At 42.7% G+C, this 237,453-nt stretch overlaps 1 protein-coding gene and 1 pseudogene across 1 annotated transcript; one reads left to right on the plus strand and one right to left on the minus strand.

Annotated features, from left to right (window-relative positions):
• The first annotated feature begins 37,421 nt into the window (after nt 1-37,421).
• Nucleotides 37,422-37,539, plus strand: LOC126425237 (5S ribosomal RNA; annotated as a pseudogene).
• A 7,117-nt stretch (nt 37,540-44,656) lies between these two features.
• LOC126470087 (2-oxoglutarate dehydrogenase complex component E1-like) lies at nt 44,657-209,863 on the minus strand. The gene is made up of 16 exons (XM_050097661.1): nt 209,852-209,863; nt 209,311-209,569; nt 199,827-199,999; nt 189,427-189,755; nt 179,056-179,250; nt 171,014-171,173; nt 155,075-155,445; nt 143,234-143,371; nt 139,283-139,463; nt 115,584-115,745; nt 98,435-98,723; nt 86,834-86,964; nt 71,929-72,076; nt 66,752-66,857; nt 63,608-63,758; nt 44,657-45,150 (listed from the first exon to the last, which is right to left on the minus strand). The coding sequence occupies exons 1-16, from the start codon at nt 209,861-209,863 to the stop codon at nt 44,971-44,973; spliced, it is 2,985 nt and encodes a 994-aa protein (XP_049953618.1). The 3' UTR covers nt 44,657-44,970.
• Between the last annotated feature and the right edge of the window lie 27,590 nt (nt 209,864-237,453).

The following is a 237,453-nucleotide window of genomic DNA, read 5'->3' on the forward strand; positions in this document are numbered from 1 at the left end:
CGAGTTGGCCACAAGTATATTTTGACCTTTCAAGACTCTCTTACGAAGTTTGTAATAGCTGAACCGATACCTCGACAGGACGCGGATACAGTAGCTCGAAAGTTAGTAGAAAACATTATTTTGAAGTTCGGCGTTCCGACCGCCCTATTAAGTGACATGGGGAGTAATTTTATTGGTGATACGATGAGACGAGTCTGCAAATTACTGAGAATTGAGAAGATACAAACAACGGCGTATCATCCGCAGTCGAACGGAGCATTAGAACGTACGCACCGCACGCTAACAGAGATGTTACGACATTACGTGAACCGGGACCAGACGGATTGGGACGAATGGGTATCGTTCGCATGTTTTGTGTACAACACAACACCACACAGTACCACGGGATACACTCCATTCCAGTTATTCTTCGGCAGGAAGTGTAATCTGCCAGGGTGGTTACAGAAGAAGCCAGCCAACGTGATCTACAATTATGATGATTACGTGACGGAAATCCGACAGCGACTGCAGTTAGTACACCAAGAGGCCCGTAAGGCAACACAGGAAAGCAAAATCAGGAATAAAAGCGATTACGATAAAACACAGAACCCGAGGGAATTTAAAAAAGACGATCGCGTATTACTGTATGATGAAAGCGTGCGTCGGGGACGCTCAAGGAAGTTAGACAGCCAGTGGCGAGGACCGTTTACTGTAGTAGATGTACAGGGACCGAACGTGATAATTAGACTGAAAGGAAATAAATGTATAAAAGTGCACGCGAATAGACTGAAGGAATTTTACTAAGCAGGCAAGAATATCTTTTAGTTGTTCGTGGTAGAGGAAGTGAACAGATTGCAGGCGATAGCAAAACAGGAGAGTGGCACGTGCGTTTCTATTACAGATGCCAATGATGAGGGCGTTGTGGATGACAGCGATATTCGGGAGTATATGGCAGATCGGACTCGCAGGACGCGAGGCAAACCCACAAGATGTAAGAGTGCAAAAATTCCAGTCTGCACCAGGAATGTATTACGACAACCAGGGCAGTGTGAAACTATACAGCACAACGTGGAGAGTGGTGACCTATTTCAACCTCAAGGAATTGCATGACAAATTTGAAGAGACGCAGGTGGGGGCCAATAGAGCGATAGCACATTGTATAAGTACGATGAATCAAGCAAAGTTAGATGCCAGAGAATGTGAAAATGTACAACAAACTGTAAAATGGCAGGTGGGAGAGATATCTAAATCGAAGGACTTGATTGACCAGTTGGCTAGACATGAACGGCCCAGAACCAAAAGGGGGATATTGAACTTTATTGGGGTAACAAGCAAGGTATTGTTTGGTACACTAGATGAAGATGATGCGGAATTCTTTAAAGCTAAGATAGATGTTTTAGAGGAACAGCAAAGGGAATTATTGCGATTGTCCAAGGAACAAGTAACCATTGTGAGGGCGTCACTGACGGGGGTGAACCAAACAATTAATGCAGTCACCAGGAATACTCAAATAATTGCGGATGGGATAAGGAAGTTGAGTAAACATGTCGAGGATTACGAAAATAGTACCAACAGGAAGATACAACACACCCTGATTGTTTTGACTATTACGGAACAACTGATGCAAATCTCTAATATGTTCAATGAGCTCGAAAGGGAATATGATCTATTGATCTCTGCCATAGTTAATGCGCAGAAAGGGCTATTGGAACCACACTTGATTAACCCTGTACAAGTAGTCACGTATCTCGAACTGATAAAGGAGGACTTAAAAGACAAGAAATTTCCCGTTGAACTCACGAAGGACCAAGGGTATCTGTTACTTCGTATAATAGACATAGACGTAGTTCTTGCCGGCAATACCTTAAGTTATGTACTAAATATACCTTTAGTAGATAGTAGTGTATACACTTTATATAGAATATGGCCATTACCCGCAGAATATGATGCAACTAAGAAGTTATTTGCGTATATCGAGCCTGAACGAAACTTTCTACTTATTGACGATGCGAAACGACAGTACGCACTACTGTCTCGGGACCAATTGCAGTGTAAAACGGTTACGGCGAGAAATCAAATTTGTAAACAACGGTTCGTTCTGATGTCGACCTATGATCACGAGCGATGTGAAGCTCGAATGCTACAGCCTATAAGGGAAATTCCGAAAGATTGCAATCAAAAGTATGTCATACTGAACGAAAGTATCTGGACGCAGATACAGGACAATGAGTGGCTGTATGTCGCTCCCAAGGATGAAGGACTGACAATATTATGTAACGGATTACCCCCAAACGACCTTATTGTAAGGGGTACCGGAAAGTTAACCTTTACGAGTCAGTGTAAAGGATACGGTGCGCAGGTCATGTTACAAGCTGACCATATAATTAGTACTAATGTAAGTAAGAATGATATAGTACCTATGCTAAACTTAAATATAGATTGCTGTATCATAGACGAAACAAAGCAAGAGGTCACACGTATACCTATAGATTTACCCTTAGAACATATTGTTAGACACTTAGATGACCTCAAGGTAGCCAGTCACAAAGTGGATGAACTGCAGAGTGAAATAGAATATCAGCAGCGAACCACCTTTAGTGGATGGTCTAAGAGCGTATATTCCGTATGGGGGTATACGGGTTCAGTAGTGTTAGTTGTCTTAATTATATCATGTTGTTTATGCATCTATTGTAAGTGTTGCCGTATGTGTGGCAAAAGATTGTGTGAAATCGGAGGACATTGTTGCGCTAAAGTGTGTGTGACAAATACAGTGGTAGCGGATGGCCGCTGGGAACGAAGTGTTCGGTACACCCCTGCCCGACAAACCGAGCACTGTGAAGCGGCAGCAGAAGGTGGAGAGTATGAATTAAGTTGTACACGTCGCACTCCTCTCTCCGATAGGGTACAATGGAGAGAACAGAGTCAAACACCACAACTCTCTGAGCCCCGTGCCAGAGCAATGGAGCTGTCAAGCCCCAAGACAGACAGGAGATAACACAATTGTATGTTTATTGATTATCTTACCCTCCTGATGTATCCTAAATTGATGACAAATCAGATCTTTTGTATGTGTATAAAACTCAAATGTGTACTTATGTATGTAACTATTCTGTATGCTCTTGGTAAAAATTTGCAGCATTTTTTGAATATGTGACATGAATTTTGTTTGTTCTATGCACATTATGGACGGCACTCAACTGTATCTTATAACTTCTTGTGTTTTTTTTATTTTTGTGCCATGTATTTTTCATGTTTATAACGTCAAGTCTTGATGGCAATAAAGACTGGTAAGTTTTACTGGCACCGCGAGTAGAAAACGAAAATTTTGTAATCTCGAGGGACCGAGCTTACAAAATTTTCCCCTGGGGATGGGGAGGTGTCGCGAATAGTAGAAGATGGTGTCGCAAATAGTAGAAGATAGAATTAAAATCATGTAGGCTGTAGGCTGGAAAATTATTGCTACAGATCAAGCGAGGCGGACGTGACCAGACTATCTCATGTGTAATGTGTAATGTGTACTCGACTAACAAGAGCGGAGTATGCAGTATCACGAGGCTCAAACACAGTTAGTGGCAACCCGTGGACACAGCAAACAGTGGAGAATGGCTAGTTCATCACGTAGGCATCACATGCTGCCGCGTGACTAGCCTGCTCAGGGCTCAAAGTTCGGGGTGCTAGAACCTTCTAGAACCTTCTAGAACAAGTGGTGCCGGGTGCACTAACCCCTATAAAAGCGGATAGCCGCTAGATCGAAAGACAGTGATGGAGTGAGGTACTTAGGGAGCCGGTCCACGTCAGTCTGCGTCGGGATGCTGCAAGAGTTGCAGGAGAGTATTGAGCACAGCAACAAGTAGGGACTTAGGCTGAATCGACACAGCTGACACTTAGTCTGGTGCGCTCGCCTCTGCTGTATTAGGACTTAGGTTTGGGAAGTTAGGGATGGCAACTGCATAGCCAGATAGACAATCATGGGAGACTGTATATAGAACCTTATTTAAATCACAAGTGCCAGGGGTACTTCCAGTATAATCGTTCTATATATCGAGTGTTCATATATGAAAGCTTCCCTAAGATCCTATCCGAGTTCCGTACTCTAGCTCACCTTGCAGCCTTCTCTACAACGGAGCAGTGAGGAGTTGGCGGCCCACACCACCGAGACCTCATGCCAAGTAAGTTCTCTGACGCGCACCAACGCAGTCCTTCCACTCCCTCTCAGGACACGTCAGTGGGACACGACAATTATATGTTCTAAAACCCTACTGCAAATCGACCTTAGTGATATAGGCCGGTAATTCAGCGGATTACTCCTACTTCCCTTTTTGGGTATTGGTGTGACTTGAGCAATTTTCCAGTCTTTAGGTACGGATCTTTCTGTGAGCGAGTGGTTGTATGTAATTGCTAAATATGGAGCTATTTTATCAACATACTCTGAGAGAAACCTGACTGGTATACAATCTGGACCGGAGGCCTTGCCTTTATTAAGTGATTTAAGCTACTTTGTTACACCGAGTATATCTACTTCTATGTTTCTCATCTTGGCCGTTGTTCTTTATTGGAATTCAGGAATATTTACTTCGTCTTCTTTGGTGAAGGAGTTTCGGGAAACAGTGTTTAATAACTCTGCTTTAGTGGCACTGTCATCAGTGACTTCACCGTTGTTATCGCACAGTGAAGGTTCAAATGGTTCAAATAGCTCTGAGCACTGTCATCAGCACTGAGGTCATCAGTCCCGTAGAACTTAGAACTACTTAAACCTAACTAACCTAAGGACATCACAAACATCCATGCCCGAGGCAGGATTCGAACCTGCGACCGTAGTGGTCGCGCGGTTCCAGACTGTAGCGCCTAAAACGGCTCGGCCATTCTGGCCGGGAAAGTGAAGGTATTGATTGTTTCTTGCCACTGGTGTGCTTTATGTATGACCAGAATCTCTTTGGGTTTTCTGCCAGATTTCGAGACAGAATTTCGTTATGGAAATTATTAAAAGCATCTCGCATTGAAGTAAGCGCTATATTTCCAACTTCTGTACAACTTTGCCAATCTTTGGGATTTTGCGTTGTTTTAAATTTGGCATGCTTTTTTTCGTTGCTTCTGCAACAACGACCTAACCCGTTTTGTGTACCATGGGGGATCAGTACCATCACTTATTAATTTATGTGGTATATATCTCTCAATTGCTGTTGATACTATCTCTTTGAAAAATATTCCACAACTTTTCTACACTTACATGATCAGATCGGAAGGAGTGAAGACTGTCTCTTAAAAATGGGTTCAAATGGCTCTGAGCACTATGGGACTTAACTTCTAAGGTCATCAGTCCCCTAGAACTGAGAACTACTTAAACCTAACTAACCTAAGGACATCACACACATCCATGCCCGAGGCAGGATTCGAACCTGCGACCGTAGCGGCCGCGCGGTTCCAGACTGTAGCGCCTTTAACCGCTTGGCCACAACGGCCGGCGACTGTCTCTTAGAAAGGCATTTTTATCATCTTTTTTAAAATAGATATGCTTTGCGTTTCTTTTTGATGGTTGTAGGTCTTACGGTATTCAGCCTAGCAGCAACTGCCTTGTGATCGCTAATCCTTGTATCCGCCACAACACTCCCTATTTGTCCAGGATTATTTATTGCTAAAAGGTTAAGTATGCTTTCGCAGCCATTTACGCTTCGAGTGGGCTCCTGAGCTAATTGTTCAAAATAAGTTTCTGAGGAAGCATTCAGTAGAATTTCAGGTGATGTTTTATGCCTGCCGCCGACTTCAAACGTATAATTTTTCCAGCATATCGACGTCAGATTGAAGTCACCACCGACTATAATTGTATGAGCGGTGTACTTATTTGAAATGAGACTCAAGTTTTCTTCGAACTGTTCAGCAACTATATGTCTTCTGAGTCGGGGGGGGGGGGGGGGGGGGAGGTCGGTAAAACTATCCAATTAATACACTCCTGGAAATTGAAATAAGAACACCGTGAATTCATTGTCCCAGGAAGGGGAAACTTTATTGACACATTCCTGGGGTCAGATACATCACATGATCACACTGACAGAACAACAGGCACATAGACACAGGCAACAGAGCATGCACAATGTCGGCACTAGTACAGTGTATATCCACCTTTCGCAGCAATGCAGGCTGCTATTCTCCCATGGAGACGATCGTAGAGATGCTGGATGTAGTCCTGTGGAACGGCTTGCCATGCCATTTCCACCTGGCGCCTCAGTTGGACCAGCGTTCGTGCTGGACGTGCAGACCGCGTGAGACGACGCTTCATCCAGTCCCAAACATGCTCAATGGGGGACAGATCCGGAGATCTTGCTGGCCAGGGTAGTTGACTTACACCTTCTAGAGCACGTTGGGTGGCACGGGATACATGCGGACGTGCATTGTCCTGTTGGAACAGCAAGTTCCCTTGCCGGTCTGGGAATGGTAGAACGAAGGGTTCGATGACGGTTTGGATGTACCGTGCACTATTCAGTGTCCCCTCGACGATCACCAGTGGTGTACGGCCAGTGTAGGAGATCGCTCCCCACACCATGATGCCGGGTGTTGGCCCTGTGTGCCTCGGTCGTATGCAGTCCTGATTGTGGCGCTCACCTGCACGGCGCCAAACACGCATACGACCATCATTGGCACCAAGGCAGAAGCGACTCTCATCGCTGAAGACGACACGTCTCCATTCCTCCCTCCATTCACGCCTGTCGCGACACCACTGGAGGCGGGCTGCACGATGTTGGGGCGTGAGCGGAAGACGGCCTAACGGTGTGCGGGACCGTAGCCCAGCTTCATGGAGACGGTTGCGAATGGTCCTCGCCGATACCCCAGGAGCAACAGTGTCCCTAATTTGCTGGGAAGTGGCGGTGCGGTCCCCTACGGCACTGCGTAGGATCCTACGGTCTTGGCGTGCATCCGTGCGTCGCTGCGGTCCGGTCCCAGGTCGACGGGCACGTGCACCTTCCGCCGACCACTGGCGACAACATCGATGTACTGTGGAGACCTCACGCCCCACGTGTTGAGCAATTCGGCGGTACGTCCACCCGGCCTCCCGCATGCCCACTATACGCCCTCGCTCAAAGTCCGTCAACTGCACATACGGTTCACGTCCACGCTGTCGCGGCATGCTACCAGTGTTAAAGACTGCGATGGAGCTCCGTATGCCACGGCAAACTGGCTGACACTGACGGCGGCGGTGCACAAATGCTGCGCAGCTAGCGCCATTCGACGGCCAACACCGCGGTTCCTGGTGTGTCCGCTGTGCCGTGCGTGTGATCATTGCTTGTACAGCCCTCTCGCAGTGACCGGAGCAAGTATGGTGGGTCTGACACACCGGTGTCAATGTGTTCTTTTTTCCATTTCCAGGAGTGTAGTTTAGTCCGATTGTCAGGTATAACCTCTACCCATACTATTTCACATGAACTATCTACTTCAATTTCACTGCAAAGCAAACTACCTCTGACAGCAATAAGTACTCCACCACCAACTGTATTTAATCTATCCTTTCTGAACATTGTTAGATCGTTTGAAAAATTTCGGCTGAACTTATTTCCGGCTTTAGCCAGCTCTCTGTACCTACAACTATTTGAGCTTCAGTGCTTTCTATTAGGGCTTGTAACCCTGGTTCTTTCCTAACACAGCTACGAAAATTTACAACTACAATACCAATCGTTTCTACAACTACCTTACTGTGTTTTACCCGCCACTTTTAGACGGACGCCCCTTCTAAGACTCCCTGAGATCCTCAAACCTAAAAAACCGCCCAGTCCCTTCCACACAGCCCCCGCTGCCCGTGTAACCGCCTCCTGTGTGTAGTGGACTCCTGACCTATTAAGCGACTTGCGATGGCGCAAGTCAAGGAATCTGCAGGCTACACGGTCACAGAACCGCCTGAGCCTCTGATTCAGACCATCGACTCGGCTCTGCACCAAAGGATCACAGTCGGTTCTATCGACGATGCTGCAGATGGTGAGCTCCGCCTTAATCTCGGAAGCAAGACAGTCTTTACCATTTCCGCTAGCCGCCCGGAACCAGACAGAATCTGATCCGATCCAAAGCGACACACGTCATTGGTACGGACATGAGCCACCGCCTGCAGTTGGCTGCACCCTGTACTCTTCATGGCATCCGGAACCACCCTTTCCACATCCGGAATGACTCCCCCCCGGAATGCACACAGAGTGCACACTGGCTTCCTTCCCCTCCTTGGCAGCCATGTTCCTAAGGGCCCCATTACGCGCCTAACATTGGAGCTCCCAACTACCAGCAAACCCACCCTCTGTGAATGCCCAGACCTTGAGGGCCGAGAAGCTTCCTCTGGAACGGGGTGGACGACTGCATCCGGCTCAGAGACATCGTCAGCCACAGATAACGCCCGAAACCTGTTCGTCAAACGAACCAGGGAGGCCTTACGATCGGCCCCTCGGAAAGTTTTTCGCTGCTTGCCAGACTTTGGAATGATCTCCCACTCGACCACGTGTGAGGGGTCAACCTCAGTGCAGGCAGTACCCGGGGAGGTCACAGCAGTGGACCGATCGGAGGACACGTGGGACGTGCTCGACGTCACTCGCATACCCGCGTCCGATCCCCCACAGTGACGCCCCTTGGCAGCAGCCTCAAGCTGTATGACTGAATCCAACGCAGCCTGAAGCTGTGAGCGAAGGGTCGCCAGGTCAGCTCGCATCTGTTCACAACAATCACAGGTCCTATCCATTACTGCAGTCGCTCCTGTTTGAAGCTCGTAAAAATATGTAACAAGCGAACGGTGTACTCGCCTTATTAGTAGCAGGAACTAGCGGAGCGCTCTCGCTGACGGTCTAACTGACACTGACACTGACTGACACTGTTAAGTATAAATTGTCGGAAAATTCCAGATGATGCATTATCATGCTGCCTGACTTGGAATAATGGCCCTGATGTTATGACGTTACAATCCAAGAGTAACTATGACGTCAAAATTCAACATGGCTGACCTGGAATACAAGATTGAGACTGGGGCATACTGGCACTGCTTTATTACATTATAATCCAGCTGAAATCTGTCGGGTTATTTACAACAGCGTGGAATTCTGGCTTACTGACCCAAGCTTGAGATACTGGCTTGGCTCTACTATGAAGTCAGAATTCGAGATAGTTGACCTGGAATACAAGATGGTGATAGAACGTGGCAACCAGGGTATACTGGGGCAGGCTCTATGTTGTCGTAATCAGAGTTCTAGAGCACTGGCACTATGACGTCAGAGACAAAGGATATTTGTGCAGATCTGGGCCTATCTACTGACGTACTTCACATGTTTTCCAAATACTAAGAGGGTGAGGCCTTCTGGACGCGAAACCTCTCGACTTAAAAGTCCAGATTGCACACCGTTTAGTAGCAACACTTGATTCTTTATTTAAACAAATACCTTTTCCGGGAGAGCTAGCCTTCTCCATTCGAGAAGTCTGTCATTGTTCACCAGTGACGCTCGCAGAAAGTTGGACACAGCTGACAACCGACAGGGCCACTGTGTCGCCTAAGATGTAAGAGTGTAGCAGCCAGTAATCAGCCCACCATCTGTCAGCGGCAAATCCGGACACAGACGGACACCACACACATACTATCATTTTGATAACCTAGCGCTACGGTGGGCTCTTGTGCGGTGCCTCTAAAGCCAAAAAATAGTATGTTAAGGTGCTACACCTGTAAAATACACCACAAAAATCAATTGTGTGTGGAACGGACGATGGCTATTTACCAACATTAACATAACCAACATCACAGAGTCATCAAACACACGAACTTATATGTTCCAGGCATGTAGAAACAGCATTTGATAATGAAACATGTTTATATTTATTTACAACTCAAATCGTCGCCATAAATAACAAGGCAAATACATATGATGGGAAATTCTAACATTTTATAAGAGCTTGTGGTCAATACCATACTTGTACATGACATTTCAAGACGAAAAACTGAACCACAATCACCATCGGCGTGTTGTGCCATTTAGTGAGTGTAATATGCGGTCAACAGCCTCCACCACACTCTCTCAGCATGAAGCGAAAGACTACTACACCCGCCGGCCAGTGTGGTCACGCGGTTAAAGGCGCTTCGGTTTGGAACCGTGCCACCGTTACGGTCGCAGGTTGGAATCCTACCTCGGGCATGGATGTGTGTGATGTCCTTAGGTTAGTTAGGTTTAAGTTGTTCTAAGTTCTAGGGGACTGATGACCTCAGATGTTAAGTCCCATAGTGCTCAGAGCCATTTGAACCATTTGAACTACTACACCCACGCTTCAGTGCATAGTGCAGGAGGCTTGTGGCTGGCGACTAGTGTTGCCCCCTTATGCAAGCCGATCTCGTCCGCAGCTCGTGGTCTCGTGGTCGCGTTCTCGCTTCTCGCGCACGGAGTCCCGGGTTCGATTCCCGGCGGGGACAGGGATTTTCACCTGTCTTGAAATGACTGGGTGTTGTGTAGTCCTCCTCATTTCATCATCATTCCTGAAAGTGGCGAGTATGGACTGAACAAACGTTGGGAATTTGTACTGCACAATTGAGCGCCCCACAAACCAAACATCATCATCATCATCAAGCCGATCTCCTGTCATGTGATGGTATTTTACATGTAAGAAACTGCTGTTCAATTTTCAACCGACGGCACGTCAAGTGGTACTTTTTTACAAGGCGAAACGTAACCATCAAAGACGCTATAAATATAGATGATGAAAAAATGACATCTTACGAGAGCAATGTCCCGTATCTTTCTTATCCACGACATTTCGACACGAAAAACTGGCCCAGTGTCACACAGTAGACCACAGCTCTGCCTGTCGACCCTGTCCGGAGAGTAATGCCGAATAGATGCCACAGTCCATCCGTGTGACGGCGGAGCGTGGTGCTCCCAGCAGACTGGAGCTCTGAATCAATCACGTGGAGGACAGCAAGCTGCCGTCTGTCACCTACTCGGCCGCAGCCGGTCGCCGTTATGAGATTGTTCTCGTAAGCGACTGACATGGAGTGGTACTTCTATTAGCAATGTGGGATATACACACAATAGTGATCATACCGACGTATTCTTTCCTATTCCCTTTACAGTACAAGGCAGTACACACACTTCACATCAGTTAGAAAGACATCAAGAAACTTCGACAACTGAATTATCATGCTAAGATGTACCTGTGAAGAGGACAAAGAATTGTGATACACGGGTCTTCAGTGATCTGTTTGGAATCATGGTGCGTGTGCTGGAAAAGAAATTCCACAAGACTATATTTATGGTGATTCAGTTCAGGTGTGTGTGGACTTTTATTTCACAAAACATTAATGCCAAATTTTACAGAACCTATTGAGAAAAAGGCGGTAAGTTCAATATAATAGCCCTCGCCGCTGAAATTTTAAAAATCAGAGTGAAGAACTGATCGTACTAGCGTCCTCTATGCTATTCCCTTTGTAGCACACATCAGTAACCCATCTCACCCCAGCTCGGAAGAGATCGATACAATTTTCGAGGTGTCAGAGCAGGCGCTCTTTTCGCGAGACATTATTGAGAACGATCAGATATTAAATCGACACAATCAACAGCTGCACACAAGTAATGCTACCTAACATTTGCCACGATTACGAATTGATCAATAATATCGACGCAGTTTATGTAAGAACACAACGCAACACATACCTCCTTCCCTCATCCTGCACGTATCCAAACCAGATCACCAAACTTTGTGCTTAAATCGTAGAAAATTCTACCGAAAGAAGTGAATTTCGTGTCACGCCGCTACACTTTCTGGACTATACACAAATGTTATGTTCCCAACAGGATGTCTACGATTTCGTTCGATATCTGTTTGTCATGTACTCTAAAAATGATCGTACCAGCATCTTCCCTTATCCAACAAGAATATATAGGAGCAAGACAACATCATAGCATTTAACACCACGCTCACCACACACCAGAAACAGCACTAACTTTATACTCCAACGCATACTTGATACCATAATCGAAGTGCAATTAACATATGGCCGTCATAGCTAATCTCTCTTTAGTGTTCCATATTCGATAGTACAAGTTGCCCAGATTCACAACTCTCGGATGCTTAAAGTTACCCGACACAGTGACACATTCGTTCTCCCATTGCTCCATACACAGGTGGAATGCAAAAGGGGTCTACTAGCACTGATATATTTTCCACAATGTGTTGTATACAGGCTTGCAGAGTACATATAATCATCTTTCTAAGGTTTGAGGTTTAGTAGAAGTGGCATGAAATTCTTTAACACCACACACAACTCTCACCTATCAATTCTGGTGAATGTGGAGTGTGTTTGTACAGAAAAATGTGCCATCATAGTTGATATAGATGTAAGGGTCGCTTTGGCTCAGTTGATATCATAGCATATTAGCATTTATAGTAGTAAATTCAAACAGTGGGCCCCATGACGAATTCAGATTGCAACAGGTTCCCAACTAGCCGAAGAATTCTCAGCCAGATGTACCACAGCGACCTCACTCTCTTTTGATATAAGATGGCATAACTTTTTAACTAACACCGAGTTTCGCTATAGATACGCCTTGGTGTGTTCGAAACTTGATATCGACGGAAGAAAAACGTTGAATTCCAACTCTCCTCCCTATAAACAGAATGTGACTAATGTCTGGAATGCCACTGCACGTTTAAGCGATTCTTTACACATTTTATAAGTGTTTTATATTGTACATAGGACATCTAAGATTTGTAGCAGATTTCTATCCAGTGTACAGATTTGCTGCCCACCAAGAATGAAGTCTCTGCTATGTATTTCTAGTATGTTATTCACATCTGACATTCCAATACAGCAAACCACTGGCAATGCTATGTCTGCGATATCACCGTGCAGGTACTAGGTTTAGAAGTCTTTGATGATGTCAGAATCCAAGATGGCAGAACTGGGGATATGTGCACAGTCCAAAATAGTTGATCCAGTTCCCGTGGCGCTGAGATTGTCTACCCCCACCACTCATCTTCAGTATAGGCTTACCAACCATCAAGTGTACCCACCAATTGTGCTCTATACTCCATAGTGAAACGTTGATCATCATATCCTCATGAAGCGTTATCAGAGATCTACAGCGTCCATGTGGAAGAAACTGATTTGCACACTTGATTGTTGGTATTAAACCATTCATCTCTCTCAACGATTATTATTTCAGATTGATTCCGTATTTCTTGTTTTCCGGAAGGTTTTTGACCTGTACCACATAAGCGACTTGTAATGAAATTGTGTGCTTATGGTACATCGTCTCAGTTATGTGACTGGATTTGTGATTTCCTGTCGGAGAGGTCACAGTTCGTAGTAACTGACGGAAAGTTATCGAGTAAAAAAGAAGTGATTTCTGACGTTCCCCAAGGTAGGGTTATAGGCCCTTTGCCGTTCCTTATCTACATAAACGATTTGGGAGACAATCTGAGCAGCCGTATTAGTTTGTTTGCAGATGACGCTGTCGTTTATCGACTAATAAAGTCATAGAAGATCAAAGCAAATTACAAAACTATTTAGAAAAGATATCTGAATGGTGCGAAAATTGGCAATTGACACTAAATAACGAAAAGTCTGAGGACATCCACCTGAGTGCTAAAAGGAATCCGTTAAACTCCCTTTACACGATAAATCAGTCAAATCTAAAGGCCATAAATTTGACTAAATACCTAGGAATTACAATTACGAACAACTTAAATTGGAAGGAACACATAGAAAATGTTCTGGGATAGGCTAATCAAAGACTGCGTTTTATTGACAGGACATTTAGAAAATGTAACAGATCTACTAAGGAGACTGCCTACACTAAGCTTGTGCATCTCTTTTAGAGTACTGCTGCGTGGTGTGGGACCCTTGTCAGATAGGATTGACGCAGTACATCAAAAGTTCAGAGAAGGGCAGCACGTTTTGTACTATCGCGAAATATGGGAGAGAGTGTCACTGAAATGATACAGGATTTGGGCTGGACATAATTAAAACAAAGGCGTTTTTCGTTACCACGGCTTATTCTCACGAAATTCCAATCACCAACTTTCTCCTCCGAATGCAAAAATATTTTGTTGACACCGACCTACATCAGTAGAAACGATCACCACGATAAAATAAGGGAAATCAGAGCTCGTACGGAAAGATATAGGTGTTCGTTCTTTCCGCGCGCTAAACGAGATTGGAATAATAGAGAATTGTGAAGGTGGTTCGATGAAGCATCTGCCAGGAACTTACATGTGACTAGTAGAGTATACATGTAGAAGCAAATGTAGATTCGTTATGTGTATGTAATTTTATGTATGTGTTTCCCACAGATTTCTTTTATTTATCCATCAATTCAACAGCTCCATTATGTAGATGATGCGGTGCCTGATACATTTGGAGCAGCAGCAGCAGATATCAAGCCAGCGAACAGGCATGATCCATGATGCAGCTCCCAACGCACTGGAGTGGTAATCAAGTACATTCGAGCAGCAGAAATCAAGTCAGCATGGAGAACTCTCTCTGGATTTTAAGTTGCCACTATATCCATCACCAATGCCACAAAATCAGCATGCAGGCTATCTTCCTGATCCAGCGCTTGGAATAACGGAACAGGACCTGGACTTGTCTCCATTCTTCGACTTTCCACTATATCCAACGTCTGTACCACTCGAAGAGCCTCAGCTAACTGGTTACAGAGTGCTGTTGTTCAACGATACTTATCAACTGACTGTCAGTGGATCGAAGCGTATTAATGTTGGTTTAGCATCTGTCATAGACATCAAAATTATAGTGGAAATTGAGAACGTACAGTGAGGTACAAGGGTGCAGTTCATTGATATGGAGTGAGATCAACTATGTAGCAAGCTGATATAGATCGTGGGTTGCATGACAAATGAGAACAATCCATTTCCTTGAGACATCAGTATCTTTGTCAGCAGCAGTGTATCTATCGCCGACCTGTTTTGGGGGTGATACAAAATGGTTCAAATGGCTCTGAGCACTATGGACTTAACATCTATGGTTATTAGTCCCCTATATCTTAGAACTACTTAAACATAACTAACCTAAGGACAGCACACAACACCCAGTCATTACGAGGCAGAGAAGAGGGTGATACAATGAGGTTAACAGCTCAAGAACGGACGCTATGTATATGTTAAATGCGTTCAAGCGTTACGAACCTGCGTGATCACTACAGTGCAATGAAGATTGCCATGGAGATACTCAGTCTATGATAAAGGATGTTAAACCACTCTTGGATGATTCTGTCAATAATATAGACTAACTGGAGCAAGAAGTTCACGAGGAGGATGAGGAGTGAAATATGCGTGTAGGTGTGTGTATGTGTGCTATACTTAGGACCTCTAGTATTACTCCTATAGAGAGAACATCCATACAAAAGGAGTTTACAGAAGGCATTCCTAAGTTTATTTGTGCTCCAGCCGGATTGCAAGAAACACGTGCTGAATTTAAAACATTTAAAAAACAGGTATTTGGGAAGTACTGCGGCGTGATGATTCGGGCTGATGTAGAAAAAAGTGAATGACAATATTTCGTTAACGACAGTGATTTACTTCCCACAGTTCCCAAAGTACCAATTTTATATTAACAATGTAGGGAACTTGCATCAAAAATATATACAATAATACACATATATCGTGGGACTTAGCAGTTCGGATGTTGGGGAGAGAGCTTCAGTAGTTCAGACATTTGCAGTGTCAGAGAGACTTTGCAGTTTAGTTGCTGCAAATTCAGGTGGACTTAGCACATTTACAACCTTCACATTCATACAGTGTTCAGATGATGAAACACATGAGAGATAGCAACCATCACAGACTTCTGAACGTTCATATGAGCTGCACACCTTTCTGTAATTAATACATCTTTGCATATGGTATACACGAAAAACTACATTTTGAAATTTATTCCCTATATGACTTCTTTGACTTCATCCAGTACAGGTGACAAAATTTTGAGCAAGTCTCTGATATGGCTATGGAAGCGAGTACGATCATGGGCTGCCTGTTCCCATGGACCAATACGTGTAGCACGATAGGCAAAGTCCCAAGCAATTAATGTGTAAACTGTCTCACATTCTTCGTCTGCAAACGATACTTTCTGCTATTTCTTATTAGAAAAAGCGAAATGTGAATTCATCCAATAGAGATGGCAACATTTTGGAAAGGTCTTCGCTACATCTATGGAAGCGAGTACAATCATGAGCTGCCTGTTAATGTGTAAACTGCCTCACGTTCTCATTCTTCTGTTTCTTCTTATTAGACAAAGCGAAATGTGTGTTCATGGTTTAAGGCTTCTTACATTATACTTTAAATCCAAGCTCCTGTGGTAGATAGTTGATCCTGTATATAACCATCTGATGTACTCTTTTTACCATATGATTCGATGAATTGCAGTTATGTATGATGGAAATTATATGGGTGGGGAGCTAGCTCTCACAAGCGTAGCCCTACCCCGGGTCACATAATCCTGCATCACGTCCGTGTACAGTGTTAAACTATACCATCTGTCTAATGCGTTGCACCATCCTATCCAAAACCACCCTTGGGTACAGCGCTAAACTAATGCGCTATGCCATCCGTGTGAAACCATGTTTGGGTACAGTGCTGTACTCTACTGCCCTGATAATCCAGGTAATGCACTGTACTACTTCGCCCGACATGGCGTTCGAGTGCAGCACTATACTTTACTGTACGGCTGTTGTGCTGTACTACTCCTACGTAAGGGTGACGCTTGCAAGGGGCAGCCGCCATCCCGACTGCCAAATCCTTTCTGTGGTTCACCTGTTAGATCCACATAATAAGCTATTTTCCTGTATTAAAAATATGGTTTGAATGTGCTAACAAAATATCTGTTAATTTTATGTAATTAAAGCTTAAAAATCATTAAATATCAAGATTTAGCCATGTGACTGAAAAGCTCTGTTATTGGCTGAAGCTGCGGTGACGTCACAGACTTGGAGTAAAACGAAGCTATACTTGTATTATAGGCAGTGTTAGGCGAAGTTAAGAGGTATTTACGTTCTTTTTCTGCAAACACTTTGTCTGTTTAGTGATGGAAAACCCAATTACAGCTTTTAAGTGAGGATAAAAAGAAATTTTGTGAACGCTGATAGTGGAAACCATGCGTAAGTTGATGCACTTGTGCTCCATCGATTTAGAGCGGCAATATGTGCACCGACCGATATTTTCGTCCCTGTTCTCTGTAGCATCATTAAACTCGCTCAAACGTAAGGAATTGTAGAACTTTTGCAAATGGATCCGTATGTTATAACTAGAGTGTCGACTATCACTCAGGAACTAACATCATAAAATTATTCTTCGCAAATCCTTATGTTGATTTTGTTTATTGAACAGTCAGTAGGCGTCGGTGACACAACGGATTGCGCATCTGACTCTGGATAAAGCGCTCACGTATTCAAATCTAGTAAGGGTCACATATTTTTAAAAGTTTTACAAGGAATATGAAAGTAGCATAATCAAGAACTGATTATAGCAGATTTTTCGATGATGGGGTGTACTATATTTAGCTTCACATTCACCATAGTCTGAGAAATGGACCACAGAGGATAAATGCATTTACTTTGCTAACAAATAATTCGTGTTTTTGGAAAAAAATGCTAGTAGTGAAGATATCACCATACGCTAATAGTACAACGACATGCAGGGCGATGGTGTCTTCTACACAGAGAGATATAAAGCGTTTACAAACTGCAGGTAACACAAACGTAAGGCCTGTGATGTTTGTGAGTGTAAACTAACGTCAGTATCTGAAGCAGACTTAATGCATCTTTATGCAAGATGATGAAACTTCAAAAGGTTAAACATTAAGGACTCCTGCCCGACAGCACGAAAATAAAGACATTTGTCTCTAATCAAGGAAAAAAAATGTATCGTCACATTAACTAAAAAATATTTTTTTGAACGCGACGTGTGTGAACAGCGATTGCAAATGTAAGCGCATGTAAATAGCAAGAAAAACGCAATAATATTCGGTTTCTGATCGGTTTGGTGAAGTTTTGTAATTGTGATTTGGTTTTTATATGAGAGGACTGTCGGGTCGTTTCACACGTAAGTTAAATTATTCTTTCGGGTTAGTTTCTACCTAGCGAACTAGGGACATCGCTTTATAAAATTCGATGACGTACCGCTCTAACAATTGACTACCAAATAATATACGTGAAATAGAGCAAAACAACAATTTTCACTAAGAATTTAATTTCGTTGGTTATGCTATCTTTCCTCGTAACAGTGGAAAGCTTATTTCGGAGGTAAATTAATGTTAACGTCACATTACAAAACATTTTTAATCAAGTTAAGGGGACTTGTGCGTCGACATGGTGGCAATTTTTCAGTACAGTGGAACCACATTTTACACATCTCATTTTTTGGAACACTCAAAAACAACTTTTCAGGAGTTTTTATAAGTTTATTTGTACAGTATGGTACTACACACCATTTGTAACCAATTTTCCGAAACGTAAATTCCAAAACAAGGAATCAATGTGAATAAGCATTACTACAATAGGACCAGTGAGCTAGACAATGACGTCAAAGGCACTCGAATGGATGGTTTTTGAGGGATTTCAAATTATTTGAATTTCATTTCCGTTTTGATAAAAGAATATTGATTTTCAAGAGGGAAAAAAAACATGTTAGGAGCGTAAAATGACTAATTAATCATTTAAGACAGTTTCTAGAAAACAGTCAAATATCCTACTGCGGTTATGTATGATTGCGATTCACCATATCACATGGTATAGAGCATACAACAGATGGGTATACGTATAGGATCAACCATCTACCACAGGAGATGTTGCAATCTTTGTTTTTGAAATATATGTAAGAAGCTTTAACGATGAATACACATTTTGCGTCGTCTAACAAACAGAAACAGAAAGCGCATTTTGCAGAAGAAGGAGAATGTGAATAGTTTACACATTAATTGCTTGGGTTGGTTGGTTGGTTGGTTTGGGGGATTAAAGGGACCAGGCTGCTACGGTCATCGGTCCCTAATTGCTTGGGATTTTGCCTGTCGTACTGCACGTATTGGTCCATGGGAACAGGTAGCGCATCTTCGTTCTCGCTTCCATAGATGTATCGAAGACCTGTCCAAAATTTTGCCACCTGTGTTGAATGAATGTCATAAAAGTCATGTATGGAATAAACTTCCTGATGAAGATTTTGCATGGATACTATACACTGAGGTGACAAAAGTCATGGGATACCTCCTAATATCCTGTTGGACATCCTTTTGCCCATGGTAATGCAGCAGATCGACGCGACATACTGGTAGACTCAAAAAGTCGTTGGAAATTGTGAGTCATGCTGTTTCCATAGCCGTCCATAATTGCGAAAGTGTTGCCGTTTGAGGATGTTGTGCACGAAATGACCTCACGATTATGTCAAGTAATCTGGGTGGCCAAATCATCTGCTAAAATTTTCCAGAATGTTCTTCAAACCAGTCACAAAAACAGTTGTGGCCCAGTGGCATGGCGTATCGTCATGTATAAAAATTCCATCCTTGTTTGGGAACATGAAATTGATGAATGGTTGCAGATGGTCTCCAAGTAGCCCAACATAACAATATCCAGTCAGTGACTGGTTCAGTTTGACCAGAGGAGCCAGTCCATTTCTTGTAAACACAGTGCACCAGCTTGCAGAATACCTTGTTGACCAATTGGATCCATGGCTTCATGGGACCTGCATCTGCCGTCTTGCTCCTATATATTCTTGATGGATAACAAGACTGCATACAACCCATTACAGAGAATATTTTATATTACTGCTAGTCGATCCCTGTAACTACTCCTCCTGCATATGGAGCAATGGGGAAACGAATATGTGTCTCTGACAAATAACTTTAAGCGTTCAAATATGGTGAGTCTGTGTGACTTGTACTGAGCAATATGGATCGCTATAGGTGGTGGACATATCTTAACTGCTCATTGATTATGTTGTCAAGTACTTATTGGAATATAAATTTAGTATTCCTGACTTCTAGTTGGTGTATATACATGGTGTGCTCTGGTCTGGTGTCTGACATTTGTGAAAATTTTTCATGTTCAAATGCACTGTTTTCTGGTGCCTGTTTTTCGTGTTGGAATGCGACGGATAAGAAGGTAACAAACTACGTATTAATCTTATAAGGCGTCGCTGTTTGATCACATACATTTACGATCGCTGACGATCATATGACATGGGATGACGTGAACGTATCATAATATCAGAACTGTAATGGGGGACGTGAATTTCGTAAATAGTTGACCTTATACTCTTGTCGAAGCCTATAATGGTTTCTGTCAGATAGAATCGATGTTGAATTTGATGTCCAAAGTAGTAACTTCACTCTCTTGCAGTTTGCGGCCGATGTGCTTGGAGTTCTGTAATCACATCGTCGCCCCCAACATTGAGTAACGATACTTTAATAAGGTCCTTGCGTGAGATGCGACTCATTCACTGAATGATATTCTCGTTGCTGATGCACTCGTATATTTTCACTGTCCTTGGGTGCTTAACCCACTAACACAATCAGCGCTTGAGAACTGAACCTTGTAGTTACTTGTGCAGAAATCTGATCCTGTCCTATTCTATACTAAAGCAAACACACGCATACACGCATTAGTAATGACAAGTTCTGTAAAGGAAGACGCTAGTACGATCAGTTTTAGAGTGCATGACAAACAGGTATCAAACGAAATCATAGACATCGACACGAAATTCAGTTCTTTCAATAGAATTTTCTTAGATTTAAGCACAAAGTTGGGTGGCCTGGTTTGGATGTGCGCTGGATGAGCGAAGGAGGTTTGTGTTGCGCTGTGTTCTTGCTTCCTGTGTCGATGTTTTTGGTCAGTTTGTAATCGTGGCAAATATGAGGTATCATTACTTGTGTGCAGCTACTGATTGTGTCGACTTAAAATCTGATGTCCCTCTCTGCCCGGAGATGTCACTTACTGACGGTGGGCTAGCTACCAGCTGCTGAACTCTTTACGTCTTAGGCGACACACCGACCCCTTCTGTTGACGGCTCTACCCAACCTTCTGAGAGCGTTATTGGTGCACCTGAAGACTTTTCGAATGCGGAATGGGAGCTCTTGTAATCTCCCCACGGAAAATTACCCTCTACCACGCAATAATTAATAATGGTCAATCAAATCATCCACATTTATTCACTTTTGAAAAGTATCTGAGCGGATTTTTTAGTAATATATGCGCCGACAGCTCGTCGACGCCAAGGTATTTTTCTAGTACGTTTATTCTTTGGAATAACAGAGATACATATATGGATTCTCCATGGTTATTATAGACGGATATCTAGGACAGCTTCGGAAGTATCTGTTGGAAGATTGTCGGGTTGCTAAAAGAGACATATTTGCTCTTCTTCTCGCTAAAGCGAGCTATTAACGTTTGTGCCACTAGCGGGTTATTTGAAGAGAGAGAAAAACTGTAAACGCAAATTAAGTAAGACTGGGAATCAACAGAAAACGGAACATGTAATGGAGATGGATTGAATATACAATTTTCCTCAGAAATAAGGTTTGTGACCCTTTTATTCTAGAGTGAATGACGAATGAGTTCTCTGTCTGAATCATTGAGGATTATCTTGGCCCTGTAATTAGTGGGGAAGTTTCAGTTGTGACGAAGAGAGCCTGCAATCACCGAGATTTTATAAAATCGTCCAAAAAGGCTTCGGACACATCTGAAATTCTAAATCTGTCGTAAAATGAACGAATTGTTCAAACGATCGGTTTTCCCAACTGAATGCAGCGCTTAACAATAATAATAGATATAAAGATCTTTTACAGCAAGCCAGCCGCTGAATATTAAGACGAAGGGCTCCACCAGAGATTCTATTGGGCTGAGTTCACGTAATGAAACATTATTGCTGACGCTCTATCAAGGTCACCGCAGGGTTTGACTAAAGAGATTGAAGTAAATAATAACTCTGAATTCCCTGTATTGCTGCTGCAGGAAAATCCATTTAAGACGTACTACGTCAATTTGTGTGCGCCTATGGCACAGTTACAGAAAAGAGATGCTCAATGGGGAAGTGTCATTCAAAGGTTACAACACCAACCTTCGGGTCAGATGGCAAATTATTACAAACTGGTAAATGGCGTATTATTTTTCCGTTGTGGAAGGCAAACAAAGTCCGTTGGTGTGTTTGTATACCTGAGGCGCAAATAGAGAAACTTGTATGGTTCACTCATTTAACCTGGGGACATTTCGGTGCGACAAAATGTGCAGACAAGATAAGTGGGTACTGTTATTTTCCCAACATAAAGCGCAGAGTGCATGAGGTCTTAAAGAAATGCGTAATCTGTCAAAAAACAAAGCCGGATTCAAAAGGGAGTAAGCACCCATTATGCTCTATATTAGTCCAAGAACCAAAAGAATTAATTTCGTGCGATCTGTGTGGACCGTTACCTACTTCAAGAGGTCGTGTTAAATATGTGTTGGCATTTCTCGATGTGTGTACGAAATACGTAAAGCTATACCCGATAAAGGCGGCTACAGCCAAAGTAATTGTATTACGATTGATAAGGGATTATCTTCCACATGTTGGTACACCTAAGGCGATCATAACAGACAATGCTAAAATATTCACGGGACTCCGATGGAAACAGACTTTGTCTCAAGTCGGTGTGAAACACATACGAACATCATTTTACCACCCACAAGGCAATTTGGTTGAGAGAATTTTTAGAGAATTCAATCGATTTATGAGGACGTATTGCCATAATAAGCAAACTGCGTGGGCAAATTATGTGGAAGAGTTTGAGCAGATATACAATAACATGCCCCACTCCTCAACTGGATATACAGCTCGTGAATTGATGTTCGAAGCAAAAGAGGAAAACTTCTGGACTGACCATATGCCCAAAACTCAGGAAACTGAGATGCCTTGGGAAGAAAAAATAAGACAAGCCATCATAAATATGACGAAAAAAGCTGATCAGAGAAAACAGCAATTTGACAAATTAATCAAGAGGGTACAGACATACCGGGTCGGAGAAAAGGTATTAGTCAAAAGACATACCAAATCATCCTTAATAAAGAAAAGTATAAAGAAATGGGAGTTACTATATACTGGCCCATACATTATCCTACAAATTCCGAATCCTGGGGCTTATCTATTAGCATACCCGGGATCGAACAAAATAAAAGGGTTATTTTCCCATAACGACTTGTAGAAATTTAATGAAGATTAGAAGATAGGGAGGAATGGTGTTGAAACTGTGTGTGTAGTGTTAGAAAACTTTAAATTGAAATAATTAATCAGTGACATAGACTATAGAAATAGTGACTAACTATTACTATCGAGTGTTGCAAAGAAGATAGTGGAGATAGGCTTCACCTGTGTTTGGGTGAACATGGAACTTTAGCATGGCTAATGTCATCAAGATGTATAAAGGATCTAACTGACCTTCAAGAACAATGAAATGTTTCCCGTGAATGACGCTAAATAATCAAAAGAGGTTCCGAGTGAAGGTTCATATATAATTTCAAGTGCACGCTTAGATGTGTAAACGTGTGAAGGGATGTGTTGAGGCAGTGAATCACGAGTGACGGTGAACGCCGCAAAGATAATTTCCCGCGCAAAACAGTTGACGTCGGCGCGAGAGGTAGAATCGATATAGACGACACAGATATGCTTTGTAAGAGACTCGCTCCAAACGCGAGGGTAAACTGATTCATGTTGAACTTTAAAAAGAAAAGGTGTTATAATAAGAAGTTAAGAGTTTTTAATTTATTATTGAATGTTTAAAGAAAGTAATATTCATAGAATTAATAGTTATTTAATGGGTCGTGTTCGTTTGGAATTTTTGTTTGAAAAAAAAAATCCATTTCCATATATGTGCATGTGTGAACGCCGTATGAATCAGAGAATAAATGAAAGAAGTGAATCCGCATTCCTCAATGCTAATAACTTTTACATTACAACAATCAATTGGAGAAATATGTGTATTTAGGATAAAAAGTTTTTGGGTATAGATAAATTATATGACTTTCAAGGAAATGATGGATTATGTCTTTGTATAAAATGAACTACACTTTCCATTATTCGATGATTTGAATCCAAAATCTATTGTAAGTTGCATGAATCCTTTAAATTACGAAGAACAAATCAGTGATAGAAAATGTGTCAGAACTTTTGGACTTATAAGCACAAGTAGGGATGCAAAGTCAAAAAGAGTATTCAAACGAGAGTAAATATGATGATGCTTTTGGCAACATCATTAGTTAATGGCTAAATTCCTTGAAGTACGTCGTAACAAAAAGGATCCATGAAGCCATAAGGATTTTGCTTTCAAAAAGGAGAATCTTGGACGGTGAAACCTAACCAGTTCTCTTACAGGAAGAGTTTCCCTTTTGGTCATTGCTAATTCTTTTGGAATGAATGTTGCATGTGAATTCGAGTATCCCTGTCCCTTCTACTCTTCCCATTGTGGGCCGCGTAGAAGACCGACTACAAAGTGGGCCGCGTAGAAGACCGATTACAAATGTGGACGTCAGGGACATGCAAGACCCTGGGGAGTTTTAGCACCTCAAGATATTGTCCTAGGAACAAGATTGTAAAACGAAAATTCACGTTATTTATTGTAAAATGTTTTTTTTTTTTGCTAGAGGCACAAATCACTCTTCTCCAAATCGTAATATAAATTGATCCCTGTCTTTCCTTTAGAGATCTATTTCAAAATTATTTTTTTCTTCTATAGGCTTTCCTATCTTCTATGTACCGTAGGCTGGAGGTCTAGGCTTAAGAGGTTTTCCAAGGTTTCCCTGTTTAAGAAAGTTCCCGAATGGGTAGACCCTGATAACAGTTTCATGAAAGATCATCTTCCTTGGCTGTGCACAGCAAACATAACACCTAGATGCACGTAAAAGCAATACAGCCGCGGTAACTGTCTCTTCATTTCTTCTGTTTTCAACATTTATTTTCTTCGTCTGTCTTAAACATAATATTCTTTTTCAGTCGGAGGACTGACAATCATCACTTCCGGGTTATCCACACTAATAGATAGCTCGCGAAGTGTGTTCGGTAAATCAAAATTGAGCTCACAAACTTCGCTCGCTGCGAGGGGCATTGTAATCTCCCCACGGAAAATTACCCTCTACCACGCAATAACTAATAATGGTCAATCAAATCATCCACATTTATTCACTTTTGAAAAGTATCTGAGCGGATTTTTTAGTAATATATACGCCGACAGCTCGTCGACGCCAAGGTATTTTTCTAGTACGTTTATTCTTTGGAATAACAGAGATACATATATGGATTCTCCATGGTTATTATAGACGGATATCTAGGACAGCTTCGGAAGTATCTGTTGGAAGATTGTCGGGTTGCTAAAAGAGACATATTTGCTCTTCTTCTCGCTAAAGCGAGCTATTAACGTTTGTGCCACTAGCGGGTTATTTGAAGAGAGAGAAAAACTGTAAACGCAAATTAAGTAAGACTGGGAATCAACAGAAAACGGAACATGTAATGGAGATGGATTGAATATACAATTTTCCTCAGAAATAAGGTTTGTGACCCTTTTATTCTAGAGTGAATGACGAATGAGTTCTCTGTCTGAATCATTGGGGATTGTCTTGGCCCTGTAATTAGTGGGGAAGTTTCAGTTGTGACGAAGAGAGCCTGCAATCACCGAGATTTTATAAAATCGTCCAAAAAGGCTTCGGACACATCTGAAATTCTGAATCTGTCGTAAAATGAACGAATTGTTCAAACGATCGGTTTTCCCAACTGAATGCAGCGCTTAACAATAATAATAGACATAAAGATCTTTTACAGCAAGCCAGCCGCTGAATATTAAGACGAAGGGCTCCACCAGAGATTCTATTGGGCTGAGTTCACGTAATGAAATATTATATTTAAAACTGTATATAGATAAAGGACAGAGAGAGAGAGAGCGAATGAAAGTAGAGAAAATACGCAGAATCCTCCATTAGTATAATTGTTTGCCTGTCTTATCACGGATCAGCCTAAAGATAAAACAGGAGGCCCTTACTTTACTGTACAGGTTTATGTGTGAGAGACATTACACCAAGTTAGCGGCAAGCTGCATTCACATACTTTCATCATTTACAGTATAATCCATTATACTCTCTCTGAAAAAGTATTTGTTTGAATAAAGATTCAAGTGTTCCTACTAAAGGGTGTGGAGATTCGACCTTAACTTAGGGGAGTAAGTTGAGGGGGGTCGTGTCCGGAATGTCTGACTTCTGGTGTTTGGTTAGATAGAGACGCATGTGGATAGACCCAAACTTCGGAGCAGCAGTGACCATACACCTTTGAGAGAATATTAGCTAGGAAAACATGTCAAGCAGGTATTTAGACAGTACTGGACCTCCACAAATGCGGGGTGGTGGACAACCATGACTCATTAGTAATATCATCGGTGACACACTGTTCGTGAGCTGTCCTTACGTACCTGCTACAGTCGTACTCGGGACTTATTGTTATTGATGAGACCACACGAAAGGTATCTGTATCTGTAGCTGTACCTGTACAAGTCCCTTCTCTTGTGCACCATTAATGATTCTTTCGTCAATCATGTGAATCATTACCTTTAGCACCAATCAAGTACTCACTACAGAAAGAAACTATGAGTGCTATAGTCATGTATAGTATTCAATAAAACTATCACAGGCACTATGAAATTTAGAAAATGTGTAAAATTTTAAAATAGTGTGTAATGAAGTTTACATTATCACATGGGACTTTGAACACAGATTCAAAAAGAAACTCACTTGTCCGTCTGAGTGTTCTTGGACAACGCGGACTTACCGCCGCTCTAAACATCGTCACAATTAGAAACTGTACATGCACACAATGTCGATAGCCACTTATTACACGACACGTTACTTTCAAGTAATTAGTATAGAATAATAATCTATTCCTACTCAGATGCAGTTACGGGCACTCGGAGCAGTGTCCAAAATGTCTTAGTGTTTCGAAACTATTAAAATAACCCGGAAATAAACATTTTCAGCGGGATCTTTATATACAAGAGTGGTTTCGTAAGTTTGATAATAAAGCAAGAAAAAATGTTTGTTCCGTAAACGGCTCCCATGTCATAGTTTCCTTTGAGGGATATACAATTGGTACAGCAATCCTCCAGTTTTTTCATCCCACTGGATAGTTAGATTCTGTCAAATTCTGGAAAATACTCGTTGACTGCAATTATCAGTTCCTCATTTGACGAAAATTTCTTCCCAGGAAGCCAAAGTTTCAAGTTCGGGAACAGGAACAAGTCAGTTTGGGTAATCCTTTGGCTAAGGAACCAGTTCAAAGTCCAGTTCGTGCACTTTCACCATTGTTATCGCTGATGTGTGGGACGGTGAATGCTTCTGGTGATAAGAGCATTGTTGTGTGTGCCAACCTTGTTCTTTTTTAAGTCAACGCAAGTATCAAACGATAATATGGTCGCCAGGTAATGTATGAGGATTATTCCCTGGGCATTCAAAAAACAGTAGCAGTCATCTAACCAGCTGACAAAATGGTCTTTGCCTTCTTCAGTGCACTTTCACCAGCCTTTGTCCATTGTTTTGACTGACGTTTTGATTCTGGTCTGTAATGATGGACCCACGTTTCATCAATAATCACAAATAGACGCAAAAAGTCTTGCAGACTGCGAATGAAAATCGCCAGACATTGGGTAGAAATGTGCCAGATGCGCTTTTGGTCGACTGTGAGCCATTGCGGCACCAACCTCTCACACAGTTTCTATATAGTTAGTTCTTTGTGCAGGATACTATGCACTCGCTCAGTTGAGATGCCTACAGTCTCAGCAATCTCACGACTTTACATTCGGCGGTCTTGCATTACCATATAATGAATTTTGTCAATCGTTTCATTTGTGATGAACTCAATTGGACAGCCGCAGCACACCTCGAGTTCGGTGCCATGTTTACATTAATTGATTCAAAAGCAAATGGTCTTCAGTGATGGTGCAGAGTCCGTGTAAACTTTATCCAGTTCTGTTTTGATTTGTGCGATAGTCCAGTCCTTCAAATGAAAAAGTTTAATAACAGTACAAAACTCAGTTGTCTCCATTTTTTCAATCTCTTTCGACACACTTTCCAATTCAGACTGCTGTCAACAATGGACTGTACGCTGTACATTGTTAATATTCTTTATACGATCCTTGGAATAATCAAGCTTACCAACCAAGAAGACGCAAGAAAAATGTTCCATTCTTTCACGGTAATTTACCAGACTTATCAAATCACACTCAGTTCTCCAAATGAATGAAAGCATACTAAAGCTAACAGAGAAAACAACTTTATTTGGTGTCTGTCCTCTAGTCCCTTAGTAGGTTTATTATTAAAATAGTTATTAATCTGAAGGGCTAAGAAACTACATGTATTATGTTACAACGTTTGCAATGTATAGAGTCATCACATAACAGACTAGTACAGGGATTCCTTTTGATGCAGCGATTCCACGTACTTTACAGGTCATTGAAGATCTACCTTTGCAAAGATTGTTCCAGAATAATGTAGTTACTCACTGATTCGTGGAGCAAATGACACATCCATATAGCTTCCAGCTATTTTAATTGTCGAGCCTTGCTGCTGCTAGAACGCAGCTCCTTCTACCTGTAACAACTGGGCAAATGACTGCCCAGCGTCATTTCGTGTGGTCTTTTTTACTTGAATTTAATTATAAATAGATAGATTAATCACATCACGATATGACTGGCGTGATCTCGTCTCATTAAATTTAGAAGACGCCTTTTACGTTGCTGCTATTGCCAGAAATTATTATTGTGACTTTCAGTGAAATAAAAAGAAAGGCAGAGGGGGAGACATTTATCAGGTACTACATAATGCAGTTGCTACATTACATCCCACCTTTATCGAATTAAAGATGATAATAGCTTACATCAATAGTTAACTGATGTTGAATAATTTTGAAAATGAAGCACATTCTTAAAAACCTTTTGAATATTTTCTGCAGTTTCATTGAAATGGATTATCTGGACTTTTCAACAACACTACACAAATTATTTTTCTCATTTCCTTAAGAAACATTATATGAATAACTTTTCTTGAAAACATCAATTTGTTCTCCAATGCCTTGTTTGCTTAAATTATACCAAAACAGTAAACAAAATTATTTGCACTCTTCTGCAATAGGTTGTTGTTTTGAAATTACATATTAATAAAAATCAAATAATGAAATGAACAACTCGTGGACCATATTGACTACTCTTGAAAAATGTCATATACACATTAATAAAACCCATTGAACCAAATGACAATGCACAATGCTTTTTTGCCACTTTTCAAAAATTACAAACAAAAATTGAGAATTTGATATTTTTAAACAAAATAATAACCTTAACTCTTCAGTAGTATGTATAATGTAAAGAAAATAATTGTTTTTACACGTTTTCCTAAAAACCAAAGTTAAGCAACAGTTGTGAAACCTTTTGGTCACATTAAGCCATTGGGAAGCAACGGGGAAAAAAATCAGTGTGTGGACCTTAATACTTTATATTTAAAAAGGAACACATCTTGAATCACATCCTTTCATTAGCAGAAGTTACTGACTTATACCAACATTTCAAATAAAGCCCTCTGAAGTTGTCTACAAACAGTTAGTGGCAGAGAATTAGTATCATAGTTCATAAGCTCCTCTATTTGTTACTCTTTTATAATTCCATATCACAATAGGTGTTCACTTATACACTGTTACAACAGAGTATATTTTATACTCCTTGTTTAAACTTCAAACGTTTTGTGTTTACTAATATTTACACTTCTTTAGCGACAATCAGACTTTATTAAAATTACATCCCAGGACCTTATAATTATCAATCAGTCTTTTCACTCTGATGGTTCTTGACCTAACGAACTATATTACCACCCAAGAAAGTAATGTTACATCTCCACAGTTCATGACTAACTTAAATATCTTACCAACTAAGGGATGAATTTTTAAACCTCTACAGTCATTCACAGTTATGTCTTATCTCTTAAGGCAGGAATTTTTCCATCTTCACACTCCATATTCCAGGGACTAATACTAGTGAAAAATTAAGCATTGTTTACCTATGAATTTTACGACCTAAAATTATAACCACTTTTCCCACATACTTTGTTTTACATTGACTGTCATTATACGCGATTTTCTTAGATCATGGATACAGTTAGCAAACCAACATTCATCCTACTCCATATTCGAATTTTCCTTCCAGCTTTTATCATCCATCTCGTGAATGTTTTAGCACATGGCCAACAAATGAATGCAACAGTTATGGCACAGTTGTGTGACCTTCTCAAAGATGAAAATAACCTCCTCTGACAGTGATAATCTTATTTATGTATCCTCATTTTACCCTCTTAGTACCATACATTTAATTTCAATCTGCATAGTATTTTAGTTGCTACCAAAATCATCATTTCAGCTTCACTTGTGGTTTATCACATTGTTATGTTGGTCATTATGTTCAGATCTTTATAATTCAACGTTTCTTAAGTGAACTTAACTTTCTTGCTCTGCTGTCTGTTACAATACATTTACTTAAAATCAAAGCGTTTTATCTCTCCATGTGAAATCACTCTGTTATTTTCCTCATCAATTACAAATTTTGTCTCACATCAATCTTATGTCCCCATAAAATTTATCTTCATAACCGATTCGGAAAAAATTCTTACTTATTTGGTTGCCTATACAGAGTTTGGTAGTTGGAAAACAGTAGGACTATTAAGTGGGTTTATATGTAGAAGAGTGGGAGATGAATGGTCATTTAGAGAGAAATAAACCTACGAACAGTTGGAGACATATGGTCGTCGTACTGTCTATCAGTCATGCATCGACTGGTTCCATATGCACCTTCCTCCTATGAACAGCATTACAGGATTGTCACTACAAAAAGCAACAACTCTATTTTTACGGGACAAATAGAAGAAAGGGGGATGAATTATCATGTATGGAGAAATAAACCATTCAATAGTTGAGGATGTATGGTAGCCGTAACATGTATCACTTACAGGTCAACTGATCCTCTATGTACTTCTTACAACTCAGAACGTATTTCTTTACCACCGGAATGTTCCTAACGTTGCTAGTGTCAAACGTCTTTTCTGATAAGCATTTTGTCGGGGACAGGATTCCACCATGAAAGCACCATGATATACTATGAGAAAATTAATAGACAAAACTTCTACTGCATCTACACTGTCCTTAATTTCTTCAGTGATATCTTCTCGTTCAGATTCGCTTGGTATATCTACTTTACTCTTACTCCTCTGAATATTAAAGATGCTTATCAGGAGTGGTATGTTGTCACCCTGGAACCGTGGAGTAAAGTAAATATGTGAATTCTCCCTTCCAAATTTAAACTGATTTTTAAACTGAACCATTTTTTTCCTTTCCTTACATACAGAAATAAAATGAAATGAAACGATTGTATGGCATTGACAACTGGGAGACTCCATTTGGGGAAGTTCAGCCATCGAGTTGTAAATCTTTTCGGTGGACACCAAACTGGGCGACTTGAGTGTCGATGATGCTGAAATGATGATAATGACAATACAACACCCAATCCCTGCACAGAGAAAATCTTTGATCCATCCGGAAATTAAACCCAGGTGTGCTGCCTGGCAGTCAGATGCAGTGACCATTTGACTAAGGGGGTGGACCTTTCATACACAACTTCATCTTTGTGCCTTCAAAATACAAAGAGCATTTCAATTCATTCAAGAAATATACGCCTACTAGCAGTTTCACACTTATTCTTAATTGGTCTAAAATGTTTCACAGTTGCTCCTAAAATTTTAAACTTTAGCTGGCACAACTATAAAATTTTCATTATCTTTGGACAAAGCTGACACCTCTGAGCCGCTGTTCACTAAAACACCCGGGTGACATCTCATAGTTCGGTAGTAATGACAGGGTTTATATAGTTTATAACAATTCTGTTACTATCCTCTCGTTCCAAAATGTAGTTATCAATTTTTAAGCAGACTATGAAAAGATGGAATAAGTGGCTTTTGGAGATGTTCCCCAACGGATCACTCGCCTGACAAGTGTTTTATCATTTAGTAATGAATTAATTCAACAAAATAGGGACAGCAGAGAAGCTATAGACCAATGATAGTCAGTTGATTTTGGTAATGAAGTTATATATTCAGAAATTAACACACAAATACACGGTAACCGTGTCACAACGTCTTCCTCAATGTAGCACCCTTAAATATTAGCCTATTGCCGAGCAGTTGGCTTGCTGCAGGACAAGTTAGAACAAAAAAAAAATAGTTCCATAAATAATAATACTAACAAAATGAAATCCAGTCCACAGAGAGAGTGTGGAAAGTAAGCCATGATAATGAAGGAAGCCAGCTGTGGGTAACTACTTCTTGTGGATTTGCAATGCCTGGTTCTCTTGATGCAGACGTCACGGCAGCACACTGGAACCACCGTAGTTGTGGCACAGTTCATAACACAAATTACGATGAACAGATTGTGAGTGGCTAAACACAACGTTGCTCCCAAAGTGATGGAAGGCAACTCTTCCAACAAAATGGCGGTAACTGCCATATTCGTGCAGCCATTGTGACAGGAGATGGAAACTAAATGTTAGTGCAGCCTCGTCCCAACGGCGGTATGGTCTCTTTGCTTCTCAGGTTGGGATACCTCCTTGCACTCCAGTTCTCTAGGTGAGAGGAACTGGTATGCGTCCACCACTGCGTAACTTCAAATTAAATTTGAAATAATAGCCAAAGAACTTTACTAGACTTCGCCAACTTGGCTTTTTTCTATATTAATTAAAGTAGAAATGTAAAAACTATCACACGCCCTCCAACCGAGGGTCATCTATGTCGACAAGACATCAGCGGTTTGTCCTAGCCTGCAATAATTAAATTAATAGTATTTGGAGTATAATATTTTAATAGTATAGGAGGACATAGTGGCATTATTTAAACACAGGCTTACTTCAACGTACTTGTTATTTCATGACAAATATTTTGAACAAGTGAACGGCGTCGCCATGGGAAGCCCTCTGCCTCCTGTGGTGGCCAAATGACTTTGAAGAGAAAGCAGTACAGTCAGCCACTCTCAAACATTCTTGTTTTCTGTGGTATGTGGATGATACATTTGTGGCGTAGGCACGTGGACTTTATACTCTACCTACGTTCCTTCAGCTTTTAAAGTCGCTCCATCCGAATATAAACTTCACAACGGAAGTGGGAATAGAAGGTAGTTGACATTTTGGTACGAAGGAAAGCAGATGGAACCTTGGCACACAGCGTCTACCACAAGCCAACGCATACACAATTATAACTGCAGGCCACAAGCTGCCTTTACCTTGCACAGTGCGGTAGTGCAGTACGTAGGTTAGCTCATAGAGCGCGTGTGATGTCCGATCCTGAAAGTTTGTCCAGTGAGATACAACATTTGAAGACAGTGTTCCGACAAAACGGTTATTCTGAGAGACAGATACGTAATGCGTAATGCGTACTTTTGTGCCATGTCGTCAAGGATCGGAAGAGTCCTCGGAAGTTACGACATTGTGTGTTTTTCGACCATCTGCAAAGCTGAGGAACCTGTTGGTTTCGGTTAAGAATGATCTTGGGCTAAGGAAACGTAGTGTGTACAAGATTCCTTGTCAGTGAGGGGTGGGCCAGACATATCGCACAGTAGAAGAAAGCTGCGATGAACATCAGCGCCATAAACGCCTACGCCAACCGGAGCAGTCAGCAACTGCAGAACACTATCTGAATACAGGACATCGAATAATTTATGAAAAGACGGAAGTTTTATCCCCGGCATAATCTTTCTAGGACTGCGTCATTACGGAAGCAATATATATCCGTACAGCAGATAATCTCATCAACAGGGGCGCCCACGCATTCTTCGCGCACTTGTTCTATATACAGAGGCTTTGACATGCGGATACCGTCTGTCGTACCTAGCCATCAGCAAATTTCAACCACCTAAAGGTGTAGGACAGTTGCTCTGAGGAAATATTGTGGAATTTGCACAATGTCGTCCGGCGAAAAACCCGTGAAGACTATTTACAATCAGCTGAGATGTGTGAGTTTAGTAACAAATTCTTGGAATCAGGAACCCGAATCTGTCATCAAGAGTAAAGAATTAATTATATTTCTCCCTCCTCCTCTGGGAGAGGGGGGGGGGGGGGTCAGGGGAGGGGTGGGGAGGGGGCGGAACTGGTCTGCGGACAGTGACAGTGCCGGCCGAAGTGGCCGTGCGGTTCTAGGCGCTACAATCTGGAACCGCGCGACCGCTACGGTCGCAGGTTCGAATCCTGCCTCGGGCATGGATGTGTGTGCTGTCCTTAGGTTAGTTAGGTTTAAGTAGTTCTAAGTTCTATGGGACTGATGACCTCCGAAGTTAAGTCCCATAGTGCTCAGAGCCATTTGAACCATTTTTTTTGACAGTGACAGTGGTCCCGCCATGTGCAATATCTGTACTCATACGAATCACTTCATTACAGAAAGGTCCTTAATTATTTATGTCCTATTTAAGTCCGAACAGTTCCTTCATTCCTTGCTATTGGCGGACAACGATGAAACTTAGCCAGCGATGAAACTCAGCCAACCTATCATAAAGCGATAGATTGCACATATTTTGTTCCTGATGCCACACGTGTTGTGTGTTCAAATCACAAAGATTAACATCATCAGTTACTCTTACAGAAACACATTTATCCATATTAACATCACCCTCTTCAAAAATAAAAACCCTAATATTCTCACTAACTTCATGTTAACCAATTACAATGTCATTAACACCACTCACCTTTTTACGCTCACATTGCAATTGTTCTTTGGTGTCAGGAGACCTCGTTGCTGGAGTTTCTTAAACCGACTGAGGCTTCCCTAGAATTTACGTTAAGCACTTCTGCTGTTATTGGGTGCTTACATAATTCGGAAAGGTCATAAATACTATCCAAAATCTGGTTTCCCATCATATTAAGTACCTTATTTATTTCTATGCCACTGCTAAGTTTCAATTCCTGATCAGAAGTGAGTTTCCCTTCATGCACTTTGAGTGGAACAGACTGAGCGACTGGATTGCCACCCCCCTCCCCTTCCGTCGCCTCTAACTGCTAATGACTCAGCTGCACTATATTGAGCAACTGTAACGCCACCCCCAGTTCCCACTTCCGGATCAAATAACACTTCAGCTTCATTCACAGTCTGTGTACAAATTTGTGGGACCTCAGATATCTGTCTTGCCTCTAGTCGATCTTCTATTGAGACATTCCTTGGTTTAACTCAGCTAGTATGCAGTCAACTAGCTGCAAAATGCATGGGCCCAGGTTTGCTGACACCAGTGCTCAGTGTGTGGCATATGACACATTTGCATTAGTTACACCATAACACCTGGCATCAGCAACACATGAAGATGGTCAGCATTCTTGCTGAGGTAGCCAGCTCTGCAGCGGATGACTGTATCCCGACGGCCATTGATGTATACGGTGGAAAAGTGTTAAGTGTGGTGGTGGAAGATGGCTGCCGCGAACAGGATGTGATCTGCTGCACACTGTGTAAAGTCCACCTGCTGCTGCAGTGAATCTGGAAGTCTACTGTCTTGTGTCACTAAGATAGCAGCGCACCTCTTACGTCAATGCGCCAGTTCTAGTCATCTTCTCGGCAACACCAAAAAACCCATTGGCGAGAAATCCTCTTGCTGGCAACTGTGCATTGCCATTGCGGTGGCAGGTTTTACGGAGTGAGCCTGATCATACTACAATAATTCAACAGCTCTGTGTCTATAACACTCCGCAACAAAATATTTTTTTCCCTAATACTTGGTTGAAAATACTTTCTTTCTTGTAATTCATATGCGCCGAATATAGAACTACACTCAGATTTTCTCTTGTAGCTCAGGGAAAAAAGTTATGTACTTGAAAAGGTTATCAAGGATAAAGCTATTAAGTACGTTGGATTGCTAATGTGAGAAATTTTAAGGAAATTAATGTGCGTACTTTGGGATGAAAACACTAAATATTATCATTAAGAAGTGAATTATAAATGTTTATTTGCCTCTGACATGAGTCAGGGACCCTTAGCTACACTAAGAGTGACAATGGCTTGGTTTAAAAGGGTGTAGAGTTTCTTGCTTTCCGCCAGTGAACATCTTCTGTTGCTCTCTGCAAAAAACAACTGTAATCCCACAACATGTCCAGATTGTTGTAGCGGCTTTGATGTCTTGCTTCCATGGTGGACATCTCCTAGTGGAACCTTCCACTGTGCTCATCACTCGCGGGTCACATATTTGACGAAAAGAAGGTGAGATGCGGATGCAAGAAATGTATCTTTAGTGACATTCGGCAGCCGAAGTCCTGGAAGGCTGTTAGTAAGTTGTCCACAATTTCTGCATAGCTGTCTGCTCTGTGGTTCCAAATAAAGTTGTGCACTACAAGCACAAATGCGTCCCAAGTTGCTAGTTGTAGTTCCTTGAGTTCCAATCTGAGTTGTGGATCTCGAATCAACTTTCGTATTTCTGGTCCAACGAAGACTCCTGCCTTCAATTTTGCGTCAGTTTTCATCTTTCCAAACTTGCCTTTTAGGTATTGAAAACGACGATTTGTTTTATCCATCGCTACAACAAACTGTTTGGTAAGACCAGTTTGATATGGAGTGGAGGTACGTTAATCTTATTACGATCCACAAGAGGTACATGTTGAACGTTATGCTGTCCGGCTACAGGCAAATTTCTGGGTGGGCAATTTTACACTATGAAGTGATTCTTGTCATCGCGACTATTCCACAAGCAAAGAAAGCACATGCGCGTTGTATACCCAGTCCGCATTCCTAACAGAAGGGCTATAGCCTTCAAATCACCGAAGATATTCCACTTGTGCTCAGAATAATAGATTAGCATCAAGAGGATGTTCATTGTTTCGTAGATTTTCTTCATTCTCATGGAATGAGCAATAGGAATTGATAGTTTCTGGTTGCCATTGTGCAGTAATGCAGCTTTGAGATTTCTTGAGCTAGAGTCAATAAAATGTCATCACTCTTCTGCTACGTATTTGTTACCTAATTCCTTTATGAGTCCTGCCTGTCACGTCATGACAAAAGCAAACACCGCATTCAACGGTATAGTATTCTGCGAATTTCACGTGGCGATCTCGAAAATGCGTAACTGTAGTACCTCTCTCGAGAAAGTTCCACTCCTTCAGTCTGGAACACAACAGTTTAGAGATTTCTTTCGATAGAGGCAAATCGCAAACCACGTAGTACAATTCGGCTTGGCTGATAAAATGTGGCTTTCTAATATCATTGTCTGGATCATTCGTGTATTCCATGCCCCTAGCGTCACTCTCAGTAGCTTCAGTATCACTTTATTCGTTGTTCATTGCATCGGATGAAGGAGGAATTGGTACTGTGTAATCTGTACCATGTGCCACAGGCCTTAGAGCAGACTGAAAATCCGGGTACATGATTTATGACTTGTTCTTCTTCTTGTGTGACAACGGCCTTGCCGCAGTGGTAACACCGGTTCCCGTCAGATCATCGAAGTTAAGCACTGTCGGGCTGGGCTAGCGCTTGGATGGGTGTCCATCCGGTCTGCCGAGCGCTGTTGGCAAGCGGGGTGCACTCAGCTCATGTGAGGCACACTGAGGAGCTACTTGATTGAGAAGTAGCGGATCCGGTCTCGGAAACACATACGACCGGGATAGCGATTGGTGACCACATGCCCCTCCATATCCACATCCAGTGACATCTATGGGCTGAGATGACACAGCGGAGTTTAGTTTTTAGTTTTCTTCTTTTTGTACCCGGATATCTTGGTCCAGCAGATGTAGTAATACGAGTGGTGATCTTTCTGCTCCAGCCAAACCTTGGGAACCGGCCGCTGTGGCCGAGCGGTTCTAGGCGCTACGGTCGCAGGTTCGAATCCTGCCTCGGGCATGGATGTGTGTGATGTCCTTAGGCTAGTTAGGTTTAAGTAGTTCTAAGTTCTAGGGGACTGATGACCACAGATGTTAAGTCCCATAGTGCTCAGAGCCATTTGAACCATTTTGAACCCTTTCTTGCTTCGGTTTTTTTCAATCAATATTTGCGTTGCCTGTGGCGTGGGGCTATCTGGCAAACCCCTCGGTACGGCCCTATTACCATCGAAAATAAAACACAGTGTGCGATTATTAACGCAGTCTAATCGCATCGAACGAGTGAAATCGTTCCTTTGAAAAGTCGACGGCCCATTTCCCTAACCCTAGGATGCATATACTGGGCCTCTGAGGCCCTTGTATGTCTTCATTTTTAAAAAAATTCTGTAATTTTTTTGTTTGATTTCAAACTGCTTTCCAGTACTCTTTCACTAACACTGTGACATTCCTCCTATCATGTCTGAACGAAATACCTTTTTAAGTTTATTGTATAATTCAATACGTTTACCCATGTGTTTACAGTCACTGGTTGAGGGAAATGCTTCTTCCCTTTCTTGCTGCCGGCCGCGGTGGTCTAGCGGTTCTAGGCGCTCAGTCCGGAACCGCGGGACTGCTCCGGTCGCAGGTTCGAATCCTGCCTCGGGCATGGATGTGTGTGATGTCCTTAGGTTAGTTAGGTTTAAGTAGTTCTAAGTCTAGGTGATTGATGACCACAGATGCTAACTCCCATAGTGCTCAGAGCCAATTTTTTTTAACCAAACCTTGGAAACAGCAAAAGGCATTCGATTTCGTTTACCGTTTAATCACTGGCTTCGGCTGGAGTAACAGGCGGTGCAACAGAGATGAGGAGCCTAGGATTTTGTTTGATTTCCGAGTTCACATCCGAAGTAATGTTTCTAAGCTAGACGTAGCTTTCTGGTCATGATATTGCGCTGGTCGGACGTCGTATACTTGCCACAAATTTAGTAAAAGCAGTCCGAACAATTCACATAGCTGCGCCCACTCATCTTACGTTTACTGAATTGAATCACCATATACAGAATTACCGAATCGTCTTATACGAAATCACTTAAATGCATGCTTCTGAAACTGTTGGTAAATGAAACACAGAACCACACTACCATGAACTATTCTCTAGTCATCTCCGAATCAGACTGATGGACGAGCAACAGAAATTGCATGGGAACTAATTTTATAAAACTTGTTGAAATCTACTTGCATGCTGTAGGTCGGAGATAAGTTAGAACTTGTCGCGGATTAGTTAAAACTTGTACAAGTCTGCCTGTTTCTTTTATTACTGCACACTTATCTTTCCACAGAGACATAAAGCAGAGTAGCCTTGAGAAAACACACACAATCGTACATCAAACACGGCTCGTTGATGCAGCTACATATTAACCCATGTACAGGTTTTCAGTACTGTATAACTTTAAATCCAGACGTCTTACGACATTTCTGTTTGCAAAATCGGAATCAACGCACTCTATTACATAACACTCGCGTTATTTTCGACCAGTAGCAAATTCATTGTTGTGTAGTGTAATGGAAATGACAATACCCTGCACTCACCAACCATCAGCGGCCGCTGCAAAACTACTCCACATATTGTCATAGATTTGCCTTTAAAATGGTAGGAGCACTACACTACACAGCCACAGCATCTTCAGCGATACTTTTAAATTCGTTGTTCTATTAAGCAACATAGGGGAGCAAGCCCATATCGCCGGCCGCGGTGGTCTAGCGGTTCTAGGCGCTCAGTCCGGAGCCGCGCGACCGCTATGGTCGCAGGTTCGAATCCTGCCTCGGGCATGAATGTGTGTCACGTCCTTAGGTTAGTTAGGTTTAAGTAGTTCTAAGTTCTAGGGGACTGATGACCACAGATGTTAAGTCCCATAGTGCTCAGAGCCATTTGAACCATTTGAAGCCCACATCATCAGAGACGACATAAAAGCACCTCCGGTTCGATGCCATGAAGGCAATGTTGTTCCACAGACTCGCCAAGACAACAGTACAACAGCTGCTACAAGTAATTTGCCAGGAAAGACTGGGCAACAGGACGCCATCTCAGTTTTGGAGGCATAACTATAAATCAATCAACTCGATTCTCACGCCACATCAAGCTGCAGACACTGTAGCTGATCAGACTACCGCTCCAGATGCAGTTGCCAATGATCTCGCATGAAATTGACGAGATAGGACACAAATTAATCCTGGCTAATAGAGTTTTTGCTATGTTACGAAAATGACTATTCACAGATGTGACAGACAACGACGACCACTGCCAGTACTTTCCTGGTGCGACACTCTGCCCACAACCATGAGCAGCTGATGTGAACCAAGCGAAAACATACACTCACAAGAATGATGTCACAAGCCCCGACCACAAGTGCAGTGACCTATGGCCAGCCACCACAGCCATGCCCACCGTTCATTCCTCACACAGGTGGGCCTACGTGACAATGGCTTTGTTGTTTCCGCGTTCGCTTTGGTGCCAGGGCGTGCAGTTGCTCCATTGTGTGCAACCATCCAATGCAAGACACTATCCACAGTAGATACTCTGGATTGCTGCACTCGCTTAAGTCAGTTAACAACTAAAATGCAAGGGCCAAAATGGTTTTGCTGCATTCCTGAGTGACAGTAGTAGACTGTACATGTTAGACAACTCAAAAAATAAATACTTCTTGATTGACATTGGCTCGGAACTCAGCACCAGTCCCAGAGAGAAATCACCAATGGAGTTTATGAAGCTTGTTGTCCAACTACATGCCGCAGATGAGTCTCATATCAAACTTTTCGGAACTGTTGTGGGCACCATGGACCTCTGTCTGCATGAGAAAGTTCTATGGTAGTTCCTGGTCACAGATGTTGGGAAATCAATTTTGGGCATTGATTTTCTCCGTTTAATTCATCTCTCCCCGTATTTAACACAAGGCGAGAGGGCAGTAGAGTGTTTGTACCCAGTACCAATGGCAGTCTCCACCACGTCTACAAATAGTTCCAGAGGAGACTATTCCCCAATCTCTAAGCATGACACCCATCTCCAACCGCTTAATAACCAACAGGCTTCAGAATTGGAAATAGAAAAGGTAGTGACAAGTTTTGAAGAAGTTAAAAAGGCAGGCTACACAATTAGAATCTCGAATTGCACACAAAAATTCTTTCGCCGGGAAATGAACTGGATGCCGTGCTTGCTTACCTTCAACATTTAACACCGGAACAACATCATTATCTCTTAAATATCCTATGTGACCAAAACATTCTCTGCCTCGTGATGACTGGGTGTTGTGTGCTGTCCTTAGTTTAGTTAGGTTTAAGTAGTTCTAAGTTCTAGGGGACTGATGACCATAGATGCTACGTCCCATAGTGCTCAGAGCCATTTGAACCATTTTGTGACCAAGACAGCACCCACCTTGATACTGGTGGATAAACGCACATACGGTTGGGACATACCACAGCACACGACTCATCAAAAATACAGCTTGTCTAACATTGCGCATGCATCTACCACCGTGTTATCCAGACAACTAGTGGGATATTTAAACAGAGAGGGTTTAGACGCAACACTGCTTACAAAATTAATACTACACCAGGTCCAGCAGCCCATCACAAAGTGCACAGACCGGCACCATACAGGCCATGAGTACTTAAAACTGCAATCAACAAATTACCAAAAGTTAAAAAAAAAAAAAAAAAAAAAATCTGATTATATGGTGATTATCGGGCTCTCAATACTCGCACAGTACTTGATACTTACCTGATTCCGAACATCCAAGACTTTACTCACACCTTGGCAAGTATTTTTCTACTTCAGTGCTCTAGACTGTACAAAAGCTTAGCTACAGATTCCCATGGCTACTGAGGACATTTCTAAAACAGTGATAATAACACCATTTCCCTTGATTGATAACATCCTCTTCAGATTTACGTTCTGTTATGCATATCTGGGCTATATTTTAGTTTTTTCGGCATCTCCATAAGATAATAAGAAATAGCTCACATTCATTTTTGAGTCCCTTCAACATTACAGTGTAGCGATAAATGAGAACAAATTCCAAGATACAGCTTGAAACGAGACTCGTCCGACCAGGCAACATGTTTCCCGTCATCGACAGCCCAATGTCGGTGTTCACGGGTCCAGGCGAGGCGTAAAGTTTTGTGTTATGCAGTCATCAAGGGTACACGAGTGGGTCTCCGGCTCCGAAAGCCCATATCAATGATGTTTCGTTGAATGGTTCGCACTCTGACACTTTTAGATGGCCCAGCACTGAAATCTGCAGCAGTTTGCGGAAGGATTTGCACTTTTGTCACGTTCAACGATTCTCTTCAGTCGTCGTTGGTCCCGTTCTTGCAGGATCTTTCTCCGGCCGCAGCGATGTCAGAGGTTTGATGTTTTGCCTCATTCCTGATATTCGTGGTACACTCGCGAAATGTTCGTACGGGAAAGTTTCCATTTCATCACTACCTCGGAGATGCTGTGTCCCATCGTTCGTGCGCCGACTATAACACCACGTTCAAACTTACTTAAATCTCGATAACCTACGATTGTAGCAGCAGTAACCGACCTAACAACTGCGCCAGAAACTTATTGTCTTATATAGACGTTGCCGACCGCAGCGCTCTATTCTGCCTGTTTAAATATCTCTGCATTTGAGTAACCATGCCTATACCAATGTATTTGGCGCTTCAGTGTATTTATGAATAAAGAGATAAACTATTGACATGGATGAACAATTTCTTCACTCCTTAAAGAAAATAATAAATATAGTATATTTTTATGTATAATGACCAAGCACGTACAAAAATCTTTATTGTTCTGCTACTGGTTTCGACAGTAAATCCTCGCCTTGCAGACTTCATTCTTTTTAAATAGTGTACCGCACGCTTCTAACGTTACAATATATTACATTTGTATTTAGTGCTGTGACAATAAGTGGGTCTGGAGTATGGCACATCATCTAACCGAGGGCCCAATAAATACAATGAATAGAAGTTCATAGTATTTCAGATTACTGATTCAAGATGTCAACAAGTGACACTATACTGAAGATGCACAATCAGCTATCCATGAATTGGAGATTATACATTTTAATTCTTTTTTATTTGACACAAATTATCAGTCATCGTAAAGGAGAATGGTCTAGCAGAGTTATATTCATTTTTAAAACCATTTCTCAGTTTATCTGTGACTAAATTTCACACTATTCTAGTCCATTATCTTAAACGTCATATTGCAAGATATCTGTAAAATAATGTAATATGTTTATAAATATTCAGTCAAATGCGAGTAATCATTACCCACGGGTATAATATAGGAACTGTATGTATTTAGTATAAACTACTTGTTTCTTAAGATGAGAATTGTACTCATACTTATTTTAAAAAATTCGCAAGTATGATAACGTTTGGAGATTTTTAAAGTATTTTTTAGTTTGCGTGAAAATACAAGCAAATGGAGTTGAGAGCAATTAATATGGAGACCGAATCCCTATGGATTTTTGAGTGAACTGTTGCACTGCAGATATGTATAGTTAATCTGGTGTTTTCGAATATTCTCCTCGATAAGTTACATACAGTCATATTCTGGATGTTTGAGATCTTAAAGTAGCGTTCATCAGTTAGATGTTTATGCAGCGTGTTTGGGGAGGGAAGGTCAATATTTTAAACAGTGATAGTATAAGTAATTCTGAACAAAAAATGTTATATGAACATAGGTTCGCAAATGCTTCGTTAGGGAGGTATGGGTATTGAAATGGACTTTAATTCTGCAAAATTGATGTGCACAACGTGAACGAATACGCAATACAACTGGAGCGTAACGTGATTGTCTTGCAAACAGTTCACGGGTACTTGCCGTGTTTACGCTATGTAACCTGCCACGTATTATGGCCATGTGACGTACGTAGTACTATCACCCGTTGTTTGCGCCGTGTAAGCCGCATTGTGTAGTGTACCGGCGACGGATCGGTTAAAAAAAATGGTTCAAATGGCTCTGAGCACTATGGGACTTAACATCTATGGTCATCAGTACCCTAGAACTTAGAACTACTTAAACCTAACTAACCTAAGGACGTCACACAACACCCAGCCATCACGAGGCAGAGAAAATCCCTGACCCCGCCGGGAATCGAACCCGAGAACCCGGGCGCGGGAAGCGAGAACGCTACCGCGCGACCACGAACTGCGGACACGGAGCGGTTAGCTGTGTAGTGTGTGGTGTTAACTGTGTTCGTACAAGCGCTGCTAACAATGCCACAAGTCTACAGTAATGAGGAATACGCTGATGTGGTGTATGTTTATGGTTTCTGCGACGGTAGTGCTACCGCTGCAAGAGAAGAATACCAAAGGCGCTTTCCGACTTGACGATTACCTGGTCGCAGGGTGTTCACCAAAGTGTTTATCACTTTGCGTGCAACAGGCTCTCTTCCAAGTAGACATTTTTCGTCCGAGCGTGTACGTCAACAAACTTTGCAAGAACAGCAAGGAAGTATCGCAAGTGTGAGCGAAGACCCAGTAACAGCATACGAAGAATGTCCCTGCGTATGAATGTCCCACAGACACGTGTATGGGAAACATTACATGCGGAAAACCTTTATCCATTTCACATACAGCGTGTCCAAAATCTCCACGTTGGCGACAATGCCCAACGGTTTCAATTCTGTCACTGGGTAACTGAGACTAATCATTTGTTTCCATACATACTATTCACTGGCAAAACGAACTTGGAAATTGCTATCCACTGAAGCGTGTGTATTTTCCAATGACCATCGATGATTATTGCGTGTGTTGTTTACTCCATGTCGTGAAAATGAGTGATGTAGCTTGTATAGTAGCATTTAGAAACATTGCTAGGAGTGAAACTGGGGACTCTTGCTGCACATTCAATACTGCTATCAGTGAAAGAATAACTGTAAGTTTATGAGAGTAACTGAACGGAGTTAATTCTACTCTGTGTTCACCGTCGTACTCTCATTTGGAATACAGCATCATTTTCTTTGTATAACTTTAACTTCCCTCACACGTTTATTTATGTTCTCATGCTGTACAGATCCATTACTCGAGATCACGGCAAAGGCAAAGTGTCGTCCACAGTTCCTCGGCCGAACTGCTTCAGCCAGCGACAGCGGCCGTCACTCGGCGGCCTTCTCTGTGGCGAGCTGCATGGCCTGGTCTAGCAGCGTGCGCTCCTCCAGGTGGTGCTTCCACGAGGAGCCCGTGGCAGGCGCAGAGGCAGGCGGCCGCCCCACGAACTGCAGCTCGCGGTCAGGCAACAGGGAGCAGAGCCGCTCCCGCACGTAGCTCCAGGCGCCCTGGACAAAATTGGAAATCCGCACAGGAGGAAAGAAAGTGAAGTGTGCGGCGCTGCTTTAAAGTCGAGTGGAGCCCGTAATCACCAACATCCAGTCAGTTTTTTTAAATGCAAACTACTGGCCACCACGAAGATCACAAGCTACAGACGCGAAATTTAACCGACAGGAAGAAGATGCTGTGACATGCAAATGATTAGCTTTTCAGAGCATTCACACAAGGTTGGCGCCAGTGGCGACACCTACAACTTGCTGACATGAGGAAAGTTTCCAACCGATTTCTCATACACCAACAGCAGTTGACCGGCGTTGCCTGGTGAAACGTTGTTGTGATGCCTATGTAAGGAGGAGAAATGCGTACCATCACATTTCCGACTTTCGATTGTAGCCTATCGCGATTCCGGTTTATCGTATCGCGACATTGCTGCTCGCGTTGGTCGAGATCCAATGGCTGTTAGCAGAATATGGGATCGGTGGGTTCAGGGGGATAATATGGAACGCCGTGCTGGATCCCAACGGCCTCGTATCAATAGCAGTCCAGATGACAGGCATCTTATCCGCATGGCTGTAACTGTTCGTGCAGCCATGTCTCGATCCCTGAGTCAACAAATAGGGACGTCTGCAAGACAACAACCATCAGCACGAACAGTTCGACGACGTTTGCAGCAGCATGGACTATCAGCTCGGAGACCATGGCTGCGGTTACCCTTGACGCTGCATCACAGACGGGAACGCCTGCGATGGTGTACTCAACAACGAACCTGGGTGCACGAATGGCAAAACGTCATTTTTTCGGATGAATCCGGGTTCCGTTTACAGCATCATGATGGTCACATCCGAGTTTGGCGACATCGCGGTGAACGCACATTGGAAGCGTGTATTCGTCATCGCCATACTGGCGTATCACCCGGCGTGAAGGTATGGGGTGCCATTGGTTACACGTCTCGGTCACCTCTTGTTCGCATTGAAGGCAGTTTGAACAGTGGACGTTACATTTCAGATGTGTTACGACCCGAGGCTCTACCCCTCATTCGATCCCTACGAAACCATACGTTTGAGCAGGATAATGCACGACCGCATGCTGCAGGTCCTGTACGGGCCTTTCTGGATACTGAAAATGTTCGACTGCTGCCCTGGCCAGCACATTCTCCAGATCTCTCACCAACTGAACGCGTCTGGTCAATGGTGGCCGAGCAACTGGTTCGTCACAATACGCCAAGTCGTTACTCTTGATGAACTGTGGTATCGTGCTGAAGCTGCAAGGGCAGCTGTACCTGTACACGTCATCCAAGCTCTGTTTGACTCAATGCCGAGGCGTATCACGGCCGTTATTACGGCCGGAGGTGGTTGTTCTGGGTACTGATTTCTCAGTTTCTATGCACCCAAATTACGTGAAAATGTAATCACATGTCAGTTCTAGTATAATATATTTGTCCATCAGCATTTCTTTTTGGTGTAGCAATTTTAATGGTGAGTAGTGTATAATTGGCGCCTGTTTTATTGTACACTATCCACCGCACATGATTAAGTGTTCTTTCGATTCACTAAGGATTTGAGCTCTGACTTGTAAAGTGTAGGCTGTGAAGTGTGCGAGAGTCCAAGCGAATGCATTATCTTACGACGATTGGAAGAATTTCCAATCCGGAATCAGAAGTGTTACATGCTCCTTTGCAAGGCTGGTTATGAGCATTCGTACCATCTGCTTCGTACGTTTCTGTGGAGTAATAGGTTTTTAATGTTCCACAATGCCCGCTGTCAACTCCTACTAGCCGGCCTGTGTGACCGAGCGGTTCTAGGTGCTTCAGTCTGGAACCGCGCGACCGCTACGGTCGCAGGTTCGAACCCTGCCTCGGGTATGGATGTGTGTGACGTCCTTAGGTTAGTTAGGTTTAAGTAGTTCTAAGTTCTAGGGGACTGATGACCTCAGATGTTAAGTCCCATAGTGCTCAGAGCCAACTCCTATTAAGGTGTTTGTTGGTCTTAGAGTCACCTATCACGAGCTCGATATAGGTGTCCGGAATAGGTCATTTTGATTGTCCCTCCCCATGGTAACTTGCATCCGTATATTGTTGGCATCCAAAGAAACCTACTATGCGTTCTGGGGTTCCAGGGACTGTGTGGTTACAGCGTTTTGAACAGTAATTTCGTAACACTGCTCTCCTCGGATGACAGGATCTTTTTTGTGCTGTGTATAATGTTGCTTTACAATATGCCTGGTGCTTTATTCCTTGACTGCGCTTTTCACGTCGCTCTGGCGAAAGGTTCGCCAGTTCTCGGTTGTGTTGCATGCTTCCTTTGCAGGACAGTTCGTGGTGTTTAGAATTTTGGTAAGTGTTCCAGCATACACAGACGTAAAAAATGTAGCACTAAAAATAATTAATATAGAGTAATGTAATGTCTGGAATACATTTGTCTAGGTAACATATTTAATAAAGATCACAAGTTAGTGTAAGCGCGAGGTACGCTATCGCAAACGTGCAATTCTGGTACATTAATAACTGGTGTAATCGTCAAAACGCAAAATGTTGAATGCAACCATGCAAACGTGCATGCATTGTGTGGTGCAGAAGCCGGATGTCGGTTTGTGGGATGGAATTCGATGCCTGTTGCACTTGGTCAGCCAGTACAGGAATAGTGTATGCTGTTGTTGGATGACGCTAGAGTTGTCGTCCAATCATGCCCCACGTGTGCTCGATTGGCGACGGATCTGGTCGTCGAGTAGACCAAGGCTAAATGTCGACACTCCGTAGAGCATGTTGGGTTACAACAGCAGTATGCGGGCTACTGTTATCCTGTTGGAAAACACCCCCTGGATGTTCATGAAAGGAAAGCACAACAGGTCGAATACCAGATTGACGAACGAGTTTGCAGTCAGAGAGCGTGGTCTAACCGCGAGAGTGCTCCTGCTCTCATATAATATCGCTCCTCAGACCTAACTCCCGAGCAGGTCCAGTGTGCTTAGCACGCACACAGATTGGTTGCAGGCGCTCATCTAGCCTCCTCCTATGCAACACACGGCCATCGCTGGCACTGAGGCAGAACCCGTTTGCAACATGAAACACTAGAGACTTCTACCCCGCCCTCCAATCAGCTCTCGCTTGACACCACTGAAGTCGGAAAAGGCGGTGGTTTGGGGTGAGTGGAATGCACGCTGCAGGGCGTCTGGTGCAGAACTGTCCTTGAAGTAATCATTTGTAACAGTTCCTTGTGTAACTGTGAAGTCAACTGCTTCCAAAATTCCTGCTGCAGATGTAGTACGATGCCATACAGCCATACGCTGAACACGGTGGTCTTCCCTCCTGAACAAGCTGGCTTCAGACAAGGAGGCAGCTGCACCGATCAAGTTCTTGCCCTAACTACCCATACTGAAGCAGGTTTTCAAGGCCATCTGAAATCAACAGCTGTCTTCATCGATCTTACAGCCGCGTATGACACTGTCTGGCGACAGGGACTGATCTACAAGCTACTGCAAATTGTACCAAGTCGAGAAATTGTGGCTGTAATATCCAGCATGCTTAGTGAAAGGCAATTTGAAGTGTTCCTAGGCATCTCTAAAAGCCACAAACGGAAACTAAATAATGGACTACCACAGGGATCTGTTTTAGCCCCATCACTATTCAATTTATACATTAATGATTTACCAACCACAATATCAACTAAATTCATCTATGCTGATGACATCGCACTGGTAGCACAGAGCAGTAATTTCAAAGATGGTGAACGAATTCTTACGGAGGATCTGGAGAAGATGTCAGCTTTCTTCAAGACCTGGAGATTGATCCCAAGCACGTCAAAAACTGAAGTCTCTTGTTTCCATTTAGCGAATCGTGCTGCGAACTACAAACCAAGAGTTCTGCTCAATGGACAAGCTCATCACCAAGCTTTCTCATAAAGTTGCTGCAAGGAACAACATACTACATAAGCTCAGTGGTACAACCTGGGGAAACTCTGCTGACTGTCTGCATTGAACTGGCATCAGTCTTGTGTACTCTGCTGCTGAGTACTGTGCACATGTCTGGTTGGAAAGTGTACATGTGAAGAAGGTAGATACAGAACTTAGCGACACAATACGCTGTATTACTGGTTCCATCAAATCAACCCCATGCCACTGGTTACCTGTACTGAGTCACATCCCTCCACCTCACTTAAGGCGAAAACAAGATCTACTGAGGGAGGCCAAGAAAATATCTGCATCACCCTCTCTACCACTGCACCAGGAATTCTGTCATCCGCCACAGCAACGATTGCGATCAAGAAGACCAGCAAGTGTTACTGCAGGACAACTCATAGCGGATGGTTTTGATCTAAATGAAAGCTGGAAGCGTGAACGGACAACAAAAACATTGGGAACAAGAGCCCATCACCTTGATCCCACAAAGAAGCCAAAAGGTATTGACCTACCGAGGAACCTCTGGTGCCGCCTCAACAGGTTAAGGACTGGACATGGTTGTTGTAGCTACTTCAGGTACAAATGGGGTTGGATCAGTTCACCAATGTGTGAATGTAATCAAGAAGAGCAGACAATTGAACATTTAGTCCAACGCTGTCCACTTCACTCATACCCTGGAATTCCCGACGACTTGTTCGCTCTCACACCCAGCTTAATTAATTGGTTGAAAATCATGGACTTTAAGGTTTAATCTTGCCTTATATCATATGTATATTGTATAAAATCACTTGCCTTCTATCAACCGTATATTGTATAAAATCACCGAACGATTAAATAAATTCAATAAATAGTGCCCCGTGGCCGTCCACAGCCCCATCATCTTGTGAGAGTACATTCTCGTAACCACCACTGCCAGCAATGAGGCACAATGGCTATATACCTACCAAGTCTTGCTGCACTGTCGCAGAAGAAACATCCAGCTTCTCGTAGCTCTATGACACAACCTCTTTCAAACTCAGTGAGGTGTTGATAAAGGAGTCTTTGCCGCCTTAAAGGCGTTCTTGACTATCATATGCTCACCACGTCCAGTGAACACTAGATGTCACGAAACGCGGACCTGCCAGTGTAAAAGGAGATGGGGAGGATTATGTTGTCAGTAGAGAAGTAGTAACTACAGAAAGGGTAGTCCTTGGATGTCACGTGAGTAACAAATCCATCACAGGCATTTTACCCCTTCTAAAGCCGCACAAGTTGACTGTTGGTATGTGATTATGACGTGCAAAAACACGAAGAAACAACCTTACCTAAACCAAGACCTGGCAGACCTCATGTACTGACAGACAGGGACATTTCATTGCATTGTGAAGGATGATTGTAAAAAATTGCATGAAATCAGGGGAATGAATTACTCGTAAGCTAAAAGTGCTAACAGCAGTCCAGCTAGCACAGTTACTGTGTGTAGGGAGCTACAAAGAGTGGGGTACAATGGTCTAGCATCTCGTCATAAGCTACACATTTCTGTAGTCAGCGTTAAACGATATTTGAAGTGATGCAAAGAGTGACACCACTGGGTAGTGGATGACTGGAAACGAGTGATTTGGAGTGCTGAGTGACGCTGTGCTTTGTGGAAATACGATGGAAAGGTTTCGATATGGCGAATGCCTGAGTCCGTTACCTGGTATCACATTTAACTCCATCAGTGAAATACGGTGGGAGTGGTGTTACGGTATGGTGGTGTTGACTGGCGAAGTTGTGACCCATTTATTGCGCTTAAGAAAATGAAAAGTGTGAAAGAATATGATCGTGCCGCGCAGGGTACCCGCGTGGTTTGAGACGCCTTGCCACGGTTCTCGCGGCTCCCCGCATCGGAGGTGCGAGTCCTCCCTCGAGCATGGGTGTGTGTGTTGTCCTTGGAGCAAGTTAGTTTAGTTAGATTAAGTAGTGTGTAAGCACAGGGCCAGCAGTTTGGTCCCGTAGAAACTTACCAAAAAAGGAATATGATCACATTTTACAGCACAGTGTTCTCCATAATAGTAAACGAACGGATCAGATACAATGACTGTATGCATCAGTATAACAATACTCCCTATCACATAGCAGTATCTGAATGGCCAAAGCTGCCCAGAGTCCCGACCAACCCAATAGAATAGCTTTGCGATCAGTCAGAACGCCCACTTTATTGCGCTTAAGTGAACGAAAAGTGTGGAAGAAATGATCGCGCCGCGCAGGGTAGCCGCGTGGTTTGAGGCGCCTTGCCACAGTTCTCGCGGCTCCCCGCTTCCGAGACACCCTAGTGTCTAACATCAGTTCCTTCTCTAGTTTCGGCGCTTGAGGAAGAAAGGGCTGCTATTCCTCAACATATATTCAGACACTTCAATGAAAGAGTCGGCGGCAGAGTTCAAGCCGTCCTAAAGGTGGGAAGTGGACAAGTCCCACATTAATGTCCACTAATGGGAGTCCAAGTACTTTTGATCAGATAGTGTACTGTCCCTTGCAGGTTGTTTATCCTTCCTATAAGCCTCTTTTGTGTGCTTACGTTCTCTAATGAGTCGATAAATTGACTTTTGGAGACGAAATTAGTCAATAATACCATTAAATTTGAGAATATTACTTTCATTCGTTCCCACATTTCATGCATGTCTGTTTCCATTACCTCAGTCCTCAACAGGTAGCACTTTAATTTACATTGACCTCTGCCTCTGAAAACCTTCTGTGACTGTTAATTTATGGTTACGTGGTATGCTGCGTGATAAGAAAACTATACAGAATGAAATTCTTTACTGGTTGCATTTGTAATACGGAGGCTTTGTGTGGTCACTCTAGCCAGCCAACTGGCTGCGACCAGAATCACATAGGAATAATGTAATATGTCCAACTGCGGCCACTTTCGCCAACACGCTGCAAGCGGCCGAGGAGGAGGGAAACGGACACCCTGGGGGAGCCCTCGAGGAGAGGATACCGCCGGCATTCTGCAAGCACACAGTGGCAAGCTGGGCGGACGCCCTCCCCTCGCTCAAGGAGGGACACGCTGCGAAGGGTCTGTCTGACAATGAGAAGCGTGCCGGGAACTGATGGACACCTGCAGCCATTAGGACAGAACGCCAAGAATGTATGCGTGAAAGCATGTGAGTTATTCTGGACCGGCGGCAGTCATTTTACCTGCCTTAGAAGCAGGAAGTGCCGACATTTCCAGCACCACGAACGCCGGCAGATTTTGAAACGGAGACCAAACATGAGTCTGAGGGTTGAGTTATTTGGGGGAAGAGACCAGACAGTGAGGTCATCGGTCTCATCGGATTAGGGAAGGACGGGGAAAGAAGTCGGCCGTGCCCTTTCAAGGGAACCATCCCGGCATTTGCCTGGAGCGATTTAGGGAAATCACGGAAAACCTAAATCAGGAGGCCGGACGCGGGATTAAACCGTCGTCCTCCCGAATGCGAGTCCAGTGTGCTAGCCACTGCGCCACCTCGCTCGGTGTAAACATGTCTGTCCAGGCCTCACACAGAGAGAGTGGTTATAAAGAAGTGTTGTGTAGCTGCTCTCACAACAGCCTCGGAATGCAGGAAAACATTGTAAGAATGTGAAATCGTGAGAGATGTTGATTCACGAGGCACACGCCAGCCCATGCCAGATGGCAAATTTCCACCTCGCACGGATAGACGTGGCTATGAAACAGCGATTTGTCATTGGGGTGCATTGAAAATTTTGTCCGCTAGTGACAATGCCAAAACAAAGAATATTTCGAAGACGAGTTGAGCTGAGAGATGGAGGAGAAGTGTGAGGGGGAGTTGTGGAGACATCGCGGAAGCGAGAGGAATGGGCGCTCTTCCACATATCGCCAACATCCGCCTTCCGACACCGTGGTAGCTTCGGCCACGCAACCGACACTGGTAGACAATGCGGCCTCGCCGCAAAGCCGCGATTGCTGATGAGGGCAGCCGATTCGCGCCGAACTGGCCCTCGCGACACGCCTTACCGACTCAGCACCTGCCGCTGACAGCAGTACACGACGAAAGATAAGGAATAGTTGTGAGACGATTCGTCCCCTTCCTCCTTCCCCTTAATAACTGAGTCGTGTTCGCACCCAGTCAAATTCGCCCTGAGATTTATAATTTTGTTTTGGTTCATGTAAACAACACGAAATTACGTAACTACATTTCTTTCATGGTTTGATCGTATAAGCAACCTTTTACTTTCATACATGAACCCCTTAACTTCGTACCCTTTGTGTTTGATTTCATTTAATTATTGATATTAATTAGTTGCTGGCTCCTAACGTGCGGCAATCTCATCAGTCATCTGCTCATCATTTCATGTTCGACAGCAAAGAGAAAAAATTCACAGTTCACTACAATAAGCTAGCCTTTCTGCATGAAATTTATCCCATGTAGCGATTAGATCCAAAACTGTTGCTATGACAGACGGCTCTTCACAATAATTGAAATTGGGCGTCTCATCTTTGGGGTTTAGAAGGAAATCTTATTTCCAGATGATAACAGGGGTTTTAAAATAATCGAAAAACGAAATAACTTCTCGACTATATAATTCACAGCTATCCACTTTGGTTCTCGTTCCTGTGGCTGCATAAATGCTTCAAATGTGCCCATGGCGCAGTGCAACTAATTTAATCTGAAAGGCTGTGAGACTGATATGTGTGTTTGGATTGCTCAGACTATCTGATTTAGGTTTCTCCGTACGTAATTTGATATTGTCTTTCCATCTGAATGTATTACCTCGATTATTACCTGTGTTGTCTGTTCTTTCTGCGCTCCGCTGTCCCTGTCCACGATCAGTCCGCTGTTTCTCCTCGTGCTACTTCTAGTTCTGACCTGTGTCCTTCTGCTGCCCTCGCTTCAATTCCCATACTGTTCTTCTGAGTTTCCTTTTTTGATGTCGACCCTTTCGAACTCCCCAAAGGCTCTTCTTTGTTTTTCCATTATTATCCTGCGTTTCCGAGTAGTTTGTCAGTATTTTCTGATTTACTTTCCATTTGCCGACTCGTCTTTATTATTGTGGCTTATTACTCATCCCCGTTTCTTTCTCACTAATCGCTCGTTTGATTCGGTGACTTCTGATTCTCTAACCATTCTTTTTTACTGTTGACCTGCTAGCTGTGTTGCGATTGCGATGATGTTTCTTTTCTTGGTTTGCTGCCAAGCTGGGAAACAGGATCTGGTTCGGAATCCTACTAGACCATGGTGACGCCCGCGACACACGGCGCATCGCTTTGTGGGAGTGACCATTCGTTTCCGTTTACTTCCTGGTTACTGCTAATGTCGATACGAGCCGCGACTGAGGGCAAGCCGCTTTACGATGCTCCGTTGCTCCACATGCCGCGCACGTTTTCGGTTGCGTTTCATAAATCAACAGCGCTCTTAAACCTTGATCTTGTAGATCAACTACGATAATTCTCACATCCTTGAAATATCTCGTGTCTCTCCAATTTTCCCGTCGTGCCAGATGGATTGTCCCAAATTCTGCCAAAGCTCTCTTAATAGAGTCATTGGAATTATTGAAAGGAAAATTATCGGCATTTAGTGCTTTCGTTCACAGTCTGGCATGGGCAGCAGTAAACTTTTAAGATTTCGTCATAGCGGGACGTGAAATCTACTTCCTCACTTCAAATGGTTCAAATGGCTCTGAGCACTGTGGGACTTAACATCTGAGGTCATCAGTCCCCTAGAACTTAGAACTAAAACCTAACTAACCGAAGGACATCACACACATCCACGCCCGAGGCAAGACTCGAACCTGCGACCGCAGCGGCCGCGCGGTTCCAGACTGAAGCGCCTAGAACCGCTCGGCCACACCGGCCGGCTCCTCACTTCACTCCTGTATGATTCTCTCTCAAGTTACGATGTTTCTTACTTTCACACACAAAGAGTTTTATACAAAATTATATTGTAAAGCTCCACGTCCTTCTCCGTAGAAGTATCTTCTCACACAAAAAATGAATAGATTTTCAGAATTATTGCTCTAGTTTGGGGGTATGGAAAACCAAAATTGATGGTATTACACACGACATTCTGATGCGTACGGAAGTCCTTCTTACAATGTTCTTATCCGAACACTCAGCCGACACTGTGTACACAGCTGAACCAAGCTGCGGCACCTGCGAAGGCTGGGGCCTAACTGGGCTACGGCGGCGGCTATGAAATGACGAGGCCGGATTCACAGGTTCATTTTTCAGGTCATCCTACTTGACTATTACTGGGTACCGGTAATGGAAACACGCGTACTGTCACAAATAGAAGCTGTTGCACTTGTAACGAATCGATAAAATGGTTTCAAACTCGTAGGGTAGGTGTCACATCAGAAGATATTCGAATGATTCCATAACAATGTTTGTGCCTCAAATTACAAGTTAAAGAAGGGCGTACTCTTCACTTACATCCACATCTACGCCAGACACTGAAAACCGGTATGAACTACACTGCAGAGGGTACTTTCCAATATGCCAGTACGATACATTAGGGTTCACACCGTGTATGGAGTGCGGGAAGAATGACTACTTGGATGCCTCTGAGCTACCGTAAAAGGTCTAATCCAGTCTTTGCGGTCCCTACGGGAGCCATACTTAGGGGGCTATAGTATCTTCCTAGACTCCTCACATAATACTGCTCCTTGAAACTTTGTAAGTGGACTTCCCCGAAATACATTACTGGCCATTAAAATTTCTACACCACGAAGATGACTATATTAGCTACAGACGCGAAATTTGTCCGACAGAAAGAAGATGCTCTGATATGCAAATGATTAGCTTTTCAGAGCATTCACACAAGGTTGGCGCCGGTGGCGACACCTACAATGTGCTGACATGAGGAAAGTTTCCAACCGATTTCTCATACACAAACAGCAGTTGACCGGCGTTGCCTGGTGAAACGTTGTTGTGATGCCTCGTGTAAGGAGGAGAAATGCGTACCATCACGTTTCCGACTCTGATAAACGTCGGATTATAGCCTATCGAGATTGCGGTTTATCGTATCGCGACATTGCTGCTCGCGTTTGTCGAGATCCAATAACTGTTAGCAGAAAACGGAATCGGTGGGTTCAGGAGGGTAATACGGAACGCCGTACTGGTTCCCAACGGCCTCGATCACTAGCAGCCGAGGTGACAGGCATCCTATCCGCATGGGTGTAACGGATCGTGCAGCCACGTCTCGATCCCTGAGTCAACAGATGGGGACGTTTGCAAGACAACAACCATCTGCACGAACACTTCGACGACGTTTGCAGCAGCATGGACTAACAGCTCGGAGACAGTGGCTGCGGTTACCCTTGAGGCTGCATCACAACAGGAGCGCCTGCGATGGTGTACTCGACGACGAACTTGGGTGCACGAATGGCATAACGTCATTTTTTCGGATGAATCCGGGTTCCGTTTACAGCATCATGATGGTCGCATCTGTGTTTGGCAACATCGCGGTGAACGCACATTGGGAAGCGCGTATTCGTCATCGCCATACTGGCGTATCACCTGGCGTGCTGGTATGGGGTGCCATTGGTTACACGTCTCGGTCACCTCTTGTTCGCATTGACGGCACTTTGAACAGTGGACATTACATTTCAGATGTGTTACGACCCGTGGCTCTACCCTTCATTCGATCCCTGCGAAACCCCACATTTCGGCAGGATAATGCACGACCGCACGTTGCAGCTCCTGTACGGGCCTTTCTGGATACTGAAAATGTTCGACTGCTGCCCTGGCCAGCACATTCTCCAGATCTCTCACCAATTGAAAACGTCTGATCAATGGTGGCCGAGCAACTGGCTCATCACAATACACCAGTCACTACTCTTGATGAACTGTGGTATCGTGTTGAAGCTACATGGGCAGCTGTAGCTGTACACGCCATCCAACCTCTGTTTGGCGCAATTCCGAGGCGTATCAAGGCCATTATTACGGCCGGAGGTAGTTGTTCTGGGTACTGATTTTTCAGGATCTATGTACCCAAATTGTGTGAAAATGTAATCACATTTCAGTTCTGGTATAATATATTTGTCCAATGAATACCCGTTTATCATCTGCATTTCTTCTTGGTGTAGCAATTTTAATGGCCAGTAGTGTAGTTGCCGTCGTCCTTCAAACGCCTGCGAATTCAGGCTTTTCAGCTTTCTGTATCGTCCTCCCGGGAGTCAAACATACCTGCGACCATTCGTGCTGCCCTCCTTTGTATCCTGCAGCGACTTATGATAGTCTGCTCTCCTTTAAAGTCGATCAGTATAACACGCACAACAAATGGATGTGTCAAGCGTTAGGTGGGCGCCGCATGTACGCATGAGTTTGTTTTTGTGACTCAGAAGAAAGCTATAGGTGAACACTAAGGTGGTTCTAATATGACACTTTTAAAAGAAATTCATAATTACTCTTGAGTTACTCCCAGTTTTGTTCCTTTCTGTATAAAAACAAAACTGTGGTAAACGTAGATTCAGTAGGATAGTGGGAGTCTCCAGGCCTACAACATGGGAACATCCGGTAACAAAAGAAACCATCAATTCCGCAATAATTACTACTGCATGTTAAATTCATTCATTATCTAATCTAGCGACGTTGTTTACATCAAATTCCTTAACATCCTTAGTCTCATTTCGTAGACGTATTTGTCGGGTGAACTGACGGGTCTATGACGTCAAGGTATACAGGAAGATGGAAGAAAGAGCCGATCCCTTCCTTTTTGCGACCCAAACCTTCACCACTTCAGTTGTTTTTCACTTTCGAGAGAACATAAACATCGTTACAAGAACAATATCTTCGTCTTTAGTTCGTTTATGATAGATAATTTATTGGATCGGGTGTTGCTCCCATGAAATAAGTGGAAATAAACTGCCATGTATGAAACATACGTTAATCTCTTACTAGTCTAGAAACTCCTTAGTAGCATCTTTCTTGGCCTTTTGGTCAGAAAGTTAATTTTCCGGTAGCCATACATATATTAATAGGTCATGGATTTGTGATAATAGGGCGTTCCGAGGACATGATGTCATGAGGAAGACAGCAGCATGAGACAGTATCTGGTTTATCACATCTATTGGCAATATGTAATTAAAACGTACGGAGTTTTTATACCAAACAGAATTTACTTATAAATACTTTTCTTACCAAATGCACACTAGGAACATCTTCGTCCACTGGAGAAATTCTCTTGATATGTTTGATCTTAATTGGTATCTTCCATAAATCCTTAGGTATTCAAATTTAAAAACAGTACGAAGAGAGTGTATCATAGACAATCAGACCTGAATTATCATAATCGTACCAATGTGTGAAGTCAGTCAACAGACCGAACAAAGACACAGCTCTACTGTAAAATCATAGTTCACGTCTACTTCTGCAGCTACATCATGTCAATGATTGTTTCTAACTGTGCATCCTAATGCAGGAAAAATTCAGAAAACATCATGCCAAAAGGAAGGTTACGATAAATTTAGGGCTGATGAGTTTCGCGGCGCTAATCCCATCTGATATGCAATCGCGTGAGTGACTAGCATAAACTATAGACACGTATTTACGGGGTAACCTGCCGGTACAGGAACTCTCGTAAATGGCGTAAGAAATTGTCCGATGAAGCATTGTCGTAGTAGTCAACAAAGACCTAGCCAGGTAAAAGAAACAATAAATACATACAGAAAGTGTAAACTGAACTTAATGAGAACTATTCTCGCCATTAAATTCAATAAGCAGTGTGTACCAGAAAATGCTACTCCCAAATATGTTAAAGTTGTAATCAAAGACCAAAGTAACTTAGCACCAGAAGCCAAAAGCAAGTGTGATATAACATGGGTAAAAAATGAAATAGATCTAATCGTAAACAAAAAGACTTAGTCAACAAACAAAAAGACACACTTAGATTTAAGCAAGTATCTCATGCTACACCATTTGTAAAATTAATATAAGTAGTTCAACAATATGTAGATGAAGAATTGCTATAAATCCCAACCAAACAAAGGAAAAAGCTCTCTGTTCTGATATTTAAAAAATCCACCACTCTTAGTCTGTCTCACCGGTTGAACGACATAAATTCTCTGACAGGGCAGTGAACACAATAAGCATTACATTCAACAACATAGAACTAAATTTACTAAGTAAAAATCTTAAACACAATATTGCCTCCAAAATTGATGAAAAAATTATTACAGATCTATTACTAAAATAGCCTGTGTATCACCAAAATTAGGACAAAATGAACAAAACGCTCTGGCCCATGAAGCAAATAAAATAATAAAGAAAAACGGAAAAACAAGAAAACTTCACAGAAACACCCATAAGGAAGCTACAACACTGAAGCAAATCAATTAAAAACTGATCCCACCCCCCAAATACTAATTTAAAAGAAAAGCCTGTTAAAGAACTGCAACTTCCTCCTAACATCCAATGAAGTCAAATACTGCATAGTAATAAACCCTACGGCTCTAAAGCTCTGATCACAGCCGTAAAATCGTAAACAAAGCCACCCAATACACACAATAATTGATTCAACAAACAGACCTGTGTATAAATTAACTAAGAACCTTAACGAAATTCTCATTAAATCCAACACATTTACAGCCAAATGCTCCATAAGGAAAAGCTATGAACTGACTGACAATATCAGAGATATCACCATACCCAGTACAGCGAAGTTTACATTCCTTGACACAGGTACCTTCTACACCAACGTACCCAAATAGAAATAGTCTGAATAATCTGAGGTAACTTATTGCATCACAAAAAGTTAGGCAGTGTATAAATCAATGAACTAATGGATTTGCTTGAATTGGTGCTGTCTCACAATTACTTTTATTTTAATAACAAAACCTATATTCAAAATGTTTTAGTAGTGGGCAGTAACTTAGCTGGCCTACTAGGTGATATCTATATTAATGCTCTAGAAACCCATTCTTTAAAGCAAACAAAATAGAAAATCACAAAATCATTCATTATAAACGTTATGTTGATATCCTTTGATACTAGAAAATGGGACAACGACTGAAACAGGAAGCTTGGCTGAGAAAAATATAGCTACATCCCAAAGCACATTTTACAGTTGAGCATCAAACACAACATGGAATTAATGTTTGGCTTAAGCATAGCCTATCACAACAACAAACATAAATTCCATATTTATAGGAAACCCACCACATGTTACATCATGCACCCAGATCAACACAAATTGGCATTTTTTAAATCAGCAGTCAACTGTATAAACAAAATTCATGATGAACCTGATCTAAAAACGAAAGAACCAAACATTTTAGAAACAAAGGCCTGCAACAATGGTTATCACCCAGTTGTAGTTGGAAAATTAGGTGAAAAAATAAGAATCAACCAAACAGCATCAACAACACAGTCCTCAATAGCAGAAGAAACTAAATGAACGCCATGCCTTTCCCTAGTAACATCTCATATCAACTTGCAAAACTAAAAGTGTTCAAACATAAAAAGTCAAATAAGTTGCCACACAAGCAGCAGACTATAAACAAAATAGTTCGCAGCAGTAAACAGTCAACCAATCTTTTTACAAATCTGACATGTATTAATTAACCTGTGGCAGCTGCCCGAGATACTACATAGGTCAAACAGGAAGAAACTTTGCAATGTGGTGCAAAGGGCAAACCGACGCATTCTGCTTAAAATATTGATATAAATCAAGGTTTTTCAGCCCACCTAGCACAAAACAGTCATTCAGTCACATACATCAAAAGAAACCCACATATTCCACACAATGTAGACAAAGGAATGAAAATCGATCTCCTGAAACAATTACATATTTTCATAACAGTAAACCACCCACACCATTTTAATCGAACAAACTGAATTAGAAAACGACAAATTTTTTTCAAAATTTCAGGGAATCTTTAAATATGAAAAACTAAACAACCCAGGAGAAAAAAGACCTCTCTCTCTCTCACACACACACACACCGTTCCACATTGGCACACTTAGTCATCACTCTCTCTCCTCTTCTAACGCACAACACACAAATATATACAAAAATCTCACGCAGAGCACAGGTGTTTATTTCGTAAGTAATGATCAATATTTATTAAACACTGTGAAGTGGATACACAGAGGAACAACCACAGACCAGGCAGGCTTCGTGCACTGACGGACAGGGACCGCTGAGCACTGCGCAAGAACGTTTCAAAAATTCTCGTGAAATCGGTGGAAGAAATCACCCATGAGTTTACAAATGCTAACAGACTCCAGGTAGCACAACGACTGTGCGTATTGAGCTAAAAAGAATGGGATGAAATGATGGAGCAGCTCCTCGAAAGTCACACATCCATGCAATCAACGCTAAGCGACTCTTGAGGTGTGGAACGAACGGTGCCAATGGACATTGAATGGATGGAAACGAGTAATTCGGTGTGCTAGATCACGCCATACAATGGAAGTGTTTGGGTTTGGTGAATTCCTGTAAAACGTTAGCTGCCTTCATGTATAGTGCCTTCATATATAGTGAAGTACAGAGGTGTGGCATTACAGAAAGGAGATGTTTTTGGTGGTTAGGGTTTAATTCCCTTACTACGCTTAAGAAAATGTCAAATAAGGAAGATTGTGATCACACTTTACAGCGTTGTGTACTGCGTACAGTAGAGGAACAGTTCGAAGACGATGGTTGATCGTATCAATGTGAGAATATGGCCCGTCATATAGCAGCACTTGTGAGATAACGATTTGTGGACAACTACTTTCCTTAAATGTACTGGCCTGCCTAAATTCCCGACCCGAACCCAATGGGACACCATTGGTGTGAGTTGGAATGTCGACTTCGCTCTAGACACCAGTGTCCAACACCAGTTGTCTAGTGAAGTCTCTTGAGGGAGAGTTCACTGTCATTCGGCCACACATCCAGTACTGAATGTCTTCCAGCAGTGTACAAGCCGTCATAAAGGGTCGCCACACCTCATATTAATATTCACTAACGGGTGTCCGGATACCTCCGATCAGATTGTGTGCGAATGTGTTTAACCACCGCCACAACTGCAAAACACTACTGCCCATTAAACTGCTACACCAAGAAGAAATCCAGATGATAAACGGGTATTAATTGGTCAAATATATTATACTAGAACTGACATGTGATTACATTTTCACGCAATTTGGGTGCATAGATCCTGAGAAATCAGTACCCAGAGCAACCACCTCTGGCCTTAATAACGGCATTGATACGCCTGGGCATTGAGTCAAACAGAGCTTGGATGCCGTGTACAGGTACAGCGGCCCATGCAGCTTAACAAGATACCACAGTTCATCAAGAGTAGTGACTGGCGTATTGTAACGAGCCAGTTGCTCGGCCACCATTGACCAGACGTTTTCAATTGGTGAGAGATCTGGAGAATGTGCTGGCCAGGGCAGCAGTCGAACATTTTCTGTATCCAGAAAGGCCCGCGAGGACCTGCAACATGGGGTCGTGCATTATCCTGCTGAAATGTAGGGTTTCGCAGGGATCGAAATGTAACGTACACTGTTCAAACTGCCTTCAATGCGAACAAGAGGTGACCGAGACGTGTAACCAATGGCACCCCATACCATCAAGCCGGGTGATACGCCAGTATGGCGATGACAAATACACGCTTCCAATGTGCATTCACCGCGATGTCGCCAAACACGGGTGCGACCATCGTGATGCTGTAAACAGAACCTGGATTCATGCGAAAAAATGACGTTTTGCAATTCGTGCACCCAGATTCGTCGTTGAGTACGCCATTGCAGGCGCTCCTGTCTGTGATGCAGCGTCAAGGGTAACCGCAGCCATGGTCTCCGAGCTGATAGTCCATGCTGCTGCAAACGTTGTCGAACTTTTCGTGCAGATGGTTGTTGTCTTGCAAAGGCCTCCATCTGTTGACTCAGGGATTGAGAAGTGGCTGCACGATCTGTTACAGCCATGCGGATAAGATGCCTGTCATCTCGACTGCTGCTGCTACGAGGCCGTTGGGATCCAGCACGACGTTCCGTGTTACCCTCCTGAACCCACCGATTCCATATCCTGCTATCAGTCATTGGATCTCGACCAACGCGAGCAGCAATGTCGCGGTACCATAAACCGCAGTCTCGATAGGCTACAATCCGACCTTTATCAAAGTCGGAAACGTGATGGTACGCATTTCTCCTCCTTACACGAGGCATCACAACAACGTTTCACCAGGTAACGCCGGTGAACTGCTATTTGTATATGAGAAATCGGTTGGAAACTTTCCTCATATCAGCACGTTGTAGGTGTCGCCACCGGCACCAGCCTTGTGTGAATGCTCTGAGAAGCTAATCATTTGCATATCACAGCATCATCTTCCCGACGGTTAAATTTCGCGTCTGTAGCTAGTCATCTTCGTGGCGTAGCAATTTTAATGGCCAGTAGTGTATAAATCTTTTTCAGCTGTTACACAGCGCCATTCTTCAGAATTTCTTCAGCTCAAATGTTAGATCTCAGGTCTCGATCCTTAACCGAGAACACGCAACTTGAATGTCTATAACAATGTTTGAAGATTGACGTGTGTAACAGCCGACAAGCTGATACGTCACTTCGATAGGAGGGGAAGGCCCGTACTGTGCGGAGCTGCCATTTGGCTGGCGGGTATTTGCAGGCCTACCTGATTCTTGTGCTCCTGCTGCACCCAGTAGAGGGTCGCGTTGGGGAACCTTTGTACCTCGGCCAGCACGCGGTCGTACGGGAAGGGGCACAACTGCTCGATGCGCGCGAGGGCGATGGCGTCAGTCAGTCCTTGAAACTTGCGCTCTTCGCTGTGAATAACAAGAAAGACATGGATGCAGTGAGTTGGACCGCTGTTAAGAGTCTTCAGATGAAATACAACTATCATATTTGCTGGAGAGTCATTTCTTGTAATGTGCATTCGAGGATCGTTTTTATCTCCCACAGGCACTGTGATAATCGTGCAATCACTCTACGAGTGATACTAATAAAGTGTCAGTTATCACTTCGAAAAAATGTCCGCAGCTCCTCGTCTAGTGGCTAGCGTTGCTGCCTCTGGATCACGGGGTCCCAGGTTCGATTCCCGGCTGGGTTGGGGATTTTCTCTGCCCGGGGACTGAGTGCTTGTGTCGTTCTCATCATTTCACCATCACATCATCATCATTCGTGACAGTGGCTACGTTGTATTATGAAAAAATTGGATTGTGTAAAAACTGGGACTCTGTACGGGCGCTGATGATCGCGCAATTGAGCGCCCAATGAACCAAACATCATCATCACACTTCGTAAAACTAAAGTCATTTACTCAATTTTTTGTTTGTTTGCGGGTACGTATCTGCAACTCTGAAAACACTGGAATTCCCGAGCCACAATACATTAGTATGCCGCTATAAAAGCCCAGCCCGTTGATGAAATGGAGTCTCGTCTGATAATTTGGTTTTTTGCATTTGAAGGAAAACAATCTTGCAGTAACATATGTTGAGTTGGTGCTACAGTAAGCCCATGCAATATTATCTCTCCCCACACCGTAATATTTGGACCACCAAAACGATCATGTGCGACAATTCTGGAAGTATCCTCGTATTGCGAGAGCAGGTCTTCCAGTAGCGTTATGAAACGTCCCCTTTGAAAAATTTATATTTTACTGTGCTGGAAAACCTCTACGTTATTTGATTTTCAAAAAGCTGAGCATAACTGAACGTACTCAGACATTTTGCTCTTTGCTTATTCTGATCAACACTAAACTGACCCACACTATTTTTAGCGCAACGCAGTCTGACTTTCGATAATCCCTACAAAAGAATGGCCCTGACTAACAATAACCTATACCTTTCATGAATCACTTACCTCACAAAAACCTTCGTTACACGAACTACTGCAATACAGCGAGCGGCAATACTGCCAGCTAAATAAAAGATTCTAACTGCTGAAGGCACTAACTACTGATAGGCATACTTAGCAAATGAAAGATTTTGATAGAGAACAAACAATGTATTTACCTTAATAATATTCAAAAGTCATCATATATATATCAGTTCATGATATACAGTATTACAAATTTACTCGTTCTGATGGACACACGTCCAGATCATCCGCTATCAAAATTCTGTCATCTCTCTCCCCACATCCACCTCTGCTGGCGTCTCACCTCCAACTGCGCAACGCTACAATAGAAAATATTTCCAACAATGCAAACCAGCCACAGACTGCACACAGTACAGTCAGTGATTTTCATATAGAGCGCTACGTGGCGTTACCAACATAAAAACCTAAACAGCCTCCTTACAGCGTGAGCTTCGCCATTCAGAAGGATCACGTCGGTGTATTCTGCAAACGTGTACTCAACCATGTTGCTCTAACATTCACAGGCCCGTGAATGAGGCTCGAACTAGGTCAGAGAGGTAAGACAGGCGTCAAATGACATCAGCCGATCCGACGTAACCCCCCCCCCCCCCCTCCCCGCACTATAGCTACCCTCCTGCATACCTATCTAGCAAACACGTTTTCAAACGGCTGTAGCACGGAAACGGTACGTTTCCGGACATGAGTTCCTATTCAGAATCTTATGTACTCACTTCCCTCTACATCCCTTGAAATTTTTAACGGGAATGTCCGAACACCCTGTATAATCACGTGCTCACTCAAATTATTTCGTCAAATTAGGTAGGAGAACTGAGAGAACTGGATAATATGCTGGAAAGCTACAGTCTGACTGTAAACTGAAAAGCAAGCAGACCTTGTGGTCGCATTCTCCGAAGAACACTAAAGCTGCCGTACAGAATGACTAAGAATCAGTTTAGCCTCCAGCAGTACAGAACAGGGGGCGGAGACTTTTGTAAAATTCGTCCATATGCTTTCTTTCGTTAGCACTATTAGTAACTCATATCTGTAAATGTAGTGTTAACGAACTTGGTGGAAAATAAACACCCCTCTGGGCGTGTCTGTGCACTGTGTTGCCAGGGAATCACAAGGTGACCTATGGAAGGGCAGGTATAACTTTATGGGACACCATATAGTGGTATTTTGTGACGTAGTGGATTGGAAGCAGTGGAGACTCGCCTACTCATTCGTAGACCTACAAAGGAGGCAAGTGCGTGACTGCACTCGGCGACCTTCCGTCCCCCACGTGTCAACGCCACACTGCCCTTCCCCTTCGTCCCGTCACACTCCATGAACACAGTTCATCCCTTAATACAGTTCTGCTTCACTTAGATGTTGTCTGCACATCCAATATTTATTCTTAACCCACTTCATTTCATAATAAACATTAATTTTATAACCATCAAAACACCATTTTTAATAATCTGGGTTTTTTCCATCCCCTTCAACGCGGATACGATTAGTTGTAGAGAAAAAATTATTAGGACTTTGTACTGAGAATTTAGTGTCGTTTAATTTTGTACTGGGAAACATTTTCGTTACAAGCCGGGGTTCTCGAGGCACGGAGAAAAGTCATAAGAAAATGACTTTCGAAGACACACTCACACCCACGTACACTCCCCATCACGCAGAATTCTTAGTAAGTCATTAATGCACTCCCCCTACCACTGTACAAAAATTTGATACTACACGAATTTTTTCCCTGTTCGACCTCGTTGACTGGGCTATTAGTAGCACTCCTACTGAATCTCTCGTAACTCTCATCTGCCAATAGTCTTACATGTGCAAATGATTTAGTTAACCGCGGATTCTGTACCTTTTATACTGCAGTGTATTTTACAATTTTTAAATTGATCTATAACTAATGTTCTTTTGAAATTGTATCGTTGTGTAAGTACGAAGAGTGACTAACGAACTATCTTACCATAGGTCGTAATAAACTCTTCCCATGCAGAACAGCAGCTTGCTGATCAGTGCTGCTTGCTCCTTGCTGCAGTCTCGTTCAGGTAGAAGCCGCTGAAACTGCGTATCTGCAAAGACGTTAACAGTACAAAGATTATAAATGAAAAAGTTAAAACTCCCATATAAAAACGAAGACAGAAGACATCATATGGACACGATTATAATCGGTAGTAAAATGACTTCAGGAAGATAAGCAACGTTTTCGGAAATTAAGGACAAAAACATACTTTGGTCAAATCCGCACAGCAATAAGTTTTCCTTGCCGTATTCTATCGTTCTCGAAAACAGATTATATTTAAACTGAAAACAAAAAAGTAAAATATGACAATATTCTGCTTCTGATTTGAAATGACCAGGATTTGACACATGGTGAGATGTTTTCCTGCGTTGTGGTGGTGCCTTCGCCTGTGTGACTGGGTCAGTGTCCATCCCAGTTTCCTGTTTTGGATACTGTTTTTTACGCAGGTTTAAGAGTATATTGAGGAATTCTGACTTAGCTTTCACACCGAAAACAACCAGGCATGAATGTAAGTCACTTGTGGTGCCAAAAACTTTTCCATTTTCTATTCTAAGGCTGGTGCTCACTTGTACTACGAAACTCCATAATTTGCTTTCAAGACGAACTATAGCCTAGTCTCCTTATTGAGAACGACACATTAGAAGTGCTGATCAAATCCGTTACACAATGCACATGTCTATGAATAAAGATGGCTTCGGATTAAGAATACACATGTATCAGCACTGAATTGTGGGCACTTACCTGCGTTTTCCGAATGTTTTTCATTCGGCAGCACTTCGTCGCGGCGTTGTTGTAATGTGTTAAAACATGTGTGGTGTGGATTGCTGCGTCGAGGCCTTTCCTGCGTTCATTTTCAGTATGATAGATGTGTGAATACTGCCGAATTATTAGTTTAATAAGTCAAGAATGCAAAATACTAATACGACTCATTTGCAGAAGAATGGAAAGCCTGACAGAAGGCGAGGTCGGGGAAGATGAGTTTGGGCTGCGGGTAAATGTAAGAATCTTCGCGGCAATACTGATCCTGAGGGTTAACCTTGGACGACAGACTGAAGAAAGGCAAACCGACATTTATAGCACTTGGAGACTTATAGAAAGCTTTTCATTTGGAGTTTGTACGTAAACCACGCCTTGGATATAAAAGTCGAAGGAATTGATAGGGGGCAGTAGTTAAGAAGAGCATACGAGTGTATATTCTGGAATTATTTTTACAAGGAGCAAAAGGTTATACGCTATGCAACTTATACAGAAACCAGACGGCTATTATAAGAATCGAAGGGGATGAAAGGGAAGCAGTGGCTGAGAAGAGAGTGAGACAGGGGTGTAGATCATCCCCCATGTTGTTCAGTCTGCACACTAAGAAGTAAAGGAAACCAAACAGAAATTTAGAAACGGGAGTTCACGGAGAAGAAATAAGAACTCTTACGGTTTTCTCATACACTGTTTTCTGTCAGAAACAACAAAAGACCTGTAAGATCAGTTCAGTGAAACAAATAGTCTCTTAAAAAGAGATTATAAGATGAAAATCGACAACAGTATAAGAGGGACAATGGAATACGGTCGACTTTTTTTTTTTTACATGGGGAAGCCACAGCCACTTTGGGATTGCCCACGCCACCCTGGAAGGCGGTTCCGGGTGTTCTGTTGGCGTCACGATGGCGGAAACAGCAGGACAGGAAGTTCTGGGCCCGCCCTGACGCTTTCCATTGCTATCACGCCGACTCGTGCAAAGTCTGGGCGCCCAAGCGGAAACGGAGCACGACCCACCATGGACACCGCGAAGGCCGGCTATACGAAGCTCTTACAGTGGGGCAACCTAGGCAGCCTATAAAATTCTTCCATTTATACTCAACAAGCACAGCGGCAGCCACAGGAGAGCACCTGCCTCCCCCGCCCCTCCCTCCCGCAGCCTTGTTCCTAGACAATTTGTAACCTTCCTCACTACACATACAAACGCATAATTTCAGTATCAATTTGAAGGGAGTGAGAACATACCATGGATACTGGCAAACAGATTAGTAGCAAGTGCACCCAGTATCATTTGTCGTGAAATCTCAAAACTATTTCGCCTCAAATAGTTGTTCTCCTTGTAACTGGAAACTTACACTAATGGCCATTAAAATTGCTACACCACGAAGATGACGTCCTACAGGCGCGAAATTTAACCGACAAGATGAAGATGCTGTGATATGCAAATGATTAGCTTTTCAGAGCATTCACACAAGGCTGGTGCCGGTGGCGACACCTACAACGTGCTGACATGAGGAAAGTTTCCAACCGATTTCTCATACACAAACAGCAGTTGACCGGCGTTGTCTGGTGAGACGGTGTTGTGATGCCTCGTGTAAGGAGGAGAAATGCGTACCATCACGTTTCTGACTTTGATAAAGGTCGGATTGTAGCCTATCGAGATTGCGGTTTATCGTATCACGACATTGTTGCTCGCTTTGGTCGAGATCCAATGACTGTTAGCAGAATATGGAATCGGTGGGTTCAGGAGGGTAATACGGAACGCCGTTCTGGATCCCAACGGCCTCTTATCACTAGCAGTCGAGTAGACAGGCATCTTATCCGCATGGCTGTGACGGATCGTGCAGCCTCGTCTCAATCCCTTAGTGAACAGATGGGGACGTTTGCAAGACAACAACCATCTGCACGAACAGTTCGACGACGTTTGCAGCAGCATGGACTATCAGCTCAGAGACAGTGGGTGCGGTTACCCTTGACGCTGACATCACAGACAGGAGCGCCTGCGATGGTGTACTCAACAACGAACCTGGGTGCACGAATGGAAAAACGTCATTTTTTCGGATGAACCAGGTTCTGTTTACAGCATCATGATGGTCGCATCCGTGTTTGGCGACATCGCTGTGAACGCACATTGGAAGCGTGTATTCGTCATCGCCATATTGGCGTATCACCCGGCGTGATGGTATGGGGTGACATTGGTTGCACGTCTCGGTCACCTCTTGTTCGCATTGACGGCACTTTGAACAGTGGACGTTACATTTCAGATGTTTTACGACCCGTGGCTCTACCCTTCATTTGATCCCTGCGAAACCCTACATTTCAGCAGGATACTGCACGACCGCATGTTGCAGGTCCTGTAACGGCCCCCCTGGATGTTCGACTGCTGCCCTGGCCAGCACATTCTCCAGATCTCTCACCAACTGAAAACGTTTTGTCAATGGTGGCCGAGCAACTGGCTCGTCACAATACGCCAGTCACTACTCTTGATGAACTGTGATATCGTGTTGAAGCTGCACGGGCAGCTGTACCTGTACACGCCATCCAAGCTCTGTTTGAATCAATGCCCAGGCGTATCAAGGCCGTTATTACGGCCAGAGGTGGTTTTTCTGGGTACTGATTTCTAAGGATCTATGCACCCAAATTGCGTGAAAATGTAATCACATGTCAGTTCTAGTATAATATATTTATCCAATGAATACCCGTTTATCATCTGCATTTCTTCTTGGTGTAGCAATTTGGATGGCCAGTAGTGTATTTCGCCTCAAACAGTTGTTCTCCTTCGAACTGGAAATTTATTTAGCTCTGTAGCACACCTACACTTACTATCGAAACTACGATCGTATCGGGTATCCACGTGAAGTTTGTCACTGGTTTGAGGATTTCTTGCCAGGGGAGCACATGAATACTATCCTAGACGAAGGATCGTCGGCAGATGTAGAAGGAACTTCGCATATAACCCGTGGAAGTGTGTTGAGACCTTTGCTGTTCATGTTATATATCAATGACCTCGCAGACAATACTAATAATACCCTTAGACATGTATGAACGTCCGAAGGAACAGACACTGCTGACGAGTGACAGCCGCATTAAATCAGGAAATGTATTCACAAATTGCGAATACAGGACCATCCCAGCAATACGATTTACTGGAAAGAAATGAACATTTGTGTCGGACCGGGACTCAACTCAGATTTCTCGCTTTATGCGAGCGGTCGAGTTATCAACTTCGGCTGCCTGAGCTCGCTTCCAGGACCGACACAAACCTCCATACGTCACCATGCGTCCACATCATGCACTCGCACAATCGCTGTGATTCCCGCACGGGAAAACATTTATTATTATCATGACCTTTGCCTGGGCACGTAAATACTATTTGTAGTGTCTGTGTTTAAAGATCTTTTAGACGTGCCTGCATGTTCGAAGAAGCACTGAATCAAAATTTACACACTGTCAAGTACAGTCACTGCGCTAATGTGTTTCATGCAAAAACCAAGCTAAATTGACGATAAAATTAAATAAGTCTCTCCCTACGCAAGAATAGCATGATTGTGCGAGCACTATGCGAAGCACTACACGTGCGCTATGTTTTAGAACACTTTATCGTACTTGCACACAGGATTTACTGTACATTTAGACAGCTTAGGTACTCTCCTACTGTCCTGGGAGGTGAAAAGGAGATTGATAACCTTAGCTGTTTTGTCTCCGTAAACACTCAGTCAGAATTAGGAGTTGCGAAAAAGAGATTACACTAATTGCTGCACGCACGAAAGCACCTCTCATTGCTGCTGTCTATAAAGTCGTACACATTAATATGGACACTATACATGTAGAAACTGACATTAGACATTATTCTTTAACCATATCCTATTTAAAAACGAAATGTAGTGGAGACTTAGTTGAGTTAATGAATAAATTCTATCAGTACGTATCTCAGGTCGCCGCACAGTATATTTAGTAGTTGTTCGTGTCATTGATGGGTCCAGAAAATTCTTCGCGATTTTACAAGCAACTGTTTTTCAAGCGTCCTCTTTCATGAACAAACTATGTGATTAGCGTGCCAGATGCTGCCGACAACTACTGCTGGGGAGCACTGTGGTCGCGTATCACGCGAGGAACACAACGCGTGACATGTAGTAGGTTGTTTCAGAACGTGCAGCAACCACGACGGATACTAAATCTGGCGGGCTTCGCGATGAAAACAAGTGTTAGGACAGCTTAAGAATGACTGAGTTTTCCCCTCAGCCACGAGTAACATTTCACGGGACGCCTTGTAAGCTCCGAGGACGAAACGGAAGGAACATTTCGAAGCTTCAGTACATACTGTGCAGTCGGAGGTGTAGCAGATAGTGACACTTGCAGTATGTAGATACCCTCCGCGATGTCGTAGAGGCTGGAGAGCATGTCTGGGTGCCGCAGAAGCGCCTTGTGGGTGAGCAACACCAGCGGCTTGCGTAGCGGCATGGCGACCTGCCTCCTCAGCGCGTGGAACAGGTTGGCCGGCGACGAGCAGCACACCACCTGTCAACACAGTTTCTTCTCAACAAATAAACTGCTCAAAAAATCACGCGAAAGACTTGCATAATCAGGATCTTTTATTTAATTTTTTATCGGAGACATCTTTATCTGTACTGTTTTGATAACACTGTTACAACATGTTTGGCAAAAGGCAGATACTGACATACCAATATCATAAATTGAAAGAAAAATTACGAGAGTAATCCCAAAAGTAAGGTCTCTTATTTTTTTTATAAGTACATGAACCTGTTTATTTCTGCAATCGTTTACATTAGTTTACAGCTTGAACTTTTAGCTATTTTTCGACATAATCACCATTTCTGTCGATGCATTTTTGTAGACGCGGTTCTGAATTGCCTATTTGAGTTTTTTCAGAGTCTCGCAGTACCTGTCAGCGTTAATTGTGGTCCCAGTGGGCATAAAGTCGCCCAACAATACCCCTCTCCGATCCCAAAAAACGGTTGTCATCACTTTACCGACAGACTGTGCTTGTTTGAATTTCCATGTCATACCAGCTCGCCGCCATTCTGTTCAAAAAGTTATGAACCTCTTCTTTCACCTCGTCGTCGGAGCTGAATCGCTCTCCGGCCAAATGTTCTTTTAACCTAGAGAACAGGTGATAGTCACTGGGCGCCAAGTCAGGACTATAGGGTGGGTGGGTGATTATGTTCCACTGGAACTGTTGCAAGAGAGCAACAGTTTGCCGAGCGATGTGTGGGCGAGCGTTGTCATGGAGAATGTGTACGCCCTTGCTCAACATTCCTCTTCTCCGGTTCTGAATTGCCCGTTTTAGTTTTTTCAGAGTCTCGCAGTACCTGTCAGCGTTTATTGTGGTCCCAGTGGGCATAAAGTCGCCCAACAATACCCCTTTTCGATCCCAAAAAACGATTGTCATCACTTTACCGGCAGACTGTGCTTGTTTGAATTTCCGCGGCTTTGGCGAAGAAGGATGCCGCCACTGGCGTGATTGTTGCTTGGTCTCAGGTGTAAAGTGGTATGCCCAGGTTTCGTCACCCGTGACAATTGAGTCCAGAAAGTTGTCCTGTTCGGCTGCAAGGCGGTGAAGAAATGCGGGGACATCAACTAGTTGCCGCAAGTGGTCCTCAGTCAGGATGCGTGGCACCTATTTTGCGCACACCTTGCGGCAGTTCAATGTTTCCCTTAAAATTCTGTGAGCGGTGCTTCGGGAGACCTCAGGAACCAACGTGCAGAGATCATCCAGGGTGATCCGCCGATCTTCACGCATGCTTTGCTCAACCTTCTACATTGTCTTCTCAGGAACTGACGGTCTCCCGCTCCTTTATTCGTCGTGAAGTTCGGTCCGACCAGCTGCAAACTCTCTACACCACTTACGAACATTTTTGACATCCATGCACGACTCACCATACACTGCCGCCAATTGGCGATGGATTTCAATCGGCGCAGTGCCCTTTGCGTTCCAAAAACCGAATGACTGTGAGCAATTCACACTTGGCGGTAACATCCAACGGGGGCTCCATTCTCAACGGCTGCCAAGCCAAGGCTGAGCGACTCAGCGCGGCGTGCGCATGTTTACACACAGTGCTTGAAGCACTCTTCATAACAGTGTGACCAACTGCCACACAAACAAAGTTCTGTACTTATAAAAAAAAAAAAAATAGGAGACCTTACTTTTGGGATTACCCTCGTAGTATGGGATTTAATATTGGACAGCTTGAATGCAGAAGTGATGTTGAACGTGAAAAAGTGGCTTTAGTCCGATGTGAATATTATTCTGTTCCACTTCGCTTCATTCAAATATCAGACCTGCAGGTTGAAGACTGGATAGCTATGTATCACTATCAGGCCAGTGGAAAAAGGATTTTGTTCAAATAGCGTAATTACATTATGCAGAGGGAATGTAACAGTTGGTCAAGACATTGAAATAAGTGATTGTGGTCGTATTATATCGATACTTGTTTCTTCACCCTATTGTCATGTGCAAAGGAACTGGGCAAGGGAACGTCAGGAATGGAACCCGATGGGTTTCTTTTCCGACAAGTGCAAGATCTGTCCGACACCCGATGATCGTCGTAAAAGAGTGAGGAGGCAGCCACGTACAAATGCAGGTAGGTGGATCAGTCACGTTTTGGACATCTATCATGTACGGTCTCGGACGCCTCTCATAGTTATCTAGGGTAATTTGAGAGCTGTGAAGCATCAGAACAGCATCCTTGAACCTGTTGTCCAGCCTCACAGTCAACATTTCGGCATTCCATTCGTATTTCAAGTCGATGATGTACGCGTACGTGTTTGGAACCAACTGAAACTTGCAGTCCATTATCGAGGAAGCGTTCTCAGACAAGGGATGACCTTAGCAGTGACTCCATCGATAAGTGGTGCTAGCCTGAAGAGCAACATCTCGACAGCCTTGTGCAGCCCAGTCAGTGAAGGAAAATTAGGGGAAGAAATCGTGCAGTCGCAAATTTTTGCAGTGCTAGGAGGCAGTGTCCTGAACAAAAGTAAACAACCTGACCGGTGGTGTGCAAGCGTTGTGGTGGGGGCTAAGGGGCGTTTAAAGGTCACTTATTTATGTTTTCTCTCGAATGACTCAGATGAAACGTTGGGAGGCATCGTTAATGCAAGGAAAAAGTTTCTCGGATTGGTATTGACGGCAGCGACATTTTATTTCTATTACGTTGTTACATGTTACGCAATCGTGCATACGAAGTTTCCATTTGACCTGCGAAGCTGTATTGTTCACACGACTTTTTAAAGTAGTATTATTGTATAGTATGTGATCAAAAATGTCCAGACACCCAATAGCGGATATTCCACCCTTCGCCAGCACAACAGCCTGAACTCTGCAGGCGACACTTCCATTGAGGAGTCTGAATGCCTCTGGAGCAATGGTAGCCCGTTCTTCTTCAATAGCAGAAACCAGAGAATGTAGTGAGGTTGGACACTTGGGGCTGGTGCAAAGTCTAGTTCTAATTCACCCCAAAGGCGTTCCGTTGCGTTTACGTCGGTACTCTAAACAAACCAGTCATTGTCCACAAACCGTTGCCACACAGATGCTGCTTTATGACAGGGTGCATTGCCTTTCTTAAACAATCATCGTCTCTGAACTGCTCCTCCACTGTACGGAGTACACAATACCGTAAAAAGTGTTCATATCCTTCCACATTTAGCGTTTTCTTTAGCGCACTAAGCAGGAACGCTGTACCTCATTTTGGTTTTTTGCTCCCTACAGGGCCATTGTGTTATATGGACATCTGACAAGAATCTGCATCTCACCAGTGAGTCCCTGCACTGATCTTACGCGACTTTTTTTTACAACCACCCTCTGCAATGGTCGGTAGTCCCTGCCTGACGGTACATGAGGTCTGCCCGCTGTTGATTTATCACTGGTTGTTCCTTCGCGTTTCCCCTTCACAGTCGCGCCACCAACAGTAGACTTGGACAGATTAGGAAGATATGAAATATGGATTTGTTGCTCAGGTAACATCCAATGACTAGCCTACTTTGGAAGTCACTGAGCTCACCTTAACGACCCATTCTGCTGTTCTACTTCTCTACAGACAACACAAAACTCTCCGCTTCTGTTTATATGTCGGAGTCGCCTCTGGTGACAAGTAGTAGTCAGTTCCGCATCACAGGGAGGTGTCCGGATGGTTTTGACCAGATACTGTATATACACACATCAAAAAAAGTTTTGCGTCAACTCGGTTCCGAGAGTTCCGGAACCTCTACAGAAAATTGGAATAGAGATCAGTATAAACATCATTTCCTCATTTTTATTGCTCATGAAAACCACACATTGCATGTTGTACCACCATACAGAGAGACCATCAGAGGTGGTGGTCCAGATTGCCTCTAATACCCAGTAGCACGTCCTCTTGTATTGATGCATGCCTGTATTCGTCTTGGCATACTACCCGCAAGTTCATCGAGACACTGTTGGTCCAGACTGTCCCACTCCTCAACGGCTATTCGGCGTGGATCCCTCAGTGTGGTTGGTGGGTCACGTCGTCCATAAACAACCCTTTTCAATCTATCCCAGACACGTTCGATAGGGCTCATGTCTGGAGAACATGCTGGCCACTCTAATCCAGCGATGTCGTTATCCTGAAGGAGGTAATTCACAGGATGTGCACGATGGGGGCGCGAATTGTCGTTCATGAAGACGAATGCCTCGCCAATATTCTCGCGATGCAGTTGAACTATCGGTCGGCGGATGACATTCACGTATCGTACAGCCGTTACGGCGCCTTCCATGACCACCAGCGGCGTACGTCGGCCCCACATAATACCACCACAAAACAGCAGGGAACCTCCACCATGCTGCACTCGCTGGGCAGTGTGCCTAAGGCGTTCAGCCTGACTGGGTTGCCTCCAAACACATCTCCGACGATTGGCTGGTTGAAGCATATGCGACACTCATAGGTGAAGAGAACGTGAGCCAATCCCGAGCGGTCCATTCGGCATGTTGTTGGGAACATCTGTAACGCACTGCAAGGTGGCGTGGTTGGAAAGATGGAGCTCGCCATGGACGTCGGGAGTGCAGCTGCGCATCATGCAGCCTATTGCGCACAGTTTGAGTCGTAACACGACGTCCTGTGGCTGCACGAAAAGCATTATTCAACCTGGCGGCGTTCCTGTCAGGGTTCGTCAGAGCCATAATCCGTAGGTAGCAGTCATCCACTGCAGTAGTAGCCCTTGGGCGGCATGAGCGAGGCATGTCATCGACAGTTCCTTTCTCTCTATATCTCCTCCATGTCCGAACAACACCGCTTTGATTCACTCCGAGATGCCTGGACACTTCCCTTGTTGAGAGCCCTTTCTGGTACAAAGTAACAATGCGGATGCGATCAAACCGCGGTATTGACCGTCTAGGCATGGTTGAACTACACTACAACACGAGTCGTGTATCTCCTTCCTGGTGGAATGAGTGGAACTGATCGGTTGTCAGACCCCCTCCGTCTAATAGGCGCTGCTCATGCTTGACTGTTTAAATCTTTGGGCGGGATTAGTGACATCTCTGAACAGTCAAAGGGTCTGTGTCTGTGATATGATATCCACAGTCAACGTCTATCTTCAGGAATTCTGGGAACCGGGATGATGGAATTTTTTTTTATGTTCGAATTTCTCCCAAATGGAGAAACTAGAGCAATATAATACCATAATCACCGTTGTCTTTGACGATTTATTGACAACGGAAATTCATTGGACGCCTGTGAATGTATGTATGGTCACTTGCAACAGTTATGAAATGAGTGATCGATTTCAAATGACCTTCCCGTCCCCTGTTCGCCTGGTTTGACGTCCTGCGTCTTCTGCTTACTCCCATAACAAAAGAAATACCAGCTGGAAAAACTTTTAAGTCCAATAAAGTGATGGAAGTCATAGAAAGAATTGGCAGACGTTGAAGAATTCAGTGTACTGGGCTCAAATAGACTATGGCCGTAAATAAACCCATTTTTGACGTAAAAACACAGTTTTCATAAACACTTCGAGAAGTTCTCTTCCACTATGTGGAAAAATTTGAGTTTAATCATGGCAATACTTTATGCTGTAGACGTCAAAAACGCCATTTATTAATTTAGTCTCCGACTGACACTGAATGGCTTACTACGTTACTGACGCACACGTTGAGTGCTACTACGCCGCAAGTTCCGGCTACTCAGTGGTAAACGAACAACAGACAGTGGAATTAGCGAGCCAAACCTATACCGTCTGTCGGTAGTTAAATTCGTCAAATACGCTCGGAATAACAACCCACAAAATTGCGAAAGAAAATCTGGTTTCGTTAGTATTATCTTAGTAATTTGACGGCTGTGGGCGTCTACTGAAGCCTTACAAGAAACTGCCAGACAGCAGGGACGTGGCTGGATTTCTCAAGCGCTGTGGCCTTCACGTCGAGTGCTCCGGTGGCGCATAGCTGACAGTATTTATGCTTCCCCGATGAAATCTAGATCGGGCATCGTTGTTTGCCGTGAACAGAACAAATAAAAGTAAACAAGTTCATTAGATAGCAGGGTCGTCGTGGCACAAGTAGACAGTTCCAAACGTCCCAAAGTCAGGTGCGTTTCGCAGACAAGAGCCAGCTAATTATCACCGCCTCTGAGCAGTCCAGTCGACAACACTAAACACAAGCATGTCCGTAGCATACAGCGGCTGATCGACGAGATGCGGTACTGCCAAAAGCAGTGTATGCACTAGCGGCTGGCAGCTACTGTTGCGAGCTTCATTACTGGAACGTTATCTCTTACGGTTTGGGTTGAATTTATTTTACGACGTGTTTTTTCTTCAAAATTTTTTGGAACGTTGATCCAGGAAAACAGCGATCTATTAATATTAATATTTAGTAAACACTGTCGTAGTCGCATTTAAGTTGTTAATTTCTGGTTTTAGATGACCGATTGCGATCTTCTAAAGTGATCATCATCAGATTCACTTTCTATGAGGAGAATAAGACATAATGCTTCAGTTACAATTCAGACAGACATTAATATACAATAATGTAGTAAAAGGGCGCAACATGATATACCATTGATGAGAGTAGGAATCGCTAGCGTGGAACAGGTCCGTCCGTGCTGGCATGGAGAAGGCTGCTACCGGTAGTTAAATAGCGGAAGCCCCGCCCATTGTCTCTAGCATAACGTCATTCGTAGCCAATGGCCGTGAGACTTTGATTACATTGTGTGAAGAACATGTATTAGATGTATAATTATTAGGAGTTCGATCTTTGAGAAGGGTATTTTCGTGTTATAAAGTAGAACATGCATGATAAAAACGACGAAATAGAGAAAGTATCACTACCCAATGACAGGGCTCATTTAAACGAGGGCTGCCTTCTGCAGGATCTTCCGGTAAACATAAACGTAACAAAGACGGTCGGCAGGACGCCAGCTTGATAAGCAAGGAGACGATATACGTTCCGCCATTAATCAAAGACGCTATGGGTACCCATTGGCAAGAAGGATGCCAACTAGTAACCATGGAAACAATGTGTAATCGATAACTATCTTCATTTGCTAACAGATGTATGTAACAATCTGCAACTAGTGTGGCACACTTATGTAACACGTATTTTACGTAAATTATCTGCTTTTTATGTCGTTAAGTTTGCCCAGATATAATTGGTCTTTGTTTAAACGGCCTAGTCACTGCTTACAAGGAAAATACAGACCTAAATCATGGATTGCAAGACGTACAGCCGTTCTGTATTAGTGCAGGGTACATGAATATATCAAGAGTGCACCAGATTCTGCCTCGAAACAAGCTTTAGCTGCAAAGAGCGATAAAATTAATAACAATTGCAAGGTGGTACGGCAAGAGCTATCCTGTATGGCCATTTGCTAAATATTTACATATGTACGTACTTTTTGCAGTTCGTTACAGCGTTACGTTTGCACAGACATAACATTTATCATTTAAATAGCCGTGCCACTGTTTAAAATTATATTAATGCTACTTTACAGTATGGATGACAAAATATACACGCAACTTTCATACAAATGCATGAGAATTCAAATGACTGTAGATCTTCGATAAGCCGTAGTCGCAGAGAACGATAAAATACACCAATTCGTCACAATTATTAATTTTATCGTTCTCTGCGGCTACGACTTATATTTTATTCCTCTTCACGGAATGTAGATCTGATGATGATCTATTTAAAAGATCGGAACCGGTCATCTAAAAACGAAAATTAACAACTTAAATGTAGCCACGACTGTGTTTACTAAATAAGTTTTTTCTTCAGTCTAACCATTGGTCCCTATTGCCACTACCGAAGCCGTGAGGGGGACCATGTGGCCGTACAAGATAGGCTGACCGCATGCAAGAGACCACGAACGCGGCGCTAATCCCCAGGAGTGGTGATAGCTGTTCTTGCTGACATCACCAATGGACTCCGACCGGCGCAAAACATTTTCAGCCACTCAAAACAAAAAACATGTAGTCAAACTGTCTGTGTAGCACATACATTTTCTTCTCGTCCTGTTCAGAAGAGATTAACCATGTATTTGAAATGGGTAAAGAACACCATTCACAAGTTACAGAAATAGAAGGACGATGAGAGTCCTACGAACACAGCTCTTTCGAGGTCATTAGAAACATAAGACTATCTCAGTTGGAAAACGCTGGAGAGGCCAACGACTGTGGTCTATGTAAAAGAATAATCCTGATGTTCGCCTCAAGTGATTGCTATTACTTGATCAGCAATCATTCGACTGGTCCGATGTGCCCGCCACGAATTCCTCTCCTGTGTCAACCTTTTTTTCTCAGAGTAGCGCTTAAAACCAATCCCCTCCATTACTTGTTGGATATATTCCAATTTCAGTATTCCTTACAGATTTTACCCAATATAGTCCCCTCTATACCACCGAAAATACTTCTTGATTTCTTAAGACATGTCCTTTCATCCTGTCCCTTTCGATTGTCAGCGTTTTTTTCATATTCCTCTCCTCACCGATCTGTGAAGAATCTCGTCATTTCTTATCTATTCATCTAATAATCAACATCCTTCTGTAGCACCCCATCTTCAATTTTCTTCTTTTCTGATACTCCCACTGTCCACACAGTATTGTGCTCCAAACGTTCGTTCTTAGAAATATCTTCCTCAAATTAAGGCCTATATTTCATGTTAATAGACTTGTCTTGGTCAGGAATGCCCGATTTGCCAGTGATAGTCTGCTTTTCATATCGTCCTCGCTTCATCCGTCATGCGTAATTTTGCTTCCAAGGTAGCAGAATTTGTTCACTTCATCTACTTCAAGGTTTCCAATTTTGATGTTGCGTTTATCGTTATTGTCATTTCTGCTAGTCCTCATTACTTTCATCAAAATGTTTATTCCACCAACTGTTCTTGCAATTCTTCGCCACTTTAACTGAGGATAGCAATGTCAACAGCGACTTTTATCATCGATATTCTTTCACTCTGAATTTGAATCCCACTCTTGGACCTTTACAGAAACCCAAATCTGGATTGCCGGAAGGGGTTTTGATCACCATTTCTTCCAGTTTCAAGTCCAGTCCCGTAACCTTTGCACAGCATTTCTCGATACATAAATACATATCACTGTGTTGTACATGAGACACTGTTTACCTGGAAGCTACTGTCACGGTATCCTGTTGCCTTTGGGACGGGAAACAGCCCCTAAAAGCGAAAGAATCTCAATGATCAACTATACGAGGATGCAAATGACACAGGAACCACAACATTAAAGACACATGAAGTGTATCCAGAGGACATGCAGTCTTTTTTTAAGTGGAGAAAAAAAGAATAATTTTTGTGTTAAGTACTTGTTGGGTACATAGTTCTGCGTAGTCAGCGCGTACACAACTTTCCCACTAGAGCACGCCCCGCTAAGCACAACAGCGCAGGCGCAGCGCTCGTCTGCCTCTGCACTACGAGATGGCGCTACCTTAGAGACGGACCAAATTCTGCTTCCGCCGATCCGCATATTAATATGTAACGCAGCCAATGAGATTGCTGCTAATGTAGAACCTTTTCTCCTCGTGGATCACACTCGCGCAGTGATACATGAACGCGCCAGGTATTATAACTAGTGTACAGACCTCCGATTAGTCAGACTGCATTTGTCTGCATTAGTCTGTACCAGTCTGCATTTGTCTGTACCAGTCTATAGTCAAGTTTCAGTCTGCGCCTAATAAGATTGTCATATTCCTGTACATAGCCATGAAGAGAAAGTATCAGAGATATGTGAGAATAAGATTAACGTACCAAGACCAAAGGAACTTCAGATTGTCAATTGTAAATAGCATCCAGAATCAAGTTAAGTAATATTTATGCTTGTTATTAATTTAATAAATGTGTGTGAAAATTAATCAAGTTCTGTTTAAAGTTGGCCACCATCAATCTGCTACTCTAAGCGTGCAAGTGGCATTTCTATCGTCTAACCTAATGGCAGAAGATAAACACGCCATGATAAGACCACGAGACATATTGCTGACACTCGCCTACTTCGTTAGAGCGACAAGTCAAATAATCTGATGGTGTGTGTACCAAAGGTCTTACAGAACGCACACCACAGTACTTGTATTGCGCATCCTATGAGGAAAGGATAACATTTTTTGGCCTGGGGATGGAAGGCCCTGTGTTCCCAGTGATTAGATTACGTCCCTGAAGTATGAGTCAGGAAGGTTTGCATAACACATTGTCAACGACTACAGTAATCTCTTCATTGGAGTCAAAATACCTCCCAGCCACAAATTTGTTTTAATGTTGAAGTAGGAGGAAACCAAAGAGTTTTAAATGTGAATAGGATGGATGTTCAATCATTTCATACTTCTTATATCTCAGCTTTCACACTGCTCTTGTGGGTGAGTGAATTTTCCTTGTGAAATGTTAATCAATTATTTTATTATTATTATTACTGTATTATTATTATTATTATTATTATTTGCGAAATAATCAATAATAAGAATCCCCTTTACATCCGATAAGACAGGCTGTGGCTAATGAAGTCGACATTTCATTTTTGGCGCTGGGTCTCTGAATTCCACTCACTGCTTTGATTTAGTTCCTGGCTTGATGTGGCGGATATAAGTCTCATCCGCAATAACCAGTCTACGCAGAAAATCGATAAAAAAAAATGGCTCTGAGCACTATGGGACTCAACTGCTGTGGTCATCAGTCCCCTAGAACTTAGAACTAGTTAAACCTAACTAACCTAAGGACATCACAAACATCCATGCCCGAGGCAGGATTCGAACCTGCGACCGTAGCGAGAAAATCGATATGCAGCAGGCTTTTGGAATATATATTGTGTTCGAACATTATGAACTACCTCGAAGAAAACGGTCTATTGACACACAGTCGACATGGATTTAGAAAACATCGCTCCTGTGAAAAACAACTAGCCCTTTGAGTGCTATTGACAAAGGATTTCAGATTGATTCCGTATTTCTGGATTTCCGGAAGGCTTTTGACACTGTACCACACAAGCGGCTTGTAGTGAAATTGCGTGCTTATGGAATATCGTCTGAGTTATGTGACTTGGTTCGTGATGTCCTGTCCGAGAAATAACGGAAAGTCATCTAGTACAACAGAAGTGATTTCTGGCGTTCCCCAAGGTAGTGTTACAGGCCCTTTGCTGTTTCTTATCTATACAAACGATTTGGGAGACTATCTGAGGTGCCGTCTTATGTTGTTTGCAGATGACACCGTCGTTTATCGGCTAATAAAGTCATCATAAGATCCAAACAAATTGCAAAACGATTTAGAAAAGATATTGTATGGTGCGAAAATTGGCAGTTGACCCTAAAAAACGAAAAGCGTGAGGTCATCCACATAAGTGCTAAAAGGAATCCGTTAAACTTCGGTCACACGATAAATCAGTCAAATCTAAAGGCCGTAAAGTAAACTAAATACCTAGGAATTACAATTACGAACAACTTAAACCGGAATGAACGCATAGCATATGTTGCGGGGAAGGATAACCAAAGACTGCGTTTTATTGGCATGACACTTAGAAAATGTAGCAGGTCTACTAAGGAGACTACTTACACTATTCTTGTCCGCCCTGTTTTAGAATACTGCTTCGCGGTATGGGATCCTTACAGGTAGGATTGACGGAATACATCGAAAGAGTTCAAAGACGGGCAGCACGTTTTGTATTATCGCGAAATAGGGGAGAGAGTGTCACTGAAATGATACAGGATTAGGCGCGGACATCATTAAAACAAAGGCGTTTTTCGTCGCGGCGGAATCTACTCATGAAATTACAACCAACTACTTCCTCCTTCGAATGAGAAAATATTTTGTTGACACCGACCTACATAGGGAGAAACGATCATCATAATAAAATAAAGGAAATCAGAGTTCGTACGGAAATATACAGGTGTCCGTTCTTTCCGCGCGCTATACGAGATTGGAATAATAGAGAATTGTGAAGGTAATTCGATGAACCCTCTGCCAGGCACCTAAATGTAACTTGCAGAGTATCCATGTAGATGCAGATGTAGAAAATCAATTACATTCTTTCTACAATGGTCGGTAAAATGTTAAGAATTTCAGTTTCACATTACTTTTGGTCAACATTCAATAAACGTGAATCCGCTTTGTACAAAGTTTTCTCGTCGGAGCTTCTTCACGTAGAATGTACCATATTTACTCTTCTGATATTCCTATTGTGTCAGGTGTTACAACTGTGCCAGGTGTTTCGTCCAATACAACATTTTGCAGTTTCTTGATGTTTTCGACGGCGTTCCTTGTTTCCAAACGTCCTTCGCGTGCATAATCTTCAAGATAAGTGCAACTGCGTATGTATATAACCACCTATTTCTCAACGGTTGATATATAAGAAGAAGACTCCCGTCAGCAAGGATAGATTTTTTTCTTAGCGATAACCTGTCGATTCCTAACCGGAACAATCTTCATAAAGGACGTACCGAAGGGCCTACTTTAAGTAGCCACATGAACAGAACTATTTAGCAGTTCGAGTTGACTAACACTATTACGCAATAAATACCAACACGAGAAAAAAATTTCACTGATCCTCAACATCATTTCCGTACAGCAGCGAAAAAATATTGGATCTGGCGATACTACTCGTCTTCTTTGAGCCGCCGGCCGGTGTGGCCGTGCGGTTCTAGGCGCTACAGTCTGGAACCACGTGACCGCTACGGTCGCAGGTTCGAATCCTGCCTTGGGCATGAATGTGTGTGATGTCCTTAGGTTAGTTAGGTTTAAGTAATTCTAAGTTCTAGGGGACTGATGGCCTCAGAAGATAAGTCCCATAATGCTCAGAGCCATTTGAACCATTTTTCTTTGATCCATCACTTTATCAAAATGGCGAACATAAAACACCAACCGAAATCTTATTTGTGTAAAATATCCATTCGTGTGTTACGTCAGCTGACAAGCAAACTAACCTAGACCTCTGACTATGGTAGAGATCATTACGTCACAAAAAGTAAGACTTTTCATTTTTATTTGTTGTCTTCGTCAAGTCGCAATCAAAGAATCACTCTCCGAGCTAACCCAGACCTATGGCTACACTACATTTAGGGCTAACATCACAAACTTAGTTTCCAAAAATTAATGTAAAAGCCAAGTAAAAAACGTCGGTGTTTTATTTTCTGTCTCCGGCTGGGTGCAACTGGTGGCGCACGCCGCAACATATTAATGGGTTGGTGCATAAGTTCGTAGCTTATTTCGTAAGTTTAATGAATACAAGAGAAACACATAACAAAGACTTTAGTCATCAGTAATATATTCTCCTTCATTATTTACAAGTCTGCCAACGCTGGGGTAACTTTTCGATTCCGCGACTGCAGAAACAAGGCGGTATTGAGGCAGAGAACTCGTCGAGCCATGTTCGGAGCATATTTTTATCCTGAAAGGAAGTTCTTTGAAGGTTGTTCGATAGAGAGCGAAAATCTGAAAATCAGAGGGCGCAAGATCCCAACATAGCTCCTGTCAGTCTAGTAGAAAGCGAGGCGGGCATTGTTGTGGAACAGCACCACTTCACGCAGTCTTCCTGGTCGTTGTTGTTGGATTGCGTCTCCTAGACGTCTCAGCTGTTGACAATAAATGTCAACAGTGGTGGCTACACGCTGGGAAAGCAATTCGTAGCACACCACACCGTTGCTGTTCCACCGGATGCAGAACATTATCAAAAATGGTTCAAATGGCTCTGAGCACTAAGGGACTTAACATCTAAGGTCATCAGTCCCCTAGACTTAGCATTACTTAAACCTAACTAGCCTAAGGACATCACCCACATCCATGCCAGACGCAGGATTCGAACCTGCGACCGTAGCAAAACATTATCTTTTACAGACACTAGCAGATTTTTATACAGGTAGTTGCTGCTCTATTTAGGATCAATCACTCCTTTATTTTCTTTACGTTACGACAAAGACACAACTTCTCGTCACCAGTAACGATACAGGACAGAAATGGTCAGTGTTTTTCGCTAACCAATTGATGACAAGCAAGCAAAGAGGCACTTATGGCCACCTACTGATTTTGTCTTAGAACATGCGGTACCCATACACCCGATTTTTGAACCTTCCCCATTGCATGCGAGTGTCGCACGATAGTGGAATGATTACAGTTCATCACATCTGCCAGTCCTCGAGTACACTGGCGTGATCTACATCTACATGACTACTGCACAGATCACAATTAAGTGCCTGGCACTTCATAATAATTCTCTATTATTCCACTCTCGAACAGTGTGCGGAAAAAACGAACACCTATATCTTTCCGTGCGAGCTCTGTTTTCCACTATTTTATAATGGTAATCACTTCTCCCTATGTAGGTCGGCGACAACAAAAAATTTTCGCATTCGGAGGAGAAAGTTGGTGATTGAAATTTCGTGAGAAGATCCTGCTGCAACGAGAAACGCCTTTCTTTTAATGATGTCCACCTCGAATTCTGTGTCATGTCCGTCACACTCTCTCCCCTATTGCTCGATAATCAAAACGACTTTCTTGTCATTTCCTGTGCAATGGATTTACCTCCACACACGGCGCAAACGGTTCTGGCTGCCTCTGCTGCAGTCACCCCTCTCAAACAGAAGACTGTGCCGGAAATGCTCCGATTTCTCCACTTGACACCCCATTTTCTAGCACCCACAGCTCCACTCACTACCTCCAAATGACAAACCGACAATATGGAAACTCAACTAGCTAGAGAGAACCACAAACAATGACAGTCGGAAAATAAACCCATAGCAATCGAAATACCAACATGCAAAACAAAAACGCTACGAACTTACGCATTACCGTAATTCGTCACGGCCTGTGTCGGTGGACTGACTGACCTGGAGGTTGGTGTCGCGCAGCTGCTGCAGGAAGGCGCCGGGCTTGGCCAGCTCCTTGGCGCGCTGCGCGTCGTCGGCGCACAGCTGCAGGAAGCGCTCGACGCGCGCGCTCGAGTGCTCCGGGCCTTCGCCTGCACACGCCGCGCCCAGCGCACACTCAAACACCGATACTGCAGACCTATAACTCTATATGCACGCCCAATACGTTTCCGCGAGAAAGTCAAATACCTCGGTGTCTGGCTGGGCCGGAAATTACTCTGGGGGGACCACATACAACACATGACCAACCGAGCAAGCGCGAGGCTCAAACAGCTCTACCCTATGCTCAACAGGCGTAGCACACTGAACAGAAGGGTGTCGAGGTCCATGAACATGACACTTATTCGACCCCTGATGACGTACGCAACTCCTGTCTGGGGACACGCTGCGCCTACAAGCCAACGCCGTCTGCAGCTCATACAAAACAAAGTACTCAAAATCATAAGCAATGCTCCGCGATACACACACACATCGCGGACCTTCACCGGGAATACCGACTTGAGACTCTCACGGAGGTAATCCACAAACTCACCACAAGACTATACAGAAACTCCAGACATTCGCAGAACCCGTTTATTCTGAATCTGGGGAACTACGACCACAACCATAGATGGAAACGTAAAAGACCAGAAGACATACTTGCAAGTACATAACATCTATGGCCAAGCACACGCTAACACAACGGCACAGGCGAGCCCCTGTTAATCAGACCCATTACTGGATATCCAGCTGGATTGGAGTACACTGCCGAATAACTGGCACCACACAGGGAAGCCGTACCGTACACTGCATGCAAACAAGCTCCACACATCCCCCACACAGTGAGATGATCTATGGCCGATCTCCCACTACTATATAACGATCTTGATTGTTCCAGGAATGCAGCTGCAGCAACAACTGGGACACATCGCCATCGCTTGTCATGGTAATGATGCATGATACCTATACTAACAAATCCAACCTTGCATGAGCTATCGCAGCTAGTAAGCCACTACTGCTCTTACTACCCATCCCACTGTCGCAGAGGTTTTTTTTCCCCACGGCACGAGCCTGGGCACTTTTTTCCCCTCTGCCCTTCAAATTGCTACCCTCATTCGCGTTTCGTCCACTACCTATCACCTGATGGACCGTGTTAATGCGTAGTCTTACCCAGACGCACGGATAACATCACAGCCCAGCATCCTGTGATCCACATACTAGATAACTAACATGTTGACGGAGGTGACAGTAGAACTTTTGGTCTGGTCACCACGTTGGTGCGGGCGTGGAGGGGCCGGCCACATCCACCTTTATCCTACCACCTCGTATCGTAGTCTCCCAAAAAAGACCGAATTACATAATTCGCGAGGAGGAAACTGTATCACATCGGAATAAATGTACACTAATGTTTGTGAAAACAGTTGCAGCGGGATGTATGTAACTGCAAAGCGCCTTAAGCCAAATGTTAGGTATATGACAATATACAAAGTATTACGACTGGGGAATTGTGCGTAACGTTTGACTTGTGAAATTGCCATCAGAAAACAGTAGTAAGGACACTAGTAGCTGTATACATACTCGTATGTATGCTGTAATTTCAGGCGTTTTATGTAGTGCCATTAAGAATGTTTGCGCCTTACTGGCCCGAACTATGTACTTACTTGTGCTGGCCTTGATTCGTGTGTTAACCCACTAATTCCCATGAGGATACAGCTTCATTGAAATACGTTATGTGTTCAGCCAACTTCGTGGGCTAACGGAAGATTACGATTCCCCGTTCATTTCGGTAATGTTTGTTCCGATCTTCGGCTTTCAAGTATGAGATTTGCTCGGATAATAACGCGATACTCTATGGCAGTTACGAAATTTTATAGCTTTCCAAAGTTGTCGATAACGTAACAACATTTTTGCATTTGTCTGTATGATAGTGTGTTGTTACGAAAATTAGTTATGCTCAAGATTTCGCTTTAGAATAACCTAGATTCAAAATTGAGTTTGTACGTTCGCAAAATGTAATCTGATTTTTATTTATTTTTATATTATTCATGATCAATGTCAGGTGGACAAGAATTTTTTTTTCAAATTTAATTTACATAAAGACAAACAAAACTTTACTCTTCATCAAACTGAGAGCCGTCCTTGTATGTCACAAAAACAATTAATTTCGTCAGAAACAATTTATTTTGCGTAAAATATTAATACTGCAATATGTAAATAAACCTGGTGAAGTGGCATATACTGAAATTTTACATTTTTATTTTACAATTGTGGCAAAGAAATTTTATTACTACTATTGTTCAGAGATTTTCAAAAGCACGAAATAATATAATTTTACTCAGAATTTTCAGTAACACAAAAGCCAGATGCAGTGATACTCTACAATTTGAACAAACAGCTTCTAGAACATTCTGCAAAAATAGATTTTGATAGAACTGAAAGTGCATCAAGCCTATTAGTGCGCATTTAGCCTGCGATAAGGCTGCATTCTACAGTCAGTCTGCGGTTACTAACTGTACTGCGCGACTAATGTCTTTTCTTCGGAGAAATTACGCGCTAATGTCTTTCTTGTGTGTAAAAACTACACACCATACGCCACGCTGCCCTAATTGCTAACTGCCGGAAGCAACGGCCAAAGATCACCTTGCAACTGAGAACGACTCTCGAATCAATGGCAATGATCTAGATGCCAAAAGCTTAGAGAGGTAAAAAAAATTGATTAAGCAATTCACGCACGATGGAAGGATATGAGCGATGTTAAACAGCATCCTTTAAAATCCTCTAAACGTCGTGACACCGAAGCGACGATGGTCAGGATATGTTCGCTGGGAATCTCCTTCCAAATTATTTAATATGTGAGTCCACCAAACATTAACAGTGGTTGGTGAAGGATCGCGAAGAACAAGTTTCCAACCAATCATATCTCAGCCATGTTCGACAGATAACATGTTATGTGAAAAAAAACAACAAAAACAGTGAATTAATGGCACTTATCGTTCTTTGAAGAAAATCAATGGCCACAAATCGCCGGGTACTGTTCTGCCGAAGGAACACCCTTGGAGTTGTCTTGAGGAAGGGCAGCTCCTCGGGCTCTGAAACATCCATGAAGCAGAGCTTGATGTTGAGCTTTCCTCCAATACGAGGGCGTGCTGACAAGACCTTGGCTTTTCGTAGTTAGAACTGCCGTAGATTAATTCTGATGTTTAACCACTAAACGTTGTTCCTTATATTATATGTGATAGTAATTGCGTAGGAATAGCTTTGGTTTTTATTTTTCTGAGCAAATTTGAAGTGAACGAGGCACAAGAAAACAGAGAATTCACAGTGAAAGAGAGTCATACTGTGATTAAGAATCTTTTTTTAAAAAAGGGAACACGCCCAAACAAATTTGGGATATGTCTGATACATGGGTAGTAACTGCTCTACCTACTCCAGTATCAAAAATTGCATTGCTTCGTTTAGAACAGGGCATTTCAGCACTGAAGATGGAAAACGTCCCGGAAAGCCAACTCAAATGACAGTTTCGGAAACCATTCATGTTGTTCATTCCATGGTCTTGGACGATCACAGGATAGCTGCTAAAAAGACAGCAGGGAGCCTGGGCATATCCCAACAACGTGTGGGTTATATTATTCAAGAGATTTTGGACATGAAGAAGCTCTCAGCCAAATGGGTTTCCAAACATATCAAAGCAGACCAGACGTGTGATAGTGTGATTGCTTCACAGTCCGTTTTGGTCCAATTTCGCCGGGATTCTGTAGATTTTTGATCGTGTCGTCACCATGCATGAACCATGGAGATATACTTACGATCCACAGACCAAAGAACAGTCCAAAGAATAGACACAGTGATTCTCCATGTCGAAAATAGTTGAAAACACAAAGACCAACAGAGAAGTTGCTCGCATCCTTCTTTTGGGATAAAGATGGAATTCTGCTTATTGACTGCTTGCAACACGGTAAAATCATCATGGCACAGTGCCATGTTAAACACGGCGACAAACTGAAGCAGCAATTGGTCTCCACACATCGAAAAAATCTGAGAAAAAGAATGGCTTGCAGCAAAATCGAATTATTTTTCAGATGTTTTAAAGCATCTGGAACGAAGGTATCATAAATGTTTTGAACTCAAGGTGGAATTTGTTGAGTAAATAATTTTTTTGAAATCCATAATAGCATTTTTCTTTATAAAGCCAGGGACGCATCGGCATCCCTTCGTACGTGGGATTCGAGATTACTTATTCAATTCATATTCTCCCCGAACTATCACGCTCAGCATTTATTTGCTGTACGCTCAACAACGCGAAGCAGTCGTTTCATTCATCTGGTGCAACTTTGTCTTTGCATAAATTCTTGTTTAGGCTTTGAAGAGAGTAGTCGATAGGAGCAATGCAATAAATTCGCAATTTTGGTAAGTTTCCATAAGAGTAACGCAAAAGCTGCCGCGTCTGGGGAACGAAGTGCCTATGCAAAGCGTCCATCTCGATCTGACTTGACACTGGGGCATTGAGGAAACCCCAGACTTCAAGAAGATAGTGTAGCAGATACCAACTTGTAAGTGTTTATGATGATCTTAATCATGCTCATCAGTCCATGGATTTAAAAAGTTTACCAGAGTATCACGCGGCACTTATCCGCTGAGTGTTATCTTTATTGCTGCGCAAATCGTGAGAGACATTAGGATTCGGGCTGTGACTAAAGATAAGGATTCTCCGTACCTTAAATGCAACACTTACGTGTTCTGCCTTCGCCACAAAAGGTGTGTCTCTCATTAAACTCTTTGTCTTCACCGAACCATTTAACATTCAGAACATACACCTTAAAAGTCGTATTATCTACAGCAATGTTTTAGTCTGTACATAACAGAAAGGGTATAACATAATAATCGAGTGATTTCTCGGTATATCCCAAACAGCAGCACGTGCAAAGTCCGGCAGACGGAAGAGCGATAATGTAGACCTGTTAACAAAACTTTGTCTTACCTGCCCTACGACATCAAATACTACTCTTGGACCCCTTGATTTTTTTCTAACGTACTGAATAGTCGGTCTCAACAATACACTTAAGCTACTCGGCAATGGTAGGCTTAGCACTAGGGTATTTGCGATATCGGATCAAAAGTATTCGGACGCCCCTTTTCTCAGCTTATCGCCAACACCGTCGACTTACAGATTTGTGTCGTGTGTGTTCCCTATGTGCCTATGCTATTGGCGCCAGTTTTGTTTAGTGCCACGTTGTGTGGCGCCACATTCTGCAATTATCCTTAATTTATGAGCATGAGTGTAGTTACTGCGATTAAGAAAACGCTCAATACAAATGTATATGAACACATTTTACAGGATTCTGCACTGCATTCAGCAGAGGAACCAGTAGGAGGTGATGATTGATTGTATCAGCAAGACAATGCACCCCGTCTTAAAAGCAGCATTTTTGAGATAATGGTCTGTGGACAATGACGTTCCCGAAATGGAGTAGCCTGTTCAGAAACCAGGACTGAACCCTATGGAACACCTTTGTGATTAAGTAAAACACCGTCTTTGCACCTAGCCTCAGCCTCCAGCATCACTACCTTCTCTGGTTTCGGTTCTTGAGAAAGAATGTGCAGCCTTTCCTCCACAGCCATTGACATATCACTGGAAATATCCCAAGCGGAGTTCAAGCCGTCCTAGTGGTGAAGGATGGCACACCTCATACCTGTGGCCACTGAAATATGTCTGGATACTTTTGATCAGTTAGTGTATCTAATATATGTGGTACAAATCTGTGCCTTTAAGTAGTCACAGAGTTCAATTCATTGAATTGAAACACACAGTGAAACCTGAGACTACTGAAAGCAGCTAGCGTTTTCGTTGGTGTGATTCGATACTACGAGGGTTGCCCAGAAAGTAATGCACCGCATTTTTTTAGTCAACAGTTCTTTATTGAAAATAATGAGAATTACACATATGGAAGAATGGTGTTTTATCTACACACCCTATTTTTCCACGTAATCTCCAGCCCGTTTTATGGTCTTCCTCCAGCGCGAAAGAAGGTCATGTATGCCCAGTCGGTACCAGTCCTTGGCCTGGTGGCAGAGCCAGTGCTTCACTGTGTGAATCACCTCCTCATCGTCCTCGAAATGTCTTCCACGAATAGCATCCTTTAATGGCCCAAGCAAGTGGAAGCTCGCTCCAACAGTCGACTGTGACAGCCGTGGATGGTCTCCCCAACCGCAGCAAATCGTGGAGCTCCGTCGAGCCGTCTTCTGATGACCTAAGCCTCCGTGCCCAGCGTCTAACTGTACTTCTGTCAACAGCAGATGCTCCATAGACTTTGCACAAGCATTTATAAATATTCCCCGCAGTTTCTTTCTCTGCAGTGAGAAATTCAATGACGGCACAGTACTTGTACCGTACATCACCTACAGACGCCATTTTGAAACTGTCCTGCAGCTACGCTATCTGTCGGAAGTGGCGGAAACTTGGCGCGCTCACTCATGACACTTGAAATAATACATACGTAACGTATCGCATTCTCAGCATTGTTTTAGGCTGAGAAAAAAAATCGGTGCTTTACTTTCGGGCAACCCTCGCATGTTACTCGAAACGTCATGTACAATGCACAATGACCTAATTGGCGAATCATTAAACCCTAATCGTTCTCTTTTCTGGAATCAAAAACACTTACAATAAAACTACGAAATTTCGAGAAGAAGCAAAATACGAAGGTTAAAAGAAGGAAGGGGGTTTAAATGCTTCGAAGACTTTATATTAGAAATCATGAGAGACTACAGTTTGCATAGGAACTCATTCAGGAGTAAATCGTTATGGTATTAGATAGTCTTCAGCCTAGTTTTGAAAAGTACTTTCTACTATCTAGTCTGCGCTATGTCTGAACATAAATTTGTCTTCTGTAATGGGTGTGTGTTAGCTGATTTACTTTACAGACATTCAGTACTGTAGTTAATTAGCACTGCTGGATAAATTTTCTCGTTTGCCTTTTCGTTTAAGCTCCTGCATTACCTCTTAAATACAGCCTTAACGGAATTAATGTGTTTCAGCAGTTTGAAGTAATTTTCACAGGAATTTCATAGCCTCCTTCATATATATTTGCTGATATATTTCACTTTATGGAAAACATAATTGAGTTGTTAACAGAAAGTCTATCACAAGGTCACATATAAATGCACAAACTAAACCATTTAGCCTAGGAAATATTTACAGAACGCCACCATAGCCCCCGCGCCACGAAGTAAGATTTATTATAAGTTTACTTGATTGCTTGCGCTGCAGGTTCCAAGCAGGTCCATTTACTGCTAGGCTACTTACCTGCAGAGATCTTCGCAAGTTTTCCGGTGATATGTTCAAATGGTTCAAATGGATCTGAGCACTATGGGACTCAACATCTGAGGTCACAAGTCCCCTAGAACTTAGAACTATTTAAACCTAACTAACCTAAGGACATCACAAACATCCATGCCTGAGGCAGGATTCGAACCTGCGACCGTAGCGGTTGCGCGGTTCCAGACTGAAGCGGGGGCTGCGTTCACACTGCCGGCCGGGCCGAGCCGAGCCTGGCCGGGCCGCCGCCCGCTTTGATATCAAACACATGGATTTGAATTGCGGTGTTCACACTGGCGGCCGGGCCGCGCCAACACGGCGTGAGCCTCCCGGAGCCGAGCCGCCGACATCCCGAATGCTTAATATTGCCGGCGCGAGCCGACCGCAGGCGCGAGCCTGTGGAGCAGCACTACAGCTTCTGCATACACGCATCACACGTCTCCCTTCTGCTTTCATCACAAGTGTGACTGCACACGTCTTTTATTTTAAGATGTTACCTCACATTTCACAATCAGAGAGGAAAAATTACGTTTATTATAATGATACATGCGAAATTACTTTTATTTCATTTATTTAATCTACCGTATTTACATGCATTTACAACAATAGCTTGCCAGCGATCGCGGCATTGCCGCCACTGAATAGTTCGCATTTACTTGAAAACGGAGACAGATATGAGTGTCACTGAGGGACGGAAATGTGTCCCTACCAGATGACAATGACTTGTAAAGTCATGCTGTGGCAGTTCCTTATCAGTGGAAATAGAACCACTGAGTCAAAGAGCATTATCTCAAAACTCTTCGCCTATCAATCTGTCTATCTTACAAGGTAATGAAAACAATTCTGTGAGGTCATCAGTGGCTCCACATGATGAACCATCACCACTGCCAAGCGCTGCATCATGAAGAAAAAAGAAGAAGAAAAAAGTTGGAAAATTCTGAAGGAGTATTTCTGCGATTCTTCGTTGAAGGCACAGCAAGACATTACCCGAAATGACGAAGCTAATTACTTCCTAATGATTCTCAGGAGTCCCATCAACTCTCTTCCCCTCAGAGGTAAGCGTTTGTGAAATTTAAAATACAAAAGCATGACTACAATTAATTGGAGGTAGTGAATGCTGTACAAAGTTCTACTGCAAACCAAAAAGTGTGTACTAACGAATCTTACCTTACCGTTATACACAATTTTTCTTCTGCTGTTATACTTCTGCGAAAATTTGTGTTCTGTTTCGAAATTTTGTCTTGAATGTTCTGCAGCACATACTGAAATGTATTATGATTCATTCTGTAATATGAATAAAATTTTTCAGGATAGTTTTTAAGTTCTCCATATAAAGAAAAAAAAACTCTCCTAAATGTCTGTCGCTATTTATGGGATGAATCCATAACCTCCTAGTTCTTCTGTACTTCAAAACTCGACGAGTTACTGCAGAGTCAAAACAATACCAATAAAAGAGTGAAGACATTGTTCTACACGACAGCACAGACTAGCTAATTTATTTATTTGGCCTCCGGCAGCTAACAGCCATTTAGCCAAAAGAGTGGGGATTACCTTGACAGTGCAGCGCAGCCCGCCAAGGAAGAAAAAAAACAATGAAGAACAATGAAACGCACATCTGTGTCGATCTACAGTAATTTCATTAACACTCCATTATTTTTTCTGTCAAAGTAGACAACGAGACTACAGAATTGCGCTTCAGTTATCTTTTAGTTTGAGATACGAAATGTACATTATACTAATTGTAGGATGTTGATGACAAATAATTGTTTGTCTTTTGTGATGCGACGTGTGGCCAATTATAAAAGCATAGCAGATGATTGTCCAGTAGCCGAGGGAAAAATTCTTATGCATTTGGATTTATCTAGAGAATGAGACCATTAAAATAATAAGAGGGATCGGCACTAGGTCTGCGCTGATCACTAGTAATTACTTTTTTTCTGTCCTGCATTATATGACTACACTAAACCAAGCTGTAACCGCGCGAACTCCGTGGCTTGCGGACGCGGCACTGACGCCACTGAATAGCTCGCATTATTTGTGACCAGAGATAGATATCAGTATCATTATCATTTCAAAAACTTTTTGGTACTTTTACCTACATTTCATTCCCAACAATGTATGGTCTAAAACTGATCTAACAGTAAGCTACCCGCTACATAACTTTTTCACTACAAGATTTGTAAATCAAGTGCACAACGTTGACAAATAGCATCATTTCACAATGACTGTTAAGAAATATGGAAAGATAAATGATTCAATACGAAGCTAAGATGTTACACTACCACGTGTACAAAAATCAGATTTTTTAGCCGCATACTTTCTTCAAAATCGGTTGGGAAGCGTTACGAAACTAAGAAATCACGCGAAACGAAAAGTAGACTTTTTCTTTTTTCACGACGGAAGTAACGCTTTTAAGGAAAAAATAAGTTCATAAAACGATGTGGCGAAGTGTTCTATACCACTAAGAATTTTTAAAACATGAAAATCGGAGAAGTGGGTTTTCCCCCATTTCGCCGTCCCGGCTCGGCGCGGCGCGCAATGTGAATGCACTACTCGTCGGCCTGAGCTGGCTAGGCACCAGCCGAGCCAGTACGCGTCAGCCCGGCTTGGCCCGGCCGGCAGTGTGAACGCAGGTTTTAAGCCTCACAACACGCCCGGGCACGCTAGGGAGGCACTCGGTTGGAACGTAAACTTGAAGTGCCTTTTAATTAGCACTACTGCTTTAATTGACGCATATAAGGAAGAGTCATGCTTACATACATTATGACAACAAACATCTGCGCATTAAACAGACATTTTGCCTCCAGATAACTTGCAGTAGAACTGAACACCGCGGGACCCTTGGGTAGGCGCCCGCTGTCCCCGCTGCCTACCAGCCAACGGACACGTGCGGCGTCAAGTAACTCGCGAAACTTGCTCTGTGTGACACGGGCTTACGACAGTGTTATTTGCATACTACGATCAGCTCCTCTTCACTATTTCCTCCAACAATTACTGCGGTGAAGGCGCATGAAGAGTATTATCGTTACCTTGACTAAAATACATTCTAAGGGAAAAAAAGAAAAAAAGATGCACTACGAAAGAATTATCCGATTGAGACGGAAATTTGTAGATGTGATGTACCTTTCTAGACAAACAAATTATTACAATTTCAGAAAAAATTGGATGATTTGTTCAAGAGAATGAGCTTAATAAACCGAGCGTGTCAGTAACGTGTTGGTCCACCTCTAGCCCTTATGCTATTATTTGGATTGCGATTGACTGATAGTGTTGCTGATTGTCGTCCTGAGGGATACCGTCCCGAACGCTGCCCAATTGGCGCATTATATCGTCGAAACCCCGAGTTGACTGGAGGGCCCTGCCCCACGACACTGAAAACGTTTTCAATTATGGAGGGATTTAGCAACTTTTTTAGCGAAGGCAGGGTTTGTCAAGCACGAAGACAAGCATTTCTCGCCATTTGTGAGCTGGCATTATCTTGCTGAAATATAAGCATTATCTTGCTGAAATGTAAGAACAGGATGGCTTGACATGATGGGCATCAAAACGGCGCATATAATGTCGTCGATGTACGACTGTGTTGTAAGGGTGCCGAGCTGACAACCAAACAGGTCTGCTGCGAAAAAAAAATGGCTCTGAGCACTATGGGACTCAACTGCTGTGGTCATAAGTCCCCTAGAACTTAGAACTACTTAAACCTAACTAACCTAAGGACATCACACACATCCATGCCCGAGGCAGGAGTCGAACCTGCGACCGTAGCGGTCGTGCGGTTCCAGACTGTAGCGCCGTTAACCGCTCGGCCACTCCGGCCGGCCTGCTGCGAAAAGAAACGGCACCCCATATCATCACTCGTGATTGTTGTATGGTACATCTCCAGACTTCGCTGTTTATTGGGGTTCAGCTCGAAGCGTGACTCATCACTGAAGACGGTCCTATTCAAGTCAATGAGATCCAGGTCGAAGACGTGTCTGGAGATGCACTGGACAGCTGTGGGATTCCAGCCTGAACTTCAGCCACCATATGGGTTTGGTGGTCTGGTGTGTTATTTCCTTTCATAGCAGGACCCCTCTGGTTGTCCTCTACCGATTTCCGTCCCATTCGGATACGTACTTCGTGGTGCGAAGCATTTTTTTTTTTTTTTGTCTAATAGTGTACATCAAACTCGGGAAGGGGACGATATATTTCAAGACGACTGCTGCTACGTTCCACTGTTGAAAACTTATTAATCTGTCTCTTGCTACGTTTATTGGATAGTGCGAGCGCACCTTCCAGACCGTGTGGACACATGAGGACGAGCCCGCAGGAGCGGCCCCACTTGGCCTCGCCGGCGGCCAGGAACTGGTCGATGACGGGCTGCGCGAGGTTGCAGAAGTCGCCGAACTGCGCCTCCCAGACGACCAGCTGGCGCGGGTTGGCCGACGCGAAGCCCACCTCGAAGCCGAGCGCGGCGTACTCGCACACGGGGCTGTTGGACAGCTCGAGCTGCGCGCGCGCGCCCGGCACCTCGCGCAGGGGCGTGCGCCGCTGGCCCTCTGCCCGCTGGTCGTGCAGCACCTGCCGCACCACACACTGCTTGCTCTTTCCGCACCAAAACTTTATTACCCCCACGAGACATCAAGTTAACAGCGTGTAACACTGCCTCCAGTGCTGCTAACGGCCCCACTTTGGCGAGGAAGAGGGGCGACAAGTTTTCTTCAGGTATGCCATACACAACTAAACCACTCAGTTATGGTTAGATTCCACAGAGTTACCAATTCTACATCGGTTGGAGATCGCGTAATTTAGCGGGCCAGTCGAGTAGAGATAACGTGCCTGAGTTGTCATCAAACTTAAGTGTCACTAAGCTTCCGAATCTGTCAGATAGGATTAGTTACATTTTACTGTATTTTATGTATGAAAGAAGGTTGTATACATGCAAGAACCCTGGAGATACTAAAAGGTATCAGATAGATTATATAATGGTAAGACAGAGATTTAGGAACCAGGTTTTAAATTGTAAGACATTTCCAGGGGCAGATGTGGACTCTGACCACAATCTGTTGGTTATGAACTGTAGATTAAAACTGAAAAAAACTGCAAAAAGGTGGGAATTTAAGGAGATGGGACCTGGATAAACTGACTAAACCAGAGGTTGTACAGAGTTTCAGGGAGAGCATAAGGGAACAATTGACATGAATGGGGGAAAGAAATACAGTAGAAGAAGAATGGGTAGCTTTGAGGGATGAAGTAGTGAAGGCAGCAAACGATCAAGTAAGTAAAAAGACGAGGGCTGGTAGAAATCCTTGGGTAACAGAAGAAATATTGAATTTAATTGACGAAAGGAGAAAATACAAAAATGCAGTAAATGAAGCAGGCAAAAAGGAATACAAACGCCTCAAAAATGAGATCGACATGAAGTGCAAAATGGCTAAGCAGGGATGGTTAGAGGACAAATGTAAGGATGTAGAGGCTTATCTCACTAGGGGGAAGATAGATACTGCCTACAGGAAAATTAAAGAGACATTTGGAGAAAAGAGAACCACTTGCATGAATATCAAGAGCTCAGATGGCAACCCAGTTCTAAGCAAAGAAGGGAAAGCAGAAAGGTGGAAGGAGTATATAGAGGGTCTATAGGTTGTCGATGTACTTGAGGACAATATTATGGAAATGGAAGAGGATGTAGATGAAGATGAAATGGGAGACACGATACTGCGTGAAGAGTTTGACAGAGCACTGAAAGACCTGTGCCAACAAGGCCCCGGGAGTAGACAACATTCCATTGAAACTACTGACGGTCTTGGGAGAGTCGGTCCTGACAAAACTCTACCATCTGTTGAGCAAGATGTATGAGAGAGGCGGAATACCCTCAGACTTCAAGAAGAATATAATAATTCCAATCCCAAAGAAAGCAGGTCTTGACAGATGTGAAAATTACCGAACAATCAGTTTAATAAGCCAGAGCTGCAAAATACTAATGCGAATTCATTACAGACGAATGGAAAAACTGGTAGAAGCCGACCTCTGGGAAGATCAGTTTGGATGCCATAGAAATATTGGAACACGTGAGGCAAAATGACTCCACTTAGAAGATAGATTAAGGAAAGGCAAACCTACGTTTCTAGCACTTGTAGACTGCCAAATTCTAAAGGCGGCAGAGGTAAAATACTGGGAGCGAAAGCCTATTTACAATTTGTACAGAAACCAGATGGCAGTAATAAGAGTCGAGGGTCATGAAAGGGAAGCAGTGGTTGGGAAGGGGGTGAGACAGGGTTGAAGCCTCTCCCCGATGTTGTTCAATCTGTATATTGAGCAAGCAGTAAAGGAAAGGAAAGAAAAATTCGGAGTTGGTATTAAAGTCCATGGAGAAGAAATAAAAACTTTGAGGTTCGCCGTGGCATTGTAATTCTGTCAGAGACAGCAAAGGACTTGGAAGAGCAGTTGAACGGAATGGACAGTGTCTTGAAAGGAGGATATAAGATGAACATCAACAAAAGCAAAACGAGAATCATGGAATGGAGTCTAATTAAGTCGGGTGATGCTGAGGGAATTAGATTAGGAAATGAGACACTTAAAGTAGTAAAGGAGTTTTGCTATTTGGGGAGCAAAATAACTGATGATGGTCGAAGTAGAGAGGATATAAAATGTAGGCTGGGAATGGCAAGGAAAGCGTTTCTGTAGAAGAGAAATTTGTTAACATCGAGTACAGATTTAAGTGTCAGGAAGTCGTTTCTGAAATTATTTGTATGGAGTGTAGCCATGTATGGAAGTGAAATATGGACGATAAATAGTTTGGACAAGAAGAGAATAGAAGCTTTCGAAATGTGGTGCTACAGATGAATGCTGAAGATCACGTAACTAATGTGGTGGTATTGAATAGAATAGGGGAGAAGAGGAGTTTGTGGCACAACTTGACAAGAAGAAGGGAGCAGTTCAAGGGATCACAAATTTAGCATTGGAGGGCAGCGTGGAGGGTAAAAATCGTAGAGGGAGACCAAGAGATGAATACACCAAGCAGATTGAGAAGGATGTAGGTTGCAGTAAGTACTGGGAGATGAAGAAGCTTGCACAGGATAGAGTAGCATGGAAAGCTGCATCAAACCAGTCTCAGGACTGAAGACCACAACAACAACTGTATTTTTGTGCGCAAGGACGCTATCAGAACGTAAACATGTAGCTGTGAACACAGCTGTTGACATCTCGGAAGACGGGGGTTCCGCAGCATACTCATCATGAAGACGTAGAAGAACGAGCAACACTGACCGCTCTGAATGTTAAATATCTTGCCGGCGGCAAAGGAAAGTTACCAACGAGGAAACGGAAATTGGTACTCTTGCCACTGTAGTTCGAGATCCTTGTGTTAGTTCGCGCCAAAACGCAAGGGAATCTGGCATGAGCCAGAGTAGTGTTGTTAGTGTTCTGCATCGCCATAAATATCATCCTTACCACATCAGTCTCCACCAAGAATTAACTGGTACGGATTGTATGCGTCGCATTGAATTCTGCCGATGGGCTCAAATTCAGATTCAGAGGTACGATACATTTATTAATTTGATTTCATTATTTGACGAGGGTACATTCACGAACCATGAAATCTTAATTTTCATAACATGCATTATTGGGCAACTGAAAATCCATGTTGGCTGCGGCAAGTTGCACACCAAAAACCGTGGTCGGTGAATGTAAGATGTGGGATTCTGGAGGATACAATTATTACCCTAAGGACAAACACACACACCCATGCCCGAGGGAGGACTCGAACCTTCGCCGGGACCTAGCCGGGACCAGCCGCACAGTCCATGACTGCAGCACATGCTTCGATAAGTGCCGATGTGATAAGGAATACCACTCAATCCATGATAAAAAGATTGCATCACTGCATTGATACCAATGGTCATCACTTCCAACACCTTCTGTAAATGGACGTTCATGTCACCTTTGTGACCTTCGCTGATCTTCAGAGACCTTACTGTTACACATTGGGTTCGTCTCGATAGCCGCTATCAGAAAATAGGTACCAAACTATAGCATCCCACTTAAAAAAACAAAGTTGACCTTCATCAAAGGAAATCTTAAAGGTAGGAAGTACACCACATTACACAGAAGTTAGGTCTGTTATTGGAAGAAATACCTTTAGAAAAAAGGAACGGAATGTAGTATCAACAGATGGGTGGCCGGCACATTTTTCGCCGATGGCTAGAAATGAGTTGCAGAGACAATTCCCAAATCGTTGGATTGGAAGCGGAGGAGATGTGTCGTGACCGGCTCATTCGCCACACTTGACGCCTCAGGATTTCTTTCTTGTAGGGATTGGTAAAAGACATTGTTTATAAAGACTTTCCAACTACATCTGAAGCTATGCGAGAGAGAATTGTCAGAGCACATGCTTCGATTAAAAAAAAAAAAAAGAAAGTTCAAATGTGTGTGAAATCTTATGGGACATAACTGCTAAGGTCATCAGTCCCTAAGCTTACACACTACTTAACGTAAATTACCCTAAGGACAAACACACACACCCATGGCCGAGGGAGGACTCGAACCTTCGCCGGGACCTAGCCGGGACCAGCCGCACAGTCCATGACTGCAGCACATGCTTCGATAAGTGCCGATGTGATAAGGAATACCACTCAATCCATGATAAAAAGATTGCATCACTGCATTGATACCAATGGTCATCACTTCCAACACCTTCTGTAAATGGACGTTCATGTCACCTTTGTGACCTTCGCTGATCTTCAGAGACCTTACTGTTACACATTGGGTTCGTCTCGATAGCCGCTATCAGAAAATAGGTACCAAACTATAGCATCCCACTTAAAAAAACAAAGTTGACCTTCATTTCTCTGAAGCGACCCCACCTAACAACAAAAAACCAACGTCACATTACTGTCTCCGTTGTCCCATGCAACTTTTGTCCCACGAACTTTTCAGCTCCTATCGTACTTTCGGAGTTATTCTTGGCGGCAATAATTAGTGACTCACACAGTATATATGTGCACAAAGCATACTAAATAAGTGACAATCAAATTAATGACTTTGTTACTGCCATTTTACTATTTTCGATTAGAGGGTGCAGGTTCTCAGTCAAGTACTATAAATGTAGATAAGGCTAGAACATCTGCCGCACTTTACACTACAGAAAATTATTTAACCTGAACGCCAGCTGATCTGGTTCACGTAGATAGTAGTTAATGAAGAGGGCCCTTCGTGTAAGTTGACTTTGTTTCTTGACATTTTTCTACATTAACGTTTAATACGGGATGAGACTTGGGCAACCTATGTCACATTTTCTCATCACAAATATATAAATATCTCAGGTTTCGATTTCTAAATAAAAATTTAAATTTTCAGTTTGTAACGAACGGAAAATGCAACCTGTTCAAATTAGCAATGGCGAAAATGAAGTCGGCACCTCTTCAGTTACTACCAAATGCCATACTCCGGCGCAAAACGCACTCAAGAAGAAGATTTCTCAGCTTTGTACCAAATTTGATCTTACGCAGCGTCGCAAAAATGCTTTATTTGCTGACGGCACGGAACCTAAAATGACTGTTGAGCAATGACCCGAAATTGATCAGTATGAAAAAACGCTTAAAAAGAAACAAATGCCGACCATTCATACAAAAGAAAGAAAGGGAATCTCATAAAACTAAACTGCAGTACTTTTGCTTTCAGAATCCGGAAGCAGACGGTACGATCTGCCCCTGGGCTCCCGAACTTGGGAGGAGCAGCAATCAAATCTTAAGACCATCGTAAACATAGCTATGTTCTGCGCTCCTGCCAAAGAACGCCGCTGGTGGGACGTTGTTCGCACCTACCACACCTTCCCTGATCTATACCCGAAGCTCCTAGCTGTTCAGTATATCCAGAAGTGGCCTCCCCAGGAAAAGTAACACCTCCGAGATGAAGAGGCACGTTGTAACTGTTCCCGTAAAGTTCAGCCACCCACAAGCTGATCATCATATTGCATACCCAGACAAGCATTTCTGTGTCTTCAGTAAGGTCTCTGGAGACAGTTGAATTAATTTTCGGTACCGATAAAGTTATTTATTTGTCTTTGGATGATAGAACAGGTGTTCTGATTGGACTGATAGCAGCAAACAAACAGGAATCATTGCTCATATACGCAGCATACAAAATTTTTCTGCTAGTATCACGACTTCGTGATTACTTCTCAACATAAATTAATTCCAAGTGTGTAAGCTACCTGTGGGTTATACCTAATGAAATGTGTCGTCCAGACTTCGTGTACGACGACATCTCACGCTGATAATTTAATAGACTTTTGTCCTGTGAAGCTTTTAGAGCACCTATGAAGGACAGTCTTGTTATTTCATGTCATGGTGGGGCGTAAGAAAATCCGCGGTACCCTAAAGTGATGGCACACATTGTAAATCACTTCAAAGAAAACGACACATACGCCATGTTCTTAATGACCCAAGTCCAAGGGAGAGGCGCTTTTATAAAAGTAGAGAGATAAATGGCTCCTTTCAACCGAGAACTGAGAGGGGTGATTTTTCCCCACGACCTTGTGGATCGCACATAAATGACAGAGGCAAAACTGTGATCCCACCTCATAACTGGAGAACTTCCAGATATCTGACGAGATTCTGGGTGAAATATGGAACTCGGTATTAATAAACGGGTACAAAGTCGTTGCCGAATACGTAAAGCCGAAGGGCCGCCAGTTTACAGTTCCTACCTTGCCCGATGAACAATGGTATGCAGACTATGTCAGAGAAATCCAGTATCTGCTGCAGATATTGTAGATGTACTTCATGCTGAAATGCCTTCGAAATCTCGAATTCATGCCCAAATTTTAATTTGAATTTGCAGGTGTCAAGTGTGAAAATGGCCGCTGCAGCAGGGCATTGAGGAGTGCGCTTGACACTGTGGTTAGCAGACTTTCATGCCTCCACCTTATCCGACCTTAAAAGCGACCGGGGAAACGACCGTACTTGGACCTGGGGAACACGAAGGCATTCGTTTGCTCCGTTCCTGTTTTGGCACTCTCTCATGCGGGCTATTCCCAAATCCCGTGTTATTACTACTGCCCATCTTTTTTGACAAATGATCAAACTATCAATAACAGATGTTGCAAGAGTCGAAGCATCTACATTGCTTCATATGTGAAGCTGCAGAAACAAAGAGTTGGCGCTGTTGCAACTTCACGAATACCTATGGTCAGGATTCGACCAACACGTGTGGTCACCAGTAGGGTTGGGGAGCTGCTGTGCACATTGGATGATAGGCTGGAGTGACTGCACGAGGAGGTTGTAGATATGTCTAATTTCTTCTCTTTCTGTATTACCAAAACACATGGATGTCATGTGCGCAATCATTACAACTGAGGAAGCACATGAATGCCCATGGAGTGGATGAAGAATTAGGGAAGGTGGTGTGGCAGCCTATTCTGTATTTGCTTATTCGCAAAAATTATTTGCAAAAACCACGATATGTAGAGAGACAGCAGCTTTCAAGACAATTAGTTTAATAAAACTCTTTATAGTGCACATTAAAGTAGTTGTCATTTACACCTCTAATTTCACAAAAAATTTAGAACATAAAAGACATGCTTTAAGTATTTTTAATGGTATGAAACAGAAAGATGAACATACCATATAAATTATATGGCAAACCTCATGTGAGGGGAAAGAAGAGGGGCGCGGGAGGGGTGGGGTTTACACAACATCTCATCAAATATCACTCAGTAGGAAGGGGGATCAAAGTTAAAAGAGAAACCTCATGTAGTTAATGGAAGCCATTCTAACCACACATTAGCCGCTTCAGTTGATAAGCTATGTTATAGACTAAAGCAACATGGAATAACGTATCTGAATCTGTCATCCAAACTTAGTTTGGTTCCATTCCAAGCCGGGTTAAAGTCTTTGTGTAATAGACTTCGCACGCCGTATACGCTTAAATAACCAACAAATTTAATCGTCTATCCTTGACACTGTAAATTACACTACGGGAAATTTCTTTTTTTTGTATCAGTCCTGGTGCTGAAGCCTATATTGCTATATAAGATACAGCAAGCGGCTCTCTGATTGTGAGTCTCCATTGTACCGTTGTAGAGACGAATTACGCTACAGAAACCTGAAGGTAATTGATTCGAAGCAGATGTCTGAGAGAAATTTAATAATTTCAAAGACGAACACAATAATTTTCGTTGCAAGAGACGCAATAACGTGACCAAATGCTGCAGTGGAGTGTAACTTGTATCAGGCACGAGGCGAGACGTTGGAAAATAGCAGCAGCTTGTGAGCATATGGTCGACAAGCATGACCGTTAAGCCCTCCGCGCCACATGGCCGGGCGGTGAGACCACGTGTGACAGATGCGGTGGCCAAGGGTGGGGGGGGGGGGGAGGAGATGGGGGCGGGGGTGGAAGCAGGCGCGATATAGAGTCTGCGCCTCTTTTTACGGGCAGAGGCAATTACTACTTCATTTCGGGGTGCTGTGTCGAAAGCCAGTTACGCCAGTACTTCCGCGTTACATCTTTCACATTCTCGCAATATAGTCAATCGTATTACCTGCTGTTGGTACCGGTACCGTTTCTAGTGGCAATAAATGCAATTGCTTGTCGATATATATCTATATATTCAATCTCTATATTGAGCAAGCAGTGAAGGAAACAAAAGAAAAATTTGGAGTAGGTATTAAAATCCATGGAGAAGAAATAAAAACTTTGAGGTTCGCCGATGACATTGTAATTCTGTCAGAGACAGCAAAGGACTTGGAAGAGCAGTTGAACGGAATGGATAGTGTCTTGAAAGGAGGATATAATATGAACATCAACAAAAGCAAAACGAGGATAATGGAATGTGGTTGAATTAAGTTGGGTGATGCTGAGGGAATTAGATTAGGAAATGAGAGACATAAAGTAGTAAAGGAGTTTTGCTATTCGGGGAGCAAAATAACTGATGATGGTCGAAGTAGAGAGGATATAAAATGTAGACTGGCAATGGCAAGGAAAGCATTTCTGAAGAAGAGAAATTTGTTAACATCGAGTATAGGTTTAAGTGTTAGGAAGTCGTTTGTGAAAGTGTTTTTATGGAGTGTAGCCATGTATGGAAGTGAAACGTGGACGATAAATAGTTTGGACAAGAAGAGAATAGAAGCTTTCGAAATGTGGTGCTACAGAAGAATGCTGAAGATTAGATGGGGTCCGCAGCTCGTGGTCGTGCGGTAGGGTTCTCGCTTCCCACGCCCGGGTTCCCGGGTTCGATTCCCGGCGGGGTCAGGGATTTTCTCTGCCTCGTGATGACTGGGTGTTGTGTGTTCTAGGGGAGTGATGACCATAGATGTTAAGTCCCATAGTGCTCAGAGCCATTTGATTAGATGGGTAGATCACATAACTAATGAGGAAGTATTGAATAGGGTTGGGGAGAAGAGAAATTTGTGGCACAACTTGACTAGAAGAAGGGATCGGTTGGTAGGACATGTTCTGAGGCATCAGGGGATTACTAGTTTAGTATTGGTGGGCAGTGTGGAGGGTAAAAATCGTAGAGGGAGACCAAGAGATGAATACACTAAGCAGACTCAGAAGGTTGTAGGTTGCAGTAGGTACTGGGAGATGAAGAAGCTTGCACAGGATAGAGTAGCATGGAGAGCTGCATCAAACCAGTCTCAGGACTGAAGACCACAACAACAACAACATATATCTATTCTCACATACCAACGCGCGTAACAAGTAAAAAAGTTCGTATCACTATATTATCCTAATTAACAAAGGAAACACACGGTAGTACTATGATTGAAAAGTTGGCATTTTTTGTAGCGCTGTACTGTAAAGCATAAAGCGAAAATACTATTCTTTACTCAGTTGTCGTAAATATTAATGCCACAGACTAAACACAGAAATTAATCACAACAGAAAAACACGTCCAAATACTGCTTGTTCCAGATTTCTCGTAGTATTTAATTTTATTCTCTATTTTTCTTCAGTACAATCCTATTTTTAATACCAGCTGATCGTCTTGGGTTTCACATTTTTTTTGAGTTACGAAATATTAATCATTGGTATGTGTAGGACGGGAGATTACTGCATCATACAGGAATAGGTGGAAGCCTGAATTTCTAGAAACTACTGCAAAATTTTACTTGTTCACAATGCAACGTTATATATACAGGTAAGCTACTCGCGGGTCCTGCCGATGTGGTTCAGTCCGCAGCACAGTTCATTTCTGATTTATGTCAGTTGGCAGCGTCCTAATTATTCTTTTTACGGCTTCTTTTTTAATAACTTTTCTCATGACCTATTTCATCACATTGTCAAATTTTCCTGTACAAGGAACAGTGATTCCATGGCAACAGATTCAAATGAAACAGATGTAGAAAGAATACATTCCATATCCATTAATCGGGTAGCTGTGGATCCAAAATTCACAACATTAGTTGCTCTTTTTTAAAGATGTATCGTAATGCATGGCAGATCCCGATGTAGAAGCAGATAACAAATAAAGCGCGTCAAAACCTTTACTTGGTATGTGTGCGTATTTATTGGAGAAAAACATTTCACTACAGCATCAACTCCCGGCATCCTCAAAGCTGCATAAACTATAGAAGATAGAATGAAAGTGAATATGACAGTGTAGTAGATTTGACACACTGGTCATTTCCGAATACTGAAAACGTGGAGATTCAAATTTCTATTTCTAAGTAATAATAATAATAATAATAATAATAATAACACGTGTGGAGTTGATAGTCTCCCATCGGGCGCCTCCCCAGGTGGCGGATAGGGGAATGCTCTCCAGATATGGAGGGTACCGGGGAAATAAAATACCCGGGGTGGACCAAAACTATCAACCGAAATCCACTAACGTCTGCCTGGTATCCAGCGGTTAGGGGTCAGCGTCTGTTCGCCTAGATGGTGCGGCTGCAGCAACCTTCTTGATCTCAACAATCAAGTCGTATTCTTCGTGATCTTTCCTCGGAAGGACCACCACCAAGTTAGTTTTCAACTTGAAAACCAAACATGATGATAACACAAGGAATGAATCCACTACCCCGGGCACCAGTCGCAAGGCTGGCTTTACCTGGTCATCGGATTCCGGGGGACCAGGAGCATCATGTTACGCCTAAGGTTGAGAACCAGACGACGTCCAAATTATTACACACAAAACAAAGACACTTCATCGGTACACTTAATACTAATACTCTTTTCAAACTGGGCAAGATCAAACAACTTACAGACGTGCTGCAAAAATTCCAGATCAAAATCCTTGCAATCCAGGAAACACGATTTACGGACGAAACCCATTTTGATACAGACAACTACAGGATCTACAAAGGAAAACCAGCAGTTAAAACTAATGAGAAAGGACTCAAACAGTTTGGCACAGCATTTGCAGTCCACAAATCTATCAGTGACTCTGTCATTGACTTCCAGTCTGCCTCAGAACGTATATCAACGCTCTCCGTCAAATCGGCCAACAAAGCATATACCTTGATCAACGCACACGCACCCACAAATAACTATAACAAGAAGAACTGCCAGAAAGTGGATGACTTCTGGAATGACCTTGAAGAGACGACAAACAAAATTGCCAAACACCATGTAATAACCTTGTTAGGCGACTTTAACGCACAATTAGGTAAAGAGAAAAAATATAGGAAAATCACCGGAATCCATACAGCTCACAAGAGAACTAACAAGAATGGGGAAAGATTGATAAGCTTTTGCGAAAATTTCGGCCTCGTAATTATGTCAACACAATTCAAAAAACCCAACAAGAAACTGTATACTTGGAAGTCGCCCAACACAATGTTGGGTGAATTCCAGATAGACCATGTGGCCATCTCCAAGAGTAACACAGCAGAAATTCTGAATGTGAAAACGAGAAGAGGATTTTTTGACTCAGACCACCATCTTCTACAGATAAAGACCAGATTACAACCCAATAGAAAAAAACCAAAACTAAACAAAGTGCTGAGACCAGACCCCGAATACATAAAACTCAACAAGGAAAACATCTTACAGGAAATTAGTCAGACAAACACCACAAACTGGACAGAACTTGTGGACGTCCTCAAATCCACAATGAAATTGGGTCAACCCCCGAGAAGGAGAAAACACAGGTGGTGGAATATAATATGTGACCAAGCAATAGAAGAAAGGACCAATGCCTGGAATAACTTCAATAGTCACAAAACATCAGAAAAATGGCAACAATTTCTAGTAATCCGAAAACAAACATCGAAAACTATTCGGAGGGAAAAAAGAAATTATGACAAACGGCGACTAGATGAGATAGAACAAGACTTTAAGAAGAACAACACCAGGAATTTTTATAAGACGTTTAAAGAACATATTGCAGGATACCAGCCACCCAATCTTTGCTTCAAGAAACTGGATGGTTCACTAGAAACTAACACGAAGAATAACTGCCAAATCCTCGCAGACTATTTCAACAAACTTCTCAACTGTGAAAGACCTACAGAGGACATTCACTACGAGACGTCTACACCAAATCCTGACGCTAAACTGCCAACCATCAACGAAATTGTAGAAATTATCAAGACACTGAAAAACAATAGAGCCCCAGGAGAAGATGGAATTATTGCAGAACTATGGAAACTAAATGATGAAAGATTAACAGGAAAAATTCACAAAATCATATTAAACATTTGGGAAACAGAACAGATCCCTTCTGAATGGAAATGCGCACTCATCCATCCACTCCACAAAAAAGGGGACAAAACTGAACCAAATAATTACAGGGGTATCTCACTCGTACCGGTCACATATAAAATCCTATCAAAAGTTCTCATGAATAGATTAGAAGAACAAGCTGACCCACAAATAGGAGAATACCAGGCTGGTTTTCGCAAGGGACGATCATGCATAGAGCAGATCTGGAATCTGAAAATGATTCTCCAGATGAGAAACACCCGAAACACAGTGGTTACTTTTGTAGATTTTAAAAAGGCCTACGACTCAATAGACAGAGTAGTGCTCTGCAAGACGCTGGAAGAATTCAGCATTGACAGAAAGACAAGAGCAATCATTCAGGAAACATTAACTGACACAGTCTCCAAGGTTAAATTTATGGGGGATATCTCGGAACCATTTGTAATCCAAACTGGAGTGCGACAGGGTGACGGACTTTCACCATTACTCTTTAATATCATTCTTGAAAAATCATCAGGACATGGGAAAAAGAAGTCAAAGGAATCCAAATTGGCATTATAAAAGATAATAGATTCAATGCGAAGTGTTTAGCTTTTGCAGATGACCTTGCAATCCTCACAAATAATAGAAAAGAAGCCACTAACGCCATAGAGAAGTTACACGAAATTGCACAAAGAACTGGCCTGCAAATCTCATATGAGAAAACCCAGTACATAGAAAGAGTGCCACAAGACAAATTGCCTATTGTGACAACCCATGGGAAAATCATACAAGTACCACATTTTAAATACCTGGGAGAAATCATTCAGCCATCAGGGATCAACCTAAAGGCCAATGAGGAAAGAATAAAAAAATTACAGAAAGCATATAAACTCACGTGGAACTATTATAACAAAAAGTCCATATCCACTAACGCAAAATTGAGGCACTACAACACTGTCGTACTTCCGGAGGCACTGTATGCATCTGAAACAACACAAATAGGTGGGCAAACTAAAATCAAAGAAATAGAGAAACAAGAAAGGAAAATTCTCAGGAAAATTTTTGGCCCGATACAAGAGCAAGGAATCTGGAAGAAGAGACCAACATCAGAATTATATAAATACACAGACAAGATTACAGATACAGTAAGGAAAAGAAGAATGCAGTTCTACGGACATATCCACAGGATGAATGAAAACAGAATTTCAAAGCGAATTCTTAAAGTCATCAACTCAGGCAGGGGAAAAACAAAATGGATAAAAGAAGTTGAAGAGGACCTCAGACAAGCACAAATAACAGTAAACGATGCAGAAAACAGAACTGAATTCAGGAACATCATCAAAAAACATAAATTTGACACCACAACACAGAAGAGACCAGGATGCAAATGGACAGCGGAGCGAAAGAAACAACACAGTGAACACATGAAGAAAATTTGGGCTCAGAAAAAACACAAACAATCATCATAAAGGAATTCAAGTTCAAACGCTCTCTTAAATGGGAATAATCGAAAATAATAATAACACGACAGAAACACGAACAGTATCACAACTGAAGAAACTGAATGAAACGCAGTTTACATATTGCTCGCACTAATGAAATGCAAAGGTCAAAGAAAGAGGACAATAAAACATACTAAATGTTAAATATCAATATTTGGCATATATCGCCAAAGGTTCTATGGTACTCAAACAAACACGTTTTGATTGTTTCCCTCAAAAATGGCATCACAGACAGCTTCTTTATCAGTCTGGGTTTTAATTGATATGGGTCCCATACGCATGTCACATACATACACAAAAAAAGAGAATATATTGGCCGCAACGAGGAGAAGTACTGTTGGTGTCGAAATACGTATATGAGCATAATGCCGTTGGAACACATCACCGAGAGCGGGACAAAAGAATGGCACTTAGTTTGCAAAGCACACATCTTCCCCAATTTAATGGTCGCTAATGGGAAAATCCGAATTCATAACCAAGATCACCGAATGGCACCACATAGCATCACGCCGGATCTTCGTCTTGTGTGACTCCGTTATACTGTGAGAGAAGATGTTCAGCTACAGCATCTTCCGTGTTCTCGACTACCAATGTAGCTCAACTCGAAGCAAAACTCTTAGGAAACAGATAACGTACAACCGATTAGCACGCCTCTCTTTTGTACAGCAGATTGTAGCTGGAGCTGTCTTTCGTTTGGAATCCGTGTATCCTCTGCCAAAGTATACATACGTCAGACTCCGGCGCACTGCTGGAGTAGGAAACAGCACACCTCTTGCATAGCTACAATACTGCGCCGACATACCACATGAATTCTGCCGTACTGCCGGAGTAGAAAACAGCACACCTCTTGCGTGGCTACAATATTGCGCCGACATACGACATGAATTCTCCAGTGCGTCGGGTGAAAGAGGTGGTTGGCATACTTCGCAGACGCCAGACCCTATCGTTCACTGTCGGCTTAGGGCTTACCCGGTTCTATTCGTTCCACATACGCATGACAAAAACAACTTAATCCCATGAGCAGCAATTTTATGCTGCTAAAATTGTCCAATCATGCATCTCCGTAAAGTTCTATATTGGTTATGTAGCGCACTTAAATAGGGGCGAGCCATAGTAAACTGGCATAAAACGCTTACGTGCCAGTTCCACAAAACGGCACACGACAATTAACGCTCCTGTACAACCATTCACGGGTATTAAACTGGTGCCTCACATGGAACACATGCTATATCGCTCTATCATTATAATAATAGGAAAGCTAGCTTTAGAAAGTCATGTGTGTTTCACATAATTTTCTTCCCCCCTTCTTGGTTTTGATTTGGTATCATTTATTGTATCTCTTCTGAGCCGTCCTCGATAATCTAGCTACGTACAGCTGTGAGGACCATTAAAAATGTCCTTAACCGTCAGCTGATAGATACGAATAACAGTTACGTAACAAATAAATGAGACACAGAAACCAGAGTAGGTTCGAGAACCTCACTGACTCCTCTCTTTCTGCACGTCTCGCAACGGTCCGCACTGCGAAACGTGGTTGTTCAGGCTTTTGACAGCTGGTCACATTAATGTGTGTGGCCAGTGTACTTCAAATGTAGTATTTCTCGAACGCCGCACAAGTATAGCTATGAGCTGCAGTCACACAAAAAGTAATAGCGATGGTGTACATTGTACATAGGGTTCAGGCGCCACTTTTTTCTTCGTAACTGCCTTCAACGTTCATAAATGTACCCTAGGATGACAATAGTTTCAGTACACAGTGAAATTTTCCGGCTGTGATGTTACCCAGCTTTTTCCAGTTATTTTCACTTCACGTCAAGGAAGAAATTATTTTAGACGCAGGAAAAGACAGCCTTACAGGATGTAAGAAACTGAACTCAACCAAAAGAGAATCAGAATACTCTTGGTAAGCATGGCACGTTGTTACTGAATTCTGTGCGAACAGAAACATTCGTGGGCCGTTCTATTAATTGGAGCGGACAGTGGCTTCTGTTTAGAAAATATTTGTGAAAACATCGCTCGTCCCTACAGTTTTGAATGATTGTGCTCGAAGATAGCCGCTGAATTATCCAGTTTACCGTACCCGTAATAATCTAATATTTCGTCGAACTTTCTGGAATGATCATCGCTTAATATGATATATAGCAAAAATGTGTACGCGCGCGCGTTTGTGTGTGTGCGTGCGTACGTCCAGAGCGGAGCAGAAGAACAGTTAGTTTGTTGGTACCACTAAGGCGTTTGCAAATCTTACATGGGCCAACACATTGCAGATGGACATAATTACATGGAGGCTGAAATTTTTTTGTAAGCTACATGATGCAATAGAGTCTACCACTATGTGCACACGGACGTGGTGTATTCTCACTCTCATAGTCGAAGACGCTAAAGCACGCTACTCCGGTAGCTTTTGACCTGATCATATGGAGAAAGAAATTTTCAGTACGAATATTTGGACGATACTGGGAGGAAAACTGGTGGCATTAAGTTCTTCAGCCTGCAAGAGTGGCCGAGCGGTTCTAGACGCTACAGTCCAGAACCGCGCGACCGCTACGGTCGCAGGTTCGATTCCTGCCTCGGGCATGGATGTGTGTGATGTCCTTACGTTAGTTAGATTTAAGTAGTTCTAAGTTCTAGGGGACTGATGACCTCAGAAGTTAAGTCCCATAGTGCTCAGAGCCATTTGAACCATCTTTTAAGTTCTTCAAACGACACTGTGCGTCAGTTTTCCTGGGTTAAAATCTAGACCTCTTAGCTTCATCGCATAGAATGAGACGTTAATGTAACCCGCCAGTTTACTGTGGGTGTTTAAGTTAGAGGCCACGCTGGCTGTTTCTGGCATGGAAAAGGCTGTGTATCATAACCAGATTTCACTCCGTCCCTCCTTATCACAAAAACAATAAACACTACATTGCACTTTGTGTGGTGAAAGAAGAGCCATGCCGGTTAGTAGCGCTATTCGCAGCATTCAGTTGTAAAGCACAAAAAGGCTTCTACCAATACCGAAACTACGTGCCTGGAAACAATAGTTGTCTATCGAGCAGTAACTGTTTATGGCAGATGCGTCAAGCAGTAACAGGAAGCCCTCTCAAACGGTCAGCGCTATCCTTTTGACATACGGACTATAGAACTTCATTCTCTCAGTAAGTTTGCCAGCACGAAACTGTTGCAGATAATAGACACACTGCACAAAGGAAAGATGTCCTTCGTGTGTGAATGGAAAAAGTTAGCCCCTTGTGAAGAAAGGAGCCCCTAAGAGATGTCTCAGCCATCGGTAGCACACGAAATTTACGTTTATTCTATGTACGTCGGAAACACTTACCCAGTGCCTTTGGCTAAAGGTGCCGGTCTCGACGTCCTGGCCCGTGAAACGCACGGGGAATCCCTGGCGCAACAGGGTGGCCACAGCCAGCATCTCTGCCGTCGGCCAGTCGATCACGCCTTGCCGCAGCTTCGATAGCCGCGAAGACAGCATCTGCAGTACCTGCAGAAACAAGCCATCAGTGTTCCTCTAATAATGGCACGACATATTTACGACGTTCGCAAATTGCGACATTAACGACAACAGATAATTTCACTGCTGTCCGATCCCTTAGCTGAGTGTTAAGCACCTCTGTTTGGCATGTAGCGGGCGCGGGTTCGATTCTCGACCGGGTCGGACATTTTCTTCTGCCGAGGACTGGGTCTTGTGTTATTCTCATCGACATTTCGTCATCATCGACACGCAAGACGCCCAATCTGGTGTCAACTGAAATACTTGCAACTCGGCGGTTGAACTTCCCCATCAACGTCATACGATCATTTCATTTTATTATACCCAGCTTTGTTTACTACATTCACAGAAATGAAAATTGGGTGCTCACATTACTAAACAACCATATTGATGAGCCAAAACGTTGTGACTACTGCGCAGTGTGTGACTGACTGTCGCCTGGAGGCGCATTAAGGAGACGAATGTGGATTTATTCTAGCACCTATATGGGTCACGTTGGGAGACATCCATTGACACAAGCGACTTTGACAAGGAGCACATCGTTGCGGCCCGGCGGCTGGGAACGAGTATCTTGGAAACGGCAGAGCTAGTAGGCTGTTTGGGGGCTACTGCCCTGAACATCTATGGGAAAGGACTGAAGGACAGTGAAACCATGACTAGGCGACGAAGTGTTGGACGTCCACGCGTCATTACATAATGTGGAGGCCGCAGGCTTGCCCGTTCTGTGAAGAAGAATAGGCGGCGATCTGTAGCAGATCTGGCGGCAAGAGTACTGTGCTGGCACAGTCACGAGTGTTTAGGAGCGTGCTGTTCTGCATACATTGTTGACCTGGGGCTCCGCAGCATATGGACTGTATGTGTTACCATGCAACATCATAAAATATTAAGAAACTTCCTGGCAGATTGAAACTGAGGGCCGGACCGATACTCGAACTCGGGACCTTTGCCTTTCGCGGGCAAGTGCTCTACCAACTGAGCTACCCAAGCACGACGCACGTCCCGTTCTCACAGCTTCGTGGTTACCTAAAAAGTGGGACCAATTTTTGTTCACACTTATCTGTATTCTTTCCCTTCCTGATGAAATATATAGTTTATGTCACAGTTCTTCATGCCATACTGGATCTCCACCATTTTCTTCCTTTCGGCGGTGCTTAGAACATGTCTATCGCAAACTGTTTGTCCTACCTTCCAAACTTTACAGAAGCTCTCCTGCGAAGCTTGCAGAACTAGCACTTCTTAAAGGAAAGGATATTGCGGAGACATGGCTTAGCCACAGCCTAGGGGATGTTTCTAGAATGAAATTTTCACTCTACAGCGGAGTGTCTGCTGATATGAAATTTCCTGGCAGATTAAAACTGTATGCCGGACCGAGACTCGAACTCGGGACCTTTGCCTTTCGCGGGCAAGTGCTCTATCAGATCAGCGCACACTCCGCTGTAGAGTGAAAATTTCATTCTAGAATCATCCCCTAGGCTGTGGCTAAGCCATGTCTCCGCAATATCCTTTCTCTCAGGAGTGCTAGTTCTGCAAGGTTCGCAGGAGAGCTTCTGTGAAGTTTGGAAGGTAGGAGACGAGGTACAGTTTGGAAGGTAGGAGACGAGGTACTAGCAGAAGTAAAGCTGTGAGGATGTGGCGTGAGTCGTGCTTGGGTAGCTCAGTTGGTAGAGCACTTGCCCGCGAAAGGCAAAGGTCCCGAGTTCGAGTCTAGGGCCGGCACACAGTTTTAATCTGCCAGGAAGTTTCATATCAGCATCAGTGCACACTCCGCTGCAGAGTGAAAATTTCATTCTATAAAATATTAAGACTGCAATGGGCACGGCATCACAAATATTACTTCATGAATCAATGGAAACGTGTCTCCTGCTCGGATTAATCACGTTTATTTTTACATCAAGTCGATGGTGGCGTCCAGATACGCCAACATCCAGGGGAATGGCTGCTCGAAACATACGAAGGCTGGTAGCGTCTGTATAATAATGTGGAGGACATTCACTTGGGCTTCCATGGGACCTGTGATAGTAATCTAAGGTACCTTGACAGCTGTGGACTATTTGGACATAGTTGCAGGCCGCCTACGTCCCTTTCGGCTTGATGTTTTACCCAAAAGTGATGGTGACATCCAGCAGGATAAGTGTCTGCGTCAAAAAGTGATATCGTGCTAAATTAGTTTGAAAAGCATGATAGCGAACTCATGTTGATGGCTTGGTCATCAAATGCGCCTCAACTACCATAAACGGAATGGAACACATCTGGGATGATATCAGGTACCATTTCCTCACCAACAAACCATTGGTCCCATAATTCACAGGAATTTTGTGCTCTGTGTGTAGACATCTGATCCCAAGTTCCTCTATAAACCTATCAAGGTATTGTCGAATTCATGCGATACAGTATTGATGCTGTATTGCGTTCCAAACGTGGACCAACGTGCAATTAAAAGGTGGCCATAACGTTCTAGTGTGTCAGCGTATTAGTGCACAACAATGTTTTGACCTTGAGTTGTGTCCTTTGGCTGCGGAAAATTTGATTAAAATGGATCGAATCAATGACAGTGGACAAACAGTTTGCGACAGACATGTTCTAAGCACCGCCGAAAGGAAGAAAATGGTGGAGATCCAGTATGGCATGAAGAACTATGACATAAACTATATATTTCATCAGGAAGGGAAAGAATACAGATAAGTCTGAACAAAAATTGGTCCCACTTTTCAGGTAACCACGACTAACTGTATGTAAGCGTACTTCAACACAACAAGAAAAACAAAACAACTTAGAAATGAATGTAGGAGTAACAAGAAAAGCAGTAAACAAAGAAGAAAAGAACATAAGAAAATAAACACAGCAGAATTATCCGTCAATGAAATTGTAAAACAAAGTTTAAGACAAGATGGTATCGAGTAGCAATATCGTAAAGCAAATGGATGGAACACAGCAGTAATTGTTACAAAAATCAGGCAATACCTCCGTGAGAACGCCACACTGAAACTGAAATTGTAACAAACTATGCGATTCCAAATGAATTTAAAGAGAACCTGTCGCCATACTTCTTGATAGAACAGTTCCATATTTAAGATTGAATAACAAGTACACTGTTTTTGTTTACTTCAAACTAGTTTTCGATTTATTAGGCCAGCTTCAGGAAACAACTAACTAGCGTCTGAAAGGGATACTAGTTCTTCTGTAACCAAACATTATAAGCAAAGATACAATCACTTGCATACAGTGTTATGCATCAAACTTGTTTCTTAACGTTGAAATTACACTTTACACGCTGGGCTACGTTAAGAACAGTAAGCAATTAAACTACACAATATTACAGGTTAAATGGTTATGATGCTAAATTTTGTGAGATCTTGACGTTGACTGAGAAATTATTAATCTGAGCATCTTCATTTTTGCTATGCAAGAAACATGTTTTAAATTGTTATGCAGTGGGTAATATTAACACCATGTATGGTTAAATATTAAAGTAGGCCTATCACTAGTTCCGTTGCTGAGGTTTGTGGGGTAAGCAAGGTAGAGGAATAGGAAATTCTATTGTGTTTTAATTTTGTGTAGCAGTATGTATCATTGTGGTGATTTGTGGGTATATAGCTGGTTGATTGCATCACGTGAAGCATAAAAGTGGGGATATGCTCAGACGTAACTGATCATTTCGAATCAGCTGAGGATTTTGATCCAAATCTCTGTTTACTTCAAGTGCTTCTAACAGACATAGTTCCCGTCCTTTGTTGGCCATATGTATTATTTCTGTCTGGACTTGATACCTGTGTCCTTCCTTCAGCACTTGTTCGGCAAAGGTGAAGTCTGACTTGTACAATCACCAGCTGCGTTCGTGTTCAGTCAGCCTAGTTGTTATGTCCCTGCCTGTCTGACCAATATGTAAGAAGCACTACAGCTCATATCCTGTTCAACACCAAGGACAAAATGTATTTAGTAAGTAACAGTGGTGTTTACAAAATCATTTGTAATGACTGTGGCAAACTATGTATTGGAGGTGGTCACTTCTAAAATGTCTACTCTTGGCAAGATTGTCGAAATTTTTACCACATGTTCTTAAGATGATATTTTCGGCGAACTTCGAAACCTTTTTCGATATCTCTATCAGATGCCGAGATCCAGAGGTTCCAAGTTACCATACTTATGCCTAAAACTGTAAAAGACGGTATTCTACCGTTTTTACACCTTCCCTAACAATAGTGAATGGCTCAAATTTTAACTGTACATTCTTCAGATATTCAGTTAGAAACCCCGTTTCCTCGTTTTTGAAAATCTGTCAAGATAGGCCCGAAAAACAATGATTTTTGGGTACCAAAAGTACCAATTGTGGGGATGGCCACCTCTGTAATTTCTATTCATTGCAAATCGTCGAAATTTTTACCATATGTTCCTCGAAACTTTTACCATATGTTCTTCAGATTCGGGACCTTGAATTTTTTTCGGTATCGTTATCCGTTACCGAGATTCAGAGTTTCAAAGTTACCGTATTTATACACATAAAATAAGCACGGAATATCCATTCTGAGGCTAAAATGCAGTTTTAACTGACGTAGTGAATACATGACAACAGATCTAGGGTCATCGCAAGGGTTCTGAGGTCACCAATTATGTTTTTAGTCAACATTTTTTCACCAATAAAAGTTATCACTCGCTATCTCTGTGTAATGGCCACGTCGCGCCTGTACAAAAATGCCCTGAGTGGGCACAACTGAGAAGAACTCAAAATGACCGCCAAAAATTATATTAATCTGAAAAGACAGCAAATTCAGTAAATTATTTTCAACAGCAATTTTGCCCTTTTGAGATATAAACCAGACATTTTCGATGAATTGCGACCGAAGAGCAAAGTATCCAGAAAATGTAAAGCAAACAATTTTGTGTTTACTTTATATTATGCGTACTTTCTTTTTGTTTACATGTGTCAAAGAATATAAATGTGGCGAAGTATACAAATAAGTTGTCAAAACTTTGCTGACTAATAGAACTCGTTTTATACATGCAGCACAGTCTGCTATAACGAAGAAGAGAAGGAAACTAATTGAAAATGCTCCTGTCGGAGCACAAAGAAGAAGGTTGACAGAAAGACTGACGGAAAAGTGTGGAACCAGCTGCCTCAACCCCGCAATGCAGCTTCCTCACCAAAAATTATTGCGTGTGAACAGATTCACGTTCTTTTGTGATGAAAGAGAGTAGCAGAGAGAAATGACAGTGAAAGTGAGGGCAGACAGCGACAATGGGACATTAAAAGACACACAGTGATGGTGGGAGAAGGAAAGTGGCAGTGATAGAGAAAGAGAGATGGAAGAAGACAATAGCAGGGGGAGCCAAAAGAGAAGAGATTTTGATGGGCAGGGAGAAACAGTGGCAAAAAAAAGAAAGAGAAATGGTTGGAGATAGAAGCAGTGGAAGCAAAAGAGAGAGGTTACAGTGGAAATTGAAAATATAGATGAGGAGAGAACGTAGAGAGTCTTGGAAGGTGTGGATCCTCCAAGACCGGTGAACTTTAACAAGTAGGAATATGGGAGGGTGCATTTTGAATCTAAATTTTAAACAAGTGGGTATAGTGAAAAAATAAGTTGGGCCTCTCAGAATGCTTGTGATTCTAAGTTATGGTGGAAACAGTGACAGTGTGAAAGAAAGGCAGAAGGAGATAGCGTAAGAGAGAGAGGAGACAGTGACAGTGGGATACACTGTAAATCAGCAGGAGAAAAAGGCGACACTGGGGGAGAGACATACAGCTTCTGGATAGTGGCGGTGAGAGGGAGGTGATGAGTATGAGAGCTGAACTACAAAGTGAAGCTGGGCAAAAGAACTTAGAATGTTCTCTGTCAAAAGAGAGTGAGTATGTTCGCGTGCTAAAAGGCTTGGAGAGGAAGGCGAATGATAATTGAGGCTTCCGGTTCCCCAATTTTTTTCAGAGCAACATATCAAAGAAGAACATATTCCCTTTTTCATGCTCCAACAGAAGCATTTCCTCTGGTGAATTATATGATAAAGAATGTCATTTATTCGCACAAGTTCCTATCACTTCATAGCAAACTGTTCCCTCATGAAACACAACTTACAGACGTTTCTATAGGAATTGTAGCCAATGTCACTTCCGCCAGAACAATATTCCAAGCACAACAAATGCCAGAGCAAAGAATTTTAAGTGTCAGTTAGACCCCACAACTGCCTTTTCTGCACAATGTGTAGCCCCCACACAGTTTCCCCACCGAGCGAGGTGGCGCAGTGGTTAGCACACTGGACTCGCATTCGGGAGGACGACGGTTCAATCCCACGTCCGGCCATCCTGATTTAGGTTTTCCGTGATTTCCCTAAATCGCTCCAGGCAAATGCCGGGATGGTTCCTCTGAAAGGGCACGGCCGACTTCCTTCCCTAATCCGATGAGACTGATGACCTCGCTGTTTGGTCTCTTTCCCCAAAACCTACCAACCAATAGTTACCCAAAGTACGATCTAAAAGAGTGTTATAAGATCAAAAGTAAGAGTAGCCTCTAGGAGTTTTAGATGAGCTAATTGATAGACCATGAACTCCAAGAGAGCTTCCCTAATCTAGACACAGAGAATGGGCTATCTCACCATCACAAAGTGCTATGGTTAGTGGGATATGCTATCAAGTAGTTGTCATTTATTTTGGTTTAAGGAGCTAAGTTCTTCATGTCAGAGCGTCTAAATAAAAATTGTTCCATGACACTAAAGAAAGAAATTTTCCTGTTTGGTTTCCAAACTGCATTTGCTATTTAATGGTTAGGTGCTATATGTAATCTGGTAACCAAAACAATATTTTAGTGGAACAATTATTCAACTCTTCCATTTCTATACTCTGTTTTAAAACATTTTATGTAATTTTCGCTTCTATTATTGTAGTTATTGACATGAAAATCCCTGATGCATTGTAACAGATTGTTTACAAAACCTTTCGGGTGCAGCTTCACTTAAAACTTAAAATACCTAACACGTTTAAAAGCTGTCTGCAAAGTGATAATAGGAGAGCACCATTTACTGTCATTACTGTGTGCTCTCTGCAATGAAAAACTTACTTACTAAAATGTTATTAACTGAATGTAAAAAAGCACATTATTAAATAATTTATAAATGGGACTTGCATAACATAAAGTACAAAAGTAAATGACTTCAGAGATTTAAGAATCTGCATAATCAGTATATTAGAAATTAAATTTCCTTCAGTATTTACAAACAGGAAACTGTTACTTGTGTATTACAGTTATCATTGATATTCTTCAATGTGTGTAATAATCCATGAATGATCTGTGATTATTTTAATTAAGAGAGAAACCAATTTTCAGAAAACTAATTAATTAATTGTTCGACAAAAGCTGCCATTAGGTGATATTTTATTTCACAGTACTAGAAGTGTTGGGCATTTCCCATCATCATCAGTACCTATATTACACAAAAGACACATATTTCTTATAATAAGCAACTTACAGTGTGAATTGCACTATCACAAAGCAGCTGTTGACAAACAATTAATTAATAATACGAAGTATTTGCAATTTATGCAAGCTGCAAAACATCAAACACACAAGACATTCTCATAGTCAATAATTCTTTCAAACACATTATTAACACTTTTTACAGGTACTCTAAGCATTGATTATAACACTCACATGTGTAGAAAGATATAATTCAACAAGACTATTAAATAATAGATTATTTATACGTATTCCTCAAGTACAATGACTGAATTACACATATCATATGATATGTGTTACGCATATCATATGATATCATGCTCCCAGAATGCAAAAAGAGAGCTCACAAATTAGGGATCACTGGACAGTGATTGGTTGAAATGACCAACATTGTGGATGGTAGTGTTCTCTGTATAGATCTTCGAGATTTCTGAAGAAAATATCAAATGTTCTCTCTTAAAATCCCTGTGAAACAACCTCACAACTAAGTATCTTCAGCAATAGAAATTGCATATTAATTAATATTTCTGCATGTAGGAATTGTGCCAACAACGTTAAAAGCCAATACCAAACAATATGTATGTGAGTTACAGAAATGCCAGAATGTCAAAATGCTAAATAATACATTTGTTTTTCTTCCGTCCTGTTGACCTACACTATGTGAGATTGTAGTTTCTGAATTTGTGAATCTTTGAGTATAGGCATGGGCCCAAGTGCTGCATAGAGTCTGGCTATTATTTGCTTTTTCTGAGATGGGAAATTTACGTTCAAAACTCCTCAAAACACATGCATAATTCAAAATATTCTCTGCAGGATAATTTGCCTGAGTTACATCATAACTTCTGTGGATCTACAAATATTACCACTTAGTTTCTTAATAGTATACGGGCATGTAATTCCAAGTGAAAAACGCGTATATTTTGATTTTTGTAACGTTTTGAAGGAAATATTGTAAGTAATACCATTTCCCATTCACTGAAGTGTTACCATCTCCATAATTTTCGCTTTTATCTATCTATAGTGTTTCTTGCAAAGGATGAAAATGTAAAAAGCAAAATAAGTATAATTGCGATGAACAGAAATGGATCAAAATCATCAACCTGGATAAGAATGCATGGTTTCATAGCGATATATTCTGATGAAATATGTAGGGACTGTGGTTGTTGTGAGCGGACGCAAGGAGAATTGGCCACTCTTCGGGGGCAGGTGGAGGCTTTGTCTGTTAGGCTCATCGAGCTCGAGGCGCAGGCGTCGGCTCGTAGTGGCGTTGGGGCAACTGTGGTGAGACCTATGCCTACTTCGGTGGCCTTGGAATCACATGGAACCCCTGATGTCGCTGCGTCTTCCGGCAGTGAGCATCTTACCGGTCAGCCATCACTCCAGGATGAATGGCGGACAGTGGTGGGCTCGCGCGTGCCTGGCCGAAAGGCGAAGGTGGGATCTGGCCGCGTGGCAACTGCCTTACCCCTTTCCAACAGGTACGGGGTGCTTCCTAGTGGTGATGACATCGTTTCCGAGCCACCACAGGATGCCTCGCCTGTTGGGCCAGTGGCCGATTCTACGGCAAGGTCCCGACAGTCACAGAGGGCGGGCCTATTAGTTATAGGGAGCTCCAACGTTAGGCGGGTTATGGAGCCCCTCAGGAAAATAGCGGGTAGGTCGGGGAAGAATGCCAGTGTGCACTCGGTGTGCTTGCCGGGGGGTCTCGTCCGTAATGTGGAGGAGGCCCTTCCGGCAGCTATTGAACGCACTGGGTGTGACCGGCTGCAGATAGTAGCACATGTCGGAACGAATGACGCCTGCCGCTTGGGTTCTGAGGCCATCCTTGGTTCCTTCCGGCGGCTGGCTGATTTGGTGAAGACAACCAGCATCGCACGCGGAGTGCAAGCTGAGCTTAATATCTGCAGCATAGTGCCCAGAGTCGATCGCGGTCCTCTGGTTTGGAGCCGTGTGGAGGGTCTAAACCAGAGGCTCATACGACTCTGCGACTATAATGGTTGCAAATTCATCGACCTCCGTTATTGGGTGGAGAACTGTAGGGCCCCCCTAGACAGGTCAGGCGTGCACTACACACCGGAAGCAGCTACTAGGGTAGCAGAGTATGTGTGGCGTGCACACGGGGGTTTTTTAGGTTAGAAGGACCCCCCCTTGGGCGAAACGATAAAATACCTGACGGCTTACCAGAGAGGACATTATCATCGTTGATAAAGAACGTCCGTCCTCAGAGACCAAAAACAGGAAAAGTTAACGTAATATTGGTAAACTGCAGGAGTATCCAGGGCAAGGTTCCTGAATTAGTATCTCTTATTGAAGGAAATAGTGCGCATATAGTATTAGGAACGGAAAGTTGGTTAAAACCGGAAGTGAACAGTAACGAAATCCTAGACACAGAATGGAATATATACCGCAAGGATAGGATAAACGCCAATGGTGGAGGAGTGTTTATAGCAGTAAAGAATTCAATAATATCCAGTGAAGTTATTAGCGAATGCGAATGTGAAATAATCTGGGTTAAGTTAAGTATCAAAGGTGGGTCAGATATGATAGTCGGATGCTTCTATAGACCACCTGCATCAGCAACCGTAGTAGTTGAGCGCCTCAGAGAGAACCTGCAGAACGTCGTGAAGAAGTTTCGTGATCATACTATTGTAATAGGGGGAGACTTCAATCTACCAGGTATAGAATGGGATAGTCACACAATCAGAACTGGAGCCAGGGACAGAGACTCTTGTGACATTATCCTGACTGCCTTGTCCGAGAATTACTTCGAGCAGATAGTTAGAGAACCAACCCGTGAAGCTAACGTTTTAGACCTCATAGCAACAAATAGACCGGAACTTTTCGACTCCGTGAATGTAGAAGAGGGTATCAGTGATCATAAGTCAGTGGTTGCATCAATGACTACAAGTGTAATAAGAAATGCCAAGAAAGGAAGGAAAATATATTTGCTTAACAAGAGTGATAGGGCACAAATCGCAGAATATCTGAGTGACCACCATCAAACGTTCATTTCTGAGGAAGAGGATGTGGAACAAAAATGGAAAAAATTCAGAAACATCGTCCAGTACGCCTTAGATAAGTTCGTACCGACTAAGGTCCAAAGCGAGGGGAAAGATCCACCGTGGTATAACAATCATGTACGAAAGGTACTACGGAAACAAAGAAAGCTTCATCATAGGTTTAAGAGTAGTCGAATCATAGCTGATAAGGAAAAGCTGAACGAAGCGAAAAAGAGCGTAAAGAGAGCAATGAGAGAAGCATTCAACGAATTCGAACATAAAACATTGGCAAACAATCTAAACAAGAACCCTAAAAAGTTTTGGTCATATGTAAAATCGGTAAGCGGATCTAAATCCCCTATTCAGTCACTCGTTGACCACGATGGCACCGAAACAGAGGACGACCGAAGAATGGCAGAAATACTGAATTCAGTGTTCCGAAACTGTTTCACTGCGGAAAATCGTAACACGGTCCCTGACTTCAGCCGTCGCACGGACGCCAAAATGGAAAATATTGAAATAAACGATATCGGAATTGAAAAACAACTGCTATCACTTAGTAGCGGAAAAGCATCCGGACCAGACGAGATACCCTTAAGATTCTACAGTGATTATGCTAAAGAACTTGCCCCCTTTCTATCAGCAATTTATCGTAGATCGCTGGAAGAACGTAAAGTACCTAGCGACTGGAAGAAAGCGCAGGTCGTTCCCATTTTCAAGAAGGGTCATAAATCAGATGCGAATAATTATAGGCCTATTTCGCTTACGTCAATCTGTTGTAGAATAATGGAACATGTTTTGTGTTCTCGTATTATGACGTTCTTAGATAATACAAATCTCCTTCATCATAACCAACATGGATTCCGCAAACAGAGATCATGTGAAACTCAGCTCGCCCTATTTGCCCAAGAAATTCACAGTGCCGTAGACACTGGCGAGCAGATTGATGCCGTATTCCTGGACTTCAGGAAGGCATTTGATACGGTTCCGCACTTACGTTTAGTGAAAAAAATACGAGCTTACGGAATATCGGACCAGGTTTGTGATTGGATTCAGGATTTCCTAGAAGAAAGAACACAACATGTCATTCTTAACGGTTCAAAATCTGCAGATGTAGAGGTAATTTCGGGAGTACCGCAGGGAAGCGTGATAGGACCTTTATTGTTTACAATATACATAAATGACTTAGTTGACAACATCGGTAGCTCCGTGAGGCTATTTGCAGATGACACGGTTGTCTACAAGAAAGTAGCAACATCAGAAGACTCGTACGTACTCCAGGAGGACCTGCAGAGGATTAATGCATGGTGCGACAGCTGGCAGCTTTCCCTAAACGTAGATAAATGTAATATAATGCGCATACATAGGGGCAGAAATCAATTCCAGTACGATTATGCCATAGGTGGTAAATCATTGGAAGCGGTAACGACCGTAAAATACTTAGGAGTTACTATCCGGAGCGATCTGAAGTGGAATGATCACATAAAACAAATAGTGGGAAAAGCAGGCGCCAGGTTGAGATTCATAGGAAGAATTCTAAGAAAATGTGACTCATCGACGAAAGAAGTAGCTTACAAAACGCTTGTTCGTCCGATTCTTGAGTATTGCTCATCAGTATGGGACCCTTACCAGGTTGGATTAATAGAAGAGATAGACATGATCCAGCGAAAAGCAGCGCGATTCGTCATGGGGACATTTAGTCAGCGCGAGAGCGTTACGGAGATGCTGAACAAGCTCCAGTGGCGGACACTTCAAGAAAGGCGTTACGCAATACGGAGAGGTTTATTAGCGAAATTACGAGAGAGCACATTCCGGGAAGAGATGGGCAACATATTACTACCGCCCACATATATCTCGCGTAATGATCACAACGAAAAGATCCGAGAAATTAGAGCAAATACGGAGACTTACAAGCAGTCGTTCTTCCCACGCACAATTCGTGAATGGAACAGGGAAGGGGGGATCAGATAGTGGTACAATAAGTACCCTCCGCCACACACCATAAGGTGGCTCGCGGAGTATAGATGTAGATGTAGATGTAGAAATTCTCTTGAGTTTCCAACTGCATCAAGTGGTTTAAAACCCACAAACCTTCTGCCATGTGCTCTTCAGCCATTGTCATGTGGTCGCTGTTGTGTGCTTGTTGCTACTATCCCTATATAGCTGCGTTATATTAGGATGGCAGCAGCTGAAAGCTCGAAAGAACTCTATCAATCAACTGCTACACTCCAGTTAAATCTATATATTATTTGATATTTGTCTTGTGGCAATAGTCTGGAGCAGCATTATCTATGAAGTGAGATATTGCACTGTGTATGTCACTAATTTCAAACCATAATTGTCTGATGACTTCAATATTTGTTTATGTTATGTATTTGTTTACATTCTGTATTTATTTACTTAATCGCCTTATTTTTATTACATTTATTTATGAACTACAATAATTGAAAGAAAGAAAAGTCGGTTTTCATAGGAAAGAAAAACGTAGTTCTAATTACAGTTATTATATGTTGAGGCCCAATGTAATAAATAATTAATATCATAGAACTCATTTATGTGACTATGTGATTGTGAGGGTGCACTGCCAGTCAGTTCGTTGAATGTATACAGATTTTGAGCAACTTTTCACTTCTGACAAGATTTATGTATGGTAATCTGAGACATTACCTCCACATTACATATATCTCCAAACTATTGTGGTTATTTTAAAGTATTGACAATTGGAAACTAATGACATGAGAGTGACACGCTATTTCATTCTCTATGTACATTTTTGAACCTAGCATTACGTAATCTCATGAGTTGAGAAAAAATATGTCTTGTGCTCAAACAGAGCATCAAATATGTTCTCTGGATTTTGCAATTTATTGATACAACCTCATCTAAATTCGAATTTTGGGTCAATTACGTGAATTTTAATCGATTAGCGCATCAGAATTTGGGAAGTCAAGCGGCAGTCATGTTTGATCATTGTCACACAAAGTGGGGAAATGCACCTACAGATGAAGCGAGTCTGATGTGTGGATCAAAACGAAGCCCCAGAGGGAGCCGAAAGTGAGGTAGCCCGAATATTCCGGAAACTTGGCGTACGAATAATTCCTTCAAAGATGTAAGATGCAGTTTTCGTGGGAAGACAGCCCTTAGCAACAGCAGGATGGACTCATTCCTGGTCCTGACAAGTGGGAGAAACAAAATAGTCTCCCCAGAAAAATTATGTTTTGTACCAGAGAGATTGACCACAAAATTGCTACATACCAAAATAGCGCAATTGGGCTAGGTTTAGCAGTGGGATTGCATCTACAAGCAAACATGTGATGAGTCAAATATATCATACTGAATAGCCTTTTTGTGATACTTCTAACCTGTACAGAATGGAAATATGCCTGTATCAGTGTGGATGTGCAATTTAATATATGATGAGTGAGTCACTGGGTTAGATCACCATAAATATAGAACATACGAGACAAGATTAACATCCTTCAATACTTATTTATGTAGATCAATGAAGTTTTTATAGGAATAATTTTCTGTATTACTTAAACTGACTGTGTATGATGGAGGAAGTCATATATATTCTCATACTTTTTGTACCATATGATAATACGCACTTTGTACTTTATTGTAAAATAACGATGTAACTAATTTTCTTGCATCACTCCCTATCATCACACGGAAATTCTTTTAATAAATTTTTAAACAATGCTGTGATGATTGTAGAAGGGAACAAATAAAGCAATTTTTTTCTCAAAGTATTAAGTATGTGTTTCTTAAAAAAATCCAAGCAAAACTGTGCTGTCGCTGTATCTTAGCCAGTTTAGGATGAATAGTAATGAGGCTACGCTATTGTTTTCGATATACCACCTCAGGTACCTTATTCATCATCTACAATGACTGCAGATCTTTATAAACTTTTAGATCACACAGACTGTTACAGATGTGTAGGCAGGGCTTACAAGTTACTTTAAACATAGTAAATGTAGAAATCTAGACACGATGTAGGACAGCACGATGCATTTATAAAAAGGCATATATGTTGCTTGTTGTAATAGGTGAGTTTGGTTGTAGAGCTCTGGCTGCAAACTAAAAAAATCAATCCAGTGTAAAAAAAAAAATTGTCCATATTATTGATCAGAAATACATGTGGTTTCGAGTACAAAACACACATGTTGCACTTTTGTTTTAACTTGATTGTTCCATAGCAGTAAGAATAGACACATGGTTCAGGTATTTACGATACTGGCATAATTTGCACATTAATCAGCATTTGTCGAAAAGCTTAGTTTGATCTTTGAACAATGCATCATTGCTATTATTGGATGCAACTATTCTCAGGCTTTAAGTCAGAAGCCGGCCGCTGTTACCGAGCGGTTCTAGGCGCTTCAGTCTGGAACCACACGACCGCTACGGTCGCAGGTTCGAATCCTGCTTCGGGCATGGATGTGTGTGATGTCCTTAGGTTAGTTAGGTTTAAGTAGTTCTAAGTTCTAGGGGACTGATGACGTCAGATGTTAAGTCCCATAGTGCTCAGGGCCATTTTTAAGTCAGAACCTTTTCATATATCTCTCTCCCTGTAACAACAATGTGAAGTTATGTCTATAGACATAGGTTGTAGTGATTCGAGAATTTTTGCGTAAGTTCTAGAACCACTCGGCCTTCTACCGTTTCGAACACACGATATTTTAGATATGAGTGCGAGAAAGTGGAATCCTACCTACTGTGAGTGACATGTTTGTGTGTGCCGGTTGGAACTGAGTAACGAGTAGAATGTAGACGCGCAGTCGAACTGCACAGACAAGTACTTGTCGGTCGATACATGAAAGTTAAGTGAAAGTGGGCAGAAGAACCATGGAGTGTTTATGCAGTTCTGTACTAATTGTTATAGTAATGTGAGTAGTTGAAAAAGAACCACTAAAAACCATTTGTCTTAGCCTTGTTGAAGGGAAGATGTGTATTCTGTTTCATGTTGAAAATGGACATGGTTATTATGCCAACCTTCCCTTACATATAAATTAACTTTGTTTCTGACGTTTGGACACACTAGATACTTAGTAACCCATATTTATTTATGTGAAGAGTGGGATTTTGCAAAATGTCTGAAGTGCAAATATACACCATTGGTTGAATCAATTGAAACTTTATACGTCTACTTATTTTTATAAGTAGCAAAAGTCTTGAGAAATTCCTGTAACTAGCAACATACGTCGGAGAAGAAGAGCAAGAGAGTTTGCAGCGGCAGGCTAACCAGCAAGGAAGGTCGGTCGAACATCTCAAGTAAGTCATCTCGTTAAGGAAGTGCAAGTTTTCAAACATACTTCAACACTTTAAGTCGTCCAAACCGTTAGGATGTGGCGACCCTTGTGAAAGGATAGAAGAAAGCAGGAATTTCGAAAACGAGAGAAAAAGCTATCATGTGTTGCCAACCGGGCATAATAAGGAGAAAATTTCGACGTATTAGACCAAGAAGAAATACGCCTAGAACAGTTCGTCCTAGAAGATTCAGTGCGGGGAGTATACAGCTCTCACACGCATCGCGAGGACGCAGACGCGGAATCCAATATCCGACGCTGCCGGCACCAGTTGCTGTTCACTGGTGCTGACCTGCTTCCACACCTACGCAGCGAGAACTCTACGTCGGATGAGCGTGAAACAAAGCTTAATTACTGTAATAAGAAGTGTGACAGAATACTGTGGAGTGAACCTTTACTGTGTATTTAGTGTAATTACAATTAGAATTAAATGCTTACAAGGTCTGAAGCCTATAGGAGTATGGATAACGTACAGCAAGTCGAGGAAACTTCAGAACCATCCTTGGCAACGAAAGTTAGCAAAGAAAGACCTTACTGGTCTGAGTTAGTAAATCTGATCAAAATTTTAAATTCTAAATTAATGGCCAGAGTAAAACTTCAAATGCTCAAAATGAAACTCTAAGTGAAGAGCTAGGTTTAGTACATTCTAGTTTAAATGCTCAGAGTGAAATTCTAAAGCTGTGGCCGCGCGCTTTTAGGCGCTTCAGTCTGGAACCGCGTGACCGCTACGGTCGCAGATTCGAATCCTGCCTCGGGCATGGATGTGTGCGATGTCCTTAGGTTAGTTAGGTTTAAGTAGTTCTAAGTCTAGGGGACTGATGACCTCAGATGTTAAGTCCCGCAGTGCTTAGAGCCATCTGAACCACTTTTTGAAGTTCTACATAACCAGAGTGAAACCTTAAATAGTCAAGCAACCAATGCAGGTTTGTTAAGTGCCAAAGTTGAGTCAACTGCTGACTACATTTCAGTGTGTGTAAAAGTTACTGATTCATGTCCGAAGGTGGTGATTCTAAAACATAGCTTTAAAACCATGAAACCATTGGGCTATCTTGCAGTTTTTATTAAAATTTCATGCCATCTGAAGCTTGGAATAGGACTGATAGCAGTGTTACTTAGCGTGTTTTAACATAATGTGAGTACATACATCGTGTCTGATGGTAGAAAATGTAGGCATCTGTTTTAGAAACATAAACCCAATGGGCTTCCTTCATTTTGCTAAAATTCCTTGTCATTTTAAACTCAGAATAATTATTTTGGACTGGTGGCAGTGTAATTTAGCGTGTTTTCAGTGTAAGACATCTTCATGTCTGACAGTGGCAATTGCAGACACTTGTTTTAAAACATAAAATCAGGTTTTCGTACAGGGGGTGGTGCCTGATCCTGTGCTGCTGGGGCTTCATGATGTTGAATCTTTTACTACAGTGTACAGAACGCAAGTGGTAATTAGGATGCTTAGATAAGTGGGTGAAAGGGAATCAGTAGGAGATCTGGCAGCCATGCAGACTGTTCCAGCTCTGTCTTTGCACCAGTACTCTTTCTAATCTACACATGCAGAACATTATAGCTTATCTCTAACTCACACTTTACACATGATATGCGAGAATTTCTGTAGAATCTGTGGGCACATTGAAGGCCCGAACATGACAAATGCCAGATGCTTCCAATATCTATAACTTGGATACCACTAAAAATAGACTATATGTTTAAATAGAGCGAACTTCTGTTAATGCATGTTTACTTCCTCTTATAACTCTGTGTATAGGATTTTAAGAGGTCTTGACAGACAAATCTACTTAGGAGTACCATTAACTGTCTAAAGCTTGAAGTCAGTCATAAATTTTCCCACACAAATACCATGTGGTAATAGCACAAACATAGATAATAGTTCTTCAGAAAATTTAAAGTAAATCAGGGTCTACTTATCTCATCATAATGAATTATTACACTACAGCGCACATTACTGTTCATAAAAAGAACAACAGTGATGTACAACATGGCACAATACACACTTAGGTAAAGTAAAATAAATATTCATTGGTGTGGATTTCATAGGGAGAGACAGTGGCTGAATATGACAAAATATTATTAAATAACTGTTAGACTGATACAAAGTCAGAATACATTTATAAAAGTTCTGGAATACTAGTAGGCCCTAAGTATCTCTAGGAATGGTTATGAAATATAAACGACATCGTAATACAGTTACAAAATAAGATCTCTTAGCGCGTTTGATATATCTGAAATCAGCACTTCACATGACACAAAGCATGCACCTTACCGACATGGGGAGGCTTGCGTGCCCCTACGATACAAGAGCTGTACTGCATTTGCAACAAGAACAGAAAAATATCTGAAGAGAGGCAGTAGCCTTTTCAGTAGCTACAGAGGCGACAGTCTGGATGGTTGACTGACGTGTACTTGTAACATTAACCAAGATGAACTTGTTATGTTGCCATTGTGAACGACTGTAAGCAAGGCCGAAACTGTAGCCGTTATATTTCCTGCTGACATGCAGATATACCGTATTGCTTAACGATGGTGGCATCCTCTTGGGTAAAATATCGAGGAAGTAAAATAGTCCCTAATTTGGATCTCCAGGTGGGGACAATAGAACTCTAAAAACAAAACTGACTTTCTGCGAGCCGAAGCGTGAAATGTTAGATTCCCTAATCGGATAGGCAAGTTAGAGATTTTATAAAGAGAAACATTTGGGTTGAAGTTAGATTAAAGTGAATTAGGTCTGAGTATAGGGTTATCAACACAAAATCAAATACGCGTAATGTACGGGTAGGTCTGATAATGAATGAGTAAACAGGAATGTAGAAGGAAAGAAGATTGGGTTTAATGTCCCGTCGACATCGATGTCATTTGAGACAGAGCACAAGTTCGGATTCTCTCAAGGATGAGGAAGGAAACCGGCTCTGCTCTTTCAAGGGAACCATCCCGCCATCTGCCTGGAATGATTTAGGGAAATCACGGTAAAGAAGCAAACACACGCTGTAAAAGTACACAATTACATACTGACTAGCTCTGCAGATGAAGAAGGGACTGAAAGAATATACTATGAGATGAAAGAAATTATTCAGATACTTAAAGGAGACGAATATCTAGTTGTGGTGGGGGACTGGAATTCGATAGTAGGAAAAGGAAGAGAAGAAAAATAGTAGGAGCAAATGGATTGGGTGAAAAGGAATAAAATAGAAAAGCTGCATGCTAGACTGACGCGCGGAGCGTAATTTAATCATTGCTTATACTTTGTTTACGAAACATGAAAAAGGTTGTATGCATCGGAGAGACCTGGAGATGCTAGAAGATTTTAGGCAGATTACATAATGGTAAGATTGGGATTTCGAAACTAGATTTTAAACTGGAAAGCATTTTCAGTGGTATATGTAGACCCTGACATAGCTCATTTCGTTTTTCTGCAGATCAAAACTGAAGAAATTGCAGAAGAGTAGGAAGTTAAGGAGGTGGGACTTGCATAAGTTATAAGAACCTGAGACTCTCAAGAAATTCAAAGAGATCGTTAAGGAACGATTAATTGAGTCTGGGTAAGGAATGCTACAAAAGATGAATGGGTAGCTTCAAGAAATAAAGTAGTAAAGGCAGGAGGGGATCAGATAGGAGTAGTAATCCTTAAATAACACGCGAAATACTTACGTTAAGTGATGAAGGAAAAAATATTAAATATAAACAATCTGGTAAAAGAGAATACAGAGGTCCAACAAATGAGACTGTCGGGAAATGCAAAACGGCAAAACAGTATTGGTTAGACGCTTGCATAACTAAAGGGAACGTAGCTGCCTACAAAAAAATTAAAGAGATTTTTGGAGAAAAAAGAAGAACCTGTATGAATATTAATTGCTCAGATGGGAAGTCCGCATTAAGCCAAGAAGGGACGCTGAAAGGTGGAAGGACTGTATAGAAGGGCTGTATATGGGAAACGAACTTGAAGCAATGCTATAGAAAGGAAAGAGGAAGTAAAAGAAGATGAGATGGAAGATACGATACTGCGAGAAGAATTTAATAGGGCACTGTAAGATCTAAGTCAAAGCAAGGCGCATTCCCACTGAATTATTGAGACAAAAATTCCCACCTGGTGCGCAAGAAGGTGAAGCACCCTTACACTGCAAGAAGAATGTAATCATTCTTATTCCAAAGCTGGTAGGAGCTGACAGGTTTGAATATTACCAGACCATCAATTTAATAAGAAATGGATGTAAAATACCGACATGAAATATTTACAGATGAGTGGAAAAACTGGTAGAAGCTGAACTTGGGGTAGGTTAGTTTGGGTTGCTGGTAGAAGCTGACCTTGAGGTAGGTTAGTTTGGGTTCCAGAGAAATGTAGGAATGTCTGAGGCAACTTGATCCTACGAATTATCTTAGGAAATACACTGAAGAAAGACAAACTTTCGTTTATACCATCTGCAGATTGAGAGAAAGCATTTGAAATTCGTTGACTGAAATACACTCTTCGAAATTCTGAACGTTAGAGGGACAAAATATAGGGGGTGATAAGTTATCTACAAGTAGTACAGAAAGCAGACTTCAGTTGCATGAGTTGAAGAACATGAAAGACAGGGGATGAGTGAAAAGGGAGTGAGTTATTCAATCTGTACATTGAGCAAGCAATAAAGGAAACCAATAAGAAATTTGGAGATGGAATTTAAGTTCAGGGAGAAGAAATAATTTTTGAGGTCTGTCGATGATATTGTAAATTTATAATAAGCGCAAACGATTTGGAACAGCAGATGAATGGCAAGTAGAATGTCTTGAAAGGTAGAAGATAAAATGAACATCAAGAAAAGCAAAACGAGGGTTGTGGAAGGTACTCAAATTAAATCAGACGATGTTGAGGGAATTAGATTAGGAAAGGAGAAACTGAAAGTATTAGATTAATTATGCTACTTGGACAGAAAAATAACTGATGAGGCATATGAGGATGTAAAATGGGGGACTGGAAATAGTAAGAAAAGCGATTCTGAAGAAGAGAAATTTGTCAACATCGAATATAAATTTTAGTGTTATCGAGTCTTTTTTGGAAGTATTTGTCTGGAGTGAAGGCTTATACGAAAGATAAACGTGGACGATAAGCAGTTCAGACAAGAAGAGAATCGAAGCTTTCGAAATGTATGCTGTATGTAAGAATGCTGAGGATTAAGCGAGCAAATCAAATAATTAACAAGGGCATACGGAAACGAATTGGGAAGAAAGAAAAGATGGCACAACTTGACTAAAAGAAGAGACTGGTTAATAGGGCGCATGCGGAGGCCTCAAGAAATCATCAGTTTAGTAGCAGAAGACAGTGTAGCGGGAAGCTCTGAAGTGGGAGACCAACACTTGGCTGTAGTAAGCAGATTCAAATGGGTGTAGGTTGCAGTAGTTATGCAGAGTTGAAGCGGATTGCCACATACAGTTACCATGAAACCAGTCTTCAGACTGAAGATGACAACAATGTGGGAGGTAGCAATGTGTTGCACGATTCTTCTGGAAACGTACTTTTAGAAACATCAACAGTAAATCTTTCCATGGTGCACAATGCCTCTGTTGTAGCGTCTGCCACTGCAGTTTGTTCAGCAACTCCGCAATTGTCTCTCGTCTAGTAACCGATCCCGTGAAGAAAGTTGCCACTCTACGTTGGATCTTCTCCAACTCTTCTATTTATCCTACTCGGTAAGGGTCTCAAGCTGATGAAAAATACTCAAGAATCGGTTGAACGAGTGTTTTGAAAGGCACTTCTTTCGTGGATGAATTACATTTCCATCATATTATGCCAATGAATCTCAGTCTGACTTTTGGTTTGTCTACTATTTGTTTATTTGATAATGTACTTTAGGTCATTGTGCATGATCATCCTAGACATTTTGCGAGAGTTACTGTTCCGGTGATTTGCCACCAATAGTAGTGTATTTCTTGTTCATTACATTCATTTACGTTTGGATCAGCTGCCAGTCCCTACACCAGCGTCGATCTTCCGCAGGTGATCCAACATTTTATTCGTCTTGTTATGTTGCAACTTTACTGTAGACAACAGCATCGTCTGCAAAAAGCGTCATCGAGCTGACGCGGTTGCCTGCTAGACCATTCAGGCACATTGGAACCAGTAATGGTTTTTCGGATACTCCATGAAGTTACACAATTGGCCATTAAAATTGCTGCACCACGAAGATGACGTTCTACAGACGCGAAATTTAACCGACAGGAAGAAGATGCTGTGATATGCAAATGATCAGCTTTTCAGAGCATTCACACAAGGTTGGCGCCGGTGGCGACTCCTACAACGTGCTGACATAAGGAAAGTTCCCAACCGATTTCTCATACACAAACAGCAGTTGACCGGCGTTGCCTGGTGCAAAGTTGTTGTGATGCCTCGTGTAAGGAGGAGAAATGCGTACCATCACGTTTCAGACTTTGATAAAGGTAGGATTGTAGCCTATCGCGATTGCGGTTTATCGTATCGCGACATTGCTGCTCGCGTTTGTCGAGATCCAATGGCTGTTAACAGAATATGGAATCGGTGGGTCCAGGAGGGTAATACGGAACGCCGTGCTGGATCCCAACGGCCTCGTATCACTAGCAGTCGAGATGACAGGCATCTTATCCGTATGGCTGTAACGGATCGTGCAGCCATGTCTCGATCCTTGAGTCAACAGATGGGGACGTTTGCAAGACAACAACCATCTGCACGAACAGTTCGACGACGTTTGCAGCAGGATGGACTATCAGCTCAGAGACCATGGCTGCGGTTACCCTTGACGCTGCATCACAGACAGGAGCGGCTGCGATGGTGTACTCAACGACGAACCTGGGTGCAAGAATGGCAAAACGTCATTTTTTCGGATGAATCCAGGTTGTGTTTACAGCATCGTGATGGTCGCATCTGTGTTTGGCGACATCGCGGTGAACGCAGATTGGAAGCGTGTATTCGTCATCGCCATACTGGCGTATCACCCGGCGTGATGGTATGCGGTGCCATTGGTTACACGTCTCGGTCACCTCTCGTTCGCACTGACGGCACTTTGAACAGTGGTAGTTACATTTCAGATGTGTTACGACCCGTGGCTCTACGCTTCATTCGATCCCTGCGAAACCCTACATTTCAGCAGGATAATGCACGACTGCGTTATGCATGTCCTGTACGGGCCTTTCTGGATACAGAAAATGTTCGACTGCTGCCCTGGCCAGCACATTCTCCAGATCTCTCACCAACTGAACACGTCTGGTCAATGGTGGCCGAACAACTGGCTCGTCCCAATACGCCAGTCACTACTGTTGATGAACTGTGCTATCGTGTTGAAGCTGCATAGGCAGCTGTACCTGTGCACGACATCCATGCTCTGTTTGACTCAATGCCCAGGCGTATCAAGGCCGTTATTACGGCCAGAGGTGGTTGTTCTGGGTACTGATTTCTCAGGATCTATGCACCCAAATTGCGTGAAAATGTAATTACATGTCAGTTCTAGTACAATATATTTGTCCAATGAATACCCGTTTATCATCTGCATTTCTTCTTGGTGTAGCAATTTTAATGGCCAGTAGTGTACCTCTACATCTCTCGATTTTACCCTGTTAATAATGACGTACTGTGTTTTGTCTCTTACAAAGTTCTGAATGCTGTCAGGAATCTGGTTCAATGCTGGGTAAGCTCGAATTTTGTTCAGTAAAAGAAACTCAAGGGACTTCATGAAATAGGACGCCTTTTTTTCAAGTGAATTTCGCAACATCTCTGTTTGATTTTTATCGAGGAGATTTTCGTTGTGGAGAAGTGCTGCTGTCGCTACCTGTGTGTGGAGCTGCATGCCGGCGGGCGGCGTGAGCACGGCCTCTGCCACGGCCTGCAGCACGTCGGCGCGCAGCCCCGTCACGGGGAAGGCGAGCGGCGCACACGCCTCGGCGGGAGGCTGGCGCGGCGCCGGCAGGTCGCTCCAGTCCTGCAGCCGGTGGCTCGTCTCGCGCTGCGCCCTGCCACACACGTTACACCTGTCAGACCAGCCGGCGCCGTAATACCGACGCTCGAGTACTAGTTGGGCCACGTCAATTTACGAGCTATGCATCATTATCTGCCGCGCCTGTTTGCTCCTCCTGCGGCTACTGCCTTTGCCAGAGTCGATATCCAGAGAAAAGAAGTTTCTCTAGTCTGGAGGGAATGAGCTGGACTTTGCCTAATCATCCTAAATGCGTTGCGGAGAAGGCTTAAGAGGCAGACTCAAGGTCGAATGAATTTTCCATAATAACAGTGTCTCCAAGCAACTCTTGGAAAATAAATGTGTGGGAGCCCTAGCATTATGCAGTATTTTGCAGTGAAGTGATTACCGCGAGAGGAAAAGAGCCAATAAAATTGGTTGCATGCAGCTACTGAGTCTGATTGGCTGGAAGGCCCGAATGTTAAATAATTTATAGGAGTGGTCAAGAGTTCATGAAATCGGGGAGTCGGCCGTCCGGGTGGCCGAGTGGTTCTAGGCGCTACAGTCTGGAACCACGCGACCGCTACGGTCGCAGGTTCGAATCCTGCCTCGGGCATGAATGTGTGTGATGTCCAGGTTAGTTAGGTTTAAGTAGTTCTAAGTTCTAGGGGATTGATGACCTCAGATGTTAAGTCCCATAGTGCTCAGAGGCATTTGAACCATTTTTTCGGGGAGTCGACAGACAGCTCACATGGGTGTAGACGGCGTTTTGTGCCCTTAGGTGCAGAGGCAGTGTTCTAAAGTGTGTTTCTCTAGTCAGTCGCTGCTGATCCTGAGCCATCATCTCAGTTGCTCGAATGGTCGGCAAAAATGTTAACCTTAAGTTTAGTAAGGATTAGTAGGTCGAGTCATCTCTTGTGTTAACTAACGCACATAACCCGGAGATTTTCCGACACGTGGAATTGTCTCAGCATCTGACCGGTCCAGTCACCATTTAAAAGAAAGAGAGCTGAAAGGGAATGAAATCACACTTACAATCAACGATTCGTATTGCTTAGGTAACATTGAGGTCAGTAGCACTATTCAAGCTGATGAAATTAATCAGTCAATTTATGCATTAAGATCAAATTTTCCCAGCCAACTGAAACCATCGATTGTTCATCTGAGTCGAGGACCATCAAACGGGGGGAGCAGGGCCCATCTCTGTCTTCTTCAGTGCCACAACAGCCCAGTGCTTGCCTCATCCTTGTCTTTCTTGCTTCTTTTGTCATTTGCTGAGCAGCTACCTCTGCTTCATGTACACGAAGCTCATCCAGTTCCTACAGTCCTTTAGCTGTGTTCTGTCCAAATCTTACCCCTAACTCCTCCAGAACCTTAAATCTTTCATAGTTCCCACAATTAAAAGTTATTACAGAATCAGACACTGGTAAATTTAGAGTCATAAGGCCAACAAATACATTTTTTGGCACACAGCACCACACAACATTACTGAATGGTTCAAATGGCTCTGAGCACTATGGGACTTAACATCTGAGGTCATCAATCCCCTAGAACTTACAACTACTTAAGCCTAACTAACCTAAGGATATCACACACATCCATGCCCGAGGCAGGATTCGAACATGCGACCGTTGTGGTCGCGTGGTTCCAGACTGAAGCGCCTAGAACCGCTCGGATACACCGGCCGGCCATTATTGAAGAACTCATTCACATTCTGGGTCTTCCCATGTAAACACTTCTTTAGTAGCTCAGGATTTGCCAAATCTCTGTAAGAAGGTTTGATCACCTCCATTGCTGCCAAAGGAAGAGAATGTTTAGGTGTACATTCATACAGGGTGTCAGAAAATTCAGTTTGCCTATATTTACAACAAGTGTTTGGTGGAGGTGGTCACAAAGCATGACATGGCTTTTCATCGGTTGATATTGGAAGAAAGAAAGTACTCTACACAGCTCTTTTCATCTTCCATAAATTGTCACAGTTATCTCTAATGGCCTTCCCATAATATTCCCGAAACTCATCAACTACAAAAATAGACGATAATCACACTACTTTTAACGAAATCTAGTATCAGAAACAAGGACTGATTTGTTTATTCGTAATGCCAACTTCTGAAACGTAGCAGTAGGCACGAAACAAAGCAGTTCAAAGCCTTCTAGGCTGTGTAATTCCCAAGATATGACTGCTCAACCGTGGCAGTATATGCATAGCCGCGAAATTTAACAGTCACATGTCAACATTTAAAATATTATTTGTAGGTCTCACAATTGTGTGATTTTAATGTATTATAAACCAAAATGTTTAGGAAACTCCAAAGTACATTATGGAGTACGAAACAGAAAATGTCAAATTTCAACGAATTTCATGTACAATGAATGCCACTTAAGTTAACAGTTGCGTGCAGCGGAATACAAAGGTGATTTTAGCAGATTGCTTTATACTTATTTACGTGTTTTCACATCAAGTACAGTGATTGCAAATTAAGAGGCATCATATAGAATTATCGCATCCAATAGCAACAAAATTTAAATGATCCGTGGTTGACATGGAGAACTGTGGACTTCTCTAGATGGGTTGTTCTTTATTGACAAGCGTACAGGAACCTATAAGAAACATGCTCCTCTGATGAAGTTAATGGAGATGATACGCTACTAAAGATGAAAAATAAACAAATACCTTCAGTGCTGGTAAAGCAGGTAACCTTGAGGTTTTGTGAATTCTTCTGGTATGCTACCAGTTTTAGGCGTTTGCTTGAAAATTTCTTGTAGAGAAACTGTCTAACATGAATATGCTCCAGTTCTCATCACAATCCCAGCAGTTCTACAATGAGAATCACAACTTTTTTCTACAAAAGCAGTCACCGGGAGGCTAACATCATCGCTACTGTAAATTTTAATGTTAATGGTATTCTAACAAATGTAATGAAACGATGTTTTCATGCGTTCTATATGTATTATGGTAACAAACAAAGACAACATAAGGGCGTTTTACTAGGAAGTCAGAATATGAACAGAATCCTTTTTTTCTTCTTTTTACTCAAGCGCCACTATGAAGCATAAAGACGAGGATTTAGCATTCTGTCAATGATGAGGACATTAGAGACCCAACACAACGTTAGGGAGCGATAGGGAAAGAAATCAGCCGTATCCTTTAAAAGGAACCACCCCAGCATTTGCCTTAAAGTATGTAGGGAAACCACGACAAAGCTAAATCTAGACTACCAGACGAGGACTTGAGCGGCCTCCCCGTGTGTTACATCTGCGTCACCACACGCGCTGATTTAGTAGGAGGAGGCGTAGTCAGTGAGCCAGGTTGTCGATGGGGACATCGCAGTTGCGATGCTAGTTTGCTGCTCTGCTGTCCTGTTGTATACAATGGCGCAAATAAAAATAAAAAAAAACACAAGTGCTACTGTCACAGTTTAATTACGGGATTTGAATTCCATGTTTCGATTATTATTACGGGAACACAGATCACCTGCAACAACGGAATGTCGGACTTATTTTCATCATAACATGGTCACCCCCTTCGAAAGAATATGCACGAAATGAGCCCAACAGCGAAAGCATGCGTTCATATATGATTAGAAGAATTATGCCAGCTGAAAAAGAAGACAACTAAAGGAGAAATATTACTCACTGCATTCAAATTAAAGAATATTCCGATAAATTGAGATTTAAAAAAACATATTCATTCAGGATTCGCAAAGCATCGCGATTGTGGATTTTGCGAGACATTTTTATTAGGGAATGTAAGATTCGAAGTTAAGATACATTTCAGTTGCTATCAATCGAAACAAGTAACAGCGGCATTCTAAGTAATAAACTTACCTGGACATTTCCTGTTTGAAAAGTGTGTCGTATTTGCTCCAGATTGCTTCAGCTTCCTCTGTGGATAGCAGACCTTCTGAAATTAATTTTTCTTGATAGTATTCAGTCACTGGAGCCTTTTCTCGGATCATTTTGTACCTGAAAAGGAACATTTCTCCAAATATAGTATTTCTAACAGGAGTGTAGTTGCAAGGATAATTAGAACAATGAGTTACATTACGTAAATTTCTGAAAGTTTAAAACTACGAGCGTTGGAACTTAAATAGTGGCAACTATTTATTCGCAACCGATTCAAAAGAGTTACATGTTTGCACCTGTTACTGTCCTTCAGAGTAGTCACCAGCGTTGTGTAGAACCGGATGCCAGCGATCTGGAAGGCGTAGTATACCGTTAGCAGAGCCTGTTCTGTTGATGGTGCGAATGGAGCGGTCTACTGCCTATCGAATCTCTGGAAGAGTTCTGAAGCGAATGCCACCGTCAATGCACAGTATTACTGTTCGTTTTTGGAGTATCACCTGCTACCAGCTTTGCGAAAGAAGCGGCGACACTTTCTGCGCAACCCACCCATCATTTTGCACGACAATGTGTGGACGCATACAGCGCAAGCTGTGGCTGCTCTGTTCGGTCGATGGGACTGGGAAGTGCTGTACCATTCACCATACTCTCCGGACTGAAGTCCTTGTGGCTTTGATTTGATTCCGAAGATGAAGGAACCACTTCGTGGCATTCGCTTCAGAACTGTTCCAGAAATTCGACAGGCACTAGACAGCTCCATTCGCACCACCAACAGAACAGGCTCTGCTAACGGTATACTACTTCTTCCACATCGCTGGCGACGGATTCTACACAACGCTGGTGACTACTTTGTAGGACAGTAACAGGTGCAAACATGTAACTCTTTTGTATCGTTTGTGAATAAATAGTTGCCACTACTTAAGTTCCAACCCTCGCATAGAAACCAGGAAACAAATCTATTTCCTTACACATTGCGGGTTGTTGTTGTTGTGGTCTTCAGTCCAGAGACTGATTTGATGCAGCTCTCCATGCTACTCTACCCTCATCTCCGAATAACTACTGCAACCTACATCCTACTGAAACTGCTTAGCGTATTCATCTCTTCGTCTCCCTCTACGACTTTTAACCTCCAGGCTCCCTCCAACATTAAATTGGTGATCCCTTGATGCCTCAGAACGTATCCTACAAATCGATCACTTCTTCTAGTCGAGTTGTGACACAAATTCCTCTTGATCCCAATTCTATTCAGTACCTCCTCAAAAGTTACGTGCTCTACCCCTCTAATCTTCAGCATTCTTCTAAACACCACATTACGAAAGCTTCTATTCTCTTCTTGTCTACACTGTTTATCGTACATGTTTCACTTCCATACATGGCTACACTCCATACAAACACTTTCAGAAAAGACTTTCTGACACTTAAATCTATACTCGATGTCAAAAAATTTCTCTTCTTCAGAAACGCTTTCCTTGCCATTGGCAGTCTACATTTTTGGAACTCTACTTCAACCATCATCAGTTATTTTACTCCCCAAATAGCAAAACTCCTTTACTACTTTAAGTGTCTCATTTCCTAATCTAATTCCCTCAGAAGCACCTGATTTAATTCGACTACATTCCATTATCCTCGTTTTGCTTTTGTTGATGTTCATCTTATATCCTCTTTTCAAGACACTGTACATTCCGTTCAACTGCTGTTCCAGGTCCTTTGCTGTCTCTGACAGAATTACATTGCTGTCGGCAAACCTCAAAGTTTTTATTTTTTCTCCATGGATTTTAATTTTTACTCCAAATTTTTCTTTTGTTTCCTTTACTGCTTGCTCAAGATATAGATTGAGTAACATCAGGGATAGGCTACAACCCTGTCTCACTCCCTTCTCAACCACTGCTTCCCTTTCATGCTCCTCAACTCTTATAAGTGCAGTCTGGTTTCTGTAGAAATTGTAAATAGGCTTAAGATCCCTGTATCTGACCTCCTCCCGTCCGCAGCTCGTGGTCGTGCGGTAGCGCTCTCGCTTCCCGCGCCCGGGTTCCCGGGTTCGATTCCCGGCGGGGTCAGGGATTTTCTCTGCCTCGTGATGACCGGGTGTTTTGTGATGTCCTTAGGTTAGTTAGGTTTAAGTAGTTCTAAGTTCTAGGGGACTGATGACCATAGATGTTAAGTCCCATAGTGCTCAGAGCCATTTGAACCATCTTTTTTTTTTACCCCTCCCACCCTCAGAATCTGCGAGAGAGTATTTCATTCAACATTGTCAAAATCTTTTTCCAAGTATACAAATGATAGAAACATAGATTTGCCTTTCTTTAATCTATCTTCTAAGATAGGTTGTAGGGTCAGTACTGTCTCACGTGTTCTTCCCCAAGTTCGGCTTCTACCAGTTTTTCCATTCGTTTGTAAAGAATTCGTGTTAGTATTTTGCAGCCGCGACTTATTAAACTAATAGTTCGGTAATTTTCACATCTGTCAACAACTGCTTTCTTTAGGATTGGAATTATTATATTCTTCTTGAGCTCTGACGGTATTTCGCCTGTCCCATACTTCTTGCTCACCTGTGGAAGAATTTTGTCATGGCCGGCTCTGTCAAGGCTATGAGTAGTTCTGATGGAATGTTGTCTACTCCAGGGACCTTGTTCCGACTTAGGTCTTTCAGTGCTCTGTCAAACTCTTCACGCAGTATCATTTCATCTTCACCCACGTCCTCTTCCATTTCCATAATATTGCCCTCGAGTACATCCCCCTTGTTCAGACACCCTGTATACTGCTTCCACCTTTCTGCTTTCCCTTCTTTGCTTAGAACTGGTTTTCCATCTGACCCCTTGATATTCATACAAGTGTTTCTCTTGTCTCCAAAGATCTCTTTAATTTTCCTGTAGGCAACATCTATCTTACCCCTAGTGATACATATACTTCCACATCCTTACATTTGTCCTCTAACCATCCTTGCGTGGCCATTTTGCACTTCCTTTCGATCTCATTTTTAAGACGTTTGTATTCCTTTTCGCCTGCTTCATTTAGTGCATTTTTATAATTTCTCCTTTCATCAATTAAATTCAATATCTCTTCTGTTACCCAAGGATTTTTACTAGCCCTCGTCTTTTTCCTACTTGATTCTCTCCTGTCTTTACTATTTCATCTCTCAAAGCTACCCATTCTTCTTCTACTGTATTTCTTTCCTCCGTTCTTGTCAACCGTTCCCTAGTGCTCTCTCTGAGACAATCTACCACCTCTGGTTATTTCATTTTATCCAGGTCCGATCCCATTAAATTCCTACCATTTTGCAGTTTCTTCAGTTTTAATCTACAGTTCATAACCAATAGATTGTGGTCAGAGCCCACATCTGCCCCTGGAAATGTCTTACAATTTAAAATCTGGTTCCCAAATCTCAGTCTTACAATTATATACCTTATCTGAAGCCTTCCTGTGTCTCCTGGCCTTTTTTCATAATTCTGAAACCAATTGTTAGCTATGATTAAGTTGTGCTTTGTGCAAAATTCTACCAGGCGGCTTCCTCTTTTATGCCTCACCCCGCAGTCCATATTCACCTACCACTTTTCCTTCTCTTCCTTTTCCTACAATCGAGTTCCAGTCCCCCATGACTATTAAATTTTCGTCTTCCTTAACTATCTGAATAATTTCTTTTATTGCATCATACATTTCTTCAATCTCTTCATCATCTGCGGAGCTAGTTGGCGTATAAGCTTATACTACCGTGGTAGGGGTGGGCTTCGTGTCTGTCTTGGCTACAGTAATGAATTCAGTATGCTGTTCGAAGTAGTTTATCCACGTTCCTTTTTTTTTATTCATTATTAAACCAACTCCTGCATTACCCTTATTTGACTTTGTATTTTTAAACCTGTATTCACCTGACCAGAAGTCTTGTTCCTCCTGCCACCAATCTTCACTAATTCGCAATATATATAACTTTAATCTATCCATTTCCCTTATTACGGGTAATGATCTTAAATCCCTAGAAAGGTGTATACGTCCGGACGCAGTGGCCGAGCGGTTCTAGGCGCTTCAGTCCGGAATCGCGCTGCTGCTACGGTCGCAGGTTCGAATCCTGCCTCGGGCATGGATGTGTGTGATGGCCTTAGGTTAGTTAGGTTCAAGTAGTTCTAAGTTCTAGGGGACTGATGACCTTAGACGTTAAGTCCCATAGTGGTCAGAGCCATTTAAACCATTTTAAAGGTGTATACGAGATCGGAGACAGATATTGGCAGACTGTAGTTTTGCGTACGGTAGTGCCTGGATAGCTGAGTCGTTAAGAGCGTTTCCCGTAAAGAACTAGGCTCTAAATCATCGCACGAAAAGATCAAATTCCGCATCACCTCTACCGGCGGAATATGTTCTTTTTGATGAAAACAGAATTCTGTTTTGTTGGATATTGGATTTTATGTTAAAAAAATCCCTCAAGGTTTGTCTCATTTCTTCTATTTGCGGACAGAAAGCGCTATTCTGATAAGAGGAATAGGCCACGTCTTGCTGAAAACTTGTAAAGCACTTTGACTGACAGAGCTATTACCGTACAAGTAACCTTTTACAGAAGGGGCACTTTCATTTTTGCTTTTGGTGATGAGGTGTGAATCTCTACATTCAGATGTCGTCAAATAGTTGAGGATAAACACATTACATACAACTGCCCTGTCACACTTTACAGTTCAGTCTTGCGAGGAATGTTCGATCATTTGCACGGTGCTTCAGGTCTTTTTGTTAGTGTAGACTCCTCTGCGTAGGAGCTTTGACGACGAAAACAGTGAACACTTACTTAGGCACTTCTGAAACGGGGGCAACGAGATGTACGGACCCTGCAACGTACTTGTGACGTGACACTAGTTGACTTGTCCGCCACACTCGGCTCCATGCAGGGCCCACTGGAAACCAGTATTTAACTGAAAAGGTACCCACTTAATGGTTAATTTTGCCGTGTGCTGACGAGATCTTGAGTGTATTGAAACATGCAGTCAAGAATTATTAAACTCGTCTGAAACGAGACGCCGGAGACTGCTGCCGGCACTCGTAAGAGCTGCAGTGTCACGTGCTATGACGTTCGCGCAGCGGCCCGCCTTCCTCGTGAGCTTCGCTCAGAAAGCAAATGGATTTTACGCATATTCACTGGTATGTCTGCTGTACTGGCTTACGTTGCCTAAGATATTTGAGGCGAGAGTAGCCTCGACCAGTGAGAATTGAGGACGCTGAGATGCTTCACACGGCTTGTAAGTCTGGAGTAGAACAAAGCCTTCTTTTTTTCTATTGCATTTGAGATGTTCTGAAGTGAAGACGTGTTTTTGCAAGTGTATTTTTGAGCGTGGCTGCCTTGAATTATACTGAGAAAGCGTTAGCTGAAGGCAGCTTGTGGTTAGCATTCATGAAATGATACCGAGAATCCTACTGAATATTTCTCCGTGTGTCTTCTCTGAACTACAATATTATTTCTTTCTTTATATACGATCTGGTGAGCCATATTGGAAAGGTAATATTCCATGGTTACTCCAACAGAATGAACAGCACAGTTGTATTCGCGCTTACGATTAACATGGGGCAGCTTTAAAGGCTGTATTTGTTCGTTAATATGTTTAGCAAGATGGTATTTCATTCTAGCAACTATCCAGAAGAGTAGGTACGTGTGTGATAGTGTTGTGTGTATCACGTGATTCATGTACTGTTAATATCGATGTTGTATGTAAAAACGTTTGCATTCATTGGGAACTAGTAATCACAAGTTAAAAGAAAATGTCAAATCTTTATTTATACTTCGTTCCTGTAATTAAATGAAGTATGCTTTCCATGACAGTGGTACTGAGTAACCATGTGATCTTGCATTAATGCCTTGTACGGCAAGAATAAGAGAAATGATCTTGTACCTTCAGCTCAGTCATTAGTTCGATCATAATCACTTCTCATGTCGTTCGAATTGTATGGCCGGCTAGGATTTCTATTAATTTAATCATTTATTTTCAGGTTGCTCATACTATAACGCACCAGAAAAGTGAACTGATGAGCTCATTTGACACAGACGAAATAAGATGACACTACTGCAACATGATCTGTTCTGGAGCACCTGGCGCCAATGCAGCAAAATGAAGTCATAGTGAGAGAGGCGCTGTCATTGTGGTAACCACGCACTTGTTGGTTGGCTGGTTTTGGGGGAGGGGACATAACAGCGAGGTCATCGGTCCCATCGGATTAGGGAAGGATCGGGAACGAAGTCGCCCGTGCCTTTCAGAGGAACCATCCCGGCATTTTTGAACCGTCGTCCTCCCGAATGAGAGTTCAGCGTGCTAACCACTGTGCCACCTCGCTCAATGCACTATGAAGTAAGAAGATGAATTCAAGGGGTAAGAGCGCTTATTCAGGAAGCTAGCCAATGCGTCTGAAGAGGGAAATTGGGTAATACTACAACTCCGGCTAGGATCCTTCAGGAGCTGAATAAACAAGAAGAGTAGAACAGAAAAAATGAAGTCGACATTCTTTGTACACGATCGTATCGAAGTATATATGTGATATCAACCACTGCTGTCTCCATCAGGTGTTGACTTCGAGGTGGAGATTACTGCACATATGTACTCAGATATTCTCAGATACTCGTCGACATTCTTTGTACACGATCGTATCGAGGTATATATGTGATATCAACCACTGTTGTCTCCATCAGGTGTTGACTTCGAGGTGGAGATTACTGCAGTCCCATCCACTCATCTACCAAAGACTTCGTTTACATTAGTAGCAGGCAGCTTCCTGAACAGTGGACCACGTGCAGACGACTTGGCGCTTGCACAGTGATCATCACAGAAATCTCTACCGCCATCTCTTCAAAACGGTTGTCTGCTATCATGGATTCACAGTATGCAGGTCTGCGATGTTGTCCATACATCTTGCTGCCATCACCCGTTAACATGGTTCCATATGCGAAAAGATAGACAGAATCTTTTGAAGGATAGTGGTTTAGAGCAGAGGGGGTAAAGTTGCACAGCAAGCCAAGAAAATAACTTCTGTGACAATTTAGACAGGTAGTTCGGGTGCTGTCGGATGCTGCTAATAGCGCAGTTAATGTAAGGGTGCAAGGCGTCGATGGTAATGGAGAAGTCGCTATTGTTGCTGAGCGCTGGCTATGTCTCTTAGACGACCCTGTGTCGAGACATTGCAGAGGACCCAATATCTGTACACTTTGGGTAGCTGCCCCCTGCATCTGTCTGTGAGCGGTATAGTCTCGTGCGACAGGTGGGCCAGCAGTTGACAGTGTACGAGGTGGATCGAGAATGTCCACGCAGAGATTAGACACTGGCCCCCATTCCACATCCACCCCCATGCTACACCACCAACACGTCCTCGGTCACTGCCTACGCAAGATCCGGGCGCCTGCAGCCAGGTGGAGGGGGTGACCACCATACGCATATATATTCGAGGTATGTAAAATTTTTTACACCTCCAACAATACACTTTGCAGCGAAGTGTGCGCTGATCTGAAATTTCCTGGTACATGGGGACTCATAACTGAGATCTTTGCCTTTTGTGGACAAGTGCTCTAACTAGTAAACTGTCCAAGCACGCATCATAACCCGCTGGAAGGTAGGAGAATGGTACAGCGTGTGTCGTTACATCCTTCCACATCGCTAGCCTCCAATGGTGCCCCAGTTATCTATAACCCATTTATTTTTATTAGTAGTTGTATATTAATTTTCATAACACTGTAATTTGACGTTATTAATATATTAATATTGTAATTCCGGCCTTTTACTTATATCTTAACGCTGCAACCCCTCTACGCACATCCCCTAACATTGCATAAGTGCTCTCTCGAATCTAAAAATTTAAGTACGTATAAAACTCCAAAACCTCCTCATACAAATGACGAATCTGAAGATGAAAATTTATTCATTGCAAAGGGTGGAATACGTACCCTGAAACAGCTCGCTTTTCTGTTAAGAGAAGAGAACACACACACACACACACACACACACACACACACACACACACACACACACACACACACACAGAGGCTGTTTAAATGTCTTTGCGACAAACGTCTAGGGGTGATAGATCACATCTTGGAGAAAAACTTTTGTTAGAGACAGAATGTTTGCTGATGCTTCGCGACGATGCTAGGCATCGTTTAAAACTGGTTACTCCCTGAAATGCGACAGGGCGTAGGCACACCACGACTTTCGTATGCACTGTGCGTTGTGTATCATTCAGTCAGTCATCTACTGTACGTGAAAGGCAGTAGGCCGAGCAAAATAGGAGCTCCTAATTCGTTTCTGAAATATCTTTCTCCGTTTACAAAGAAAGACACAGTCTTACGGTTTTCATGTTGAAAATCACTCTGTCAGTATTCTGAGGTAGGTAATATGCTGCATGTCTGGTTAGAAAGCTATGCTGATTAGGTGACATATTGTCGTCCCCGGGATGACGAATACTAAAGGCCACGTAGCGTCACTGGGAAGTGCCAGCGAACATTTCGTCTCAAAGTTGTTCCCCATAACGCGATCTGTCGTCCTTAAACATTTGTCATAAACTCTTTGAAACACTTCGTGTGTACGTGTGTGTGTCTGTCAGAGAGAGAGATAGATAGAGAGAGAGAGAGAGAGAGAGAGAGAGAGAGAGAGAGAGTGTACAAAACTGAGACATTACAACACAGTCGTCGAAACTATAGTGTTTTTATGTGGCTGAAATACTAATTTCAAACAGAAACAGAGACCTAGAAGCGATCCAAAAGAGAGAACGAGAAGTAAGCACGAAAATTTTTGGAATAATTTATACTGGAGAATGAACATACAGACCAAGGGCAAATAAAGGAACTGAGAAACATACCAACTTTTATACAGGTATAAGAAACCACGGGATAAAATTTAATGTCCATACAGAAGAATGGAACTAACGATATTAATTAGGCAGGTTGTGAGATTCTGCAAACGTCGCAGTACAGGTAAAACTGAAGCAATAAAATGGATCTGTGCAGTAAAGAATAGCTATAGGAAGCAGGAGTCGCACAGGGCTGATGTTCAGGTTCTTGCAGCAAACTATCAAGATGATATATGATACATCTTATGCTTATCACGTTATTGGAAGAATATAAAAAGTTGGCCTTAAAAATTAATTATGGAAAGACGGAACATGTATTTTGCGGAACGAAGGGAAATAATTTGGACATTCGCGGAAGTCAAATTAAATTGTGTAACGAGTGTAAGTATCTGGGTAGTATCCTGCAACGTGATGGAATACGTGACAGAGATATCCAACATCGTATCAGACAGGAGAGAGTGGCTATCCCAAAATTTAATCCTTTATTTTGGTCCTCAAAAATGATTTCAAGGGTTAAAATATGCCTGCAAAATGGTTCAAATGGCTCTGAGCACTATGGGACTTAACAGCCATGGTCATCAGTCCCCTAGAACTTAGAACTACTTAAACCTAACTAACCTAAGGACACCACACAACACCCAGTCATCAAGTCTGCATAAATACATCATGGAACCAATAACAGGTTATTGGAGTTAGTGTTGAAGCTCACAGAAAGAAATGAAAAGAGACTTAAGAGGTTTAGAAATGGACCACTTGCGAATAGCATATGGAATTTTCCGACTGAGCGCATAAGAAATGAGGAAATAAGAGAAATGAAGAAATGACGCAGACCCAATACAGTTTTACGTATGAAACAGAGAAAAGGAACCTTGGATGATTAGGACATGTCAAAGGAATGGATGAAGACAGATGGCCAAAGAGTGCATTTTCATGGCAACCTTCTGGAAGAAGAATAAGAGGAAGACTGCGTAAAGGATGAGTAAGGGGCATCCCAAAAGCGAAGAGAGTAGAGGATGAGGAAGAATGGCCCGATCGTGGCGTTTGGCGACAGAGATGTGAGATGAGGTTGCAGCTGCGTGATCCCCGCGACAAGATGAAGATATAAATACAACGTTGAAAATTTATAGGTACGAAATTCAGCACTAGACAGTTTCCCTGGCAGAAAAAAAAGCAAGAAGCCCGGAACAGCTTTGCCTGACGGGTGAAGACATTCTATTGTGAGAGACTGAAGCTAATATGGACACAAAATCTAAAATGATACTGTTAATATACCCTTTAATGTACATCGCTTGGTCGAGTAGCGCCCAAACATACCGGCGTCTTGCCTGAAAGGTGTATTTTCTCCGATGTTTCGGCAAATATTTGCAATTTAATTTCTGTAAAGCGTATTTCGAGTCAAGCCAGTGTCGGATACATATGGGGGGATGAACGGGGCGCCCCCCCCCCACCCCCTTACCGACGCACCCCTTGCGGGGCCGCCCGGGTTGCCAGCCGCGCCGCCTTCGCCAGCCTTCACGGACGCTATTCGTTTTTTTTCGTCAGTCGACTCGACAAAATCTAGTTATTGAGTAGCTGTACTTTCCTATGTAACACGGGCGTCCATGTCATCGTATTTTATACGTTTTTGTCTGGCACATAGATAGCTAACACATACCTACGAGAAAAGTCGCGGCCATTCTAGTGATCTCGATACGTTATTCTGTCTGGCATTTGTTAGAGAAAAGTCGCGAATATTCTACTGTTTTTTGTACAGGGAACCTTCGATACTTAGCGTTATAAATACGGATTATTCGCCGAATATGTAGCTAGCCATAGTTGTAACTTTTTTATATCATAAGATGGCATTGTCTTATGTATGTGTGTATTCAGTTTAAATAAAACTTACTTAAACTTTGCATGTGACTTGATTATTTTTTATTACGGTAAAAGTAAAGATAGCTCAGGATATCTTTAGCGCTCCCTAATTGAGGTTTCTCTGTATCCGCCACTGAGTCAACCCAAAGAAATACTGCACATCACGTCTCTCATGCGACGCCCAGTTTCGACGTAAACCGTCGGTGTATTTTCCGTTACAAACAATATGGTTTATTAGAGAGGGGTTTCGAAAGAACGGACTCAGATAGGTCTAGTGCGATGTTTGTTTTCTAGATGTGTATTTACAAGAACAGTAAGACACGAGGCATAAACAGTACTCCGGCAGTGACTGAGCAGCGCTACCGCGTGGCGGTAGAGGCCAGAGCGGACCTGGGCTGTGCTGGAGTATTGTTTATGTATGCCACGTGTTATACTGTCCCTGTTAAGTACATATCGATGAAACAATTATCATACTAGACTAATCTGGGACCGTTCTATCGAAAGGACGCCTCAAATCCCGCTTTAAAAATAAAATTGTTTGTAACGGAAAACATACCGACAGTTTCCGTCGACAACAGGCGTCTCATGAAAGACGTGATGTGTTTGGGCTGACCCTAGCTACACGTCGTGGAAATAAAACTACAAGTATCTGTCGAAACAGCACAGAAAATTCGCCTGACAATTTTAAGGAGTAATATACACAGTGGTCAGAAACAACCTGAAAAGCTTGTAAGGGTGTTGGAGGAATAAGTTGTGTTAAGAATCAATTGTTAAGAAAAAAATTCTATACGTTGCACCTTCTTCGAGTTAATTAGCATTCAAGTTAGCCAATCGGGCTGTTGAGCACGCAATTTCATAAGGCCCGCCAGAGATGACGTATAAAACGTGTTCTTCGTTTGATTCCCTAAGACCGAACAAGAGAGAGATACTTAAATTGGGCACTGAACAGTAATAAGGATCCAACGCGGGCCAAAGGGTGAGTAGTCTCGCGCGCTATCATCTGCGCTTTGAGAACAACTAACACTAGCTGTATCTAGTGGGTCTCTTGAATTTGCGCACGCAACGTCGCGATATCTCAACATTACCACCTGACTTGAAACCTGAGACATTTTCATCTGCTGAAGCGTCCTGTTACAGCCTCTCAAGTCGCACAGCGGTTTCCTGACGGCGCACCTGTGCGGCTGCGTGACGGACGGGTCGTCGTGCTCGGAGTGTCCGTGGCGGCGGTACGAGACGACGTCGACGACGATGTCCCTGGCGAACTTGTGCCGGAAGGCGGCGGCGATGCGGCAGCAGCGCACCACGGCGTCCGGGCTGTCGGCGTTGACGTGCAGCACGGGCGCGCCCGTCACGCGGAACACGTCGGTGCAGTAGCGCGACGAGCGCGACGCGGCGGGCTCCGCCGTGAAGCCCGCCTGGTTGTTGAGCACCACGTGCACCGTGCCGCCCACGCCGTACGCCGGCAGCCGCGACAGCTGCGCGCACTCGTACGCCACGCCCTGCCCCGCCAGCGCCGCGTCGCCGTGCACCAGGATCGACATCACCTGCACCGCCGGCCGCTGCTCACGTCGCTGCCCTGCAGCTTGGCGAGCAGTACACGCCAGCCATATTTTGGGCAAATATACAAGGTCTTTCCAAAGAGTGTGCAAAAATTTAACAGGACATAGAGGATGCTCCACTGAACAATTTGAGGTGGGGAAACTGGGTTCAGAGAAGCCAGCTCAAGGAGACAATAGGAATAAAATCACATTACTGCGTACTTTTATTATTTACGTTAGTTACAGTTGACGGCAAATACCATCACTGACACAATGAACGTACTATTTGTACTCTATAATATTTGTTCAAAAATGTGTGTGAAATCTTATAAGACTTAACTACTAAGGTCATCAGTCCCTAAGCTTACACACTACTATTATCCTAAGGACAAACACACACACCAATGCCCGAGGGAGGACTCGAACCTCCGCCAGGACCAGCCGCACAGTCCACGACTGCAGTGCCTTAGACCGCTCGGCTAATCCCAGGCGGCTATACTATTTGTACTCTACCTTACAAAAGTGCTGAAAGTGACGGCAATCGCCGGCCGGAGTTGCCAAGCGGTTCTAGGCGCTACAGTCTGGAACAGTGTGACCGCTACGGTCACAGGTTCGAATCCTGCCTCTGGCATGGGTGTGTGTGATGTCCTTAGGTTGGTTAGGTTTAAATAGTTCTAAGTTCTAGGGGACTGATGACCCCAGCAGTTAAGTCCCATAGTGCTCAGAGCCATTTGAACCATTTTGACAGCAATCAAACTCAGCGTAAGCAAGACATCGGAGAACAAAAGTCTGACGCACCCTGGCAAATATCCCTGCTGTGTTTCGAATCACATCACAGGCAGCTACAATTGTGGCAACTAATTCCATCTCTGTATCCACTGGGATGTCATGCACAAATGGCTTTAGATATCCCCGTAGGAAGTAATCAAGGGGATTCAGGTCAGATGGCCTCGCAGGCCATGGAATAGGAACTCCCTTTCAAATCCAGCGTGAGGAAATATAGCATTGACAGCGCTGCAGACATTCACAATGAAGCGATGCGGTGCACCATTATGTTGTATCCACATCCTGTCACGAACAGCCAACGGGACAACATAAATACGATACAACAGAGCCACCTTGTGAAGAAGTAAACAAAACCCGCATCAGCCCGCCCGGCTAGCCGCGCGGTCTGACTCGCTGCTTCCCGAGCGGGAAGGTCCGGTTTCCGGCACGAATCCGCCTGGTATGCCGACCATTCTGTGGATGGTTTTTAAGGGGTTTTTCCATCTACCTCGGCGAATGCGGCCTGGTTCCCCTTATTCCGCTTCAGCTACACAATGTCGCCGATTGCTGCACAAACACTGTCTCCATGTACGCGTACACCATAATTACTCTACCACGCAGACATTTGGAGTTACACTCTTGTGGTATGAGACGTTCCCGGAGGGGTTCCACTGGGGGTCAAGCCGCACAATAAACCTGGATTCTGTGTGGGGCGGCGGAGGGGTGGGTGGACTGCTGTGGCCTGTTGTGGGGTTGTGAATCACTGAGAGCTACGGCGGGACGAAGCCTCTCCGTCGTTTCTAGGTCCCCGGTTTGGTACACAATACACACACAAACCTGGATCACGACTTCCCAGTAATCAGGCTCAACCTCCTTGTTTCCTTGCAGGAAATAAAGAATGTACATGTAAGTAAACAGCACAGTACATGCAAACTTGTATGCAAGTTCGTTGTAAGTAATCTGAGAACAGCAATGCTAGACAAAGCAGGAGGCAAGTTTATTTCCATATCTCCTTAAGGTGGCTTCTCCGAGCCTAGGTTCCCTACTCAGATTGCCGGCCGAAGTGGCTGTGCGGTTAAAGGCGCTGCAGTCTGGAACCGCAAGACCGCTACGGTCGCAGGTTCGAATCCTGCCTCGGGCATGGATGTTTGTGATGTCCTTAGGTTAGTTAGGTTTAACTAGTTCTAAGTTCTAGGGGACTGATGACCTCAGCAGTTGAGTCCCATAGTGCTCAGAGCCATTTGAACCCTACCTCAGATTCTCTATGCCCTGTTACATTTTTGTACGCTCTTACGTTAATACCCTGTAGAACTTGTCGATCTCAGAAATGGGATAATTACGCCTGTCGCCTGCCTGTGGCGTCGTTGCATCTACTGTGGCCGCGTCGAGCAATATAGGCTGCCAGAGGGGTGAGGGGCACCGTAAGATAGTAAAGCTAAGGACACATTGAGGGGAGCTGAATTGCAGCAGAGCTGTGTGGTACGACGCGGCTCAGTTTAGTACATCGCATTTGAAGCGCAGCGGCGCGACAATGTGTAACAAATTTTGTATGTAGGGCGTTCGGCAACCTCCGAGCAAAATTGACGACGGTAACCTGGATATTATAATAATTTCTCTCTAATGTGAGAAAGAAGACCTTGACCTTGCAAAGAGTAGCGATGCGGGGAATTTTTAACTGTCAGATTTAGCAACAGAACTGGAAACAAATGCCTTGAATACACCAGGCCTAAAACAATTACCAGGAACGAGATTTCGACTGCCTCACGTGAATGTTAGAGACGAAGCTTTTTCTTTAAAAACCAATTTGATGGGACGTTATCCTCGTACACAGTTAGATGTCCAATCGAAAACAGTATACGGTTACAGTCATAACAGGGCCCGTTGAGTTACAGAAAAAGCTTTTGGAACTTTGTGCCAAAAATTTAGGATTTACTATCTCTAGATGTGTCTCAATCAGCAACAAGTACAGAACGTCATTCTTGCCACTTGTTTCTTGCACAATTTTCTTACAACCAGACCCGATACAGTGTTGTTTGACAACGAGGAGACTGAACAGATACAAATCAGACACGTTCTTCACTTAGGAGACAATTTTGTAAATAATGCTAACCAGATATGGGATAGGCCTAGACTTAAAGATTATTTTAACTTCCTGGAAGGTAGTTTTGTCTGGCGAAACGACATGGTAAACAGCGGATGTTGCAGAAGAGAAAATAAGTAGTAAAAAATTGTAATAGTAAATATGTAGTTCATACAAAATAAAGACTAAGATGTAATTTGTGGGTATTTGTAGGTTATGTTAACTCCCCTTCCCGTGGAAATTTATTTCCAAATGTTGCTTTTTCTGGCACTATTCATTTAAAGTTCATTTTGAAGGTCAAATAACTCTGGCTGTTCTCTTATACATACGATTAACTTTTCCTCGTCTAACACCATTTTAAACAAACTTTCGTTTCGCACTTCAAAAGAGTTATGACCTGAACAGCTGCACCGTACAATTCCACTGCCGCGTAGTGCGTTCTGTTTTATACGGTTAAGTTATAAACAATCTTTGGTCGAGTCGCGCCGCGCCGCTCGGCTGCAGTGCAGTTCCTCTCAGCGCGGTCTTATGAGGGAAGTGCCCTGTGCGCATGTGCAACTCAGTAGCGAAGTCCCAGCTGCAAATATCAACCGTTTCATTGTTGCTGTGGTAAGTGGGCCAACGTTGCTACTTCAGGCCAAAGCTTCAAAGTCGGATAACAAGCCCAAAACCAGTTACGTCTTCTCCTGGTACACTTATACGATAGCCATTATTTTATCTATACGAGGTGCGGCTAGAAAAAAACCGGACTGATGCTGGAAAAAACATTTATTTACAATTATTTACAATTTCATGTTATCTCCTTCAATGTACTCTCCTCCTCGGTCTCTACACCGCTCCATACGAATTTTCCACTGTTCATAGCAATGCTGCAGATCATTTTCGGTAAGTCCATACATTACTTCCGTCGCTTTTTCTTTTACTGCTTCAACAGTCTCATATCTAGTTCCTTTCAAAGCTGACTTCACTTTAGGGAAAAGAAAAAAGTCACAGGGGGCCAAATCAGGTGAGTAGGGTGGGTGATCTAAGATGGGAATGTTGTGTTTTGCCAAAAACGTCTTCACTGACAACGCACTGTGAGCTAGGGCATTGTCTTGGTGAAGGATCCATGACTTTTTTCTCCACAAATCGTTCCGTTTTCTCCGTACTCGCTCACGTAGGGTAGCCAGGACGCTAATGTAGTAATGCTGATTCACTGTTAGTCCCTCTGGTACCCAATCAATGTGCACAATCCCTTTGATGTCAAAAAAAAACAATCATCATTGCCTTGAATTTCGATTTTGACATTCGTGCTTTTTTTTGTCGTGGAGAACCAGGAGTTTTCCAATGCATCGATTGGCGTTTAGTTTCGGGATCGTAAGTAAAAAACCACGATTCATCACAAGTAATAACATTTTGTAAGAAGGTGGGATCACTTTCAATGTTTTCCAGGATGTCAGAACAAATCATTCTTCGGCGTTCCTTCTGTTCAATTGTGAGACACTTTGGAACCATTTTTGAACACACTTTGTTCATGTTGAAACTTTCATGAAGAATCTGCCTAACACTTTCCTTGTCAACTCCTGTTAACTCAGACACTGCTCTGATTGTTAAACGGCGATCTTGTCGAACAAGTTTACCGATTTTTTCACTGTTTGCATCAGTTTTTGCTGACAATGGTCTGCCAGTGCGAGTTTCATCACTGGTGTCTTCGCGACCATCTTTAAATCGTTTAAACCACTCAAACACTTGTGTTCGCGATAAACAATCATCGCCGTACACTTGTTGTAACATTACAAACGTTTCACTTGCAGATTTTCCTAGTTTGAAACAAAATTTGATGTTAACACGCTGTTATTTCTGTACACTCAACATTTTCCGACGCACAGACAAAACGTCAACTACTTAAAACAGACGCCACGGGCAGACTGAGTGCAGGAGGCAGATGAAACTCGAGCAGTAGGCGGAGCGAGAGTCACGTGACAGGCCACGCGACTTTCAGCCTTATTGCATTCGTTTTATTGTTTCACCAGTACTAGTCCGGTTTTTTTCTAGCCACACCTCGTATACTGCCATTTTCCTACGTAACCGTCACCATCCGTTACGCGTTTTTACCCACGATGAACAAGGATAGCCACGCCACGCTCGTAAAAATCTGAACCATCTGAGACTACAGCTTTGGAGACAGCTTCTGATTCTAGAAGGTATTTGGCATGTAGACCACCTTTCATAGTCACAAAGCGACGAACGTCTACAAGCGCTAAATCAGGGCTGTGTTACGAGTCTGATAAGATAGTTCAGCCAAACTCGGTATTAAGTTCCAGAGGAGCATAACACTCAGGGTGCCTGGCAATATGGTGTTGTAAGAGAAAAAAAAAATCATCTAATCACACCAAAACGAATACCAGTTCAAGCACACATACAGGTAGGCCTACACACACACACGCACGCACGCACGCACACACACACACACACACACACACACACACACACACACACACACACACAGATCCGTGATATCACAAAACCACATTCAATAGCTGGCAGCAACATTCGACCGTCGGCAGCACCATCCAAAACTGAGAGAGGACGAGTCACTCTCTCACTATTCTCCGTATTTAAGGCTACTCTTTAATGTCGATTTTACACCCACAGCATGAGCAGGCACTGATTGGAGCATTTACGTTGTTTATGCATGCAGGATCTTTATGGTCGCACTCCTTCGAATAGTATTTTTCTGGAGTTGAGAACAAGCAGGCAGTTCGGTCATTTGACAGTAAATCTTGCAGTGGACTTTTGGAACTTGGAAGATATGCACAGCTATCAGGGAAAGGAATATCTTGAAGCATTTACCGGGGACAGAATGCTGGTCCCAAGAATTTCTCGCACCAGTGTGCAATCAATGCTTTCGGCCGAAGAGGCGGAAAAACTGCCAACCCGGACCTACCTGTTAGTCGCGTCTACACACGGCAGGAACAGGAAAGCGAAGGAAATCTGGGTCGCCCGGCCAGAACGTTTCAACATTGTCGCAAACGCCCTTTGTGAACAGATACGGCGGCCATAAAAATTCGTGGGTTTCCATGTTCACTGTGGACCAGACGCTATCGAGGGAGCTGTCTGGTGGTGTCGTCTCTCTGCCTGCAGAGTTTTTTGGGAAGCCTCAGGCCATCAAAGCAATATTAGAAAGAACGCAACATTTATGGTGGCTCTGAAATGATCTGTGTTGGGACACAAAAGCACTTTTCTTAGTTTAGCTGGGGCCCCTGGTCGGACACACTGTGATGTTTGGGCTGTCCAGATAATGATCTCCATTGTAAATGTGGTGTTCTCTTTAGAGATATACAGAAACTCAAAACACGCTGCCTAAAGCGGCTGTGGGAAAAACAAGTTGGGAGCACAGCGTCTTCTCTCTCTGCGCGAGAATTTGCGAGTCAAGGGTTGGCTGCTTCTCCAGAAAACGAGTCTGGCCGTCCTGATTTAGGTTTTCCGTGATTTGCCTAAATCGCGTCAGGCAAATGCCGGGATGGTTCCTTTGACAGGGCACGGCCGACTTCCTTCCCCATCCTTCCCTAATCCAATGAGACCGGTGACCTCGCTGTTTGGTCTCTTCCGCCAAATCAGTCCAGTCCAGTCCAGTCCAATCTCCAGAAAAGAGAAGAACATTTAAAACTTTGATTAGGATTGGCCGACGCTAGAGCAGACGGGTTAGAGGGGAGACTTGGAGCTCGTGGAGTCCTGTGATTCGCACAGATCCCTTGTCGGGTCTGTTGCATGAGTGCTTTTGAGGTGTTTACAAAACTGGGTCTCCCGATTCAGATTCCGATCTGGAGAGGTCCTTCGATTCAGACTACAGTCTGGAGAGGTCTTCTGATTCAGATTATGGTCTGAAGAGGATTCTGGTCATGACCTTTGTTACGAGTGGGTTGCACTTGAGACACTTGCCCCTAGCGTGACTTCCAACTAGCACTGGTCTTGACTGGAGAGCTATGGTGAGAGCTTCGCTGTACCGACAGTTTAGAGCTCAGTCATGTAGGACAACTCGCTGTGCCGTCTGCCACCTTGATGTTTCATCTTTTTGTGCGCACTGCCGTGTAAGTGAGTCAAATTGGTCCAGGGTAAGATCGGCGAACGGGAGACTCATATGCTGGAATCTGCCGAAATTTCAGGGCTCCTTTAGAGAGTAACTGTGAGCCGTATGACAGATCGCCAGCCACGACTTCGCATGTTTCGTAACCGCGATAGTGAACTGCAGGCGCTGTGCACATCGCTACTCTGCAGGCGCTTGAATCCCGGCCATCACTTGAGGCAGCGATACACATCGAGAAAGGGGTGTAGTATTGCTGCTCCGGGTTGTTAGGGCACACAGAATCACAGTCTTGCCACTTGTTTTCAGCTACACCAACGTAGTATAACTTCAGTGTAGAATAAATCCATCAAAATCTATTGGGTGTCAGATAATTTCAGATTGCGTTATCCATATTTTGAGCCAGAGTAAATAGTTCAATCAGACAAATCTTAGTCTTTGCCAACCAGTGGAGTGTTAACTTTTGTTGCGTCTCTTTGTATTGCCAACAGTTCGTGTTTTATTTGTCATCACGCTAGCATGTATTGTTTGCCTATTACATTAATCAATAAACTTGTGCCATAACTTTCATAAAAGATCATTCCGTGTTTATGCAAGGGTCACTGCAAAAGAAGTGCACACTATTTTTGGAAAAATACAGTTTTCATTCTGCATGTGTGAAAGTTTTACAGTGTGTAGATACATCCTTCCGGCCTGTTTTCAAACTTAGTTCAACCAGTTCCCGTGAGTGGCGCCGCCACAGCATGTCTTCATGATGGCTGCTACACTTGACGTTCGTCAGAAGTAACGTGCTGTCATAGAATTCCTGTGGCGTGAAAACGAGACAGTGGGAAACATCCACAAGAGGTTGAAAAAGGTGTATGGAAATGCTGCTGTCGATCGCGGTACAGTTAGTCGGTGGGCAAGCAGGTTCCGTGATGAGAGCGGGCACTGCATTATTAAGGATTGTCCTCGCAGCGGCAGGCCTCGTACTGCACACACTCCAGACAATGTGCAGAGAGTTAACGAATTGGTGACTGCTGACAGACGCATCACAGCGAACGAATTGTCACGCTACGTTGGGATAGGGGAAGGAAGTGTTTGCAGAATACTGAAAGTGTTGGCGTTAAATAAGGTTTGTGCCAGGTGGGTTCCCAGGATGTTGACAGTGGCTCACAAAGAAACGAGAAAAACGGTATGCAACGAACTTTTGGAACAATACGAGAATGGTGGAGATGAATTTCTTGGGAGAATTGTGACAGGTGATGAAACATCACTCCAGCATTTTTCACCAGAGACGAAGAGGCAATCAATGGAGTGGCATCATGCAAATTCACCCAAGAAAAAAAAAAAATTCATAACCACATCTTCTGCTGGAAAAGTTATGGCTACGGTGTTTTTCGATTCCGAAGTACTCTTGCTTGCGGACATCATGCCAAGTGGAACCACCATAAATTCTGATGCATATGTGACGACACTGAAGAAACTTCAAGCTCGACTGAGCCGTGTTCGACCACATCGGCAAATGCAGGATGTTTTGCTGTTGCACGACAATGCACGGCCACATGTCAGTCAAAAAACCATGGAAACGATCACAAAACTCTGATAGATAGGACTGAAACACCCGCCTTACAGTCCTGACCTGGCTCCATGTGACTATCATCTCTTTGGGAAACTGAAAGACTCTCTTCGTGGAACAAGGTTTGAAGATGATGACTCTCTTGTGAACGCTGCCAAACAGTGGTTCCAACAGGTTGATCCAGAACTTTACCGTGCGGGTGTACAAACGCTGGTTCCAAGATGGCGTAAGGCAGTTGAGAGCGATGGAAATTATGTGGAGAAATGATAATATTGTTCCTAAAGGATGTATCTACACACTGTAAAACTTTCAAACATGTGGAATGAAAGATGGTTTTAAAAAAATAGTGTGCATTTCTTTTGGTGTGACCCTCGTATATTAATCACCCATCAACAATTAGCTAAAATAATGACAGAGCCATAATTTCATTAATGATATTTCAGCATTTAAGCTCATATAGATTCTGATAAATGTGATAAGTTTTACAACACAGTCAAAGGGAAAAATCAATTTAGCAGACGCAGGGGCCAGATAGACAAGTGGAAAGCTTACTAGTTAAAGTGATTGCTATCAGGGCGTAAACTCATAGTCGCCTTCCAAAACATACCACAAGTACAGCGTATATTCGCGTACAGGCGAGACATTTTACTTGACAGTCATTTGCTCGCTGTCGGCGGATAAATACGATATTGCAGTGCCTGTGTTATTTCCGAAGAACGATGCAATGCTCCTTTGGACATTCACGCATGTCGGGTGCAGATAGCCGAATGATAATGAGACCACACGCGATAAGCGGGAAATCCGGCTTCGAGTCCTAGTCCAGCACAAATTTTCATTCTCGTCATTCCATTACACACATATCAAAAAAAGTTTTGCATCACCTTGGTTCCGAGAGTTCCGGAACATCAACATAAACATCATTTCCGCCCTTTTTATTGCTCATGGAAACCACACATTGCATGTTGTACCACCATACAGCTAGACCTTCAGAGGTGGTGGTCCAGACTGCTGCACACACCAGTACCTCTAATACCCAGTAGCACGTCCTCTTGCATTTATGCATGCCTGTATTCGTTGTGGCATATTATCCACAAGTTCATCAAGTCAATGTTGGTTCAGATTGTCCCACTCCTCAACGGCGATTCGGCGTAGATCCCTCAGAGTGGTTGGTGGGCCACGTCATCCATAAACAGCCCTTTTCAATCTATTCCAGGTGTGTTCGATAGGGTTCATGTCTGGAGAACATGCTGGTCACTCTAGTCGAGCGATGTCGTTATCCTGAAGGAAGTCATTCACAAGATGTGCACGATGGGGGTGCGAATTGTCGTCCATGAATACGAATGCATCGCCAATATGTAGCCGGCCGAAGTGGCCGAGCGGTTCTAGGCGCTACAGTCTGGAACCACGCGACCGCTACGGTCGCAGGTTCAAATCCTGCCTTGGGCATGGATGTGTGTGATGTCCTTAGGTTAGTTAGGTTTAAGTAGTCCTAAGTTCTAGGGGACTGATGACCTCAGAAGTTAAGTCCCATAGTACTCAGAGCCATTTGAACCGTAGTGCTCAGGGCCAATATGCTGCCGATATGGTTCCACTGTCGGTCGGAGGATGGCATTCACATATCGTACAGCCGTTAGGGCGCCTTCCATTACCACCAGTGGCGTACGTCGGCCCCACATAATGCCACCACAAAACGTCAGAGAACCTCCACCTAGCTGCACTCGCTGGACAGTGTGTGTAAGGCGTTCAGCCTGATCAGGTTGCCTCCAAATACGTCTCCGACGATTGTCTAGTTGAAGGTATATGCGACACTCATAGGTGAGGAGAACGTGATGCCAATCCTGAGCGGTCCATTCAGCATATTTGTTGGGCCCAACTGTACCGCGCTGCATGGTGTCGTGGTTGCAAAGATGGTTCTCGCCATGGACATCGAGAGTGAAGTTGCGCATCATGCAGCCTATTGCACACAGTTTGAGTCGTAACACAACGTCCTGTGGCTGCACGAAAAGCATTATTCAGTATGGTGGCGTTGCTGCCAGAGTTCCTCCGCACCATAATCCGTAGGTAGCGGACATCCACTGCAGTAGTAGCCCTTGGACGGCCTGAGCGAGGCATGTCATCGACAGTTCCGGTCTCTCTGTATCTCCTCCATGTCTGAAAAACATCGCTTTGGTTCACTCCGAGATGCCTGGACACTTCCCTACTTGAGAGCCCTACCTGGCACAATGCGGACGCGATCGAATCGCGGTATCGACCGTCTAGGCCTGGTTGAACTACAGACAACACGGGCCATGTACCTCCTTCCTGGTGGAATGTCTGTAACTGATAGTCCATCGGACCCCCTCCGTCAAATAGGCGCTCCTCATGAACATCTTTGGGCGGGTTTAGTGACATCACTGAACAGTCAAAGGGACTGTGTCTGTGATACTATATCCACAGTTAACGCCTATCTTCAGGAGTTCTGGGAACCGAGGTGATGCAAAACTTCTTTTGGTTTGTGTACAACTGATGGTTGTTCATATTCGCTGTTGTGAATACATTTCATGTAATCAATTTAAGGTGTCTATACAACGTTAGGAAAGATTGACGGGTTTAAACTGGCGCAATTCGTTAAGCAGCGAAGAATTCAATGACATATCTCCTTTTACACGCACCTCGATGTCGGATGCGATTTTGGAATACTCCCCGTCACAGGACAACGAAAACAATAGGACATTAATAGGAAGATTCAAAAAATAATACTACTCCAGCATAATCTTACTTAGACACTCAAAGTGAACAAAATGGAGGAGGAAATAGTTTCGGAAGGACACACTCAGTAGCACTGGCCGTCAGAAACTCCCAAGAAACGAGGTGTACATGCGTTTCATTGCAGCCAGATCATCAGCATATAATGCTCAATACGAACGCATCAGAACAGCATTTGATATAGGTTTAGTGAGCTTAACTGAAACGAACCACACCGTAACTGGTTCTTAGACCTCCCAACAGAAATTTTAGTCTCTCGATTAAAGCCACTCACCTTCCCACAAATCGTGGTAATCTATTTCAACAGCGATGCCGATATATGTGGGGGACAGCACACACTGTTATACAGGGTGGTCCACTGATAGTAACCGGGCCAAATATCTCACGAAATAAGCATCAAACGAAAAAACTACAAAGAACGAAACTCGTCTAGCTTGAAGGGGAAACCAGATGGCGCTATGGTTGGCCCGCTAGATGGCGCTGCCATAGGTCCAATGGATATCAACTGCGTTTTTTAAAATAGGAACCCCCATTTTTTATTACATATTCGTGTAGTACGTAAAGAAATATGAATGTTTTAGTTGGACCACTTTTTTCGCTTTGTGATAGATGGCGCTGTAATAGTCCCAACCGTATAAGTACGTGGTATCACGTAACATTCCGCCAGTGCGGACGGTATTTGCTTCGTGATACATTACCCGTGTTAAAATGGACCGTTTACCAACTGCGGAAAAGGTCGATATCGCATTGATGTATGGCTATTGTGATCAAAATGCCCAACGGACGTGTGCTATGTATGCTGCCCGGCATCCTGGACGACATCATCCAAGTGTCCGGACCGTTCGCCGGATATTTACGTTATTTAAGGGAAGAGGAAGTGTTCAGCCACATGTGAAACGTCAATCACGACCTGCAGCAAATTATGATGCCCAAGTAGGTGTTTTAGCTGCTGTCGCGGCTAATCCGCACATTAGTAGCAGACAAATTGCGCGAGAATCGGGAATCTCAAAAACGTCGCTGTTGAGAATGCTACATCAACATCAACTGCATCTGTACCATACTTCTATGCACCAGGAATTGCATGGCGACGACTTTGAACGTCGTGTACAGTTCTGCCACTGCGCACAAGAGAAATTACGGGACGATGACAGATTTTTTGCACGCGTTCTATTTAGCGACGAAGCGTCATTCACCAACAGCGGTAACGTAAACCGGCATAATATGCACTACTGGGCAACGGAAAATACATGATGGCTGCGACAAGTGGAACATCAGCGACCTTGCCGGGTTAATGTATGGTGCGGCGTTATGAGAGGATGGATAATTGGCCCCCATTTTATCGTTGGCAATCTAAATGGTGCAATGTATGCTAATTTCCTACGGTAATGCTCTACCGATGTTACTACAAGATGTTTCACTGCATGACAGAATGGCGATGTACTTCCAACATGATGGATGTCCGGCACATAGCTCGCGTGCGGTTGAAGCGGTATTGAATAGCAAATTTCATGACAGGTGGATTGGTCGTCGAAGCACCATACCATGGCCCGCACGTTAACCGGATCTCACGTCCCCGGATTTCTTTCTGTGAGGAAAGTTGAAGGATATTTGCTATTGAGATCCACTGACGACGCATGACAACATGCGTCAGCGTATTGTCAATGCATGTGCGAACGTTACGAGAGAGCGAACTACTCGCTGTTGGGAGGGATGTCGTTACACGTATTGACAAATGCACTGAGGTTGACGGACATAATTATGAGCATTTATTGCATTAATGTGGTATTTACAGGTAACCACGCTGTAACAGCATGCGTTCTCAGAAATGATAAGTTCACAAAGGTACATGTATCACATTGGAACAACCGAAATGAAATGTTCGCACGTACCTACGTTCTGTATTTTAATTTAATAAACCTACCTGTTACCAACTGTTGGTCTAAAATTGTGAGCCATATGTTTGTGACTATTACAGCGCCATCTGTCACAAAGCGAAAAAAGTGGTCCAACTAAAACATTCATATTTCTTTACGTACAACACGAGTATGTAATAAAAAATTGGGGTCCCTGTTAAAAAAAAAAAAAAACAGTTGATATCCGTTTGACCTATGACAGCGCCATCTAGCGGGCCAACCATAGCGCCATCTGGTTTCCCCCTTCAAACTAGACAAGTTTCGTTCTTTGTAGTTTTTTCGTTTGACGATTATTTCGTGAGATATTTGGCCCAGTCACGATCAATGGACCACCCTGTAGTGTTAACCAAGAAAACTTACTTGTCAACATCCATGCTAATTAGTTACCTCGTAATCCACATTTTCTGGTACTAGTAGAGTAACACCGCCAGCTTTAGTATGTAGAGTAAGATGTCTTGGAGCGAAAGCAAACAGGCTAGCTATTCGTATGAGGCAAGGTATCAGTCGCTTTCAGAGCTGGATAACAACAAAATCAATGTCACATGTGAACAGCCATACAATTCAAAAAGTAGCCTCGCTATGGTGAGCAGAAAGTACAGTGGGACGCTGTCAGCTAATTCACCTGTCAAGGTCCAGCAGAGGCATTGCTACTAGGCGATGACGAAAGAAAGTCTCGAAAATGGTTCAAATGGCTCTGAGCACTATGGGACTTAACTTCTGAGGTCATCAGTCCCCTAGAACTCAGAACTACTTAAACCTAACTAACCTAAGGACATGACACACATTCATGCCCGAGGCAGGATTCGAACCTGCGACCGTAGCGGTCGCGCGGTTCCAGACTGTAGCGCCTAGAACCGCTCGGCCATCTCGGCCGGCAAAGAAAGTCTCTCAACTGAGGAACCGTCATACATGTTGGAACACGCCGATGATAGGCTATAACTCCATTGGAAAGATTAAAATAGGACCTTGTCTCGGCACGGGTAATGAGAAATATGCAAACCATTATCGACCTGATCTAGAGCTTGAACATGTTCTCGAACGAACATGTGCGGAATATGTTTCGACAGCAATATTTCTGCAGGCGACTTCGAATGACATACTGAGTCCATGTCACGTCCAGTTGTTGCACTATACCGGGCAAAAGGTGGTCCGACACAATATTAGGACGTATCTGGCATGTCCCTATCATTCCGCCTGAAGGAACGCTCGTCATTATTTTAATACTGCTCAGATCAAGAGAAGGAATAAAATCCTTTGGTAAGTTTCCATTCCAGTCGCTCAGTGTTAAAAATACGATGGGTTACGGGGATTCCACCAAAATTCCAACGGAATTGGCAATCTATTTTTGTGTGAGTTGTTAACCTTTTCTGATCGAAGAAGCATCACCGTTTGTGAGTAACGGCCACATTTCTCTTGTTGACTGGTTTAATTGTACTTCCTTTGTCACAGTGTGATTTGCCAAACTCATCTCACAGCAGCTATTGAGGCAGAATTTCGAAACAGAGTGCCTCATTAAACAAGTAATTGGCAATCACAGAGCTGAATAGCTTACGAGAAACCTTATAGTGTCGCTTTGCAGTAAAATAAAAGAAGAAATTTCATGTTTATTTTCATACTAGGAAGCTCTTGTTTCGCTAGCTGTCGATAACTCTTAAAAACTTAGTCACTGGAGTGAAATAACTAAAAAGGGAAGTATAAGTGCTGATATATCGCCATAGATAAGAATGTTCCGTGTGTTTAAGAATTGGCAAAACACTCTCCTCCTTGTGTGCTATCATTCGCCAATTTCGTTTCGATGTCTCGAGCGGTTTAGGACATATGAGAGATGCGAGTATTTCATTCTCGCCGGTGTGAGATCGGAAGTGAGCGCGCTACATGGGATCCATTTTCTCGAGATCGGAGGCATATAGAGACCTCCTCCCAAGTCTAAACAAAAATTCAACATGTTAGCTAATTTTCATACGCAGCAACATATGGTGTAGTACGCACCAAACGCAAAATCATAGCGACCCCTAATTTTCGTTGCAAACTTTTTGAGTTTTGCGTAGTGTCTTACTTAAATATGCACATCACAAAAAGAATGGTCATTAGCGAGGTGATGGGCACTTCGTCACGAAGATGACATATAACGCTACAAGTAAGGCACAAATCATATATTTTCAGTGAATAGTTTCTGTAAAATCGTTTGAGAAAGGTAACAGGTTGCGCGCGCTTCGGTTCTGTCAGCGCAGAGCGTCGCCAGTCGGCGCGCGCGAAGTTTGGTGAACGCGTCGCAATATGCGCTGGACCCGCGCGGCTCGTGTGGCACGTGCGCGTCGCGCTATGGTGTCGCCTCACGTCACACGTGCTATACGCGTCTCAATTTGCGCCTAGCCTAGACCTGAAGCGTGAAAGTAGCGTCAGCTGTTGCGTGAAAAGTGCGGTCTCTTGTTGGCAGGGCGGTGACGCACCTTGCCAGGGTCGCGGTCGCTGAGGCGCTGCAGCGCGCGCGTGCGGCCCATTACAACGGCGCAGACCGCCTCCAGGTGGGAAGGGTTGGCCAGCAGCGCGACGCGGATCGGCCGGCCGGTGCTCGCGCTCTCGAACTGCTGGTGCGTGCCCAGGTGGTACCTGCCGCACACCGCAGCGCCTCAGTGTGATTTCCTCGCCGGGAACAAGTACGCTGCAAACAAAGTGGCATGTACAATTTAATCGTGAGATCGCACATAACTCAACTGCAAACGCTTCTGTTCCTCTGACGACGACTTGCAGAAGGCTTTCTCGATGTTAAGAAATGTCAACTGCAATCCAGGTCTCACTGTTACGATCAGTCATCTGATAACGGCTATACTGCGTTATAGCTGTAACCTTTGAATTTACGCTGCTTCTAACCAGGAAAGTACTTGGGCTCGAACAAACACAAATACACCAAAATCGTGTGAGAAATAATGTAAAGGTTTCTTATTGCACTAGTGATACTCCCGCATCTGCAAAACTCTGCAGTCGTCCGTTAGAGGCCTCTGCGTATGCCATGCCGCATTGCACACTGACCTGCCGGTACGCCAGTCGGGACCAGTAGGGACGGTGCAGTGTGCCTCTGAAGTTGCGTTTTGTGACATTATTTGTGTATTGAAGCGTCAGATGGCTCGGCGATTGGTAATCAATCCTGCTAATGTATTGCGATTGGTTGAGATGAAGTTACGAAGAACCCTTCTTCGTGAAGATGGTATTGGTGTAGAAGACGAATCATTCGCATGTTTTCTGGTATCTATTATAGTGCAGAAATATGAGCAGAAGTTAGAAACAGATACTGTTGTAACAAAAACACATAATGATGATAGGGATGATAATGACGAACAACTCATTGCAAACGGTAGTGTTACGGCAAGTGCGGGAAGAGGCGATGGAAGCAGTGACAGTGAATACCAACCGTCTCCCAAGAAGAAGGTTAAAGTTGCAAGTATCAAGTTGCAAGTATCATCACGGCGTTTGATGACAACAGACTGGAGAACATGTACGATGATTATTACGTAAGAGGTTTCGACACACACGACAAGCTTCTGAAAAGATACCCTAAACTAAAGTCTAAAAGCAATATTAAAAACATACTGGATTACGTGGCAAAGAAAAGAGAAGGAAATACAGTTTTCAAAGAAAATCGTACACTGCTGTTCAAGACCATCAAGGAGCGTGTAATGGCGAAATTCGATGAAGCGCGAGAATGTGGTTCCGCCGTTCATTATTGGCATTTACAACATTGGGCATTGGACGTAGCCAGAAATCTCGGGTGTACAAACTTTACATCTTCGCTGGGATTTATTACTAATTTGAAAAAGGAGTTTAGGATAACATCACGCCGTATCACTGTGCTCCAAGCACGAAAAGATAAGGAAGACGAAGAAGAGCTGATTGAAAGAGCTCAAACGTTTGTTGCTGACGTCAATGAGCATATCACGAGAGAAAACATCGATATTAGTTCTGTATGGAATTGTGATCAGAGTCAGTTTAACTATGAACTTTCTTGTCACAGAACACTACCCATGAAAGGGGAGAGAAACACTGTCGCGATGTTGCAATCAGTTAACTGTGCAACACATAGTTACACGATTGACGTTGCTATATCAGTGGACGGACGACTGACAGACAAACTCTATATTTGCTTCCAAGAATCCAGTGGAAAGTCTGGACCCCGCGTGTCAAGGGAAATAGAAACGCGGTGCCCTCCAAATGTCGTCGTCGATGCAAGTGTGAGTGGGAAGATGACGAAACAACATCTGAAGACGTTTTTTCTGTCAGTTTTGAATCCACATTTGTCGAGAAAGTCATTAGTACTTTGTGACTCCTGGTCTGGACATAAGGATGAACGAGTACTACTGGAAGCATCTGGCGGAAAACATGTAGATTTAAAAATCATTCCGCCTAAAACTACAAAATATGCACAACCTCTGGATGTGTATTTCTTCAGGCAATATAAAATATATGCCAAGAGAATAACAGACTTCATTAAACTACGTTCCAGTAATATGCAGCCGAAACTGCACGACAGATTCTTTATCATGAACATGCATTTTGTCATTCACAATCAGTTATCTGCGGGAGTATACAGACCAATGCTTCGTTACGCGTGGTAGAACGCTGGCTACGATATTGGTGAACCAGTGAGCAACTTCAAAAGTGTCATTGACGTGGCGTTCAACACTGATATTATAGAATGTGCAAATACGCCATGCGATCAACTTGCATTTCTTCACTGTGCGTTTTGCAGTCATTCGTATTGCTCGGAGCATTTTATTGACATTTCGCATTTACATTTATAGTTAAGATTGCTGCATTGCGTATGGCGCCTACAAGTACATCTACAGTGATATCTTGAGCATGACTGCAGAGTTTTGCAGAAAAACGACACCCACCAGCACATTCAGAGGTACATAATGGTCCTGTAACCAAACGTTCAAACGTTCATACAGATCTGTTTGTTCGAGCCCAAGTATTTTCCTGGTAAGTTAAATATCTGAGTAGGTGCTGTGACACAGAGCATTATACCCTACGCGGGGCGACAAGAGCTCGCTGCATGTAGCCAATGCAAAACCATAGTCATCTAGTAACCTCACCAGAAATGCACGTAATATCGTTATGTGGCCTAACAAAGCTTAACGTAAAGCAGCCGCGACAGTAACTGTCCACACTGGCGTATTAATGTTCTTCAGCTCCCTTTTGTGCGTTTACTGTCATTCCATCCGCTTATCAGTTACCTCCATGATTATCCCTAAAGTGATCCGCGATCCACTAGCCTAGGGAACAGACTGCTGATGTCACGATTCGGTCGGGACGGCGTAGGTCCCCTCCACTTCTCAAGAACGTGGCTTATGGAAGCTGGACTTCTAAACTTTGCACAGATGTTGTACATTTTTGACTTCTTCTTTTTCTCCTTGACACGGAACAAAGACGAGCGCGCTGTCACACTTCCCGCGCTTTGCCAAAACTGCACTCGACGCTCGGCAGTAGGCTAGTACAGGGCTTGGACAAAAATATGAAAATAACACGAGAAATTCGCGCTTGAACATAAATACAAATTCCAGCCAAGCCTGCATGTTGCGCTGCTGTATTTGACCACAAACAGCATCTATACAAGTGTTTGGTGTTTCAAGAGGCCTCATAAAAGACGCTCTATCTGAGCTTTCTCAGATTTTTTTATCATCTCACGGGTAAAGACTGCGTTGGGAGCTTATGTGATTGATTTTTATTCTCTTATTACGCTTGATATTCGGCATCCCGTGAACATCTATTCACCTTTCCTAAATATGGCGACTACTTAATTGTATGAATGTATGTAATTACAAAGGCATACACATCGGTAAATTCAGGTGAGTTATCTTGGTTCCTTCTTCTTTCAGGGCCTGGGAAGGGCCGTTGTGTTTAAGTCTCCTTGCAACGTTGTGGCACCACTTTGGCAAGGCGTCCGTCTGCTCCTCCTTCCTTAAAACGCGGCCTCGCGATTGGTGCCCTCAGACACACGCGCAAGAAAGACGGTTGTTCAAATTTTAGTTGTTGAGTTCGTGAGAAATTCACAACAGAGGAACTAGGCATCGTATTTGCCATCTTCTGGTTGGAGGAAACGCCAGGTACCACTCCAAATCCTTTTTATCAACTGGTCAGTTCGTTTCCGCCAAGCTTTTCCCTTCTCTTAGAGAAAGCTTTTGACAACGTTGACTGGAATACTCTCTTTCAAATTCTGAAGGTGGCAGGGGTAAAATACAGGCAGCGAAAGGCTATTTATAATTTGTACAGAAACCAGATGGCAGTTATAAGGGTCAAGGGACATGGAAGGGAAGCAGTGGTGGGGAAGGGATTGAGACAGGGTTTTAGCCTCTCCCCAATGTTATTCAATCTGTATATTGAGCAAGCAGTAAAGGAAACAAAAGAAAAATTCGGTGTAGGTATTAAAATCCATGGAGAAGAAATAAAAATTTTGAGGTTCGCCGATGACATTGTAATTCTGTCAGAGACAGCAAAGGACTTGGAAGAGCAGTTGAACGGAATGGGTAGTGTCTTGAAAGGAGGATATAAGCTGAACATCAACAAAAGCAAAACGAGGATAATGGAATGTAGTTGAATTAAGTCGGGTGATGTTGAGGAAATTAGATTAGGAAATGAGACGCCTAATGTAGTAAAGAAGTTATGCTATTTGGGGAGCAAAATAACTGACGACGGTCGAAGTAGAGAGGATATAAAATGTAGACTGGCAATGGCAAGGAAAGCGTTTCTGAAGAAGAGAAATTTGTTAACATCGAGTAGAGATTTAAGTGTCAGGAAGTCGTTTCTGAAAGTATTTGTATGGAGTGTAGCCATGTGAGGAAATGAAACATGGACGATAAATAGTTTGGACAAGAAGAGAATAGAAGCTTTCGAAATGTGATGCTACAGAAGAATGCTGAAGATTATATGGGTAGATCATATAACTAATGAGGAGGTACTGAATAGGACTGGGGAGAAGAGGAGTTTGTGGCACAACTTGACAAGAAGAAGGGACCGGTTGGTAGGACATGTTTTGAGGCATCAAGGGATCACCAATTTAGCATTGGAGGGCAGCGTGGAGGGTAAAAATGGTAGAGGGAGACCAAGAGATGAATACACTAATCAGATCCGGAAGGATATAGGTTGCAGTAGGTACTGGGAGATGAAGATAGGATAAAGTAGTATGGAGAGCTGCATCGAACCAGTCTCAAGACTGAAGAACACAACAACAACAACCAGTTACAGTTATAGGAGGTAGGGATTGCTGTAGTCACTGGGAGGAAGATCCACAATGGATGCCGCTATCAGAGTGGCTATTAACGTTTAGCAGATATAGAAATTCTGGGTGGGAACAGGCGACAAGAAGATTTCCACTGAAGTGAATGGGCTGCTGCAGACTGTCAGTAGGAATAGAGGTACTTCTATGTCTGAAACTGATACCGGGGACAGCTGACGGCTCTGATCGAGTACACTCGGAATATGGGAAAATCCTGGCTCTCAAGAAAGAAGATGACCAGCAAGACTGTATAAATTGTATTAAACCAGATTATATCCCTAAAATCTGAAAAGAGTGGTAGCCATCCTAAAATCTGGCATTCAGGCGTCATTCTGAAGAACTTCAGACCAAACTTCGTATTGTACAGCCTCTTCAAGTCATCTGAGAAGATCAAAGAAAGTAGTCTGAACCTCTCCATTATGGATATTCTTCTCTGAAACCAACCACAACTCAAGGCTGGTAGCAATTGTTGCGACAAAGTCTTGGCCCTCGCAACGTACGTTGACGATGGATACAAGAAGAAAAGTTAGACTGAAGTAGCTGCCGTCGTTTTATTTGATCTACACTTTACAGTAACGGGAGAGTTGTCTCGAGATTTCTCCTGTTCTCCTCGACGATGTTTTGGTCAATTATCACAACCATAAAGTTGTCATTTAAGAGGAATGGCTACACGTTCCTCTTCATAGCATTCGTATGCGAGAGCTTCTTTGCGGATACAATTATCTATCACTTGTGTCTATTCTCGTTCTGAAATGTGTCAACATAGTCATAACTAATCCAAATCGAAGATAAGAAGGGCGAGTTGGCAAAAAAAGAAAGCCTTGAATTTCGCGAAGCCTTGCGTCCAAGATACTCCTCAATCTTCAAAGATACACACGACCGATTTTGCTACACATCCTGACATTTCTTCTCGGCACAGACAATACACAGCTGTCGACTCTCGCTCTATCCAAGCGAACACCTATAATGTCTCGTAGGTGTGTACTGAATTTTGTAATCGTATTGACTTAATATTCCAACTGGTGCTACACATTACTTACTTTATTTTCTTACTAGCGTATAAACTGAGCATTGCCCAGGTATTCATTTTGCCAATTTTCAGTTAGAAACGTACAGTTTCCGTACGCTTGGCGCAGCTGCTTTGAGTGTCTATAACGCGATTTTCTAAACGTCTCTATGGCAACGCCTCTTCATAGCGCTATTGACGGCTATTGCTTTCGCCCACAGCCATTTGCGCTTCACAGCTGAAAGTTGTCAAAAACGTGTCGGGGATTTCCTTCAGTTGACTCGACTAGAGGAGTTTCTTAGTAGTAAAGAATAAATGTATTAATACTTCATGCATGATGCGGCGTTGTTTCACGCATCTCGGTGTTCATGACATCATAACTCTTGAACTATGTGTCGTACTACGATACGTTTGCGTAGGTTTGCGGCCGTTTTTCACGAATCTCATTGATTTGATATATGACATAATATCTCCTGAACTATGATAGGTAGGCGGTCCTTTCTGCGATTGTTGCCTGACAGTAATGAATGTGATTACCAAGTCTCGTAGAAATCGGTCCAATGGTTTACGAGGAGATGTGGAAGGTATACACACACACACACACACACACACACACACACACACACACACACATACAATATACACTATTGGCGATTAAAATTGCTACACCAAGAAGAAATGCAGATGATAAACGGGTATTCATTGGACAAATATATTATACTAGAACTGATATGAGATTACAGTTTCAAGCAATTTAGGTGCATAGAGCCTGAAAAATCAGTACCCAGAACAACCACGTCTGGCCGTAATAACGACCTTCATTTCGCCTGGGCATTGAGTCAAACAGAGCTTGGATGGCGTATACAGGTACAGCTGCCTATGTAGCTTCAAACGATACCGTAGTTCATCAAGAGTAGTGAGTGGCTTATTGTGACGACCCAGTTGCTCGGCCACCATTGACCATACATTTTCAATTGGTGAGAGACCTGGAGAATGTGCTGGCCAGGGCAGCAGTCGAACATTTTCTGTATACAGAAGGGGCCGTACAGGACCTGCAACGTGCGGTTGTGCGTTATCCTGCTGAAATGTAGGGTTTCGCAGGGATCGAATGAAGGGTAGAGCCACGGGTCGTAACACATCTGAAATGTAACGTCCACTGTTCAAAGTGCCGTCAATGCGAACAAGAGGTGACCGAGACGTGTAACCAATGGCACCCCATACCATCACGCCAGGTGATACGCCAGTATGGCGATGACGAATACACGCATCCAATGTTCGTTCACCGCGATGTCGCCAAACACGGATGCGACCATCGTGATGCTGTAAACAGAACCTGGATTCATCCGAAAAAATGACGTTTTGCTATTCGTGCACCCAGGTTCGTCGTTGAGTACACCATCGCTGGCGCTCCTGTCTGTGATGCAGCGTCAAGGGTAACCGCAGCCATGATCTCCGAGCTGATAGTCCATGCTGCTGCAAACGTCGTCGAACTGTCCGTGCAGATGGTTGTTGTCTTGCAAACGTCTCCATATGTTGACTAAGGGATCGAGACGTGGCTTCACGATCCGTTACAGCCATGCGGATAAGATGCCTGTCATGTCTACTGCTAGTGATACGAGGCCGTTGGGATCCAGCACGGCGTTCCGTATTACCATCCTGAACCCACCGATTCCATATTCTGCTAACAGTCATTGTATCTCGACCAACGCGAGCAGCACTGTCACGATGCTACAATCCGACGTTTATCAAAGTCGGAAGCGTGATGGTACGCATTTCTCTTCCTTACACGAGGCATCACAACAACGTTTCACCATGGAACGCCGGTCAACTGCCATTTGTGTGTGAGAAATCGGTTGGAAACGTTCCTCATGTCAGCACGTTGTAGGTGTCGCCACCGGCGCCAACCTTGTGTGACTGCTCTGAAAAGCTAATCATTTGCATATCACAGCATCTTCTTTCTGTCGGTTAAATGTCGCGTCTGGAGCACGTCATCTTCGTGGTGTAGCAATTTTAATGGCCGGTAGTGTACGTACATACATCCATTTCTTAGTAAGGTATCAAAGCCAAATTTCTAAAAATGAAGAGGAAATGGAGCCCAGGAACAACAAGGCTCTTGTCAGTAACTACCGAAGCTTACACCTGGGATGATTTGCCAAATTCACGTAGGTGACCACACGGCTCCTACTAAGAGTACTGAGAAGATGGGGGAGACCCACTTGATGTCGCCAGAGCCGCTGTCGGCGAACGGCAGGCTGACGAAGAGCGCGAAGAGCTTGTGTAGCGGCGCGCGGCACACGTTGGCCATGACGTTGAGGCGGCCGCGGTGCGCCATGCCCAGCTGGAACGTGTCGACGCCCAGCGCGGCCGCGCCCTCCATCAGCTGGCACAGCGCCGGCACCAGCACCTCGCACCTGCCAGCGACACACACCCGTCAAACGGTGAACTACACTAAATAACGCACGCCGACTACGTCCACCAACCGTGTACACGCTAACTAAAACGCCGCGTCAGGTCAGCGAAACGGAAAGCTTGAAGGCGGAACTTCAGAAACTGCTGCAGTCGCGGATAGAGGGCGAGTGGAATTACGGGGGTCTTGACCCCCTCCCTCCCCCCCCCCCCGACAACATACAGTAGCATGAAATTAATCGTTTTGAAAAAGACAAGGAATTCTGTAAAGGCCCACAATCCATGTCTGACCATACCTAATGTCAACAACCAATGCTACTGGGTTGTAAATCCACAGGTAGAAGTGACAAACTAAGCGAAGTTGAGTAAGCGAAGACGGAAACAGGAAGATCTTCCACTAAGAAAATAATTATGGAAAGGCTGGAATGATTTTAAAATGTTGTGTTCCTCTGAAGTACAATTTCTTGGATGTTACGCTAAGGCGATATACTACGTACTGATGTGAAGAAAATATATTTATTATTATTATGATAAAATACTTTATATATTTTATTGTTATTATTATTATTATTAAAATCTTGGGCGTCTGTGGCACGCTAAAAGCTTGAGTAACGGCAAGTAATATTTATAGACGGGAGGGGGAGGGAAGTTGGAGACGACAAAAGAACCGCACCCTGGATCCACGCCTGAACCACAATTCAGTTTCGGAATTCATAGCTAAGAACGATACATAATATTTTCTTTATATGGGGTTCCAAAGCACCTACAAACTTATTGATGGTTAAACCAATGCTCCACCAGAGCTGTCGTCAGAAATTTAAAAATTTGTTGTTATCCAATGTAGCCCTTCATCGCCATTGTCAAGAGGTGTTAGATGTGTGCCCAAGTCATTTCAGTACAACCTGCGTATTCTTTTTATCTAGGCATGCATCGAGCACTTTGATTATCAGGACGTAATGTCAACATCTATGCTGTTGTTTACAGAATGTAACATTGACGAGCCGGGCGAAGTGGCCGAGAGGTTCTAGGTGTTACAGTCTGGAACCGCGCGACCGCTACAGTCGCAGGTTCGAATCCTGCCTCGGGCATGGATGTGTGTGATGTCCTTAGGTTAGTTAGGTTTACGTAGTTCTAAGTTCTAGGGGACTGATGACCTCAGAAGTTAAGTCCCATAGTGCTCAGAGCATTTGAGCCATTTTTGAACATTGACGAATTGGTGGTAAAAGCGAATACGTTGCTTGTCGGCAGCATCCTTTGGGAATCTGTTTCCTAAAACTAGCAACATTCACACTTGTCAAGTGTAATGCTTGCGATATGTATCCCTGAAAACACATCTTAGATACATATATGGTTCGTGTATGCAGTTTATCATGAAAGAAGGTATACATGTGGAAGAGGCCTGGAGACACTGAAAGGTTTCAGATAGATTATATAATGGTAAGACAGAGATTTGGGAACCAGGTTTCAAATTGTAAGACATTTCCAGGGGTTGATGTGGACTCTGACCGTAATCTATTGGTTATGAACTGTAGATTAAAACTGAAGAAACGGCAAAAAGGCGGGAATTTAAGGACATGGGACCTGGATAAACTGACTAAACCAGAGGTTGTACAGAGTTTCAGGGAGAGCATAAGGGAACAATTGACAGGAATGGGGGAAATAAGTACAGTAGAGGAAGAATGGGTAGCTTTGAGAGATGAAATAGTGAAGACAACAGAGCATCAAATAGGTAAAAAGGGGAGGGCTTGTAGAAATCCTTGGCTAACAGAAGAGATCTTGAATTTAAATGATGAAAGGAGAAAATGTAAAGATGCAGTAAATGAAGCAGGCAAAAAGTAATGCATACGTCTCAAAGCAGTTCTAAGCAAAGAAGGGAAAGCAGAAAGGTGGAAGGAGTATATAGAGGGCAGTATTATGAAAATGGAAGAGGACGTGAGTGAAGATGAAATGGTACTGTATGAAAAGTTTGGCAGAGCACTGAAAGACCTAAGATGAAACAAGGCCCCGGAAGTAGACAACTTTTCCATAAGAACTACTGATAGCCATGGAAGAGCCAACCCTGACCAAACTCTACCATCTGGTGAGCAAGATGTATGAGACATGCCAAATACCCTCAGACTTCAAGAAGAATGTAATAATTCCAATCCCCCAAGGAAGCAGGTGCTGACAGGTGTGAAAATTACCGAACTATCAGTTTGATAGGTCGCGGCTGCAAAATACTGACACGAATTCTTCACAAACGAATAGAAAAACTGGTAGAAGCTGACCTTAGGGATAATCAGTTTGGATTCCATAGAAATGCTGGAACACATGAGGCAATACTGACCCTACGACCTATATTAGAAGACAGATTAAGGAAAAGCGAACCTATGTTTCTAGCATTTGTAGACTTAGAAAAAGCTTTTGACAATGTTGTCTAGAATACTCTCTTTCAACTTCTGAATGTGGAAGGGGTCAAATACAGGGAGCGAAGCCGGCCGGAATGGCCGAGCGGTTCTAGGCGCTATAGTCTGGAGCCGCGCGACCGCTACGGTCGCAGGTTCGAATCCTGCCTCGGGCATGGATGTGAATGATGTCCTTAGGTTAGTTAGGTTTAAGTAGTTCTAAGTTCTAGGGGACTGATGACCTCAGAAGTTAAGTCCCATAGTGCTCAGAGCCATTCGAACCATTTGAACAGGGAGCGAAAGGCTGTTTACAATTGTACAGAAACTAGACTGCAGTTATACGAGTCGAGAGACATGAAAGGGAAGCAGTGGTTGAGAAGGGGGGAAGACAGGGTTGTAGCCTGTCCCCGATTTTATTCAATCTCTATATTGAGCAAGCAGTAAAGCAAACAAAAGAAAAATTTGGAGTAGGAATTAAAATCCATGCAGAAGAAACAAAAACTTTGAGGTTTGCCGACAACATTGTAATTCTGTCAGAGACAGCAAAGGCCCTGGAACAGCAGGTGAACGGAATGGACAGTGTCTTGAAAGGAGGATATAAGATGAACATCAACAAAAGCAAAACGAGGATAATGGAGTATAGTCGAATTAAATCAGGTGATGTTGGTATTAAATTAGAAAATGAGACAAAGTAGTAGATGAGTTTAGTATTTAGTGAGCAAAACAACTGATGGTGGTCGAAGTAGAGAGGATATCAAATGTCCACTGGCAATGGCAAGGAAAGTATTTTTGAAGAAGATAAATTTATTAATATCGAGTATAGATGTAAGCGTCAGGAAGTCTTTTCTAAAAGTATTTGTTTGGAATGTAACCATGTATGGATGTGAAACATGGACATTAAATAGTTTACACAAGAATTCCGAAGATTAGATGGGTATATCACGTAACTAATGAGAAGATACTGAATAGAACTGTATAGAAGAGAAATTTGTAGTACAGCTTGACTAGAAGAAGGGATTGGTTCTGAAGCATCAAGGGATCGCCAAGTTAGTATTGGAGGGCAGCGTTTAGAGTAAAAATCGTAGAGGGAGACCAAGAGATGAATACACTAAGCAGATTCAGAAGGATGTAAGGAGCAGTAGTTGCTTGGAGATGAAGATGCTTGCACAGGATAGAGTAGCATGGAGAGCTGCATCAAACCAGCCTCCGGACTGAAGACCGCCACCACCACCACCACCACCACCACAACAACAACAATGCAATTTATTGCGTTGAATTCCTACACTGGTTGTGTACGGCCTCCGCTTTTAGCTTTTGTTCAAACTGTGCTTTAGTACCGTCTGAAGATATGCAAAAATAGCGTGACAAGGAAATGTGCTCAATAACTTTAAAAAGAAACAGAGTAAGATGTTTTCTTCGCAGTTTGACATACACGCTGTTATCAAAACAGAACTTCCTTCAGTCACTGCAGCTGTGGTTTTATCTCTACTACACTTCCCGTGCTCTGCTTAACACGCAATGACCATGTCAAGTGTATTTGCAAAGAATATTGTAAAATGGTTCAAATGTCTCTGAGCACTATGGGACTTAACTTCTAAGGTCATCAGTCCCCTATAACTTAGAACTACTTAAACCTAACTAACCTAAGGACATCACTCAAATCCATGCCCGAGGCAGGATTCAAACCTGCGACCGTAGCGGTCGCACGGTTCCAGACTGAAGAGCCTGGCACCGCACGGTCACAGCGGCCGGCTGAATATTGTAGATCACAACATTTGATATAAGTGCAAATTTAACAGCATCGTCTGTCAAAATGCAATATTCTTTGTGATCTGTCTAAGACGTTTGACTATGCAAATAGCAACATTCTTATAGAGAAACTGAAATTGTATCCAACTGAATACGCAGATGGAAAGTGAAGGATTCAAATGTTCGTCAGCCATTCAGTTGTAGGGTTACAATGCTTCCCTGTTCCCTCAGATGACTATTCTTGTACAACTTACCCGTAGTCCATATTGATTACAATCCACAGTGGCATTAAACTAAAGACTTTCTTCATTATATATTGCGGCACAAGTAATAATTTATTTACTGCATATTTAACTAGCAGGATACAGTGATTCATGTAAAGAAGATCCATCATTCAGTGAGCACAGAGGTTTAACACTAGATTCATTCTCCTATTGTTTCCTGTACATGATGGCCTACCTTACAAAGATGTGAAAATAAATTTCTTTCGTTATCTTGAAAACGTCATAGTCAGGTCTGCGAAATATGTATCGGACTGGATTAGTGAAAAGTGGTTATTATTTAATTTGGAAAAACACAATTAATAAAATTATGTACAAGGTGGGATGTAGTTCTGACGTCACTATATTTCTGGGCCTAATTATTGATGGGCACTTCAACTGGAAATAAATATTTAAATCTCCTTACAGCTTAAATATATAACTGCATATTCACTGAATAACAGCCGATTTAATGAAGTTACTTTACGTTGTATACTTTTACTGATTGCCCGATAGCACGCATAATAACATTATGTGTCAATAGTGCCCTTAAACGAAAGCATTCGTTGCATAAAGAAGTGCGGAGTATGTGTTGGCGTGCATCCTCAAACATATTGTAGGGAGCTATTTAAACAGTGGTTCCAGAATACAGCCGGAGTTTGGCACAAAAAGGGAACAAATTATGCAGACGTAAGAATATCTCTAATGAACTGAATGTACTGACAGACAATAAAATCACTTTTGCTTAGCAAGTAATTTTATCCACAGGGAAGATTATGAATAGATGTGTGTGTGTGTGTGTGTGTGTGTGTGTGCGCGCGCGCGCACGTGTGTGTGTGTGTGTGTGTGTGTGTGTGTGTGTGTGTGTTTGTGTGTGTGTATGTGTGTGTGTGCTCGCGTGCATGTGTATGTGGTGGTGTGGTGGGTCGGTGGATCAGTGGGTGTTGTGACTGAAACAGAACAATATTTGTTAACTGATACATATAGACGGCAAAATATAACAAACATTTTTATTTAAGTCACTGTGGTTACAATTAATCACAATGCAGCCGTTAGTTAGATGCAAGTCCACACAACTAAAAATAATTCACTTAAGGAATTAATCTTCTCAATCAGTGTTCAAAAGAGGAAAGAAGAACTTCAAGTTTTCAGTCTAGTCAGAAGGAATAGTGAATTAGTCACTGATAGACTAAGTCAACTAGAAAGTTTATCACTGAGACGAGGCGTGGCTAGGAAGTTCCTCGCTGAGAGACTATATCTGACTGGAAGTTAACTGTCCATTAGCGGCAGAGTCCAATGAGGCAGTGGTCAATGGTGAGAACAATGGCTTCTGCTGTATAGATAGCTTGGCTGCTCTCAGAACATACTGGAGCTGGAGCGTCTGGGACCGCTCGGCAATGGGAATTGACTGGCTAGGCGCTGAGTGGTCAATTAAGCAATTGTTGGGTGAAAAGTTACCTGTCCTGCACTCAAATGGACGTGTGATCAGCATAGAGAAAAAGTCCAGTGACTGTAGTGGCGTTGGTTGCAGTGCAAGCACTCTGGATGGCGATGATGGCACTGTGAGATTTCTGCAGGCCTGCTGGCAGATGTTATTTAGCGTAGGTGGATACTTGCCGGTGTTATTACTTACTGGTGGTGCACGTTGGCCGGTGTTATTGTTCACCAGAAGTTGGTGCCTGCTGATGTGGTAAACCATGAGTGTTGGCTGTGTTGCAATATAGCTGAAATTTTGGGATAGTGCATCTCTTCCCCACACACCTCCGACCTGGTGATAGATGGTGGAGCCATCTCCATGATACACAAGTGTATCCAAAGGCTGAGATGTCCCAGGAGATGTAGCAGACGTCCATTGGGATGTGGCCTGTGGTAGCCTTGGGAATTATGGTCTTGAGGATGAGGGGCTCCAGCTGCGGAAGCTGCAGCTTGCCAGGATCCTGGCATCGATGGAGCATCTCTGAAAAACAAAATGTGGCAGTACCATCATTGGATACGTCCGTATCCAAAGAGAATGGAGGTGGTTGTTATGTTTCTGGACCCATGCCTGACGGTGCTTCTGGATATCTACAGTCGAGTAGCTCAAAAGTCAGGTGATCTGGACTTGGACCCACCACCATTTGTCCCAGAGAGAACACAGCAGCAAGCGCTTCATAACTCAGCTGGCAGCGATGTGCTTGTCCAGCTGGTGGTGGATCACCATAGGCGATTGGCTCTATGATGGAAAATTGGGTGCGCTGAGGATAATTCCAGACAGGGGCTGTTACTGTGTTGGGGCACGATGTGCTAGGTTGAGAGAAAGAGTATCCAAGCATCCACTCTATTGTGATATTGCTGTAGCTCAGCCATTTGCATCTTAAAAGACCATACCAAACGCTCAGCAAGACCATTAGATTCCTGATGAAAGGTACTACTCAGACATACTAGATGCTGTTTGCCTCACAGAATTGTCTGAATTCAATATATAATAAACTATCAGCCTCGATTGCGGTAATGAAACCAACCTTTACCTAGGTTTCAGCCCAAGTAATTGAGCCTTCTTCAGAAGATGGACCTGAATCTATAATATTTCTAAGAGGGCAAGGTCTAGAAATAAAACTAAAACAGCCTAAGTAGGTGCAGAATTGAGCCCTTTTGTCTATGACCAAAGCAGTGAGCAACCCTTCAGTCAACAAAACAAATTACAATACTTGAATTGTTTTCCATAGGTAATGGACCTCACATATGAAATGTACGGAAATTTGCTATATGCAACGACCAAAATAAGCTATTTGGCCTCCAAAACTGGTTCTGCAAGATCCAGATGTACCCACAATCACAGCTATGTAGGAGGAGACCACTTGAAATATCTTTTTGGTAGGGTCACCTGGTGGCCTTGTCAGTAATGGCAGTCAGCAAGAGTGTGTTCGATGTCCCTATCAGTACCCATCCAGTATACATGATCCTGGGCCATCCTCTTCCTATGATGTCCCAATGTCCTTGACGGAGGAAGTCGACTACTTGACAGTGAAGGGCTCTGGAAACAATGATATGCATCTTGCCACTCTCTCCAAGGAGGAGGAGGACATCCTAGAAAACAATGAGACCAAGACGTCATTGCCAATAGGCAGCCGTCTCTTAGATGTAAATGAGCTTCTTACCAGCTACCCAACCCGTGGTGACATGATGTGAAACCTCCTGCCGAACTGTATCGTAAAGAACCAGCTTTGTGATAGATGCTCCACAAGTGGGGAACTGTGTTACTGTCTCAACTGATTCCACATCCATGTGAAAGCAAACTTTGTTGGTGTATTGAGGGAAGCGTCCTGCCCTGTCAGAAGGCGAGTGGGAACGTCACTATTCACTTGTTGAGCAGTGGTTTGGTGTTGAATATCATAGCTGTACATAGAGAGGAATATAGGGTCTGTCTTCATGACAATAATGTTATCCAGATAAAAGGCCGTTCTATGGACGTCATTCGTCAATTGCAATTTAAAAACTATTTTTAACGCAACTAATGTGCTATTTCGCCACATTGGGATTCTTCAAAACAGTTTCTGAAAATGATGAACAAAAATCTGTATGACAAGATTGGTCTTTGCGGTGATTGGTGACGTGTGAGGGTAAGTGGTTACGTAATGGGGGCTCGGCGGTAGTGACAGAAACTGCGACATTTAGAGTCATCCCGCAATTTTGACACTACAACTGCTAGGTCGCTGGCGTTGGCAGAAATGAAAAAACTGGGTAGTTGACGTGAAGTGTTCCGGACAAATCCATTGTGTGACGAAACCGAACGACGGACCCATCGGAAACCTTTTATTGTGCCATTTACGTGAATTAACCATTGTTAGCAAAGTGGTTATCGCCAAGCGTGAACGTGTTTTCCTTTCAATTCTTGCTCTAAGGGGGATAAGCAGACTGCTACCTTGTTGATGTACAGAATATATAATAATAAATCAATACTTAAATACACAGCTCTGAAAGCGGCAGTTATATTTACAATGTGCAGCCGATATTTTTGTAGGGCATCGTATATTTATAAATCGATACTTCTTTTCGATTCGTCTGCAGCCGATAATGATATTGTCCTAAATATCAGTGTATCGGATTCCCGATATTTTAAAAATATCAACAGTCCTAGTATCAATGACGTATCTACATCCGTTGGGGCATTGATCGTAGACTTGAAGTCAGCAGACACGAAGGGAACGGACCGGGTTTTTGACCAGCAACGTGGGTGTGGCTCACAAGCTATCGGTGATCGATGTGACGACACCTCCATGCTGCATCCTACTACTTCCAAATGTAGTTTGTGGGTCAAATCAAAAGGTAAGTTCCGTGTCTTGGTTGAGCAGCGTCAGTGAACCGTCATTTACGCGGCGCACAAGCTTTTATTGGAAAGATGTCCAATTCAGGGCACCATTCCGAGAAAATACGTAAATTGCCGCCTCGAAGATACACTGAAGTCTATCAAGTTTTGTCAATCAGTGTTGCCAGAATTCTGGTCTACATCTGGAGCATTATCCGTATGCAAAAAACACTAGACAATTCATTGCTTTAAGTAAATGTTTTTAGGCATAGCGCTCTCTGTGTAACTTATAGTAGATAGAAGATCGATTTGGAAGGTAGGAGACGAGATACTGGCAGAAGTAAAGCTGTGAGTATCGGGTGTGAGTCGTGCTTCGGTAGCTCAGTTGGTAGAGCACTTGCCCGCTAAAGACAAAGGTCCCGAGTTCGAGTCTCGGTCGGGCACACAATTTTAATCTGCCAGGAAGTTTGTTATAGTAGACGCTAACAAAAAACCTGCCCAAATACAGTACCAACTAACTATTTGCAGCCACTCATAACCAGTTCATTCTCTCTCTTGCACTACTCGAACAAATCTTTTCCTTAACTCTTTCTGGCGCTTCAAAGCGTTAACTGTGATCTTCCTGCAGTATCAGAATACGTTAACAGTGTGTTGAATGTCTTACAAAAAATGGTACGGTATAGTGACAAGGATTTCAAAAATCTGTTTAAAAAGGCCTCAAAATTCGCAAAAGATGTCAAAATAACATCCACTGTATCGTGTGTGTGTGTCCACAATGAAACACCGAGACAAAAGTCGTGGTAGCACCCCAGAAGAAAGGCAGTGTTCCTTTCTTGTATAGCGTGAGAAACGAGCTTCATAACAAGTTCACAACAAAAGATCCATTATAATTAAATCCCTTCAGGGCACCATTCCGAGAAAATACGTAAATTGCCGTCTCGAAGATACACTGGAGTCCATCAAGTTTTGTCAATAAGTGTTACCAGAATACTGTGTTACCAGAATACTGGTCTACATCTGGAGCATTATCCGTATGCAAAAAAAGACTGGCTTAAGGAAGGACCAAGTACAAGTTCATACATCTCTTTGGCGGCGTTATAGACATTCAATTCAAAATTTTTTCCCAGTATTAGAACTCTGCTCCAAATTTTAGTCACCCTCTCTGCTTCAGCAGCAACGTTAGAAAGGACATTTTCGACTTGAAAATGTTTAGAAACCTACCTAAGTAACAGAACAAACTGAACAGAGTGACTGGTCATGCTTTGCTCTCTGTGTTTCACAACGTTTCAGTTGATCCAGAGGAAATAGTGAATCACTTTTCCACACTACCGTGACGAATACTCTCTTCTTAAAGATAAGTGCTAGCAGCTATTCAGTATGTGCCTACTTAACACCGATAAATTTTATGAGCTGACATTAAATAGTCGTAACGAAAATAGTGTCTTTATAAAATTGAGACAGAACACCAGCCGGAAAAAACACTGAATACGGCCATGCACGCACCCTTCGATGCCGAATCTGCGCACGCTGCCCCAGTTGGCTGACAGGAAGTTCTCGAAGGCGTGCGCCGCGATCAGCTTGTCGAGCGCGCGCCTGCGCACCGCGGCCGACAGCAGCGCGTTCTGCGGCGGTTCCAGCTGCTGGCGCAGCCACTGCCGTTGCTCGAACGAGTCGGTCAGCTGGTACTCGGCGCCCACCGGCCCGCAGTAAGCCGCCTGCCGGCACACGCAACGCCAAGCTGCAGCGACCGACGCTTTCTTTCCTGGTATCACTAATAAGCTAGGTGTCGGCACTATCTCGACACCCCCGGAACGATCCGTTAACTCCTCAAGCTATGCATCAAAGGTTGCATTAGTATCCGATTACGTTGTGTTCTTAAGAACTGATATCTAGATTTTGAACATCACATCCGAGAAAAAGACCTCACGTTTTACGATGCGGATCGCCTCGCATCAGTAGTTCTCGACACCGGAACGGGGACAGTTGTTGCCTGATCTCGTAAGGGTTCTCGGATGTGTTTTGTAGTTTATTTCCAGTACGTCTTACCTCTGCAATTTGGGCAATGCCCTCCACTTGTTCGCAGAGTGTTATTTTGAAATATGTAATTAAAGAAACAGTACCCACAGAAAACAGCAAAAGGTTGACCGAAAAGCTAGTATCAGGAACGGCTGTAGGTTTGTTGTGTTACATAAAACGTTTTTCTTTAGAGCTGCAGCAGGGATGCTACACACACATCCGAGGATCAAGAACCTTACTAGTACAATCTGCTGCAGGGCTCAAGCGTACCGTGTCCTTACCAGCTAGGGCGTACTCATAAGTTCTCAACGCTGTCCGCTAGGACACACTGCTGCAGATGTCTTCCGCAAAACCTCATGTACGAAAGTCAATGAGGGAAAGATCGGCCTAGTGTGACAGGACTCGGTTCTTATGGTTGTGCAGCCGACCAGAAGGTAATGATCACAGGAACTAATGAACATTGTCGCTTAGTGTGATACAGACAACGTAGTCATTAATCTGCGGATTAGTGAAGAAGATTTTATGGACTGATGGGTCGCGGTACACGATGTGTACTGCGTTGGGTATAAGTGTGAACCATGAATGGCTGGAGAATGGCATTTACCTAAGCGAGTTGTACTGCCACTGAATTTCAGCAGTGGTGATTAGTTTGCGATAGTATTTCTTGGTTTGAGCAATAGCTTTTATTTCAGATGGATATCTAAACAGTCCTGTCAATAATACGCTCCTCACAATGTGGATTCATTATCACCTTCACGGTACCCGCTGACAGAGCAGGTCCCATTGCATAAAGGTAAGAAGAAAATCACATGGGTTTCCTGAAGTGGACAGGTCTGCTCAAAGCCCTGATTGAGCTTTATGCAACATCTTTCTGATGAACTAAGGCGTCTGCTGTGCGTCCGATTACTTGAGCCAAAACTGAAAACAGTTGTTCACCAGGATTTTGGGGGAATGAAACAACTTCCACATGCAGCTTATCAGTGTTAAATGGGAAGACTTTTACGAAGAGGAGTCACCATAGCAGCAGTAGAAGAAAGGCTGTCATTTAAGCGACGTCTTTGCAATTTCTTAAGCTATGCACTTTGCTTCTGGATAGAAGGAGTTCCTGGGGCGCTTACTGGACGCGAAAAGTAACCTCTCAGTTCGCCCCGACAAGCCGATTGCACCTGCTGGAAAACCCCAGAAAAGGCCACCTTCCGATCAACAGCAAGGGCAGAGAAAAAGTCTTAAAGAAGAAAAAAATATTTGATTCCTGCACGCACTTGCGTATTGGATATTTATACTGTCTTTTGGATAGTGTCATCCAGAAGCTGGGAAGGAGGTAAGCTGATGTGTGATAGGAAATCTGAAGTTCCTTAAAGCTTGAAGAACCTGTCGCCAAGATGGAATCAGGCTGGCCAACAATGAGTGCAGCTCGACGCTTCGCTTTATTTCCACAGTGCGTGTGCGTTCGGCAATGTTTGCACAAAGTTTGCAAAGGGAGCCTGTCAGACAGGAGTGAAGTGAACTATGTATGCAGGAACACAAACACTGAATTCTGCCCCCCCCCCTTTTATTCCCCCCCCCCCTTCTTGAATTTCCCTCACCCTCCCACACCCACCCGCACTTACCGTAATTCCCAACCTGACAATGTCTGAAACCGGTCTCAGTTGGCTACAAACTAAATTATGTAGAATACTGAAATGGTCTACAAGTTCTGCAATTATTCATTGAATATTGTTCATTTCTATGTTAATTCCTTGACGAATATCCCTCTGGCGCGCAGCAAGCAGAAGTTTTCTGAACTTTCATTCATAGTAGTGCGATCTTATTCATCTTGATGACGAATCTAGGGTCATCTTGTTGCTTCCATAGCCCTGGAAAATGGGAACGTCAGGAATCAAATATTTTGTCCATTCTTACAATTACCGCGCTAGAGAATGCTGGAGTGCACTAACAGGACATAGTTGCAATATTATATCACATCGATCACAATGCTAAAGTGCCTGAAGACCAAACCGCAGTTGCTTCAGAACCTATAACAAAAAAAAAGAAAGAATTTAAAACAGTGAAAACAGCTGAGCTGAAGAAAGTAGCTTTTGTTGTCTACGAGAAAATCTAGGATCAGGTAATGCAGTTGGTTAAATATGAAATACTATGCAAATTGTGTCCAGTCACCAATCATTTATTTAGGAATAATATTGTCGAAAGTTTACGTCTTATTCTCATATATGTAAGTGAGACGTGAACTCTCGAAACCAATTATATCTTAAACTAACGATATGCACTGAGGAGACAAAAGTCGTGGGATAGTGATATGCTCATACGCAGATGGCGGTAGGTTCACGTACACAAGATCTAAAAGGACAGCGTATTGGATGGGCTGTCATTTGTACTCAGATGATTCATGTGAAAAGGTTTCCAATGTGATTACGACAGCACGACGGGAATCAACAGACTCTGAACACGGAATGGTAGTTGGAGCTAGACGCATGGGACATTCCATTTCGAAAGTTGTTAGGAAACTCAATATTCCCAGAGCCACAGTGTCAAGAGCGTGCCGAGAATACAAAAAATCAGTCATTACCTCTTACAACGGACAAAGTAGTTGTCGATGGCCTTCACTTAACGACCGAGAGCAGCGACGTTTGCGTATAGTTGTCAGTGCTAACAGACAAGCAATACTGAATGAAATAACCGCAGAAATCAATGTGGGACGTACGACGAACGTATCCGTTAGGACAGTATGGCGAAAATTGGGGTTAATAGGCTACGGCAGCAGACGATCGACGCGAGTGCCTTTGCCAGCAGCATGACGTCGTCCGCAGTGCCTCTCCTGGGATCGTGACCATATCGGCTGGACCCTAAAAAATTGAAAAGTCTTTGCCTGGTCAGATGAGTCCCGATTTCAGTTGGTGAAAGCTGACGATAGGGTTCGAATGTGGCGCAGACCGCACGAAGCAATGGACCCAAATTGTCAACAAGGCACTGTGTAAGCTGGTGGTGGCTCCATAATGGTGTGGGCTGTGTTTACATGGAATGTACTGGTTCCTCTGGTCCAAATGAACTAATCATTGACTCGAAATGGTTGTGTTTAGCTACCTGGAGAGCGTCGACAGCCATTCACGGACTTCATATTCTCAAATAATGATGCATTTTTTATGGATGACAATGCACCATGTCACCGGGCCACTATTGTTTGCGAATGGTTTGAAGAACATTTGGACAATTCGAGTGAGTGATCTAGCCATGCAGATCGCCCGACATAAATTCCATTGAACATTTATGAGACAGAATCGAGAGGTCAGTTCGTGCGAAAAACGCTGCATCGGCAACACTTCCACAATTATGGCCACCTGTAGAGGCGGCATGGCTCAATATTTCTGCAGGGGACTTCCAGTGACCTGCTGAGTCCGTGCCACGTCGAGTTGCTGCACTACGCCGGGCAAAATGAGATCCGACACGATTTTAGGAGGCATCCCACGACTTTTGTCACTTCAATATAGCGATACTTGTGTGGGGACATTTTATATTACTGTTACAATTATAAATCAGTTGTTGTCTTCCACATAAATGATTTCCTTGCTATGTAAGTTAATTCCGATAAGATAAATGCTAATAATTTGCAACATTTCTAAAAGAATAAACTGGCATAAAGAGCTTATAGAGAGGCGCTGTTAATAGCGCCATCAGCCTATGATTATGATTGAAATGCTATGAATACAGAACTGCTAGGTGACGCCATCGATGATCTCCAGACAAAGAAACGGGGCGCCCTACTACAAACGACAACAAAAATTACTCAACTTTGGCACTTACAGAGCTACTGGATTATCTTCGATATAAGAGTTATTTCTTACGAAGCGCCTTCTCTTTAACTGTGTTCCGCCACTGTGCAAAAAAAGAGGCGCTGCAGCTCTGTCCAAAGGTGCTGAACTTCTTCTGATAACCCGGTCATTTTGGTGCTTTCCAATGTATGGCATCCGACATAGACGTGTTTGAGGCAAAACAGTCCGTGTGAAGCAAAGACTGTGTTTTAGCAGCAGCAACTGTCATTCTGGAGAGATACCATTTTCGGAAAGCTGATACACAATGTAATGTCTGGCTTGAAGAAAGGTGTTTAGCAAAATCTATGCGATCAAACAGTGTTAAATCAAGGTTTAGCGTCCCATCGACAGCGACGTTTTAGTACATGGAGCATCAGCATTTGGGCAAGGTTACTTAACTCTAGGATGCATGGTGCCGAGAACACACATGGATGCATATACAGGGCCTCCAAGGCCCTGCCCTAATTTAAAATTTTCCTCTTTCCATTTAATCATTCTTTGGAGTTAAATTTATTTCTGTCAAATTTGTTGTCATATTGAAAGATTCCTAAGATACAGTAACAGGATCTGGTGGACCTGATTAACATTTTATTATTTTTTTAAAAAACTCTAAGAGTGAACTTTTATGAGTTACATCCATTTACATACAACATATACAAATAATTTTATTAATTCACTTATAAGTTGCAGTTTACATTTTATAACATTTATTACAACCAATTTCTTTAATTAAAACATACTCATTATTCAAAATATTATGTATATAGGCAATATTTTGACAAAAAGTTATTATTCATTGTTCACATAAAATTTCATTTTTCTTAGTTTTCAACATGTGACAAACAAGAAGCACAAAGAACGCCACTTTGTTCCTTACAAATGTTGGTTTTACACTTAATGCATGTCATAGCACTTTTCCTGTGTTTTTTTTATATGGTCAATAATTGCATCTTCTTCTTTTTCCTGAAACATGTAGTTGATTTGGCAATATGACATCTTTTTGAGCACCACATCTTTGCATGGCATCAATGATTTTCTTTGGAAGATTAGGGATCTGAATACGAAGTTCCATTAGTGATCTTACCATTTCCTTTGCTAAATCTCTTAGGAACAAACGCTTTTTATCACTTCTTCCTCTATGGTTTGTCAGATGTTGGGCGGAAAATAAAATTTTACTGTTCATTGCTGCGACGTCCACCATATTCATTCACAATGCAAATGGTCATCTTCTTGTCTGTCTCTTGCAAGAGTAGTAACGAATTTTCTGGTCCATTTGATCTTCTCCACCCTTCGTAGAGTTATAGAACTATATTATATCTGGTTTCTTTTTTGCATGAGTTTCATCAATGTTTCTGTCGTAATGCATTGTGCTAATGAGAACTACAGAGTTTTTCTTTTTGGGAACATAACTCACCATTATAATGTCACCTCTAAATGCAAACAAAGAGGAATGAATCGCTCTTGAGGCAGATGGTTTCATCTCATTAGGAATTTCTGGTTTATTTTGTTTGATTGTTCCCACCACTGTAATTTGCTTCTGAAGCATCTCTTCTGCTGGCCGTACACTAGTAAAGAAGTTGTCAACAGTAATATTTTTTGATGATCCTTCAATGCTTTTAGCAAGATCTTTCACCACATTAAATCCAAGATTTTTCTGAATTGGTTGATGGGGCTTGCTTCCCCTGCAAACAATTCCGTCTAAGGCATATGCAGATGTAGCATCACATAAACAAAATATTTTTATGCCATACTTGGAGGGTTTAGAGGGCATATACTGTTTGAAGCTGCATCTTCCACGTAATGGGACTAGCTATTCGTCAACTGTGAGCGAATCAATGGGAATCATTCTATTTCTACACTTGTCAAGAAATAGTTCCCATACATAGCGAACAGCTACAAGTTTGTCATCTGCAGATCGAGCTTCACAGGTACGTCTGTCATCAAATCTAATCATTCTCCTTATATCCTCGAATCTATTTACTGACATGGTGGCCTTATATGTAGGATTTGCCTTTTCATCCAAGAATAATTCTCTAATAGGGACATCCCAACTCTTCGCAACACCAGAAAGCAGTAAAAGACCACGAAAACCCTCCATTTCAGCAAGCGAAACGTTTTTCCACGTTTTACCACGTAAAGCAGCCACTCTTTTGCCTTCAATATTTGTACAGTTGATGATTTACTCTAGTATTTCCTTGGTGATGAAATAGTCCCAGGCATCCTTAGGTTTACAGGTTTTCAAATCACGGGCTGGAACAGGTGCCTTCTTTACGATATTATGGACAGGCATACGAAAAGTTGCAGGAGGATCTAATTTCCAAATCGTTCCATTCCTACTAATGTATGTGTGGTCTTCTCTACCTTTTTGTGGTGATTCTTCATTTCCAGACTCTGATGAAGTAATATTGTGGGAAGGACTGTCATCTGCATCAGTATTCACATCTGCAGGTTCATTGGCTGATTCTTCACTACTTGCATCTTCAAAAATATTTCCTTCCTCTCAAGAATCACCTTCTTCAAACCACTGAGCCAAAACACTTTCAAAATTAGCTACATTTGCACTACTGACTCTCTTGCTTTGCATGTCGAAGCCATAGCAAAAGGCGTGTCTCTCGAACAGCAGCTTGTGCAGCACTAAGCGAGTCATACTCGTAACAATATGGGCCTTGCAGCAACAAACAAACTATAGTAACAATGAGGCTGACAAGAGCAGCACAGGATAACAATACTGTGCAATAATAAAACATTTGATAGCAAAAAGATTGATAGTACACCGACATCGCCAGTATGTGTAAGTAATGTGCATTATTTTTTAGTTATACTATTACTACTACAGCTACTGCTGCTGTAGGCACACTTGTTGCTGGAAATACCACTACAGTTATTGTTGAATTAATAACTGCTCCCAAACAAATGTTGAAGACAAAATAGGCTAAAGAACATTTACAAATGTGTGAGGGCTTCTGAAGCCCTGCTTATGCATTCACGGTGTATGGGTAAACGTATTGAATTATACAATAAACTTATAAAGGTATCTCGATCAGACATGATAGGAGGAATGTTACAGTGTTAGTGAAAGAGTACTGGAAAGCAGTTTGAAATCAAACAAAAAATTACAGAATTTTTTTAAAAATGAAGACATACAAGGGTCTCAGAGGCCCAGTATATCCATCATAGGGTTAAGGAAATTGGCCGTCAACTTTTCAAAGGAACGATTTCACTCGTTCGATGCGATTAGACTGCGTTAATATTCGCACACTGTGTTTTATTTTCGATGGTAATAGGGCCGTACCGAGTGATTTGCCAGATAGCCCTACGCCACAGGCAACGCAAATATTGATTGAAAAAAACCGAAGCAAGAAAGGGTTCAAAATTGTTCAAATGGCTCTGAGCACTATGGGACTTAACATCTGTGGTCATCAGTCCCCTAGAACTTAAAACTACTTAAACCTAACTAACCTAAGGATATCACACACATCCATGCCCGATGCAGGATTCGAACCTGCGACCGGAGCAGTCCCGCGGTTCCAGACTGAGCGCCTAGAACCGCTAGACCACCGCGGCCGGCAGCAAGAAAGGGAAGAAGCATTTCCCTCAACCAGTGACTGTAAACACATGCTGTCGTCACAGTGTAATTTAATCCAAGTAGCATCATAAAGAAACGACTGCTACCTTAACATGGTTTATGTGGTAACAGTGCCTCGGTACACACAAATGCCGCCTATGCAGCTCGCTCATTTTCAACAATGAAGTTCTTGTTGTTACTTCCCTACAGTAATGAAAGATCTCAGATATCAGGGAGTGGGTGCTGAAATAATATGTTAACGTGACCGAAGGCCTCTGATTTCTGCCGAGTGATGACTGTTATCAATTTACGAAAAGTAAGGAAAATCTCTTCTTTGTTATATGAGGGCTGTTTTTTGCCCCAATCTCCGATTGCCTGTAAATAAAAGAAAAATATACAGAAAATAATAATTTTATTACCAAAAGTACAGTAAAGTCTAAAGATATTTTTCTACATAATCGCCAAAACGATTGAGGCACTTGTCATACCGTGACACAAGGTTTTCGATGCCTTCCTCGAAGAATGTTGCCGCCAGTGAGGACAGGTAAGTCTTGACGGCGTCCTGAAGTTCTTCGTCAGTAGCGAAGTGCTGCCCACCTAACCATGACTTCAGTTCTCGGAACAGTTGATAATCACTTGGTGCTAGGTCCGGGCTGTACGGTGGATGTTCAAAAACTTCCCATTTAAACTTTTTGAGGAGGTCTTTTGTCATGTTGGCACTGTGTGGTCGGGCGTTGTCATGGATCAAAACAATGCCAGACAAAAGCATTCCTCTGCGTTTGTTTTGAATGGCTCTGCGGAGACGACGTAAAGTTTCACAGTAAACTTCTTTGGTTATCATCGTAGCTTGCTCCATAAAGTCCACCAGCAGCACTCCTTTATGGTCCCAAAACACAGTGGCCGTTGTTTTTCTTTTCGTCAGTGAAAGTTTAAACGTTTTTGGCTTGCTTGGGGAAGCTGTGTGCATCCACTGCTTTGATTGTTCCTTTGTTTCAGAACTTTCATAGAGGACCCACGTTTCATCGCCAGTAACAATCGACTTCAAAAAAACGTTTCCCTCATTGGCATAACATGTGAGAAACGATAATGCTGACGCCATCCTTTGCGTTTTGTGGTCGGTACTCAGAATTTTAGGGATCCAACGTGCACACAATTTCCGATAGCCTAGGTCTTGAGTCACAATTGTGTACAAAGCAGACTTTGAAATGTCTGGAAATTCATCAGACAGTTCGCGAATTGTAAACCTTCGTTTGCATCTCACCGCCTAATCAACACGCTCAACGAGGCCTATAGTGGCGACAGACTTGCGACCTTGTCCACCTTCATCATGGACGTCTGTTCGTCCTTCTTTAATTTTCGACAACATTCCCGAACACTACCATCACTCATAACGTTGTTACCATACACGTTGCTCATTCTGCGATGGATTTCCGCAGCACTACATCCTTCTGCTTGCAGAAAACGGATTCCACTTCGTAGCTCACATTTGGCGGGAGCATCGGGCGTAGTGGCCATGTTTACACGGACGTAGCTCGGCTACGACTGACACACTGCAGCTGAAAACGGCAGAGGTTGTGGTGGGGGAGCTGCACAATCACATGACGCGCAGGTCTGGCCCCTCCCTACCTCTTACTTGCTTAGATGGACGATCGGAGGTTGAAAAAAAAAACAGCCCTCGTACATCATTCTAAAACTAGAATGTCTGTACAATCTGTTATTTATTTAATACAGTGATACAATTTGTGTGCGCTAATTTTCATAAAATAGTTTATTTAAACACAATTTCCAATATTGATTCATTATTCTTAAACTTACAAAACTACAGAATACGGTAAATCTGCATAGCAAAAAAAGATGATAGGTACTTTTACGAGGAGGGGAGGGGACGGGGTGCAACATCCACAGTTTTGCCATGGACCCAGGGTCAACTAAGTACTGTTTTGGATGGAAATGTTGGAGTGGATCGCGTATATATAAAAGTATTTTTTAGCTCAAAGTAAAAATAGATCGTGGTACATATGGACGTAAAGAATATAAAAGGAACATGAAGACATTGTGGTACAACTACAGGCGAAAGAACAGGCAGAGCATTTGTCTCGTGCTACAACAAATTGTAGGAATCTAAAAGTTATCGCTGCTTTCTGACCAAACACTTTCATATCTTTGCTTATGATCTATGAACCTAGCACTCTTGTCTTGCACACATGCAAAAGTGTTTTTATTTTATAGGCTGTTCTAGGCTCTGTTTTACGTACACTATGTAGGCCTGACCACATAAAGTTCTGGTCCCGTATTATGATGTACGTGCCCAGTGCATGACAAAGATCGCACAGTTCATCTTCCGATCCCGTCGTCTCAACCCTCGGCTGGGATACAGTCCTGAATCCAGAAAAAAAAAGAAAAAGCTGTTGCGAGTAGACACGGGCACTAGCGATTTCATGGATGACTATAAATGACGTTGACACTGAAGAGCACGTGTAGTTTGCTTGAACTAGTGTAGTTGAGAGAAGACGCACCTCGAGCCGGGCAATGATCTCGCGCAGCGGCAAGCGGTCGGTCTCGCCGCCGCCCACGAACGTGGTCTCGGGCAGGCAGTACAGCGTGTCCAGGTCTGCGTCCGGAGGCAGCAGCCGCCGCCAGCGCTCCGCCCCCACAGCCGCGCTGTCCGAGGAGCCAGAGAACCACACGCCTGCCGGCGCACGTGGACCGTTTTTATTATCGTGACACACCTGCTCCAAATATACCAGTAAGGCGACCAAGTTTACACGTGTTGCTCATACAAGCCCACAGTGTATTATGTCCGTCTGATTTCTTACTGTGCTACAGCTGATGAGAAACTTGATGGGATATAAACTGTGTATAATGTTACTGTTTGTGAAGCCTGTAAATGTCCATCAGTCGCTAAATTAGCATGTGGAGGTCGTCTTTGATCGATTATTTGGGAGTCCTTGACATAATAAGTAATAAGTGTGGGGCGAAGAAGTTGTGTGCGTATAGAATCTAATGAATTTCCCCTGGATGATTTCGTAGATGGATTTACAAATGTGTGTGTTGAGAGAGTTTCTCTTCGAAATGACATACGTATGATATCTGTACAATGTTTGGTTCTTATGCAATAAATAATTGGAAGTGTTCCCGGACTTAATGTACGCGCTATACTTTGAAATACTCCAAATTACACCATTTATGTAGTTTTTCTGGATCAATCATTTTGTGTATGGCGCTAAATTTCAGGTGAAGAAGATGTGTGTGTGTGTGTGTGTGTGTGTGTGTGTGTGTGTGTGTGTATGTGTGTGTGTACAAAGAAAACGAAAGGAAATAAAGCTTTTTTACACACAATTATAGTATTACGTTCTCAGAGAGGTACCATGTGCAAGCAGTACAGAATTTGACATTTGACATACAGGTTACTTTTTTTTTACAGGTTGACTTAGATCGCAGCTCGTGGTCTCGCGGTCGCCTTCTCCATTCCCGGCAAGTTCAGGGATTTTTATCTGCCTCGAGATGACTGGGTGTTTGTATTGTCCTCATCATTTCATCATCATTCATGAAAGTGGCGAGATTGCGCTGAGGAAAGGTTGGGAATTTGTACGGTCGCTGATAACCGCACGGTTGAGCGCCCCAGGAACCAAACATCATCATCAGGTTGCCTTATTTTTTCTGTATAACTTGGAACCTGACGCATTTTAAGCATAATTTTAACACTACACTGTGACTGGCTGGAGAAATGGAGGGAGAAGGGGAAGGGGTGACGATAGGATGGGAGGGGGAGGAGGTGGGGCTTATCATGTGGAAATGATGACGTCATAGATAAAGGAGGCATATCTTCGCACAGTGTAAATAAAGTGCACCAGAATTCCCCTGTAAACAAAATAGGTTGGGTAGTTGGTGTGTGTGTGTTCATTCCCTCGTTAATCCCAAAAAAAACTCTCACATGCAATACTTCTACATTATTACTGTAACTAAGAAATCCGTCCTACCCCCATGAACAATGGACCTTGCCATTGGTGGGGAGGCTTGCGTGCCTCAGCAATACAGATGGCCGTACCGTAGGTGCAACCACAACGGAGGGGTGTGCAACCACAACGGAGGGGTATCTGTTGAGAGGCCAGACAAACGTGTGGTTCCTGAAGAGGGGCAGCAGCCTTTTCAGTAGTTGCAAGGGCAACAGTCTGGATGATTGACTGATCTGGCCTTGCAACACTAACCAAAACAGCCTTGCTGTGCTGGTACTGCGAACGGCTGAATGCAAAGGGAAACTACGGCCGTAATTTTTCCCGACGGCATGCAGCTTTACTGTATGATTAAATGATGATGGCGTCCTCTTGGGTAAAATATTCCGGAGGTAAAATAGTCCCCCATTCGGATCTCCGGGCGGGGACTACTCAGGAGGACGTCGTTATCGGGAGAAAGATAACTGGCGTTCTACGGATCGGAGCGTGGAACGTCAGATCCCTTAATCAGGCAGGTAGGTTAGAAAATTTAAAAAGGGAAATGGATAGGTTGAAGTTAGATATAGTGGGAATTAGTGAAGTTCGGTGGCAGGAGGAACAAGACTTTTGGTCAGGTGTATACAGGGTTATAAATACAAAATCAAATAGGGGTAATGCAGGAATAGGTTTAATAATGAATAAAAAAATAGAAGTGCGGGTAAGCTACTACCAACAGCATAGTGAACGCATTATTGTGGCCAAGATATACACGAAGCCCGTGCCTACTACAGTAGTACAAGTTTATATGCCAACTAGCTCTGCAGATGATGAAGAAATTGATGAAATGTATGATGAGATAAAAGAAATTATTCAGGTAGTGAAGGGAGATGAAAATTTAATAGTCATGGGTGACTGGAATTCGAGAGGAGGAAAAGGGAGAAGGAAACATAGTGGGTGAATATGGATTGGGGGAGAGAAATGAAAGAGGAAGCCGTCTGGCAGAATTTTGCTCAGAGCATAACTCAATCATAGCTAACACTTGGTTCAAGAATCATGAAAGAAGGTTGTATACATGGAAGAATCCTGAAGATACTAGAAGGTACCAGATAGATTATATAATGGTAAGGCAGAGATTTAGGAACCAGGTTTTAAATTGTAAGACATTTCCAGGGGCAGATGTGGACTCTGACCACAATCTATTGGTTATGACCTGTAGATTAAAACTGAAGAAACTGCAAGAAGGTGGGAATTTAAGGAGATGGGACCTCGATAAACTGACTAAACCAGAGGTTGTACAGAGTTTCAGGGAGAGCATAAGGGAACAGTTGACATGAATGGGGGAAAGAAATACAGTAGAAGAAGAATGGGTAGCTTTGAGAGATGAAGTAGTGAAGACAGCAGAGGATCAAGTAGGCAAAAAGGCGAGGGCTAGTAGAAATCCTTGGGTAACAGAAGAAATATTGAATTTAATTGATGAAAGGAGAAAATATAAAAATGCAGTAAATGAAGCAGGCAAAAGGGAATACAAACGTCTCAAAAATGAGATCGACAGGAAGTGTAAAATGGCTAAGCAGGGATGGATAGAGGACAAATGTAAGGATGTAGAGGCTTATCTCACAAGGGGTAAGATAGATACTGCCTACAGGAAAATTAAAGAGACCTTTGGAGAAAAGAGAGCCACTTGTATGCATATCAAGAGCTCAGATGGAAACCCAGTTCTAAGCAAAGAAGGGAAAGCAGAAAGGTGGACGGAGTGTATAGAGGGTCTGTACAAGGGCGATGTACTTGAGGACAATATTATGGAAGTGGAAGAGGATGTAGATGAAGATGAAATGGGAGATACGATACTGTGTGAAGAGTTTGACAGAACACTGAAAGACCTGAGTCGAAACAAGGCCCCGGGAGTAGACAACATTCCATTGGAACTACTGACGGCCTTGGGAGAGCCAGTCCTGACAAAACTCTACCATCTGGTGAGCAAGATGTATGAGACAGAAGAAATACCCTCAGACTTCAAGAAGAATATAATAATTTCAATCCCAAAGAAAGTAGGTGTTGGCAGATGTGAAAATTACCGAACTATCAGTTTAATAAGTCACAGCTGCAAAATACTAATGCGAATTCTTTACAGAAGAATGGAAAAACTGGTAGAAGCCGACCTCGGCGAAGATCAGTTTGGATTCCGCAGAAATGTTGGAACACGTGAGGCAATACTGACCCTGCGACTTATCTTAGAAAATAGATTAAGGAAAGGCAAACCTACACATCTAGCATTTGTGGACTTAGAGAAAGCTTTTGACAATGTTGACTGGAATACTCTCTTTCAAATTCTAAAGGTGGCAGGGGTAAAATACAGGGAGCGAAAGGCTATTTACAATTTGTACAGAAACTAGATGGCAGTTATAAGAGTCGAGGGACATGAAAGGGAAGCAGTGGTTGGGAAGGGAGTGAGACAGGGTTGTAGCCTCTCCCCGATGTTATTCAATCTGTATATTGAGCAAGCAGTAAAGAAAACAAAAGAAAAATTCGGAGTAGGTATTAAAATCCATGGAGAAGAAGTAAAAACTTTGAGGTTCGCCGATGACATTGTAATTCTGTCAGACACAGCAAAGGACTTGGAAGAGCAGTTGAAGGGAATGGACAGTGTCTTGAAAGGAGGATATAAGATGAACATCAACAAAAGCAAAACGAGGATAATGGAATGTAGTCGAATTATGTCGTGTTATGCTGAGGGAATTAGATTAGGAAATGAGACACTTAAAGTAGTAAAGGAGTTTTGCTATTTGGGGAGCAAAATAGCTGATGATGGTCGAAGTAGAGAGGATATAAAATGTAGACTGGCAATTGCAAGGAAAGCGTTTCAGAGGAAGAGAAATTTGTTAACATCGTGTATAGATTTAAGTGTCAGGAAGTCGTTTCTGAAAGTATTTGTATGGAGTGCGGCCATGTATGGAAGCGAAACATGGACGATAAATAGTTTGGACAAGAAGAGAATAGAAGCTTTCGAAATGTGGTGCTACAGAAGAATGCTGAAGATTAGATGGGTAGATCACGTAACTAATGAGGAGGTATTGAATAGAATTGGGGAGAAGAGGAGTTTGTGGCACAACTTGACAAGAAGAAGGGACCGGTTGGTAGGACATGTTCTGAGGCATCAAGGGATCACAAATTTACCATTGGAGGGCAGCGTGGAGGGTAAAAATCGTAGAGGGAGACCAAGAGATGAATACACTAAGCAGATTCAGAAGGATGTAGGTTGTAGTAAGTACTGGGAGATGAAGAAGCTTGCACAGGATAGAGTAGCACGGAGAGCTGCATCAAACCAGTCTCAGGACTGAAGACAACAACAACAAAAACAAGAAATCAGTTATAAATATTAAAAATCAGAATAAACAATATTAGAAGTACGTGCTTTCTATTCAGAAGATCCTCGATAGTTGCTTTTTCTGAACACAGTTCGCCTAATGTCCATACTGATTTTCTCCAACTCAAAGAGTGCTCAAGACTCTCATATTCACATCTAGATATGGACCACATACAAAATTTCATCTACTGTTATTCATGAAGAATTTGATAATGAGACTCAGCTATTAATGGCTCCTCTAGTCCTGTCCTGTCTGTCCTGAATGGTGTAGTATTGCAGAACATGGCAGATGAAAGACTTGATAGTAAGGTCCTTACAAGTTTCTGCCGTAATAGACCATTGAAATCTTAGGTAATCCAGTTTTCCAGATATCGTGGGACCTCCCTCACTCTCAGTTCTGCTGAGGTCATTTCCTCTGCCTGGAAAAGTGTGCAACCTGTGGTTCGGTGTGTCAAATCCAGTCACACAATGCCTTTTTTGTGTTATAAATCCTCTGACTGGTGTAGGGTAATTCGCTGTGACTTCCTCTGTTGTGTCAATCTACTCATCTCAGAGCAACGCTTGTATCCAACGCCCTTAGTTGTTTATTGTATGTATTTCAATCTCTCACTCCTCCTACAGTTTTTATTCTTCAACGTTTCCTAAAGCACCATGGAAGTTATTGCTAGACCTCTTAACAGGTGCCCTATCAATGTCAATGCCTTACGTATGTTCCTTTCTTCGTTGATTCTGCTGAGATGCGTCCTTCTGTAGCACCAAGTCTCAAATGCTTCAATTCTCTTCTGTTCCGGTTTTCCCCCTGTCCATAATTCACTAGCATACAAGACGTTGCTCCAGCCGTAACATTCTGAAATTTCTTCCTCAAGTGAAGGCCTATGCTTGATACTAGTGAACTTCTCTTCGCCAAGAACGCCCTCTTTGCCTGTACTAGACTGCTTTTTGTGTCCTGCTTGCTTCGTACGTCAAGGGCTATTTTGCTTCCAAAGTAGCAGAGTTCTTTAACTACTTCTACTTTGTGATCACCAGTTTTGATGGTAAGTTTCTCGCTATTCTCATTTCTATTACTTCTCATTACTCTCAATCCATATTCTGAAGTCACTACACTCTTCATTCCATTCAACAGGTCCCGTAGTTCTTGTTGACTTCCACTGATGATAACAATGTCATCAGCGAAATTTATCACTGAGATCCTTTCACCCCAAATTTTAATTCCAGTCTTGAACTTTTCTTTTATTTGCGTCATTGTTTATTAGATATATAGATTGAAGATTAGAGGTGAAAAACTGCATCCCTGTCCAAGACATCGTTCTTGGTGTTCTACTGCTATTGTTCCCTCTTGGTTGTCGTATCTATTGTACATTACCGGCCTTTCCACAAAGCTTATTGCTATTTTTTCAGAATTTCGAACATTCTTCACCATTTTACATTGGCTATCGCTTTTTATAAGTCGAGAATCGTATGAGCAAATAGCGATTTTTCGTAAGTCATGCTTCCATTACCAGGGGCGTCAGGACTGTCCCTCTGATGCCCTTACCTTTCTCAAACTGGTCGTCATCTGCTATTTCCTCAATTTTCTTTCCTTTCATCTGTATTACGAATGAAAATCCCGCCGACATTGGTGTGAAATTCTACAGTTTTCAGAATATTATAAAAGTGTCGTGTGTTTAATACTCTACCAAGAACCAAAGGAACAATCAATTAATACAGTTCTGTATTTTATTGTTGTCAGCAGCTCGAATGCATGAACTGTTAAGCTGATTGTGCGATATTTCTCACAATTTTTCCGAAAGTTTAAGGTATATCTGCAGACTTGAATAGTCGTTTGGTGACTACTTCCTACAACGACTTTAGACAAGCATTTAGCTACCCTTTCAGCACAGCATTTTTACTCCCAATGGCAATTCTATTAGAGCTATGTTTTCTTAATTGACATCCCCATTGTTTTTGTAACTGCCATCCCCATTTTACCATGGAGCTTAATCCCAAATTATCTTACTTATACTTTATTACTGTTATCCAATTTATGTCTCTCTTAGTGCTATACAGGATGTTTAAAAAGAATGTACATATTACAAAGTATCATTTTGTCCAAACTATCGATCACTGCGCCTCGGCTCGGCTATTGAAGAAAGAAATACATAGTCTAGTTTATATTAATAGCCACTACATATCAGTTGTCTTCTGTTTTGCTTGGTAACCGTCATATCTTTTTAAAGACTACTCTGCAGCAGAAATCATTTTGTGTTCTCGAGTTTGCGAAGGGCAGTTCCGTGATTACAGTGCAAAGACGTTTCAGTTGAGGTACCAAATTGATCGTTCGAATTGGTGGAACATTCGCAGATGGTATCGACAGTTTCTAGATACAGGATGTATATGTAAAGGAAAGAGTCCTAGCCGTCCTCGTGTTCCTGAAGAAAATGTTGCACGAATTCAAACTGCTTTCCAACGTAGTTCTTCAAAATCAACTAGTCGTGCCAGTCGGGAGTTACAACTGCCTACAACAACAATTTGGCGTGTTTTGAGACGTCGGTTGGTTATGAAGCCGTACAAGCTACAGCTGTTACAAGCTCTGCGTCCTGATGACAAACACAATCGTGTGGCATTTTGTAACGAGATTTTTGATGCTACTGACCATAATAACACTTTCGCACAACGCAACGTGTTCAGTAATGAAGCGACTTCCCATGTTAGTGGTCAGGTAAAGAAACACAATGTTCGAATTTGGGGCCTACAGAACCCACATGTAGCCATTGAACATATACGAGATTCGCCCAAAGTCAATGTGTTTTGTGCGATATCCCTATCATCTGTTTATGGCCCATTCTTATTTTATGGAAACACGGTTAACGGTCAGGTATCTCGCTATGTTACAAAACTGGTTGTTTCCAAGACTGCACGAAGGCAACTTCATTTTCCAACAAGACATTGGCGTCGCGAAGTGCGCGAATATCTGAATGAAACTCTATCGAACCGTTGGATTAGTCGTCAAGGAGCTGGCGACTTAGCATGCCTCAGCTGGGGGTTTCGTTAGAGACAGCGTCTATGTACCACCATTCGCACAGAACCCGGAAGAGTTGAAGAACCAGATACGTATTGCCATAACATCAGTGACGAAGGACATACTTGCTCGTTTGTGCGATGGATTTGAGTATTGATGTGATATTGTTCGTGTCGCTGATGAAGCACATATCGAACATTCGTAATATGAACTTGAGAGGTTCGTAAACATGTGTGTAAAGTTTCATATTCGTATGTCTTAAAGTTTAATAACTACACTACTGGCCATTAAAATTGCTACACCAAGAAGAAATGCAGTTGATAAACGGGTATTCATTGGACAAATATATTATACTAGAACTGACATGTCATTACATTTTCACGCAATTTGGGTGCATAGATCCTGAGAAATCAGTACCCAGAACAACCACCTCTGGCCGTAATAACGGCCTTGATACGCCTGGGCATTGAGTCAAACAGAGCTTGGGTGCCGTGTACAGGTACAGCTGCCCATGCAGTTTCAACACGATGCCACAGTTCATCAAGAGTAGCGACTGGCGTATTGTGACGAGCCAGTTGCTCGGCCACCATTGACCAGACGTTTTCAATTGGTGAGAGATTTGGAGAATGTGCTGGCCAGGGCAGCAGTCGAACATTTTCTGTATCCAGAAAGGCCCATACAGGACCTGCAATCTGCGGTCGTGCATTATCCTGCTGAAATGTAGGGTTTCGCAGGGATCGAATGAAGGGTAGAGCCACGGGTCGTAACGCATCTGAAATGTAACGTCCACCGATCAAAGTGCCGTTAACGCGAACAAGAGGTGACCGAGACGTGTAACCAATGTCACCCCATACCATCACGTCGGGTGATACGCCAGTATGGCGATGACGAATACACGCTTCCAATGTGCGTTCACCGCGATGTCGCCAAACACGGATGCGACCATCTTGATGCTGTAAACAGAACCTGGATTCATCCGAAAAAATGACGTTTTGCCATTCGTGCACCCAAGTTCGTCGTTGAGTACACCATCGCAGGCGCTCCTGTCTGTGATGCAGCGTCAAGGGTAACCGCAGCCAGGGTCTCCGAGTTGATAGTCCATGTTGCTACAAACGTCGTCGAACTGTTCGTGTAGATGGTTGTTGTCTTGCAAACGTCCGTATGTGTTGACTCAGGGATCGAGTCGTGACTGTACGATCCGTTAGAGCCATTACCGCAATCGCGATAGGCTACAATCCGACCTTTATCGAAGTCGGAAACGTGATGGTACGCATTTCTCCTCCTTACACGAGGCACCACAACAACGTTTCACTAGGCAACGCCGGTCAACTGCTGTTTGTGTATGAGAAATCGGTTGGAAACTTTCTTCATGTCAGCACGTTGTAGGCGTCACCACCGCCGCCAACCTTGTGTGAATGCTCCGAAAAGCTAATCATTTGCATATCACAGCACCTTCTTCCTGTCGGTTAAATTTCACGTCTGTAGCACGTCATCTTCGTGATGTAGCAATTTTAATGGCCAGTAGTGTATATGCATTCGAAATACGTATATTCCTTTTGAAACATCCTGTACTTTAACTAACGAAAAGATTACGCATTCGGTGCACTGCCTGATACAGAAACATATTAGCAGTAGGAAAAGGGCCAACACCGTAAGGAACAGTGAGTGAGATGTGAGGCGGAATCAGAAGCGGATGGGCGGCGTACCGAGCGGGTCGATGCGCGCGGCGAGGTGTCCGCGGGCCTGGTAGGAGCGCACCAGCGCCTGCAGCAGCGAGTGGTCGCGCGACGTGGCCAGCAGCGGCTGCCTCATCGTCGACGACGCGGCCGCCAGCCTCCTGTGAGGCGGCGGGGACGGGGGCGGCGGCAGGCGCCGGCGCGCCACGCCCACCTCCTCCTCGGCGTCATACGGGCTGCGCGGCGCCGTGCCACCCTCCGCCTCCAGGTACTCCCGCACCAGCTTCTGCTGCCAACGCCACGCACATAGCCTGGTTGCCGCAATCTCTCTTTTTACAAGGACAAATTTCTGACGGACTTCGCGTCACAGACAAGTATACACTGCCAGCATAGCGAGTAAGAGGGAAAGTGAGCTAACTCCACTTACTGACCAGTTCCACCGCGAGATGTCAGTCGCTGCGCTTTGACTCAAGGAAACACACTATGCTACGGCAACCGCGGCACACGTACACGATTCGTGAACGGAAATTGTAATAATGAAATGAAAAATATGTGGCTTTAATTAACTTACCTCACTCAACATCGTTGCTAGCTGGGTAGGCTTCGACGTTTTTGAGGACTTTGCGTAATGAGTAATCAGATTAGAATTCTTTGGCGCGCTATCTTCTAGTCCGGCAGTAGTTAACCTTTTTTACCTACCGCTTACTTTTGATCTCGTTAGTAGTATAATTATCTGACCAACCATCGATTCCACAGTAATGATTATTTATGAAGTATGGAAGTAACTTTAGTTTATAAAATTTATAAAACAGACTTTTTGCAAGTTAAAATATACACTCAGATGACAAAAGTCACTGGAAACCTCCTAGTATCATCTCGGACATCCTTTTGCATAGTAGAGCAACTCAACGTCGTATGGACTCAAAAAGTCGTCGGAAGTCACCTGCGGAAATGTTGAGCCATGCTGCTGCTATTAGTATACGATTTTCTGCAGGAACTGACTTCTCGATTATGTCCCATATCGGGCAAAATGGGCGCCTAAATCATTCGCTTGAATTGTCCAGAATGTTCTTCAATCCCATCGCGAACAACTGTGGCACTCGGACATGGCGAATTATCCTCCATAAAAATTCCATCGTTGGTAGGAAAGACGAAGTTCGTGAATAGCTGCAAATGGTTTCCAAGCGGCCGAACAAAGCTATTTCCAGTCAATGGACCAACTAGTTCAGATGGGCCAGAGGACCCGGTCCATTCCATGTTAATGCAGCCCACACTATAACGAAGCCACCACCAGCTTGCACAGTGCCTTGTTGACAACTTGGGTCCGTGCCTTCGCGGAGTCTACACCACACTCCAACCCTACCATCAGCTCTTATCAGCTGAAATAGGGACCTATCCGTTCAGGCCACGGCTTTCCAGTCAAGGTCCAACCGATATGGTCACGAGCCCAGGATAGGCGTTGCAAGCGAAATCGCGCTGTTAGCAAAGGGACTCGGCGTCGATGGTCTGCTGCCACAGCCCATTAACGTCAAACTGCGCCGTATGTCAAAACGGATACGCTCGTCGTACGTCCCACCTTGATTCCTGTAGTTATTTCACGCAGTGTTGCTTGTCTGTTAGCATTGACAACTCTGAACAATCGCCGCTGCTCTCGGTCTCTAAGTGAAGGCCGTCGGCTACTACATTGTCCGTGGTGAGAGTAGTGCTTGAAGTTTATTATTTTCGGCACACTCTTGACACCGTGGATCTCGGAATATTGAGTTCCATAACGATTTCCGAAATGAAATGTTCCATGCTTCTAGCTAGAACTACCAAAAATGTTCAAATGTGTGTGTAATCTTATGGGACTTAACTGCTAAGGTCATCAGTCCCTAAGGTTACACACTACTTAACCCAAAATTATCCTAAGGACAAACACACACACCCATGCCCGAGTGAGGACTCGAACCTCCGCCGTGACCAGCTGCACATAGAACTACCATTTTGCTTCAAAGTCTGTTAATATCCGTTGTGCGGCCACAATCACCTCGGAAATCTCTCTCTCTCTATCCAAGCATTTATCCCGACTTGCGGGGTCTGCTGGTTAATCGAATGTGGCATGTTAACTTTAAGGGATGGCCGGATGCTCTTCCTGTCGCTACCCCGTACTCCCCCCCCCCCTCCCCCCCCCCCCCAGGAAGGAATTAGGAATTAGTGTACCCCAACTGCCTGCATCTTGTGTAATCCATGGAATAGTGCCGATGTGTTCCGATGTCTGCGAGCCGTGTAACTGAGGCGAAATGTGGGGACCAGCTCGGTATTCACCTAGCGGGATGTGGAAAACCGCCTAAAAACCACATCCAGGGTAGCCGGCACACCGGCCCTCGACGTTAATCCGATGGGCGGATTCGATCGGGGCCGGCGCGCCTACCCGAGTCCAGGAAGCAGCGCATTAGCGCTCTCGGCTACCCTGGCGGGTACAATCAATCACCTCGGGAATCTATTCACAAGAATCACCTGAGTACAAATTACAGCTCGGCGAATGCACTGCCCTTAATCCTTGTGTATGCGATATGAAAACCATTCGTGTTTGTGCATATCGGGTATCCCATGGCTTTTGTCACCTCACAGTATAATAATTATTTGCCAAATACCTTATGGCAGAATTTTACGAAAAGCTAATGACTTTTTTAAAAAATCCCTACCGCCAGCTGTCCACCATGAGAGATGGAACGCAGAGTAGTTGGCAGTACGTACTGGGGTCACTACAACTGTCCCAATCTTATTGTTTTTCCCCCTCAAGACTACTGTGCCTTTGGTACTGCGTTACTGAAGAACTGCGGAACTAATCTTCCATTCATTCGTTGAAATGACATCGAATCCAATTGAGTTCAAATCAACTTGCGCTAAAGTTTCAATCTAGTGAATTCAGGGTAATTATTCTGTTGATAAATTCGTCGATAAAAATTATAGCTGACACTCTCATCGCTAAGAATTACAGTTATTTTATGACAAAAATTATTTCTTACGGGCTTTGTTATATGAATTTTACCTAAAAATTTGATATCCTCAACTGGATTCGGTGTAGAATAAATTATTTTTTATGCCACCAATTCGCAGACATCACCAGAACTTTTTATTCGATTGACTGTCATCAGAAATGAATGCAATGATTCTTGTCCCTGGTTGCTCGAGCTGCATCAGTGTCTGCGGGACGGCGCCACGAGATGTTACGTTGCGTCTTGCATACATTCAGAAAGACGAATCCAGTGATGGAATAGATTAGCATGATTTGCAAATTTATTCAAGTTAACGGAATTATCAAGTTTCAGCCAACTATAATTGAACTGCAGCTCTTCTTGGAACTTAACATCGCGCAAAATCAGCACACCTGCGCCTACGTTTTCATCTTGTAATAGTTCACAATTGCTTCGACAGCATGTTTATTAATTCCATATGTGCTTTGGAGACCCTTTAGTAAATTACTGAGATATGTTTCTGAAGGAAGTGGCAACATTCCATACTGCAGACAGTACCTGTGTTCTCTGGGCGACTTAGTATTTGAAAGTAGGTTGTCCATAACAAACATATTATCATACCGTATTCCCCTATTATGTAGCCATAGGTATTTCCTTAACATTGTGTCAACTGTGTTTCTTACTGAGTTTACAGTGACGTAGGTCGTAGGAGGTCTCATTGAGCCCTTTGGGCCTTCTTACGCTTTTCATCCGCAAGCTGCTTTCACAGTAGATTTATTTCGCCGTTCACTGTTCTCAGCCCACGAAGGTGGTTTGTTATATGCCGAACACATGACTTATTTCAATGAAGCCGCACCCCCCCCCCCCCCCTCCGCGCCCCCGGCGATCTTGTTCATCCCCACGTGAATTAGTGAGTTAAGACACGAATCAAGGAGAGCACAAGTAAGTACATAGTTCGGGCCAGTAAGGCGCAAACATTCTTTATGGAACTACATAAGAGGCCTGAATTACACCATACATACGAGTATGTATACAGCTACTAGTGTTCAAAATGGTTCAAATGGCTCTGAGCTCTATGGTACTTAACATCTGAGGTCATCAGTCCCCTTGACTTAGAACTACTTAAACCTAACTAACCTAAGGACATCACACACATCCATGCTCAAGGCAGGATTCGAACCTGTGACCGTAGGGGTAGCGCGATTCCAGACCGAAGCGCCTAGAACCACTCGGCCACTCCGACCGGCAGCGGTTCTAGGCGCTACAGTCTGGAACCGCACGACCCCTACGGTCGCAGGTTGGAATCCTGCCACGGGCATGGATGTGTGTGATGTCCTTAGGTTAATTAGGTTTCGGTAGTTCTAAGTTCTAGGGGACTGATGACCACAGCAGTTAAGTCCCATAGTGCTCAGAGCCATTTTTTTTAATTTAATTTCCTGGAAATTGGAAATTTGTGATAAGGTCTTATATGCCGCGCGGGATTAGCCGAGCGGTCTGAGGCGCTGCAGTCATGGACTGTGTGGTTGGTCCCGGCGGAGGTTCGAGTCCTCCCTCGGGCATGGGTGTGTGTGTTTGTCCTTAGGATAATTTAGGTTACATAGCGTGTAAGCTTAGGGGCTGATGACCTTAGCAGTTAAGTCCCATAAGATTTCACACACATTTGAACATTTTTAAAGTGTTATGGGACCAAACTGCTGAGGTCATTGGTCCCTAAGCTTACACACTACCTTATATAACTTACACTAAGGACAACACTCACGCATGCCCGAGGGAGGACTCGAACCTCCGACGGGAGGAGCCGCCCGGACCGTAACAAGACGCCCTAGACCACGCGGCTTAATTTCCTGTACCAACGGAATAAATTGTAATGTTCATTCTTTAGATGCTGTTGCCTGATGCCTGCCATAGTGTCTACTCGTATGGTTCCTCCCCGTTTCCTTGGATTCATAGTTTATGTCCTTTAGATTCAATAAAGGCGCCGACGTCTCGGAATGTACGCCGTTACTTACGTAATACGGCCGATTGCCGCACACTCCATAGGAGTAGACGGCGATGGCTACTGCGCAGGCCTGTTCGCCTCCGTAATTTCGACGCTGTTGTTCTCTGTATGCCACATGCTGTATACTATACATGCTGTATACTATAGGAGACTGTATAGAGGGTTCCAGGAGACAATATACTGCGTACAGAAACCCGGTCCGACACCGTCAGCAACAGAGCTCCATCTGTTCCACTGGCGATAGTGGCAGTCGGTCGCGTTTACTGAATATCAAAAACCACAGGTTCTTTTGCGTAGAACATCACGCCTGCTGCTGAAGTTGAGGCCTCGTGGCAGGCGCCGCCTCCTATTACCTTCGACAGTCTGTAACATAGTTGGATGAAGTTTTTTGTGGACGCGAATTCTTATACTCATTTTGTTCCTCTAGACGCTTTCTACATCCCCTCAAAGTTTGTCGGTGTAATTTTGAAACAGACCTACTGGAACCTGTAGATTCATCTACTTTTGCTTTAAGATTAGTAGATGACATTAAGCCAAAGTACTGGGTGATTATAATTAAAGTTAAACTTTCAAAACGCTGTAGAAATAACATCACTCGTCATAATAACGTCAAATTGCAACGGAATATTATCGGAGAAGGGGGAAAACGTATGGCAGAAGAAAAAAAATAGTGTGTAAATTGATCAATACATAGCGCTGTATGTGTCAGAATACGTAAATGAAAGTACCTGTCATGCGCACGACCCTTTGAAGTTGTTATAAACGTGCCGGGTTCACGGCTTTTTCTCCTTTCGAGTCTGCAACGTTAAAAAAAAAAAAAAAAAAAAAACACTATGGGACTTAACAGTTGAGGTCATCAGTCCCCTAAACTTAGAACGACTTAAACCTAACTAAGGACATAACACACATCCATGCCCGAGATAGGATTCGAACCTGCGACGGTAGCAGCCGCGTGCTTCCGGACTGAAGTGCCTAGAACCGCTCGGCCAATGCGGCCGGCCTGTAACGTTCGCCATGACTGTCTCAATGCACGATCGCTCTCTGCTAGTATAGATGTATTACAAGAATGATGACTGTGCACACGGACACTGAAGGGTTTGAGAAAAGGCGTTGGTCCGAAGACTGCCGTGGGTCTGGAGAAAATGATTTGGAAATTCGAAAAGACGGGTTCTTTTCCTGTACAACCTGATAGACGAAGGAAACGAATTGATTCGACATGAGTGGAAGCAGTGGTCACAGTAATGCAGCAGACGAGAGGAAGTGTGCAAACGTGTAGAGCATGGAGAATTGCCAGAACATCGGACATATCCGTGAGCATGCTGCGTAAAATCCTACGAAACATCCTTCTTTGCTATCCATTCAAAAGTACCCATTTCCAGGAGTTACTTCCTGTTGACCTACCAGCAATAAAGACCTTTCCTTTAGAATTTCTTTCTTGCATGGAAGTGGACAATGATTGACCATAGAAGATTTTGTGGACAGACGAAGCCCAATTCTATCCGACAGGATATGTCAGTACACAAAATTGTCGAATATGGTAACGGAAAATCCACACGCAAATCAACCAGTAGCATTTCATCCTGAAATGATAAGTCACTGTGTGGTGCAGGTTTACGGCATCATTTTTCATAGAGCTATATTTTTTCGAAGAGACAGGTGCTTCCGGTCCTGTTACCTGTACCGTCACTGGTAAGGGCTATGAGTGTCTTTTGCGCAACGACGTCATTCCACTTCTCCAACAGCGTGGATGTGTGGATGGAATCATTTTTATGCGATGATGGGGAATCTCCGCTCATTGCAAATCCAGTTAAGCAGCTGCTGAAGCGCCATTTCGATAATGCTAGAATTATCAGCCGCCATTTCCTTACAGCCTGGCCGTCCCAATCTTGATCCGTGTGACTTCTGGCTGTGGGGCTATCTGAAAGATGTTGTGGTCAGTGTTCCGATTGCAAACTTAGCTGAACTGAAGGCACGCATTGCGCAACACATTCTGAACGTGACCCCGGAAACACTTCGAGCAGTTGTGGAACATGCTGTTCTTGATTTCAACTTGTTGCAGAAAACGGTGGACAGCATATTGAACATGTTTTGCGCCAGTCACACGGAAATTAATAATCCGATTTGATTTTGATTGATGCTTTTTATGCGGTTTTTGGCCTCATGACAATTAAAAACCGATGTGATTGATGCTTTTTATGCGATTTTTGGCTCCAGCACAATTAAAAACCAATGTGAGTGATGCTTTTTATGCGATTTTTGGCCTCAGAACAATTAAAAACCGATTTTTCCCATTCGATGTGATATGACCTTCCCGTGGTGGATGGGCTTACATAACTAACAATGTCACACCTGTACACCCATGCACACTGAGTAGTACATTTGTTTAACGTCAAACCTTAGGCATTGTTGTATGAATCATTTGTCATTTGTATTCGACCACTATCAAATTATGCTTACAGCGCCATCTGTTGCTTGCTATAACTTGTAACTATTTATTTTTCTTCTACTGTACGTTTTCCCCCTTCTGTGATAATATTCCGTTGCAATTTGACGTCATTCGCACAGTGGTGTTATTTCTACAGCGGTTTGAAAGTTTATCTTTAATCATAATCACCCAATATTTTGAATATTTGTGTTCATTGATACCCTATGTGGTAATGTTCTGGGGTGTTCTTTTTTTGCCTGTGAAGTATTATCCATCATCATTCCATCATATCCAGCTTTGGTTCAGGCATCCTTGCTTGTCCCAATATTTCCAGCATACTACAGCTGAACTTTCCGTCTGTTCATAGGAAGCCCAAGATTTCCTTTCGTTTGTGGTGCATATTTGTAAATTAATTTAGTTATTCGTTCATCTGACATTCTGTGAATGCGTTCACGCGATGTCTTTCTGCACTCTTTCTATTTTCTGGCATACACTTTTGACACCCAGTTCAACTGTAAAGTCAGTGTTCTTTAACTGATTTGTGACTCTGTAACCAGCTAGTGGTCTTGAGAATCTCATTTCTGCTACTTTAATCCTTCTCCGTTGACTGCCTGTTAGAGTCCAATCTCTGACCCATACACTCCAACTGGTCCTGTCATCAGTTAACAAAACTTTAGTACTGTCTCTTTTTAAGGAAAGTGTGGATTATAGCACCTAACAACCGTTGAAATTTCTGCAATTTATATTCTTATTCGTTGAATTTAATATTTGAGATTGTAATTAAAGGAATATTGATTGACAACAAATAACTACAATAACGTTTGGGGTACAACTGTGGACATGTAGTGAGCATCTATTTAGAGAGAGAAATGTCATACATGTCCTCAACGTACAATTATTCACTGGTGAAATTCCCTTTAAAAACCCATTTGAGCTGAGGATAATAGATATTAACACAATGCTAGAAGAGAAAATAATCTGCATGATCACTTAGCGAATCCGACTTTGACACAGAAAGTAGTAAAATAGACAGCTATAATGGTGTTTTACAGTTTTCTCACGGGGATGAAATGTGTAACAGCAAAAGTATTACAAATGAAGATTGCAGTTTTTTCTCCTCAACCAGTCCGTCTATACTTCAACAGAATCGCTGGAAAGAAGTAAAGGGATCAGTTAGCAACCTGTAATTGGTCAAGATGTAGCCATACAATTATATCTCTTTATTGATGTTACCAACTTTTTTTTTTCTATTTAAGGGTTCCACATCATGACAGTTGCTGTGAATTCATCAGTGGAATATGTGACTAACCAAAAGAAATGAAGCTGCTCTAGCGATTTGTGCAAATTCCACTGGTCAGTTGAATCTTCAGTGTCCCTAAGTCCCTACTTAAGATCTTGCTTCCTCGAAGGTCCTCGCATGATTCGGCTAGACTAACAACTTCGGAACAATGGTTGCAATGCGAGGGAAGTTACATCTTCAACCTTGCTCTACGCGTTCCGTCTATTTCGAATATGAAACTATCAATAGTTTACAATTTTTTTTCGTTTTTAACTTCACTGGTTTTAAATGCCATCGTGACCCACCATTAATTAACATTGTGGCATGTACCGCTTCCGGCAGCCGCGATAGAACCTGCGTAGCATTTGGTACTGAAGGGCAAGCGCGACAACGGCACCTCCCATCCGTCGTCAAATGCAGATTGTGAAGGGTCGTCACCATTCCGATGCTCCGGCGAAGCAGCAGCTGTGTAATGTTGGCCACTTTGGGTTTGTTGTACACTACTGGTAGCAATTTCATAGTCTCTTCTTGTGTATCCCAAAGCGGTACGCACGTTGTTCGCCATCCTGAAATGTCCAAAACGTAATACAGCCTTGTGGATAACATCGGAAGTTCACTGAGGCTTTTTGCGGATGATGCTGTGGTGTATCGAGAGGTTGTAACAATGGAAAATTGTACTGAAATGCAGGAGGATCTGCAGCGAATTGACGCATGGTGCAGGGAATGGCAATTGAATCTCAATGTAGACAAGTGTAACGTGCTGCGAATACACAGAAAGATAGATCCTTTATCATTTAGCTACAAAATAGCAGGTCAGCAACTGGAAGCATTTAATACCATAAATTATCTGGGAGTACGCATTAGGAGTGATTTAAAATGGAATGATCATATAACGTTGATCGTCGGTAAAGCAGATGCCAGACTGAGATTCATTGGAAGAATCCTAAGGAAATGCAATCCGAAAACAAAGGAAGTAGGTTACAGTACGTTTGTTCGCCCACTGCTTGAATACTGCTCAGCAGTGTGGGATCCGTACCAGATAGGGTTGATAGAAGGCATAGAGAAGATCCAACGGAGAGCAGCGCGCTTCGTTACAGGATCATTTAGTAATCGCGAAAGCGTTACGGAGATGATAGATAAACTCCAGTGGAAGACTCTGCAGGAGAGACGCTCAGTAGCTCGGTACGGGCTTTTGTCAAAGTTTCGAGAACATACCTTCACCGAAGAGTCAAGCAGTATATTGCTCCCTCCTACGTATATCTCGCGAAGAGACCATGAGGATAAAATCAGAGAGATTAGAGCCCACACAGAGGCATACCGACAATCCTTCTTTCCACGAACAATACGAGACTGGAATAGAAGGGAGAACCGATAGAGGTACTCAAGGTACCCTCCGCCACACACCGTCAGGTGGCTTGCGGAGTATGGATGTAGATGTAGATGTAGAATGAAATCTGAATCTGCTATACAAATTTCAGCATACTTCGAAAACGAAAAGCCCGCATCTCGTGGTCGTGCGGTAGCGTTCTCGCTTCCCACGCCCGGGTTCCCGGGTTCGATTCCCGGCGGGGTCAGGGATTTTCTCTGCCTCGTGATGGCTGGGTGTTGTGTGATGTCCTTAGGTTAGTTAGGTTTAAGTAGTTCTAAGTTCTAGCTGGAACTGCTGGAACGTGAAATTACTCATCTACTCAAATTTACTTATTCATGTGTTCCTTTTGCAAAGACAGAACTCATCTTACATTTTTGGCTTAGGAGGCACAATGACTTTAGGATTTCAGTGAGTTATTCTCAGTGAATGGAGATGTACGTACGTGATTATTTCTGATTAACTATAAAAGAGATTAATTGTAATCTACACCAAATGTTAACTACCTAACTTTAGTCCGTTGCCTTCTGGTGTTCACATTGTGCCTGTGATCTCTATTTTCATGGCCAGTCACAGGAATTTAGAACGGATAACCGAATAAAGGACCTCAATACCCAGAAGGAACGGCTGATATCTGAACGCAGATGTTGCGATTATTTTCAATTACTTGCCGTGACAAACATCTGTTTAAGCTGCGGTGTAACGTGAAAGGAAATCAATGACAAGATTCGCTGATGGCATTGCTATCCTAAGTAAAAGTAATGAAGAATTACAGGGCCTGTTGAATATAACGAACAGTCTAATTAGTACAGACTATGGACTGAGTGTAAACTGAAAAAAAACGAAAGTAATGAGGGTAGCAGAAATGAGATTAGGGATAAACTTACCAGCAAGATTGGTGACAACAAAGTAGACGAAGTGAAAGAATTTTGCTGCCTTAGAAGCAAAAAAACGCATATGGACGAACCACGGAGGATAGAAATAGCAGACTAGCATAGGCAAATAGGGCGTTCTTAGCCAAAAGAAGTCTACTAGTATCAAACATAGGTTTTAATTTGAGGAAAAAATTTCTGAGAATGTACATTAGGACAACCGCATTTTATGGAAGTGCGTCTCGGATTCCGGGAGCACAGAAAAAGAAAATACTCGAAGGGTTTCACACGTGGTATTATGCAAGCATGTAAAAATTAGGTGGACTGATAAGATAAGGAATGAGGAGTTTCTCTGTAGAAAAACACTGGCAAGAAGAAGTGACATGATGATAGCACATGTGTTAAGACATTACGGAATAACTTCCAAGGTACTACGGTGGATTGTAGAGGATATAAACTGTAGAAAAAAACATCCAACTGATAATTGAGGACATGGGGTCAAGTGGGTCCGAGACAAAGAAACTGGCCAAAAGGGGAACTCATGGCAGGCCTTATCAGACGATTCAAAAGACTCATGAGGAAAAAAATGATAAAAAAGAGAAAGAAAAAGAAAGTGCGCTTCATGACAGATGAGAAAGTTTGCAGTGAAAGTGAATGAGTGGTAATGATGTACGGGCAGATACAAAATGTCTGTGAGGATACAAGAGTGCTTAAATTTGCAAATCACATTAAAAGCCTACAAAGCGGGAAATAAGAGAAAAGTAACAGGCTGAAATCGACTACAGATCTCAATACTAGAAGTCAGAATGAAATGATTATTAAAGCGAAAAGTGATGCATTGTTTGAAAACTTTACGTGACTTAATGGGCGTAGTCATATTAAACATGGGATGTCCTCACTCTTCCGTGAACCGTTTAAGTCCAATCAGATTAACGTCTTGTGAAGTGTCAAAGAAAATGTATGATGTGTTCCACAGCCTTAGATTATTGGCGTGGCGCTTACCAGTTCAGAAACGACGCCAGTCTATGAAGCAAGAACCCAAGGAGGCGTACGTGAATTTGTGGAGGAAGTGAACTTGGAAAGGCTACCAAACAGGGATCTCGACGTGAGCGTTCATTTACTAGAAATCAAAGCCTGCCTGGAAATTGTGGACCCCTCTCGTCTGGTATGACCACATTGCTACCAGTTCTCTCTTTTACCAACGACTGAATGACTATATTTAATTAAATGATGATATCTGATGAGACAATCGTCGATTTTTTTTAAGCTACCGCGGTTCACTCAACGATTCTCTCCAGTACCGCATAGATGAAGGTTTTACGATGGGGAGCGAGTATTGGATTATCATGATATGCTCTTCGGTTGCTGAATATGCCTTAGAGGCAAAACTTCCTGATCATGCTATACCGCCTGCCTTATTCAAGCTATCTGTTGTAATACGGTGTGCTTAACTGACCAGTTTCCTGGCAGGCCTTTTATCGCCATATTGCGCCCTCTGAACGAGAGCTATGTAGCCAACTGTTCTTATCAACAGCTTGTTTACTAGAGCTGTTTCTGAGCTACCGTCATGTCGACAAAAACAATCGTATCAGCTGTCGAAATACAGTGTTGGTGATACGGCATAGCAGCTGGATCAACAACGTTTCAAAAGCTGTGACAAACGTATATGTATTTTAGGTTTCATTATATAAAAGATTTACGAAAATTAATAACTTGCCCTCTTCCAGCGGTGAAACCCACACAAGACTAGTTACTCTTTCACTAATGACTTCCTTACTCTAAATTCAGTCTCTGTTTCTCTGGTTGCAGTAGTTTGTGAATGTTATCATTTGTTTGTTGATTTGCGAGAGGGGAAACAGCGACATTTCCATACCGAATTACTTACAGGTATATGAAGAGTGAAATAAAAGCAGTATAATCGCGTGCTGTTTGAGTCACCTGCGGATGTCAAACAAATGCCTCGTAGAAATATTGTACAATTTTCGTAACACAATCCGATGCAAAGCTCGAGAACCTTACAAGCAACATACTCATGCCGGTTGGCGTATTATTAAAGATATCACAGACGATTAAAAATAAGTATTGAGGGAATATCCGCACCAAAAGAAGAACTTCTCCACATCTGGTGCAGAGAGAATAAACTTAACGTGATGTGTGTGCAGGAGGCTGATAAAGATGATCATCAAAGACGATCTGAGGCACATGGAATGAATATGACGATCGAAAGGCGTTGTCGGCAATATGACAGCGAACATCCGTGAAGCTGGATTATCGGTGCTTTCCACAACATACATAGAGGACAATGATATCGAAATTCTGTCCCTTGAAATAAACGCCTGTATAGTCTTTTCAGCGCGTAATCCAAATTATGCACGCACCATATTTGTCCTAGAAACCTACACTATCAGACCATCCAACTCAGGGAACTTCAACAGCCATAGAACCATGTGAGAGTCTGAAGAGGTGACGCATTGGCAAAGCTGAATAGATGTAACGAAATAATTTTACTAAAATGAAGCTATATCCTGATTTGGTCTTTACTTGTGAAATAGGGACAGAAGAGAAATAATCGTATGACACTGTTGACTGAGAGGCCCAAGTGTTAGGTTCTGCCTTCTAAATGGTAAGGTTTGTTTCTTCACTCAAGTATGTTAATTATGTCCTGAGTGAGTCCTTTGAATTTAAGTGACCGTGATGAGTGTTGTGGGGTTTTATTGTTATACTTGTGGAGAGGGTGGGAAACCCGTACCGGCATAGCCTACTCCTCTGTAGTACCACCATGGGGGCAACCGACCTGAAAGACTATGGATTAATCACTGTGAACAGTGTCACATAGCGTCACTCCAGCAAACACTGCCGAATAGTTTGGCATGTAAAGCAGGACATTTGCGAAATTGTCTGATGATCAGAAACTTCACGCCACTGCCTCTCCTCCCCTTAATATATCAAATACTTACGACGAAAATTCCTTTCAGCCCACTTAGTCCAGTTTTCGAAGAAGGCGGACAAAAATCAGAAAACCGAAGCTCTTAATTTTATATGTAAAACTCCATAACCTGATAAAGTTGGCAGCAATGTATAACATGTGAAATCATAGTCATTTTGGCATTCAATTATAGGCGTGAAAGCAGCTCAAAATAACTTAACTTATGCGACGCTCTCGACATGTGTTTGCAGCGTAAATTGAAACGGTGTGGAAGATGGTAATTACTTTAGTCTCGTGTGAACTATTTTCAATACTTTTTATGGAAAGTGTTATTGAAGGTAAGTTTAATATATTCTATACGTTGCTTAATATAACATATTTTTACAGATACAAACAATGACATCAGAATTAACTGTTATTTATTATTGTTATGTGTTAAGATTTTTGAAACTGAAAAATATAATTGTGAGTTTTATCAAATCTGACGGTGTACTTTGTTTTAATATGAAGCCTAGGGTATATTTTTTTTGTTTGTTTTTGAGATCTCGTATCACGAGGACCATTGCGTTTTTATCACTCTTAATATCACAACTCTCGACGTTCGGCTAGCCGAGATCCGCGCTACAGAACCAGGACAATTTATTTGGTTGCACTGTGTAATTGTTAATGGAAACCAACTATATTTGGCTCAATTATTGTTTCAAATCGCCAAATTTATAAGATTTTAAAAGTTGGTGTACAGAATATCGGCGTGTACTGTAGAGTGCAGTAGGCGGGAAATATTCGATACTCTGTACAAACAAAAAAATGGTTCAAATGGCTCTGAGCACTATGGGACTTAACAGCCATGGTCATCAGTCCCCTAGAACTTAGAACTACTTAAACCTAACTAACCTAAGGACATCACACAACACCCAGTCATCACGAGGCAGAGAAAATCCCTGACCCCGCCGGGAATCGAACCCGGGCGCGGGAAGCGAGAACGCTACCGCACGACCACGAGCTGCGGACCTGTACAAACAATTTCACCCTATAACGAGGTGAGAAAATTAAAAATTTGGAGAAACTATTTTCTACCAAGATAAACCAATTTCACGCAGACGTTACAATACAAATTCTATTACGCGGTGTTGGTGTTAATGTAGACTATTTTAAATGGCATTGTATGGGTACTGCGAAAATGTTATTAGAGAATATTGTAAGGCTACGCCAGTTCTTTAACTACTGATTCATGGTCCCCTCACTGTCGAATAAACACCACTACCAATAGGGCAACAACCTGAGGAACCTCAAGAATTCGAAGAAGACGTAAAAAATAGTGAGACATGTATACACGAAAATCTTCAGAGAAAATATCATGATAGATGTTCTAAACAGGTTGTTCGTATCATCAGATCCTTAATTTCTATTCTGTGATGAAAACTAACAAACAAATCTAACCCATTGTCATCTGAGGCTATCCAGTTATTGTCACCTTCTTATACACACGAAATACCTGAATCAGATTAACTCTGACGTTGGTTCGTACACAACAGATGTACTTATTTCAGCTAATGCAGACAGTTATCACACAATTAATTGAAACATTATTTTTTTCAAATAAATAGTAAAAATAAGCAAATTTTAAGAAGTTTCCAATTTGCAAAACCTGTCTGAACCTATTTTTCCAGAATGAATTAATTTTTTGATTTAAAATTCTACCATTTTTCATCTTAGATACTTCATTTAGTCACGTATATACAATATTTTCGAATTTAACTACCTTCCAAACCATCATGATACAAATTTTCAGTGAATGACTTTTCCGCAAAAATATCATATTTTTGATCCGGTATTTTGAATTTTGAGAAAATAATACCAAACTGATAATCAAAAGTTTTGAGTTCCACTTTTATTTTCAATTTGAATCTTTTTTTAAACTTCTGTCCGCCTTTTCCGCCACAGGTTCGAACCGGCATCCTCTGACTCACGCGCCATCGCACAGTGAAGTCAGCTTCGGAGTCTGGTAGCCAAGCAGTGACCTCATCACTCCATCGATGCCAAATATGATAACGTTATATATCAGAGATTTGTCGGTGTGTAGTGTAAAACTGTGCCGTTAATATGATACTGTATACAAGTTCAACAAATAGAACTGTGTCAAGTTTACTGAAATACTCGGTAGCCAAATAACACACACAACTGCTTCTCTGGAATCCCAGGAAAGTTGTGTGACTTTCGTATAGAAGCCATCTGACAAATTAATTCCGGTTGCGCGTAGAAAGAACGTTGACCCTAGCCGCTGCAGACATAATACTAACGTAAGCTCACAAAGAAGTTAAATACTTTCAAGAAATATCTGTCTTGCAACAACTAAGCGTCACGTGCATCACCGAATCTCAGGAATTTGTTAACATAAATTAAACAGTTCCTACTTAAAACGTGGGAAACAACCACGCAATCTTAGAAGTTACTGGACTATCTCACTGTTATCATCTGAAATTCTGGAAAGCTTGGCATGACGCAAAGCAATCATTTGGTGTGAGGACTCCTTCACAAGCTGAGTAACGAAGCCAATAAACAAGCAAATCCTTGTAAACATTACGCCATACCAGTATCTGATAAATGGAAAAAGTTTATGAAAGTGAGATAGAAGTAATTAATAGAAAAAAGAATACCAATAAACTTTCGACTGACCTGACAGAAAAAAGAAAACTACTGGAAAGCGTAGCAGTACAGGAACAACAAAGCAGCTGGCTAAATGAGCTTAATTAAGAAACATTCTCGGATAGAAAGTACCTAACGGCATTATAATATTTCAGCAACCGCATAAGACAGAAATTAAGACCTACGATATGGAGGAACACAGAGTAGTTGGTATCTTAAAACTTGTAAAACAAATGAATGATACTAAAAAGTTATCTGTCAGTTTTGTTGTTATGACGCCTGTGAAAGATCACGGTTGAATTGGGCAGCACCCAAGAAATTCACAGCAGTAATTACCTGTACGAACAGGTTTCCAAACCTTTAGAGCCAAAATTACTATATGGCAGAGGATTCTAAACTGAATACTTCGAGATTAGAAACCAAACTGGGAGTTGAATATACCTAGTGGAACATGGTCTTGAATGAGCAATGCATGCGAGGCACACATTTCTAACTGCTTATGAACGTTGGATATACAAGCATATGAGCACAGATGATTTATGTATGATCTGTAATACTCAACTGCCCCTTATGACTTTGACCTCCTCCCACTCTCGCCTCCCCCCCCCCCCAAAAAAAAAAACTAACTGCTGAAATAATTAGGAAAATTTATTACCCTACCCTCATCCCCCTGTCAGATAGCTGAAATAATAAGCATAATTTATTACCTTCTTATCAACCCCTAGTTCCCTCCTCCTATCTCCTTTCTACCTTACTCAAGTGCAGTTATCCTATCATTCACTCAATTTCAAGATGGCGTCAACTACTATGTAACAGGCCAAGATGGCTGCGACTTTGAATCCCAATGACTGAAGTAAGGCTGTCGTTTGAGCAGCGCAAGACCGTATTGAAGTGGTACTGGAAGTACGAAAACATGACGGAGATACAACGGCAATGGCGTAATGTGTACGGAACTCAGCCACCAACACGTACGACAATTTATCGTATTCGAGATAAATTTGAAGCCGACTATACTCTTCAGGATGTGCTCAAAGAAATGTCTGGCCGACCAAAAACACCAATTCCACCTTCCAGCGCTGCTGTGTTGCAAAATTTTACTAGGTCCCCACAACAATCTGTGAATCAGAGTGCACGTGAAAGCAGGGTAAGCCAATCAAGCCTACAACGAATTCTGAAGAGTGCAAAATGGAAAGTGACGGTGCAAAGTGCGAGGTCGCTGCACGCTATGAACAACGATGATCCGGATCAAACGATGGAGCACTGTCAGTGGTTTTTAGGCATGTTTCGCGAGGATGAACGGTTTCCAGGGATGGTTATCTGATCTGCCAAGGCGCAATTCAAACTGAACGGCACTGTAAACAGCCACCACTGCATGTACTGGGCTTCTGAAAATCCTCACGTTCGCGTGAACAAACACGTTAATCTATCGGGTATGACTGTGTGGTGTGATCTGTCATCACGCAGTTTGATTGATCCATTCTCCTTTGAAGGCACCGTAACTGGTGAGATGTATCTTCATATGCCGCAAACGTCGATTTTACCTGCCATCCCAGAGCGGTCTGGAAATAGAAGATTGTACCTACAACAAGATAGCTCTCCACTTCACTACCACAGAGATGTCAGAGCCTACTTGGATAAAAATCTACCTGAACGATGGATAGGTCGAAGAGGAACTGTTCAGTACCCACTGTGCTCTCCAGACCTTACACCTCTTGACTACTATCTATGGGGAACCTTTGAAAATGATGTTTATCGACAGAAGACAACTACATCGAACGAGCTACGAGAAATCATCGAGGCGTCCTGTGCGGCTATCACACCAGCGACACTGACTGCCATAGTTCGGTCAACAGTTCAGCAGAATCGACGTTATTTGGCTGCTTTGAACACATGAAGTAACATTCCCCCCAGGTCAAAAATTGTAACGTTATGTCTTTTGTTCCATTAACACTGACTATCAAAGACTGTCAACATCATACTGATAACTGAAGAAAACTTGACAAACCACGATAGTTAAAAAGGCATTTTATTGTATCGCCAGTTTCGACAGAGCTATGCTGCCATCGTCTGATCTTATGCTTTTGATTTTTTACGACGTTCTCTCCCTCATTGTTACAGGTCTCTTCTCGCTGCATATGTACACCTCACTACTAAGAAGATCACTATCCATCAGCATGTCAAATGTATAGTATTATGTACAAACATAAACATAACTACAATGCGCCGATTGCAAGTAATAATGTTTACTACCAGCAACATAAGATCCAATGATGACAGCATTGCTCTTTCGAAACCGGTCATCCATTAAAATTCTCTTTTTGCGATCTTTCCTTTGTGAAGTTATTTTCAGCAAACACACACTGCAGGTCGCCATCAAGCTAACCATGTCAGGAATATATTATTCGACTATTGTGCAAAAACTTAAAATAAATCGATCAAGAACTTTTTGAGATTTTTACTAACGTCATTTGCGTATTATATATTACATACATTATATGGATTCAAAAATATAAAGTCTATGACAGTCCAAATTTTATTCGAGCATCATGTGAAAATTTGAAATAACTCGGTAAACACCTTTCTGAGATGAAACTTCCTGGCAGATCAGCGCACACTCCGCTGCAGAGTGAAAATCTCATTCTGGACCTTTCTGAGATATTTTTTCAAAAGACATTTCCTCTTATATATTTTTAAAAATAATTAGCCAATGTCCATCTGAATGTTTAACAAAGCTGTGCGTAAAAATTTGAAATTTATCGTCAAGAACTTTTAGAGATTTTTTTCCAACATACACATTTTTTCCATACATATATGAGAGAAACAATATGTCTGAATATTTATTATGGTAACATGTAAATATTTGAAGTAAATCAGTTAAGAACTTTTCGAGATTTTTGGCAATAACACTAAACTACGTATATCTCTGTAATTAAAAAGCAATGTCCCGAGTGACTGACTTCACTGACTCATCATTGCCCAGCCCAAACCACTACGGGTAGAAACTTTAAATTTATTGGTCTTATACTGAGGGCATCATTTAAGAACAGATTTTTTCGACTATTCCTTCCTTAAGTGGGTGAAATGGGGGATAAAAGGTTCTTTGAAAATATGTCGCCATTAAGTCAATTTTGAAGCTACATCTTTGATTTCTCGGTCAGAAACAAAGAAATAGATGTTTTAGTATTTATGGTAATTTAGCCCCTGTGGGGGTGAAATAGTGGGTGAAAGTTTTTCTTGAAGATAAATCATCATTAAAGAACTGCTGACATATTTTTGAAACTACATCTACGAAACTGATTTTTTACTTCTAGGTTGGAAGTAAAAAAAAGTTCTAGTGTCTTTGGAAATTCAACCCTGAGGGGGTGAATTGAGGGATGAAATTTTTTATGGAAATATTTCATTATGCAGGCATTTTTAAAGCTGAACCTATCAAAATTTGAATTTTGCTTCTCAGTTTAAAAAAATGTGCATTTCACTGTTTTTGAAAATTCGACCCTGACAGTATTTTTAAACCTAAATCTATGAAAGTTGGTATTTGGCATCTCAGCTAGAAAAAAATGTATGTTTCACTGTTTTTGCAAATTCAGCCCCTATGTGGGTGAAATAGAGCAAGACAGATTCATTGACACATCATCGCCCAATCCACGTTAAGGATAAAAACCTGAAATTTGGCGAGGATGTGGATTTTATTCTATAGGCATCGTTTAAGAAGGCATTGTTCAAACTTCCTCTCGTATAGGGTGAAATAGGGTTCAAATGGCTCTGAGCACTATGAGACTTAACATCTGAGGTCATCAGTCCCCTAGAACTTAGAACTACTTAAACCTAACTAACCTAAGGACATCACACACAGCCATGCCCGAGGCAGGATTCGAACCTGCGACCGTAGCGGTTATGCAGTTCCAGACTGAATGAAATAGAGAACGAAAGGCTTTTAGAAAATATGTCACTATTAAGGCAGTTGTGAAGCTCGAACTAAAAAAATTGGTATTTGGTTTCACAGTCAAAAATAAAAAAATACAAGTTTCAGCATTTTTGGAAAATCAACCACTAAGAGGGTATAACAGTAGGTAACAGTTTTTTTAAATAAATTATTAAAGAACGACTAAAGCATTTTTAATTTAAAGCTACATCTATGGAAGTTAGTAATTGACTTCTCGGCTAGAAATAAAAAGATACATCCTTCGGTGTTTTAGGAAATTCAACCTCCTAAGGGAGTGAAACAGAGGTGAGAAGTTTTATGAAATTATTTCATTGTGAAAGTATTTTCAAAGCTAAATCTTTGAACATTTGTATTTGGCTTCTTTGTTAGAAATAAAAAACCTTGGACTCAAGCTACAAGAGTTACTTATGATCAGAAGTACATTCGGAAAGACTGTGGTTTTATGGCTTTAATAGTGTAAAAAGTTTAGACGGTGTTGCAACTGAGAACAACATAAAAGGTCGATTCAAGAAAAAAAAAACGAAAAAGGAAATCTGTACAGACTTGCAGTCTATGAGAGCGAAGCAGCAGTCGCTAAGTATATACAGTGTGGAGAAAAACTGTGCCACGAAGTTTTAGCCAAAAATTTAACTTTGTAAAGAAAAAATTCTTTACCTAGTTATCAAATCAACCATGTACAAAACAAATAATTTGAAACGCATTTGGTACAGACAGATGACATAAATAAAACCAATGCCAGTAGGAACCAAAATTACTAATGTTGTGTAGGTCGACAATGCACCATTTTAAAACTACGGGAACTAGGCGCCACACGCTGCGACAACCATAACGCTGCCCGTCAACCGACAAACGTCAACAGGCAATGCCACGGCCAATTTGAGCCCCATGTTTCCGTAGTTTAAAAATGGTGCCTTGTCGACCTACGCAACGCTAGTAATTTTGGTTCCTACTGGTATCAGCTATCCAGGGTTAAAATTTCGTGAGACAATTTTTTTCCACTCTATATTTATACACCATATATATTAAAAATTTGTAGTGTATGTTGTAACATTACGAATATGTGGTTAAGTTGTTCGTCACCTAGGCCTGACATTGAGGAGATATGAATTTGCTTTTGCAGCTGAGGACTAATTGTGTGGCCGTATCAAAACATACTTCAGCCCACAACACACACCAACACTACTACCGCAAGTCAAAATATCACTCACTACACCGACTAGCATAGACTTTATAGTCCACTTACTTTAAATAATCATCCTTGCATTATAATTTTTTTCTACTCTTGTGTAATGTTTTAGTTTGCATTTATTCTACTTTATTCACTTCTGTCCTTTTTTTTGTTAAGTTTCCTACTCTAAGTACAAATCTTATCACTTCAGTTCACTTTAATTTATTTGTGAGTTTGTAAAACCAGCATACTATTTATATTCAATTTTTTTTCCTTTGTAAAGAAAAAAATTCTTTACCTAGTTATCAAATCAACCATGTACAAAACAAATAATTTGAAACGCATTTGCTACAGACAGATGATAAAATAAAACCAATCATAAAATGTAAAATTTTTTTGGCTACAAAGAACAAAATGTACACCTTCGAACAGCCCACCCTTCTGCCTAAGAGACGGGAACGAAAAGCGGCATAAAGAACGAACTGTGTGAGATCGATCTGACAGAAGAAATATATTTATAGTACCATTTATTGACGCTGTATAGTTTCGCATAATCAGCACCAAAACTATAACATAGCTCACGATTATGGCCTCACAAAAAATAATTGTTACTTTGGTGTGCCAGCGCAGCGTGTATGGAGAATGCTGAAAAAGTAGAATCAGATGGAAAAGTGTGATGTGAGATGGTTTGTCGTTTACTGTAAATCATCACGGTTTCTCAACATGTTCATTGTTGTCTGTTATATAAAAATAACAATAAGCGTTATGTTCCTGGTGAAAGATGTAAGTTTAGCCTTTAACCTGTATTTTTAATCGTTTTAGAGCGAAGTGTACACACGCATCGGAGTAGGACCATGCTAGGCAACCAGCAATGCTGTTGCAGTATCAGTACGCTTATACAGCGAGAGTCTTCTGGAACTAAAATCAATCTTAGCGACACTAATATAATACAACAGAATATACTGGGTTAATTAACGAAGCAGCAGTTTACTCTGATTACAAAGACAAGAAAATGAACAGTATTGTTTAAAGAGATCCCCATTGCACCGCAGGTGTTGGTAAGAGCACCAGGAGCAGCATTAAAACTGCAGATATACTAATAAATGCCAACAAATAGATAATAAGTAAAGATTTGTCCATTACCCACATGTCCTGATCCCTAGTTTCTTGTTAAGTCCCGCATCTGTAGCGGAAAGACAGGAAATTTTCAGTGCGAAAAATTTACCACACAAATGTATAGCGTGGAATCCTTATTGTCCAGGTGCGCCAATGACTCGATCACTAGTGCAACCAAAAAAAAGAAAGAAGGCATTTACTACAAACGAACATCAAGATCCCAGTGGCAGAAGCTAAAAAAGGTAACAGTCTTAAAACTATGTTTTAGAAGTCAGTATTTGTGGTATTGTATAAAAGAAAAACCATTCAGCACTTCGTAGCACTAATTAAGAGCTTACATTTATGCGAAATGCTTAAATTTATGTCATTGTCCTACCTCATGTTCGAGTTTTTGTCCACGGCCTGTCAAATGACCATGTTCCTATAATACAAGTGTCTAATTTCTGCGACATTCATGATGCAAACAACCAAGATGCAAGATATATGTTTGTTTCTAAGATGAAAACAGCCTCGAGGCATCAGCAATGATTTTTGAATTATCTCTGACTCCGAATGCGCAGTGTTCAGACATGTCTTAGGGTAACTGGTAAACATCATTTTAGATTTCAGATTTTAGAGTTTTGAGAAAAAATAGCAATCATACACGAAAACGCGTAATTTCAACAACAAAACAACGAAAAATCTGCCAAAAAGTCTTCTACTAAAATCTCATAAACATAGTGCTGCAATGTATATTTCACTATAATTCGCCAACAGCAGTAAACCAGCATTTCTTACGTTATGGTTACCGACATTCGCAGCCCCTTCTGCCAGAATTTAAGAAACCTGGTATATTTCATTAGGTACATGAACAGTGTAAACTAAAACCCAGAGAACTGCGTATTGTTCTGTACGTTATTATATCCTAACAGGCCCTAAGTGTAATGTTACAAGAGGAAGACGAACGTTCTTGATGCTCCGAAGTTTCGACATTTTGAATTGGTCAAACAGACGTACTGTATTCGTCTTTGGTACGTGTCACTAAGTATTACGAATGTTACTCAAAACTCTTATTTTATTTTCAGCTATAAACTAGATTTGTCATTATTAAGAATTCTGGCAGCGGCATCTTCGCTGAGATAATCGTTGTGTATTTGTGATTTTGTTAAAGATGCACTTTTGATAGTTTTTGGAGGCGTACTAGTATTGTGCGTATTTCGACGTACATCAATAGTTACAAAATGCCATTGTGTGTAGGTATTCTGCAGATTTTGACAAATGTCTTATTAGGAAACTCGTTTCCCCTTCTTGAAATGTAGGCACTCATGTGAATAATGCGACATTTCCTTTTGCCGCTCGTTGGCCTGTTTGTTCTATGTTAATGTTTGAAAGTTTACGATGTAACCATGCTTCTTGCGAATTCCACTGTTGTGGGATAATACTGCGCTGTGCATAGTCAACACAACACTAATACTGCTATTGTCGAGTTTATTACCTGAGTCAGTTTGAGAACATATCCTCGACGAAAGTTAAGGACACAAAGTGAGCATGGCGTAATCAATAAATTTTATCTCTGGTTTTCCTCTAGTTAAAACACAACCACATTCTTGGGAAACTTGCAAACCTTGTAGTAAAACACAGCATGAAATTAAAAGAGAATCGGTGAAGGTAAATTATATTATTTGTTTGCAGTTCAGAAAAACATTGCTCCAGCCACAGCGCAGCTCCACCGTTTATGGTTTTCTCGGCTTCTGTTCATAAGCAGCTACTGTCAAGCGATTGCAAACGGCTACGAGTGGATGAATTACCTTGATACTGAGGGTACTGTGCTTTCTCCTCAGGAAATACACGATGTATTACTATTTGACTTTTTGTAAATCCTGTAATGTTCTGTGTCGAAATGGTTTTCATCTACGAAGCGCGTCTCTTGGATGGCAAGAATTTTGATGTGAAATTTATCTAGCATGTCTGTCAGTTGTTTTAGTTTTCCAAGTTTGAACAGAGAGTTTGCATTGAGAGTGCCAAGGTAGTGCTTGCGAAGAGGTTTTGAGAAGCTCCGACTCTTCTCCTCATGATGTTCCTGGTTCCCCAGAATCCGATGACCAGGAAAGTCCAGTCCGTTGACTGGGGCCTGGGGTAGCGGATTTCTTTCCATTTGTTCCATCATGATTACTTCAAGTTGAAGTTAGTTGTGGTGACCTTCAACAAGATCACGGTAATTGCAGACTTGATTGTTGAGATCAAGCCATATTTCACTGCCGCACCAACTAGGTAAACAGACGCAGACCACTAGTCGCTGGATACCAGAACAGACACTAATGGATTTCTTGATGTCAGAAGAGGAACACCATTATTGTTTGGTACAGGGTTTGCAGTACACAAATCAGTCATGGATAACATCATAGACTTCAATTCAATATCAGAACGTATCTCGACACTGTCCTTCAAATCAGGTAATAAAGCATACACAATTATCAACGCACATGCACCTACAAATGACCATAACAGAAAGAAGCCACAAGAAATTGAAGACTTCTGGGAAGACATGGAGGAAGTAACTAACAACGTACCAGAAAGACATGTGAAAATTGTAATGGGTGATTTCAATGCGCAGCTTGGTAAGGAGAGAAAATGCAGAGAAATAACAGGCCCATACTCAGCACATATTCGCACGAACAGAAATGGGGAACACCTCATAAAATATTGTCAAAACTTTAACCTCAAAATCATGTCAACACAATTTCAAAAACCAAGACGAAAACTTACAACATGGAAAGCACCCAACACAGTGTGGGGAGAATTTCAGATTGATCATGTGGCCATATCCAAGAAAAATTCGCGGGAAATTCTAAATGTCAGAACACGTAAAGGAGTCTTCGAGTCTGATCATTATTTGCTACAAGTTAAGATTAGGCCAATCCCAAGACTGAAACAGACAGCGCAAAACAAAATAGTCAAACCTGATCCGGAATACTTAAAGATAAACAGGGATAAAATCGTTGAAGAAATTAATAGGCACTCAATAGACACATGGACAGATCTGGCGAAGGCAGTTCAGAAGACTATGTGCTGGGGACAACCACCTAGAAAACGCAAACATAGGTAGTGGAACGCAAAGTGTGATGAAGCCATTGAGAGAAGAAAGCAAGCATGGGACAAGTTCAGTAGCTACAGAAATTCAGAAACATGGAAAGAATTTCACGAAGTTCAGAAACTAGCATCGAAGGAAATCAGAAGGGAAAAACGAGCATATGACAATAACAGACTAAAAGAAATTGAGGAAGATTTCAAAAGAAATAACACAAGAAATTTTTGCAGAACTTTCAAAGAAAATATTAAGGGCTATCAACCCCCTAGCCTCTGCTTCCGAAGAACAGATGGATCCCTGGAAACAAACACAAAAGAAAACTGTAAAATTCTCAAACATTACTTTGATAAACTTCTTAATTGCAAAAAACCTACAGGAAAATTAACATTCCAAAAGACCACATCTAATGCCGATTCTGATCCACCCACAATAGAAGAGATAGAGGAAATCATAAAACAAATGAAAAATAACAGAGCTGCCGGAGAAGATGGTATTATCGCCGAGATCTGGAAACTCCAAGATGAAAACATCACCAAAAAAATCCATAAGATTATCTCCGAAATTTGGATCACAGAGAAAGTGCCAGAGGAATGGAAATGTGCATTGATCCATCCGTTACATAAAAAGGGTGATAAGTCAGATCCAAACAATTACAGAGGCATTTCGCTAGTACCAGTTACATACAAAATTTTCTCTAAGGTGCTATTAAACAGACTAGAACCACAAGCAGATCTGCAAATTGGGGAATACCAGGCAGGCTTCAGAAAAGGGAGATCATGCATCGAACAGATCTGGAACTTGAGAACACTTTTGAAAGTCAGACAGGCAAGAAACACTGTAGTTACCTTTGTGGACTTAAAAAAAGCATATGATTCCATAGAGAGACAGACACTCTTTGACGTACTGGAAGAATATGGTATCGACAGAAAAACCAGGGCACTTATACAACAGACGCTTACAGACACTACCTCCAAGATTAAGTTCATGGGAGAAATTTCGGAACCCTTCCACATACACACAGGTGTCCGACAAGGAGACGGGCTCTCACCAATCCTGTTCAACATGGTGTTAGACAAAATTATCAAGCAGTGGGAGGAACAAGTTAAAGGAATACAGCTGGGAAGAACACGTGAAACCAAAACAATCATAAAATGTCTGGCATTTGCAGATGATATAGCCATACTCAGCAATAATACACAGGAGGCAAAGGAAGCACTGGAATGCTTGCATGAAATAGCTGCCAAAACAGGTCTGCAGGTATCTTACGAGAAGACACAATATATGGAACGACAGACCAACAATGTACACACCATGCATACGGTATATGGATCCGTAGAAAGAGTCGAAAAATTTAAGTATTTAGGGGAGTACATACAAATGGGAGGATCAAACAAGGCGGCTAACATGGAACGAACGAAGAAACTCCAGAAGGCATACAAACTCACATGGTCACATTATAATAAGAAAAGCCTATCGAGGCAGGCCAAACTTAGGCACTACAAAACAGTTGTATTACCAGAAGCATTGTACGCGTCAGAAACAACCACAATTGGAGCATCAGGCATCATAGACACAGAAAAAATAGAACGCAAAATTCTCAGAAAAATATTTGGACCAATTCACAGAGATGGCGTATGGATGAAGCGACCTACCAAAGAGCTGTACCAGCACACTGACAGACTAACAGACGCGATCAGAAAACGCAGATTAACTTTCTATGGGCACATACAGAGAATGGACAACAACCGACTTACAAAGAAAATTTTTGATGTAGTAAACAGCTCAAGCAAGAAAACAAATTGGTATCATGAAATAGACGAAGACTTAAGGCAGATAGGGATCAACAGGCAAATGATAGGAGACAGGAAATACTTCAGAAACAAAGTTAGGAGTGCAAAATTTATTGTAAAGGAGAGAAAGAAGAAAGGAACATTATGGACAGAGCAAAGGAAACAGGAGCACAGCCAAAGGATGAAGAGATTTTGGGAAGAGAAGAGGAAGAAAGGAAAGAAGTGAAAATTGTGTCATCATGTGATTTTCGAGTTCAAACACTGTCCATAAGGGCAACAATGAAATGAATGAATGAATGAATTTGACTTTTTGACAATGGGTGGGGAACTGCAGTGAACAGATACACCCTATCTGCAAACATCATAATAGAAGCTGAGTATTTTGAATTGGGTTCAGAAGCCGAATATTTTGAGTTGGTTTCTTAAATAATTAAACTGTTACATCTCACTGCACATGCAGTTTTGAAGCTGGCGTGTAAACGAAAATGACCACACGATACAGACGGGACTCAGTTCGGGAATAAAACGCCAGGGGCGCTTCAGTAGTCTCACTTGCATAGGGTAGTGAACTGAGAAAAAAAAGCCAGTCGTGTAAAAGAAATGACATTCCCTCCCCACA

Source organism: Schistocerca serialis, chromosome 1 (assembly GCF_023864345.2).
Source record: "Schistocerca serialis cubense isolate TAMUIC-IGC-003099 chromosome 1, iqSchSeri2.2, whole genome shotgun sequence".
NCBI lineage: Eukaryota > Metazoa > Arthropoda > Insecta > Orthoptera > Acrididae > Schistocerca > Schistocerca serialis.

Coding starts and splice junctions, on each gene's coding strand:
- LOC126470087 (XM_050097661.1), bottom strand. Junction 155,446..171,013: donor GCGACCGCGACCCTGGCAAG/GTGCGTCACCGC, acceptor CCGGCGGTGCAG/GTGATGTCGATCCTGGTGCA. Junction 115,746..139,282: donor GCATGCAGCTCCACACACAG/GTAGCGACAGCA, acceptor TTGTTTCTGCAG/GTACTGCAGATGCTGTCTTC.